The sequence below is a fragment of the Tetrao urogallus genome (assembly GCF_951394365.1).
Source record: "Tetrao urogallus genome assembly, chromosome: 3".
Lineage (NCBI taxonomy): Eukaryota > Metazoa > Chordata > Aves > Galliformes > Phasianidae > Tetrao > Tetrao urogallus.
The window spans coordinates 51,103,477-51,391,834 of record NC_136815.1 but is presented as its reverse complement, the minus strand read 5'-3'; the positions used below and the strand labels follow the sequence as shown (position 1 = coordinate 51,391,834).

At 39.6% G+C, this 288,358-nt stretch overlaps 6 protein-coding genes across 6 annotated transcripts; 3 read left to right on the top strand and 3 right to left on the bottom strand.

Annotated features, from left to right (window-relative positions):
- Positions 1-10,443: 10,443 nt before the first annotated feature.
- On the bottom strand, positions 10,444-66,226 carry CEP192 (centrosomal protein 192; the record flags this gene model as incomplete). The annotated part of the gene is made up of 43 exons (XM_079533881.1): positions 10,444-10,582; positions 13,102-13,160; positions 13,629-13,752; positions 14,616-14,737; positions 18,438-18,557; positions 19,242-19,337; positions 20,212-20,291; positions 21,578-21,776; positions 23,808-23,913; positions 26,858-26,981; positions 27,354-27,526; positions 27,982-28,123; positions 29,871-29,980; positions 31,736-31,854; positions 32,033-32,293; positions 32,650-32,826; positions 35,220-35,310; positions 36,607-36,777; positions 37,458-37,573; positions 39,475-39,567; positions 39,695-39,834; positions 40,244-40,307; positions 40,498-40,641; positions 41,824-41,949; positions 43,400-43,630; positions 44,143-44,291; positions 44,896-45,793; positions 47,324-47,495; positions 48,316-48,442; positions 48,564-49,596; positions 50,931-51,061; positions 53,062-53,185; positions 54,087-54,278; positions 54,354-54,418; positions 56,404-56,541; positions 56,888-57,233; positions 57,499-57,627; positions 60,104-60,258; positions 60,572-60,704; positions 62,047-62,093; positions 63,452-63,597; positions 64,475-64,600; positions 66,060-66,226. The coding sequence occupies 43 exons, from the start codon at positions 66,224-66,226 to the stop codon at positions 10,444-10,446; spliced, it is 7,605 nt and encodes a 2,534-aa protein (XP_079390007.1).
- A 6,166-nt stretch (positions 66,227-72,392) lies between these two features.
- On the bottom strand, positions 72,393-84,129 carry SEH1L (SEH1 like nucleoporin; the record flags this gene model as incomplete). The annotated part of the gene is made up of 9 exons (XM_079533206.1): positions 72,393-72,582; positions 76,077-76,227; positions 76,934-77,091; positions 77,388-77,528; positions 78,922-79,020; positions 79,954-80,165; positions 81,504-81,650; positions 82,398-82,448; positions 84,019-84,129. The coding sequence occupies 9 exons, from the start codon at positions 84,127-84,129 to the stop codon at positions 72,393-72,395; spliced, it is 1,260 nt and encodes a 419-aa protein (XP_079389332.1).
- Positions 84,130-100,272: 16,143 nt separating this feature from the next.
- PTPN2 (protein tyrosine phosphatase non-receptor type 2) lies at positions 100,273-133,143 on the top strand (the record flags this gene model as incomplete). The annotated part of the gene is made up of 10 exons (XM_079533576.1): positions 100,273-100,341; positions 102,949-103,039; positions 109,997-110,097; positions 110,584-110,682; positions 111,845-111,982; positions 118,873-119,082; positions 120,213-120,371; positions 127,388-127,578; positions 128,573-128,776; positions 133,122-133,143. The coding sequence occupies 10 exons, from the start codon at positions 100,273-100,275 to the stop codon at positions 133,141-133,143; spliced, it is 1,284 nt and encodes a 427-aa protein (XP_079389702.1).
- Positions 133,144-137,267: 4,124 nt separating this feature from the next.
- PSMG2 (proteasome assembly chaperone 2) lies at positions 137,268-143,605 on the bottom strand (the record flags this gene model as incomplete). Its single annotated transcript, XM_079533828.1, has 7 exons — positions 137,268-137,387; positions 137,742-137,862; positions 139,317-139,490; positions 140,569-140,687; positions 141,454-141,512; positions 142,314-142,485; positions 143,549-143,605. The coding sequence occupies 7 exons, from the start codon at positions 143,603-143,605 to the stop codon at positions 137,268-137,270; spliced, it is 822 nt and encodes a 273-aa protein (XP_079389954.1).
- A 131-nt stretch (positions 143,606-143,736) lies between these two features.
- On the top strand, positions 143,737-155,689 carry CEP76 (centrosomal protein 76; the record flags this gene model as incomplete). The annotated part of the gene is made up of 12 exons (XM_079533803.1): positions 143,737-143,799; positions 144,195-144,350; positions 145,000-145,081; positions 145,469-145,693; positions 146,352-146,537; positions 148,261-148,358; positions 149,371-149,499; positions 150,333-150,524; positions 152,643-152,809; positions 153,360-153,693; positions 154,862-155,079; positions 155,551-155,689. The coding sequence occupies 12 exons, from the start codon at positions 143,737-143,739 to the stop codon at positions 155,687-155,689; spliced, it is 1,989 nt and encodes a 662-aa protein (XP_079389929.1).
- Positions 155,690-158,185: 2,496 nt separating this feature from the next.
- On the top strand, positions 158,186-279,493 carry SPIRE1 (spire type actin nucleation factor 1; the record flags this gene model as incomplete). The annotated part of the gene is made up of 16 exons (XM_079533802.1): positions 158,186-158,504; positions 168,888-168,922; positions 210,661-210,897; positions 233,699-233,824; positions 244,152-244,235; positions 244,918-245,082; positions 251,692-251,778; positions 252,153-252,282; positions 263,830-263,993; positions 268,885-268,972; positions 269,783-269,925; positions 275,984-276,121; positions 277,807-277,877; positions 278,556-278,583; positions 278,686-278,822; positions 279,235-279,493. 16 exons carry the CDS (start codon positions 158,186-158,188, stop codon positions 279,491-279,493), a joined length of 2,211 nt encoding a protein of 736 aa, XP_079389928.1.
- Positions 279,494-288,358: the final 8,865 nt, after the last annotated feature.

Here is a 288,358-nt window from a genome sequence, read left to right as displayed (position 1 = left end):
TAGAAAGACGGTGACAAGCTGATGAGGGACAGTTACCTCTTCTGCAAGCATAGCAAGATCTAGTCTAACTGCCCATTACTTCACTAAACTACCTTTGTCTTCTAAAAGGCAGCTTATTCCCTGCATGTGGTAGGGGAGTTGGAGATTCAGGATCCTTGAGGTACCTTCCAACCCTGCTCATTCTGTGAATCTGTGATTATTTTCTAGACATTGTCAAGAAAAATTGTATTAGTATGCTTGCTCATCTGTGTTGCTAAAGCTAACATTAAAATCTCCCACAAACATTCCTTTCTGCACGGCCAAATGTCAAAATATCCAATGTCTCTTCCCAAAACCTTTTTTAAAAGACTAAGCAGCTCCCTTGCTTTCAGTATTCTTAACATTGCAGTATATGAATTTCTACGTCTTTCTATACTCATAAATATGCCTCTGCAACCACACAAAATAAAATACATATTTGAAAAAAGACTGGATGAGGAGAAATCTCCATGACATAAAATAAGATGGATGATAACCTACTTCCTGAAACCATACAAAACTGTCTTACCTTCATCTTTCATAATAGGATAACTGCTATACTGTGACAGCTGGTTTCATTTCTGGTGATGCTAGTGATTATTCTTCTTTCAAATGACTTTGTGTTCTATTAGCAGTTGCTTTGTAGGTTTTGTCTAGTTGGCTGGCTGTTCTGGTTTTTAAGACTCAAAACACTTTTTTTCATTCAAAGCCATATGGAAAATCCCAAGTGTAGCTCCTCTGAGGACTCTGGGAGTGGCCACAAAGGATACGGGCACACAGAAACCATAAAAACTATTGAAAAGATGCATGGCATACAGAACAAGCTTTCAAATGACTTACTAACATACACCAGCTGACTAGTAATATTGTTTAAACTCAGACACAGCTATGCAGGTGTGAAGGTGCAGCAAAAGAGGTCCAGGGATATGCATAATTCACCAACATTAAATGGTTTATCCAACTAAGTGGCAAGATTAAGCAATTGCTGTTCCAGGTAGGTAAGTGCTTTGAAAATTGAACCCCCAATTTAATTCGCTTGATTTCTAAAAATATCAAACCTCCTAAGTTACTATTCATCTGCATTGCAGGCTTCTAGCTTTTAAGCCAACTCTCTTTTCATCCAGAGACAGCGTTGAAGCACATGGTCATGTTTTCAGTTACAAGCAGGTAAGACTCATTATCTCATTATCTTACTTTATGTTCATATCCTGTTCACAGGATATTAAACTTCCTGTTTGGTCACAAGGGCAATACAGCTTAGACACATCATAACATCAATTCTAGCCTTTCACTAAATTCTTTTAGTTCCTTAATTCTTTCTTCAAAAAATACTATAATGTCACTTGTCAGGCCATCTCTACATTCTATTAAATGTATCTTCTGTCCATCACTCAACAAAGCAATTTAGGATGGAAACCGTACTTGTTCAAGATAGGCTCAAAATGGAATACAAGGCCCAAATATTACCAAATTTTGGAAAATCTACTGAGATTTAAAAAAAAAAAAAAAAAAAAAAAAAAAAAAAAAAAAAAAAAAAAAAGAATCTGTACCAGTGCTGATGAATTGATAAGAGCATCTTAATATTTTGCATTTGCACATTTTGTTTCCATAGAGAAATCAAGAAACCATTCCGATACCAGATACTACAACAAAGACAAAATAGATAAAAACGGACAAGAATGCTACAATTGCTAAGCCCCACTGGACCTATTCTCAGAGAATCAATAGGGGTGGAACACCTTGATTTACCTGAAAGGAAGAAACATTTTTCATCTCTTTGGATCTTTCACACACCAGTAGGTTAAATTGTGAGCCTTCATTGCTCTGTCATTGCCTTCCCACTCCTTGGAGGCCCTGGGCTCGAGACACTGAGAGCATTCACAGGAACAAACAAACAGGTTCCAAGCTGATTTTCACACAATCACTGAAAACCTGTAAGATAAAGGTGAAGAAGATCTGAAGAGGTTATTGAAAAAGGAAAAAAAATCTGCAATATGAGGACACAAGATATTTCTTTCTGAATATAGAAACCTCACTTTCTAGCTATCATTCTTTACCATGAGGAAACTTTCAAAGAGTGTTTCTAGTACTCATGAGTCATTTTCTAACACCGCGTCTTTGGCGGGTTGAAGCATTTTGAAAGTGGAAAGCAAACAAAATTGCTTTTAATGCACTCAGAAGAGGGTACTTCAGGTTTTTAAAAGCCATTTTTTTTCTCTATCTTTTAGCTGCTAGGAGGCTTTAAATGGGACCCCTGTAGGTTTTTGTCTGTAAACCATACGAGAGCATAAAAGCCTGGAAAACTTGCAGAGATTCTGAAGCAGGTTCACACAGATTCATTGAAACTGTGTGTGGTTTTGAAGCTCACCAGGGCTCTAGTCACCAGGATCCATTTAGAACTGCCAACTTAAAAAATAGATTTAAAACTCATAAAGGATTATGAGGAAAAATGTAAGACTTATTTTGCTTAGGCTTTCAGCTTGAAAGAAAAAATACTATTCTGTAAATAGAAAGGAATTAGTTTTCATTCCCTAAAGGGTTTTGTGTCTTGTTTCTTCTGAAAACACATACTGTACCCTCAAAAACAGATCTCAGTAACCCCTGTAAACACAGTCTGAATTAACCTACATCAAAGTGCTTTACCTCTATCAAAGAATCAGACTGGTGGATTCATTATATCAACAAAAGGTGAGTCAACTACCACAAAAGAACATGCATGATGGTTATAATGGAAATGTGTCAAATCTTTCTTTGGAGATGACACTTTCCAGCACTTCAGTATTAAGTCAGAACAGACAGAAAGAAGAACCACCACTGCTATCCATAAATACCTGGAAAAGCCTGAAAATACTTGCATTTTTATGAAGAATCATTCAAATATGATTTGACTAATACCATTATCTTGCCATTATCTATGAAAAATATAGTCTTGAATATTGAGACATGAATAAATGATCACTGTAGAGTCTAATATGGGTTTTTTTGTACGTGCACAGATGCCATTGAAGCTTGTGAGAATTTTGTGAGGAGAGATTGTGAGACTGGACATTGTCTTCAGTGTTAACATTCGAGGAAGATATCAAGAAGTTGGTGGACAGAAATGAAACTTTGTCTTTCATGTTTTCTGTTGGCAAACAGTACAATAGTGCTCTCAGAGGTTCAAAGCAAAACGTTCAAACCACAAAGAAAATAACACGTTTATACCTGCCTACGTGGACTTGACCCCAAATGTAGTGACAGAAAACAAGATGCACAGAAAACATGCGTACAAAGGACTTGATTCTCAAACTACATACTAGCATATTCTGTCAGCCCTGTGCGTACAATTGCAGAAATATTCAGTTTTTCATAAGTGGAGGAGAAAAATGAGAAACAAAACAAAAATAAAAAATGAAACCAAATATTTCAGAAGCCAATGAAGGGAAAGGGGAATTCCTTCCCAGACCCTACAGGTAACTGTCAAGTCTGGAGCACAGAATTAATACACCACAAGTGTCACGTAAGCAGATACTCAAGTCATCTCTGTTTAAAAAAAGAAAAAGAAGGAAGGAAAGCGGAAGGGAGAGGTGCTCTTAAAGTACTACTCAAAGCCTGGAAGAGTGTGGCCCATGGCTGGCATCTCAGTATTTCTTTTCCATCAGTCAAACTAATTTGAAGAAAATCCCTGCAAAGAAGCTTTCATAAGATGGCATTTTTGTGATTCAGCATAGCACCAATATTCCTTTTGAGTTTTATAACTGTTCCTAGAACATTCTTGGCAATGAATTTAAACTTTTTGAAAGAGGTTGCATTTCACTGTAAATGGTTATCTGGTATTCACAACACAAAATAAGCATTTGAATATTTATTGTGAGCACACTGCATTTTAGAGAGAACACACAAAGATTCTTACCACAATTATCTTGTTCCAGCTTTAATATATTAGCTGTCACCTCTTTAATGGATCTTGTGAGAAAGGAAAGTTTCTTTCTTTAACTCTCTTTTCCCCTGAACGCAATTACCACCTCATTCAAAGCTCTTTGTGTCCACCTAATCTCTCTGATTATGTCTCTGACACCGCCACAATACTACATGACTGACATACCTGACAGCTGTGACTAGTGACAGAGCACTCACAAAGAGAACCAGCTCTATGCAGGATGAGTATTACCTACCGCCAGCCCCACAGAGCAGACATGGAGGGAAGGTAAAACAGGGGTGGGGGCATTTCACGGCTAGCCTAACCCCTACCGATTTTCCCTCCTTTTATAGCCAAACAGCACTGACAAGCAGAGCCTCTTTGTACATACCTACCTAATGAACCAATTGTTGGCTGAATACAAAAGAACACCCATTAGTATTTTAATTTTGAATTTATAGAATAGAAAATGCATGTTTGGAGACCTGACTTGCAAGTAGGACTTGATGGATCACTTTGTCTCTCCCCAGTTCTTTTCTGTTTCTCCGGGTCATAACTCCCAGCTGGTGCTCAACTGTCAGATTTGTGCAGGTGGCAACTGATGGGAGCTCGAGGAAAGCCATACCTGAAAACATCAGTCCCAGACAGCAAGCAGCCACTGGAATCAGACAGAAACTAGTTCAACATTCAACATTTTGAGCCATAAAGACATGAAAGAGTATAGCAAAGAATCGGCTAAGAAAACATTAGCAATGAGTATACTAATGAGGAAAAATACTCAGGTAGAGTGCTTTAGTGTCTTCAAGTTCCACTTTTTTATGTGCCATTTCATCCTGTCAGCACCAACTTTGTTCTGAGAATAGCACAAAGCTAATTTTCATAAGTATGTTGCATATTTGGAATGGCCAATTTAGTTGCATCTTTTTGAGTTCCAGAGCAGCTTCACAAGTTATGCATTGCCAGAGTCAGGGACAGCAATCAAACTACTGCGCTGAAATGAGAATATCTATAAGTCAGCAAAACATAGCACTCAGTTTTCAGAGACAATCAGGTAACATTTACACTGAATTAAGTGCTATATATCCACGTGCTTTCATAACTAAGAGTTGCTCATGTAAAATTTAGCAGAAAAAAAAGTGACCTTGAAGGATATGCTTAGGAAAGCTTTGTGATCAAAGAGTATGTTACTGTTTCTACATTAACTTGCATATGTTGTGAGGTGTTCGTGCTGTTACTCTAAGTTCAGCACAACTTTACAGTTACTTTTACAAAGTTTAAGGAACACTTTATTTAAATGTATGACATTTATGTAAAGAAAACCTTCTTTTTAGCTCTGCATAGTTTAGCTTGCAATACCTGTTTCTGTACTTTGTTACCTGTCTAGTAACCGGTGACGCACGTTCCATGTGAGATGATGCATCAATGAACAAATACAAAACTGTAAAGAAAAAACTCATTTATGTTAACAAGTACATTGAAAAAAACTTCTCTTTTGCTGCTAATGTCAGCTCAAATTTCCAAATGAGGAAATAGAATCAATCTTTTAACTGGTAGATTTGAAGAGAAATTTGGCACAACGCAAACATTGCTGCTTCACAGTTATTAACAGACAACTTTCTTGCTGATTATGAGGCATCACTGCAGACAGATGCATTCTTCTCACATTTTACGTCCTTTTTACTGATTGATTGTAGGACATGCACATTCTTCACCTATGCTATAAAATGAAAGTAGTAAGGCATGAACTTTTATTACCTAGCTTTGTATAATAAATAAATAAGATAAATTAATAAAAGTTAAAACAAGATGGCTGTGAATAGAAGAACATTCAATTACAGATCCAGGGACAACTGTTTTTATGTCAAATGCCCATTCTTTCATTAGCTTCTAAGGACTTTTGATCCCATAGTGCTTTTTTTCATTTCCAAAGATGCCATAATGTGAAAATCTAGTATACTTCACATACGTAAGATACGTTACCTGTCAATTTTGTAGTAATCTCTGATAGCCCTACAGCCCCTCAATTCTCCCACAAACCCTATGGGCAAGAATATACCAGCATTACCCTTAACAGGCATTCTTATCACAGAAATGCCCTAAGGCACTACTCAAAAAGCCACCACTGTCCTCAAAAGCCTATTTTATACATAAAAAAAATCCCTTAAAAATTTACCATTTTAACCTTTTATATAATCAAAATAACTTTCCAGACAGTCAGGCTTTGATATGCACCTTTACTAGGTTTTCTGAACACTAATTAGTTTCAGATGCCAGGGCAACAATCTCCAAAACACACTGAAGCACGTGTGCAGAATGTATTATAACTCCATTTATAGTCAATGATGTGAAAACTTCACAAAGCTGTTGAATAATTATGATTACTAATATCCCAATTAGGCTGAGCAGGTACAAAGATATCCTGAGTGTTAGGCACTTAATGAATTTCAAATAACAATTTCTGAATTCTCTGATTGATATTAAAATCAACATGTTAAGATTACTATAATTAAAAGGAGTTCCTTCTAAAAAATTTGCTTGCTTGGTGCGTTTGAGCCAATCTTCCCAGAGACCAAGGACTGCATCCAACATGAAAAACAACTGAAAGAAATTTCAAAGCAAACAGTGACAAAAACAAGAGACAAGAATTATGTACAAAGCTAATTCTCATTCTTTAACTATAACTGTTGTAGCTTAGACTCAGAATTGATTTGCAGTCTTTCAGTCATTGGTCACAATTTTTCTACATCAGTAAATGAGGTTTAGATGCTGTAAGCATCCTAAGGTCTTCACTGGGAATATTCTCATGGCATAGAGCAACCCCTTGCACTAAGGAGCACGATGTCGGTTCTGCCTTTCTTCTTAAAGTATACATCTGAAAGTTGGTCAATTGCCTCCTCCAGGCCAAATGACTAATAGCTTTCACTTGTTTGACTACTTCAGTGCAGCCAGTTCGTGTTGCTGTACAGGTATTTATAGAGGCTAAGCTTACAGAGGTTGGACAATAGTCACTTGACAATAGGACATGTGTCAAAACAAGTCAAATGCAGCTCAGTACTAGGTAAGTCCTGAGTTCTTGTGCAGCCAGACTAATACTGTCTTGTATGAATAATGACAAAACCTTATTTTTGCCTACAGGAATTGCTCACTAAGCTAAATGGTTACAGATAAGAGTGACTTCAAAGGCTATCTTTGGGTCAGTAGACCTTGTTAGAACTCTAGAAGCATCTGAAATCGGCACTAGCATTGATATCAATTTTTTTGTGAGAAACAACACAAAGTCATTTATGGACTTTACTAAATTGAGCGCACCTTCAGCAAGTTTGCAGACATTATCAAGCAGGGAGGGAGTGTTGATGTGCCAGTGGGAAGAAAGGCACTACAGAGGGACCCAGATAGACTAGATCGATGGCCAAGGTAAACTGTGTGAGTTTCAATAGGGCCAAGTGTCAGTCCTTCATTTTGGTCACAACCACCTCAGGCAAACCTAAAGGCTTGGGGAGAAGTGGTTGGAAAGCAGCCTGATGGAAAGGGACCTTGGTGTACTGATGGACAGCCCGCTGAATACGAGCCAGCGGTGTGCCCAGGTGGCCTAAAAGGCTGATGGCAGCCTGGCTTGTATCAGGAATGGTGTGGTGAGCAGGACTAGGGAAGTAATCCTGTCCCTGTACTCAGCACTGGTGAGGCCTCACCTCGAGTACTGCGTTCAATTTTGGGCACCTCAATACAGAAGGGACATTGAGGTGCTGGAGCAGATCCAAAGAAGGGCAACAAGGCTGGTGAAGGGCTTGGAGAATGTACCCTATGAGGAGAGACTGAAGGATCTGGGGCTGTTTAGTCTGGGGAAAAGGAGGCTGAGGGAAGACCTTATTGCTCTCTTCAAATATCTGAAAGGTGCTTAAAGCAAGAGCGGGGTTAGTCTCTTCTCACTGGTGACAGGACAAGGGGAAATGGCCTCAAGTTGCACCAGGATAAGTTTAGGTTGGATATCAGGAACAACTTGTTTACAGAAAGGGCTGTTAAGCGCTGGAATAGGCTCCCCCAGGAGGTGGTTAAGTCACCATCCCTGGATATGTTTAAAATCCTTTTGCTTGTGGTACTCAGGGACATGATTTAGCAGAGGGTTGTTAGTTAGGGCAGTATGGTTAGGCCATGATTGGACTCGATGACCTTTAAGGTCTTTTCCAACATGAGCAATTCTATGGTTCTATGGTTCTAAATTAATCTGAGAAGGCAGCCAGTTGAGTAAATTCTGTCTCTTTATCAAAACTAGTTGTTCAGTAGAACATGAAAAAAAAATTAGTTACGTGCTTTAAAGTACCAATTCTACACTGTAAGCCTGGTTAAAAATAATGAAAAACTCTCATCAGTGACAAAGTGCTAAATTAAGTGATTTGAAAATTCAAATGTCTTACCCAAGGAAAGATTTTAACCACTCCTCAGAATACAGCCTCAGATGATTCTGAAGGTTGCCCATTTCCACAGGTTGGAGCCATAAAGTAAGGATAATGCTAAAACAGAGGGCAGCTGGAAGATATTCAGCTGTGAAATGCAAAGGTTATGAAGATATACATACACTGAGATCAGTGTATGTCTTCTTTTCATCTCTGAAAAGAGGAGATTTCTGATTATGACCCTAAAACCAAACCAATCTATGTTTTTGAACACCAAAGTCTCTCACAAATAAAGAAGCCAGGAAAGAGGAAAGACAACAGACAGCAGTAGATCCATCCCCATTCCAATTCAGTATTCTGAGTACACAACAGGTAGGGAAATGTGTTAGCAGGGAGAAGTTGGTCACAGTACCTAGTATCTAGATAGGTGCTTATACGCATTTATAGGACAAGGGAGAATGGCTTTTAACTTAAAAAGGGTAGACGTAGGTTAGATGTTAGGAAGATTTTTTTTTTACTCAGAGGGCAATGAGGCGCTGGAACAGTTTGCCCAGAGAGGCTGTGGATACCCCATCCCTGGAGCCATTCAAGGCCAGGTTGGATGGGGCCCAGGGCAGTTTGATCTAGGAGCTGACAACACTGCCCATAGCAGGGGGAGTGAAACTAGATGATGTTCAAGGTCCCCTTCCAACCTAAGCCATTCTATGATCCCGTTGATGGAAGAATACACAGGGAGCAAGACTTCTGATGTCTAGCTTAAATTTCTTCTAGCAAATCTTCCCCTTCTGGTGTTCAGTCTGCTGAGAAACTAGGTTTTAACAAAGAAAAAGCACCTACAGTATACTTCAGTATACTTTATAATGACTGTGGTGAAACATCAGACAATTCAAGGTTCTTCCACCCAGTTATCTTCAAATTTGACTTATTTGAAAGTTAAATTACTTTCAATATGAAACTGTATTTTCACTCCTACTTTTGCCAACTTGAAGAAAGGAATAATGTATGTAACCAATGAGAACAAGGCTATCAAAGTTACATTTCTAGCTTATGGCAACTTCAGATATAACACATGATACAGAAGTGAAAGAGCCAACAGCCAAAGGGTGCAGAGAGCATGGAAGCAACGGGTAACTTGACTGCAGAACTGCTGTTCACTGAATCCTACAATGTAAGAACTGGAGAGCACTCAACAAAATTTTAAAAGAAATCCACTTAGCACATAGGGGAAAAACTTCTCTTGAAAGAGCAGACAGTGAACATCTGGTGCTTGCTGCCACACAAAGTTGTGAACACAGGGTATCAAAAGGCTCAAAGAGGCATACAGATAAATTCATAAACAGGTCCATAAATGGAAAAAAGGGATAGGTGGGAATCTCTGCATCCTGTCCCCATTGTAATAACTCCGGAGATCTGGGAAAGTGCAAGGAAAAGAAACCAAAGGCAGCAGATCAGGCTTTTGCGATCTCCAAGAACAACCATCTTTTTGCCATTGTTAAAGACAGAATATCAGCCTAGAAGAATCATTTTTGAGTGCTGAAAGCAATATTGCTCATGTTGAATTGACAGTGTTTTCACATTGCTAGGAAAAAAAAGTAATGCTTAAGCCTACCACTGAACTGACTGTACAAGCTTTACCAGATGAAGACACAATATGTAGCAAGTCAGCTTCTGTACTGCAATCCCATCCCCCCAAAACCCCTAAACCCAAAATAACTAAGCATTGCTTAGGAGTAGGAAGCTTAATCCTTCATGTACAGCAAGTAACCATCTAACCACCAAAGACAGAAATGAGAATCAACAGTTAATGCATACTTTATTTCTGTATTTACAATGTTGAAAATAAAATACATTATATCTTCCTAATAAATGCAAAAATAGAAACCTCCCTTTTCAACAAAAGTGCAGAAACATAAGTTAGAACATGATAACTTTAAAAACACAGAATATTATTTCTCAGTGTTTTTACTATGAAAAAGCACTTGAAAAACAAGCGCCATAATTCATCTTAAAGATGACTTTCCATCAGAGCAGCATCACAGGGCAAAACAAGTAAAAGGTTAGTATGGAAATGTAGTAGCAAATCCTTGAATAGTTTAAATGGCTTAAACCATCCTAAACAATTGTAAGTTGTTCAGACTATTCTTTTGCAATAGCTTTACCACAGAGTCGAATGTTAATACAGCCATATTTGGTCGTGTGCACGGCCAAGAGACCTTCAAATATGCCTTCTGCTTGTGGCTTGAACTGGACTGGCACATTGATGTAATGATGGGATCTGCAAGGAGACAATTGTGCATATTCATGAACAACCAAGCAAACTGTACCAGATATTGAAGTTCTAATCCTTATTATCACCACAACTATACATTTGATGCGTACTAGACCATCAAGTTTATTTTTACAGTTTTTATTATTACTCTTCTGAAGGAAGATTTTAAAGGCAATTCTTTTCTACAGGTACTGAAATATTTTATTGCTGCTAGTTTATCTGGATAGGTTTGTTCTGCCTCTTCACAATAATACTGACTGCGCACCTATTATGTTTACAGCAAAGTTACTACATGTTTTCACAGGTCCATTGATGAGCATACCAAAATGTACAATTCTCAATCAATTTAAAGCTGGTAAAATATTTTCAATTATTTTTAGTTGCCTCTACGTGAATAAATATTTCACTGAGTCACCACAAGCCAATACATCAATCCTCAACCAGTATCTTCAAACTGTTGCATCACATCTTTTTTGGTTACTTACTTACTTCTATTCAGATTGCATAAAAACGTGCCAAATAGTAAAATTCAGCTGTAGGTAGGCTATAAAGGGTGGCTGTCTTAATTGTCAAAAGCCTAGAGTGAACATGTTAAAGTTAAAAAATATAAGCTATACAACCAAAAAGGCTGGAAATGCTGAGCAGAAGTCTATTAGCCATGGCATCTGATGGAAATATTCAGTACTAACAAAGAAGTAGAAGTAACGGGCACACATTAGAATAAGGAAAAACAAATAGCAAAACTCACTAAGAAAAAAGGATTTGTTTGTTTCTTAAATTTAATGATAACTCTAGTTCTCTGCCTTTGGCAGCATTTAGTGCTATCCAGCATCTTTTAGAATGTGCTCATTTCCTCTACTTTTTATTATTTTGTTGTTACTATATATTAGATACTAGATAGAGAAGAACGTCAGTATGACCCTTTCATTTGTAACAGATGCATTGTATTAGAAAACAAAAAAGGTAGTAAGAATTGAAACTGAAGCTCAAGACTTAGTCTGCTGAAGACTTCACAAAAGTAAGAATAAATTTAAGAAAAAGTCAGAAGGTGTGCACAAATCTGTATCTTCAGAGCGATATACAGATGCTTCCTTATATATCCTATCACATAGTCAAAAAGAATACAGCCAAACTCAAGCTCACATTATCAAAGCAACGGTAAGTCACATATCACTCTTCAAGAGAAGTCCACATCCAACTTTCAAAGACTGATTTCCAAAACAGTTACTATATGACCTCAGTAATGGCATATGGCAACTATATTTAGTTTAATCTGACCACAGAATTGAAGTGTCCATTTAGTTGGTGCTATACACTGTCTTTTAGAAAAGCAGAATTAATCAGGCACTGCTCAGTTTGCTTTGCAGCAGTCAGTATATTTCCGATGACCAGGATAAGGTTCAACACACTAAAGAGTATTTTTGAAACATGTATCTTCCAATTAAGTTACTCACCTTTTTTCAAGGACTGTCAATACATGACTGTCCTTTGCCTAAGGCTGTACAGCCTCAGATAGATCTAGCAAGTTGTTTTTATTTGAGTAGATTTGTATCTTGTTCACTACTTTGGCAATAAACTCTTTAGTGGCAACTCCAATTAAAAAAAAATGCAAGTGAAGTAGAGGCACTAAAAAATGTCTCAGTGGAGTTACAACACTTCTTACTAGAAACTGGCTTCAAAATACCTTGAATACTGTGGTTAGTAACATAACATCTATTACAAAGATGGGGCTGTGACATATCACTGGAAGAGAAGAAACAGAGTATCCAGTCCTATTTCTGACCTTACATACAACTTCTACTCTGCATATACTTAGTTTCCTCATCTTTAAAATGGAGAAATATCTAAATACTGAGAAAATGTATGTTGTATGACTTCTAATGAAATGGTTGCAATTTTATCTTCATGACACTCCTGCTGTTATAGATGAGCATGTTTGATGCTATATCTCTTTATGAGATGACTAACAGGACTGTCAAATACCTGCACTAGTCAACTCTCAGGATGGCTGGGTTTATTTTGAAGGGCTTTTATCACCAACTTGAAAATTCCTTTTATGCAAGTAATATGCTGAACTTCTTGGTAAGACCGAGCAATTCCACTGGCTGCTCAAACCTACATTTGCAGAGAATCTTTCATGCAGCTCTGCAGGTTTGTCAAATTAGAAGCATGATGAAGGCAATTTGGTCTGTTGTGTACAAAGTATAAATGGAAGGAATGACTTGATTGTGCACAGCAGGCCAAATGGCTAAATGAAGCATTAGGTTTAGCACGAAAAGCAGCAGCACTGTTTGCAGTGAAGAAATTGGCAGATGCAGAAGTAACTGCGTGGGATCATTCTGTTCCTAACCAAGATTACAGAGCTCAGTATTAGCAAAAAAAACCTCACATATTTAACTAGACAGCTAGAATGCTAGGTCTTTATACCTACATTTTAGCACTGTACATTGAGAAGATATTTATCTTACTGAATTAAATTTTTTTCATTGTTGTTAGGCAAGAATGTTAGCACAAGAGTTACTTACCTTAGAGAGTATTTTGAGTGTTTGATGTAGAAAGGCTCATTGGGACTCAAAAATTTCAGCTGCAATTTAATACAAAATGTTTAAAGACCCACTGTATCTAAAGCCTCTTATATTCACTCTATAACATGGTTAAGCTAAACAAGGTAATTTACAAATACAGCATTAGATAGATCCAGTGGTTAAAAATGAAACATGCCCAGATTGGTGCATTTGAGAAGAACCGAAATCTCAGGATATTTTAATGAAGTTAAAAAAATAAAGATAACAAGAAATCTATCATCTTTTTAAAACTACTGCATAGCTTACAAATACCCTCACTGACTCAGTCAAGAAGAGAAAAATTACAGAGGAGAGCAAATTTTTTCAAGTATAATACTGTCTTTTGAAACTAGCAACACAAGACTTGAACTATTGCCATCTTATGCCCAGAGTAAAAAATAAAGAATAAAAATAAGCCATCATAGAACGCAGAACTGCTAGGAGGATTTATGAAAATATGCATTTAGAAGAAACCCCACCAGACTTACCAAATGCGTTCTAAATGAATTATTTCGCAAGTTGACTTTTAACGTGCGTGATTCCCCAATTCTAGTTGGAAGAAAAGTGTACAGGTCTTCTGGTGCATACACCCCACGAGTTACCTCATTCAGTCTGATACGGAAAAGGGAGTTAAGATGGTAAGATTTTACTTATATGGTCTGGATGTATTGATTACATACTTCAAGACGTTCATATTTTCTTAAGAGAATAAACAAGGAAACACTGAAAGATCTTGAAGGCATCGACACTCTCACTTATGTGTCATAGGTTATACATTTTAGCCACCAAGAGTCTAAGGAAAGCATCACTGCAACATAAATACATGAGCTTACTTACACATGCTTTTACAATCTGAATTTTCCATCCATATGCTTTACTACACAGCTAGTCTCTTTTCAGGGATTCCACATTTAACCAAAACGTTTTACTCTCCTGCCATACTCATATCATCCCATAGTATAAGAATTGTGGATCAATTTTAAAGAAAAATAGCAATGTTAAGACATGCAGTACACCACATTCTTACAATGAACTTGAACATTTTGTAAAACCACCAAAATGGGTCAGTAAACAATTCTGCTGCTGATACTAGTTTTCACAACAGCAAATTATGATTAGGCAACCTAGAAAATTAAATGAAAAGAATGTGAAACTGAACAATGCAGTGCAACACAAGGTTTGGTCAAGTATGTTTCTGCAGCTATTTGCTCATATAGGATAACCAAGATTGGAAGAGAGTCAGGATGTCTCACGTTCAACACCCCTTGTACCGAGAATATCGGTTATGGGCTCAGATAAGGTATTTCACAGGGCTTTGTCCTGTTAGGTCCCAGAAATCTCCAAGGGCAGACAGCAGAGCCTCTCTGGGCAGCCTGTTCTACCACACAGCTATTGTAACAGCAAAAAGGTTTGGTTGCGTTTTTGGAACTTCCAACCATTAGCAGCATCTCATTTCAGTTCTTGCCCATACATACCCTGCTTTAGTTGTACAAGCCTCAGAGCAAACCTTCCTTTTAGGTGTAACTGGGCTTCCAGCTTCTATGAGGGTTTCCGCGGAAGCCCTTCCAACTGCAGCTGTATTTTCTGCTTTGGTACCCTATTGACAAAGATAAGGAAGTCTTTAAATTTTGTATTGAAAAGGTCCCAAGTACTGAAGTCATTTTCCTTAGACAAGGGAAGGGAGTAAGACTTTTTTTTTTTTTTTTTTTTTTTTTTTTTAAAGTATAGTATTTCAGAACAGTAACAGATGAGCAGCAGCTTGGGAGGACCAAGCTTTTGTGTTTTATGTACCATGTTTTGTCTTTACTTGTTAAAAGGCAGTTCACAGAACACTGGTAGTGCAGTAGAGGCGGAATCTCATAAAGGCTGCAAGAAATTTCTCTGCAGACATTCTTGAGGCCCACGTGCCTCAAGAGCAGCAAAGTCAGCAAAACAACTAGTCACAGAGGAAGACATCAGTTATCACTGTAGTTTAAATTCCCACCAAAGCACAAAGCCTCATAATACTACTTCTGCATTATGAAGGATACATCAGTCCTCAAGGGGCATCACTCCAGAGAAAAAGAATCTGATGCACTAAATAGTAACTGTCACACTTAGAAATTAGGACAAAAATATTTACCTCTGTCACAACCTCTATTCAATGTACTATCTAACACAACAAAACCAGACCACCCAAAGGGAATATTTTGCCAAACAGCCAATTCAAAATTCTCCACTGTCTGATGAATCTAGCCAGCTACTGTCTGGGATCCCCTTGTGTTACAACATCTTGACAAAAAGACAAAGAACTAAAGAACCTCCCCACATGTACGGTCATACAACATAGTCTTTTTTTTCCCAAATAGCACTGGTGTTTTAGACAAGCAGTTGATTTCCTTATGCAGGGAAGATTTAAAAAATAATTTTCTCTTCAATAGAGCTGCTATGACAAACTTGTCTTTCAGACATTGATTTCTCTACTTGAAAGAGCCGCGAGTCAATCTGCCAGAAATAGCAACAGCCAACAAAAAACCTTAATTTTAAGAATATTCTTCAGCTGCAAATAATCCATGAACCACAGTAGAACCCTGTACCTAAAGATAAAAAAAGCCTGCATATATGTTGTTTCAAGAGCTTTTAGTTTTCCATGTAGGAAAAAATGATGGGTGTCGTGCTTCAGTGTTATCATTCAAATTCTTCTGGATCAATAGGGCAGGTTCACTGCATAAGAATAATACCCATAATGGAAAATAATCACAAGTTCTGTCTTCCCTGATCTTTACAAAAGTATCTTCAAGTATTGCTTTATTTGACACCTTACTAATTTCTCCTGTTTCAAATGAAATTAGTATGTTAAACATTCACCATATGGTTCTCTTGATCCTGAAGTAACTTCAAAAGCATATGCTTTTTTTAATGCGCGTTTAGTGTGAAATTAGATTTTGCTCACTGAGATTAAAAAAAAAAAAAAAAAAAAAAAAAAGGGGGGGGGTCCCCTATTACTCCTGGAATATCCAAATAAGATGAAGGTTCCATATTGCTAATAACAATAAAAATCAAATCAGAACTTTTAGTAAAATGTTCTGTATTAACCATTCAAAAATAGAGCTCAATTTGTTCACTTTACCTCTTGCAAAATAACACACTAAAAAGTTACTTAACACAACAGCTAAAGTACACAGATCACATTTAAAAAAAAATCACGCCTATCATTTGTAGTATTGTCAACCAACACTGGAATTCTTTATGCAGTCCTCAACTTTCTACACACTGAAGAAGCCATCATAACCTAGGTCCTGCCTCAGCCCTCTGACAGGTTCTTGCTGATTGACTGCTTCAACAAGAAGAAATCAATACCTAAACCTAAATGCTATTCCAAAGTATTTGTGCACAATGGTGGCATTCCTTTTTGCCCATTGATCTTTGGCCAGTTCCTCATAGCAAATGTTCATCAGAAAGAGGAAAAACTAAGTTTGCATTGTCAGTATTGACAGGAAGAGACTGCAAGGGGCATTTGAGTCCTTCCTCTCTCTGTCCCTAGGATCAGATGTGGAAACCAGTTCTTCTGCGTTGGAGTCTATGGTTTCTAACGGTGGGAACTGCAAATGCAAACAGAGCATCACAGTTACAGCTAACTGACTTCCTAGGAAAAAAAAAGAAGAAAATGGTAAGTACCATTGATTTTCCTAACTTCACCTTGTTCTAGTTCTTTCCTGACGTCGTTCACACCTCTTTCCAATTCTATTGAAGCGGTGCTATAAATATATACCACTCCATCATTGTGAATGACAGTCAGTCTTCCTATTTCATTTTATCAAAAAATCACAGCAGTACCCCACCTAGGGCAAGCCTACAGGATATAAGTCCTTCCCAAAGCTGTAGTAATGTAGTATACACTCTTGGTTCCTAGGACATAATAGGCAATAACTGACTTGTCTTCTCTAAAAGCAGGCCGTATTAAAAAGCTGCAAGAGTCTAAGTAAATGTTCTGTGTTGACTCCTCTTGCAAAATGATAACTAGTTTCCTTATCTAGTTGATACAAAAAGATTTTCTACTCTTTATCAAAAATGACCTCAAGATATTTCAAGTATTTTCTGTAATGCTTTATTCCTAGAAGTATAAGGAAATGCTGGAAAGATCTAATAGTTAACAGCTTTAAGTAGAGTCAAGAGGAAAGAGAAACAAATCTGACATGCTAGTTCAAAAACATTGATGTCAAGTCATGCAGCTCAAAGATTTACACAATTCTGACAACTACTCATGTTCTCGGAAGAGAATTATTCAGAACCCTAGACTTCTAATAAAGAATTCATCTTTTCTCAAGCTTGAAACAGTCAACTGACAGATGTTTTCCTCGCTTTATGGGAAATGATGTTCAAAGTATTTGATGAAAGCTTAAAAAAAAAAAATCTCCAAACAAACATTGTACAAGTCTCATTCTTCCAGACAAAATTAGAAATCATTTAACATTTATATTATTAACAAGCCCTATTCTCAATGTAATTAACTACTGGGAAGAAAAAAGATCCTACAAAGTAAAAGGTATCTTGCCAAGAAGGGTAAAGTAAGGCTTCTATATGTAGCAATCACAGAATATCAAAGTTCTTCACATTCAGCTCATCTACATAAGGATTAGAATTTACTTATCTTAAATATTTAAAAATAGATTTTGTGTCCTATGCAGACTCACTTTAGATGGATGGATGGTGAGGTAGTGACTAGAAGTGAGCTAAGAAGTGATTTTCTGTGCTCTCTTAACTCCCAAACCCATTTCTCTAGGCCTCGCCATAAAATCAGAGCTCAGGAGCATGAAAAGAGCAAAGAAGAGCTCTGATTTAATTGTTTCTATGTATAAATCTAAATAATCACCCATATCTATGCTGAACTGTGATAAAATGCTCAAATCGATTTCATCAGAAACATACCCACATCTCCAAAGCAGGTGGTAAGCAAAACTAAAAACTGAGCTACATACTGGATCAAAGGTCAATAGCTTTACTGCTTATTTACAGAAATAAACGCAATGCATTTAGCATGTGATATAAACAAATCTGCCCCTGCAGAAATTATTCCCACAGGAGTTTCTCTACAGTCTCTGAGCAGAAAGCAAAATTTTACACGTTAAATGACAAAAGATAATGCATTATCACATAAGCAAGACTAAAAACTCATTTTTGTAATATAAGAAAAACAGTACAGTTCAGGCTGTATCTTCTTTCATAATATCATTGAGGCGTATCAGCAATAATACAGTATAGTGACATTAAGATGTTATGAAATAACAGGATAGAGTTTATAGCATTTATATACTCACTGTTCCAGAAAGCTGAAACCTTAATTTGTGTTTCCAACTAGGTTTTTCAACAGGGTGACACTCAAGGTCCCAGAACTGAGAATAATCTCCACTTTCTCTAGGTAAAAACATTAGAGAAACCTACAAAAAACAAGAAGAAAAAATTGCGAAAGTTCAAAATAATTTATAAAACTCCATAACTTTACTTGTACAAAGTTTCATTAAAGCCAGCACAATTATTTATACACTACAGAAATTGATGCATGCATTCCACACACACAATCTTGCAGAAAACATTATCGTTCATCCTCCTTTGCCTGCAAATGAAAAGGTTCTGGTAAAAAGGGTTGTGCCTCACAGAATCCTATGCAGTACATCTTTGGATGTTGATAATTGTGGTTATGAAACCCTCTACCGGCCAGAAAGTAAAATTGTAAGTTAAATGAAATCCACTTTAGGACCAAACAATTGTTCCTCAAGAATTCTGACATAAACAGGAGCTAGTTCTCACACCAGTTTTGCAAAAACACAGTACAATTTCTAATAATCTTGTGGATTTTTATAAAGCATTTTAAATCAATCTTCTGTTCTAGAACAGAGTATCTTCTAAAACAACAAAACAAAGTAAACCTATAGATTGCATGATATCTTAACATCAACTCAGCTGACATTATAACACCTGTGGCAAGTAGATACGGACCACTTAATACAAATAGATATAATGAAAACCAGCTTCAATAATTCAACTGTTATTTCAGAAAATTTATCATGCAGGGTACTGTTTTACAATTAAGATAAATTAATATGCTTGAAACGTCAGCTTACCTTCTCTTTTCCATGAGCTTCAAGTGTACCAGAAACATGGTAACATCTGAAAGCAGAGTAAGTAGCTCTATAAACAGAACCAGTTCCATCCATGGCCTGCAAACGAAGTTAGGCACCAGATTCAGGAGGGATTAGAATACATGCTGCCCTCTCTGCCCCCTGCCTCACCATGCTTACATAAGACTGAAAAATGCACCCAATAAAGCTATTTTCAAATAAGCAAATAACATTCAATCCCTAAAAGCAAACAACAAAGACTTGAAGCTACTACAGTATGAATGCAGTCATCACAACTACTGACTTCCAGTTTAGACGTGGATACTAACTGGAACACTACATACTCTGTCTTCACAGTCATGGCCACATTTACAGGATTTCTGGGATACAAAATTTTCTTCCATCATTTCATAATCCATACTAATTCTAGCACAGAATCCAATGATCATCGCAGCATTCAGCTATCAAGAAATAGGAGACTATTTACAAATACTAGTTACAGCTACTACAGTAACTGCAAAATCAGCAGTAGTGTAGTTCAGATATCCTTTCCCTAACTTTAAATTACCTACAGAGGTATAATGCAGAGCAGAATTCTAGAAGCATGTGTCTCGTAACAGGGCAAGTTAGATTGGCATTCTGGATCAGAAACAAACACATCTTTCATGTATGTTTGACAACTAGTGCAATCCAGAATACAACACTGACTGAGCAAAAGCAAGCACCATAAGCTACTAAGTGAACCAGAAATAGGCTCACAGAGCACTGATTCCCAGCCAGAGGTATACTAGAGGAAAAAAAAGGGAAAGTTTTCCTTTATATGGACAGAGTCAGAGTGATGGTAAAGAAACTAACTAAGTTCAGGCTCAAAAAGGCATACTTTCTCAAGAGGCTAGAGGGAGAAAGAGAGAACAAGCAAAAAAACACAACAGGGAATTTGCATAAAACACTCTCAATGCAAGCATTCACTCACTTTAACATAGGGTGGAGTAAATGATGATAAGTTCCACCTGACATTTTCATCCCCCTTATTCTCCATTTCCAGGTAACTCTCTGCAAGAGAAATATCACATGTAAATAAATTTGTTCAAATACCTTTAATTGAATGAATTCAAAACAGGCAGTTTGTTTAGAAAGAAAGCCCCTTTATTTCTAGATATAGTGAAGATTACTAGCAGTGGTTCTTACAATGTCAAGTAGATTTGAAACTTCAGGAACAGACTCAAATAAAGCACACTATCAGAAATTCCTTGCAAGTTTTTACAAATGAATTTGGAAGTCAAGCCTTCCAGTGAAGAACCATATTGAAGATGCTTACAAGAAGTGAGACCCGAACTCGATATGCCTAAAAGAACAGAAGAGAACCCTCCAAAAGGCCCGGAAGCATAAAGACAATTACGTGGTCGTATTGTCTGTAGGAGGAAGTTATCTCTTTGAAAATTCAGTGTATGACAATTAGCAAAGAGAAATCTAAGTCAACTCCAACATTCCAATTTATTGCCTTGAGATTTTTGGAGGCTATCTTCACTTTCTAGTGTACAAAAACAGACATCCCCCCTCCAAAAAAAAAAAAAAAAAAATCCCTGAAGATACCCAACTCTTCTCCAAGATGTTATTTGGCTGCTCAGGGAAGAACACTGACAGTATTGTTAAAAAAATATATATATATAATCAATAAAGTAAGCCTTGGCAGTTCTAGAGGTAGTTAAATGAAAGCATAGGGTCAGTGAATCACTACAAAAATACCAGATACCTAGAAAAAGAGTACAACACACTAACAAATCTGGTATCTAGATAACAGAATGACAGTTTCATACAGCAATCTGAAGAATTTGAAGTATTTACTGTAATTAAAAGTACAGACAGAGAATTTTCAACAACATGCTCCTGGATCATTAAGTACAAGACAGGAACAGCCAGTCTCAGAGCTGGCATTCCTAGAGACTTAAGGCAGAATATTTCCCTTCTACCTGTAGATAGATTTACATAAACATCTTTGGAACACGATGAGAATGGGTATACTGCACAATAACACTGCTGCAAAAGAAGTTCAACAAAACACAATTAGCAGTGTCCTTTTGACAGAGGCACGGTTCAGTGGATACATCAATAATTTAAGAAATTGGCAACTTACCTGCCCGCATACAAACCATCCGCAGGAAAATGTGTTACTATGAAGGAGGAAAAAAAGATTTCCATCACGAGGACTAACAGTTCAATGAATCAAAACATGGTAACTGGAATCAACAATTTCAAGGCATTCAAGTTCCCAAACATTCAATACAGAAAACAAAAACACTGAAGATCTCTCAGATGTTATAGTTACTAAGTATTATTACCTGTGCATTCACCAGCTCTTGTTTTAGGAAAAATAATCGATCTGCTCTTTATTTCCATTTTTGTTAAAGGATGTGCTGAGAGAGGTTTTGCCACGTGAACAGTAGGACTTGCAGATTGTACAGTAAATAAATCACGTCTTCTAGATGGAGAGCTTGTTCCAGACACATCCTGCGCCTCACGAATCTGCACTTTAATAACCTTTTACACAATTTGGAGAGAAAGACTTAAAATAGTGAATGTTCTTACATTAACAAGTCATATTACTCAGGTCTATTCCCTCGAGCTCTAAGAACACACATTGTTCAGCCTCACGTCCCAACAGAGAAAAAAGTCTTAAGCCAGTTGGCCATCTCTAGCTTTTGTTCCTGATGTTTTAAGATTTTAGGATAAATTTAATTCAGGACAAAAGGAAATTTTACTGAGCACTTATCTAGAAGTTTTAATTCAATACTCAAGATGTTCTTTTTAATCTAAACCCCACACCCTGCTGCCAACTTCTGCAAATATTTCTCATTTATTCGTTATTACAAATAGTATTTTCTTACAATTATGTTTTGTAAGAAATGTTTTGGAATATATTTTTATTAATAGATCAGCAGAGGATTGTTCCTCAATAAGAGAAACAATTTAGATCGACTGAATTTAATTGCCTATTGCTAGAATATTCTCTATTTGCAGAGAAAGGGACCAGGACTGTCTGAAACAAAATGAAGATTATGTTCATTTTTGGCTGTGTAAGTAATGCTTCTGAAAATTAAATATGAAATCTTACCATTCTTCCTGCCTTACTAGACAGATTGCAAAGAAATGGCAAAAGCATTACCAAGTACCAGATATCTTACAATTAGAGTGGTTTGGATATACCCTCTACTTCTGCCATACCAGGTTTCTTCTCTTCAACTTTTTATTATTAAGTAATTAAATCAATATTATTTAATATTTTATTAACGTAACACAGTAAAAGATGTACACAATGCCAATTTCCTTCTCTACAAACTCCTTTTATCAGCTTCTCATGTTTTTTCTTGGTGGTTTTGGTTGTGCTTTTTTTCATTTGTTCTCCTCATTGTAGGACAGCTCAGGTTGGAAGAGACATTTAAGCCTACCCAGATTCAACTCCCTGTTGTGAGCAAGGACATCTTCCACTATGATCAGGCTGCACAGGACCCCATTCAACCTGGTCTGAACATTTCCAAGGGCATCCACAGCTTCTGTGGGAAACCTGTTCCAGTGACCCACCACCCTTATAGCGAAGAACTCTGCCATAATATCTAATCTAAATCTACCTCTCCCACTTTAAAGCTACTACCCTTTGTCCTGTCACTGCAATCCCTGATAAAGGATCTCTTGCCAAGGCAGTTTGCAATTCTGTATTATTCATATCATCTTTCTCCATCTAGAAGGTAAGTAGATAGACTGTTTTAACCTTTCAGTGTCTATCATTTCTCTCTATGTGTACCATTATAATTAATCCAAAATAAATAACAGCTGTAAAAAAAAAGACAATATGTATTTCTCTGGGGGAAATCACCAAGGAGATTTCATACTTTCACACTGAAAAAAGCAGAAAAATTGTTGGCTCTGTGAATTTTATTATTGCCTTAATTGAATCAAGGCAAAATTTTGGATTAAAATGCATAAGAAGCAAGAACCTATTCTACACATTCATTATTACAGACTTGTCTGCCAGAAGGTTAAGTTCACCTTAAGGGAGTCCAAAGTGAACTTGTCCAGAGTCTTGTCCAGCAACCTGCTTTAACTCCTTTTGTCTTAAAGGTTTACATACATAGAGATACATACACTGTCTACATGTGTAGTCTGTATAAACAAATATATACACATATATTAAAAAGCAGAGATATATAGATAATTATATATGTAAGAAACATAACTTCAGCATTTCTAGAAAATGATATACAAATAGTGAGTATATTGAAAAAATTTTGATTGGCAATGCAGTCCTACTGTTCACATCACGGTGTTTCATTAATCTCTAAAGAAATAAAGATTCTCAATTTTCAAAACATGTTTTGTTGCTTTGGGTTTGCTGTGCATTTCTTTGTTGTTTTTGTTTGTTTGTTTGTTTGGGGTGCTTTTTTTTTTTTTTTTTTTTGGAAATACCATCTTTACAAATCTGTGGCGTGGAGGGAGAGATTTTAAATGAGAATTAAGTTTACAGAACTTGTGCTCCACATATAAAAGATTTTGGCAACATTACTAGCCACTTACTTTTTGTCCATTATCACAGTGGATGTAGATTAGCCCACTCCAAGGAATTACAGAAGGCTTTGTGGCAAGTGAAGGATTAGGACTCACCAGAATTAGTGCACGGCTCCTAAAAGGAAAAAACATTTTGTCTAATAGGAGGATCAAGCTAACAAAGATTACAGATCTCCCTAGCTCAAGAAAGAATGCACTTTTAAGACAGTAGCTAAGCAAAAATGATCTAGAAACAAATATCAGTAGTAAGTATCTGAAAATATTACGCGTTGTTAGAAACTTAAAAATAACTTACTGCATAAACTTGTTATTGATGTTTCTTTAAGGGTACAGAGGGAAAGCATGACATACACATTAAGAAACAACCTCTCAGGTCATAAAATGCAAACACAGAACGACATGAATCAGAAAAATATACTCTAGAAGGAAACTTCTATTCAAACAAAGTATGTGCAAATTGCACCTTTAAAACTAATTCTAGCTTTAAAGAATTTGCATGCTTTCCTTTCTCCCACTCAGAACCACTGATTTTGGAGAAAAACTTTTCAATGGTTTCTATAGTTATGTAGGTAGGGGACACCAAAGAGTCTACTAAATTCATTTCAAGTAATTACAACATAAGACAGTACTTTGACCAGTGAAAATGTAAGTTTGATTTACAATGTTCTGTATTCAATATCATAAAATTTCAACATAAAAGAGGGCAGAAAGTAAGCAATGAAGCATTCAAAAAAACCACAAAAAAAAAAATCACATTGATTTTACATTAGGACAGTTAATGAGTGAAAGCACTCAAATCATCCCAGAAAAACTAGCTTGAAGTGTCACTAGCAGAGCACTGCATTTGAAAAGTTCAGTGTAAGAACAAAAATCAGTCCTCAGAGGAAAGTCAGCTCCATAATAATCCTCAAAATAAAACCTTCTCATACACACTTCAACTAACAGGCATCAGTAGCCTCATACTAATTCAGGGTTTTACTATTTCCTTAAAGAACCGTTGAAATCTCAGTTTCCTCTAGGAGAAAGTCCTGCATAGGCACAGCCAACCTACACAGACACAAAGCCAACATACACAAAGCCATTTCAACCTTACCGTTTTGGATAAAAATCTTATTACTTTAAAATTTCAGTACTCAGAATCTTTACTCTTACGGCTCTGCCACTCTCTCACACATACACAAATCTGTGTACGTGAGAACATGACTTACTAGTACATATAAAATTCTCAGTTACTACCTGCTTTCACTGTCTTTGCTCCTATCAGCCTGACTCTGACGTTTACTGCCAACTTCACATACAAATCCAACCTGCATGGAATCATGACCCAGATGTCTCAAAAGGGTGACATCCAACCTACAGATACCAACATCTCTCGGTACTTTTCCTGCTGTGGAATGGAGCAGTCTAGGGAAGACAAATCCTGCCTAACTGCCCTTCAAACCTTATTCAGAAGGGAAGTCTCCAAGACGCTTCCTAAACAAGGCACTTGCAAATCTTTCCAGATGCCAACAGTCCCGGCTCCAAAAGTGCAATTCCTTTGACAGCACCAATCAATACTTCCAACACTGAGACATCTCCATGATAAAAGTCTCTTAGAAAGCTATCAAATTCAGCAGGGACTTACGATTTAACGATTCCGCATTCAGACAGGTTGAAGGTTGCACCTATCACATTCCAGGAAATGTAAGGATTTTAGTTAAGGTGAAACAGGAGATGGCTTGCATGATCTAACTGGCTCTGATGTGGCAAAGGCAGTCTTTGATTTTAGGACTTCCACTATCACTGAGGAATTGGAGCTTCTCCTTTCACGGCTTAAATCAGCTCAAGAATTCCACACAGCTCCAGCCATCACAGTGCATACTATAAAAGACTGCCTGGCTTCCATCCTGACACCATGACTGTTCTTGTCATGGTATGGAGATTGCCATAGAAAGTAGAAAACTATGTAAGCAGAACCTGTCATGCTTAAGCCAGCTGTTCCCACAGGTCTGTTTCCTGCTTGCAGGCCTCTGTTCTTGATCCAGGCTACTTTTTGGACCTAACCTGTTTGGCCACAGCTCATTCTTTTCTAATGAAAAGAAGACAATATAATTATGCAACACAAGAAAGTTGCTTCAAGCCTGTCACTGATCCCATCAATTAAAAAAAAAAAAAAATTGAAAGAGTCCTGAGTCTAGGGTACAAGATACTCAACATATCCTTGCTATTAGCTATTGCAGATTGTACGCTGGTCTCCCACTGTTTTAATTGGCCACTCCTTGCAGATATTCTAACCCCTGCACAGAATCATCTTGATTTTTTTTTTTCTGACTCAAGAATTTAAATCTAATTGAGTATCAAATTAAATGTTGAAGACCATACCTCAAACAGTGACGCAGGACTAAAAAGAAAGCCTCTGCTTTGTGTAAACATCTAAAGATAAGATAGTTGCTTAACTCTTTAAGAGTATTTCTGAATTTACCTTAATTTTAATTCAGAAATGAGAAGTGGTAAAGTGCTTTTTGGTTGATATCTGTTAAGAGTCCACACAAGCAATGACGGTACAAAGACTGCTCCAAAATACTGCTAGATAAGGTAGAGATGATCTGATGCTGACTTGCCATTTCATACTAACAAATACTGAGAAGCCACAGGTTAAGCAACAAAAAATGATTCTGTCAATACATAATGAATCAAGTGCTGATAAATATCAGCATATAACCAAATCAAAGAAATATCCTGTTTTAAATACATAGGTCATTCAAATTAAAAAAAAAAAATACTGTGAAAGGACTTTTTTTTTTTTTCTTTTTTAAATTTCAGTTTTATTGACCTGGAAAATTATACAAGAGTAACAACATCTCGAAGAACAGAAAACTCCTGGTCTGCAGGTAACTTTGCGTACAACAGAAAAACATTCCCTGTAAAAAAAATTATGAAGGATAAAGTCAAATAAGTAAGGTTAGCTTTACATGCCAGTAGAGTAGATGACTGTACCCTAGAACAGACTATAATAAGTTGCTCTAAAATCTCACCACGATTGTATATATAAAAAAAGGAATCTATGTAAAGAAACTTACTCTGGTTCAATAACTCCATGTTGTGGGGTTATAGTAAGGCAGTGAGCTGGCCACGAAAGCTCAAACGTCAGCATCCTACTAGAATTGTTGACAATTTGTACATGTCCAGTATCAGCTGTTCCACCTAAAGCACAAAAAAAGCTATAAAAAGCTAACAAGTACAAAAATGCACAAAAGTGATCAAGAGTCAGAGACGCACTAAGTAAGATAAAGCATTTTCTGCTCTATTTTTTTTTTTTTTTTTTTTAATCAAAATTCCCAGGACTTTAAAATATACATAATTATGTAGTGCATATTATAAATATACAAACACATACAGCCCCTTAACACTCACAATTTAACCAAAACTCTGTTCAAGTCAGGTTTATTGCTTAGGTGCAATACTATTGCAGCAAGATTATTGGTCAAGTCACACGAAAGTGAGAGAATTTTGAACATAAGTAGAAGTTATTTTAATACTAAAATGATTAAGTTATTAAATGAAGAAAATACTTACTAATAGAAGGAGGTAACAAAATCAAGTGTTCAGGCTTAACAGTCCAAGTCTGTTGAGCATCTACTTTATTCTGGAGTTCATCATTGGTTTTCACAGGTAATGGAGGACCCTGAGGCCCTTTAACAGGAAGAACATCCAATGTTGCATTGATAAGTCTTGCAGCATTCTCAGATCTGGAAGTAAGACTGCATTAAGCAAAAGTAGTAATGAAGATAGCATAGAAGTATTTATAACAGCTTACTCTTAGTATCTCTTAAAATTTAACACTGAAATACAATGTTGTTCATGAGGACTTTCAATTTAATTCATCATTACAAAAAAAAAAAAAAAAAGTCAGCAGCTACATCACAGAATGGCTTAGGCTGGAGAGCATGTTAAAAGTCACTGAGTTCCAAGCTCCCCGCCATGGGCAGGGTTGCCATCCACTAGATCAGCCTGCCGCCCAGGATCCCATCCAGCCTGACCCTGAACGCCTCCAGAGATGGGAGCACCCACAGCCTCTCTGGGCAGCTGTGCCAGTATCTCATCACCCTTTGAATAACAAATTTCTTCCTAAACCTGGCTTTAGACGATTTTAGATAAGTGGAGTCGCACTTAAGCATTATCCAACATTACTCTTATACGTTACCCGTTTGATTCCAGATGACGTCGAGGAGATTGCTGAAAAACATCCCGATTCACAACAAAGTATCCAACCACGGTGAGGATAATTTTTCGCATATTTGCATAGAAAAGACGGATATCATTCGTCCCTCGTGGGATATCGCACACTGAAAGAGTAACAGAGCAGCTCCACTAAGAACAAAAGAATCATACTCAGAAATCGCACAGAGATTTTGGATATACTCCTATTTAACCTTTTGGTTAAGAATAATGGATAATTCCAAAAACAGCTTATGAAAATAATCAGGCATAAACCAACATTAACAAAACTTTTCCTTTGAATTATTTAAGTTATTTTCCATCTTTATGTAAAACACACACATTAGTTTGATTTTATGTCCAATTAAAGTCAAGTTTAATTTATTTACCCTGACAAGACTTAAAAATAATTGTTTCCTCAAAACATTTAATAATTTAGTCCAAGTTTACTACTGTACTTTAAGCAACTTCATGTAGAATTGACAGAACAAGAAAGTGAGCGCTTCTCACACAGGATGCATTGGATCCATTCTTGCTTCTGCTGCATAGAAAATTTTGGGGTAAATTATTAATGCTTGCACACAGCATGTACACTTCAGCTCGGGATAAGACAGATGAATGCCCTCACAATAATGAAACTCAGGAATGCTGTGAAATTCATACTCTTATAGACATGCATGCTGATTGTCAAGTCTAATTGCACATTCCATTGTGCAGCACGCTGATGCAACAAGCAAGTAGACTGGTGAAAAACTGACAACACACCATTTCAAACACTAATGTCAGTGTATAATTTTGGAGTGACAAGGAGGTAATGAAGGGCTTTAAGTCTGTATCAGTGTTTGCTTCTTCAAAGCAACTTTCTGAACTCCCCCATAAAGGCTTATTAGCAGCGTTATGTAAGTCCATCATTATTTGTTGTTTGTTTTTAATAATATCAATCTTCTCCTCAATGTATATATTTATTCAGTACAGAAAATACTGAATAGAATGCTAAGGATCTTTTACTTGCAGGACAAATAAGTCCTGCTAAGTAAAAGGACTGTGCTCAAAAAGGAAAGAAAAAAAGCCTGTATTTGACAGCCATTAAGATGCCTTGTTTTCTACAGAAAGAAAAAGAAAATTAAACTACTACTAGCAAGACTATATCTGACAATCTTATTAATAGAAGTCATCTCAGCTCTCTTATACCCTCTTATACCAAGTAAACAACTTTAGAGCACGCTCAGATTTCTTATATTCCCTAGGATCTTACCTCAGCCAAGATGATCAATCACTTTTCCAAGTAAAAACAGTATAAAAATCTATCGGGGCAGAATCAGGCTACAACTTTCACTCAAGTGTAGTGGCATTATAATACTGAATTCTTTCCATGTGTAAAGCAAACTAGTAAAACTCTATTTCTTATGCTGTCATAAGGAGGTTTCTGTTAAAGGACAATTTTTTTATTTGGAGGATACCTTTACAATATATTCTGCTATTTTTTACTTCTGCCTGTGATGTTATTTAACTTGGGGAGGGAAATACAACTTTTAATATCAGCAAAGTTAATTGCTAAATCTTCAAATATAGAATATATATCTCTAGTAAAACCTGACACTTTCAATGAAGCGAAACACTGAGTCTCTTTCTCAAGTTTTAATATATCTTTCACTAAACCTGACAATTTTAATGTCATAATATTCATTACTTTAGGTCACATTTTGATAGGAAAAAAGAGAAGTAAACAGTTTTTATGTGTTTTGAGTAAAAGGGATGAATTTTCATTCTGTTTTTTATCAAAAATAAAGAAAAAAGAACCAGGATTTAAGTCTAAAATGCATTTTTCCCCACCCTAATACAAGTATTACATCTTTTAAAAGTTAATAGGCCTACCTTCTGTCACAAGCTGCTCCCCTTGAAACTCTTCATCAAATACAATGTTTCTCAATAAACTGTTTTCCGGGACTATGGGTTTTACTACCTCAAGTTCACACATCATAGCTCTGTTAGAGATGAAAAAACAGTCACTGAATTACTCAAAGCATTAAAAACATGGATCAGAAGAAATGAGCGAGATAATTATCTACCATCACTAACTTTTACCATTTCTGAAATATCTGACAGGCTGAATTGTTGATAAGATTATCAGACACGCAGCTATATAATATGAGCTTTTTATTCCAAGTCCAATGGTTAAATTCTACTAGTTTTAATACTTTATTTGGATAACAATAGGTACAATGACTTCAGTAAGGCTTTAGGTAACAGTGAAAGATTCCTCATTCACAGAAAGAAGCTTTACACTGCATGGTGCTGCCCAGGGAGGTGGTGGAGTCACCGACCCTGAAGGTGTTCAAAGAACAAAATCACAAAATCACCAAAGTGGAAATGACCTTCAAGATCATCCAGCCCAACCATCCACCGACCACCAATAGCTCTCACTAAACCATGTCCCTCAACACAACGTCCAAACATTTAGTGAGAACTACTGGTGATCGGTGGATGGTTGGGCTGGATGATCATGTAGGTCTTTTCCAACCTTGGTGATTCTGTGATCATTGACTCCTCAGTATTCTGTCTCTTGTCAGCGTTTTGTATGATGATAGCATGCTGTGCACAGACACTTATGTCATTGAAAGCAGAACACACCATTATATTTTTATGCATTTATTACACAAATTAAAATATAAATACAGCATCTATTGAAGCTTGGTTAGATATATTCTACAGATTTCACAGAATGGCTTGGATTAGAAGGGACGTCAAAGACCATTAAGTTCCAGTCCCTCTCCCATGGGCAGAGCTGCCAATCAATAAATCAAGCATTAGATCAAACTACCCAGGGCCATATCCAGCTTGGCTTTCAAAACTTCCTGGAACAAATCACCCACAGCTTCTCTGGGCAGCCAGTTGCAGCACCTCACCATCCTCACGGAGATAACCTTCTAATCTCCTCTCCTTTACTTCAAAATAATTCCCCCTTGTCCTACCACTATCTACCCATGTAAAAATCTGGATTTCCCTCCTGTTCCCTTTAAGTATTGGAAGGCTGTAATGACATCCTCTAAAGCCTTCTCTTCTCCAGATTGAACAGCCCAGTTCCTTCAGCCTGTCTTCATAGGAAAGGTGTTCCAGCCCCTGGATCATTTTTGTGGCCCTCCTCTGGAACCTCTCCAAAAAGTTCCACATCATCTCTGCGTGGATGTTATTTTTCTCACATACACATTCACTCGCATGCTGCCTTTCTTCATATAATTCACCAAATCAAGATGCTTATCTCAATCAAAACTGAATTTACTGAATTTTAGTACTACTCCTTTCAAGAGTGTTTTACTAAAAAAGAATTAAAGTTACACATGCATTGGGAAAAGACAGAAGAAGATAGTAAAACAGAAGACTGCTCTTCTGATATACACACACATATACACACAAAAAACAAAATCCATCCACAAAAACCAACACGTTCACACTCAAGAATATAAAAAGAACAAAATCCTTAACTAGAATTGCAGCTACAGTATGTAAACTAAACATTAAAGAAAAAAGAAAAAAAAAAAAACAAACAAGCCATCATAAGCAGCCACCTTTAAATAAACAAATATCAGACGTAAGACTTACCACATCTGTCCTTATCATCTAGGTTTCTCGTATTGTGCTTGCCATTCCTGGAAGCACGCTAAAACCACGGCAGCATACACTTTCAGTTTTAACATTTTGTGGAATATATGGCTATATAACAATAACAAAGGACATCTCACCTACGGTATCGCTGCCTGGAAATTTCATCACCACAAAAGAAACATATTGTTGATAACAATGTCTTTGGTTTAAGAAAGTTCCTCTCCTTTTCCATGGGATTCCATGTTACTGTAATCATCTGATAAAATAAACAGACAACATTTGGGAAAAAAAAATCTTCGTTTTAGTACTAATGTTTGGAAAATTGAGTGAAATTTTAAAAAGTTAGATGAGATTTCAATGAGGAACGAGTGGGATGCTTTCATTAAGCACATTTTAATCAATACAACTCGTTCATAATCAGGCAATATACTTACTTCATGTGCTCCTTCTGTCAGTATGAACTTTTCTGGAGATACTGTCATTACTTGAGGGTCTACAACTGTTTTTGTCTGTAGGTTGGCAAAGCACAGTGCTTTCACAAACGCAGCACGAGAACCTGTATTTCTCACGCAGAAAGAAACCCTCTTTAATCTTGAAGGCAATAATCCATCCAGTGTTAACGTGTAGCTGTCTGACAGTTTTTTAACGCTCTCTAAAATTATATTGCTGGTTCCTCCATATCCAGATAAAGGTATCTGGGAAAAACAAACAAAAAACAACAGTATTTCAAATGAATGCCTTCTCACTAAACTTCAGTAAAATCACAACATTCAACAACAATATACATATTAACAGAACTACAGTTAAAAACAGGCTACTTTTTAAAAGGTACATAAACCATTTCTTCATTCTTCACAATAGGAATGAAGTACATACCAAAGTTAAGGCTACTTAAACTAAAATTCAATACCCATGTTACTTTCTAAGCAGTATGCAAATACACACAGTGGATATCTCCAGAAATTTCAACTTTTTGACAGAAACAACAGACTTCTAACAATTAAGAAAAATTTATGTTTAATATTATCAGAAATTACATTAGGACTCTTACAGTAAACTTAATTCCTGGCTGTGATCTAATTCCCAGCTGTTTGATTTCCAGCTTTGCAAAGAAGAAAGTTACTCGAGTAGGTGTAAACATCAAGTATATGTTAGTGTCTTCTTTGGGACGGATTTTGAGTTCCCAGTTACTAGTTAAACGTTCTTCTGATCCAAATATACTTTGCAGCTACAGAAAAAAAGATACAATAAATGAATGACTACAGTGAGAAAAATAATTAATAAGACTTATTTCACTACCAAACCAAAACAAACTTCAAAATCTGGAGTAAGTAATCGACGGTGGTAGATATTAAAGGCTGTGATGCTTAACATAGAAGAGAAAAACTAAGTTCACTGACAGTGAGCTCTCACTTCAGATAACAGAACTTTCTGGGTTCAAACCTTAATACAGTGCATGAAGCTGAAGTTCATAATGCTACATTAATTCTTTCTCATTTGAAGATTTTACAGAGCAGATCTGAATAGCTGAGGAAGAAGGGCTATAAATCTGTATTTGTATAACGAATTTGTATAACAAAACTGTCATCATGGAAACTCCAAAAGCTGATTCCAGTTCTTCCTTCTTCCTTCCTACATACACAGTCCCTTGAAGTAAGGTCTTGAATCACTCATGGAAAAAGCACCAGCAATAGGACCATTCTACCCAGTATTGAGTCTGTTGTACTGCAGCAGTTTGAAGAGCTGCAAACTGAGCTCCAATCTGTTGCAATGCTGTTATGATTCCAGCTGGAAGGTTATCAGTACAGCTTCACTACCATGTTCATCTAGGCAGCCACAGAGGAAATACAGCCCATGGAAGCACTAAACACAAGCTTTAGATTGAGCTGGGAGACCACAACTTTTGAAAGTGAGAACAGTTTAAGCAGCTCCTTCACAAACTTCAGGGTAGTCAGAAACAGGTATCCTAATACTCCTTTCTGGGTAACAGCCATTTGCTCCTCTCCAACTTTAATGATTTTGTGATTCCAAGTAGTCTCATCGTAATAGATGCTCAAGAAGAATGAAGAGGTACACCAGACAGAAGTATGAACTCATTAATTAAGAAACCACATCTCAGCCATATTAAGTGTTAAACTACTTAGCAAGTTCAAGCATTCTTGAGAAAAAATACAGGTAGGGAGGAATAATATGCAATTGTTGACACTAGGTAGGAGTAAAACTGGAAAATAGCTTTCTATTTGGAATGTTAATTCTTTTACTGTCTTTACCAGTCAACAGACTCCCAGGCTACCTGCAACAACTGCCAGACATTCCCTTAACCATGGCCAACTATGTTAGTAAAGAATAAGGCACACAAATTGTAGTACCATCAGCTGGCTTTCTGGTTTCAAAGGAAACAGAGATCAACAACCTACCAAACAATTCTGTACAGATCACCTTCACTGAGGAATGAGGGAACTTTAGCCATATTGGTTAAAAGCCTCTCAGATTGTTAGAAACAATCACAAGCTTGTCAACGACCCAGAGAAAACCAGCCACCTTTCAAAGGCTACAGATCAACCAGTAAATAAATGCAAGTTGAATTTCCTGATAAGCACAAGAGAAACACCAAGAATTGAAAAAACAAAAATCAGATTCTAATGTCTAAAATTCCATACAACAACCATGGCATCTAATGCACCATTACATACAGTTACTAATGTTCTCTTTTGTGAGAAGTCTAGATCTCAAAACCTATTTGGCACTTTGACAATATTGCATCTATCCAAGCTGCAGCACAAGTCCATCAACACTTCAGCATATGCCTGACTCATCTCTACTTATGGATAATCAAACCAAGACAAAGATGGGCAAGGTCCTCCACCTCAGTGCCAAGATCTAACAGAGCCTGGGCAGAAAGAGCAACACCACTGTTTTTGACCTCCACCACCTTCAATCAAACAGGCAAAGATACAAAGAGTTATGTGTCAAAGATACAAAGAGTTATGTTAACTGCCTGATCAAGAGCACCGACAGAATTTACTGGGTGCTTCAGAACCATCCTTGACCTGAAAAACATAATCTGAAGAGGACTATCACTGCCTAATTCATGGCCGGTATGACTTCACATGACAAGTGAAATTGTACACAGCTTCAGTCCTTCGATACACAGACATGGTACAAAGGTTAGCACATGGGACATGACAACCAGAGAAAACCAGAAGAGTTAACAAAATCCTCATCAGTACAATACAAGACCATACGATGACCCAAAATATTTTGTTGAGAAAATAGGCAGAAAATTACACACTTACTGCATGAAGGTACACATGAAATTCTATGCAAAGTGGAAAAATTATTTTAAATTTTGCCATTCCACTGACCATAGCTAAACATTTAATTTCTAACCTCATTTAATTCACCTGGACTAAAAAAAAAAATAAAAAAATACAGTGAGCTGCTAATCCAAAATATCAAATTCAGAATTCATTCTGTGATTAATTTAATTTACACAGGTCTTCTACAGCTTGGTTTCTAATCTGGCTCATTCACCACTAAGGATGTGCTACAAGCGAGACAAATTCTGACATTTTTATATTATCCTGATGTCATAAATGATAAAGAGAAATTTACAGTCACCTGAAAACAGTCCTGATCCTGACCTCTTATCACCAGTCTTAAATGCTGAGTCACAGATGGAGAGTTATTTCTTAAAGTTAACTTCTGTTGGCTGAAAAAATATGAAGTTCAGTTATATTTTGCAGCAAACATTAATCAGCTGTATATATTTATTCGTGTGAGCAATGGAAATAGGAAAATTTAAGTCACTTCATGAAAAAAATGCCTCTAGTACAACTTTCAAGTAGAAAGTTATTACTGTATTCTCAAACTTACAGATCTTACAGTATTATATAACATTAACATCAGTTTTCATACAGCAGAAGAGCTATAAATACATTACTTTCTCTTAACACAGCAGTTTTGTCAATACCAAAATTCTGTCAATAAAAACAAACAACTAAGACAGATACAATTAAGATTATCCAGAACCACTCAGTTATGAAGAAGCAATCTTGTAAATAGCATGACCCAGATCCATTGGTACAGTGGCAGAGAACTAAATTAAGGCTAATATTTTCATATACTTTTCAACATAATTATACCACAAAGAGCCTTTGGCAGCATCAGGTTGATGTTGCCAAATGTTGATGATGAAAAGTATTCTTCCCCCCACCTCTTTGATATGTCCTGACATAAACCAGATATCTGCTACTCAGATTGGCCTTCAACAGAGGTAAGAAAGTTCTCCAGTAAGAACAGCTACTACCCTTTCCATTTTAGAGAGGCAGAAGCCAACAACAAAACAATCTGACAAGCCCTAAAACTCATAAAAAGCAATGAAGGAAGATCATACAGCTGCTGCAAACAAACACAGAGAGAGAACAATTCTTCCCAGCTTTCAGCAGCAGACACTGCTATACTGCATTGAAACAAAAAAAAAACATAAAAAGAATTAAATTTCCTAGTAGGCTTTGGTGAGTCAAAGCTACTTTTCAGAATAAACAGAAAATAAAGGGTCGAGAAAGTCATCCCCAAACATCCAAGACTGCTATTTTCAAAATAAGTTATATTGACAAAACAGAAAAATGGCAACGTAGCTATCAGAAGTGATTCTTGGTTATGAATGTGGATCAATCTAAAGTGATAACCCAAAGCATCACTACATTCCTCCAGAAGTTCAGTATCAGAACAATAGCGGATTTGTCCCCAAAGCAATACGACAAGTCCAAAGAACTTCAAAACTTGCAATCTTGACATACTAAAGCAGCAGTGAAGTATATCTCAACAGTAATTAACAGCAAAGCTGGAATTTTGAAACTAAAAAATTCAGACAAGAACTAGTCTGAATGATAAGCTATTGTAGAGATGCAACGGATTCTCTATCACTAGTAGTTTTAACATCAGAACGTAATCAAATTCAAATAGATTAATTCAGGAATAATATTCTATACGAACTGCTACTTACACTGATTCTCCAAGCTTTACTCCTCCCCAGGCAATGAACTGCTTGTTGGAGAGAATAGGTGGAATATCTGCAGCAGCTGTAAACACAGGTCTATTTCCCCCTGATTCCATCTCACCTTTTATCACCACTTCGTACTGAGGCCCAGATGGCAACACAAGGATTTTCAAAACACTTAAAAAAATAAATATGTAGATTTTAATCCCAGCACAGAACAAGAACAGCTAATGAAAACAAAACATAACTGGAAAAAAGTTACAGGCGGGCCTTTTAAAAGTACCTTCTTAAAGGGAATACACTCTATTTTATAGCAAAGACCAGCTTTAAGCGTGACAAAATTTAAATCCTTCAAGCCATTTGGCTACTTCATATAGATCAGCTAATTAACGTGCAAAATATATGAGTGCATATCTCTATGAATGAAACATACACATTATTTTTAGAGAAGATTCACATACTAACCTCAGTTATGGTAGCCAAAATGAATGAATTAATTTGATCCTGGTCTGAGCTTCAGGTTTTCATTTGTAAAAAGAAAGGGAAAGAATATTTCCCTTGTCTCAGTGGGGTGAAGAAGCAACTACAATGGCTGCTAAAGGTAAATACTTGAAAACTTTGTTGTAGCTTAGAAGTAAGCTATAAGATCTCTGCTGATTTGTGACAAGAAAAGAAACAGCAGCTCATTAAGTTAATGTAGAGAAAATGAGGCAGGAAATCTATGGAACAGTTGAATCAGCAGAAGTCTAGGACTCAAGAAAGCATCAGAAGTTGAAACAACTCTCTCATGGATAAAAACTTTCACATTTGTTGATGACCTTAATGTTGAAAAGTACTGTTCAAAATAGTTACATCACCTTTGAGTAGACGCTACATTTTTTGGAGAAAATTTCACAGTCACTTCTCGTTCTTCTCCAGGAAGAAGGAAGAGATCATCAGGTTCAACAGAGAAGCAACTGTCCTGTCCTGATATCTGACGGTGCATGTGTGCAGGCAGGGGAAAAAGTGTTGGTTATTTGAGGAAGGCATTATTTCTACAACATATAATAAAAGCTGGCTATCTATCTGTTGTACTTACAGCTTCAGACAACATAAACACACCCATCAAGTTCAAAACTTTTTCACATAATTGTGCTCTAGCCAAATTCTTCCACAGTTAGAGATACTTATACTATACCCAACAGAAGACATCTTAAGACATCAACTGTATATACAACACTGAATGAGATTCAAAGAAATGAGACAGAGCAATGATACACCACTATCAAAGCAGCATCACTGATCTCCTCACGTGTTACCAACCATTACTCATATCATTGCACTAATATAACATTAGGATGCATGACTAACATCACAATCTCCATGGCTTCCACTCTGAGAAATGATGTAGTCACAACCCTGACTTTTTTGCATATTTGTAAACAGACCTCACCATCACAGAATCACAGAATGGCTTGAGTTGGAAGGGACAAGGATCAAGTTCTAAGCCCTGCCCTCTCCCATCCTACCTCCCACCCCTCCTCTCCCTGCCACAGACAAGGTTGCAAGCTGCTAGATAATTATCAGATCAGGCTGCCCAAGGCATCATCCAGCCTGGCTTTGAAAATCTCCAGGGCCAGCGCATCCGCAACCTTTCAGGGCAGCCTGCTCCAGCACCTCACCACTCTCTCATTAAAAAACCTTCCTCGATATCTAATCCAAATCTCCCTTCTTTTAGTTTAAAACCATTCCACGTTGTCCTATCACTATCTACCCACATAAAAAGTTTATTTCTCTCCTGTTTATAAGCTACCTTTAAATACTGAAAGGCTGCCATTAGGTATCCCTGCAGCCTTCTCTTTACCAAGCTAAACAAGCCCAGTTCCTTCAGCCCATCTTCATACAGTCCCTGGATTATCTTCATGGCCACCCCTCTCTTAAAGCCCCACATCTTTCCTGTGTTGGGTTACCCCAGATGTGGGACACAGTGTTTCAGCTGGAGCCTCCCACGGGCAGAATAGAGAACAATCATCTCTCTCACCCTGCTGGCCTCCTCTCTTCTGATGGAACCCAGGATACCATCAGCCTTCCATGCAGCAAGCGCACTCTGCTGGCTCAAGTTCAGTTTTTCATCAACCAGGATCCTTAAGCCCTTCTCAGCAGGGCTACTCACAAGTTCTTCTCCCAGTTTTTATACATAACTGGGAATACCTTATATTCAGTCTCATGTATAGTCTCAGACTCGCTCTGCCCTTATATTGCATAGGAATTTGCTCCCCCAGTTCTCACCCAGAGGTTTAGGGATGTGAGGTTCAGCGATGTGAAAAATCTAGATGTAAGACAATGTGAGATATCTAGCTGTAAAATGAGACCAATCACCCCTTCCTTTAACCGCAAAGTGCTAGTTACAGTGAGTCTAGTTACCTTTCAGTCTGGGTCTATACGTTCCCCAGATTCTCTGAAAATAACTTAGTTTTGTACTTGACTTGGCAAGTTGTCCATAGAAAACAAATACAGCATTTTTAGAAATTGTAAATGTTTACCAGTGCTTAAATTCCTCTTTAATCTAAATGTACTTCACATCATCAGCTAAATAACATCCGCTATGTAGCTCAGGATTCTACTTTTAAAAAGTCTGTTAAAATCTATGTAAATAAAAATATATTTGTTATAACAAATAAACTGAAGCTGAGCAAATTCAACAAAAAAAACTCTCATCTTTTTTTCCCCACTTATACGAGCTAAATTCTGGCTATCTTTCATTCTCTACGTAAACTTGAAAACTTTTCTGTCAAACCACATTTAAGCAAGGATCCCAAGGCTTAGCCCTAGTTGTTTTTTTCCAAATAGGTTAACAGCACAAAACATGATTTTAAGATGGAAAAGCCAGCCTACCTTAAGTTTCAGATTTACACCAATGTTTCCAGCATTCTTCAATGGCAGTTGTTGTTTGGCTGTTGAACCCACACTAGCAGACAGATGTATTGTCTGGAAAAAGGAAATAAGTGTCTATCTATGCATGCACACATCTGTATTCTAAATACAAACATGTTACCACAAGCAGACTAGGAGAGGCAAACTGTTCTTAAAACATACTCTGTAAATACATGCAAACCTGTAAGTCCTTTGGAGCATGAATCCTGGCTGTTCCAGCTCTTGCTCGGAGAGGAATACTTTCAATCACACTACTAGGTCCTGGGCTATCCACTTCCACATCAACTCTTGCCAAGAATTCCTCTGCTGGACCCAAGGCATCTAGGGACAAGTCCACGAATGAAGAAACTAAGCAAGTCTGCTAGAAGTCACATACACACACGTACAACCCAAGTCTCACAGAACCTCAGTAAAAGGAGTAGAGCACATTCCACTTATTTTGCAATAAATAACCATTTTGTACAGTCTGCTACCGTAAATAACCCATTAATGCCTAAAACATTAAGACACAGAAGCATGCCATCTCCTTCAGGAACTAAAACTGAATGAGAAGTTGAGCAATGGAAACATCAGGACATATAAGACAAAGACAGAATGTTTCAGTTCAAATTTGCAGCCTGTTCCTAAAATTCTAACACACATCTATATTCTAAATATACATTAAAAGTTTTTTTTGTTTGTTTGTTTGTTTGTTTGTTTTTTAACTGAAATGAAATTCAAATTGCTATACCTGAACAAGAAATTTGTTTCTTAGGTGCATGGAACAGAACCCAAACTGTTAAAACCTCAGGATCCTGAAAAAGAAATTGGTTGATTCATCTTACAGAATGAACGGAATTACTAGAGAAAAAATAAAGCAAAAAAAAAAAAAAAACCCCAAACTCCACTAGGTAGATTACAAAAAACATTACTGTGAATTCAGATAATCAGAACGCATTTCAGACAGTAAGTAACAGAAAGAATCAGTAAACTCCAACTACTCACTTGTCCATCATAGCTTGCATGGATCACATGATTTACAACAGATGGAGCTGCTACCTGAGAAACTGTATCCATTTGGAGTGATTGCTCATTAGAAGAATTAACTGGTTCCTTGGAAAACGTGAAGCAACGCCAAGCTACTGCATTCTGTCCACAAAATAGAGATTTTTAAAGTATTAAAATACTTACTGAAACAAAACTGACAAAGCTGACAAATGCAAGGCTATCTCTAAGCAATTTAGTCTGGAAAAAAGAAATAAAAAATTAGCCTGTAGTCTCAGCTGGTATGTCATAGTGCAGAAAACCCTCTAAAAATTGTTAGAAATCCTCTGTAATAGAAGGAATTGAGCTGGAAGTGGTAAGCAGAAGGCTTAAACCAGTTAGGCTGTGCAAGACTAAATCTTACTAGTAACTGAGATGATAACCCACAGCGTTAACACAAAGCCAGACCTTTCTCTCTTGTCCCCGTACAACAGGAGGAAAAGAAAAAACTCTTCCCACAGCAAACAGCAGCAAGCCTAGACACTAACCCAAAACCTGCACTGCCAAAGAGATGCAAATAGGAGCATAATGTAGCAAGTTACAGAGGGTATTACTGCCTAGTGGGAGACAAAGCAGAAACAGATCTGCTCTTCCTCCAGCAAATGAAGACAGAACTCATTAAACTTTCTATGAAGCAAGTTCTCTGCTATGAGAGTGGTGAGGTGCTGGAACAGGCTGCCCAGAGAGGTTGTGGATGCCCTCTCCCTAAAGGTGTTCAAGGCCAGGTTGGATGGGGCCCTGGGCAGCCTGGTCTAGTATTAAACGGGGAGGTTGGTGGCCCTGCCTGTGGCAGGGGGGTTGGAAATTCATGATCTTTGCGGTCCCTTCCAACCCTGGCCATTCTGTGATGCAGTGAAGCAGGGCTGCTTATTTCAATAGTCAACTGTTAGAAAAGCACACATTCCACTAGAATAGTGCAATCCATCTTCAACTTTCCAGAGGGAAGATTTAGGCATCATAAACCTTTCTGCTGTCTGCTGCCTTACTGTCTCAAATCAGGCAACACAGGGCAGCAGACTGCAGCTGGGCTGGCTGAAATGAAAGACAGGACAAGGTGCAATTGTCCCAGAAGCACTTTCATTGGTACCATTACAGATGAATCAGATCACCAGTCAGCAAAAATGTGTACTTCCTGACTAACATGAGACACTTCTTGGGAATTTTACATCCAGAGTCAAGGGTACATTTTAGTAAAATAGCAGTGTTTTGTATTAAAATTCATTTGTATTAAAATTTTAAGTATCACAAGAAGTTAGCTTTTACATACAGGAATTCTACTGTACTTACTGCATTAATAATAAGTCTAATTGGCACAAAAGCATGGGTTTTGTTGATAATTTTTAACGGAAGAGCCTTCCAACTGCCAGAAGTCAAGTCACCAAAATCCAGATAATCTTGTTTTCCTGTTTCCACCTGGTTTTAAGACAAAGCAGAACTTTTAAGGAAAGAAAACCTCAAAAATGAACTAGAATACAAAAGCAGCAGGAAGCATTATTTCTGTAATGCCATACCAGCACATAGAATACACACCTTCTACCAGGGGTAGTTGTATCTACATGACATTTGTTCGGACTTCAAAAGTGCATATACCCAGTTGGCTTTGGCTCACATGTATTGTCTCATCATTTAAGTCAACATTAGTGCAATATTTACCCACCAAAATCCATTACATAGTCAGGTTATTTTGGTTAGTATGACATAAGCATGAAACAAATTTAAACTATCATTACTGCTAGCAAGAAGAATGTGCCACCTGTAACATTATAGCTACATAAACTGTAGAAAAACATCTGAAGTGCTAATTTTGTTAGTATAACAAAATACTTTTCTTTCAGTGATCTGAAAGAAAATATCACTTCTATTTGGCACATTATCCAGTCTCTGTAGTGTAACAAGATGTGTAGGGAAACTGGAGAATTTACTTTTAATTTAAAGATGAAGCAAGTTTCAAGAAGCCACATCATGAAGAACACCGACAGTGATGGATTTTGTCCAACTACTGATGAAAAATCATTTAAATTCAAACTTATGGAAAAAGTACAGAAGTATTACACCTACTCACATATACTGGAATAAAAGAGCACTAAAATTATTTTAAAATATACAGTTTAGCCAACAAGGTTAACAGAGCAGCTTACGGCCAAAATAAAGGTTTATAAGCTGTGGTCAACACTGGAAAAATTTGACTTTCGTCAGCAAGGCCACGGACAAGAATGTAATTTGCTGCAACATCTCCAGAAGTAACATTATGCACATTTCTGCTCAACCAGACTCATAAATTCACAACCACATAAATCCAAATTTAATTCTTGGAACAACTACCACACTGTCTCCCATCCACTTGCTCTTCATAAGACAGAAGACAAAGTATTCCATCCATCCACTTTTAATTACGAATTAGTCTGAACGGAAATACTCTCTGCAACAATAAATGAGCTCAAAGGAATAAATAAACAGGACAAAACCTATGCCATGTGATTTTTAAAAAAATCCTTACAATAGGAAATAAATGCTTTTTACTATATTTTAATGCTGTGATATCCAGAATTCTGAGAAAGCATTATATGTTAAAAAACTCATCCATTCTTTTAATAATGAGACATTTATTATTTTCAGAGTTGCTCAATAATTTTTCATATCCAGCTACGTGCTCTTCCACAATTAAAACTTCCTTTGTTTAAGCTTTTAATATACATATATACACCCTTACATTCCCTATTCATTCCAAACATAAGAAATTCCAGGTTCCCATGAGGAGCAGTCTTTATTCGCACTTTTTCACTATCATTAAATTATTCACAGAATTCCAATTAAAAACAAACAAAAAAAAACAACAAAAACCACAGAAGTAGTAGTTACTTACTTCTAAAATAGGATTTTCAGCAACTGCTGTCAGAACTACCCTACTTGCCAAAGCTTCTGCTTGAACAACTGTCTCAGCATCTGCAGAAAGTGGCCAAGATGAAACACTGAGAATACACTGGAAGATCCCTGAATGACAAGGTAAGAAAAGTATTTTCAGGTCATCAGTAGAATGGGGTCCTACAATCGTTTTGTTCTTGAACACGAGACACTGATATTTTACAGGATCCACCTGAAAAGCAAAATCGACATCAACTTCAACAAACTTTTTGTTAGAGGACAGCTTCATTCAAAATACCACATTTATTGCATCAACATTTTTATGCCCCACTTTCATCTGACTCAACTGTAGGCATTTGCTTTAAATCTAAAGAGTTAAAGGGTTGATAGGTCAGCCTGAAAGTTACTGGGGCTTCTGTCCAGAATCTAGTAACAGATTAACATGGGAACTGCAATATTTACTATATTTGAAAGGTAGAAATTAATAAGCAGTGATCTCAAACCTACCAGAATTTATGCACACAAGATAAATTTTCAAGTCAATCTTATCCTGAGATACTTACACTTACTATTCCTACTCACTGGAATAAACCAAGAGGCCTGCCTAAGAGAGGTACCACTGCTTTTGTTTATATTAACTATAAACTGGAAAGAACTTACAACTCTCTAAAGGCTACTATTTCACAGTATGACATCTGATAAGATTACAGCTTTATGCATATAAGTGTACTGAAAAATACTTACCTTTTCCCCATTGACTGATATACTGAGTATTCCAATGCTGACCTGCAGCCACCGCTCAGTTGGATTAAAAATGCTAAGAGCTGTCTGCGATGCAATTCCCACACAGCAGGCATTAGGGAACTTCAGCTCTTCTGGTACTTTTACATGGCCTGAGGAAGGAAGCATGCTACTGTTAGTTCCAAGTATCCTGAATAAAGTATCATTTAGGCTATCCTTACTTCAAGTTTGTCAACTCGTCTGAGAAATGCTTTCTTGCATCAAGAAAATATTTTAATTGAAAAAAGCAGAAAGCAGCTTCAGCCCCCCAGTTCTGGGATTTTTTGGCTTAACTGGCTGTTAATATCTGCCCATGACAGTGACAGAAATGCCTTCTGCTTTTCAGCTAAAGTACAGCTGAACTTCCAGGACACGAGTTGTCTTGCCTAGCACAAACTGCAGCTAGGATTTCTCTCCCTCACAACAAAGAGTGCAACAGATCCTTTCCACAACCACAAAACCACTGAATGCTGAGATCTACTTTCCTTGATTACAAAAAACACATTTTAAGGGTATTAGGAAGACTAGAAGAATAGACACTAAATTCAGAAGATACCATTAACCAAAGAAAATCAGTAATATCATTTTTCTCAAATATCAGCTTGCATAAAGAACAGCTGTGGTCACTCACACTCCTACATTTACTTACTCCTTTATAGTACTTTTAGCTATTCCTGACCACAGCTATTTTAAAAGTGCGCTTTAAATAAGCCTTACCAACACCAGGTGATGTCGAAAAGTCCCACTCATTTCTACTAGTCCCAAGGGGTTGTACAGTACACGATCTTATATTTAAGGTATTCTTGCTCCAGGAAGTAGAGTGTGGATGACAAAGTGCAGCTGTACCCAAAGAACCGGGACCAATATTCGAACCCAAAGGGATTCCTGCTGGAACTGGATTTTCCACACGTCCTGCTGAGATGCTGGAGTAAGGAAGCCCTGATGGTGGTACACTAAAACCTGCAGAGCTGCAGCCATGAAACTGAGGTAAAACTTTGTTTCCAGTAGATGGTATGTTTCCTAGGTGCTGCTGTGCAAATTGAGTTGTTGCCAAGGAATGGCCTGGAAGTAACGTCGCAACAGAAGAAACTGTTTGACTTTCAGAGGTAGTGATGTGGGATTTAAAGCTTGAAATAGGAATATACTGTTCACCAGGAGCGTTTTGATTTATCGGAATACAAGTTCTTAATCCAGGATATACAGGCAGCGCATTTAAGGATGGCAATCCCTGGCTCTGTGCTTTATTGGTGCGATCCTGCCATACTTCTTGTGCACCAACATTTACAGGAAGTGGCTGAAAGACGCAGAATTTACTTGCAAGAGCTGATATAACAGGGTCTAACTCTTTAAGAGTTGCTGCTACTTTGGAGGCAGCAGAAGTAAGCTGCCTTTCATTCTTTGGAAGATCTTCCTTGGTCAGTTCTTGACCTCGTCCTTCAAGCTTTCTTTCAGGATGCGCAAGTTCATTTTCTTCTGATTTTTGATCACCACTGAACTGTATTCCTTTGCGGTTTCTTTGGCACAAGTAGTCTTCTAAATTCTTGTTTGTTTGCTCCTGTGAAGGAGTTGGGCTGGCTCGAATTATTGTTGTACTTAGTTCACTTGCATTTTCACTCTAGTAAGCAAATGTGATACACAGTATTATGACAAATATTACACATTCTAGAAAAGCAAACAGGATTCAGGAAACAGACCCTAATATTGGTACCGGCAGCCATTACCATTAAGTGATCAAATCTGTCAAGTCTTGTTACAAAAACAAGACTTCAGACATCTGTGACTATCTACTCTGAGAAAGAAAGCCTGTTGCTTCAGCCTGTTTGCTATCTGAAGTCACATGTAACTAGGTGTATGGCATCTGCTCGATATGAAGCCAGTTTTCTTCACAGCAGCCCTGTGGTGCTATGTTTTGGATTTGTGATGAAAACAGTGTTGATAACATATTGATGTTTCAAATACTGCTGAGCAATGTTGGCAGAGTCAAGGTCACCTTTGTTTCTCACTTCACCACAGCAGTAAGTAAAGCTGTGGGTGGGCAAGAAGCTGGGAGGGGAGATGGTCAGGACAGCTGACAAAAAAGAAATACTCCATACATTCAGAAATAAAACTGTGGCATATTTTTTCCAGAGTAACTGTTCCTTGGACATTGCCTGGGCATTGGTCTGCTGGTGGTGATTTCTTTTGCAACAATTATATCATCCTTCTGCCCCCCCCACCCGCCCCGCCTCGATTTACTTATCAAAGTCCTCCCACAGACCTTAAATTTAGTGTTTTTCTCATACCTACAAATGAAAAATACATCTAGCAGTGAACATTTCTACTAACCATTAGAGAAATTCCAAAGTAATTAAGATGTTGTACCTATCTCAGTGGAAGTTCAAATGGCATCACTTATTTTTGTAATCTAAGAGATTTTGAACTTGTTTGTTTTAAAGTTTCATCCACATGGTTGCACATTTTGGAGGGGGGAAGCATAACAAAGATCTCAGATTCCAAAGTAACCATGGACTGAGGTAAGAGAATATTAACTATCTTAATCAGCATAAGACTGCAAGTCTGAACTGAAGTTTCACTCTGATATACACTCTTTACTAAATCAGTAAGAACAGTGAGAATGATTATCAGAGGTAGACCAATGGTATTTTCAGTCCTGAAATCAATTGGTGGAAGCTAAAATACGCATTGATAAACATTTCTTAGGTTGTAGGCAAAGGAAAGCACTCTTACCAGAAAATGAAACAAAACAGAAAGGGAGCCTCAGGGGTGAAAAAAGCAGATAAAGAGCCTGCTAACTGCTGCTAGAATGCTGCACTGCATTCCAAGAAAAGAATTACTCAAGAAGCAACTCAGAAAAACATGGAAAAAAATACACCAACTCTAGCACTTTCCAGAAGTCCATTGAATGGTTTACTCTTACATTCATTAGGGTTTGTAATTTAACAAAACCTACTTCAGAATTTAAATTTCTGAAACGTGGGAGTCGGGAAGAAAAGAGGGAAAAGCACAATACCTTTTTGCTAAGCACAGTGTACACTAAACTATTCTGAAACCTTTCAGGCTGTTCTAACCATTAAAAATGATTTTGACCATGTAACAGTTCATAGGGCAGAGCACAGGACATAATTACAGTCATAGATTTTCTTACCCAGTGTGTCTCTGGATCACACATTACAGACGTATTCTTAAGCGTACTGTCAGATTCAGAGACATACGTTAATCTGCTCATGCTTGGGCTTGAGTAAATTGACTGAGATACAGTACTCTCCTTGCAAGATGATTTTGGATGATGTGATGTGCTAATAAAATCAGCCTCAGACCTGAAAAACAGATAGGAAGTATGTCAGACGACACAGAATGCATGCCCACAAGAAAATGAATTGCCACTGGCCATAGCATATGTTTACAACCACAAGACTTGGTGGCAATCCTATAATTCACACAGCTCCTCTTATTACTGGAACTCATTTTAAAAAAAAAAAAAAAAAAAAAAAAAAAAAAAAAAAAACATTACCCATTCAGTTGCTAAGAAATGCTGAAATCTTGGGGACAAAGTTACAGTTTCAAATATGAAAGTGTTCATAAGTAATACAAGTATTTCTAATTATTCTCTCACCACAAGCAGTGATATCAATTAGAGAACAAAACTGACCTAAGCACAACTTTAAAAAACACAACAAAAACAACAACAACCCAGGCCATCATTGGTTGTATACAATATCAGGCTTTGTTATTAAATAACTAGAACCATAACAAAAAATGAATAAGAACTAAATACTGCAGTCAACAGTTCCATCATCACGAAGGTTTAAGTATCCACAGTATCTGACTAGCTACAGGCTGAGTATTCTGTATTCTTGCATTACTGGACAATCCTGAGCAGAAACAGATACATTCCTGTCCCGCAACCTTATCATCATACCAGCAAGGGAAATAAATCAACAATTGCTTAAGACTGCTCCTCCACACATACATTAAAACCTAAGAGTAAGCTTACACACAGAACAAAGTCCTAGTCTTAAAAAAAAAAAAAAGTCTTCTATAAACTGAAGTCAAAAACAATATTTACTTTAAAACCTGATGACTCCAAGATCCCCATGAAACTGTAGCAATTCTTATAACCCACGCTAAAAAATTTACCCTGAAAATGCTGTTCCAGAAGTGTCACTAGGAGAAGAGTGAATCAGCGGTGAAGTTGAAGGCCTGAAGCTATACTGCTCATCCTCTAAAGGCTGCAAGTCACATTCAGGGAGCATGGATTGATGCTCTGATAAATAAACAGAATTTTATAAGTGTATAAGCACAGGAAACAAGTCTATTTTCAAGAAAAGCCTTTTCTACAACTGGTTGCTTTTATCTTTTTTAGATTACTGGTTGCAATTACTTACCACCACTATTTTGGCAAGTTGGAGAGAGCTTCTCAAAAGTTACATGTTTCATGTTCCCACTGCCAGCAGCACTGCTCTCTTTGGCTCTCTCCTCCACCTTTGTGCTTTTCGTCTCTTCATCAGGGTTTTGCACAGGCTTTGCTTTTGTAGGACTTACTGAGACATATTTACCAGGTTGTTTGGTAGATTTTACATTGCTGAGTGGCACGATGTTTCTTGTACTTCTCTCCAAATCATTACATGGTTCGGGAACAGCATTTTTCACTTGATCTACTGTTCCTCCATCTTCCCTGCTATAACATCTGCTAGTAAGACTGTCAGCCTCCTGAGCAAACAGAAGTCTCTGTGCCATTTCCCTTTTAGATGCTAAAGGAGTTTCACATGTCTGTGCTTTGTTTCTACTAGGTGAAGTTTGGATATCCAGCACATCAGATTTAAGAGTAGCACTCATCAACTGCATATGTTTACTATTTAATATATCAGATAACTTCTCTGAATACTTAACACTATTTGCAGCTCTGTCTTCATGCCTGGAAGCTCCAGATGAGCTAGAGATATTCTGAGTACCATTTTCTGCATTAAAATAATCCAGAAACTGCTTCTCTGTTAGTCGCTGCTCATTATGATCATTTAAAAAGTCTTCTACAAGAGTTTCTTTGTTTCTCACTTCACCCATTGAAGTGCTTTCAGACATACTGTTCTGGACAGATGTCTCAAGTTTCACAGTACTCTCACGCTCACTTTCATGTCCCATCTCATCTGTTTTTTTGAGATATTTTTCCATATCAAATGTACTGTTTTCCACATGGCTGGATAATGCCTGATCAGCTGTGAGTTCCATCTCTTTAACAATTCCAGGAAGGAAACACTTTTTTCTATTTTTATTGGAGAGTGTCATCATCATAGCAGCCAATTGGGAAGGATCAGCACTGCAAGAAGCATTAGCAATAGCAGAGGCAATTGTGCTAATACTGAGGACAGAGTCAGAATGATTAGATAAGCCACCTTCCAACTTGTCTTCATTAACTCCATCCTACAACAAAGAAAAACAGATTAAGCACCAAATGAAGAATGATTTTGTATTTGAATTTATGCCAGATGTGGCACGCCTGATATTATATTAATATTTCTTGTTGCCCCAGGCTTAATCTGTTGCCAAGGAGAAACGCCACAACAGGAAAACCACTGATTTTCCAAGACTGCTTGCCATAAGGATTGCCTGCTAGGAAGCTTCTGTTCCTTTAAAACTTGGCAACTTGATACACATAAAATTCTCCTATCTGCCTTAGCTTGGTTTTAGGGACTACAAGTAAATACAACCAAAGACAGAGTAGGGAGGAAACTGACCAAACACGCACTGTCTTCCCAAATAACTCCCAATCATCTGCCTCTCAACAAAGTGAAACAAAATCAATTCCACGCTTCTCTGCATCTCTGAAGTCTCATGACTTATTGAATTTGCACACTGCCTATTCTTAGCAAAACACTGGCATAACTAGGCAATGTCACCTCTAGATCATAATCTCTTCCCATCTCTCTTGTAGATAAGATTTCTTTTTGTGAACTTGCATTTATGTCCTCTCATAGATATCCACACAAACCCTCACAGTATCCTCATAAAAAGACTGTTGAGTTATGGAGTGGACAAGGAGATTATGACTAAGAACTGGCTGTAACATGTTGCTATCAGGGCACACAGTCTGTCAGGAGGCTATGAGTAGCCTGAGGTCCATAATGAGGTATCCCAGGGAAGGATGTTGTGCCAGTATCATTATCAGTGACGCTGATAATGGAACAGAGCACAGCCTCATAGCAAGTCTGCAAAGGTGTGGTTCATACATAAGATGGGCTGGCTGAGTTCAGAAAGACCTCAGCAGGTTGGAGAAACAGGATGAGAAATATTGTGAATTTCAAAGAACAATGCCTTTCAGCCTGGGGAAGAATAAGTCCTTGCACCAGTACTGGTTAGGGACTGACCAGCTGGAAAACAGCTTGGTAGAAAAAAAATCAGAGGTCCAGGTAGTCATCAAGTTGACCATGAGCCAACAACATCCCCTTGTAGGAAAAAAAAAAAAAAAGCCAACAGCAATCTATGCTGCAGCAAGAAGAGATTGATCAGCAGGTTAAAGGTGCTGTTTCTTCTATTCAGTGCTGGTACGACCAGACCTACTTCATAGATCGTAACAATCTAAAGAAACTAGTCTAAGAAGTAAAAGACTTCTGCTAGGATTCAAGTTATCAGCATAAAAGGCTGAAGTAGGTTGAGATTGAAGTCTAAACTTAACCTTACTCAAAGAAACAATAACAACAGAAGTGACTTTTGTTCAAGTTCACACTTGTAATTAATAGAAAATACGAAAAAAATACCTTTGCTTCACTTTTGGAAGCAGTTTCTGTATTAATGCCTTTTTGTATTCCAGCTGCAGCCTCCACACTACACCACGCATCTTCGCAGCTGGTAGAACTCGCATGTTCTTTTGCTTGAGCTTCCAAGTCTTCTAAGAAAGAAAGAAAAAGACCTACAATTAATTTCCAAGTATATTGTTTGAACAACCTCATTCACGGGATGTGAACAGTCCTGTTTGTTCATTACAACAGTCTTTTCCAGTTGAACACAATACAAGAACCATCAACAATCGCCTGTATAGTTATAATATTGAAAGAACATCTTCATTCAGTTAACAAAATTAGTGATGTTAATAATACCAAGCTCACACTTCATTTTCAGGTAGCCTACCATATTAGCACAAGCTAAACATGTATTTTCATAAAATGTTGTTCACAAGGTAGCATAAACGTAGACCCAGCTCTAACATAAAACCATAGGAGTAAAAACTGAATAAAATGTTTTTTCATATAACAGGGAGTCTGAGAGAGGTAGATAGCAGTGAACCGGTGATCTTGAAGGATTATACTGAGAAGGACACCTCTCTGAAACCATCAAGTCTATTAAGAATCTTCTGGATTATCAGACAGAACACAAAGTAGGAAATACTGTACTGATGAGATGTAGAAGCTATTATATCACCAAGGAGCTTCTGCTCGAAGGAAAACATCCAGACTCCGTAGAACACTATATACTATTTATTAAAAAGCTCTGCTTAACATACTAAGTTGATACACTTAGTATGAAGTGTGTTTACTTCAGTTAATTTAGCTTCTCTTCTACTTGTGGTAGATATTTGGAGTTTGGATATCCTCAGTACTTCAAGTAATATCCTTCTCAGGTCACTAAGCTCTCAGTTTCTTCTGCATCTACTGTTCCTTAAAAAAGGATTGTATACTAATATTGTTAATAAAGATAATTGCCAGTACTCCTGAAAAAAATTCACATGACAATTGCTATTAATATATTGGGTATTTAAGTCAATTTGTGGCCACTTTCTCTAGCATTTACGAAGTATTTGCAGAGCACACTATGGTATTTACCTATTACTTAAAGCAGCAATTACAGCTAGCTTCTACCTGAACAAAGGTCACAAGATTCAAGAAACATCTTGTTTGGATTTTTTTAAACAAACTGTAAACAAAAATCCAGACTAGTGTAGAGTGAATTTAAGCACAGTAGCACTATGTTTAAAGAAAACAAAACAAACAAAATGACATAATTAGGGATGCTTTAAAAATATTTGGAAGGGCTCAGACCTGGGAAAATAATGGCTGTAAGGTTGCTTTTAAGGAAATGTCCCACATAAAAATCTAACCGATGTTTTCATCACTGTAGAAGTTTATGTAAGCCACTGCATTGATGCTACAAATGGATTCAGAAGGCTGATATTGCCTTAAGTGTATAAGAACAGCAAAGATGCTTTAAAAGGAACTCATCTTTTGATTAAGTACTCTCAATTTCCTACATATATCTTGTTCAGTTGATACACAAGTAATGCAAAAATGCACCTTCTGGTCTTTACACATAAGATTTTGGAGGAATTTCCTATTCTTTCTTTAATCAGATATCCCAGGAGTATAATTACTTATTTATTCTAAAAGATGGAAGGAAAAGTTAGACTTGTATATACACAGACAGTTATAACCCGACCTACTACTTTCCCTACATCCTCTATATCTAAAAGGAAAATAAATCAACTTCCTGTTTTTGTGGTTCATTGTTTTTGTTGGGCTTTTTGTTGTTGTTCTTTTGTCAAAAGAACTATATAGCTTTTTCAATAGGTAAACCCTGAACATGCTTTAATTATTACAAGACATTCTGGTATTTATCCAGCATCTGAAAATGTGGAAGTGGCATGGGCAATCCAGTTTACTAGTTGGTATTGGAATGCTCTCACACAACACTTCAGGGTTTGTGTTTCTTTGGTGTGAATACCTTCCATCTTCACCCTCACACACCTGAAAGTGATTAAGATGATTACAATGAGTTTATCACATACTTCTCTCCAGTCTCTATCACATACTTGTACAGTCTTTAACAGTTATACACAAATAACTCCTCGTTAATGTTACAACTACTGGTCTGATGTTGATCCTGCTCTATAATTACCTGGAAACACTTCAGAAAATTGTGAAGTTTCTTGGGTAGAGTCACCTACTGATGCATCAAATTGCCTTAGCAAAGCAACAGGTTGCCTTGTCTTCGGAGATGTAATATGGTAGCCAAAAGAAGGCTATAAAAAAAAAAAAAAAAAAGAAAAAAAAGAAAAAAAAAAAAAGAGACAACCCAGAATACAACATTAGTAAATTCAATCATGAAATACCCACAGTTCCATTGGGTATGCAAAGTAGTTTCAGCCAGTGTCTCCGCAGTTGGTATTTGGCTGAGAAATAACATATGCCTCCTAGCTTTGTAAATGCCTCCCTGACATACATACAATGCTATTTAAATAACAAAAAAATAAAAGCATACAACACACAAAAACGAAAAAAAAAAAAAAAAACAGCAGAAAATGTATTTATACCAGTTAGACAAAAGAAAGTACATGTGCTCTCATCAGTTCTGCAGCAGTAAACAACATGCTCACTCTACCAGTACACTAGGACAAAACTGAATTACACAAGCATATCCCCTTATACACAACTCTCAGGTTCTGTTTGTCTGCAGCACAGGTGAGATGCTGTCTACCCAACAGCGGGTAAGAAACACATAAAAGTCTATTGGTAAGCTGAGGTCTAGATGATTATGCTTTTACTGGAAGTGAGCTTTTGCTTAGATAGCACAATTATCAACAGCCATTTAGAGACACCTCACTCAAATTTCCCTCTTAATAGTGTTCCATTCAACTCTGTGGACTGCTTGCTCTTATCTCCAGCAAGCAGCCTGTAACAAGGCCTACCTTCCCTCTCTCTAACCCTATGTTTTGACCAAGAATTAATTATAAAGATTCCTTGGTAATACTAGTCATCCCTTCACATCATAAATGTCAAATGAGAATCAAAAACCAACTCATCCTTGTTGTATATGCATACAGAATTAGAAGCAGTTCTCAGAAATAGTTATGACAACAACAAAAAAAGCAGTTCTGCTTTTTCTTATCCTTCCCTTGCCTCTCGTAACACTGAGATACATACCCGTTTCACATCACTGCCTCCACCAAGACAACCAAGAGCTTCAGACCTCTGACCAAAGAACTCCCCCAGAGACAAACGTAAGTAGCTGGCATCTTTACTAACATCAGACATTTTTGGCAGAAGGCAGCTGCCGGCAGATTTCCATGAAGAATTTGCTAATTCAGATGCATTTAGAACATCTACTTTTTCTGCCTGCAAAGAAGTGACAAAAATTGTCATTTGTAAATAAATGGCAGTTATTCTGCCTGCATTCATATCATTACTTACCTGCAAAAGTCTGTGTGCTTTCTCAAACTCTTCCTGGTCTTGTGCAATCACTGCTGCTGCTTCAGCTTAAAATCAAAGAAAACATTTATTAAATAAGAGTTGCCATTACTATTCTGCATCATTAAACTAAACTTTGAGGCAAAGATGCTTAATTCTACATCCAAGACAACTTGGGACAAACCAGGAGTTATTCCTCACATAATAGCAAGAAAGGTTCATGTGAAGTTGGTTCAAAACAGCATTCCCTAACCTTTAGGCAACCCAGTAAAAGAAGCATTTGGCTAGCTACCTTAGAGCTCAGTACAGAAGGCTTCTTATAACCTTGTCCTGAACGCAAATTATATTAATTATTGGTTCTGCTATCTATACTAGGTAGAACGGAGCTTCCAAACCAACTTAGACAACATTCAGGTTAGAAAATTAAGTGCTGAACTTAAGCAAAAGAAAGAGATTGGTTCAGTTTGTATCAGTTCACGAAATACCTGTGCAAGTTAACATGGCCAAAGTTTGCTGTCTATAAAAATTACTTAAGGGAAGTTGGAATTTCGTTGCTTTTGAGGAAAGCAACAAAAAAACAAAAAAAACCAAAAGTTTTTTTGTTTAAACAAAAACTTTTAAACAAAACTTTTAAACAAAAACTTTAAAAACAAAGTAACACCTCTTTATTAAGCAATCCAACTATAATGCCTAAAGGCAACCTAGCACTGTCAATGACATGCAGTCACAACCAACTGAATTTTAAGTCAATAACAATTCTTCTTTAATCCTCTATATAAGACAAGACAACTTACGAGGACTTCCTGAAGCATAAACTGTCAAGTGAGCAACACTGCACTACTCCGTACAAACAAGCAAACTAGCTGAGAGAAAAATGCCATCCGTGCTGAATCCAATCAGGTGGAAAGCATCATTTCTTTAAAAACCATCAGGTAAGGGAAAAGCTAATGAGCCCTGGAAAAAATTACAGCAGACAACTATTCCAAATAATTTGATAACTCGAGTCTGAAATGCAGCCAGGTATCCGAAATATCCTGCTACCTGAGAAGCAATGAAGGAGCTCTGCTTTACTGACACAATAAGTAGGGAACTTTCCAGCAGATAATCTTATTTGTTTGTTCCAACAGAAAACCACACAGCGCCAACAAACAATTACAACCCAACAGCCCTGCTTGACCTTGTGTTCATAATAAACAATACATCATCATACACTGCATCCTTTCTGAAAGAAAGAGCAGCCTTGAGCAGACATCTTCAGAATACCATCCACACGTCAGCTTTAGAAACAAGAGAGTAGGAGAAACTCCGTTGCATACAATGCTCAAATCTGTATGGTAAGACAGTTGCTCACAACACATTTTGGTGCTGAGGAATTTATTTGCCCACAGCACTACATGCATACTACCCGATCTTGTACGACAAACACAGACTCTCATGAAGATCAGCCTGAGACAGGTAAAGGAAAATTAAAACTGAAGTAGAGAAAGGTTCAAAAAGCCTAGAATTTCTTAGAAGAGTCCTGTAAATGGCCCTTAGTGACATTTTGCAGTACCAGTGCTAAGCGTAAGCACTCAGCACCAAGACATTCCCAAGAAGTTCACAAAAATCACCAGCCAGAGAATTCAGCAGCTCTTTTCACATTTACTTGCTTGTTTACATAATAATTTCTTGTTTACAGTTTCCTGTCTTATAACCATCATGCAGTACAGAACAATGGCTTCCTCTTCTTGATGAAAAGAATAACAATAATTAAAATTCTAACCAACATTTCTGGAAATGACAGACAGGGTAGCTATTTTCCTCATACAGTTGGTATCAGTGACACTCTTAGTGGGAAGAGTAAGAAACATGGAAATAAGCTGTCAGCTGAAACTATCATTATATGCTGATGACAACAGCTTTCAAATAAGATTTAGTATCTAAAGCCTACAGACTTTGAATACTAAACACCATTTATTTTTAAAGTGGAAAAAATAAAAAAGGAAGAGAAAAAGTTTCCTTAACTATACTAACAGATAGGAACAGCCAACTAAAAAGGAAAAAGATTACATACATCCAGTTATGAACTCATTTATTTTATCATCCTCAGACAGGTTTAAATCTTGTTCTCCATCAAATGAAGTATAGTAAGCAAGATCAGTCACCCATTTGCCTTCTTCATTTTGATAAACAATGCTATGTGGTGCATCACCTGAAATATACAACAAATGATGCCTAGATGATTAAAATAAAAGGAACGAGGCAAAATGTCTTGAATTTAAATGAATCCACTCACTAAAGGCCAGCAACAAGTTATTGTAGATCAAGTAGCTGCAATTTCAAGTTGCAGCAGTACTGCCAAAGAAGCAACAGTTTGCAATAGCCATCAATCAGTAATTTATAAAAACAAAAACAATTTATTCAAGTTACATTTTTTCGTATTTATAAAGAAATCGTGGATTTTTTTTTTTTTTACTAAAGAAAAATGCACAGCTTACAATTTTATTTCTTTTTCCACGCAACAGTGGCATAGTTATGTTATATATAAAACAACATACCTGAGTCCGTTGTAGCTAAACTTTTATTCTGACAGCTGTCTGCAGTTGGAGACAAGTAAGTATCAGAGAGGCCAACCTCACACCCAGTTGCACCTGGGTCAGCTGCAGGTTCATCTGCACTAAGAGGAATTCTAGGATTGGTGTAGTGCTCCAGAAACCCTTCTGCTGGATGTAGTACTTCACCATCAGAAGCAGCAGACTGATGCTCAGAGGACCATACTTCCTGCTTGGAAAAAGCACCCTCGCCATCAGCTCTATGGCTGCTGATGCACTGAAGATACAGTGAATCTAAACACAACTCAGCGGCACTGCAGGATTCCAGCACATCTCTGCTGGTCATGGAATTCTTAGGAAAAAAAAAAAAATTAAGTTATTACAGTTATTCTTAACTGTCAGAATTGCATTTGTTAATTGCTTGTGTTAATAGCTCTAGGTAGAAAATAGTCAAGTTAACCATGGCTGAAAAACATATTTAAAAAACAAAGCCTTACTATTCATCTTTTGTAAAGAAAGTTTGGGTTGTTAGTTCAACCTCTTATAAGTTTAAAAGCACAACCATATTTATTTTATGCTAGCCTTATTCTACATATATTTAAGAGATAACTCCATACCAGCTGTCTTCTTGGTCGGGGCAGTTTTTCTATTTGCACAGGACACCCAGTCATCCCTTGCTTTTGCAAACCTTCATCACTAGCATTTCCCGAGTCTCCTCCTGTCACAGCCTGGTACATATTGGGATCCTGAAAGTCCTCAAAAAAAGGAAATAAAAATTTTAAGTTACATCACATCCACAATGCTGAAGGGAAAAATAAAACACACTGCTGGCTATGTTAGTCCAACAATCTGCCTTCAGTATGTACAGAGCAAGAAGATGGGGCATCTCTTTCCTTTTTAATCCCACTATGTTATTTCATTTTCTTTAACAAGGGCACTGTACTATTTCTTCTCCGAATCTATCACTGAATGAGAATTCCAACCTGGAACCTTTTGGCACCTACCCCACTGCCCATCTACAGCCAGAGTGTAGCAGCAGCATCTTGCTCTATTTACATCAAGCCTGAGGTCAGAGAACACAGCTCTGCTGTTCTCACTCTTCGCCATGGCCACACAGTCTTAAAACAGTCACCTATTCTATTCCTCACATACAGCTGTCCATCAACAACTGGCAACCTGTGCAGAGTGCCATCGAAAGGGTTAACAGATCACTTCCCACAGCCTGGAATTTTTGAAGTCAAGTGGGAAATTTATGAAGCTGTCAGACAACACATCCTTAGAATAATCATAATCTTTGCAACCATGATTCAATCAATCACACTTCACTGCTCTGGTCAAGCATGTAAGTATCAAGTTTTCATTCAGGGTTACAGACACCGAGCAGTCTGTAAGAGAGAAATGGTGTTCTAAGACAAACCACCAGGTAGCTGTTGCTGTCTGCTTACCCTCCTCACACAGACTTCAGGAGACCATTTACTCCCTTGCAAAAACAGCCTCATGATGCTACATGTTTAATAAAACCTTGAAGACTATGACCTCGGTAATCAAGCTGGTGATTGAAAAGCTCTTTATAAAAACTAGTCGTACAAAATGAAATAAGCATTAATGCCAGCAAACACTAAAGTATTTGTAAAAAGAAAAAATAAAACAATCCTTCATCAGAAAAGAAATCAAATTGTTTTCAACAAGATGATCAACGTCTTAAAAGAAAGCTCCACACTGTCCTTTGAACAGTGTTGCATTTAAACTATAACAAAGACTAGCAGAAAGTTACAACTATTAAAATAATTTCTTGTCATAGAACCATCAAAATAAAATTTAGCAATGCCTAAAAAGAAAATACATTCATCTCCTGGAATTTACAAGATATAAAGATGGCCTTCCTTGCAGTTCACCCAATCAGCTTGTTGGGAGTGGAAGGAAGAGGTAAAGCTAGTGTTTTATGGATATTAGACAGCATTAAGAATTCCTTGCACTCAGATGCTGGTAAAAATCATGGTTTCATAAGACTGCAATATTAGTAAAGGCTTTTGCTTGATTACCAGTAATATTGTTTCCCCTACTGGACCTGAGGGGGTTCCAAACGCGTACCTACAAGCCTGATACTAACACCAGCAGTGGGAAAAGTAGAGAAGGTGCACCATAATTCATTCAAGCGAACACCTCAAAGTTGCAGTAAGTTCAAACTCACATACACAAGAAGCAGAACTCCAAAAAGCAGCCCCTGAAACATTAGACTGAACTGCAGCACAGACTGAACTTGTCAAGCAGAGGCTAGCTCTTACAGCAGCAAGTGCTGACTTGCATCCTACCCCACTGTTACTTTACTCTAAAGGTCAAGCTAGAATATCAACAGGTGATGCTGAATTGCTAGCAGCTATTTAAATAAAGAGCTGCTCAGGTCTTTATTCCTTTTTGTCATCCTACAGCTTAGAGATAGAAGAGATGTTATTGAAAAGCATACTTACAATAATAGGACTTAAGAAATGAAGTCTTAAGCAGTCCAGCAAGAAAAGACCCATCTTCAGGAAATACCATTGATGTTATGTTAGTTATTAACCCTAGGACAGGTCTCCATCATATCAGAGGACAGTAACATAGCCTTAGCACTTGTGTTATTTACCCCTTTGCAAGATCAAGTAACAAAACTGACTGCACAAGGTCTGGAACTGCTTATCAGGAGAAAGAAGGCCCCGACAAAGATGAGTGTAGAAAATCTGAACGAAGGCCTAAATAAAGACAACAGCATAACAGGAAACCCATGAGCATTTCTGCAAGCCTTCCAGATTAATGTCTCTTGGGACAGCCAACTACTTACCTAATTTCCCCATGCCTTATCACATAAGCAGAAAGATCCTCTGTAACAAGCATATTTGTCAGCTGCTAGCTCAGCACTATAAGATAATTAATACAAACACTGCTATGCTATTTAGCTTCTTTTGTTTCTTTTTATTTTTCTCCTAGGGAAAACCTTGCATAGGGAAAAGAAAGCCAGAATCTCGTTTAAAGTGCTTTGTTTCCTGCTTAGAGCTGTATTTGCTATCAACTACAAAAAAAAAAAAAATTAAGAAACAAGAGTCCTTTGCTTAATGCTATCTGTTGGGTAGTGTTTGGGTTTGTCATGAAAGAATATCTTGTCCACCCCCGGCAGCCAATTCTCAACAATACTACTGTTTCACAGCCATTAGGAATACTAGGTTTGGAACTCCATCTTAAACTTACTTGAAGCAAGCCATTTTCAGGAAGCTTCAGAGCTTTACAGCCATCTGAAAGCTTCCCTATGTCAATGTCTCCTCTGGTCACTTCAGGTGGTATCAGCTGCTCAAAATAAGCTTCCAGTTGGTTATCAAAGAACTCTTCATCATCAATATCATCATCTATTGAAACAAAAGAAAACATCCCATTCACCCTTCAGAGGTATTTTATAAATCACCTGGCAGGCTATCAGAGCAACTCCATAATCTTTAATGCATCAAGACACATACATACAGTCAGAGAAGAATGATCCTGTTCTTCCACCTCAAAATAAAAGTTGGGTTTTCTGTAATTTTCTTCACACAAGTTTTTGATGAAGTATTTTATACAGAATTATGCTTAAGTAATACATTTCTCCTCAAGTAGGTAGCAATGTTGTGTCAGAATTCTAAATATAACTATCCAGAGAAAGCTGTAAAGTTACAAATCCCTTACCTGTGGAATCTCCTCCTAAGCTTGAAAGAGATGAGAGTTTCTCATTTTCTAAAAAACTTGAAAGACTAATGCTAAGATGATCACTTGAGGTTTCAGTTTCTACCAGTTTTTCTGAAGGTTCAGATGGAGTAACCTGTGAGAAACATCCATATGTAAATCTGCCTGTGAATGATCAGCTATTGCATAAATCCCCTAAATAAGAAGCAATTAAAGAGGTTTAAGTAACATTTTAAAACTCTCCCCGTTCCTTCTTACACATCCCAGGAAGTATTCAGCTCCAGTCAATTTTGCCTTCTAGCTTCCACAAAGGAAACATGCAAGAAACACAAACATCATAAAAGGGGAAAAACACCTGAATAACACCAAACTTGAAAGATCTCAGAACCAAAATACTGAACTACTGCATTAAGGAAAAAAAATCTGCATTAGGGGAAAAAAAAATCCTTCATCTTAAAGTGCACAGTAGGAAATACACAATAGGTTTCTATAATGCTAAATGAATGCTTCTTCAGAAATCATACACTGAAATCAAACTCCTGTTGTTATTTTTTAAGAAAGCAGTAACACAACGCCTACTTTGGATTTAGTCTCACACAGTTTCATCTCTGACAGCTAGGAAATATGAAAGTTCAGAAAGGACAGACGTTTTGAAAGAGAGGTACTACTTTTCAGTGACAGACTGAGAGCATTCCACTGCAAGTCACAGGCCCCTGTGGCCCATAAAACACACACATGCACACAAACACAGACCAAATGAAAGTAAACTAAAGTAATTTAGAAAACACCAGCTGACACATCAAGAAGCGTACAACTGGACAGCATCAGGCTGCAGCTTGAGGTGTGTTTTCTACAAGAGCTGTGAGCTCTCATTCCCATCTGCACCCATAAGCATCAGCTTCTCTACAACGGCAGAAAGCAGTTGAAGCACAGCCCTGCCAGTACCTGATGCAGCTGTTTTCAACTATGGGAAGAGAAAAAATCCAGGTGCAACAAGACTGAGGTCTTACAAATGGTGCGGTTTATGTTGGGAACACCGAAGAAGTCACGTGAACTAATATTCCTCTAAGCAATTAACAAGTATAAAGGCATCACAGATCAGACTGGGAGCCTACTTCAACTTCCAAAAGCATTCAGAAAGGTTCCTCCAAGTCTCTTCATTAGGGCAAACTACAATTGTGCTTAAAAGATTCACACGTGGATAAAGAATGAGAAGACAGCACAAGGTAGGAATAAACAACAGCTTTCACAACAGAGAGATCAGGTGGAGTCACACTCCCGTGGTGCTAATTACGTGAAGTGACGTGGAAAACAGAGGCAAAATGAGACACGACATGCTGTTCCAGCCTGCAGGTATACACAGCTAAACAATGAACACTGTTGCATCACTTTCCTTTCTTTTCCTTCCTGAGAGAGAAGTCTCATACAAGATTATTATTAGGGTATCTATAATTTCACAGTATTTAAGAAGTTTTTACCTTGTTATCCTTACTGTCTGGAAGAAAACATATTCCAGTTGGTAAATCTGGAACAAAAAATATAGTAAAAATCAGTATGTTAGTAGCATAACATGAGAACACTAAGTAGTAACCATTCTATAAGACAGCCTCTTGAAATGTACACGTTATAACAAGACCAAAGTTCCTGCGTTCATACAAGAACAGTCAAAAGCATCTTGGAAACAATTGAAAAGGCAAGGTTTCAACAGGGCTAGAACTGTAAACAGCATGTAGACTATTACTGCCTGAAGGCTTTCTTACAAGCACTGTGAAAAAGGAGAGAGTGGCACATTACAGAAGCAGAAATGAGCATTATGTTCCACTGTTTCATTCCACTGTTGAGACAGTATCTTCTCTTAAAATCATTTGTAAGCAGCTTCCACTTTCCTACTGTATTCTCCCATAACCAAATCATGTCCCACAAGACAGAGCTAACATCTAAAATACAGATGTTAGCTGAAAAGGTTCATAATTCTTCAGAAACAAATGGGAACAAAAAGCAGTTTCCAGGCTACAATCTTAAGCTTCAAATACAGCACAACTTAAAACTGAATAGCCAAGTAGCAATGCTCAGAACCAAGCCCAAACAAGGCACTCCCAATTTTCCAAAGCATCTTGTTCCTATATTACTGTCACTTCCTTAAGCCTAAAAGGAGAAATGGCTGAAGACAATGCTTCAATGAACAGTGGTTTATCAGGGTGCATTTATATTACAAACCATGCACTTCTTAATAGAACGTGTTGTCTATTGAATTATGAATGCTTACCTCACAAAACTGCAGATAGCTTGGAAGAAGGTAATGACTAGAAGTATTTATGAAATCTACTCTCTTGAAGGAGCCAAAGGAATTTGATCACATTAGAATCCCTCTCCCTTACGTATAGTTAACATCAGTAACTGTACTTTCAAAGCAAGTTACAGAACATTGTTTTGCTTCTGCTGTTCCATTCACACTTCAAGAAGGAACAGTTTTCACATCCAAGCATTCCAAACTACTTTTCCATATGTTACACTAAAAAAAATAAATATGAGCTTCTACTTTGTACAGCCACAGCCAAACTACAAAAATAAAAAAAAAAATCACTCATTATTGGCTGGAATAGGGCAAGAAAAGAAACATCAGTTAAAATACAATCTCATAAACCTGCATCTATTGAAAGAGAAGGGGTAGAAAACAACTCTGTACATTGTCATCACATTGTTGGACTTCTGCTCAATCCCAAGCTTTTTGCGTTTTCAGTTCGTACAAAATAAAAAGATTCTTTTCCAAATCCCATTTGCACTATGCCACAAAACACGGAAATGGTTAAAAACTCCACAACCACAGTGTAATAAGGTAACTACACTGAGACCAAGTATGTAGTTTTTCTTGAAGTTTAATACCTTCCAATCGTTCAAGCGGTAATAAGGTATCTTGACTGTGATTCGAATGCTCAACGACGTTCTGGTCTTGATCTCCAGCCACGGAATAGGATTCTCTCAGACTAACAATTGCAGGCTGAGGTTCTTTAACCAACTTAGCAACTTCCCTAAAAAGAGAATTATTTCAATTTAAAATACCATAATTATACGTAATCAACATCAGCATATGATATCTCTCTACATAAAGATTTGAGAAGTTCTCCAGTTTTCACACCTTCATCCCTGGGAATTTTGCTGTTCCCATTAACAAATTCTACACACGTCACCTATCATTTTATAATAGAGGAATATTATCAAGATCAAGGGCTGCTGTTCCACAACCTAAAATGTCCCAGAGAAGCACCTAGAGCTATTTAATGTTAATATATGTGCGTGTCCGCCCCCATTTTGTTGTTGTTGTTTTGTCCCCTATTTCTTCTTCTCCTCTGCATTTTTGCAACAAGTGAGGAAAGCCCAAAGGGAAGAGGCTCCTGCTGGGAAAATTCCATGATCAAATTGACAGCAAGTCAAACAAAAACTAAACAAGATTTTCCTAAGACCATAAATACCAGCAGGTTGCTCATAACATTAAACTAGAGCAGAAATATAAAGAACAGGATTTACAAAAGCTGCTACTGAATAGAACTACAAAGAATTTCACTAATTCTGCTCAAAACTTACTTTTCACTTCTGATAGCCACATACACAATTAGCTTACTGGGCTAATCATAAGACTTTAAAGTTTCCACATTGAGTGAAATGAAACATTTTTGCATTATGCATTAGCTCTATTTAAATTTGAAAAGTCTTTTTAGAGCAGAGAATGGGATGTTTGGCAGGAGGATACATTACTATTAGAGACCCAATTTGGCTTGGTTTTTATGGCTGATAATTTCATTTTCAAAACCCAAACATATTCCATGAGTAGCCCATTGCATATACAAATCTAAATACTATGTTGCTATATGCTTTTTAGGAACAAATTAGTTTAACAGCCTCACTCACATGTCATCGTGAAAACTGATGGCAAACTTCCCCATTGGCTCAGGATCCAACTGGCTACCATGAGAAGATAGGGATGCAGGTAAGTGCTTCCCTTCTTCTAAATAAGATGCCCGGATATCAGAAACCCTGTAAGAGTGGGGAGGGAAAACACAATTGTTGTGATAAGCATCTCTATTTTGTAATCAAATACAATTATTTCCAGTTCTTTGGTAATCACTAATCTCCCACGTGTTGAATTAATTGAGTAGTTCTGCATTTTCTTGCCAATCTGTATAGAAGGTATGTTTTGGTACCCAGAACATTCTCTAATCTTCTGAAAATAGGATCACAGACTCATTAAGGATGATCATTAAGACCATCCAGTCCAATCACAAATCAACATCACCATGCCCACTAACCACGAACCTCAGTGCCACATCCACACGCTTCTTGAACACCTCAAGGGATGGTGACTGCACCACCTCCCAGGGCAGCCTGTGCCACTGCCTCACCGCTCTTTCCGAGAAGAAATTTTTCTTCATATCCAACCTGAACCTCCCCTGGTGCAACTTCAGGCCATTCCATCTCATCCTATTGCTGTTACCTGGGAGAAGAGGCCAGCCCTCACCACAACTTCCATTCAGGGAGTTGCAAGTTGTAGTGAGCAATAATGTCTTTCTTGAGGCTCCTTCTCTTCAAGTTCTTAAGAGAATGACCACGTTCTTATTCTCTTTGGCTACTGCCACTTTTGGAATGCGCACTTCTGAAGACAGGCCTTAATGGTCTGACCTTACTGCATATAAAGTCACATGGGACAGCAGTGATATAAACAAAGGTTTCAGTTGTTATTGTTGGTTTTAACCCTTGTTGAACAAATCATTATACATTGTATTAAAATTTAGCTGGTGTCTCTACTTACATTACCTTTCTAAAATGTGAGAGATTTAGGTAGGTTAACACAGTACCCACGTTTTTTAAATATATTCTCCGAATGGCTAGAGTATACTCAAGGTAAAAAATGAAATTATGCTCAATTGTTCATAGAATCATAGAATGGCCTGGGTTGAAAAGGACCACAATGATCATCTAGTTTCAACTCCCCTGCTATGTGCAGGGTCGCCAACCACCAGACCAGGCTGCCCAGAGCCACAGCCAGCCTGGCCTTGAATGCCTCCAGGGATGGAGCATCCACAACCTCCTTGGGCAACCTGTTCCAGTGTGTCACCACCCTCTGCGTGAAAAACTTCCTCCTAATATCTAACCTAAACCTCATCTTAGTTAAAACCGTTCCCCCTTGTCCTATCACTATCCACCCTAATAAACAGCCATTCCCCCTCCTGTTTACATGCTCCCTTCAAGTACTGTTATTTTCATTCTAAAAACCAAATTATTCCTTTGAAGAATAACTTTAATGGAAAGCTAACTACATTATGAGTTACGAACCTCACCCAGATTTTTCATTGCTAATACAAACACCCACTATTGATTAGTGAGCAGTGTAATAATATGTGATGATAGTTTTTCCTTCCAAATTAAATGGGTCAAACCAGACAGCTGGTAAGATTATTAAGTGGAATTACTAAGTAGAATTAAACGAGGGCCTCACCTGCTGTCATGGCCTGCTTTGTTCTTGGCAACAGTTGAAGCTGCAACAGGTAAGCCAGGGTTGGAGGAGATGGTGACATTTTCCACAAGGATGCTGGCACTGCTATTCAGCGAACTGCCCAGGAAGCTGGGAAAGGTCTCATCGGCAATGTTTCTGAAGCTTTCCATCGTGCTGCGCAATCTGCCTAAAGCAACACCCTGCTGGCAATAGTCAGCCCTGGTCCAGCAGCATCTGGAAGTAAAAGAGCACACGGTTACCTACGTCACGGTAACAATCTCACAAACGCTGCCCAAACACAGCGGCCGGTGCCGCTTAGCCATTGCCCCGCTCGGCTCACATGCACGTTTAAGAATCGATCACAATTCCCCCCTGCAAACCTTTCGGGCGCTTCTGTTACCGCCCCCTCCGACTTCCTAAAAAGAGCCGTTCCCCGCCAGCCGCAGCGCCGACGCCGCTCGGGGTGCCAGCCTATATTTAGCCCGCAAAGCCGCTCGGAGCGAGACCGCCCTCCGGCACTGCCCCAACAGCAGCAGAAGCCACCTGGGGAGCCGCGAGTTCCGTGACGCGATCGGCTGCCGTCACAGCTCGAACCGGGAGGCCCCGGCTCGGCTTCTTCAGCGCTCCACACGAACCCCCACCGCCCGGACCCGGCCCAAGCCGCACCCGGCGGCCCCCCACGCTCACCAGCTCGCAGGCCGGGACCCCTTTCCCCGCGTCCCGCCGCCTCTTTCCTGCGAGCGGGCAGCGGAAGGAGCCGAGCGCCAGCGCCGGACACCGCCCAACCGCCAAAACTTCAAACCGCCGCTCGCGCCGGCCCGGCCCGGCCCGGCCCCCCGCACCACGGCGCCCCCCCTGCGGGCCGAGAAGCTGCCCCCGGCTCACCCGGAGCGCAGCGGGAACGCCACCCCTAATGGCCCTGGCGGGAAGCCCGCGCGCGCGCTTCGCCCCGCCCCGCCGTCAGCCAATAGATGGGGGAGGGCGGAGCGAGCAGCAGTGAAAGACGGCGATTGGCGGTCGGGGCACTCGGAAAGTGGAAGGTTGGAGAACGGAGCGCTGATTGGGCGAGGGGATTGCGGCGCGGCGGTGTCCGCGGCGGCCGTTAGGCGGGAGGGGCGAGTGTTGCTCTCGCAGCGAGGGCGGAGGAGGGCTGTTGCGGTGCTTGTGATAGCGATGTACTCCTGCCGTACTGTTGCTATGTGAGACGCTTTGTCTTATTGAGGTTGGGTAGTAAGAAGATTCCATACATCCCGTGGAAGGTCTGATTTCAGTTCTGAAGCATAAAAGCCACGTTGTTTTGTAAGCAGAGGGTGAGAAGGTCCTGTTCTCCACACATATCACTTTGATCACTGTCAGGAGAGTGCTGCTGTCGTTCAAGTCTTACAATCCATTTATCCTGCAGTTATATTCCTTGTCTGGGGATTGCAGAAACAATGAAACGAGACCGTGAAATCATAGAATTATTAAGGTTACCAAAGAACTGGAAAAATTTGTATGTGACAACAGCTTGTCTCCCATGTGTTAAATTACTGGAATAGTTCAACATTTTCTAGCCGATCGGTACATAAAGGTACATATATGTACCCAAAATGTTCTCCAATCTTCTGAAGATAGAACCAAATAGTCATGTAATAGACTTATAGAATCATCAAGGTTGGAAAAGACCAGTAAGACCATCTGGTACAGCCATCAGCCCATCGCACCATGCCCACTAACCATGTCCATCAGTGCCACATCCACACAGTTTTTGAGCACCTCCAGGGACAGTGACTCCACCACCTCCCTGGGCAGCCTGTGCCACTGCCTCACCACTCTTTCTGGGCAAATTTTTTTCCTAATGCCCAACCTAAATCGTCCCTCATCCTACCACTGCTACCTGGGAGAAGAGCCCAACCCTCACCTCACCACTCCCTCCCTTCAGGTCTCTGTAGAGAGCGATAAGGTCTCCGCTGAGCCTCCTCTTTCTCCAGACTGAACAGTCTCAATTCCCTCAGCCACTCCCCATAAGACTTGTGCTCTGGATAAGCACACACAGCAGAATCAGAATTTCATACTGTGTCCAGATAAGTTCAGAACAATCAAAACAATGACAGACAATAGAAGAAACACCTCCAGGCTACTATGTTAAAGCAACAAAGCCCTAAAATCCCTTTCTTGCCCCTCACTGCAAGAAAGACATTGAGGCCCTGAAGTGGGATCAAAGAAGGGCGACAAAGCTGGTGAGGGGTCTGGAGCACAGGCCTTATGAGGAACGGCTGAAGGAGCTGGGATTGTTCAGACTGGAGAAGAGGAGGCTCAGGGGAGACCTCATTGCTCTCTTTGAAGGGAGGTTGTTGTGAGCTGGAGGCTTCTTCTCTTGTGTAACTGGTGATAGGACTAAAGGGTTGGCTTCAAGCTGCGCCAGGGGAGATTTAGGCTGGACATTAGGAAATACTACTTCTCTGAAAGAGTGGCCAAGCACTGGAATGGGCTGCCCAGGGAGGTGGTGGAGTCACCAACTCTGGAGGTGTTCAAGGAACGTTTGGATGTTGTGTTGAGGGACACGGTTTAGTGAGTACTATTGGCGATAGGTGATGGTTGGACTGGATGATCTTGAAGGTCTTTTCCAACCCTGGTGATTCTGTGATAAAACTTACAGTCTTGAAGTTCAGGATGAACTGTGCTGAAAGCATGCTGAAAGCATGCAGAAAACATGCAGGGTAAGGGTCTCCATCTTGGGGGTTCTACTATTCCTGGTCTCAGGTCCTGCACATAAGCACAGTTCGTTATCTCGAGTTATGGAAGAATGAGATGAATAAAGACAAATTAGAGAAAGAGGATCTGGAAGTCATAGAGGAAAAAAAATCATTGTTTGGAGAGATATCTATGCAAAATGGTAGGCAACTGAAAGGCATCAGCCACAAAACAGATAGAGTTCAACTGCTGAAATGAAAGTACTTGGCCAGGCCAGTGGAAACATGATTCATTTGCACTGAAAATGTGAATAGCATTTTCCCATCTCTGAGCTCCCTGCAATCAGTCAGGATATCTAACAGTAAAACATGTTCAGCACAGGAAAATAACGTAACCACATGTCATGAACTAAAAGGTTACCCAGCCTGTGGGTGTATGGGCGTCTTCTCAGTAGGGTTGTGAAATTCCATAATGCACAAGGACATGGAGGGTTTAATTCCTTTTTTTTTTTTTTTTTTTTTTTTTTTGCTTTATACACATAAACAAATCACCTCTACCAAGTATACCTGTAATTAATAATTTATCAAGCAATTAGAAATGACCAGAAAATTAAGCACGTATATATTAATTGTATAGCAACCATCAGAAATATCAGCAAGCCTTACATATGTCATATTGTATGGGAACTGCTGAATCATGACCTGAGCCTCTGATTGATCACCTGAGACAAGCACTGAGTCAGCCAGAGGAGCACAGGTGAAGGCAATTCACCTGTGCTGCCAGAAGGGGTGGAGCCTGGCTGACTAGAGAGAGCTGGCTACCAGTGGGGAAGGATATCTTCTGCAGATCTGCTCTGCTGGAGTTTTGTAAGTGAGCCCGGGATAGGGGTAAGCTTTCTATCTGTTCTCTTTTTGTTATCGTTATCTGCTTTGCCAAACTCTCTTGTTTATTTTGTAATTTTAACATCTTAATATTCATTGATTATACACATGTATATTATTAAATCTTACGGGTTACTACAAATATACACATTCATTAATATATGAAATATCCCAGCAGTATTCCCCAAGCCAATCTCAAGTGTGGGACCTATACGCACTAGTCTCATTTCAAAGACCATTCGCATCACAGACCACGGAGCCAGCTTATAGTCAGCCAGGCATCCCCAGTGGAAATCCAGTCTGTTTGGGAAGTCCCCAGAGAGAAGAGAAGCCTTAGGATAGAAAACAAGTCATTAGCACAAAGATATGAGAGGGTGTAGGACACTGTTACTTGGCACAGCCAACAGATGCTGCTAATTTCTGTTTTTCACCTGAGACAGCTAGGGGTCTGCCACATCTACTGTGCAGACAAAAATTTTACTTTTCCCAGGCTATTCTTCTGTTCTTTCAGCTACAAGTGCCACTTCCTACTTTCTCAGGATGTTGCTGTTACGTTTCCTTGATTTTGGAGGGTCCTTATGGAGGGTATCTCCAGGATGTCTGCAGTTCTTGAGATCTTCTAAGAACTCAGATGCGTTTCTTTAGGATGCTTCCAGTTCTTAGGCCTGGTTCCCAGGCCAGCAGGCATTTTCTTCTGTCAGTGTTTTCTGTCAGCATTTTCACATTGCAGCCAGCTTGCCTTTAAAACTGCTCCCATTACCGTCCTGAATTAGCTATAAAAAAAGACACAGACTGCAACCTTATTTTTATTGATGGTTGCACAGGGAGAACCATCGGTTTTCTTTCATACAATAAGAAAAGCAGTAAAGAACAAACTAATTGCTGTATTGAAGGATGTGACTTTTTTAAAGGAGCAAGAGAAATTCTGCAAGTGGCTTAAACCTTCAAAAGTATATTTTGCTGTTTGCAAATCCAGAATGATCTTATGTTTTAGGAATTAATTCTAGCCCAGCGTAAGAGTTTGTTTTTAACTCATAAAGCTCATTCCTGTACAGAGGGATGTTACTATTTAGTATCTCAATTTTCATCTTATTTTCAATCACATAACATTTCTGTTGTTAACCATGCAAAGTACAGCATGGTTTCAAGGAAAAAAAATAACTTGTTGATAAAAAGGATTTTACTAAACCTCCTCTTTTTTCCACAGTTCTATTCCTGCTGGCTGAAACTTCGTGGCACCCTACCTCTGTGCTCTGTCAGCAAGTACTCGTTCACGGTATAGTTACCTCTTACAGCTTTTAGCAAATTAAAACTACACTCATCAGAGACAACCAAGAAGCAAACACGATGGATCTGAGCAAAATATTTGAAGGTTTTATGAGTAAATGAGCTTTTAGAATACTTCTGAAGAATGCAGGTTACCCTCTTGTCACCTGATGCTCACCAGTGATTTAACCTGGAGAGTCTCAAAAGCCCGTTCTGAGGCATGTGGCAATATCAAGAGCAAGAGCTGTCAGGAAATACACTGATACTTTAGGTTTGTGTGGCACAGCGCCCGTTTATCCTTCCTCCCCAATCTGCTGAACCAGCTCCATGTCACCCTGTACAGTAATGCTACTCCATAGAAATTCCATGCAGTAATGGTCCTGCTTTATCCTCCTGCTGCCTCACACCACAGCCAGCCCTGAGTCAATGCCAGCATGCTGAGCCACAGCCATGCTATTCCTGTGCTGACCCAGCAAAAAGGAAGCTTTTAAGTCATAACTGTTTCTTCAGTGTCTTAAGTGAACTACTCAATCCTTGCAAATCCAAGGCTGTTGGAATTGAAATCTGACAACTGCAACAGTCTCTAGATCACCAACACATCCATGAGAAATGTCAATGAGTACAGTGTGCAGTAGAAAAACATCATATCCAACTGCATATCCAGAAAGGCATGGCTTCTTTCACACAAATACAGGAGAACAGACATCTGAATCCAAAATCTCACACTGGTTATGAATCACAGAATCACAAGGTTGGAAACGACCTGCAAGATCATCTAGTCCAACCACCCTCCCGTTCCTATTAGTATCACAAGCACTAAACCATCTCTCGTAGCTCCTCATCCAGGCGCCTCTTGAATACTGCCAGGGACGGCGACTCCACCACCTCCACCTTATGAAATAGCTCCACACCATTACAAGAAAAGGCATACTAACACACCTTTTAAAATAAGTTTATTAGTCAACCACAATTATAAAATTTAAATATTTATACAGCAAGATGGAAATTTTTTTTAAAGTAACCCAACATTCCAAATTGCATTTTGCTGCAGTATACACAGGAATGGTTTTGTTTCTTTTACGAGTTGATCAAACATCATCCTTTAGTTATTCAACCACTTCTTGAAGGTATGTTTAATTTTGAGAATACATTTCACATTTCTCAGTGCAATATATAAAAGAAAAAATTCAAGATCACAATAAACTGATTCCAAAAACAAAAGAAAAGAAAAAAAAAAAACAAACCAGGGCAGGCACTTTGAAGTTGGCTACTCCATTAGCAGCTCATGGCTCACGTTTGCATGTGTTGCCCCAGTTGAAAGCCTACCGATTAACATGTTCCTTTGATGCACACAAATGACTGTTCCAAATATTGCAGTTTGTTTTGCAAAACATGCATGAAGACCCCAAATTTTTTAAAATCTTCTGTAGGAGAGAAGGAACACACAAGCAGCCAGAAATGGAAGCATTCACAACCATCAGCATAAGGCCCTTCAACGTTTATTCAAAGTAACATGTTAAACCCCTTCATTCTCAGGTAATAGATTAAGAGGCCGAGATACACATCGTCTGCGAGGGTGAGGATACTGGAGGTTGGCAGTGTCAGCATCGCAAGAGTGCTCTATCAGAGGAGGAGGAGGAAGGAGCTGGGCATGACTGGACCATCTCGATCCAGCCCGTGGGGAATCCAGAGGGGGAAAGAAATACCTGAAACAATTAAGACAGGAACAAAACACCAAAACAAAAACAAAAAAACAAAACAAAAACAAGAAAAAAGAGAAAGGCAGTAAATACAAGGAGAACCAAAGGGGAGAAAAGACATGCTGGAAAACAAAAAAAAAAAAAGCTTTAGTATATCCATGCCAAAACCAATAGAACATAATAGCAGAAATCAAGGCTTGTAATTCAAAACAAGACAAATCTGAAAACTGTCCTTTAAGGAAAAAAAGTTTTCCCCTGAAAATCATAGAAAGAATACTGTAATAATAATTGTAGTACCCATCTTGCAGAATGAACAAACTGCTTTGGAAATCAAAAGAATTTCATAACACAGCTATGAACACGCTTTCACTCTCCCAGAATTCCTGTGATGTTAACAGCTTTCAGCAACGCTCCATTTGCGACACAAGTTATACATTAAAAAACCATGTACGTACATTTTCTGCATATGCATCTAACTCAGATGAACTTCGCGGGACTTCCAGAATAGACATAAAAACATTGTATAGCTTTTACAATAGTTTAAATTTAATAGTATACATTTACAGAGGATAACTGCTTTCAGCGAAGTACAATCTTTGTGTCTATTTACGTATTTCTGCAAAATACTCAGGATCAATTTCAGCTTTCTGGTGAATCCAGAACTCAGAATTACAGCACTCCATGTCATTTTTCTCCCATTTTTATTAGAACTTACCCGTAATATTTGTGTGTTTTAGTATAACTACATTAGATACCTACAGGTGTTATCTATATTGTTTACAGTTCTGTGGACTTGCCTAAAAGAACAGCTGTACACTTGTGAAATTATGGACAATCCACAACATGCTGCATTTTGGTTTCAACTTTCATATGGCTCAAACGTTTGCATTATTTAGGACAGTACGCTCAGAATTTTAGTTACGCATGGAATCATTGCCATAGGAACATACAAACACATCAGAAAACATATGCGTCCCAGTCAGGATGAAGCAAGCTTGACAGTACTTACAAAAAACATATTTTAAGTCATACTAAGTTATAAACGAATGATACCAAACTATCAAAAGCTACCATCTGTACAATTGTCAAAGCACAATTTTTCCTTTAAAACTAACAGTTGCATATATTACAAAGCAGTTACAAACTTGTGATGTTAAGGAATCTCAGTCAAGTGTTAAACACTATGAAATGTAAAACACAGCAGTTATCAAAACAATTTTAATGAAAGCTACTTTAATGGTCACTTCCCTCCTCCCATCCCAACCAAGGACAAGATTTTCAGTTTTGCTCAAGAACTGGCTCACTCAACAAGTTATTTTAAGAAACTGTTCTGATGGAAGTTTTTTTTCTTTTGATTTTTTTTTTTTTTTTTTTAAACAAAAAGCCTCTCCTAGTATTTTTTCTATCAGGAGTTTCAACAGTATCAAACTGTGTGGCCTAGTACAAAAAAAGTACACAACGTAGTTTAAAAAGGTTTTTTGAATAGCGTTTAGTAGTTAGCAGGCTGCTGGTGTCTTGGGAGAGGTCAAACGGCGTTGGGGAGGGGAAAAAGGAGTTCATTTTCCATTCCTGTGTGCATGCAACAAGCAGCAAAACATCAAAGTTACTCCAGTTAGCTTGGTATCAGCTCTGCTTTCTGTTAAAAAGGACATAATACAGATGGAGAAGGGAAATTGTATCACAAATCCAGACATATACAATTATATCAGCATAACAATATCACCCTGCCAACTCCTTTCCAACAATTCTGTATCATCCATTTTAAAACTATTTTGGCTGAGAACCCACTTTGGTGACCGTGTTTTAACAGTTTTCCAGAGATCCAGATGTACCTATGCCTTAGCTACCTTACATGTTTAAACGTATGAACACCAAAACGTCATGTTTGTGGTTACAGTCAAAGTAGATCGTGTAGCATACCAATTTAGTCAAATGTCAGTAAATAAATCTTTTTTAAAAATGTTAATGGCTAAAAAAAAAAGTTAGCAATTACATTTTTGCAGTTCATGCCAACATGATTAAAACAGAAAACGCGTTAAGTGCACCTTACTATGAATATGTCCCATCCTAGGACATATTCTTAAAATTCCACAGCCATAGACTTCATTCTGTAACCAAAAGTGAGTCCCAATATCTAAATTTCAAAACACAGACAATGGAGGAAGTCTAAAACAACAGTACAAGTTTCAGTTTCATGGTGGCTTCCTATCAACATAAAGGAGAGAACCACCACCATTGCGGTGGGGTACGGGTGTCTTTCTGGCAGTATGGCTTAGATAAGGAGATTATGGATCCACCCCCCGTACTGAAGAGGTATAAAATGGCCTGTATCTCCTTCCTGCAGGAGTCCAAATCACTTACAGCTACATAGCGTTTGATATCCCATGTCCAAGATGGGAATAATTCCAGCACTTTTTGCTACACAACAGGTAGCAATTGGAACCAGACGACCAACATAATTTTGGCTTCCTTTCTTTTTGAAGGCTTGTCCCATAATCACCTTTTGCTTTCCATTTATCTTGTGAGGAAATGTGAATGCCCTTCTCTCTTCAATGGAGCTATGGATTTGGAAGCCAGAACTGCCATCCTGAACTGCCAGAACGGCCCAGGGGTGGTAGAAAGGGGAATAGCAACACTCCAAAACCTATTCTAGTACTTCACAGATGAGCATTTTAAATTAAAAGAAAAATATTCGTATTGGTAGCTGTACATGGATGGAAATGAAGGCATCTGGGGAAAAACAAATAAAGCTGGCCAAATAACCTGGAAGTTTCTGCTGTGGAATTTGGTCACACCAAGCCCTTATACAGCACACATCCTGTAAAGCACTGTACTCACTTCACCTTACAAGTGCAGGACCCAGTAATTTCTAGAGTTTAGTGTACACAAATTAAAAACTGGTTTTGGTTAAGGCAGTTTAATTTACCTATTTAGTAGCAATTATTAAAGAATAAAAACAATTTAGAAAGCAGTAAGAATTCCATTTGAATAAGGAAGATTAAGAAAACCCAAAATTTTTACTCAAATGATGTTACACCTGCAAAAATGCAAGTAAAATGAACAAACACCAGCCTATGATTGTTGAAGTCCTATGCTATAAAGTATCTTTTCCTCCTTCCGTCCTGCTGCATTGTCCCAGTCAAAACCAGAATTTGTTGCTGGTATTTTTGCTAAACTTTTATACATGCATCTAAATGGCAGTTACAAAGCAGTATGATCAATTTTCTCCTGGTTCAAAACTACTTCAGGAAAGATTTTTTAAGAAAGCGAAAAGACTAAAAGTAAAAACCACTGCTACCATTGCTTATTTATAAGGTAATTCCTCTTACTACCAGCATAACAGACACAAACACAGAGCAAGGCCAGAACAGCTTGCAGGAGTATTCGTGCAATAAATGACACCACACTTTAAAAGAATACAAGACATGAAAACAAAGTGAAAAGAAGATTCAGAGAAGAAAGTATTTGCTGAGATCCAGTCTCTTTACCAGTTAGCCTACCTGCTGGCAGATGATCCATTTAGTGAATTCTGTAGGCTTGTATTGGCTGAACCTAGAGAGGCGTTAAAAATTCCCTGCTGGGAACTACCATTGACTGGACTCCCGTTACCTTTCAGTATACCAGTGCACTTCCAGTTGTCCATGTAATTAGCTGCAAATGTACGCAGATAGAAACTGTTAGTTTGGACTCTGAAACTCAGCTTTTGGTACAGTCATGATACTTCAACTGCTAGGCATCTGGTGTGAATTAGAATTGTACTTCAGCATCAACATATGTATTCTGAGTAGTTGAATATGTGGTCCTTTAGCTGCTTGGCGTTCTCTGCCTATCCATTATTTAAACCTCGGTTTTGTTCTGTAGTAAGAGTGGGTTTGCTTTGTCCTTAATAAAGTTTTAATAAAAAGCTGAGAAACTACTGAGAATGGATGAGGAAACTGCCACTGAGTTTTGTTGCTGCTTCTTGAAATTTAAACAGAAATATAAAAAAGCTCAAGGGGAAAAAAAAAGCCAGATTGCCTGAGTGCTGCTTTAACAGAATACAGTTTTTCTGGGTTTGGCAGCAGGCAAAGACAACAACTCCATACAAGTTAGTTCTAAATAGCGACAATTTTACACAGATGTGATCTGGTAAAACAAGAGATTTGAGATTACCAAATATAGTACAGTAACAACTATTTGCAGAAACTTCAATCAGTCCCATGTTCCAGCACCTTATTTCCTTTTTTTCTGAAATGTCAGTGCAAAAACCTGTCATTCACCGATCTAAAAACCTTTCACTCCAAAAATACTTCCTCCCATACATGCAGCGTAGCACAAAGCCGATGCGCTTCAAGCAGGAGACCCGCAGAGTTCTTACCCTTCCAAAGCCTAACACAGCCGTCATCGCCGGAGGAGGCCAGCACTGTGCCCGTGATGTTCCAGCTGACTCGCCACACCTGGGAATTGTGATTGTCAAACTGAGCCACGATATGAATTTCAAATTTTGTTAATCCTCCAGATGAAGTCAATTCTTTCCTGTTAAAGAGAGACGTGACAGTTTTGCACACAACTGCTCCAAGTTCTGGCTTGAACGCAACGACAAAAAGAGGTCTATATCCTTCTAGAAATGTACTTAGCTGTATAATAGATTAGAAGTATAAAGAGATATTCAGACAGAACTGATGTTTTGCTCACAATCTTATCATCTTAAAAAAACAGGCTGCTAAAATAAATTTAATTACATCCTTTGCATCTCAGATACTACTAAGAAAGACTCTACAGTATGTACCATATCATACTGAACAGTGTTGCAGTCTTGCTTTTAAGCTCACCTTAGAGGTTTTAGTGTGAAAATTCGTACGTCTTTGGTTGCCACAGCTAAGATGTGAAAGGATCTTCCCAGATTTGGAGCAAATGCAATATCATGCACAGGATCTGTGACTGTCATCAGAGCTTCTGCTTTTGCATATTTCCTGTAGGGTGTGAAAAATTAACCATTAGCGCCATAAACTGCCAGGGTCACTAATTATGTAAAGCAAACAGAACAGGGAAAAGAGGGATACTCAGGATACATGATGATGCAAAGCTGTAACTATTTTAACATAAATTACATTCCAACTAATAATTACAAGCTGATTTCTTCAGAAAGTGAATACAACAGATACATCAACTACTAGTATCATAACACTAAATGCAAGGGAACTGTTAAGTCATGGCCTGAACCACTAAATGATCACCTGGGGAAAGGACTGGGTTAGCTCTGGGAGCACAGGTGAAGGCAATTCAGCTGTGTGACTGGAAGGGGTGGAGCCTGGCTGCATCTCTCTTAGACCTCATTTAAGGGCTGACTGCCTCTAGGGAAGAATCTCTGATTGGATGTCTCTCCCTTGTGGAGTCTTCCCTACAAGCCTAGATCTTCAGAGGCAGGTGAGCACCTTTACTTTTCCTTTGAAGTACCATCCTATCCACGCTGGTTCCTTTGCTGTTACGCTCCTGTATCCCACTTCCACGCATTAATCTTTCTGATTGTAATACTAAATCACAGAACAAAGCACAGATTCCTGTACAAAGAACATTTCTGTCAATAGATAGAAGAAAACGTAAAAAATTCCTTCATTCACAAATCTGAAGAGGAATTTCTACTCCAGAAACTTAGTAAATAGCTTGTGCTTATAAGCAGGCTACTACCTGCCTCCTTTGCTGTACAGCAATATATTTCATTTTCTTATTTACCACAAGGTGAGTTGCAACAAATTTTCTGTGTTGTTAATGCACAAAGAACGTAGTGTGAAGTCAGGAATAAGCTCACAAAACACCTTGGAACCATTCACACAGCAGTCAAGCTGAATGAAACACAATCTGTCATCCACTAATTGAAAGTGGTTCTGCATGCATTTTCTGATTCTGAACTCCTAACTTAACTCCCAACTGCTACTGACTGGTAGTAACTCACAGGACTTTCTGTCACTGTAAATATGATCTTAGAACCATTTTTATTGTTACCTTGAACAAAACAGTTTCTAGTTCAGCCATAATTCAAACTTCCAACTTTAGTCCTACTGATTCCTTGTGCAAAACTAAGCACAGAACCTTTCAGAAGCATAAAAGCAACTCTCCCTTTAAAATGCCAGTAGGAATACTGGAATTTCGGTACTGAGATAGAACAAAATTATAAAAATCTGCCGTTTTCTTTGACGTTTGTTTGCATTTTGAGGTGTCTCTCCTGCCCAAAGTCTTGCAGACAAAAGTGAGGAGTATTATTTCCCACTCCTCTTCATGACTTCATGAGCAACAACAGGAATGAAATAGAAGGCCAGACATTCACAAGCTATTCTAAGATCCCACATATATTGTTATTTAGCATACCTGGTATTTTCATTGTATTCATAAATTTGAACTTTAGCCAATATATTTGGACTGTTGTCATCACTTCCTACAGCTATCATCGGAGAATGTGCTCTGGAGCTGGAAGTAAAAAGATGTGAATTCTGTTAATAATTATTTCACAAGCCATCTCCAAAATTTAAGACATATCTGTAAATAAAACAAAAAGGTTGCCTAGAAAGAAATACAAAGTGTTATTCATAGTTATCAGTACTACCTCAATTCTGTTGTCTTGAATGTCTACTTCATACAACAAATAAAGATAAAACACTAAGGAACGCAATTTGGCAATTTAGTTCAGGATGACACATGTTCCCAGACATCAGGATTAAATTCATTTAAGCATTTGCAGTGAAATATTTGCTTTAAGGAATATGGCACAATCTGCATCCAATGATTCTCAGTGACTGATTTAGGAGGGTTTCATTCGGGTTTTGGAAAGCCAATTACAAAAGGTAAGCATATATATGAGTACTAGTTTTTAAATCGACTTTTAACACAACTTCCTAGGGTGATGTAGAGATAAAGCCTGTACTCTGAACCTCTGGGACAGATCACTTATATATTCTTTAGGGTGGGGATAAACCAACCATCGCATTCCTCTGATCTCTTTCTGTCCAAGTAGATTAAATACATCACTGAGCCCCTGAAGATACAACTAAAGGAACAATACAACCCTTAGACTTTGTGTTAGCAAAGCCTGTGGTTCCTAGAATTGCCAAGGGTGTGTGTCCTTGTTAGAGTTGTCCAAATTATTACCTATTGTGACAACTTCCTGAAGCAAAAACATGGGAACGGTCTCTTTATAAACACTTTTCCTTAGGAAACTCAGGTAAGTTTTGTGGGACAAAAAAAGCACATTGCAGTTCTTGAGCTTGTTAATTACTGCTTGTAATTAAGTTTGGGAATACAACCTCATGGGACAAAAGACATTCTGTAACGCTTCCAGTACTAACTCTTCAGATCTTCTGCTTACACAGTTATAAGGCAACACCTATGGTTTTATTAACGTACCTAGAAGGATTCCACGAAATGCAACTGCAGCTTAGCTTACATGAGATTTCATGCTGCAGTGACCACTGACTGAGATTCATCACATCTGGGGCTTCATAAATCCTTACAACGCCATCTGCTGAGCAAGTTGCTAACATAAGACCCATATGCTTGGGAGCAAACTTCACATCTGTAACAGATGTCCTACTGTCTACCAGAGTGGTCCTCTTTACCTGCAAAAGAAAGGCAGAAATTCTTGGATGTCTCCATCAAAAATGCATTTTGTAATTTGTTGACTTTTTTCCCCTTGCCCAGAAGGCAGTGGAAGTCTGACAACACCACTTCATAGCATCATGTGTTTCTTTCATCCAGAACGAGAATAACTTTATATATAGACTCAATAGAAAAATGGACACTGCACTGCACACATTTGGAGCAGGGACACGCACACTGTGATATCAAAGTTTTGAGAACAGAAGTTGTTTTGATTACACTTCAGAAAGAAAGAAAAAAAAAAAGAACAGAAGCATAAAATACAAATGCATTGGCCACAGGCAGTTTGAATGTGTCCTCTTCATACACAGTGCTGACAGTATCAACTGCGATCCCTAACAACGCTGCTTTCTAATCTCAGTGCTACTGAAACTGACCATGAGGATTTCCCAACAGAAGTGTCTGAACAAGTACTTCTGAGAAGGGAATGGGAGAATACAGCAGACGTTTGATAGGAAAGTTATCTAGAGTGAAAAAGGACACGTTCCACGCTTTCTCTTTCTTGTCAAGAAAGCATGAGTTTGACCTGAAAACTACAGATCAGTACAGCCTCCTGCACATGAAGTCAGCTTCCATACCCCTCTGGATGCCACAGGTTCCAACAACCTGACTCTGCCCAGTCACACACTTAGAAAGCTTTAGTGGAAAGTAGAAAATTGCGGATAACTGAAGGCAGAATATAGTACCGGAGGAACAGTATACTGAGATCTATAAGATTGAGTGTCTGTAAAAAAAAATCTGTTTACATATAGAAATTCCCTCTGTGAAACACTATCCAGAAAATCTACTTCTGAGCAAAATGTTTTGTTCTCCGAACCTGAGCTACTGTCTCAAAGAGGAAAAAGAACGGCACAGGATAGTTTCAGATGAATAAAGCACAAAATACCTACAACTTCAGTTCTATCGTGTATGGGATTCAGGTTTGCAGAGGAACACCTAATTAAACCAATATTAAGTGACGCTTAACTGGCCTGAATGTTGCCATTTAGCTGTCTGTCCCAATGTCTTGAAAGTACTCCTATATTGGAACATTGCCACAAATTAACAAAACATAACAAAGTCAAGGACACTTCATATTAGAGAAGAAAATTCTGTTTCAGGAATAGCAAATATGTTGCAAACTCAGATGTCCAGTACATGGAATTTACAAGGACTTAATGTTCAGTCTTCTGTGTAATTCTGGAGTTCAAACAATTTAAAGCTTCAGCCCAATACAATAAGCAAACAAATCAATGAGGCACAGCAAATCTGTTTTTCTGGGCACATGTAAAAGCTAAATTTATATGTTAAAATCTTACCCAGTGACTCTGGCCTCGGAGTTTATCATTGGATTCTCCCACTATTTCTTCCCACACAGCTGCTGTTCTATCAAAAGAGCAGGAGGCCAGGACCTGCCCAAACTCAGGATGGGCCCACGTCACACGCCACACAGAGCCGCTGTGCGTCTGCAAGATAACACAAAGTGCAACAGTTCAGAAAAACACATGACTCCAAGGGAGCATGAAGGGTTTTCCATACACTTTTGTGACTTCCTGCTGTAAAGCAGAAGTAAGAGGTCTAAAGTATCACGCCTAGCATTTCTAGGTATTATTCATTACTGCTTTAAAATCCTAAGTTCCAAAAAAATAATTGCTAACTAAGATTCTGTCTTGACAGGAGATACAGCCCTGTTTTACATTTTCAACCATCACTATGCCCATTTCTAGCTCGCCTGTACTTTTCTAGAGCCTGTGTAGAGCATTACTTAGCTTGTCCTTCTTCAGAACAAACTCCTCTTTCATACCTGGTCACTGAACACCGCTTTTGCTAGAGAAAGGGAATATAAAAGCTTCACTTGCTCTCCCTTTTATAGGGATTACTGTACCGTGGTCCTGTTATATACAAGCTCCAGGATAAGTCAGAAGCTGAATGCACTAGTTAATTACTCTGATGAACTACAGACTCCATATATAGTTCTCAGAAAGGTTATGGGCGAAAAACACAGAGGTCAGTTACAATGTTGAAAAACCATTCCTATTCCTTTTTCTCCCCACAGCCAAGAAAATACAAACAAGAAAATATTCCATTAAAAGCAAAAGTACTGTTTTCCAACTCCTCAAGCACACACTACCGCTGTGTGAAAATATATCTCTACCAAAAAATAAAAGAGAGAGAAATAACAGTATCACTGTGTAATGACTATTAATACAAACCTTCCAGCTTGCAGTGCAATGCCAATCCCCATTTTCACTTTTGTCCCAGACCTATTGAAAAATCAGAAGACAATCATATAATTTGTATGTAAGTGCAACAGGTAGTAACAAAAAACACAGCCACTAAAAAAAGTCACTACTGAGTGTTTTCATCTGGAGAAATCTCCCTGGTGCAGTACTACACTATGATTAACTTTGAAAATATCCTTCTTACAGATATGGAGGACAGGCACATGCCTGCAAAATCCACCATCATGCGAAGTCTGTCATTTGTAAGCAACATATTACTTGCAAGGAAACAGATTATGGCCATGTTCAATACATTATATCCCAGGAGCAAATCACTTCGTTTTACTGCAGCAGACCGCAGTCTTCACCGTGGTACAAGCTCAGATGTGGTCCCCAAACCCTGATGTGGCTCCTGGCTATCACCTCGGACAGAATAGAAGAGTTCTGTTGGAGAGGACCTACAGAGATTGTGGAGTGTGACTGCAAGGCAGAGCAAGACAGCAGACAAAACAAATCTAGCATTACAAAGTGGGGTAAAAGATCTTTGCCGCTTCTAATATTTCTAACTTGATCTATGAACCACACACAAGTAACGTAGCCTCCCATTCTCAATTTATCAGCCTGATGTGAGGGAATCTTGTCAGCATGAAACGCTGCAACTGCTGTTCTGCAGGGCCCATTTGCTGAGAGTGGGATGTACATCAAATACAACATGGCTGTAAAGCTTCTTAAGAATCTCATGAAGAACTGTTGTAACTGGAAAGCTGCATTACATTGTCAAAGGTGTGGTTTCTAAGTTCTACCTAAATCTTGCTGTCTTTCTTATCAGGCTTCAAGTTTTATATTCTCGGTCTGATCAAAGGCTGTTGGCTTACTCCTTGGGGCTGGGTTGATTTTTCTTTTTTCCTGTTGCTGTTGGTTTTGTTTGTTTCTTTTGTTTGTGATCAGAAAGAAGCTGTATGCTTGTGTACTGGGTTCCCATGGCAGGGTTCTGGTACTGGGGTGCTGCAGGGCAGATTCTGTGAGCAGAGCCCAGCTGTGCCCCATGTCAGCTCAGAGCTCCAGCTGCTCCAACAGGGACCCACCGCTGCCAGAGCTGAGCCGTAAGTGATGCTGGGCGTGCTCTTGGAGAGCAGATTTTAGAAAGGGAAATAACACCATGGAGCAGCAGTGGGGAGAGGGGGGTGAGAGATGCGAGAGAACAGCACTGCAGGCACCAAGGTCAGTGCAGAAGGAGGGCAGGAAAAGCTCCAGGCAAGCAGCAGCAGCTCCCTGCAGCCCAGGAGAAGCCCACAAAGGAGCAGGCTGTCCCATTGCAGCCCGTGGGCACCGTGTGGAGCAGATCTGCCCGTGCAGCCACGGAGGAGCCCGCGGGGCAGCGGCGGATGAGGCCTGAAGGAGGCACAGCCCGTGGGTATTCACGCGGGAGCGGCCCGGGCCGGAGCTGCAGCCCATGAGGCCGCATAAGGGGAGCGCAGCCCCGCAGCACGGCGGTGCCGCAGCCGGGACTCGCGCAGGCTACTCGTGCGCCGCGGTTTCAGGCCCCGCCCGCCATGGCCGCGCCGTCCGCAGGCCGCGTGCGGCCGCCCGGCCCGCCTGGCGCCGCGCCCACCTTGACGCTCTGGTCGCTGGAGCAGGTGGCCATGCGCCGCCCGTGGAAATCGAAGGAGACATCGTGGATGAGGTCGCGGTGATCCGCCGCGATGCTACGCGCCACGAACATCGCGGCGCCGCCCGGCCGCCACGCTCCCTGCGCTGCGCGTGCTCGGCCACGCCCGCCCGCCGTCCGGAGGCGGGGCCTCGCGCGGGCTGCTGCGGCTCTCCGTCCTTTTCGGAAGGCTGAGGCGAGGCGGGCAGTTGCGCGGAAGTGCTCGGTTTGAGCCGGAGGTAGGCAGTGGCTAGAAAGGGTTCCCCCCTTCGTCTCTTTGTAAAGGCAGGTTTAAAGCGACCGTTTGCCGTCGCACCGTGAAGAACCGTCCGGCTGTGAGTGCCTGCCGCCGGCAGGGGGCGCCGTGTAGCCGCGGCGCGCTCCCTGCAGCGGGTCACGGGAACGCGTCCAGGCGGGTCCTGGGTGCTCTGGCACCCTCACTCTAAAGAAGTTCTTCCTCATGTCCTTGTGGGACTGTTTCCAAACTCTGTGCCAGTTTTTACCCTTCGCCCCTTGTCCTGTTGCTACGTACTGCCATGAGTGGCCCCACCCATTTGAGTTCCACACGAGGCACCCTATAAGCACTGATCAGACCCCCCCTCAGCCTTCACTTCTCCAGGCCGAACAGTCCCAGCTCTCTCAGCCTTTCCTCTTAAGGAGATGCTCCAGGCCTCCACCATTTTTGTCACCACCCACTGGGCTCCTTCCAGGAGATCCCTGCCCTTTTTTAACCAGGGAGCTCAGAACTGGACACAGGGCTCCAGATGTGTCCTCAGCAGGGCAGAACAGAGGAGGAGGACCACCTCCCTCAACCTGCTGGCCAGTCTCTTCTTAATGCCCAGGATCCCACTGGTCTTGGCCACCAGGGCGCACTGCTGGCTCATGGCCAACCTGCTGTCTGCCAGGACCCCCAGGTCCTCTGCAGAGCTCCTCCCCAGCAGGTCATCCCCTAACCTGTGGTGGCGCATGTAGTTGTTCCTCCCCAGATGTACGACTCTACTCTTGGCCTTGCTGAACCTCATCAGGTTCCTCCCTGCCTGTCTTTTCATCCTGTCCAGGTCTTGCTGAATGGTAGCACAGCCTTCTGGTGTGTCAGCCGCTCTTCCCAGCTTTCTGTATTTGCTGAAGGTAGTCTCAAGCACTTCATCCGGGTCACTGATGAAGAATTTGAACAAGGTGGGAATTAGATCACAATGGTGGTAATAACTAAAAGCAAATATGCTGGGTTTTTTTCCATTTCATCAGTCATTAATATTAGCATAGCGGGAGCAGGACAAAACTGTCAGATTCATAAATACAGCAGATGCGTTCCAGTCTGAAAAAGAGGCATTTGGATATTCTGGGAAATAAAACAATGCTTATTTATTATTTTTTTACTGGCAAGATCATCTCCTGGATTAAGAGTAAGTAAAATAAATTTTGTGGAATTAGATTAAATCTCCTCAGGAAGACTTCATACTCTATAAAATACATTAGTTATAAAAGGTAACAGGCCACATCAGAAAAGGGGTTTTCCAGTGATGTAACATTCATCAACAATGATGAAGGGACAGAGTCCACTTTCATCATGTGTGCTGATAGTACAAAGCTGGGAGGAGTGGCTGACACAATAGAAGGCTGTGCTGCCATTCAGTAAGATCTGGACACACTGGGAAGCTGGGCAAGGAGAAACCTGGTGAAGTTCAACAAGAGCAAGTGTAGAGTCTTGCACCTGGGAAGAAACAACTGCATGCATCAGTACAGGTTAGGGGATGATCTGCTGGAGAGGAGCTCTGCAGAGAAGGCGTCCTGGTGGACAGCAAGTTGGCCATGCGCCAGTAGAGCGCCCTGGTGGCCAAGAAGGCCAACAGTATTGAAGTGCATTAAAAAAATGTGGTCAGCAGGCCGAGGGAGGTGATCCTCCCTCTCTACTCTGCCCTGGTGAGGCCACATTTAGACTATTCTGTCGAGTTCTGGGCTACACAGTTCAAAAACAACAGGGGTCTCCTTGAAGGAGTCCAGCAGAGGGCCACAAAGATGATGAAAGGCCTGGAGCATCTCCTGTGTGAGGAAAGGCTGAGTAACCTGGCATTGTTCAGCCTGGGGAAAAGAAGACTAAGAGTGGATCTGATCAATGTTTATAAATATCTAAAGGAGGTGGGAGGCATATGGATGAGGCCAGGCTCTTCTCGTTGGTTCATAGTGATAGAACAAGGAGTAACAGCCTAAAACTTCAAATAGGAAGTTCCATACAAACACGTGGAAGAAGTTTTTTACAGTAAGGGTGACAGAGCACTGGAACAGGCTGTCCAGAGATGTTGTGGAATCTCCTTCTATGGAGATTCAAGACCTGTCTGGACACCTTCCTGTGTGACCTACTGTAGGGAACCTGCTTTAGCAGGGGGGTTGAACTTGGTGATCTCTTGAGATCCCTTCCAACCCCTGCAATTCTGTGATTCCGTAACATGAGCATAAGATATACAGCAGCACAGAAGTCTTGACGTCCAGCATAATGTATTAAATCAGATGTAAATAAAGTGAATTTAAACTATATATAGTTTAAATGTTTTACTTCCTCATCTACATTGAATGTAAATCTTTGTTATTGTGTTGCTTACTTTTAATCTTGTGAATAAAAAGTTCGATTTCTTTTTATCTTAACTACATGAAATTAAGAGTGAATCCAAGATTACTTCCTGACAACACATTGTCCTTTGAAAGGTGTATCAGATATACAAAGCAGAGTACTGAGTGCTAGCTGGTAAGTGCTGTAGCTCCCTGCCCTGTTTCTAGAGCATCCAGAGGGTGGAAGTGGCAGCACACAAATGCACAACACATTGCACAGCAGTGGTACAACAGCAATGGTCAGGAGGACAGAAGAACCCTTGGTTACTGAGGGCAACCAGAACACTTTGTGCCATGTAGCAAGATAATACTTCAAGCATGCTTGAACTTGGAGAAACCTCAGAAAATCTGCAGTTTCCAGTTAGTGAACCATAAATTTGGGCTGAACTATTTACTAACCTTAGTGTACTTACTATTGCAGCTTGAGCTGAGCAGTAAAGAAAAACATTCAATTCATGGTGATGTCTGAGGCAGAAAAGTCAGTGGTATTTCCACTTTATTATTTGCTAGATCACATACAGAGGAACGGCATGCTGAATCAGGACAATCTCGATACTTATTTTTGAATGCTCGCATTCATTATTATCTGTATTTTTTTTTTTATTATTTTTTATTTTTTTTTTAATTAAATTAAATTGAACCACAGCATAGGAGAAGAAAGAAAAAGTATCTCTAATAAGGTTAGTTTTTCACTTTTGACACTGTAGGCTGACATTGTTCTCAAGTTGACTGAATAAACCTGCATAAGTTCATTAACTTCAGCTGGAAGTTCAGTATCTCTACCAATGTTAGTAGAGTTATACCTGAAGCCACCGCTAATTGACACCACCTTGCATTTAAAGAAAATGCAGATAGTGCTCTCCTTTTTTCACTTCTGGTTACTTTCCTCATGTGAAAAGAACTTTTGCCTACAGAGGGAAATTTTAAAAGATACCAAGGTCTGCCATGAAGAAAGTAAATCATGCACTATATGCATTAAGAATGCTTATGTAGAAATGTATACATACTTACATAGGAGAAGAAGACTGTCTTTCATGGCTACCTTTGTCACATGCTTTGGTCCTATCTGCACTAGAAGCTGATCTGTTACAGAATCATTTGATAATAGAAACATTAAGGTTGTAAAAGACCATTAAGATCATCTAGTCCAACTAATAATCCATCACACCATACCCACTGAGTCCCTCAGTGCCACATCCACACAGCTCTTGAACACCTCCAGGGTCAGTAACATCATCATCTCCCTAGGCAGCCTATGCCAGCACCCAACTACTCTTTCAGAGAATAAATTTTTCCTAACAACCAAACTGTATCTCCGTGGCACAGTTTGATGCCATTACTTCTTGTCCTATCACTAGTTACCTGGGAGAAGAGGCTGACCCCTACGTCACCACTGTATCTATTAAGACTTTTAAGATTTGCAGCTAAAGGCACTCTGGAATGTTTATTTGATATAATAATACAAGTATTATAGCAGTTAGATTCAGGGGAAAACCATCCAGCAAATCCAGTCATTGAGTAGGTTGATTACCTTTGAGACTCTGAAAGTTAGTGATAAGAAAGAGCTTGCGAATGTTTGGCACACTGCTAGAAAGCGGTCTTGCATGTGTAAAATGTTATGTCCTACAAGTTAGAAATCTAAAGGTGGAGGTTTCAGGAGAAAGCACCCATAACTCAGCAGTATGTGAAAAACAGGAGATAGATTCCTCTCAAGGAAGAAAATATCAGAGTTAATGACTGTAGAGTGTAAGTCAAATGAAGTGACTAACAGATCAAAGAAAGAAATTAGTAGCAAACTTGGATTACATGGGCAGATATGGGAATAGGTAAAGTCCACAGTTCTTCACATGAATAAAGTGAGAGTAAAACTCCTATGTGTGTTTAGAGAACGTGGAAGAGCTAACAGAGTGCCCTTTGTAGGACATCCTGCTTTGTTGCTGCTACAATCACAGATTGATTTACAATCTGATTTTATTTGTTTTGACAGGAAATCAATTGGGTATCCCAGTCTGAAATTAAAACTTTATGTTTACCTAAAAAAAGAATTCTTACATAGATACCAGAAAAAGATAAACGACAATTCCAAAAATCACATTTTACCACATAATGAAGAAAAACTTACTGGAAGACACAGTAACCAAAATAGTTCTTGATTAGCCTAAGAAATGCCATTTGAGCAATATAGTCACCCAGTTATAATCGAATATAGCTTCAGCAGCACAAAAACAAGTGAGCTAAGGGGAACCTGATGCAAGGTTATATAAGCAAGGGGCTTAAACTATCTTTAGTCAAATGAATGTGCAAAGAAATGCAAAGGAAAATTGAAAGAACGTCCAGACATGCAACGTAACTGACAGCTAGGAAGGCAGTAATGGATTCATAACAGATGGATATGAGGGTTGATCTCAGACCGTATAAATACATCCGAGCTATCTTTAAACTAGTGATTTCAGGATGGGAAATAGAAATAGAGCTCGTAGGAGTAAAAATGTAAAATAGCTAGCCCTGAGAGTTCTCACAGAGAAGACAGGAAAGTCTGAACTTAGCAGCTGTGACTTTCCCATCTGTTTTGGTGTGAATGGAAAGAAAAAGCAGAAGTAAGACAATGTACAAATCACTCACAAAGTTGACAGTCAAACCATTTTTTTGGACTACATCTAATGCAATACTAAACATAATATTAGATGTTGCTTACAGAAGGGGCATTTGTGCTTCTTTTTGAGTTAAGGAAGCCTTCGGTGCCTTGTGCAGATAATGTGAATCTTTCACTATGCTAAAAAAAGATTTCACAGCACCACAGTAATATTTAATTACTTGGACAGGGATGTCAAACAGGATTTGGTGAAGTCTGAAAGAGAAGGGCCTTATCCCACTAATTCTCCATCTCCTCAAATAATTTGTCTTTCCTAAGGCCTGTACCCCACCATTTGGCATGGCAAAAGCTGCCTCACAGCACTGAACTGTCCTGCCTTTCCCCTTCCTGATGATGGACACCCAGCATGTACATGACCCCCTCTCTCTGAGTACCCTTCTGCCTCAGGAGCTCGGAGTCTCTGCTGTCCCATGCATGAACCTGGCCTCATTTCCATCTGCAGTCTACTTACCTTTTATAGAGGGAGTATTTAGGGTCTGTATAAAAAGAGCATAACGGTTGTGGAAGGTGGAGAGAGTGGGAAAGAAAGAAAAGGGAAGTGGAGGACAATTCATTGAGGCTGAGAGGACTCTGGAATTTTGGTTGACTGGGAGGATTAAATGGCCCCCTCTATCCTTTACAGGATCCCAACCCTCCAGTCTTCACATTCAGGTTCTCTGTGCCCATACTTCATACCTTTCCAGCAGCAGCCTAGACATTGTTAACATCACCTCTTCCAAAGCTCAGCTGCTCCCATAAAAGGAAGGGGGTAGAGATAAGAATGAGTCAGATAGGTCACATTTGCTACTTCAGCTGGCATATACTCTGACACATAAAACATTATAAACATTATAACAGCATAAAACATTTAAATATAGTACAGCTTATAGAAATAAAAATATAAATCACTCAGGATAAGAGAGTTTGCTGACAGGAGCTAGAAATCAGTTGTTCATATTGCATGAGCAGCTCAAAAAGTCTTTCTCTCCTTAGAAGAAAAGGCATTGGCAGTGGAAAGAAAGAGATAAGCCTGGCAAAAGCCCTTTAATGGGGCTTCTTTGCTGCCCCGTGCTTCTGCATCCATAGGCAACCAGCACCCGTACTGCCTGCACCTTCAACTGGCTGTTCTCTATTCAAGTAGAAGACAGATTCTAAAGTTCAAACGCAAACGTCAGTATTGGCTGTCAGTATAAATAAATGTTTTTAATAATCTTTTTTATTTCCCTTTGGAAAGAGGGTAATAAAGGCTTATAATTGGCTATGCTATCTGAACTTTGTCTGGTAAAAATCTGAACATTTAGTATAGCAGAAGTGGTACAAAACAGTCTGAAAGATTTCTGTCAACAAGACTGACACCATCCTTGCAGTACGAGCTACAGAGATAACTCATAGCTCATTATTCTCGTTACATGGTTGGTGCTTTTGCTGTTGCTAAGCATAATAACCATGCTTCATTAAAATTCTATTTAGGTATAATAAGCCAAAGAGCTTTTGAAATTAACATTTAAAGAAAAGACACTTATTCCTCAATCCCTACAAGATCACCCACCTAAATATAAAGATATAAACAGACATTAATAGATTTCTGCAGCAATGAGTTTAACAGACACAGTTCATCTTGAAAAGCGCCTCATACTTTTAACTTTCAACAAAAGAGTAATCCTTGGGGCCACTTCCACGTGTCTGAAAGTAGGTGCTTACAGAATCACGATCAGAAGACCAAATTCTATTGCACGTTCCCGCACCAACAGGAATCCCAGCCACGGCAAGTGCCTGTGCTTACAGACAGCCTCAGACTTGGAGGAATATTATTGAAAGTGCAGTGAAAGACAAAGGGTTTCAAACTGCTAGAAAATGCTTTCATTTCTTCTTAGGTAGAAGAGACTGCCTCTCACCAAGATTTCAAATTTCCACATGGTGTAAAGGTAGTACATAGGTAGCAGTTTTAGAATCACCTATTTATAAATGTCATATATTTTATATAGCTTTCAGGTCTTTCTGAGATGGCTCCATTCGCAATTAGATGGTGTTAATTTAACTAAGGGAAAATGTGCGGACAGAATCCTGATGATACATAGCAGCAGATGTTACATGGACAGCACTGGAGTTGTGTGCTGGTGAGATCACCATTAGCAGAAGCTGAACAGATCTGTCCAGAAACATTTTGCAACCCCGTAGAGAGAACACAAAGGGCTCTCTAGAGGTCTGCTAAACATTCCTCCCCTCTCTGACACATCAGAAAGCAAAGAAGCAGCACAGAAGATAAAAAATGAAAGTTTTAATTCAATGTCAGGAATTAGTTATACAGACCTATCTAAGCCTGTAGGTGAGACATTTGTGCACAATTTATTCCATTATTTAAAATGTAGTCATCTGGCCTTCACTGAAAAGCAGAAAGAATTTATTCTGACAATAATAGTTCATTGTTTCCAAAGTATTTGAAACATCTGGACAAAAAACATGTACTGAAAACACAAACAGGATTCCAGAGGAACCATACTTCAACTTCTTCTTATATGACTGCAAGAGCTAAGTTTCCATGCACTGGAAATGTTGAGTGTTTTGTTTCCTGCATTTGATGCTTCAAATCCCATCACCTCCCCAGTCAAATTCTCACCAACAAATACGATGCTTTGCAGTCAGCTGTAAGAGTGTGTTTCCTTCAAAAAAGAACTGTACAGTGATGCTATATTCATCCATGACCATTTTATTCACCATGTCTCAATGTACAGTAGCCGTACATTAGACCAGAACCACAACAAGGAGAAATTTCCAACAGGAATGACTATAAGGAAGATTACCCAAGGGACCAATCATTAGACGCTGCAAAGAATTTACATAATTTTAAATTAATGTTACATAAACTGTGTGTGATCATAGTTCATATTTACATATTTTCAACTGAATTGTTTCTAAACTTCACTACTGCAAAACAAGAATGAGGCCTGCACATTTTAAAGTCTATTTTTCTCTAGGCCTGTACTAATTAACATGGTTAGTTGGCCTTACAGGGATGTTTGCGCTGCGACAGACATTTAAATTGAAAGCTCCAGACACATGTCAAAACACAGTCCAAACCTAAGACAGCATCCACCATGTGAACACATTGAAAAGAGCACTCCAGTATTCTGAGACACATTTGTTCACATCGTGCCTTAGGAATAATGGCACTTTTTACATTCCTGCACAGCTCCATTGTGGAGGCTCAACAACAACTGCTGAACAGTGAATACTTATTTCAGTGAAGGACACATAAGTGATGCTAATTACCAGTAATTGCTTCCTGCCCAAGGTAACCCACATGCCACATTGTGGAGAAAACAATGTATGCCTAGCATACATAACTGACAAAACGATTCAACTATTTCACACACACAAAAATCTGCTTCTCAGGAAGCTGAAATATAATTCTTCAAGATTTGTGCATCCTTGGTGAGTGGCTGATAAACTGTCCTGAAGTTCTAAGCATAACTTTCAGGCCTAATGAATGCCCTTGAGACATCTCAAATTAGAATTCACAGCACGTTGCAGTGCTCTGTGGGAGGATGGCAGGCAGAGATATTTATATAAACAAATATTGTGCACAGAGTATAAACACATACAAATCACTGAACAGAAGTGTTTTGGGCACACAGTTTATCTACCTACTGCCTCTTGAATAACAAATATTAATAAACACGATGTATTATTTCCATTTTCCCCCAACAGTGCTATATTCTAATGTCAAAAGATGTAAACTTCAAAGAGTTAACCATGCAGAGGCATGTTGCCTTATTTCAGTGGAACCTCCCTTCCTATGACACTGTATTTATCCCACTTTCTGTGACAGAAATGTGTAAAATCTACATTAATGTTGCACACTAGCGATGCACATTTGACAGCAGATTTAGCTGCAATGGCTAATGCAGGCACCTCCCTCACCTATCTCCATCATCCTACTTTCTAAGGTTGACAAAACTCTAGAAATTAAATGAGAATTACCCTTAACGCTTCGTACAAGACCAAGAAATGAGAGCATCACATAATCTTATCATTTGCTTGTTGTCCACTTTTCCTGTTCAGTGCTTACGCAGGGGCTGGAAAAGAAATGAACATCCACCTTGGGCAAAGAAAATGTCAAGTGAATAGAGTTTCCAAAATGAGCTAAGTTTAAACATAGATATAAATATAAATACCTATACAATCTTCATAATACTCTTTGTTTCTTTACTTTTTTATAGCATTGTTCTAGAACTACAAACCTGTGATTTTTAGTAAACGCATTATTTCATTCTTAAATCTTGAGAGGAATCTGATTCTGGGTGATCCAACACTGTTAAGACATTTCTCCTATAAAAGGGTGACCAAAAATGTTGCATTAGGGCACATCAACAAGCATTTTTCTTTTTGACCAATTACTTTCTCTATGTTGAGACTATCTCAGTAAAGAATGTTGACTGGTCTGTTCGAGAAATGGTAGCACAAGTCTATGAAAAAGAATGCCTTTTGATGACTGGAGCTATATCTTCACATGCAACAAGAGAGCGGGAAGAAAATCTAAAATTTAAAGGGATGAAGAATTTCATACCTGTTCTGACACTGAGAAGATGTGGCACAGGTGTGACAGTGGGTAATTGATTCCAGTAAGTGAAAGAGTCACAATGTGAACTGCTGGAACTGTGCCACCAGATAAAGTAAGAAATTAAAAACTTTGACAACATTCCAATTGAAAAACAAATCGATTTGTCAGTTACAGCAGTTTACATGCCATAAAGAGATGAGTTACAGGTTTTAAGTGCCTGGACTAAAGAGAACACAGCATACATTCATAGACTGCAACATATTTGTTATTCAAAACAGATTCCTTTTAAGACTGCCTACTTAGTCACATCATTTCATAAGCCATTGTTACAAGACACAAACACTGTATTAAAATAAAGAGGAAAGATATATTTTACGTGCACTACTAATTTGCTTTTGTTAGGAAGTTGAACTGCCTGACAAATCAACAACTCCATCACAGGTCTTTGCCACCCTGCAGACAAATCTATTTTCCCTCTTACTTTCTGATTTAATTTTAAGGTAAAAAGAGAGATGTGATGATTATTACAATCCTGCCTTGCAAGGTAAAACTAGCTCTGCTGATTCATATCTAGTATCCCACAGCCAATACAAGATTCAGTGTCTTTACACACTGACCAATATGAACATCTTACTCTGTATCACATACCAAGTGACACTTCAGCAGGCAGAACTATCTGCACATACAGGGAACTGTGCCATTGAAACAGTGATTCAGGGAACCTGGCTCCTCCAGGGCTGCTGATTATCTCAATAGGACAAGCTTATACGGGAAGCTGTATGAAATCAAATCTATTAAAGCCTACTTAAGAACGAAGACATCACAAATTTTGCACAGACCTATCTCTGCTAGCACAGGAAGGGCAGAATTAATTATTGTAATCTATGTTGAAGGCTCATTATCACATGGTGGATTTAAGCTTCTATGAAATCAGTAACGATAAGACTAAAACAATTATTACAGGTAGCAGTAAGAGAAAACCTTTTCCTGTTATTGGCACTTCAGATTGTCTAATGCAGTAACATTAAAAAAATCAAAATGGATTATATCAATTTTAAATCACGTTGCCAGAAAGACTTTTATGACTGCATTTCAAACTACAGAAAAAAAAAAAAAAAAAAAAAAAAAAAAAAAAAAAAAAAGAGGGAAACACAATTTGGAAACTTTTACACCCACAAAATTAGGCATAATTGGTATGTTCAGATGCTGGGAAACCCAAAGGCAAACTGGAACACAAAATTGAGAACACAAATTCATAACAGAAACATTTACCAGTATTCCTCAGTACAAACTTCTGCCAAAACATCATTTCTTAGAAGAACTTATTCTATCAAATAGCAGTGGTATGAGTTGTGCACCTCAATCTTTTCAGCTGTAATTCAGAGAATGTCCTTAATTTTGTAATGTGGAACATAAGCTTGAATGCAGATGAAAATACATGTATTTTATAATCCTGCAATATGCCACTATGGTTCAGAATATGTGCTATAGACAAGTTAGAAGATCATGACAATGTCATTACAAATTTAGGAAAGAATATGAATTCAAGACTTGCTGGGCAACATAATGCTGTTCCCAAAACTGCAGTTTAAGCACCTCTTTAATTTTTATAAAGTAATGAAAAGTGATGTTTTTGGAATAATAACTGTAAAGTTAGAAGTGGTAAAAACATGTAGCAGCCCTATGCAATCTGTGGAGGAAATAATTTTAAAGCCAGATAAACTGGTGGCCTTCCAGCAATTTCAAGTCTCTGTAAACTTGCAGCATGAAACCTTTATGTCAGCTGTAGGCTGTTTCTATAGATAGACTATGCACTTTCCTTTCAAAAATCCCATGCTTTAAATTTAAATTAAAGTTTCAGGAGGCTCAACTAACACAAACAGAGATCAGGTAAAATTTTTCGGATGGTAATTTCATGATCTTTTAAGGTAGAATGACATCAAGCTACTCTGGACACTCACTGCATTAGAAGTTTTTACCTGCCAACTATGATTTTAATAATTATCACAGTAGTTAGGGCTGAAAAGGGGGACAGAAGATCAGCTAACAAATAAAAACTAGCCCCAGCAAGTAAGATCCCTTCTTCAAGCAAGATAAACAATAACTTGGAGTCATCATTCTCTTGGCAGCTGACCATTCTCCTCTTCCTGTAGCCATACCCTGCACCCCATGCACTGACTCATAGACATTAGGTTTTGTGGCTGACTGCACATCCCAGCTTAGGTTGCTGGAAGGGTTGCTTCACAAAGCCACAGCAGTCTGAAGTCTCTGCCCATCAGACATCCTGGCTGGCTCCCTTTTCCGCTAACCAGTGTCCATTCACTCGTGACAGCACTTCTGCCAGCTCCGATTTCCTTTTCACATTCCACAATCATTTGAGCTTCACTATAGGAATCCAGTGCCATGCAGACTGGCACAAATCTCTGCTAGGAATCTGCACTAGGAAACATGCCTCTTAAATAGACCTTAATCTTTCCTTTCTTCCTTGGCCATGAATTTCTTCTACACAGAACTCCAAACCATAGTGTTAGGGCAATAATTTATTCTACACATAAATGTGTCATCCTTGTCTTCACAGCATAATTACGGCTTCCATTAATTCCATCCCTGTTACTGCACAACCATCTTTTAGTAGACATTGGTAACCAAAACCCCACTGCTGAGGATCTGTGGCTGATCCCTTAAGACACCCTTAGCTGATGCAAACCTGCTAGGGTCCATGTGATTCTGCTGCTACTGCTGCTGCAAGGATTTGTATTTTGCTATGCAAGTTTAAAGTATTGTTTTCTTTTGCTGTATGCCAAAACACTACTTAGAATAGGTGGAGGAAATCAATAGCACAGCTGAAAAACTGGCAACCATTTTCAGTAAAAGGAGTTTTAATGCTCATTTGAACAAGGAATACAGTACTCCAAAGTCTGAAATAGTAAATTTCAACTGTACATGCAAAGAATCAATGAAACTCATTTCATTCCGATCACAGGACCATTTTATTCATCTTTTTATTCTCCCTAGCAGATGCCAAAAGAGTGCCCAGCCCTTCCAGATTCTATCCTCTTCTTGAGGGAAGAAAGCATTCTTTTCTTTTCCAGGCCATGGGCTGTAACACTTAAATCAGGAATTATATGTACTCCTGCTCTCACATCGTGGTGAGCTTAAGTACATTATAGCTTTATTTCTTAGCAGCTAACATTGGTATGGAGTGCATCTGTGAATAAAGTCACCTCAGGGAAGAATTTGTTCTTCATCTACTAATATCCAAAATGGTTCTCAGAAAAGCAGCACAGAACAGATCATTTCCGATAAGTGATACTTGGGTAATTTCCAGTGAATGACCCAAAAAAACTAATGTGAAGGAACAAGCACTTAGTCCATTCTGGAGTGGTACTAAACTTAATTGTTGGTCCAAGGTCACTAGATAAACAACATTCAGAGTTAACTTCAGTGGTCCTTTTCATGCAGATGATGGAGAGCAAGAAAACAAATTTTGACATTAGAACTGCTGTGGATATGAACTACCTTAGGTGTCTGTCCGCCAGCACAGTAAGGGGCTTCTCCAATTATCAGACATTTTAATGAGGAAACATTACAATAACGACTTGCTCAGACAGAAAACACTAATATACCACATTCCAGCAACTCTATTATCCAGCTTTGCCTATGTCTCACGCTATTTCAAGTGTTTAAGAGCTTATATTGCAGTTCATCTCCTAGTAGGGAGCTGGAGTATATTATTGGCAACCGAGTAAATCAAGTTTACTAATGAGTGTGCATGGTTCCTTTTGTATATATTGTTTTCCTCCACAGACCAATATAACTGTAGTCCTGGGCCTACACTGGGCTCACTTCCCAAAAAACAATGAACTGGCACAACACTTTCAGAGTAACTGCAGTAAAAAATAACAAGCAAAGAGCAAACAAAAGCAATTTCTCCAGAAAACCATGTTTTGCCAATTACTGTTGTTCTAAGCCAGATTTAAACAGCAATTAATAAATATTTATTTTTACATAAGCTGCCTCCAGGCACCAATTTGTCTACAGATTCTAAACATAACTGCTGCCACAATCCCCCCCCTCCTAGTAATACAATTCCGTTGCTTTCCCAATGGAAATGTGGGGATGTAGTTCCTCCAGACAAATACAAGCTTCTAATGTGCACTACAGCTGCTAGTTAAAAAGCAAAATACATATTATGTACATTTACTTAACAAAACTACATTTCTCCTGCATTCTTCTCAAGATATACCAATGTCTCAGTGGCCTACTCTGCTGATACACACATAGTGCTCCTGATGGTAGGCCTGTCTTCGGAAACAGGCAGGACATCTCACACTCCGCAGGGAGTGGCCTCCAAGCCTTCCTGGCCTTTGCACCAGAACAAGGAGGAAGCACCACCTCACTGGGCAATGTCTCCCTTTGTTCTCTGCATTGACAGGGCGGCACCTGAGCTTCCTTCAGCTGTGGCCACGCAGGGTGGCTTCATGGCAGCATGGATGCATCGAGTACTGCCTCGAGTTCTGTGTGCACGTTTGTGTGCAGCAGTAGTCACAGGACATGAAATATTAGAGAGTGTCCAAAGGAGGGCTTCAAAGATGGAGAAGGGTCTAGAGGGGGAAAGTGTATGAGGAGCAGCTGAGTTCCCTGGGTGTGCTCAGCACAGAGCAGAAGAGCTGAGGGGAGGCCTGATGGCGGCTGCAGCTCCTCACAGGGAGCGGAGGGCAGCGCTGAGCTCTGCTGTGTGTGACAGCGACAGGGCCTGAGGGAACGGCATGGAGCTGTGTGAGGGGAGGGCGGCTGGGGGTGAGGGACAGGGGCTGCAGCACAGGGCGGTGGGCATGGAATGGGCTGCACAGGGCATGGCCCCAAGTGCCAGAATTCAAGAAGCATCTAGACCATGTTCTCAGATACGTGGTTTGATTTTTGGGTGGTGCTGTGTGGAGCTGGGAGTTGGACTTGATGGTCCTCATCCCTTCCACTTTGAGATATTCTGTGATGTCTGGGCGGAGTCAGCTCCAGTGAGTGGAGAAAAGAGATATTTTGCTTTAAGAACAAGTACTGCAAAACACAGAGCAGTTTCATATCAAAAGTTCATATCCAGAGAGCAAGCGTACTGAAGACGTAGATCAGTGAGGGCACTGTGTGTTTTTGCTTCTTTATTAAACATGCTACTTGGCAGATGCTTTCTACCTACTGACAACCTACCTACAACGCTGAGGTGAGATGCGCAGTCCAGTTGAGCAGCAGGGAGACGGGAGCAGCGCCCACGACGAAGGGCAGGCGAGAAAGAGCAATCAGGCAACCTTGCCAGGAGTTAAACCTCCTCTCCCTGACCGCAAGGTCCCCTGGGGAATGTAGTTCTTCTTCTCCTCTGGGCAGGTACCCAGGACTTGAGCATTGACAGTTAAAGTCCCAGTGCCCCACATGATGTTATGATGTGGAATACCGAAAGCCAAAAATCACAAAACCATGACACTTACCAACTTATTTCTCTACACCCAGCCCCTGGAAGATCACACTTTTATGTGGTGACAAACACCTTTTGTTTCCTGCAACATGAATTCAAAGAAACTTCTTTCTTTAAAATAATCATTACATTCAGGATGGGCAGATTCATCTTTGTATTCCTTAATCAGAAACATAACGAGTTGCTTACTGCACAAACGATCCCACGGACTGACCAGAGAGCCTCCCAGCGCCGCCCTCAAGACGCAGGAGAGGTTTCCTAAATATGTTTCAAAGTCAAAATCATAGTCACAGAATTATCTGAGTCAGAAGGGACCTTTAAAGGTCACCCGGTCCAACAACCAATAGGGACACCTACAACTCCACACTGGGATGGCGAAGCCAGGAGACTGACCTGCCGTTCCGTGCCCAGTAGCCCGCGTGCCCGCCTCCCCGCACGCCGCTGAAGGCAGCACAGCCTCAACCCGCCCACGCCCCGGCCGCACTGATTCCGGGAGTCTCCTCAGGCCGCGCTGTAAGCCGGCGGCGGAGCGGGGCGGGGCTAACATAGAAGGGGAGCGCGGCTAACACGTAAGGGGCGTGGCTATCAACGACGCCGGGGTAACCGCCAGGGGGCGGCGGAGTTGAGGGGCCGCTGAGGCCCCGCTTCGATCTTCGCTCACAGCCGACTTCCACGGTGACGTCATAAAAAATCGCCGCCGCCGCCAGCCCGCCTCTTCACCTCGCGGCGCTGCCAGGCCTCGCGGCCACCTGCGGGCGGCGCCCCATCTCCCAGGTGCTCACTCCTCCTTCCGCTCCCCGTGGGCGTGGCCTAGGCCGCCCTCGCCGGGGGGCGGGGCTACGCATGCGCCCGGCTGTCGCGGGAGCCGCCGCGAGCGTATGTGCGCGCGCGGCGGCGGCAGGGCGGGCAGCGCGCGGGAGCTGGGCTGGCGGCGGTTCTGCTGCTTTGGCCGCCGCCATGTCCGCCGCCATCGAGCGGGAGTTCCAAGAGATCGACGCCACGAACGAGTGGCAGGCGCGCTATCTGGTGAGCGGAGAAGGGGTTCGATCGCCCGACGGGGAGAGGGCCGCGGTCCGCCGGCGCCCGTCGCCGTTATGCGGAGGCTCGGCGGAGCGGAAGTTGTAGGGGCGCGAGTCGCTCTCCGGCACACGCAGCGAAACTGCGGGCGGGCGGCGCGCATGCTCCCGGGCCTCGCTTGGCTTTTCCTTTTCCCTTCTCTTGCGGGGAGGGGTGCGAATGGGGCAGCACGCAAGCGTCGCCGTGGGGCCGTAGCCGCTGCGCCTGCGCGCCGGCCGGCAGCGTGCGTGCGAGCAGCGCCTGCGCATGTGCGGCGGCTGAGGAGCGGGACTTGGGCTGAGGCGGGCGGGCTGCCCCGGCCCAGCTGTGTGTTACAGCCGACCTCCCCCGGGCTGAAGCCGTCCGGGCCTCTCGCTGCGGGCAGCGCCTGTAAGGGGCTTATAGATAGTACTCGAGCTAGGGTGCGTGCTACGTTGCTCTCCCAAATGAGGAGAAGTAGTGCGAAGCAAAGTTCAGTTTCCTGAACTCAAGCAGGAGTTTTCTCCTCAGTTAAATTATCACAGAATCACGGAGTGGTTTGAATTGAAAGGAAGCTCGAAGCCCACCCACCCCACCCTGTGCTGTGGGCAGGGCTGCCGCCCAGCAGCTCAGCTGCCCAGGGCCCATCCACCCTGGCCTTGAGTGCCTCCAGGGATGGGGCACCACAGCTTCTCTGGACAGCTGTGCCAGCGCCTCACTGCCCTCTGAGCCGAGAGCTTCCTCATAACATGTAACCTAACTCTCATCTTTTATTTTAAAGCCATTCCTCTGTGTCCTGTTACTATCAGGCCATGTAGTAAGTTGGTCCCCTGCTGTTTATGATATCCCTTTAAATAGTGGAAGGCCTCAGTGAGGTCTCCCTGGAGCCTTCTCCAGGCTGAACAAGCACAACTCCCTCAGCCTTTCTCCATAGGAGAGGTATTCCAGCCCTCTGAGCGTCTTCATGGCCGTCCTCTGGACCCATTCCAATATACTGACTTCTTATTTAGGAAGGTATTTAGCTATGACTGCGTTGTATAGGACACACGCTTGCTGTGAAAGGCATATGTTTCCTGAAGAAAAAACCCAGCTGAATATTAGGGTTTTCTTAATTCTTCTTGCCGAAACCTTTGTCCTTCAGTTCCGAGAATCTTCCTAGGCTTGTGGTAGAAGCTTGGAATATTTATGAAATTGTAAGTCTATTTCTGAGCACAGAAAATGCCTGTGCTTTTTAAAACAAAATGCTTCCCGTTACAGGATGATGATGATAATAAAAAAGAACTTACATTTGAGGGAATTTGGCTGTGAATGCTTGCCGTTTAATTGTTGAGCGTGGAGGTACTCCAAAAGCCTGTAAGGCATTTAAGCTAGAAGAGAATACAAGTTCCATTGTTCTGTACCAAAATCAAAATCTGATTGTGTAACAGATTGAGTGATTTATGTGGAGGTACGTAAAGCACTGATGGTTGGACACTTGCTGTTCCATATTGTAGCTGTTTTTCACAGATTATCATTGCACGTAAGTCACAGCATAAGGCAGACATTAAAAAAAATGAAGCTTCTTTACATCTGTTAGATTTCCAAAGTCCTGTTTCATTGTGTTCCTGGTATGAGAGTATCTCAACTGATTAATAAGCTTGCAAAGATGATTGTTTTAGCTGGAGCACAGAGAACTCCTATAGGAATTTAATCTGAAAAAAAAAAACAACACTGAAATATTTTTAGTTTCATATCACTGCGTGTCAGCTGAGTACAGGGATATAAAGACACCAGTCAGTCCGTAAGAGGCTGTTTGTCAGTAGCACACTGTCTGTGTTTCTGTGTTTTCACACTTACAAATCTGCTTCTTAGTTTGAAGGTGAAGTTGTGGAAAAAGACATTCTCATTAGAATCAAGAAGCTTTAGAAACAAACAGAAACACCTTCCCCGTTTACAATATGTAAGCAGTATTACTTCTTTAAAATGATGTGTAAATGAGTGTGTTTAAATATCTTCCAAATGCAGATTATCAAAGAGTTTGTGTTAATGCCTGAGTAGAAGCTGGCTGTGATTTCTGTATTGATACAAGCTCACATTTGAGAGTAGAGATGTTCTCTCTTACAGGCTCATGTTTAATGATGGCTGTTCAAGATGAACTGTTGAAAGACCTGTAATAATTTTGTGGCTATTAATGATGTTATGGCTGCAGCTAACTAGTTCAATTTTCTTTGTGGTGCTTATGTTGCCAGCTGTACTCTTAGTTCAGACTTGTACTTTTTCTGGGAAATAGCTTGCAAATCTCAGTTCAACAGTAAGCATGAGAATTACCTTCCCTTCCCCCCCCCCCCCTTTTGTTTCTGCTGTGTCAGTTAGTTACCAAATTGTGCATACGTTGACCAAGTGTAAAAAGATCTAAATGACAGCAGTATGGCTAAGAATGGCATGTGTTTTCTGGGTGAAAGTAGCATTAGCTGTAGTAAAAGTTGGTTTATAAGTCAATAATGGTATTAATCACTGCAGTTAAATAACTGAGCTTGAAAGCCTTGTGATAGGTTGTATAGAATATCAGCCTTAATGTGCTTGGTGGCTAGAAATAAACTGTATTTTTGTCTTTTAAAGGAAATTCGGCATAAATCCAGTGACTACCCTCATAGAGTTGCAAAATACCCAGAAAACAGAAATCGAAACAGATACAGAGATGTTAGTCCATGTAAGTATCTTTTCAGTATTTACAGCAGTACATTTTCCAGTTTATTTGCTACCGAAGCATGTGAAATATCTTTTTCAACAGCGTTTTCTTCAGAAACTTTAATCCAGTATCCTTATGAAAATACACATGAGCAAAAAATGAGTGATAGATAATTATAGCTAGAGAAAGCTACTGTATATCACTTTCAGAAGGACTAGGGGAAAAAATGAAAACAGATTTAACCTCTTTCAACTTCAGTATTTTATAGAAAACTTCAATGTTTGCGTGTCTTTTTGTACTATGTTTCCCAGAGCAGCAAAATCTCTCATAATCCCTTTGTTCTTGGATCTAGAATTTTTGAAGAGTAGTTGATTCATTAGGGCTTTTTGTTTGAGTGCTTGATATGAGTATCTATTGTATATTTTGGAGAAGTGCTGAAGTCCTTGTTTCCAGTTGAAAGCTGTGGTAACAGCATGTGTATAGCACTTCTCAAAACTATGCACAGAGTCTCGAAGTGAGTCATGCTGTTCAGATAGCAGTGCTCATGCTGATTGTTAGGCAGTTGCCAGAAGGCTTGCTTATGTGGTGTATTCCTGTCAAATGGGTCCACTCTGGCTTAATGCTGAGTCTAAATACTGTGCCATCATGAAATGAGAGTTCAGCACAGACCCTCCTTGCTGTGTCTGTATGGCATTTCCCATCACCATCCTATCTGAGAAATGTGCAGCTCTGAAGATGATACCTCAGGTTAGTTGAGGCTTACTGGCTCCTGTGTGTCCAGCAGAATGTGCTCAGGACCTGAGTGCCCTGATAGACCTTAGTTAACCTATGTTGGTCAGTGTGAGACCTCATGTCTCAGGCTAACTGTCCTGTTAGAGCACGGTGTTGGCTTCTTACCTGTGATAAAGCAGGTCGCATTTCATTCACTTTCTGTTTCATACCTAAATTGAGACAGATTTTGAGAAGGCAGGAAATTGGTTTTGAACCCCTGAGACCCAAAGTCTATTCCCGTGTCTGTCATCTGCAGCTTTTGTAACAGAAGTTGTGCTCACTTTTTTTTGTCCTTTCTCACATCTCGCATTCAGTTAATTTGTAACAACTGCAGAGAGAAGGGCAGCATAGTTTTAAAGTATGTTTTTTTTTCTGCATTTCTAAAATAAGGAAAACTTCTGTTATTTCAGTAGCATCTGGAATACCTGCAATAATATCTTAAATGATTGGCTTGTAGTCATCTCCTGTAAGGATGTGAATTGGTGGTTGGGTGTTTTTGTTTGTTTTGTTTTGTTTTCCAAAATTTTCCTTAGTCATGATATATCTTTCACAATAGTGGACACTTCTGCCCTGAAATGCTCCATTATCCAGAAGGAAGTGATGCAACTGTAGTAAACAATGGGTCCAATATAACAGCAGATAGACAGTTGAATAAGTCTAGTTCTGAAGTAGTACCTGGGTTCAGGAGGACTATAGTGACATGCTAGTTGACATGAAGTTTAACAGTGAGCCTTAGGAAGCATGTCTCAGTTTTTAGCGTGCCTGAAAGAAAGAAGGTTTGAACTGAACTGCCATGATATGCCCACAGAACTGGGTGCCAGTAGCAAGGCTCTATGAGAACAGAGCAAAACAGTCTTTTATCTGATTACTGTTGCATTTTATGTGTATGTTTTCAAATACGAGTCATAACTGTTCCTTTGACAGTGGTGGGAAGTAGGAGGAGACCTGTAAGAGAGTAGATGATAAATGACATTCTAATGTTTTGGTACCAAAAACTTCAAAGCAGCTGGGGCAGAACCTGGACTTCTGATACCTGATGGTCTTCGGAAATAGCAGTTATTCCTATGCTAATTAAATATATTACAAAACATGTGATGTAATTTAATAAAAATATTGTATTTCTTCGTAGCCAAGAGAAAATGATTTGTCTATCTATACAGCAAACAAGCCAGTCTAAAATGTGAGATGGCGTGTCTGTAAGAGGAAATGCAGGGATTGTTCTGCATTGCGGAAAAGGTGCTTTGGGTTGGTTTGCCCCACTTCAACTATAATACACAGAGCATGCACATTAAAACTGGTTGTATATCATGTACCTTTCTAGGTACAAGATGGTTGCAGTTGGCTGTATGAGGCTAATTGTCTGCCCATTACAATTGAGTGAATCTTACATTGTCTCCTGTTTCAGAAGTATTTTCATTAGTGTCATTTTCCTTGCTAAGGAGCTACAGTGTGTATTAAAAAAAAAAAAAAAAAAAAAAAAAAAAAAAAAAAAAATTAGTTGGAGAAATGCCCTCAAGAGTAATTGCCTAGCCAAAAAAACAGTAGTCATGCAGTCTGGTATGGGTCTAGAATGGGGAGAGGAATATCTCGGCAGTGTTGCAGTATTGAAACAGGAAGTTAATCTGAAATGGGTTTGGTTTGACAGTCAGTCATTTCCTGACAGATGAAACTGTTTCTCAGAAAACATTATTCAGAGGAAAATAAATTACGGGGCTATTATTCTTTATTGATACCTTTATTGAAACTCTAAGACTTAATACTTTCCTTCTAAATCTTATCTTTAGCTCATATCAAAGTAGTCCAGTGTCTTAGGTTGACTGTAAAGACCTTCAGAGATCTTCCTACTGCATTCCCAGGTTCAGAGGCAGAAAGGGAATCCCCCCTCAGGTAAAATTGTCAGGATTTCTTCAGGATTTCTTTTTCTCCCTCTTGTGAGAGATGGCACAAGTTAGTTTTCTCTTTAGCCCTTATTTATGACATGGCATGTAGCGTATTTTCTTAGGTCATCTGAACATTTTCACCAAATAGATCATGTTGCTGTTGGAGAATCTTAAAAGGTAGTGATTTCTCTTTGTTTTCTTCAGTAGGCAGCTAGTAGACTTTGTGTTGGATCTTTCAACTGTAGGCTTATAGTCATTGTAGAACATATGCCAGAGAGAGAGGAATGTGAAGAGTACTGTTCTTTATGAGGAACCGAGTTGGAGCTGATGTGGATGGTTTTGCACTTAGCACTGATTATTTATTATGGCAAAATGTTCCCTTTTTGTCCTTTGTTTCAAGTTCATGCCTGGAGGTTCTGTCCAAAATAAGTCTACTGCACTTCTTGCTGTCCATCTTAGAAGCTGAAATTAATGTGGTGGGTTTTTTTTTTTTGTATGATTATCTAATGATTCTATAGGACATGTTGTTACCAGAAGCATGTTATAAATAAACAGTGTGTGTTGCTTTTGGAGATATTTCTTTCTTAAGGTTTGGGGAAGAGGGGAGTCGTCCTGGCACATACTGACCTAGACTTTAGAACAAGAGAGTTCACTAGGAAGGGACTGTCAAAGATCATAGTCTGAGCGCTTCAGAGCTAGCCAACATTTAAACCACGTTGTTGATGGTGCAGATTTGTGTGAGCGCAGCAAGCAAGCTCTTGTTTGTGGCTGGTGAAAATACACAGCTAATGGTGGTGACTGTTGATAAACAGTGTTTTATAGCTCCATCAAATAGTGTTACAGAGCTCTTTGTATTTGCTGTAGTTTCCATGGAATTACATACAGCATTATTTTCAGAGCGACCTACGTGTTTCAGTATGAATACATTCCAGTTACAAGCTAAGCCTTTGCTGATGTATCATGGTGGCATGTGCTGCGTGCAACCATTGGCAAGGTGAGGAAAGCTGCTTTGCCTTTCCTTTGCCTTAAGCTCCCTCTGAAACCATTTGTCTGAAAGTTGTGAGCGTACATCCGGTAACGGAGGGCTGTGATTTGGGTAATGCAGCAGCTCAGGTAGACCAGATTTAGATTAGTGAAATGAAGGGGATTTACTGGCAGGGGGTGAAGCGTCACACAGGGTCACTGGGATGGCTTATCGCTGCATGTTTTATTTGTGACTTTCTTTAATCCACTAAGTAGCATGTCACCCTTCCCTGTTATAGCACCATATTTGGCAAGCAAACTTCTCTTGGACAGAAGATGTTTTTTAGGTTATGCAGCGGTTTCGTGTTGAGAAGTGCAATTGATTTTTCTGAATAAAACCTTTCATTAGTCAACTGTAAGGTCTGTGTCATGTGAACTGCCAAACGTTCCTATCTCTTTTTAACTGGGTACCTCACTTTCCTTTTTGCAGGGGTGGGCAATGTGCAGTGTAAAATCTTGGCCTTGTGTGAGATGCAGGGAGCGTTATAGGTAATAGTGGAGGGAAAGGGTTTTGCCAGAAGTGGGTAATAAGAGCTTATCTCAGACAAGGTGGCTGTGGGAGCAGTATTCTTAGTGCGGGAGCCAGAATGAGAAGTGTTCTTAAGGTTGCCACTTCCTTTTCAGCTGTGTAATTTGTCAAAATAGGGAAATTAACACTTCAGAAAATTTGTGCTGTATTTTAGCTGTTGTGAGCTTGGCAGTGTTTAAGATAGATCTTTTAGATTAGATTTAAGATATGTTTATCGTTCGTATAAATCTGAAGTCCTGTGTAACTGGAAATGATTTACATATGAGAAAAATGTTACAGCTAACTTGCTGTTGAAGGTTGGCTCGCTTCATTTAATTCAGCCAAGCAAGCCAGAACTTGAATGAGGTTTCTAGGTCATTGTGTCCTTTAGGAACCCATTCCCCTGAAAGGGAAATCAATATTTGCTCGTGGCTTTCTTTGTCCCCTGGGTATGCCACCGTATTTGGAGGTTTGCCTCTGTTTTGGTCGGGCAGGAGGAGGGAGAATTAACTGTTAGGAGTTATTTCCAAACTTTCTTTGTAATGTTAACAGGGCAGAACATAGAAGAGGCTTAAAAATAAAGCTGAAAATGTGTGTAAGTGCTACAGTACCAAGTCTGGTTAGGGCCCAGGCAGTTATCTCCTGCTGGCAGCAGAGCAGCAGCTGCTGCTGGGTGATTAAACTGTTAACAGTGCCTGCTTACGTCACCTTTCCGAGAACACTAGTACCGGTATGTGTGATTTACTATAACAAGATCTTAAGTTTTTCCTGTTGGCAGATGACATGTAATATTTACAAAGGTCTTGGTTTCTCTCCAGTAGAAACATTTCAGATAAAGTGATATATGAAAGGAAAAAGTAACACTTGAATTTCCAGATAAAATAATGCAAGGACACATTTTTACCTTAAAACACATCTTCAGTCTTCTGTCTTGACTGTTGTTTTTTTTTTTTCCTTCATACGGGCATACAAATTGTTATAAGACTCCTGAGAGTCAAGATGGTGCTGTCTCACATCTGGAATGCTAATGAAAACAGACAACCTGGTAGCTTTCTCATTCTTTTATATTAAAAATAGCTTTACAGCATACTTCTGTGCTGTACACAAAAAAGCTAGAAGCTAGATAACCTCAAACCTTTGTCCTCCGGGGGAGAAAATAAAGAATTTCACTGTTCACTTTCTTCTGTGAATCTGGTAAGGTGACCATATATTTAAGAGGTTGAGGAATGTAAGAACAGTCATTATAGTCATTACAGTCTCGTAAAGGATCCCTGTACATCCTGGTAGCTTCTGGCAGCTGCCAGTAGCAGGGAGCTGAGGAAGAGTGTAAAAGCAGATCAAGGCAAAGTAAATACATTTTTCCCAGGTTTCCAAAACTGTGGAAAGTATTTGTAAAATAATACAAGCAGCCCACAGAACAAGGGGCCAGTTCATTAACTTTGTTCTGATTCTCATATAAGCTGTTTGCCCAGTCAGGGTCACGTTCGTGGATTTCTTCTTAGATAAGCCTTGTGCTGTATAGGCTGGCAGTGACATAGGGACAGCATAGCTCTCCCGAGGGTGATAATTAGTGGTTGCTTGCACGAAGGTCATGGGTTTTGTTAATTTTGTAAGATAGATGTCAAAAGGAACTTAAGCTTTTGGTGACGGTGGGAAAGGGAACAGAGGACTGACGTGCTTTGGCAGCAGCTGTGACAGCTCCAAGTAAGTTTTGTGGTCAGTGTCAGTGAGAAACTGGCATCGCACCCTGACTCACTGCTGGCTCTGTCTGTTGCTTTACAGAATGGCTTCCTGAAATGCACTCAAGTAGCTTTGTTATTGTTCCTTAGTTCTTACAAACAATCTATCGGTGGTTGAGCTTCAGGGGGTTCTCAGTCAGTCAGAGCTCAGTTTGTGATATGCAATTGTGTATGGATTTCAGACAAAAGTTGCTGTTTATTTAACGGAGTCTGATAAATGGCTGACGAAGGATTATTTGCTGTGGATGAGTCTGATTACTTAAGTGCCTGGTAGAAGGCAGTTAGGAAGTACTGGAAAGTCCTACACACATACAGTCACAGTGACTTTTCATTATGCAGCATTGTCATATGACAGTCTGATAATCTTTCTCAAGTTAATGTTAGTATTTTAAAAGCAATCCTTTGACTGCTTCCATCTGCAATGAGTAGCAAATCTTCTGCCCTGCTTGCAAAATCGTGGGAAAGGTAGAAAGCACGTAATAAAATTAGGCTTGTTTAATTGGAAGATTTGTTTAATAGGGACATCATTTATGTGCTACTTCCTTAGTGCTTCTAATTTGCATTGTGTTAAATGACGAGGAAAATTAAGTTCAGCAAAGCTTGATTAGAATGATTCTAAGTAGGTAATTTTTTAGCCATGTCAGTTTATGATTCTGCCTTGGCCTGTGGAGTTGTAGTTTACTGAAGACCTTGGAATTCCAAACTTAAGGCAAACCATGCAGTGGAACGTAGCCTGTTGTGGCTTGTCAATGCTGTTATATTAAGGAAATAAAATTGTTGAAGGATGGGCATGAGCTGCTTTTGTTGGTGTGGGGAATTAGTTGTTTTTTAGAGGAGAAGTGGTATTCCAGTTACTAACCTGTGATGGAATGCTGAGGGCAGAATGAGTCAGCCATTGTTATCAATGTTGCATGAGGAGCTGCTTTCATGTAGCTGGCCATTTGCTTAGATAGAAAATAAATTCTTTAATGATTGCTTTGTAGGCCTAACCTCTTCTGCTGCAGAGTATTGGTGAAAGTAAAGGCATTGTTCATTCTTAAGTTTCCTTTAATTTTAGATGATCACAGTCGAGTAAAACTGCAGAACACAGAGAATGATTATATCAATGCCAGCCTAGTGGTCATAGAAGAAGCTCAGAGATGCTATATCTTAACACAGGTAAGTCATCAATCAGTCACCAATCAGCAGGTACTACAGGGAATGCAGGTATGGGGGAAGTGGATTTGTACAATGGTAATTTACGTTCGGATGATTCCTCATCACTCTGTATTACGTATCTCATGCTAACAGCCTGTTTGATCCAGTTGTGAACACACATTTTAATAAAAAGATAAAGGGGAATGTTTAAGTGTATATAATAGACTGTCTCTAAAGCTTTGTAGATATTTCCTGCTTTTCAGGTAATAATGGTTTTATACTATTAAATATAAACTTTCAGAAGGGTGTATTATACTTCATAGCTCTGACAGTATCTCTTGAGTGATTTGTGCAGTGTGGTTGCTTTCTTTCCTGTCTTCTCTATCATTTTGTTAATAGCTTGATTAAACTTTTTGGACAAAGATTTTGGTTTCACACAGTAACACATTAGTCATGTTCAGACATTGCTTATGCATTTTCCTATTCATTTTTCTTTTTGCCACACAGGGTCCACTACCTAATACGTGTTGTCATTTTTGGCTAATGGTATGGCAACAAAAAACCAAAGCAGTTGTTATGCTGAACAGAATTGTTGAAAAAGACTCGGTGAGTAACATCAGACATTTTGCTTAAGCTGTAAAGTGAACCATGTAGTTTTAATATTGCTGAACATACAGATTGATTGTTATGTTTAAAGAATCAACACTTTTTCATTGCTGCACAGCGTAATATGTATATACTATACCATTAAACAAAGTGATGGAGCTAAGGTAAAACTGATTTCACTAAAACCAACATCTAGTATACATCCAGAAAGGTGAAAGTAGCATGATGAAAAAGGAGTGCATAGAGACAGAACTAAGATGAATTAGAAGCAATATAGGTAAAAAATAAAAAATAAAAAAAAAAATTTAGGAATTTAAAAAAAGAAAAGAAAAACACCCAAGTGGGAAGATGCATTTGAATTAAAGCTTTAGATTGTTTCAGAGCAGTGTGTTTTTGTGCAGTGTTAGGAACTGTTCATAACAGGCCAGGCTGCCTCCACCAGCTGTCGAAGTGGTCTGATTATTTTGGATTACTTACAATTGGTGGTACACATAAAAAGTATATCAATCTTCTGTTATTGTGTAGGTTTTCTCTACTAATGTGCCTAAAATCATTGTGGATTTGAATGATAAATGCATGTCATTTTGTGGAGATTTTTTTTTTCTTTCCCTAGGGTGTATTTGTTAGTGAAATTTTTTTGCCTAGTCCATGACAAAGTCATTTCTTTACCTACAGTGAGTTTGAGTGCAAAGCAAGAGGAGTAAAGGATGAGGAAGTTCTGTATTGCTAATTTGTTCTTGTTTCACTAAATCTTCCAATTTTCAGCGAGGCTTAGGGAAATAGGCACAACGTGTTGCATCACTTCTGTAAATGTGCAGATGTCCGTGTCAGAAATGCAGGGGATGTGTTGAAATAGATGAGTAAAGATCTCTGTAGAGAACTAGGTGGAAAGCTGGGGAAAGGGTGAAGGGTTAAGGTCTCAAGACGCACTGGAACTGTCATGAAGGAGAGAGTGAACAGCTGCAGCTGGAATGCCTAGCACCAGTTGAAACTGTTGCAGTCACTTGAGTGTAAACTTTACAGGATCTGAGAATTCCTCAAACTAGGAGCAGGTAATGTGTACTTTACTATACTGTATTTAAAGGTCTCAGAATTTGGTAGCACAAAGCCCAGGGTGCTAGGGTATTTAACTAGATTTTTCTTTTTTTCTTTTTCCACATAGGTGAAATGTGCACAGTACTGGCCAACGAGAGGAGAAGAATTTATGATGTTTAGTGAAACAGGTTTTCGTGTGAGGCTAGTATCGGAAGAAGTCAAATCCTATTACACTGTTCACCTACTGCAATTAGAAAATATCAACGTAAGCTTTTGGAGTCTGTATATCTCATATTCCTGACCTTAAGTATATAATGCAAAGCACTTAGCACACTGTCACTGCAGGTTTAATAGAGCTTTTACACTGAAAATTATAACGTGTTTGCTTTTAATAATGTTGAAGATGAAGTGTGGCATATAGCAAGTGAGCAAATCTCAATCTAAATGTTAAGAGGGAAGTCCTGCAGCACTTATTTTTAATATTTTTGTTTTCCATTTGGCAGTATCTTAGCGTGCTGAATTCTTATTGGTGGTAGAGGTGATCCTAAGAGGAGCTGTAAGAAATACCATAAAAGGAAGAACCTAGGATGTTTCTGATTTCTTTTGAATATCAGAAATGATACCCGGTTATTACTATATATTTCTTTAACTATAGTTTTCCACATATTTCAGTGCAGCTAAGTAAGTTTGGGGTGGGAGGGAGGGACAATTGCCACCTGTGGATAGGTAACATTATCTCCTCTTGCTTACCTCCCCTTTTGCTCCACAGGACCAACCATCCTTTTCTCTTAAAAATTAAGCACTTTGACAATTTAATCAAGTTAAGCTCAAAAAAAATTGTTCCTGGCCTGAGCTTGGGTTGGAATTTGCTGCTTCTGTTTCAGAACTGAAGACAGGATTGAAGAGCTTGTCTGTTTGTTCCAGCTATGTCTTGTAAGATATTCTCTCTCCCTATAAACCTTGCCTTATATTAATTGAAAGTGATCGTATGGCAAGTTTTATTCGAAGTTGTCTTGTCAGTGGATTTGAGAAAGGAAAGCTTGAAGAGGATTTTTCTTTTGCATGTTGTTTTATACAACTAAGTCTCGATATGTTTGATCAAAATTATTTGAATTTATAGTAACTTTTAGTGATACTTTGAAACAAGTACCATTTGTCTGTTAATTTGAAACCTCCCTCACGAGATCAGCATGATAAAACTTGGCATGTTGTTCCTTGATTTATTCAGTGAAAGGAGAGCTTTATGAAATTTTGACCTACTGACTTGGAGAATTTCTGTTAGTCTTTGGTTTGTTAACAGCAAAGGCTAAGATAAAGAGCAGTACTTCTTGCAAGATAGTATTTGGGAAAGAACCACTCTTCTTTTTGGAAAGCTGAGGCAAGTTTTCCTAACTATCAAAAAGGCCTTTTTTTTTTTTTTTTTTTTTTTTTTCTTCTAATAATGATTTGACTGCCATTGGCCTGTAATCTTGGATTTCCTGGTTTTTTTTTTCTTTTTTTTCTTTTTTTTTTTTTTTTTTTTTTTTTTTTTTTTTAAGAATACAGTTTTCATGATACATCTGTGTTTGGACATAATGTTAGCTGGAAAATGCCGAGATCGCATGAGGAACAGCACAGTAGCGTAAGCACTGTAGTAGGCTTCATGGCTTTGAAGCTACTGAGAGCTGAAATGCCTGGGTTTACTGGGCTGTTAATGCATGCCCCATCAGTGTTATATAGACATTCTTGTAAGTAACTTTACTCACACAAATATTTAGCAAACGTACTGTACTGAATTTTTATTTTATGCCCTAATACTTCTACAAGGTTTGAAGAATGCTAACTCCAAATAATATTTTGTATGTGAAACAGCCAGAAGAAACAGAACATAATCAGTTACTTAAAGGGGGGGGGGGGGGGGGACACAAAAACCAAAAACAGCAACATAGTTCCCAGAATAATAACACTGTGAATTGCAAGTGCAGCCTTCTATAAGAATTTTGAAGTGTGCCATTAAGATTAGTGGGAATTGAGTATTCACGTTGAATTGAAATGTGAGCTTTAGTGTGCTCATGCTCTTTAACTCTGGAGGGGGCTTTTGTGGGGACAGAATAGGAAACCATTTAGCCACTTGATGCCTGGAATATAGGATGAGTCAGAGATACAATTTTATTCTGAGTTCCAAGAATACTTAAGAAATTTTAGCATTTCCATGAAAACACAGAGAACTTAAATCGGCGTTACAGTACAGCTATTCTGAACTCAAGTAAATTATCTGTGTTACTTTAACAAATCTCACTAATACACAAGCAAAATGAATATGTGTGAAAAGAAGCATTTAATGTTCTAACCAGTAGGACAAAACCTGAGTATTTGTTTCTAATTTATTTGTCATTTAAGAGCAGTTAGAAATACAGCTGATAGGGATTTGAGGGGTAGTGTGTGTTTTTAGGGTTAGATGGTGATATTTGACAGTTTGATTGGTTTAGATCTGTTTCCGGCAAGTGTTTGTTTTTGCTGTTGTGGCTGAAGTTGCCCAAAAACTTTGTAGAGGAGATGATGTTCATTGGTGTCTTTTTCAGCTCCCCTTAAGGTAAGACTGAATGTGAAGGCTTCTATAAACCCTAGCATACAATGGAAAATAAGAGTAGAGGAAACTACTGTGCTTACATTATAAATTTGTAATAATTTACTTGAAAAGCTATTGCATGTCTATGACTTGAAGTAACACCAAGTGTAATGGAGAAGTTGGTAAGTGTTTTAGAGCCTTTTGTTAAATCCATGCTTCATTGGATGGAGTGACTGTTTGGTGGCTATCATCATATTCTGGGTGAGTTGTTAGGTATTCACAGGTAATTTCTGTAAGATTCCACTGTGTACAGAATGTGTAATTGATTAATCCTTTTGGCTTTCCTCGTGATGAGTACTTAAAAGAAAACTGTATTTTCAGTAACTTCTGGTGAGGTGGCCAGGTAGCATGAAGATTCATTGTGCATCACCCACAGGGTATAGTGCAGTGAGTGCTGATGAACTTAAGGGGAATAGGTCGGTTCTGGGGAGTTCAGGGAAGCTTCAGGGAACAAAGGAATATCAGAATCTGAGGGAAACCAGAGATTGGCTCAATGCTGAAATGGAGCAGTGGAAAGGAATGAAACTTCTGTTTGTTTGTTTTTTCGCCTCCCTCTCTTTGAGTAACTTCTGTTCTGAATTGTTCTGTTTCTTCTAGCTGTTCCACATACAAAATATTATTTGGAGTTAGCGTTCTTCAAGCCTTATAGAAGCACTAGGACATAAAATAATAATTCAGTACGGTACATTTGCTAAGTATTTGTGTGAGTAAAGGTGTCTCAGGCTGGGTTCCTAGAAATACAAGTAAAGCACCTCGAGGAGAGGTAGTAATCTAGATTCCTTGCAACGTTAGTGGTAGGAGACTTTAGAGTAAGGTTCCTTAATACATTTCAGGTGGAAGCACAGGATCAGTGTAGTAAATGAAGATAAGATTAGAGTTGTTGATTTCCAGTGTTCAACATTTTAAATGTCTGAAGAAGGTATTTTGGTTATGAAGGCAGCAATCTAATGGCAGGCCATGTTCTGTTATCTCATATATAATGTGATTTTTGTCATTGTGACTGTGTATGTATTTATGTAACTGCTGCAGTGGTTGGAAGGAATTTCTGAAACATGGCATACGCTTGTTTTAAACTCTAGGACATTCTCAGCACTTTGAAAAGTTTAAATAAGTATTTTGCTTCTCAGTAATAAAGCTGAGATGTTAGGAGGAATATCATTTCCTTACAAGAGTCTGGGTTTTCCTTTCCTATACATGCTTTACAGATTTAGAAGGCATAACTCCTAGGAGAGGATACGTACCAGTTTTGGAAAGCAGAATGTTTGTGAGAATTATTTAGCTGCATTATCTTCATTACAATTTTTCATATAATTTGAAAGCTGTTCTGCCAGGCATTAGAATGAGGAAAGAGAGAAGGCTGTGGTAAAAGTCAGTAATTTTGAATGTCAGTACTTCTGTTAGTACTCCAGAGCACACCTCATTTCTATACAAATTAAATGTTAATGCATTTGAGGCCTGATGGTGAAATACAAGACCAGCAGTGGGATTTGTGTGTATTTTTATTCCTTGATGTTAGACCATTTAAGTTGCCTATCAGCTATCACAGCTTTTTTTTTTTTTTTAAGGTGTGTTTGTGTGAACTTTGGCAGGTGAGCATTTTCTGTCTTAACTTGGTTTGCTTGACACTGAAAACATCAGTTTCTTTGAGCAATTTGATAGTATTTTATTACTGTTCAGGCTCTCAGGTGACTGAATCTAAGGTGACGAGAGTTGTTCTGAGATTTTTGTACCCTGCCTAATTGGATTATTGGATATTCACTGTAAAATGATTGTGGTAAGGTTTATTTTGTGGATAGGTTGCCTTGTTGCCTTATATTATTCTTCTGCTCTGATCCTTGCTTGGTTGTAACTTGGAGCATGGCTTGTGATGGTGCTGCAGGTCTTGCCAGCTATCAGTGGAGAGCTGTGCAGTAGGGTATTAGCTTCCAAGCTGACCAGTTTTAGCTGTAATTATTTGCTGTAAGCTTATCGCAGTATTTAATGAAACATTCACTAGAATGGTCTGACAGCATTTTCAAAAAGTTTTAAAATATTATATGTTGACCTCTGTAGGATATTTTCTGTAGGATAGGTAGCTAGGCTTAAAGAAATAGTGTTAGAAGAATATGGCATAGTAACTATAGAATAAACTGGTTCTCAGTTTTCAAGCAGAAAAGCATTACCTGCTTAAACCATTTACCTATGTAAACCTACTTATACCATTTATGTATCTGCAAAATGTCTGAATCCCGAGGCTTGGCTTTTTTTCTTCAAAAGAACACTTAAAGCTTAACAGCTTTAAATAATTGGCTGTTCCTTAACTGAATTTCTGTCACTCAACAGTTGTGAATCCTTACCAAGCCAAGCCTTTTCTCTCCAGTCTTGCAAGAGTTCATGTAGGAGGTACCTGTGGTGCATGGCTAGCCACATCCCCCCAAAACAAAGAAGTTCTTCAAGAAAGAATGGTACAGTTACTCCCATAAAGACAGTATTTCGGTTGTCCAGCTTGACTGCCAAGCACCACTTGAAAGAGAGTCTGTGTGAGAGAGAAAATGTGGGAGGTTTCAAAGAGTCAAATGGGACTTGGCTGTATGTTTAAAAACTGCAAGTTCAAAGACCAGCCAGTTGCAGAGCTTTGAAATGAGACTCATAAAGAGAGATGAGGAGACTAGATATTTTTAAATGAGCTGAAGTGATGGAAAATTCTGGAATAGATAAAGCTCTCATACAGTATGGGGAGGAAGAAAAAAGTAATTCAGTAGACTAGAGATGGATGAGATGTACAGTAGCATTGATCTATTTTTCCATTAGGTATAGCTTTTTCCAGATTAGTGTGTGCACAGGGGACACTTGGCCGTGTGGTGGAAGCACCGCTGTGTGTTTTCTTTGTTTAAAGGTGAGGATGCTAGTGCTTATTACAGTAAGGGATTTAAACAAAACAAAAGAAAAACTCGACTCCATCCCACAGGTCAGCTTTATTTTCCATAGATAAGTACTGCTTTTTGTTGTTTTGAGGTATAAGGGAGGCTTTCATCTGGAATACTGTTAAGAATCTTGAGGAGGAGGACAGAGTACAGATTACCACTTCAAAAGATCACCTACATTCAGAAGAAACACCTTTAAGCTTCTCTTTACCTATTATGTTCTTCTACCTCCCCTCTCCAGTTTTTCCTCTTTATTTTGTCAATTGATGAATTATTTTTCTGGAGATTTTTTTGAGGAGATTGCTTAGTATGTTGCATTCCTTAAATTTTTATAACTACCACACTTCTTTTCAAGAACATCTCCTTCATGATGTTTGAAAAAAGTTGGCTAGTTAAATTAACCTGGTATCATTAAAGCTACATCTCAGCTGAGAACACAAACTTTTTTTAATGCTTTGCTTCAGACAAATAAGAAAGGAAAATCCCTGTATTTATGTAATCGAGGAGGGTTTGGTAGATTTTTCCTTTCGGAAATGTTACTGTATACTCATGTACCAAGTGTGATGGGTCAGACCGTTTTCCATGTTGAGCTTTTATCCCTGAAACATCCCTGCAAAATGTTGTGCATTTAAGATTGAATTGAGTCACAGTAATAGATCCTGTTGTCTGTGGAAATGTGCAGTCTTGCAGTATCAGGGCAAAAGACAGTGTGAGAATATTCTTGTAATTGTGATAACTATGAACTAGGCAATCATAGTTTCACAAGGGAGTTTCATATGTTATCCCTCATATAGCTTGTTGTTACTGAAAAAGAAAAATGGATTTTCTGTAATGCACATACCTTAAATTTATTGATGTTTCAAGTGTATGCAAGTTTACGTAGATGTTAAAACCGTGGAAAAATAGGTGAAATGGAGGGAGATTAAAAATTCCTGAACTAAAATAGCTGACCAAATTGTCTCAGAATCAGCGTGTAACAAAGAGAGGAGAAGCAAGGATTAGCATTTAACAGCAAATCTGAAGGGAGTTCTGTGAAGGTATGGCTCAAATTCATGACTGAAGCTTTTCAGTATATGTGCAGATTTGCTTACTGTTGTTTTATTATTTGCCGAGGAAAAATTTGTGTGGTGTTTGAATTCTTACTTACTTACAATGAATGAGTACTTCAAGCTGAGTCTTGTTGCACATTCTTGCTACTCTCAGTGGTGCAGTTAGTAGAAAGGAGATGCTGGTACCTCTTGGTATTGTACCCTGCTCTGAGCAGAAGAGAGTGCTTGCAATGCTGATGGGTATTTTTTCAGTCCTGTCCACCATAACATGATTGCCGTCAGCCATTAAGTTGCATTAATGGTTTAGAAGGAATATTTAAGGGCAAGTAGTAAAGCAAAAAAATGAAACAGTGAAAGTTTGAGAAGAGGAAAAACAATATTTAGTAATAATTTCAAAGGGGAAAAACTACTAATGCAGGTGATGAAATGCTTCATATTGCATTGTTACTAGTCATCCAGCTTGCAAAAAGATATTAGATTGTTTATCTGAATGGGAGGTTTGAAATAGAGTTGTATTGATTTGGACTGGGGAAATGTGTGCTAACTAAACACAAATTGAGTACTTTCTAGTTGCATTGTTTGTTTTTTCTTCTAGAGTGGAGAATCCAGGATGATATCTCACTTTCATTATACTACGTGGCCAGATTTTGGAGTTCCCGAATCCCCAGCTTCATTCCTGAACTTCCTTTTTAAAGTCAGAGAATCTGGTTGTCTAAGTCCTGAACATGGACCTGCAGTGGTTCACTGTAGTGCAGGGATAGGACGATCCGGCACGTTTTCATTAGTAGACTCTTGTCTTGTTCTGGTAAGTACTTAGCTGTTTTCTGTCACCGCTTTCCTTCCCACACTCTGCCTTCGTTCCCATTGTGGGTGTTTTGGTCAGAAGGCTTTAAAAGCATTTAAGGTAATGACATATCAGTAAAACTTTTAGTTAGGGTATCAGGCTTCTTCACGTTTTAATGGTTATAAACAAAAGTCTTAAAATACATTGATAAATCTATCTGGAGTGTGTGAAATCTATCCATTTCACAGCGTTCTGGAAAGTACATAGGCAGCACTCTTTCTCTTTTAGATGAGATACACAAAGTAGATTGAGATTAGCCTAGGTGGATTGTATCGTTATTCATAATTTGACTGCACTTTAAATGTTAAATAAAATTTAAAGTACCTTTTAAGTTTTTGATTTTCAAATTTCAGAATCCACTTTTGCCTCTGTTGGTTAATAGTGAGAAGTATGGCATAGGGTTAAGGAAAATGATTTCATTTGAAGTCTAAACTAGTCATCTTATGTTTTGAGTATGCCCTCTCAATTTGTTCTTTTTCTTCAGTTTTTTTGTGTAGTTTAAAAAACCAAACAACAACAGCAACAGCAAAACCCCAGCGTGTGTATTTTGATGCAAGCATACTTTAATGTTAAAAGAATTAAAGCAAACATTGCAAGGAGTGCAGATATGTGATTTAAACAGCTCCCATGAGTCTAGCATGGAGCTCAAAATGTGTGTGTTACACATAAATTAGAGGATCTGCTTTAAATATGGAAGTGTCTGCTCTACTCCAAACTGCTGTTCTACGCGGGAGTTGTAGGAAGTGCTATTTTATGATTCTGATTGTGATAGGCCTACTTTGAAGTACATCTTGGAATCAAACCAAGTGCGTCTAAATTCCTCATAGTTGAGACTTGATAATAGAGTACTGATTTATTTGGTTAATACATGGTTGTAGATTTGCTTAGGGCAAGCTTTCGTTAATGATTTCCTTTTTCTTTCTTTTTTTCCTGTGAAAACCAATTTAGAAATCTTGAGGTGTTAATTTCTTACGTAACTACCAGGAACATAATGTGACGGAATTTTTAGTTTGCATTTTGTGGTTCACCTTTTTTATCTGTAATTTTTTTTAACCATATCTATGACACTTTCAATATAACCTTCTTTACAGATGGAAAAAAAGGATCCGTTTTCTGTAGATATTAAGAAGGTGTTACTGGATATGAGAAAATACCGAATGGGACTTATTCAGACACCTGATCAACTAAGATTTTCATATATGGCTGTAATAGAAGGAGCAAAATTTATAATGGGGGATTCAACTATACAGGTAATTACTTTAGCTCTGTGTGTTTAAGCATAAACAGTAGACTGCTAACAGTAGTTAAAAATGAGCTCTGAGCTACTTTAAAATGATCAATTTTGTGGGTTTAAAATACGTTACCTTTTCCAGTATGTTTCTTGAGGGTATTAAAGGTACAGCCCTTTCTAGCTGCTTAACTCCTAATCCTATGTAATTGTCTTCTCTGAGATGTACAGACAAGTTATTTTTGCATTTCTAATTTTAAAAAGATTAAATCAGTATTTTCAGTACTGAAAAGCAGAAGTAACACTCGGTGTCACTTCGAAAAGACAACAAGAATCTCTGCTGGATTCCTTCTTGCCCTACATTTTCTTAGCAGTAATAATTGCCTGATGCTAAAAATGAGCTTTATTAGTAAAGCTTCATTTTTTTTCATATCCTTTAAATTTTATATTACAGTTAGAATCTAGCTAAATATAGTGAATTTCAGAGATCACCAAATCTCACTGCTCTGTCAGTGTAGCTTGCAGGAATTATGGTAGCTACAGCTATTTCAAATGTCTTGGTGGGGGAGGGAGGGCCAGGAGGAGAGGCTGTGTAACGGACTTAATTCTGCTTTCATATGCTAGGGCTTTTCTATTGATTCGTTAAAATTAATGAAGCAGATCAGCTTAAACATCTCCTGTGGTTCTGGAAGTTGTCAGATTCTTCTTCTAGAATTTTTTCCTTGACTTGCTATGTATATAAATAAATCACTTTACACAGCTACTTACCAACATGTAGAGAGTTTGCTGCTCATCTGAACAGCTGCACTGAGAGCCTAGAATACTGCATGATTCATCCAAACATGTGCAGCCTCCTACCTTTCTGGAGCTTGCTTTCTGGGAATATGAGTGTGTTCTCTTTCCATAATTTTTCTGCTTTGCTTATTAAAAAGCTGTGCTTCAAGTTGTGCAGCTCTGATTCCCACGTACTTGCAGAAACAAGAAATCTTTCAATATAAATAGACAGAAGGAAGTATTGTCAACTCGGAATACTCTCGTCAACTTTGTTATTTCTGTATTTGGCATGTTTTCTGTGCTGATTGTTCAGAGGAGCTGTCTTAAGTCAGTATTTTCTGCAGTGCAGTTAGTTGTCCAGATGCTTTTCTCTTTCCGCATCATGGTCACGTGCACAAAATCAGTATGTGTTTGACCCAAGCCTGCAGTACATAGCAGGAGCATTTCCACTTTCAAGGTTGGCTAGATTTTTTTTCCCCACTTGCAGAGAATTGTTGTAATGTCCAGAGTGTGAGAGGTGTTGGAGTGAGCATGTAGTAATGACAGGTTTCTCTAAAGTAACACTAACCAAATGTTGGTCTCTGACTTCTCCATGGATTTCAGTGAACTTTGCAGGCAAGCAGTTTACTGGCCTATGATGGAGTGATGACATTGGTAGACAGGGGAAGGGTGATGGGTGTTGCTTACCTGGACTTCTGCAAAAGCCTTTAACATGGTCCCTCACCATGTTACTCTCTAAATTGAAGAGGTGTGGATTTGAAGGATGGATGTTCGATGGATTAGGAATTGATTGGCTGGACACGGCCAAAGGATCGTGATCAATGGTTCTGTGTCAGGGTGGAGAGCGCTCACAAGCGGCATTCCTCAGGGGTTGGTCTTGGGGCCGGTGCTCTTCAACATCTTCATCAATGACAGACAGTGGCATCGAGTGCACCCTCAGCAAGTTTGTGTACTGACACCAAGCTGAGCTGGGTGGTCAGTACACAGGAAGGAAAGGAAACCATACAGAGGGACCTGGACAGGCTGGAGAAGTAGGCCCATGAAAACCTAATGAGGTTCAGTAAGGCCAAGTGCAGGGTGCTGCAGTTGGGCCAGGGCAATCCCAGGTGTTTATACAAACTGGGGGAAGATCTCCTTGAGAGCAGCCCTGTGGAGAAGGACTTAGGGGTTCTGGTAGATGAGAAGCTGGACATGAACCAGCAGTGTGTGCTTGCAGCCCGGAAGGCCAACTGTGTTCTGGGCTGCATTAAAAAAAGTGGTGGCCAGCAGGGAGAGGGAGGTCATCCTCCCTCTCCACTCGGCGCTTGTGAGGCTCCATCTGGAGTACTGTGTCCAAGCTGGGGTCCCCAGTAAAAGAAAGACACAACTCTTGGAACGAGTCCAGAGGAGGGCCACTAAGATCAGAGGGCTGGAGCACCTGTGGAGAAAGGTTGAGGGCACTGGGCTTGTTTAGCTTGGAGAAGAGAAGACTTTGGGGAGATCTCATTGTGACTTTCCAATACTTGAAGGGAGCATATAAACAGGGGGGATGGCTGTTTATCAGGGTGGATAGTGACAGTGACCAGTGATAGGACAAGGAGGAGTGGTTTTAAATTGTGATAGGGGAGATATAGGTTAGATATTAGGCGGAAGTTTTTCCACACAAAAGGTGGTGACGCACTGGAACAGGTTGCCCAAGGAGGTTGTGGATGCCCCGTCCCTGGAGGCATTCAAGGCCAGGCTGGGTGTGGCTCTGGGCAGCCTGGTCTGGTGGTTGGCGACCCTGCACATAGCAGGGGAGTTGAAACTAGATGATCATTGTGTTCCTTTTCAACCCAGGCCATTCTGTAGTTTTATTTATATCAGGATAGGGGAATACTTTTCCTCTCACTTAGCACATGTGGGGCTTCCACCCAAGACCCTCAGGAAGGGATCAGTGCTCACCTTGCTTGCCTTGGAGCCCCACAGAATTGTGTGGTTGGTGTGCTGATAGCATGGTTTTGTAACTAAAGCACTGACTTGCATCCTGATAGTACTGCAGTACTATGTGCTATAAATGAAATGGAACAAGACTGAAGTTTTCCATAAAATTCCTTATTAACAAAGTTAAATTGTTCCAATGACGCAGCAGAATAACTTGCCACTCTTCAGAAAACAGCTGTTGAAATGAGTGGTCTCAGGTAAATGAATTTGTGGTTTTGAAAGGACAAAGACGGTTGGTTTATTTAGATCCACAGAGGTGTTTTGCTGACATGGAACATCACAGCTTTGTACTGACATTTGTGAATCCCCAAAACTGGAGCTGTTGTTCAGCTGACAGGATCAGGTAAAAATCTTAATGTATTTCTATTGCCCATACACCTTATTTGTTGCCTCCAAGAGGCAGTACAGGCCCTAAAGCTTAGCTACCTTACTCAAACATTTTGGTTGTTATTTTGAAGATGATTGTATGACAGTGATGGAAACTTCATCACTTGTTTGTTCCAGACATCATTTCCCAACCTCAGTTCCAGAGATGCATTTTTGTTGTTTTGTTTTGTTGTTTTTTTTTTTTTCTAAGTTGCAGATGCTATCATCTAATTGGAAACTTCAACACCACAGCCCTTGCTGCTTGTTTGCCTAAAGGTGTACTTTTTTGCAGTCCTGACATTCAAATAGTCTTGTCATGGAGATTTAAACTTAACACTTCATTCTGAACTAGCCATTTGAGCCAACTTATTGCATTTGCAGTAGAATGAGTGGTGGGAAATTCCTTTTGTGTGATAAAATTAGTAAGCTTATCTCTGATTTCAGTTCTTCCTATGTGCTCGTTACCCCAGATTTAGTATTTGTCTTAGCCAGCAAATATCTTCTTGACACAGTCTTGTGAGAAGACTTTCTCTGGAAGTAAGGTGAATCTACACTGTGGATTTTCTTAAATTATTAGTGGTGGTTTCTTTATAAAGTGAAACAAAACCTGTGCAGTGGAGGAGTTAGTTTATTACTAAAGCTGATTCAATGGTTGGAAAATCAGCATTGTGGGGTAGTCTGAGTAGCTTCATTTATGAATAGCTATGGTTTTGACATGAGTTTCTGAAGAGTATTTTTTTAGGTCTGTCTTGAATTTGTTCCACAGACGACAATCTGGCCCTCGTTTTGCAAAGAGTCAATTTACAGTTCATCTTTCTAATCATAGACATTTAAAAGTGATTAGTGGACCCTAAGGTATTCAGTGTCCTTTTTTTTGGCAGCAATTCTTTGCCTTCCTTTTACCTTCTGTCACTTGCAGGATTTCTTATGCATAAACTTTTTTTCATGTGAGAAAGACTTCAGAGAAGTCATCATTAGGACAAATGTCTAGCATACCAATTTAGTGTTTAGTTTCATTTATTTTTTTCTTCCACTTGTTTCAGATTACTTCTCCAAGCCAAGTGAATATCTGTCTTGTGATGTAGTAGATCTGTAGGCTAATGGGACTTAAATGAATTAACAGGTTGCAACTTTGGCATCAGTAACACTGGTTGTTTTTAGGCAGCTCTTGCATGTAAGAACCTACTGTGTTTTGGAGCCAAGAAAGGTAACAGCACAGTGTAGGCATATGGAGAAAGAGAGTGAGGTGACAAGAAATCACTGAATAGTGCAGGACCGTACAAGACAAGCTTACTTCCTCATTTTGAAGCTATTGTGAATAGTATAAACCAGCATCTTCACTGTATCCTCAGAGAAATATGAAAAGGGATCACTGAAGTATGTGGAGGAGGTAGTTACCCAGAGGTCCAGTGCATGCAATAGAGGCCTTGGCAAAAGGCTGAAGAAATGGTGGATGGTAGAGTTAGAACATATCAAATGCAATATAGAGGCCTTGCTTTGGGTTTCCTCCCTAACTCCTTATCCACAGCTTTCTGGACAGGCTGAGAAGAAGCCCTAATTATTCTTACAACAGTGGCCCCCACGTAGAGAGTGTTCAGTTGTAGAGCAGGAAGGCATGTGACACTAGGAGAACAGCAGTTACAGTGAGGGCTGTGGTGTGGAGCTGCCCATGAGCATTGTGTCAGGTATAGACTTTTGTTTACTGCAAATAGCTTCTCAGATTCATGTCTCTGGTTTGAGTGAACCTCAAGAGGTTTTTAAGATGAGTAAAACTTCGGTCTCTTTATTGATGACCTCGATGAGGACATTGAGTGCACCCTCAGTAAGTTTGTGGATGACGCCAAGTTGGCTGGAAGTGTGGATCTGCCTGGGGGTAACAAGGCCTTACAGAGGGATCTGGGCAGGCTGGAGAGCTGGCTGAAGCCAATGGGATGAGGTTCAACAAGGCCAAATGCTGGTTCCTGCGCTTGGGCCACAACCCCAGGCAACGCTACAGGCTTGAGGCAAAGTGGCTGGAGGACTGTGTAGAGGAAATGGACCTGGAGGTATTGATTGATGCTCAGCTGAACTTGAGCCAGCAGTGTGTCCAGGTGGCCAAGAAGGCCAATGGCATCCTGACTTGCATTAGAAATAGTGCAGCCAGCAGAAGCAGGGAAGTTATTGTCCCTCTGTACTCAACACTGGTGAGGCCACATCTCAAGTGCTGTGTTCAGTTTTGGGCCCCTCACTACAACAGACATTGAGGCCCCGGAGCGTGTCCTGAGAAGGGCGACAAAGCTGGTGAGGGGTCTGGAGCACAGGGCTTATGAGGAACTGGGATTGTTTAGTCTGGAGAAGAGGAGGCTCAGGGGAGACCTTCTCACTTTCTATAACTACGTGAAGGGAGGTTGTAGTGAGCTGGGGGTCTGCCTCTTCTTTCATGTAGCTAGTGGTAGGATGAGAGGGAATGACCTCAAGTTGTGCCAGGGGAGATTCAGGCTGGATGTTAGGAAATACTAATTCTCCAGAAGAGTCAGGCACTGGAATGGGCTGCTCAGGGAGGCGGTGGAGTCACTGACCCTGGAGGTGGTTCAAGGAACAGTTGGATGTTATGATGAGGGACATGGTTTAGTGAGAGCTACTGGTGATTGGTGGATGGTTGGACTGGGTGATCTTGTGGGTCTTTCCCAACCTTGGTGATTCTGTGATTTTATGATTCTATGGATTCTGGCAGAAGGGAGATGATCAGATTAGAAAGTGGTGCTGTACTTGTGCCTTTTTGCTATTGATGTCACATCAGTTGCAAAATATGTATTAAAAAAAAATTACAATCTCTAAAGCCATTCCACTAAAAATACAAACAATGTAGAAGGAAGATATTTCAGCTCCTTCTGGATGTTGATGTTTCTGATGCTAGCATTACATCTAAGAAGGGCAGTCTCGTATATCTAGATTTTGGCAAGTCTTACGAAACTTCAAAATCTCTTCATTGTTTTCTTTGTAGGAGTCTCTGACAGACTCTGTTCATTGTATTTTTTTTTTCCTGTCAGTAGTATAAGGACATGTCAGTACTATCCTAATTTTCAATGCAGATTTACTGTGCTAAGCCTGCCCTTCCTGTTCCCTTCCTTAGATTCCCCATCTCATTCCAAAAAACAAGTTTCCTTAAGCCTTTTGAAGGCTGTAGGAATTAATTTGGGTGGCCGTTTATCTAATGAGAACTGTCTCATCTCTGAGATGTAGCGTCAACTCCTCTAAAAACAAAGGAAAGTACACATCAGCAATCCCTACAAAATACTGCTGAAGTAAAGACAGCTTGTGCTGTTCATGCAGCAAAACCTGATCTTCTGATCTTTAATATGAATATTCTTAAGAGTTTTGTGCTTATCTGTCGTGTAAAAGTAAGAAAATGTAATCACTGGAGTCTTTGATTGAAATTTGTGTAATTAGTTACAGCCATCATGCCTACCGGTCTGTGTAGGTAGGAATGGCTGTAATATCTGGTCTGTCTGGGAATTGTTTATGCTGGCTCATTAGATTTTTCTCTTCAGAACGCAAACCTTCACTGCAGCGTTCTCGCATTTGGTTTTTGCTCTGTTCCTGAAGCGAAGTTAGTATTTGTCATGGCTGTGCTATTGCACTGTGCCTTACAGTAAATTTAGGGAGAATGTGTACTTGGTGGTAGAAGTTGTTCTTCTCAGTTACTGCAATTCACAAATCATGTTAGCAAGATCCTAGTATTCCAGCAGCATTAAGTATTTCTATTGATATAACCCGGCCTGTCAGTTGGCCTGGAGAACATCTTTGTCTGACCTTGTTTATTTGTCTAGTAATTTTTATTTTTGATCTCTCAGATCCTTTAATCCACATCTGCAGCTATTCTGTAGGAAGTTATCTTAGACAAGGAGTACCTTCAGCGTTAGGAGAATGTTTGAAACATATTCTTCTTGTTTGCAGAAACGGTGGAAGGAGCTCTCTAAGGAGGACCAGGCACCAAGTAGTGAGCAGTCTCCTCCACACCCAGCCAAAATAACCACCGAGAAGTACAATGGGAACAGCGTTGGCCTGGAGAGTAAAGATCAAATGGATAAAATAAGTACTGGCTTGTCCACTAAAGTTCAAGATGGCACAGATGGAAATGTTGAAATGTAGGTAAAATGAAGAAACTGTTTAGAAGACAGAGGTGCTTTTTGAGAGGCTGAGTTACTGTGTGCTTTTCTGATAATAAACCTTGAAGATCTTTCTTTAGCAGAGGGAAAGGACAGGTGGCATTTGAGTCTTTTTTTTTTTTTTTTTTTTTTTTTTTAAATTCAGATATTTGTTTTGTTAAATCTTCATTGTGTAAAGGTATGGTTTTTTTTCTCTTGACCTACTTCAGCTTTAGATGTCTCTAAACCTGAAGCTTGCAATCATTTTCCTGTAATCTAGCTGTGAATTAGGTCTTAAAAATGTAGTACAATGTGAATTAGGTCCTAAAAATACCCAACATAATTCAATACACATTTTGAATTCTTTAACAACTTTGGTAAAACACACAGTACTTTAGAAGCACAAAGATTTTTATCACCTGCCATTTCCAATTTGGTGGTTGAAGTTGCATGATGAAAGCCACATGTTGCCTTCCATTTGTGTTACATGTTCACAGATTTCTGTGGTTTAGCTATGGTATATAAATTTGTCTTTCTGTATCAAGTTAATATTTGTTGTGAGTACAAATGCCTGAGCTTCTAGATCTACTTGAGTTGAGGTTGCTGTGTGCTGCTGTATTGGGAATTGAGTTGCTTTGGACACTGTGTCCCTGGGGTCTGCCCATATTTCTATGGGGCAAGAGACCAAGGCTGGATTGTGCAGAGCTGCGTGAGCCCTGTAGCAAGGGCAGACATTACATACTGCTCTCATCTCCTACCTTCTGCTGCACATACCTGCAGCCTCCATGTGGAACATCTCAGCATGAGAGCAATAGGCAAATAATTCAGCTAATTCTATTCCCTGTTGAATGCTTACACCAAGGGCTATTTACATCTTTGCGTACGTCATTTGCTAACTTATGGGGCTTCACTTACCTGAAACTACTTATGTGAAGATTGTTGGAACAGAATATACAATTGAAGAGTTACCTTTTTCTTATTTTCCTTTTTTAAGTGCTGCCCGGAAACGACTGCGAGACGATAGGAAAGCTAACACAGCACAGAAGCTCCAGCAGATGAAGCAGAAGCTAAATGAGACTGAAAGAAAAAGAAAAAGGTGGTTATATTGGAAACCTATTCTTGCTAAGATTGGGTTTGGTACACTGATTTTAGTTGGCGCTTATTCTTGCTGGAAAATATATTCTCAAGAACATTCCTTGTAAGTAACAGTAAGCTTGTCTGCTCCAGCAGCTGATCTTGCTGTGAGTTAATGACCAGGGGTGTGACTCTAAGCAGTAAACTCCTTTCACCTGGAATGGGTACAGGCCATTACATACAATAGAGGAGTGATGTAAACTTGATAATCTGTCAACATCTCAGGACTTTCCACTGCAGGTATTTAAATGAACTGCTACCCCCCCAACAGAGTTGTTATTTTTTGTTTATATAAGCAGGTACAAAGCTGCAACTTTCCAAAATGGTCTACTGGATCTAGAGCAAACCCTGAACCACAGAGTTGTAGCTACTGAAGGCTGTTTGGATTTAAATTTACATGCCTGACATAAGCAATAAACAGTGTTGTACCATTACGTTATTAATACCAAGAAGTTATCCTTAAATGTGTGTAATGTGTAATGTACCGGTGACATGAGCATAAACATTTTATATTCTTATGACCTAGGATAAATATATTTTATAATTGCATATTTAATCTTTTTGTAGTTCACTGTACTTTTAAAAGCTCAGTTTGTACAAATTTCTGACCAAAAAAGAATTTGATTTAGAAATTACGTGTAATTTGTGCATGAAAATAATAGTGCAACCATGCCCCCATATTATGACTCTCAGATTTATAATGTGAGCAGCTAGGGGTCTGATGAAGCACTTACGATTTCTACTCTGTTACTTTGCATTCCTTATTTATTTTTTGTAGTTTTTGTTATTTAAGTAAGGCTTGGGAATTTGAATTTTTTAAGGCTTTGGAGAACATAGCCCCCACTGAAAAGTATACTGTTCAACTGATTGATGTATTCAGACTTCAGCTACTGTTTGAAGGCCAACTTTGTTAAAGTTCTGACATTCCATTAAATGTGAAACATAATGTTCTGTGTGTCTATAGATTAATTGCTATAAAGAATAAAATCCATTTATCAGTAATATACGTAGAAAGCACCTCAAAGAAAACTACGTTGTCTTCCAAGTGTGGTTTTGATAGAAAACAAATGCTGGTAGTATTCCCTGTAGCCAGTATTCTCGGTTATTAGCCACTTTCAGAAGTTCACAAAGTGTAGAATTACTCTTCAAGTTACCTGTTGCTGTATTTCAGAGGCGTGAAAGTAAAACCCTCAGCGATGGGATATTTTGGGAATACCTATCCTGTGGGCACTTCAATATTGAGTAGTCTCTTTCCATTACTTGGGCGCTAACAACACTTGCTAAACAGTAATCGAACACAGATCATTTGCTGTCCTTTCAGTTCTCTTGAAGCACAGAGCTTATATGTGGTGTATTAAGTTGAAACTTATTATTTTGTAGCATTGGACTGCACTTTGAAAGCTGGATTTATTTATTCAAGTATTGACTTGTTGGATGGCTTCAGAGAAGTTGTGTTGACTTTCTCCACTGTCCTAGCTGGATTGTTTTCTGCTTGGGTGCGTCCTCTGGGGATTCCTTACTGAGGTTTTGTTGTTGTTCAATCATAAAGCACTCTTTGGATTGATTGCTGAAAAATACTGAGAGGGTGAGACGATTTGCTCTCCTTCCAGAGGAACTGACAGGTTTCCAGCACGTTAGATCTCAGCAGTAACTTGCCAGGCGTGAGGCCCAAACAGGCTGACATAAATACACAAGGCTGACTTGTGCGTTCTCTTTGAAACTCATTTCACAATAGTTAATGTTATTATTTTGAACTGCACTGTTTATATAGTAAACAAATGCTAAAGTGTCCAGATAAGGAAGAGAAAATAAGTGTAGTTCCTTGGAACACGCAGTTCTGTACTTGGGAAATGGTGTGTCAGTAGAACAAAGATAATTTGTCCTGTGGCATTGCTGACCTGCTGTACAGCTCTAATAGCAGAGCAGCATGGCAGTGGCCGTGACACAGTATGGGCAGGCAGCTTATGCATTTTAAGGCCTTCATAATTTTGACAACTGCAGTAAGTTAGCCAACAAGTTGGATGGAAGATTCTTTTCTTTTTCCTTTAATTGGGAAGATTGAGGATTTTTGAAGTATCAGCTGTAACTGATACACCGTGTAAATTTTTGTGCCTTATAAAATATATCTTGGCTTTAGAAAACCATGTCGAATGTAATTAAATGCTTTTATAATGAAGAAATATTCCAGACTTAATTCAAAATACCTAAAAGCAGCTAGGGAAAAAGTGCAGGCAAAAGATTCAGTGATAACACTGTCATTTACCACCTTTTGTGTTTGTTTTAGATGAGGTTTTTTCTGGTCTGCCGGCATCCTCCAGATGCTGAACTCTACTTGGGTCTTGGCAGGTTCTCACTTCAAATTTTCCCCAATTCCAGCTTCTCTGTTTTGGCTTTTTGTTGTGTAGCTGCTGAGGAGGCCCTCTTTGTTGGGAGGGGGCTGTGGGGCAGGGCAGCAGGGAGCCATTTTCTGTCATCTCACATTACCTTCTCATGCAGTAGAGTAAAAGGAGCATCTTCTAGTGGCGATGGGTGAAATCTTGTTTGGTTACATTCTTGTATCTTCAAGATCTGAGCTTCCTTAAATTGAGTTTTGAACCAGTACAAGTCTTGGACAAAACAATTTGAACAGTGAGTTTTTCTGTGGGAATGTGGGAATGGGAGGGACGTGAGTATTAGATCTCTTAGAACGTCCCAGGTGTCAGATTGGATAAAACTTCTTTCTGGTCCCTCAGCGTCAGATTTGGGACTGAGGCAAAACGCTTCAACAGAACTTGTGGAGGCTTGCAGTGTTTGACTGCAAACTGAGCCTTGTGGTATTTTGTTCTTCTGTAGGATGAAAATTTAGAGCAGTTGTGTACAAGTTGGATGTTACATAAGAATAAATGTGGGTTGGAATGAAGGCTTGTCAATCCCAGGGACGTTTGTTTTAGGAAACGCTTAAAGAAAGAATGAAAATGAAGGAAATGCCTTCTGCCACCCCACTCCCCCAATTGCTGGCATTTCTGTTGGCTGTTTCCATGGCACTTCCAAAGTGCTTTTGTGCTTTGAAGTGTTACTGTGTTGGGCTTTTGCCTGGTTTGGAAATATGTTGGTCAAAATGCTTGAGGTGTAGTGGATGTCAGAATTTGATCAAACAGTGTTTGACTCTCAGATGAAAGCTTTATACAAATTGTGTGTTTTTATGGAAATACCACTAAGAAATGTTTGGACCTCAGTTGCAAGTGGTTTGGAATTAGTCCTCTGTTTGATTATATTCTTCATGCAGGGGCAGTCCACTTAGTGTCACAGTACAGCTGTATTTCTCTTGAAATGTATTAAGAAAACTGAATTCATTGTGAAACAGAATTCTGGAAAAATCAGAGATTTATTTTATGTAAATAAGATACTGGAAGTGAAACCCAGATAATTTGTTAGGTCTTGACTGAACTGGTTTACTTGCATCAATTGATATTCCACTGAGTAGCGAAGAAGTATAAATGTATACACATGTGCATGTGTTGGATTGTGTTGGCCATGAGCAGCCTGGTGAGCTTTAAGTTCAATGAATGTTAACTCATTATTTAGCTTGCTGCTGGCGTTATGCTTTAACCTGACACACTTGATGACTGCACAAGAGACTTAATTAAGTGACAAAAGAGAAAGCCTTCTGAATGGCCAAGTGGCTTAAGTCACAGAATGGAGTTTGCAAAGTTGCCATAACACACAGTAGTCTTCCTGGGTTCTTTAACCCTGACACCCCAAAGGTTTAGGTCAATCTTTCATTTTTATGTATGAAAAATAAAAAGTGTTCAAAATTGCACTTCTGTCTGAGTCGTTATTTAAATTGGATAAGCACTCGGGATAACTTTTGGTATTCTGATTGAACAGAACCCTGCTGTGTGCATCAGCATAGTGCTTGCAGAACGTAGAAGCATTTTGCTTGTAGCACACTGGCTATTTAGTACTGCGGGCTGTGTGTGTTCCTTGGGGCGTAGCCTTGTTCCTAAGAGCAACACAACTCATGTACTGAGGAAGATGTTCCAACAAGCAGACTTTGCCTAAGAGCTTCCGTGCCTCTCTCTGTGCAGGGATTGGCCGTTAGAGCCACAGAGGTGGCGTGTCTGCTGAGCTGCAGCCTTCTGTAGACCCACTCAGGTCAAAGAAGACTTCTGCAGCACTTGTGGCTTAGTGCGTGTGTCAGTGGCTCACTGAGCAGGCCTGTACTTGGAGCTCTGCAGTGCCTTACGTGGTGATGTGGGAATAGCTTCCCAAAAGTGCTTGCTGCAAACAGTGATCAGTAGTCACTTCAGTGCATGCGTGAGCAGCTGTTTGTGTTCTGTAGTGAGTTGCCAACCCGTTGTCTGTTCTGATTTCTCTGTCCTTGCACTGTGTACTGAATCGGTGACTTTCTTTTGCGTTGTATGTCGTAGGCCGAGACTGACTGACATCTAAGCCTCCAAGACTTGTGAATATTCTGCAGCTATAAACTGCAAATTATTGACATGCAAAGCGAGACATGAACCCCTCTTCGGGAACAAAAGTGAGGTCTGTTAAGTACCCGGAGGACCTCAGTTATCTGTTTACAGCGTAAACTGCATCCAGGGGACGAAGAACACCACCAGCATGCTACTTTGCAAAACAGAATGACTTGCTGTCTTGTGTTTTTATAATGCCTGTATTAATGTAGAAAGATGTAAAAGAAATAAATTAGGAAATATTTTGTTTTGTACTGCCACTCTTATTGTATTTTTATACGATTTTGGCAGCATTAAATATTTTTTTAAATTGACAACGTGCTGTTCTGTGCAAATTATGCTAGGAAGCAACTGTTAAAAGCTTACTTGGAACTAGAAGAAATGTTTCACCTCGTGGTGTTTCCTGATACCCTGTCTTAACTGGAACATTGCTACATATTCTTGCTAGAATGGGCTTTATGCAAATACTTCAATGAATGCTCAGTATTGTAGTCTCAGCTGGGAGTAACTCTTGCACATTTCTTTTGTAATACACCACTAAGAACGTTATTTCATTAACCTGCCCGGTTGATTTGGTAATCCTTATGTTTGCTACCAAATATACACAGAATGTTCGGAGTAACTTTGGGAATGTGTTCTGTTGTTCTGCCTTCAGGGAAGGGGGAGTCTCACTGCCTACCTCTTCCTGCAATGAACGGGCTGAGGGCCAGGTGCCCAGGTGGAACCTTTCATTAAAAGGTTTTGTATTGTGCCATCACTGTGTGTTACGTGTAGTATTTCACTTCACATCTCTGATTTATCAGTGCTCTGAGCAGCTGGAGTGAGAAGTGCTGAACTGGAACAGCCCGAAGCTGGTTTAATGGACTCAGCCCTGTGCCTTCTGCTATGGGAGCTAAGCTCAATTCTGTGCTTGTGGGAGTTCTGGCAGTTTCAGATAAACCTTCATTCACTGAAAAGCTGTATTTTATGTACATCTAAACTACTGTGTGGTGGGAGGTTTTATATGTGATTTGCACTTCACGTACTTCTGCAACAGGATTTCTGTATAAACCCTTAAGTCCCTGAAAGCAGGGAGAAGAAAACTACTTGGAAGGCACAGGAATATGGGATAGTATTTCTGCTAGAATACGCAGCCTGAAATCCTAACTTGGGTTTGAGGCTGACTGATGGATGGTCTGATGATGGTGAGTGGAGACAGGACAAGGGGAAACGGCTGGAAACTGCAGCATAGGAAGTTCTGCACAAACATGCGCAAGAACTTCTTTACAGTGAGGGTGACGAAGCACTGGAACAGGCTGCCCAGGGAGGTGGTGGAGTCTCCTTCTCTGGAGATGTTCAAGACCTGCCTGGATGCCTACCTGTGCGACCTGGTGTAGGGAACCTGCTTTGGCAGGGGGGTTGGACTCGATCTCTGGAGGTCCCTTCCAACCCCTACAATTCTGTGATTCTGTGATGGAAGAGTTGTGCTTAAGTAGTACAATGTGTAACTGAACAGGGGAGTACTTGAAGCAGTTATTTAAGTGAAGTGCTCAGCACTACCTTGAAATTGTCTCAGTCACAAGCACTGGGTTTGTCACAGTTAAGTTCAGCTTCATTTTGAAGTTGATGTGGCTGTGCCTACTTCTGGTGAAGGACAGAGGTCTGGCTGCTGCAGACCTCATTGCTGCAGAATGCAGGAGTGGAGCCTGCTTGTAGCACTGTCTGCATCTTGGATACAGCTCTCAGCAGTTTGTGCCTTCTAACTTGAGATTTACATTTTCATTGTTTTCCTCCTCTCTGAAATGTGAGTTGTGTGATACGTTTGGTGATGGGCAGCACGTGCTGTATAATGCAGCACATTGCTGTATTTCACCTGCTGCTAAATTGTGTCCAATATGCAATAACTTGTGCTTTGTGATGTGCCCTGAGCGTACTTTGGCCCTCGTCCCACAGTGACTCAATTCTCAAACTGCTCTTCAGGGCTTTAACAGCCGCTCTCTCAGCTGAGTGGGTCACAGGGCTGCCTCACCAAGCACAGGGAACTGAGAGCAGTTCCCAAACAGATGAGCTGTACTGTGACAGCGGCAGTGTGAAGACACAGGCTCAGGAAGTCCCAGCACATGCCTCACTTCTCCGTGCAGGGCTCTCAAGTTCTGCTGTGAAACATGAAGGCAAAAAGAGGATGGGCTGCTTCTTGAGACAAAGGTGAAATGGGTTTGCAGTTGGAGGCTTAAGTCGGCTGCTGGACCCACGCTCAGCAGGCACACTGAGGCTTTTTAATTACCATTTCCCCTTGCTTAAAAGCAAAATAAAAAATGGCTTGGAATATGAGCTATCACAGCTGTTAACTGATGGACAGAGCTCTGCAGTACACCGCCTGCTGAAATGCTGCATCCCAGGTACCACTCAGCATACATCATGCTGCATCTTGAGTACTGCAACTACTTGATACCATCATTCCCTGTTTGCTGAGCTTTCTGTAGATACCCAAGCACCACTTGCTTGTCACCTTAATTAGGCTTATCCTTTTAAAAACACAGAAGCTGACCTGAGTATTTCAAGGGTTGTTTTTAGCACTTTGTATGGTTTCCATCTACATCATAGATTCAGGGCCTCAAACAAAGCTGATGCCAGCCTCCAGCAGCTGCAGGGAGCCTCATGAGGGGCTGCTGTCTGCACGGAGCAAGTTCCTCAAACACCAGAGCTTTCCACAGATGAACTCCCAGTGTGCAACACATGGACTGCCCCCTGGCTGGAGTGCTACGTGTCAGACAGAAGCCCAGGCTGTGGGGAGCAGAGACATTTCCAAAGTTTGCTGTAGTGTGGCTGAAGCTCACAGATGCTGGAATGATGGCACTTCAGAATTGGGCCAAAATGAAGTTGTTAATTTGATCCTACAGGAAAGAAGCAATTAAACAGCTCCAACTAAATAAAGCTTATACAGTCCTCCTATCTAAAAAATAACAACTAAGGAAACCAGAAAATTCTGAAAGCTTGTGCTTCTTGTTCTTTTCCCATACCAGTATTTAATGATGGTTGGAAAAGTCTCATTAAGCATGTCCAGTGCATCTATACTCTGTACTCCCACAAGCTGTACTCATCACATGAGCATATGAGCAATAGCCAAAGAGCTCTCTGAGAGGTGCTGCTGCATATCCTGCAAGATCAGCAGTAGAGTATTTAGGACATCAATCCTTTTCTAACTATGCAAGAGTTGAACAGTGTTTGCAGGTATGAAATACTTCTGTGATGAGTTCTATGTAAAGGCTGCAAAATGGTTTGTACTTCCATTCAAGTTTCTTGTAAAACAATGACAAGACCACGAGCCAAAAGATATAAAAGGATCAAAACCAAATATGTAGCTTAGTAATGCAAGAAGTCCCACTGCAAACATGGAACAGTGAACAAAACTGGTATTTCAGACTACACCTATAACATACAGGCTCCAGACTGCTTGCTTTCAGGACAGCATTTTACTTTCTTCATATTTCAGGGCACTGTATATATTCTCAAAGCAGTCTAAGAAAGCTTGTCGACTTCACAACCTTTTGTTCTGCTGCTTCTGCAGTCCCTGGAAGAAGACTGGAAACTGTTATCAGGAACATCAGAAAACACAGCACATGCTACTCTGCCCCTCGCAGCCTCCCCAGCTGAAGCTACTGAGGTAACATTGGGAAAAGAAGGCAGAGGATCACAGAGGATCTGAGCTATACTGACACCAGCAGGAAGGTTTTGGAAGAGAGATGTACAATTGACTTAGAAGAGTGGGTCTTTATCTTTCTAGAAAATTTAAAAAACTGCATGTCAATCAAGTGCTAAGAGAGACACTGTGAGCTTTCCCACTGCAGTAATACTTTAACCAGACAAAAAGGGCTTTGAAAATATTTTATTTAAAAAGAAAAAAAAAAATCTTCAATAAACAACTATGTCAAACCTATTTCTTTGTTCAACTTCTGAAAGTTACTGTTATTTCAATAGTTAGCAGGGGTAAAAGAAGTTTTCCCTAAGAATGTATTTACATCACAAATCAGGCTGCTGTCGCTTGGCAATTAGTATACAATCATCTTTTCATGGGATGATGGACACCATACCGGTGTGACTTACAGAAGAAATCCAAACAGCTCAGAAGAGTGCAGGTGGAAGACCACTGCCAAAAAGCAGGCGCCAAGAACTTGGTATTTTCCACTGTGAAGAAGGATCTGGTATTTCCCTCTCTGGAGAAGCATCCGTGGAAGAATTTCTCTGCAACAAGGACAGAGTAACTCTTTGAAGTTTTAAAGAATAATGCGATTTAATGCAATTTTCTCTCTGGCATATGTGTTAAAATCATGGGCAGCCTTTCAAGGGTCAGTGTCATGGTGGACAGCTCTAGAGAAGAATATTGCAAGTTCTAAGCGGATGAAATCTTTACAGTTTCCACCACCTCTGTCCAAGGTTTGTTTTTTTGGGTGGGAAACTTCCCAGCACAATTTTAATCAAAACATATCTTACATTTGGCCTGCTCTTGGTGACCGCAGGCCAAAGTGAAGCCAGCCAATACAGAAAATGAAAATAGCTGATATAAAATATGAAAGCTCTAAAACAAACAGCACTTACTCTGATTTCAATTAGCTGAAGCCATTCATTCAGATAGTTAACAAGCCCAAAGGCGTCAGGGATATTGTCCCCTTCTGAGCAGAATTTGAGAAGAACTGCCATGTGGATTCCTCTGGAACAACTGCAACAAAAACAGGCAGGCTTTTCTGTTTCTTTTACAAATCAAGAACAAATGTATTTGTGTGTTTAGCACAACAGGCTAGATGGTAGATAGTCTGCTTTAAAAGAAGTATTACACTAAAAAGGAAAATGCAAATTCCCATGTATTACACACACACACGATCCTTATATATAATATATATATATATATATACACACACATACACACACACGATACATTTTTTTTTCTTTTTATTTTTCCTCCAGACTTGCTTGGTTACATTTCCACACCTAATGTTTGCTTTCTAAACCTTGAAATTATTCTTTCCTTTGCAAGGCAAGAATCCTATGTCATAGAGGGTAACTCGGGGCCTCCTCTACGTGCAGTCTGCAACCAGAGTGTTGGCACTTTTGCCCTAGCGGGGCACTTATACAGAGCCTTCAATACAACCACTTCTTATCCTTCCATGTATTTCAAACAGTGGTTTTGCAGGCTGTTACAATTTCCACTTCTGCCTCCTACCAATGAAGCAAACTTTCCAAGCCCTGTTTGCTATTGCAACGTTTGGGAAAAAGTCATTAAAACCCACAATCAGAGTTGACTTAAGCATATATTCTGCAAAAACATATGCTGATGTTTACCCCTTCCTTTGTTAGACCAGGAACGCTACTTCTGGTAAATGGCTTTTACCATACTGTTGTGTTTGAAGGGTTTTTGGTGGGTTGTTTTTTGTGGGGGAAGTGATACCAACGAGGTGGTCACAAAACAGCGTCAATGTGTTTAAAATTCAGTCCCATGATGTATGTGCTACAACAACTTCAATATTTTTTATCTTTAAAAGTTCAGTTTCCCTTAGCATTGCCATGTTTTATTCATTCAGGCATGAAGTTATTGCGTGTTTTTGGTTTAGTTTACTTTGATTTCTGCAGTCCTGGGAGGTTTCAGCTTTTGCATTTATGCACTGTTTCCATAGCTGGAGTCAGCACAAAGGTAAGCTCTATATCAGGAACTCCTGCTGCTGGAGACAGCAGTTTGGATGAGTGACAAAAGCAATAGTTAAGGAAAAAAAAAACCAAAAACCCAAAAGCTGATTTTCCACCTGGCACTTACAAAACAAATCCCTTTTGCAGAACTAATGTGTTTAGTGCAGAGACTGAGCTCTGCTAGCTGAAGTTTGCCACCTGACATGCTTTTGCCACAGTTCCTAATGTGCACACCTTTTAACAACAATAAAGATCTATAAGAACTAATCCATAATAATTTTACTCATGCATTAGAGTTGCAGAATGGCTTGGGCTGGAAGGGACTCAAGGATCATCAAGTTCCAACCTCCCTGCTGCACACAGGGCCACCAACCTCCATAGCTGGTACGAGATCAGGTTGCTCAGGGCTCCATCCAACCTGGCCTTGGACACCTCCAGCTGCCCTGATAGGAAACCTGATATCCTTTATGCCTTTATCTCCATGCAACTCACCTCTCAGTAAACAGCAATTTTGTGATGCCACCTCCAGGAATATGTAGCACTTTTTCTGTATCACTTATTCCAGGGTAAGCTGCTACTTTTTCCATTTCTTTCCATTTCAGTTCCTGCATATGGCCTTCAATTGCTTTCTCAAGAGCTGGTGTAAGTAAGTAGCGCAGCGGTGTCCTAGGAACAAATCAAGAATGTATTCAGTCTGACAATAAAAGCACTGAAGTTATTACTTGTGACAGAAGGAAGCTGCAAGCATTGAGGACCTCTAGCCTGCAACAAAGAACTGCAATATTCCCTTCCTCTCCAAGCTGAAGTTCACGAGTGTGCAGTGATTTCAGGACAATATACACAATTTTCTGCCACAAATACAACTAAGGTATCCTTTTTAGATGCTTTTGTGACTGGCAAATACCAGCTACATAACCACATAAATAGGAGAACTTTTGCTGCTAAAATAATTTATATATAAAAGGTGACTTTTCTTCCTTCAATGGGAACAGATTCAGTTAAAGTTAAGGTAAGTATGGACTTCACTGTTACACAGTATTTATAACAGGCTCACGCTACAGCAACCCCCAGACTTCAACAAGCTGTTTTCTGCATGTGTTATTCTCTGTCTTTAGTGACTCTGGTGTCAGAGCTGTGGCGCTCATGTTCCCCTTCACAAAAACAGGAGAAATGGGTACAACTTTTGACTCAGAATGTGCAAAATGAATATCACTCCTTCCCACTCCTCTCCATCTTAGCTGGCCGTTCTTTAGATAGAATGCAAACAGCACTGGGAACTCCATCTGGGAAGCACATAGACCTAAGCCTCCTTTAAGGCTCCACACCTGGATACAGCCTGGAAATCTTGTCACACACTGAAAATCCTCACCATTCAGAATAATCAGTGAAAGGTTAGGAGACTAACTAATATTCTACTAAATCTTAGATGTCTAATCAGTGACCTCAAGCAGCTGGTGGTCCTTGACATTGATTGCAACAGGAAGAAATAAAGAAGTTAAAACTGAGACTGACAGTGCAGGCCAAGCACGATGTCCTTACAGCATATTCTTTGCTCTGGACTTTCAACAGGAGTAAGTTCAGAGACTAGCGCTGTGTAACATGAAACATTTCATACGTTATTAAAACAAGATGTCCTATCTACACAGCAAAGCAAAATAATGAAAAGTACTACAGAAGGAGGGAAAAAAGTCAGACTGCCAAAGAGATCATAAACATTAAATAGATCTTTTAAGGACAAACATACCCGAGGAGCTGTTCGTCATCGCGCTGGTATGCGTGGCTGCTGGACAGAAGAATGACTCTGGCACATTTGCTGCTTTCCACCCAAGAAAGCAGTGTTTGACAGAATGGCCTGTACTTGTTCTTTATGCAAAGACAGAGGAAAATGAAATAAAAATGTTTTGTGTTGATAAAAAAACCACCAAAAGAGATGTCGTATTTAATGCTCGCCTTTGTATAGATTTTTCTTCACATCCCTTAAGCTCACGGGTTCACATTTACTTTCAAAAAGCAGAAGACTGGCAATTTATCTGATTAAAGCTACACACATAATGATTACATTTATTAAGAGCACACGAATAACAACATAAGTGCCATAAGTACCATAGGAAAAAGCTTTAGAACAAGAGGGGACAATGTTTAGATCACATCATATTCTTCCATATTTTGCCAAAAAGCAATGGCAAAAATTAAGCCATTACAATACAAGATACATACAGAAAGGCAAGAACTGTATGAAGAAAAACGGACAAAACTCAGAACATTCTGTATTTTGTTTGAGACTATTAATAACTAAGGACAAGTTAACAATAAGATCTAACAATACAGCTGAGTTGTTATGGGGTTTGGAAAAACAAAACTAAACCTCAGCTCTCAGAGAGTACAGAAATCAGCTTTGAGACAAAACTGTATCCATCACAGAAAGTGTTACAGCACTAAGTAGAAAAATGTTTTGCTAGATTTTGGTCTGTTTTAAGAAAACGTTTTCTAGCCTGGCAGATTACTTCTAGTTGTGCTTCTTTGGTTTGCTTGAGTCATTTTGTAAAATTGACCCAGGATGCCTGAAGCATCTGCCCACAGAACTGCACTACTGACGAATGAGCTCAGAAGAATCAATGGATGCACATACCTTTATAAAAGGTGATCTGATCTGCAGAACTACAAGTTTCTTTGAAGGCAATGAATACACTACAAGGAGAAATAATGAAGCTTTTTAACAAAAAAATAAATCTGGGCTTAGAAGTATACAGACTTATCTGCTTTACAAACCTGAGGATAACCTTTCAGTTATCAAATCCAATTACTGGAAAACCCAATTGCTGTTAAAAATAAACACCTATTTTTGTGCAATGTCTTCACTGGACTTAATTTCACTTGTCACAGATTCAAAAGATTGAATGAAACAGAACATAAGAAGATCTGTCTCTTATGATGATTCAGGAAATTCTTTTGTGCAGCTTTACAAAGATTCTGGCAGATTATTTTGAAATTTCTATGATTTAATAGCAAAAAAAAAGGAAGAAAAAAGAAAGGAAAGAAATGCCATGACTGAGATGGGGCAAAACCCAGTGAATTTAAGGGGGAGAAATAGCACAAAGGGAAAAAGACAAACATAGGCGAGAAGGGAGAAATCCCTTTCCACACCAGAATGCAGCTTGCATTCCTGCACCTGAACTACGTGCACACTTCATGTTGCTTAGGATTAAAATTGTTGTGAGTTTTGGCTGCCCTGTAACCTGGTTGTGAGTCAGCATTTTTTACTGGTTCCATATGTCAAACTGGTTATCAAAAATAAAGTAAGGTCTAAGAGTTTCCTCTGCAAGTCTAAACACATTCTTATTCCTGAGACAGAAACTTATCATTGAAGCTGTTATTACGGACTTTAGTTTAAACAAGTTCCCATAAGCAGAATGTAACAACAAAAAAAGTGAATGCGACCTTGTTTGCACTGCATGCATCCTGCAAACACCATAAGCATTCAGTACACACCTTCAGCATTTATGCTCAGCTCCATAGAGTTCTCTTTTGTTGTTGCATAAGGATTATTCCCCGCCATCGGCACCAGGCAGTCGGTGTAGAAGTAGCCTACTTTAGGCATGCAAAGTGTGGAGATCACTAGATCTACTGCCAGCTGGCCAACGTTTCCCACTGACACTGCTGGCTGAAGTGACAGACATCAATGAATTACAATGCGTTTTACAGACAATATGCTCTCCAAACAGTGAAGGTTCAAGATATTTCATTTCCGACTAAACGTGATTTCTTTAAGTGACAGCTCATTTTCAGGCAAAGATGGCTATCCTTTAGGTTGGTCACCCAAAATCACACTGGCCACTTCTGTAAATAACCCTGTACCTCACTGTAAACTTGAACAAGGGTTTTGAAACTTGTCTTCTTCCACCCCCCTTTTTTGGGGGGGTGGGGACGCGGGGAGACGGGAATGCAGAATTGGTAAAAGTCACTCTAAAACAAATGCAGAGATCGACAGACCTCAAGTGACACCTAATGGTAACGTTGATATTACACATTCAACTACAAGTCTCAGCTTGAGCTGTAAGCATGAATGAGGTGTTCTTCACTGCCCTGGTTTCAGCTGAGACTGAGTTAAGTCCCTAATAGCCGGTGTAGCACTGCGTTTTGTCTTTCAGATGAGAACAGCGCTGATACCACACTGCTGTTGTGGCTGCTACAGAGCAGCACTCACAAAGCCAAGGCCATTTCGGCTCCTTGCGTTGCCCTACCAGCATGGGGTTGGGGGTCCAAGGAGCTGTGAGGGCAGAACCAGGGCAGCAGAGCCACAGCGGCCCAGGGGACGTCTCATGCCATGTGCTGAGGTGCTCGGCAACACAACTGGGGTGGGGGGGGTTGGCTGGGGGCTGGGTCAGATTGTGGTGAGCAATCGCAGCGTGTTTCACTTCCGTATGTTCCTCTCTCGTCATTATTTTCCCTTTTCTGCCCTGTTATCAAACTATCAGCCTACACGTTTTTTACCTTTCTTCTCCCTCACCCCCTGGAGGTGTACGTGAGCCCGGGGCTGTGCGGTGCTGCGTTGCCCGCAGGGACAGGACAAGGAAGATGGCTTTAAACTGAAAGAGGGAAGATCGCCCAGGGAGCTGCGGGTGCCCCATCCCTGGAAGCGTTCAGAAAGACCGGAGGCGCTCAGACCGCAGCCCCCCGACCTCCGCCCCCCCAGCACCACGGGGCAGACCCCGGCAACCACTCACCATGAGCAGCGTGAAGCCCTCGAAATCGGGGCCGCCGCCATCGCAAGACACGAACATACCGGCAAGGCCGCACTCGTAGATGGACGCCGCAAGGCGCGGCTCCGCCCGCTTCCCGCCCCGCCCCGCCCTCCTCGCGTCGCGGCCGTTGGGGCGGAGCTCCGCGGGCGGCCCCGCTGCCGCCCGCCGCCATGGCGCTGCCGCCCGGGAAGGGTTCGGAGCTGAAGCGGCTCATTCAGCAGCAGCTGCAAAAGGTGAGCTGTCCCGGCCGGCATTTTGCCTCTTTGTTACTGTGGAGCTGAGAGGGGGAGGGAGCGGGCATTGCCTGCTACTGTGCCTTAGAGAACTAAGGAGCTGTCATTAGAAGTTTTTATTTCTTTGTCTCGCTCAGAAGTCAAACGGAAGCGCGTGCATTTGCAGGTGTTTGTGAGGAAGGGGTTTAATGCGTTCAGGTTCATCGTGCTCTTAACACTTTTAATTGGTAGAGCTGCGTTGGGGAGGCGGTGTGACTTCCTCGGCTGGTTCTTAGTTAATCCAAGGATTCGTGGGCACTATGTGCAGAAAGTACTGGCAGACTTACAGAATGCTTCCTTAGTCGCAACTGCTGTCAGGAGCTTCTATGTGTAGCATGTAAGGAGTTCTCTTTCAGATGGATGTCCATGGCAGGATCCGAGAAGTTCTGGCGGAGACGGTACGTGAGGAGCTGGCACCTGAGCATCAGCAGCTATCCATGGAAGATATGATAAAAGCCTTGAGACAACGAGGAATCATCGATGACGTTATGAAAGAACTTAAATTTGTCAATGTGAGAACTTTTCCAAGGGTGAAAATACTTTGCTTATTCCTCTTCCTGATGTGGTGTCTTGTCCCAGCTCTAACACGCTAAAAGCATAGAATTACAGAATGGCTTACATTGAAGGGGACCAACCCTGTGCCATGGGCAGGGCTGCCCCCAGCAGCTCAGCTGCTCAGGGCCCCATCCAATCTGGCCTTGAGCACCTGCAGGGATGGGGCACCACAGCTTCTCTGGTTAGCTGTGCCAGCGCCTCACCGCTCTCTGAAAAAAATTCTTCCTTCTGTCTCATCTAAATCCATCATATTTTAGTTCAAAGCCGTTGCCCCTTGTCCTAGCTCTATGCTCCCTGACAAAGTGTACTTCTCCCATTCTCTTGTAGACCTCCTTTATGTAAAGGAAGGTACTATTTCTAGTGGTTCAAAAAGGCTTTAGCAACTTGTGTTGTTTTAGGACCAAACTGTGTATGCTATATTTGGTGTAGTGGTAACACTACGCTGTCAGTGTTTACTCAGTTTTTGTTAAGTCTCACGTATTAGCAGCGGGTATACAAGAGGAATAACATTTGATTGGAAAGAAGAATGCTTTAAATTTTATAAGACTATGAGAGGAGTGCTGTTGCCTCACTTAACACCTTAAAAATTCTTTATTGTGATTCCAGGATGTGAATGGAAAGGAGAGGACTTCTTCTCCAAAACCGTCGACACATTTTGTTGATAGAGAACCACCGGTTTTGAAAAAAAGTATGTTGCTTGTTTGTTTTTATATTTCTGGATTGTAGTTTCAATAGAAATGTCAAATGTAGGATTATTGAGTTTGGGATTAATAATCCAATATGAACTGGATTCATTTAAAGCCTCCAAAGGGGAGAAAAAGATGTCTACCCTGCTTATCTAAAGGATGTAAGTTTGTGTGACTGATCCAAATTCAAGCTTTATGTGATATTAATGTTTCATTTGTTTTACATTAAGACAGCTTCTGTATATTTTAAAATCACTTTCTCCTAGGGATATATTTTCAAAACCTTTATTATATCTTTTTATTTCTGTTCTCCTGTTAGTCAGCTGATGTTTAACATGCTTCCTGGGATCTGTTTGTAGTCTCTTCATTTTTGTTGCTACGCTTTACAGCTAACATTGACCCAACACGAAGGTATCTTTACCTTCAGGTTCTGGGTGGAAAAGCTTTTCTGGAACATCTTCAGGAACCAGATCCTCTGCCTGGCCAAATCTGTTCTACTTTTACTCTGTGTCTACATTTCCGAAATCAGCGTTTCCGTTCTAAACCTGTTCCCTGTGCTTGTGAGCCAGATTTCCATGATGGTTTTTTGCTTGAAGTTCACAAGGAGAGCCTAGGTAAGGAACATCATGAATTTAAAGCTGATGCTATGTTGTTTCTTTTGTTTTGTTTCATGGGATTTATTTTTGACTTTATTGTTATTCCAAAATAGGCCTGACATTATTTAGCATGTTTCTTTCCTATTTATTACTATATTTTTGTAGGGAAATTGATGACTGTATTAGGTTTCACTTCTAGATCCTTCTCTGCTCTTACCTAGTCTTTTCCACTCTGAAGTAACTGGCATAGTTCTGGGCACCCTGCTCTGGGTGTCCCTTCTCGAGCAGGGGGTTGGGCCAGCTGACCTCCAGAGGTTCCTTCCAACCTTGAAGGTTTTTGTGAAGGTAGATAGGAATTTGCTACCATGCAAAGAAGGAAAAACTTTACTTTGAGCTCAGTTTGCTATGAGCTGGCAGATACCTGTGGAATAGTCAGTCACTGAACACCTGTATTACCTTTCTGCTGTTGGTGACTGGGAAATGTGGTTGCAGATGAATGTTACAGGAAGAATTCTGGAATCAATACTGGTGTACAGTAAATAGACCTGAAGCATTCCATGTTTTCAAGAGGATATATGCAGTTATTTTTATGTTGTCATACTTTAAAAATAGTGTTATTTTCAGGAGGACTTGGGATGCTAAACTTGGCTGTTTAATGTTGGTTTAATTATGGCAGGTGATGGGAGTAAAATGGTGGATGCAACCACTATGTTATCTGTATGTGATCCCGTGCATATGGTTCTGATCAGAACTGACACGTATGGTGAGACAACGCTGGTAGCATCCTATTTCTTGGAGTGGCGATCTGTCTTAGCTGCAGAGAACGGCATCACAAATGTTGCTGTTGAACTCCTGGGTGTAGGTAAGAATAAATAATAAGCGTTTAATGATGAATTAAAATATTGTGTATTAAGTTTGCTTATAAGCTTAGAGTAATATTTATGATTTGGTTTGATTTCAGTTCAACTCATGAATTACTTTAAGGTATCCTTAAGAGGAGTTTATGTAAGAGAGTGAGAGTGATGGTCTGATTTTTGTCTTATCAAATTGTTAAGAATATGTGTCCAGATCACGTGCAATAATGCTCCCTGTATCTGGGAGTCTCTGTTAATTCCAGCATGTGGGTAGACTGTCAAAACAAACATAAATCAACACATGCATCTCCAGGAAAAATAGCATGTCAATGCTCTCAAGTGTAAAATCTAGCTTGTGCTCCGTAGCAGTTGTTGGAGAAAGTGATCTCTGCTGTGCTGCCATGCATTCCAGTAGCTGGAAGCATGTTTTCTTATAGAAGGGTTGAGTGACTTTGTTTAGGTGCTGAACTGTTGATACACCTCTGTATTTTGCTGTGTCATTTGTCACCGCCACCCTTTTCAACTGTTCCATCCTAAGTATTTGGGATAATACGACTTTAAGTCTAGATCTAGCACTATCATGGTGTATCTTGAGTTCTTACCCCAGTGTTCTGTCAAATCATAGTTGAATCATTTGAGCGTGCATTGTCACAGTCTCTACCTGCTAGATATGCTAGCAGGCCCTTGCTGATTCCAACTCTATCTTCAAAATATTTTTAAGATCAAATGTACTATTTAAATTGTTATTAATTTCCATCATTATTGCATGCTTTTCTTTTTCAGTGAACGTGAGTGTAGTATGCTTATTTACTACTATGTTGGCATCATTTTATTCTAACAGTGCTGATTGTTGGCAAAACTTTACAAAGCAATATGACTTTGTATAGACTCAGGTACAGAGGTGTTTATTTGTAATAACTTGTTTAATGCTTACATGGGTGATGGGAGGAGTTCTAATCTAACATTCTAATTTATTTATTGTTAACTTTTTTTTTTTCTAGAGTAATAAAGTATAAATTTAGATATTCAGGTGCTTTTTCTCCTTTTCTAAATTCTAGCCACTGTACAAAATTCATCAAGAACATGAAAAAGCATGCTGCTATCTCAAATAAGCAACCTACTATGTGATGTTTCTGCTCAGATTGTTTATCACTCCATATCACTGTTGTAATTTATTCTTGCTGTTTGTGGAGTTCAAAATGGCTGAGCATTATGCAACAACATTAGATTACTTTAAAAAAATATATATATATATATATATATTATATATATATACGATATTATATATTATATACGACATTAATTTTATTTATATATATTATTATATACGACATTATATACGACATTATTATATACGACATTAATTTGAGCAGTGAGTTGTACAGTCAGTAAGAATGGACACTTTCACACTGGCTCTTCCAATCTATTTGTATGTGCCTATTCTAGCATGTATAGAACAGCATTAATCTTGTGTGTTCTGATATTGCCTGAAAAGAGACTTTAGAGCTCAGATCCAGTTACCAGCTTCTTTAGCCAGGTTATCTTTTCACTCATTCTTGAGTTGTAAATTTAAGTGAAGATCTTTACGTTGTACATACTTAGAGAAGTTTAGGTTTTTTTTTTTTTTTTTTTTTGTGATTGTATGATTAAAACTACTATTTGTTCTTCCCTGCTGGAGTTCTGAGAAAAATGAATTTGAAAGGACTGATAGGAATGTGTTTTTGTTCAAAGGTACAGAATCTAAGGTTTCTGTTGGTGTTTTGAACATCAGACTTGAAATGTATCCACCGCTTAGTAAGACACTGTCTCCAGAAATAACAAACACTCAGGTAAGTCATATTCTGGGGGCGAGGGGGTGACCCCTTTTATCAGCAGGGGGAATGCTCACTATGCAATTACTTATGTAGATGTAAGGAGCTGTGGGTTTTTGAATGCGTTTTTTTCCCCACTCGGTTTAAATGCAGTTATCTTGCTTTTAACTACTTTGTTTACGTTGATTATTACTTCACTTGGAATTTTACTATGTTTATTTTTATTGATTACCTATATCAAAATTTTAAGAGGTGCAATAAGTAAGGTACTATCTGAAGGATGCTAAGTGTATTGTATATATTTCCTTGCTCTCTTTTCCCACTTGAAAAAATAATTTCGGTGGTCAGCTATTCTGCTTGAAAAGCCAGTAAGTGGTGGCCCAAAGGTGCTTACAGATATTATTCCATGCTTTGCAAGCTGAGTAATCCTTCTGTACAGACATACATCACTGAAGATGAACAATACTTCAGTCAAGCTTGATATATGAGCCTACAAACAAGAAATGTAAATTGAGCTTTACATTCATTAGCTTTTCATTTAAAAATACTTTTCTTTAGCATTGGTTGCATGCTGTCATATTAAAATTCATTTTACATATGCAACAATCATGTGCTACTGTGTATGTATGGGAACTGCTGAGTCATGGCCTGAACCTCTGATTGATCACCTGAGCTGAGCAGTGAGTCAGCCATGGGAGCACAGGTGAAGGCAATTCAGCTGTGCTGCCAGAAGGGGTGGAGCCCAGCTCTACCTCTCTTAGACCTATTTAAGAGCTGACTGCTACTGAGGAAGGATCTCTTTTGGAGATCTGCTCTGCTGGAATTTTGTAAGTGAGTCCAGGATAGGGGTAAGCTTTCTATCTATTCTCTCTTTGTTATCCTAATCTGCTTTGCCAAATTCTCTTGTTTATTTTGTAATTATAACATCTTAATATTCATTGATTATACACATGTATATTGATTACTTTTTTTTGTTCTTGTTTGGAATTAGTATATATGTGAATGGGTATGTTTATTTTTTTACCTGTAGTTCACTTTGGAACGTCAGAAGATAGCAGAAAAAGAACGTTTATTTCTTGTGTATGCTAAACAGTGGTGGAGAGAATACCTGCAGATTAGGCCTACACACAACTCAAGGCTGGTAAAGATTTTTGCACAGGTTTGTACATTTTACAGATACACTAATCTGTTCTTCAAGATATTTTTTTAATGTTAAATAAATTTTTGAAGTTTGCATATGTAGATTCTGTATAGGTTTATGATGTGGTTACATTCCAGTCAGGGCTGCATGTGACATAGCATGCTGAAAATGAAGTTTTCAAGAGTTGAACTATGTATACTGAAGCTGAAGAGCATGATTCATAAAGAAGGGCTGCTCTAAGCATCCCTGGTGTAGGAGGTAGCAAAGCCATTTTAGTCTTTTCCTTGAATAAATCTGAAAGGCAAATGCTTAAGTGATTTATATAAACTATTGCAAACAAGTTTTATACAATAACAAATAGTTGAGATGTATTGGAGCAGGTCCACACAATATTTGAGCACTCTCTGGTCAAGAAAGTAATCTGGCTGGTGAATGTTGCATGGTAGCTACAGACATGAACAAATCATTGGCTAGTAAGTTACTGTGCATCAGTTGTTCCTTGGTGACTGCCCCTCAGTAGTAGGAATGGTAAGATATTTTGTGTTTATCATGATAATATGCGAATTTAACTTGTAGAGTAGCAATTTTCCTGGCACAGATGATGAAATAACTTCCAGAAGCAATCCACACCTACTGTTTGTCTTCAGGGAAGTAAGGTCTTCTGGCTGCACTGGCTGTGTTCAGGAGTAGCGTTAACTTCCACGTAAGGGTGTGGAGGGTTCATCTTGCTGCTGAACACACCTGGCACAGCCAGAATGAAGGCTTCACCGAGATTTAACAGTAGCTATGGATTGCTCCAGGAAGTTTTAACAATACTATTTTTTTTTTTTTTTTTTTTCCCCAATGTTCAGGATGAAAATGGAGTAAACCGCCCAGTATGTTCATATATCAGACCACTTCGAGCGGGTCGGTTGCTGGACACACCTAGACAGGCAGCACGATTTGTCAGTGTCCTGGGTTATGAAAGAGCTCCTGTCATTGGAGGAGGTGGTGGCAAACAAGAACAGTGGTGCACACTTCTTGCGTTCGTATGTAGAAACAAGGTATGTAAAAACAGTGTTTGCATGACACCTTTGTAATTGGCATGAAGTTAGTAATTTAAAACAGGTTGCAAAAGGTGGACTAAATGCATTTCAGAGAACGCTTAGATGTACATAGCTTTTTTAAGATCTTTCAAAATAGAGATGGATGTTAAGTATTAGACAAGAGGGCTTTTGGACATTGTGTTGAGGGGCATGGTTTAGTGAGAGCTATTGGTGATAGGTGGAGGGTTGGATTGGATGATCTTGTAGGTCTTCTCCAGCCTTGGTGATTCTGTGGAGCCAGCTTACTTTTTTTAGTGCTGTTATTGGAATCCACTTTTCAATGCATCCACTGGACAATGAAGTTGCTTCACTTCTCTAAGATTGTATGTGGCTGTTCAGTGAATCGGTGCTTAATTCTGTACTGGTTGAGGAAGAGCTTTTTTGGAAAAAACAACTTTGTAGATGGTGCTAAAATATATTGCATTCAGTTTATGCAAGATAGGGTTTTTCACAAAAAGTTTCCACTTAGTCCAAGGTTTGTATCATATGACTATGATAAGTGAAACAAATCACGCTCATTCTGGATTAGTATTTTTACGTTGAGTTCATTAAAATAATACTGATCCCTTTAAATGCTTCTTTGGAGTAATTGGTGCTTTTTATCATCACTGAGATACTCAAAATCCCAGTAATGTGTTTATAATTGAAAGTGGAGGTGCACATGCAAGCAGAGCAGGGCAAGGAGTTTGTTTACTACTTTCCCTCAGCACACACATGTTCAGCAACCTCAGGAAAGCTGGCATCATCATGTGTAATGGTTTCTTAAGGAAAAAAAAAGCCATCACCACAAACATTCTCTTTTCCTCCTTCTTCACCCCAGCTTTTATTGCTGAACACTGTGTCATGTGGCATGGGACGTCCCTTTGGAGGCAGTCTGGGTCAGCTGTCCTGTTTCTGTCCTCTCAGCTCCTTGTGCCCCAGAGCTTCTTGCTGGAAAGGCAGCATGAAAAGCTGATATATCCTGGACTCTGTGTAAACGCTGCTCTGCAACACCTAAACTTGTTGAAATGTACTTACCTTGATACTTCCTTTGTAGATTATATTAGAAGATTATGCTATTTATCTAATGAATGTTGTGATTTGTATTAGGGAGGCTTTGTTGCACGTGGAATTTTTTCTTTTACAGCTAACATTTTGTAAGGAATGTAAGAGGAAAAATTAGACATCATCAATTTATTGCTACTAATCTCCTAATGTGAGGAAAACTTCATTCTTGTTGACAGGAAATGCAGTGAGACATGACTTTCAGTTGTTTAATAGCTTAGTAGCAAAATTCTTGAGAGATCCTGTTTTATATTTGTAGTGGAAATGCTAAGTCATGGCCTGGACCAGTGATTGAACACCAGGTGCGAAGGCAGGGCCAACCCAGGGGAGCTCAGGTGCATGCAGTGCTCCTGAGTGACTGGAAGGGATGGAGCCAGGATCCTTCCCAGACCTCATTTAAGGGTTGGCAATGGAGGTGAGGGTATCTCTTGCCAGAGATCCCTTCCTTTCTGACGCCTTCCAAAGGTAAGCAGCTGCTCTTTCTGCATCTGTGGCTGCTGCATTTGGGCTTGTTCTCATTTGCTGTAGACAGAGGCTTTGCTACTCTGCTATTATCATGCCATTATAGCATTACAGTATTTTTCTGAACATTGACTGTACATTTAAGGTAGTAAAATTACAGAAGTTCTGTATTTCATTTAGTGGCCAAGTTTCCTAACTTAGAATATCTGACACTACCTCAGGTATTTGACTGCCATACCCTTGTAATTAGGGCATTAGTTTGGCCTTCCTAGATTGATAGGTCCTGGTTTGGGCTTGCTTTTTGTAGTATGTGCGTAGATCTTATTTTTCTGCTGTACTCTTTTTACAGTGTTGAAAGTTGTAGAGGCCTGATATTCTTTGATATAGTGCATATAAAAAATGGACTCCAAGATTCTTAAGTTCGTAAATCCTGACTTCTGATGTATGCTTTAGGTAAACAGGAGGGAAACATGACTTGCTAGACAATAACTGGAGAAATACTATTTTTTTTCCCTAATGTTTTTAGCTATGCCTGATAGTTAAATTAACTTACAGACGTTTACTATCTAGGGTGACTGTGAAGATCATGCTAACCTTCTGTGCAGTCTTCTTCTTGGCTATGGATTGGAAGCCTTTGTGTGTGTAGGAACAAAAGCAAAAGGAGTCCCCCACACGTGGGTAATGACTTGTGGAACCGATGGAACGATTACTTTTTGGGAAAGCTTAACAGGACATAGGTGAGTAAAAAGAAAATAAAAAAACTAAACAATGTGGTTTGAGATTTGTGTAGTTCTTCTGGTGTGGTTTTTATTTCTGTGTGTTTGTGTGTTCCTGTTGGTTTTGTGTTGTTACTTTGTGATACTTATCTCCCTGTCCTCTCATCTATTAAGTATCTAGGAGGCTTTTGTCTGCGAATCTTTGCTCTGTGTACTTCTGCTGCTTGGAGAATAACTGGTTGAGTGTGAGTGAACTAGTTCATAATATACTTTTCCGTGGTTTTAAGCCATATAGGAACTTCTTTGCTGTTGAGCATCTGCTCAATTAATTAGTTTACTTTTCTAGATTTAAAGAAGAAAAGTGATTGGTTGTGTGCTGTGCCTCCAAAATGTGTATAATTACTTTCCTGTAAATCAAGAATGCTATCTCGGTGGGGGTGGGGGGGAGGATGATAACAACAAATCTGGGTTATGTTTTTAAAAGGAGAAATGACTTCTGTCCTACTGAAATATTTTTAGCCTGACTTAAAATACAGAGATTATTAATAAAAATTTGGATGTTTTTAATCAGGTACATTCACAGACCTATCAACCCTGATGACCCTCCAATAGTCGAACAGCCCAAGCCATTGTATCCTTATCGCACGATAGGTTGTGTCTTCAATCATCAGAAGTTCTACGGAAACTGTCAGCCCTCTGATGCGGTGGAGGTCTGCGTGTTTGACTTACACGATGAGTCTAAATGGAAGCCCATGAGCGCAGAAGCAATAAAATCAGTTTGTTCTCCCGGAACCGCATCTTCAGTTCCCCCTTTTCCTCCTTTGTGTGCTTCTGCGATAGATGCAGCAGTGACGAGCAATGATTTAGAATTGCAACTGAGAATGCTCGTCTCAGAACACAGGAAGGTAATCTTTAAAAACTGTCATTGTGCCTTTATTACCTGAACAGATCACGTTTTTACCATGTGCTTGTTTTGAACAGCTGCTTGTAATGAAAACATTTAGATCTTTGCAGTGTGTTCTCTATCGGCTTTTGCAGAAATGTGGTGTGTTTAAAATTGAAGCAACTGAAAAGAAAACGCTTGATGACTGTACAGAGCTAGTTTAGCTGTCACACTTAGTATTTGCAGTGGCAGTTCTGCAGTTTCGTGGTCTTATTCCTCCCACCCTGCCATTGGCTCTGTTTTGAGAAGCATGATTTTTAGCTTACAGGCATCTACAGGCTATTTATATGTGCTCTATGAAAGAACTAAGAAGGTAAAGTCTGTTTGTCAGTGAGCTGAGTGTATCCATCACAATCTTACTTGTTTCTCATTAGAAGCAGGATTTCAGCTGTCACAGTTATACTCTGAATGCTTTAGAAAATCAGCAGGTATTTCTGGAAGTTAGTTTTTTCCTTAGTCAGGATTTCTCTCCTCTCTCCCTCTCTCTCACTCTTACTCCCTTACAACCACCTCCCTCCCCACCCACCCCTCCCTTACTATCTTTTTTTAATTGTTCTCTTACTACCTAAAGCTCAAACTTAGTGTGGCAGACAATTCTCAGAGTATGAATCTCATCAACTATAGAAGTGGTAGATTTTTCTACTTGTTTGCACTTGTGGAATGGGAGAAGGAAAGCGCATGTGTGCGCGTGCATTCATTCTTTTGGGAACTCTTCCATTGTTTTTTGAAGTGAACTTCCAAGAGACATTAGAAAAACATGAAGTGAATCTTAGTTGATCCTTTCTGTATTTCTGCTGTTTCTTTATGAGCTAGCACTGTGATCTTACACTTCTTTCAAATATATTGTAGCCAAAACATCCAGTTTCAGCTCTGCTAGTCTTGTTTTAATCTAGTCTGACTTAATTTCTTGGTAAATGTTTGGTATTTTGTTTTTAGTGTTTGATTCTTGATCCTTCTGGTTTGGTGTGTGTATCAGTATGTGTATCTTACTGCTTCACAGGTTCACTTCCATGAATTACAAGTCAAAGATTGTTCATAGATTTATCTGAATCTATACAGTATCCAAACTTAATAATATCCTGATATTTTTTCTCTGCGTGGTTGTCATCATGCTGTAATTTGCTTCACAGGATCTTGGCCTTTCTACTGTTTGGGATGACCATCTATCCTATCTACTGTCACCGGCATTAGCAGCCTATGAGCTTGAACGTGCAACAGGTATTTCTGCAGGAAACGAGGAGTTTCAGGATGCTGTAAGAAGAGCAGTACCTGATGGTCACACATTTAAAGGGTTTCCAATCCATTTTGTATACAGAAATGCCAGGAGAGCATTTGCCACATGTCTTCGGTAAGATAAGACTTCGTACAAATACCAAGTAGTAATGCTTAAATATGAATTGTGGCTTTTTTTGGTAGTGAAGTATTAAAGAAAACCAATTTCCTGAAGTTAGAACTGATAGGAGTGTGTGGCATATATAATGAGTAGGTCACAGCGTACAGCTTTTGTGTTGAGTTGGGCAAGTTCAGTGGTGATAGACTTCTAATGGATTAAATTAAAATACGAGGGAAAATTCGGGGAAAAAAAATATTTTTTCCCTGAAATACAGTTATCTTAATTTTTTTGCCGTTGTTAAAAGTAGCCAATGTAATCTTGTTCTTCTCAACACAACAGCCATTCCACTACAAAACAGTATTTCTTATTTGGTTTAGCCTTATTTGGATGCTCCTAGATAGTTGTCAAGCAAGTTTCAAATAATTGTGTAACTGAAAACTTAAAGAACAGCTTGGTGATATTTGTTGTTCTTGTTTTCTGTCACAGGTCTCCTTTTTGTGAAGAAATAATCTGTTGTAGGGGTGACCAGGTGCGACTTGCTGTTCGTGTACGTGTGTTTGCTTACCCTGAATCTGCATGTGCTGTTTGGATCATGTTTGCTTGTAAATATCGCTCTGTCCTCTGAAAAGCAAAATAATTCATACCTCTCCAGATGTGCAAAATAAGGTACTTGCATATGAAATTATGCAGCTGAACAAATATTGGTACTTTATATAATGCCACTGATTTTGAATATGGCAGCGTGTTTGTAGCAAAGTGAATTGTGTACACAGTAATGATTATATTTATACAAAGAACTTCTATTTTAATAAAAGCTACTTTTAATACTTACAGGAATGTTGGTCAAGTTATTAAAGTGCATATGAACAATATTGGTTTCTTTTTCACAGTTCTGAATTAATGTGAGAACTAATTTAGAAAACAGTCTGTTTTATCTCTGTGTCAGTGGTGTCCAGGGTATTCTTTATGAATGAGTGAGAGCCAGACTTACTGAAGTTCATTTATGCTTCCTTTCCATAATGGAAATTTATTTCTCTCTCTTTTGGGGTTAGTGATAGTTTCTAAGGTCAGTCAGATATAGGTAGTGCTGTTACTCTGTGAATGCAACAAATTATGATGGCTTTTTGTTTAAAAACCAGACTTGGATGCCTGGACGCCTTAATAGCTGTGCTGGGTTTGATTAATGTCTGTCTAACCTCATGCCTTTTTCCTGACAAGGTAGTAGATGACTGGAAGGACAAAAACCCAAACCTGTAGAGGTTGTTCTCTAAACAACTCTATGGTTTTTGACAGTCAAACTTAGTAGGCTTTTGAGTTAGAAGTTGTTTTGGTTAATAACTAGTCCTGATTTTGTCAGATTTTCATACTCCCATCCATACTTAATTATCTGTCTGTGGTATTGATGGTCTTAAATACATGGGTGATTTTTATGGGTATCTTCTAGTCTTTTATGCTTTGAGAAATGGCAACTGTGCCCTCCCTTTCATTCTTTTTACCGTGGGAACTCTAGCTATTGCTTTTTGAGGCTAAATTGAAACAAGTCAGCTGCTTCTGTAGAAGCTACTTCTTGCCTTTGATTTCCTGTGTCCACCTTTTTTCCTGCTTGGCAGAGAACTCGGTGCTGAACTAAAAAGTCATGATTAATGCTTGAGAAGCTTGCAACACACACTGCACCTGTGGACCACTAAATAACAATGTCAAGATGTGTAACAGGCAAATAAATACAATTTCTTCCTCGATTTCATTGTATCTAGTACATGTTAAAAGGCTGGGTTGCGTTGCATGTGGGATAGGACTAATGCAATATCTTGCTTAGATACTGGTTGCATTTCAGTTACAGTGGTATCCCTTACATGCGTGTGTAAAAATAAAAGAGGGCAAAAAGTATGTTCAGTACAGTTAAAAGCAAAATAGGGACTAGTGTGTGGCTCCTTGGGACCAGGCTGTATCTTGCCTGCCCGCTGTGCACTACTCTGTACAGATGGGGGCACTGCAAAATACTGTTGTGTAAGTTACCAGCCTCGTATCTCTTAGGAAGGGGATACGGAGGGGGAATGTTTAACTGCCTTTGCTAAAACTGCAGCTGGGTAAAATTACAGATGTACAGATGAGCCTTGACTATCTCTATAGTAGGAGGCTCCACAGCCTCTCTGGGTAACCTGTTCCAGTGCTCTGCCACCCTTAAAGAAGTTCTTCTGCATGTTAATACAGAATTTCCTATGTTCAAGTTGTAGGCCACTATTCCTTGTCTTATCACTACACACCACAGATAAGAGCCCAGCCTCATCCATTTGCCACCCATCTCTCTTTAGATATTCATAAACATTGAACAAATCCCCTCAGTGTTCCCCAGGCTGAATGGGCCCAGGTTACTCGGCCCTTTCTCACACAGGAGCTGCTCCAGGCCCTTTGTCATCTTTGATGGCCTTCCACTCAGGCCCAGCCCTGTCAGCTCCCTCACGCGTGGCAGACCGCTCCGGCTGTGTGCAGCGCACATAAAGGTGCTCTCAGGCCTTTGTGTGCTCGCGGACCGCCCCGCCGGCTCCGGTGCTGTTGGCCGACCCGGCTCCCCCCGAGCAAGGAGCTGCGTGACTCCGGCTGCGGGTACTGCGAGGGAGCCGCGGCTCTCCCTCAGCTCGAACGCAGCGCTCAGTTCGCCGACGTTCCCTGTAAACCCGACTAATGGCGCCGTAGGATCGCACGGTTGCTAAATGTTGGAAGGGGCTTTATCGCCGGAGCTGCGCGGATCCCGCGGCCCCACGGCTCAGGTTCTTCTGTGCCTGACGCGGCGAGCAGGGCCCGGCCGGCAGGGGGCGCTGCGGCGCCGAGCGGCGGCTGCTGGCGGCGGGGGCGGGCGAGGACGCCATTGCGTTGCTATGAGCTGTGCCCCCTGCGGCGGCGGCAGCGGCGGGCGCCGCTCCTCCCGCCGGCCGGCCGCTGCCCGCCCGCCCGCCCGCCTGGGCCGGGCTGTCCGGCGGCCTGCCGCCACTGGTGGAGCGGGGAGGATGAGCACGGCGGGACCGCGCGGCGGCACCACAAGCAGCGGCAGCGACACCGCGAGCGGCAGCGGCCGGGCCTGAGCCGAGGAGCAGCGCGGGCAGCCCGGGCTGCGGAGCGGGGCATGGCGCTGCCGGGGGAGCGCGGCGCGGAGCCCCAGCCCGGCGCCTCCCGCTCCTCCGCCGCCGCCGACGAGGAGGAGGACGGCGGGGCCGGCGGGCAGCCGGAGGCGCTGTCGCTGGAGGAGATCCTCCGGCTCTACAACCAGCCCATCAACGAAGAGCAGGCGTGGGCCGTCTGCTACCAGTGCTGCGCCTGGCTGCGGGCCCGCCGCCGGGAGAGCCCCGCGGGCAGGCTGGGGGCGGCCGCCCACCTCCGCGTGTGGCGGGACGGGGCCGTCACCCTGCAGCAGGCCGAGCCCCTCCGCGCGCCGCCCGCCGCAGGTAAGGCCGCGGGGACGGGGGTCCTGCCGGGGCGCTGCGTGCGGCGCTGGTGACCGGGCTGCTCCGCGGGCCGGGCTGCCTGTAGACGTGGCTGAGCATAAAGCATGCTTTCCGAAAAGAAGGTCGAGCTGGCCGGCGCGGGGACGCAGCCTGCCGTCGCTCGAGAGGCGATCCGCCGACGTTCACCGGCGCCGGGTTTCCCGAGATACATGGAGATGTCGGAGCTGCGGAGCGCAAAATGGGAGCGTGTGAATTATGCTGGGTGTTGCTCGTAATGGGGCCTTTTGATGGGGTGTCTGGCTGAAGTCTCTGCAGAGATTCACGGTAATCCGGTCTGGAGCTGGCTGTATGTGCGAACGTCAGAACGCACAGAATGGACCAGGGGCCCTGATCTCCTACCATGACTTAAACGAGCCTGATAGTTGATTTCCATTCAAATGTGACCTGATGTGCTTTTTAATTTAAAAGCCAGCTTAATGTAATGTTAATAGAATGCCGGCCCAGCACCCAGAGGTGCCAGGGAATACCCAGCATGTCACAAGAACGCAAAGTACTGCATGCTGCGTGCTGCTTTACTTATAGTGTTCTGAGATGCTATCAGACTCCTCCTCTCTATTCAGCTGTAGGAAATGCGTTGATTTAATATGGTTGTTTTTTTTTTCTTTCCTTTTTTTAATTACCCTTTATATTTCTTTCCCTTTTTCCTTACTATTTGGCGACTCGTATAGTACATGTTAATGGCCTGTAGGAAGCTGTTGGGTGCATCAGGGTGTGAAGTTCAGGCTTCTCCCAGGGAGGAGGCAGGAGGGAGCCTGCTGCCAGCTGTCCACTGCTGGGTGATCCCACTCCTGCCTTAATCTGCAGGGCAGCAGCATTCCTCCTGGCGTACTTCCCCCATCTCCCCCGCATCTGTAGCTTTGAGCACATTGGGGCAATGCATTGCTCAGCCTTTGTGCTTGTACAAAGGATTCTGTGTGTTTGCAGGAGTAACTGTCAACAGCACAAAACCAGTGTGGTTCCGGTCAAGCGGCTTTTATTTGTTGGTTTGTGGAGCCTGTACAGGTTTCTATTGGAAACCATCACTTGGATGATACGGTGAATGTTGATGATGTGTTATATTGACGAACTGATAGCTAGCCTGCTTCTTTTTGGTATTTTTTGAGCTGCTCCATTTCTTTTCTTCACTGCTCCCTGCAGTGTCCTTTGGTGATTATTAGTGAGTGTTGTGACCCAATTTCAGCTCAAGCCTCTCAAATGGATACTGTCTTTAACACTCATGCCTTCTGATTAGTTGCAGCGAGAACATAAGGAGCACTACCCTGGTGATATGGCTGACAAGCCCTATGCAGCAGCATGGGCCCTACAGCTGTCTGTCGGGGCACATTAATTTTACTCTTGAGATACAAATTAAAGTTATCTTAAAGAGAAATACTGATTATGTAGAATTCAGGGGTACGTTTCCTAACCCATTTCTTGTGAATCAGTTTTCTGGCTAATGTGCAGTGCTTGAAATTCCAACTAAAGATACCCAGAAAATGAATTAAATGTCCTTGAGGTAGGAAACAAAGATGAGTTTCACTGATACGGAGGGCAGGAGAACAGCCTTGATACTGAACTCCTGTCATAAACCAGAACCAGAGAACAGTTTTCAAATCTTGATTTTTCCAATGGAGTCTGTTAATACTTGGTTATCTTATTATTTTTTAACCAATTAGTTTTTGGCTAACCAGAAGAAAAAAAGAATTCAGAATGGAAGCATCACCCAATCGTTCATTTTCATCTGAGCATTCACATTACCTGACTGAATCCTCAGTGAGTGAGGATAAGGAAGGGTTCCTCATCATTGTTTTCCTGCCTTTGTATCTTGGGCAAGTAGGGCTTGAGTAGCTGTGTCAGGAGATTAGTGGGAGCAGTAGGGGTTCTGTGGGTTAACCCTCCGAGCTGTGAAACTGTTTTGTTACTGCATAAAAAATGTATGACTGTAGGTCGGTGCATAGGTTTGGATGATTCACAGAATCCAATGTTGGCTGTTGGTTTCTGTGTCTGTGCACAAGAGAATCCTGTGTGGGCAAATAAAGGAGTCCCCAAAGAATGGCGCCTTTGGGTAGCGAACATTCGGGCTTTGTTCAGGGCTGCAGGGAACGATGTGATCAGTCACGCCTGTCAGCAGAGCTCAGGCTAATTTGAGAGCAAATACGGCCGTGTCATAGAGTTTGCTTTAGGGACACTGATGAAGTGATGTTTTCACAGTGTGTTGCAAACCATACCGTCTGTCAGATCTGGAGTGAGGAAAGGAACAAACCTGAATGTGCAAAAAATGAGCAGTTCTCTGTGGTCATCTTCGTATGAATCATTGTAACTGTCTGACATCTTAATACCACAGAAATGTAGATTGCTTACGAAAGCCCCAGATGAAATTGGAGATAAAGCACAGACAGTATTTTACCTAGTGCACTTTTTTTTCTTCTGTGTTTTACTTGCAATTGACACGAAGTGAACAAACGGTGGCATCTAGCAAAGTGTCAGCTGCAATCAAAACCAACTTCAGAACAAGTTTGAATGTTTGATGTAAGCATGTGGTTTGACTCCCTCGAGTCCTCTCCTTGAGGAGCAGTGCTTACAAATGGCGCTGGTTGTTTTCCCTCTACTCTAGGAGACAACTCTGGGGATGAAGAAGCTTGGAGAGACCAAGTTTCAGCTGCTGAGGCCTGTGCACAGGCAGTGCTCCTCAGCCTTCTTTGCTGCATGTGATGGCGGCGGGTCTTGTCTGCGCTGTGCTTCGGCCCTGTAGGAGGAGGCACAGAGGGAGGCTGCTGCTGGCTTTGTTAGTGTTAAGTACCATGCAGGTTTTCTCTGGGACAGCTGCCAGGTGTTCAGAGCGAGGGTGCAGGGGGTATTCCTGCTTTGAACCAGAAAGATCACAGAGAAGCTGACTACGTGGTGGCTTTCATGGGACTTGGAGAGCTCAGGGTGAGACATGCTAGAGAGGAATAGCTTACACAGTGTTGGCAGTTTTAGTGATTTTCACGTTCTTCTTTGTGTGCCCAGCTACTGGAAGGCAGGGTGGAAATTATAAGGCTAATAAATGCAAATTGAGGTTGTGTGCATCAAGACGTTCTCATCTACCAGTCTCTTGAAGAATGATGAGGAAAAATATGCAGGCTTTTCGGAACAAAATGAATGTCCTGATGTTTTCCTTCTAATTTGGTCAATCCTTTTGAAAGATAATAGATAGGAGTAGCTATGGTTGCTATTTGAATTTCAAAATAGGTGCTGCTATGAATACTGCTGAAATAAATCCCACTTCTAGAATTAATAATTATGGTCTGCATCCAGAAGAGTATTCAGAAACATTTGTACTTAAAGATAGTAAGGGTCAATGGGTTAAACCTCACTGTTTCTTGCTAGATTTTAAAGGTCTGTATCTAGTTATGGCAGAAATCAAACTAGGAAGAAAATGGCTCTAGACAGCAGAGAAGAGCCTTGGTGGGTTAATGCTTCATCTCTGTTGCTTGCTGTGCTCATCAGTAAAAGCGAAAAAGTTTAGGCTCAGTCATGCCAAGCTTTCTATCATTTCTAGTGCATAAGAGTAACTGGAAGGCTTCCAGTTGTGGCTTATGCTGAAGCACTGGAAGTTTGGGTGGCTTTCTGTGAATGTAAGTGGGCTACCAGGAACCTTGTTGGAGAGAGAATAACAGAAAGACCCCAGTGTAACAAAATAATGTCTATGGTTTCAAATAACTAAATGCATAAATTCACATTTGAGATGCTTGCACAAAACAAGTGGAAGAAAGCTAACAACAGCGATAGGTGACCTCTATTACTAATTATCACATTTACATTTTTGCAAATCAGGCTGTGAAAGCATAGTAATTTGGTGTTGACAGAAATTTGCATTTGTGACTCCAAAGGAAAACTTAAGAGCAAGGAGCTTTGAAGAGTTGTGGACTTCAGATATTCATAATGATAATAAAAAGTAATGGGTAATGGAATGCAGCTTCAGGGGCTGGCTGAAGGTGACAGTTTACCAGGTACTAACTTGGTGAGGGATGATAGGTAGGAGTGGGTTAGCATGGTAAGGACTCTAAAAATGAGGGCAGCAGTTGTGATGGTGTGACAGATTAGCCTTTAATGGGGTGATTCAGGGCTGAGAGTGGCATCAGGCAGCGGGGCTGACCCACAGCAGCATGATTAAGGAGGCTGACTGGAGTGTGACTGTCCTTGCTGAGGTTGGGGCAGGTGGGCTGTGGTAGGGCAGGCAGTGAGAGGATTAAAGATACGTAGAATCCTGGATCCCTCTTGACAATGAATGTATCATAGAAATGGGAGAGAGCTTTTTCATCATCTCTAACAAAAGAAAGCTGCAAAGAACTTTTTGTTTCTGAATTTATTAGATTGCAGAGTTGCATGTGGTAAAGAGACAGAACAATTATTGTTCCATTCCTGATAAAACCTTAAGCTAGTTTGTGTGACGCATGTAGAGCTGTGAGCGTGCTATTGAGTTTTATTGCTGTGCACTTTAAGAGCAACAAAAAGGTGAGTCAGTTTGTACAGTGTAAACACAAGGCTGCAGGTATAGCCAAGGTAGAGAAAAAGTGAGGACTACTTTTCTGTCTCTTGATAGAAAGAGAGTTGACTGGATAGAAAGAGAGTTGAGCTGGTGGAAGCTCATAACTGGTACTACAGTGCTGTGGTATCCGTTTAGGAAAGCTGTGGCCTGCTGAAGACTCCCAGTGGCCTCAGTCAACATTCTGTTGCAAGCTCACATGCTTGTTGGACCAGCAAGTAAGTGGATAGCTCCAGGAGGAAAAATAGAGTAACAGAACTTAAGGTAAAGAGAGCTTTTTGAGACATGTGAACACTGAGTGCATATTCAAGCATTTTTGGGGAAAGATTTATGTATGGACATGCCAGAGAAGAGTGAGTGTGTTATCTTTACTTAAATAAGTATCTGCAGAAGAGAATGATGGCTATGTATAGAGCAGCACTTGGAGATGCACATTGACCACGATATTTATCTTAGAATAACAAAATTGACTTGATCCTTAGGTAGACTTAGAGGTTTGCCTCAGAAAGTGAGCAGATGACTGTAGAAAGAATTGCCCAGTGACCAGAGCCAGTTTTCTTGTGCAGAGTACTAGTGGGACAAAACAATGAATAATCATTGTATCACATCTTAGAGGGTAGCTTTAGCATAGTAGGTTTGTTAATTTGGCATTAAAGAATATTATTTGGAAATAATTTCCATTGCAAAATATAACCATGTAAAAGAACTGTCAATCTTTACTGACAGCGGGGTTGGGACTCAATGATCCTTGGAGTCCTTTCCAACCCAAGCCACTCGACGATTCTATGATTACTTTTGACTGTGCAAAATGAGGACTAACTTCAGTGAATCCAAGTTGAATGGAGAAAGATAAAGGCGTGATAAAAGATTGACACAGTGGAGGAGATTTCTGGGCTCCTTCTGTATCCTCTCTAAGAATTTTCTTTCTTTTGTCCTGTCCCCTTTTGAAAAGCGAGGCAGACCATTTCCAAATCAACTGGAGGCAGATATAGAAATCACCATGCAGATTCAAAAAGCCAGCTGCAAGGGTTTACCTCATTTCTTGTCATCTTTAATTACACAGTTTAGAGGAGGGATGTGTTGATCCTGAAGACCTAAGCATTTTCCTTAAAAATAGCCTTTCTGAGGGGTGTCCTGTTAACTATGCTAATTCCAGTCTTCTTCCTGTTCTCAGTCTTCTTCTCCTTCCACCTTGCAGCCTGGTGGTTCTTATAGCCTGTGCTTGACTTATATTTTTCATTGCCACTTAGACATTTTGTTGATGTGCTTTTGTTTTTATTCAAGATGTCTCTCTGTCTTTCCATTGTTTTTCATTTGTTTCTCCTGTAATATCCGTCCTCTACAAGAAATGTCTCACTCCTGCTGCACCATTATTTTCCTCTCCACGTAATTATGCATCCATTTATTTATGTGTTCCTTTTTCTTATATTGCTTGGTTGCCTTTGTTTTTTTCATTTTTCTTCCTTTCCTTTTTATTGGTACTAATCTTGACTTTCGGGTTGAAAGTCTTGCTAGATTTGGTAGTGAATGCTGCAGTTCCTGCAATCAGATGCTTAAATGAATCACAGAATATCCCAGGTTGAAAGGGATCCACAAGGATTGTCAATTCCAACCCCTGGCTCCACACAGCACCATCTAAATACTTACCTTATGTCTGAAAGCATTGCCTAAATGAGTCTGATATTTTTCTTTTAAGGAGTTTCTTCTCTTCAGGACAGAGAAAGACCTACTATTACTGTAGGTACAGTACCTCTTGAAGACTTGAAAGTCAGAAAGCAAATACAAATTCAACTTACTGAATGGGCAGTGCCCCTCTTTCCTGAGGGCACCCTGAGGTCTTCTGTTGTGGAAGAAGTAGGTTTGGTTTGCCCAGAAGCACAGAAGTAGGCTGTGGAATCTAAGTAGAATATTACTGTTCAACACAAAATCGCTTTCAGGCTTGTTACTATAGCATATATAGCATATACACATTTGTTGGAACATCAGTGCTGACAATCTTGATTCTGAAAGCAAGCAGTGCTTTCAGATCCATCAAGAGGATCTGGGGATGTTGAAGGCAGGCCAGGAAGGTGCTCTGAGGCTCTTATGCTGCTTGTAGTGGAAACAACAGCCCAGTGGCTGTGGTGTCAAATCACAAACATCAACTCTAGTTTAGGATTTCTTTGGACAGTGGAGTGCAAATTGTTTTGTACACCCTGCATGTGTAGCCTCTATCAGTCCATTTCAACATGCCAAATCATCTATTTCAGCTTTAAAATGATGTCTTGAATGCAGGCTCCTTAGTATTGGCAGCAGTACATGATATGCTTGCTGTTTTGTTTTTAAATCTGTGGAGATCCTTAACTGTGATTTGCTCATCCTTGAAAGGCATGGCGATTACGCTTGAGTGAAGCACGGGCTATTGATAAATTGGGTACAGTCTTTTTTTAAACAGCATTCTGAGACATTATGTGAAAGTAATTATTTTTCCCTGTATAAATGGCAGCCTGAAGCTTCTGCCTTGAGGGATGAGTCAGAGTACCTTAGTGCTTGATGGAAGCTTGGCCTAACTCCACTTGCTGGGGCTTGGAAATATGAATAATTTTCAAACAGAAATTCTGAGAAATGATAAATGTTGCTCAGGGGTTTGTTGTTGTGTTGTTATTATTATTTCATGACACATATGGGGCTCTTTGAAAACTGTTTTCAGACATATAAGAAACCTTCTATTTGAGCCTCTTTGCTTATTGCAAAAAATGAGCAGTTTTGCTTTTCGCTGGTTTGTGAGTGAAAGATCATGTGATTTCCCAAACCGTAGCCTGTTTGTAAACTAAAGCTAACTTGATGGGTTAAGTTATGCTGTTTGCTAGTAATGAATGCACTACTGGAAAGCTGTCATGGGAAAATGCTATTGAGATGCATATATTTTGGTGTTGAGAATGGTGAAATTGCTGCACATCTTAGCAGCTAGCTGAATGGCTGTACAGGGTGGAGAAGGAAGGATGTAGGTAAAGAAGCAACAGCTGAAATGACTTTGTAAACCTTCCCTTAGTTACCAGATAAACATGTAAGGCTGCTTGCAGACAGAGACTGCAAACAGAGACAGTTTTATGACTTATAGGGATGTATTTTTATTCCTTCCAGTGCAAATTAGGAAAGTGTGACCCTTAGGCTATGTTTAGAAGTTCCTGTTTTTTTTCAGTAATCTCAGCTGAAGAGAAGAAATTTCTGATCCTGGCTATTAGGAGTAAATTGGCTTGCGTGGACCACGCAAAAGCAAATTCATGTAAATCTTGATAGATTCAAGGCAGTGTGTGTTTATTGGGCAAGCACTGTTAGTATCTGGGTCTTCAGTAACTTTGGAAATTTCCAGAGGAATGTGCCCTTCAGTCACCGCAAACAGGGTGGAGAAATCTGCTCAGCTTATAGCTGGAATCAGGGCTCAGAGGGGTAGGGAAGGGAGTAGTGAGGTAAGTCCATGATATTAAAATGATGTATGTCAATCAGTAGTTTGCACCTCAAATACTGTCTGTAGTACATTTGAGCTGTTGTGAGACTTAAACTACTTGTTTCTCCCCTTTCCCTACCTGGAATATGGAATTCCATGGTAAAAAAACAATTCTGCCGTTTTTAAGTGCTGTTAGAAACAACTCTCTGGTGGTGTTACCCAGTTTGCACGTAATGAGAGTGAAAAATTCAGCTTAATATGTTACTTAGTTACAGTAATAATAAATGTTGGCTCTGAAAGCAGTAATTAATTTAGATAGAAATTTATAGGAAATAAGGCAAGTTTCTGAAGCTCAGGTGCGTTCATGAAAGTTTATCAAAGATTTATCAAAGATGCTGTAAGATGAATTTCTTGCTATTCCTTTCTGAATACGATTTTTACACTGTTTCTTTTGGTCTGGGCTGATGGATTTGCTTTGTACTTCAGGATTTGGTTAAGACTTCAGTTCAAAGGCTCTTTGTAGGACCTCAGCATGGCTTTGAAGTGTAGCAGTGGGTGCTTTGTGTCTGTGTTACTGAGAGGATCTGGTGGTGTTGGACTCCTCTTCCACTAGGCTACAGGAGATGCAACTTGACATGGTTTATCAGTGGTTACATGTTCTAGAGAACTGCTATGCCATTGCATGGTTAGTGGTTTAAAATTGCTATCTTTTCCCCCTGTTTGGACTATGTTTCTGAGAATTGCTCTCTGTATTGCCTTGTATCGTGGATTCATGTTATTTTGCTCAGCGGTCTTTCAGATTTCAATGAATTAGCCCCCAGTATTCATAACTCTGCTAGTAGTCATAGGATACTAAAAAGTTTAGTGAATTTCCCCCAATTATAATTTAAAATAATAACACAAGTCTGACCATTTTGAAAGCCGAAAATGGCTCTTCTATGGATCTTGACATGAACGAACCAGAATCCCCAGTCCTTTTGACAAGAGGATGCAAAATGTATTTAAAAGCTGCCCTTTTAAGTCACTCTCTTGTGCTTCATTATGAAATCAGACACCAGTGTTCAGCTTACACTGGCGAGCCTTCAAAATGAAGGCAAACAGCTTTCCCTCTACAGGTTAGGTGTTTCCTATTCATTCAAGACGTGTTTAACCTTTAGTTTCAAAGGCAAGGTGACTAGTGCAATATGAAAAATTAATCTGTTTCTATGCGGGTGACTTCCCTAGCGCTGTCAGTTTTGCATGCCATTCAGATTTTGTGTATTAAGCCAGCATGATCGTTCCTCAGTGCTAATATTATGCTAACCACTTGGCTGAGCTTCCTGAGCTCACCAGGCAAGCTGATGAAAGCAATCTTCCTAGTCAGGGCTACAGATTGCAGGCTCTCTCTGGCCACTCCATTCAGGCCTTTGGTTCCCTGGGCGTGCTCAGCAGCCATCACCCAGAGCAGACACTTCTGGCCAACACGTGCAGGCCTGAGTTCTGAATGGGTGGGGATGCAGAATCACGTCCCACGCTCCCAGGCTGAGTGCCGTCAGGCCCAGTGCTGCAGACTACAGATGTAGCAGTGCAAATGCAACACTACCCAAAAAAGGACTAAAGAAGTAAAATTAAATGCCTGCGTGTTTTGAAATTAAAGTTTGGGGTAGCTCCCCTTTGAAATGGAGATCCTTCTGTGAAATATTTTCTTGATTATTGTTTTCCAACAGAAGATCATCCTGCCGGAATTATTTTGCATTGCTCTGGGAATGAATTATTAATATGAAATGGTAATCTTGCTGCTGAAATGGTACTTGGTGCAAAGTTTCTGTCCTATTTTTTATACTCCATCAAGCCACTCACAATTTTATACCAAACATTTGGACTTTGAGAAAATTGAGATTTTCAATCTGAAACAGTTGAGAAACTTAATTTTTCTATATTATACATATTCAAAAGTGATGTTTTGGAGATGCAAAAATTGAGAAGGGGGACTTACAAAAATATTACAATAATATTGCTTCTTTAGTTTTCTTGAAGTTGGTGTTGTTGTTCAACTCTCTGATATACTGGTAGTATCAAATGAAACAGTGGCTTTTTCCTTGTTGCAAATTAATGATATTTTTCTCTCTTGAAATAATTATTTGTGTCTACTTAATTGAAGCCAACACGTTTGCATGTTCCCTTCATGGCTGAGCATCATTCATACAATTTAAATAATGAAGCCAAACATTAAAGACAGATCATAAAAGGGAGAATTATGATCAAATAAAGAGTGCAGAATCTTTTTGTTGTTAAGTCTGTGATGCATGTATAACGCCAGTATTACTGAAATGTGTGATAGAAGCAAGGCAAAGAACCATGTTTTTTGCCCACTGACTTAATCTGAAAGCTATTTTTTTTTTCCTTACAGATAAATCGGAGCATTTACACTGCACAGAAATGGAGGTAAGAAAAGTATTTGTGTTCTCCGATGGTGCTGATTTAGCTCAGAGCTTTTTCATTATCATATACTGTAAATGTGGAATGCTTTGAATGGGAAGTCTTACTGTGAAATGTGTATGGTATTTATTACTTATTAACACGTGCATAAATCTATCTTAATGTAAGATATTGGGTCTCATGCTCAGATACAGAGGAAAGAAAGTCCATGTAGTTTTCAATAAACAGGGCTGGAGATATGATATAAACTTGTTCGTTGTCATTTCTTCTAAATATGAATCTTCAGCACAATATTTTGTTTTAGATAATTTCTCTTGGATAAATTCTCTTGATGTAGTTACATTAGAAACAACTGGTAGATTGTGGAATAAATAGTAAGTATTTATGGAATAGGCTGATGTTATTTGACAACCCAAGAACGTGGATAGAAGCAGAGAAGACAAGTGATCTCCGGATTGTTTGTCCACCTAAAGTTGTCCTGATTTCCTGTGCTTTTAATACTTCTTTTCATTTAGAATTGGCAATATGGGGCCTAAGAAATACTGTGTGATGTCTTGGTGGGCTAGCAATAGAAAGACAAAACCAGTTAAAACTGTTTGCTTTGTATCTTGACCATTATTTGACACTGTATCTTTGATACTAAGCTGTGATGAGGGTTAAAAGAATGTTCAAGCTATCATTATGTCAGATTCATAGATTTAATCCAAAGCTTGAATGAAAACTAAGCAGACCTTCTAGTTGAACAGGATGTCAACTCATAGTTGCTTCTTGTGATACAGAGTAAGTCATATAGTCTACTCCTTAAATGAAGTTTTCCAGCAGTTAGCACAGCTATCTGTATCCTTTGCAGGGCAGTCTGTTCTCATTGCCTTTGAACTTTCTTTCAAGTGTAAAACTGAGTTTTTACTTCAGCTGTTCAATCAGTACCTCAGGCTTAGCCTGGAGATAGCGTCAGTGCAGGCATCCTAATTGGTGGGCTCTCTGCTTTCTCATCAATAGTATATGTGAAGGTGACAAATGGCTGTTGCTATAAGGTTTATATATAGATAAAACTGTGTGTGGAAATGGCTGGTTTATGAAAAGCCAGCTAATTCAACACACATGGGAAATTGCCAAAGCCATCCAGATTCTTGCAAGCATTTATAACAAAATGGGAAGGTTCTTTCTGCAGGATACAGGGTAATTCCTGACAGAAACAAGTACAGACATTGAAAGTCAACATGTTTCTGTTTATATAGTCCAAATTAAGCAAATTAAGCATTCTGTTCTTATTCCAGAATTTGCAGAAACTTGGTTCATGAGTCTAGTACCTCTCTTAGAAATGATGATCCATTGTGTCACTTGCTTTGCATACTAAATACTGTTTACAAATTTGCTTTGTGTTTTTTAACAGAAGATAATGAAAGACCCTAATGGTAAAAATGGAGATGATGATAATAAACCTCTGTTGAAATATTTGTAAGAGAAGATAAAAAGTCTATTTTGGAAAAACAAAAATGCTTTTGTTTCAAAAGAGATTGTTGAGACTCAGTTGGATATATTCTGCTTTGTTATCTTCCATGGAGAAAGAGCTTTTGAATTTTAGTAGTTTTAAAAAATTACTTTTGTCAGTGGTTAGAAAGGAAAAATTTCAGCGAGTCAGAATTTGCCTTGGGACAAAGCATCACTTTAAATTGTCTCTAATGATCACTTTGACCATGATCATATTGACTCTTCTGTTTGTCATCTTGAAGGAGACAGCAAAGGAGTCAGTGGCTCCTTCCTCCTCCAAAGTCCCTGAGGGGCTGCAGCTTTAGACTTGGTGAGGATGATGTTGGTGTTTTTCAGAACCAGGAATTCAGCAGAGAGAGCATATTGCACTTTTTAGATTCCTGTGGCCTAATTGAATATATTAGAGTTTGTGGAAAACCTCTTAAAAATGTAGCTAATAATAATCATAACTTTTTTTTTTGCAGAACATGTAAACTATCCTGATTCGATACTCCTTTTATTTCAAGCTATGTGTTAAATTCAGGGTCCAGTTGCCATAGCCATAGTGGGAAGTAAGGAATCAGGTGACCTCATTTAATGTGTGTCTGCCTGTGACTCTGTATGTGATGATAGCTCTACTTTGTTGTCTCAAACAAGGTGGTGAAGATTATATAAAATATGCCAGCCTCATTTGTAAACATGCAGTGCTCATATAGAAAACATTCTGTGAATGTGAGTGAGTCATATGTAGGAGAGGTTAATTGCCAGGTATTGGAGAAGACCCACCTAATATCATAGGCTTGTTGTGTGAATTAAGTGGTGTGTATGCTGGCATGAAAATATGTGCAAACTCTCTCATTTGTTTAAAAGTCAGGAATTAATTAAATAACCTGTCCCAAACAATGGTGAATAAACTACTTGTTCAACATCATCCAGCTCATGTCAAATCACAAAGTGAATCAATTGTCACAATGTTTTGAGGAGCCTTTTGTGTGCTGTCTGCAAGCTGTTGGTTACATGTGTTTCATATAATTATTACAGTCCTAACGTGCATTGAAAATTATGTTTACTTCAGTACAAATAAATACTTGTTATTTATTGTGTTGAGTCAAACAGATCAGCCACCTCTCTCATGCTAATGGAGATGAGACCTTGCACTTAATAGCACAGACTGGTAGGATTTGAAAAGCTGTGCAATAATTTTGCATTAAAAGCAATGTCATGCCTACATTCAAGTGTGTTATATGCTCAAAATTCAACCAGTATTAAATGGGTTTATTTAATGTACACAGATAGCTAGGATATATTTTTTTAATCTCTGGATGTACAGTAGAGTTGCATCCTGATGGAGGGGCAGTTGCAGCAGTGAAGAATCACTGGTACATGCAGTGGTGGTAATTAGTTCTACTTCCTGAGCTCGTCCTTATGGTGACAAAGGAAATGTCATTGTGAGGACAGGCAGAAATGTTTTTATGAGAGTAATTTCCCTCAGTAAAAATGTGACTGACTGTTGTTGGCAAAACTCCCTGTGAATGATTGGGTACAAGTCTGGTAATTCCATGAAAGCTCGTGGATTATTGTGCTGTTAAGAGGAGAATTAACAGGGATTCAGGGTGGCCTCTTGGAAATCAAAGCAGAGTCATGCATCTTTTCTGGAGAGCATTAAGCTGTGCTGGAACATTAGGTGCTGGTGGTCATGAGTGAAGTGCTCATACACCTGTTAATGGCATTACCTCAGGAGATGCTGTGTGTCCAGCCTGTGAGGGACCTGGTGCTTTAGATACCTGAGAGCCCATTATGATGCTCCTTGATGTGGCTGCTCTGTGGCAGGCACTCATCTGTCCCCGTGATTTGCCTGAATCACTACAATGGTCACAACAAAACAAGACACTTGATTATATAGGAAACACAAGCACAGAGGTAGAATTTAGATTTTGGTCTTCTGTGTTTTGTAATGAGCTGCTTTTTCAAGAGGAGCTCAGTCTTTTGTGACTCATGTAAATATCAGGAGAGGGTTGATCTTGAAGGAAAGTGGATTTCTGTTGTTTACTTGCTTTAAGCTTGGCACATCGCCTTTTTCATTCAACGATTTCATTAAGAATACACAGTGAATTATTGGGCTGGAGAACTAATAATGTATTTGACTAAGCTGATTTAGTGATAGTCCAATCATGCCATCTGTCCAGGGTCCCTGGAAGAGAAATCAACTGCTCCTTGTAAAGGCTTTTTGATTTTGCAGCATGATATGATGTGCCTTTAATAATCTGTGCACCCCAAAGTCTGATGGGATTTGTGAGGAAACCTTTGTATCAGCTGGGTGAGAGCGGAGAGACAAAAATTCAGCCCTGGTTTGCTGGAATGGCTGGAGGAAAAATAGGTCTCGCAGTAAATTTGATCACTCCGAGAGAAGTTTTGCCTGTGAAAAGCAGAAATAGCTGAACATGGAGCAGTAAGTTAGGTGTTACGGTGCTTCTGTTAAATCTCAAATCACAAAAATGTTCCTTCTGTAGTTAATATGTGAGGCCATTCACATTACCCAGTTGTATCACAATTGAAATATGGGAATCAAAGCTCACCAATTTAGTTTATGTTACTCTGAAAGGGATCTCGGTGTGAGGAGAATAAGGTTATTTGTATTGGTCCTCAGTTTCTGCAGACCCCTTTTTCTTTCAGCTCTATTGTTCTACCATTTGATATCTATCATATTAATGATATGCTGTCCTATCCGTAGTTGCTGCCATGTATATTGATTGATGTGACAGCTATCATGTTAATCAGCTTTCAAGGTGCCATTCTTTTGTGCCAGTGGACATGTTTGCCTCCTTGTACAGACCAAAAGAATAATGTGATTACTTGGTCAAGCTGCAGGGAAAGCTTAAGCTTTAGGTGTTGGTTGTGTGCCTGCAATTGAGTAGTCTCTTGCATTGTCCTTTCGTTTCATTATAATAAAACTTTAGTTTATAATTTTGAAATTAAAAATGCAAATTTTCAGAAATTTCATTTTTGATTGTTAGTACAAAAAAAAAAAAAATTAAGCAACAAAAATTGTGAGTGCATTCCTTGTCTACTAAATCCTTCAAAGGTTTCTGAAATAATACGGTGCTGGTTTCTAAGAGTGTGCTAGTTATGAGTTTTCTGATAGAGAGGCTGTGTTTTCAGAATGTGTCAATTCTGATATATATTAGGTTGATGAAGCAAGCGAGTTGTGCTGGCCGCAGATATGGCAGTACCACAGTTTTAAAGATGGCTAATATACTAAATGTTCTGCCTGTTCTGTTAATATACTAAACGTTCTGGTTACTATAGAAAATAAAAAAAATGATTGATCTTAACAGATGGATTTCAGAGCACTGGGGCAAGGTCCAAATAAAGTATTTAATAATAAAAAAGTAATCCTAACAAAGGGTGAAATTTCTGAGCTTGAATAGAAGCCAAATAATAATTCTAAGTGTAATTTAATGGAGGCTGCTCTTATCCTTTCTTTTCTGTGTGGATTTGGCCTAAGGCAATTCTGAAACTAAATAAAATACATCCCTGCAGTTCAGTAGGTTCAGCAATAAGCTTGACCTAGTGGGATGGTGTGGACAACAAAAACAACAAAATAAAACCCTTCTGTTCTGAAGAACTTCAATAACACATTCACTACTCTGCATCTGCAACATGCAGAAGATTTACAGACTGAGAAGAAAAGTACATAAAATGTAGATGAAATGACACAGACAAAAAGCACCCAAAGAACATGATTTGGAGAGTATAGTGCTCGAATAATTGTGCCTTTATCACTTGTTTCTAACTTAGCTATTTTCTATTTAGTTAATACCGGAAAAAAGCTTTTGTACCCCTCAGGAGTCCAGTGGAAGACAGCATACTTGGTTTGTGGTTTATAATGCTTCTCTCTTGCACCTAGAAGCCCACTGAGTATTACTGTTACTTTGCAAATCCATGTGAATCCATGGCCTCATAACCAGTTGTAAAATACTTTTATCATCTCTCATCTTTTATATTAGTTTTCAGGTTGCTAAAATGTAAAGAAGAAATGAGACAATTTGAAAGGAAAAATAAAAGGAAAAATTCTCATGTTTTTTCTCACCAATGGAGAAAAATATTGAGGACCTAATGTTGAATCATAGCTTGCTTTTAGTAAGTGCTGTGTTTTTTTTGCCTCTGTGGCAGTTTTGAGATATTTATTTAGCAGGCAGACTGTGGGTTTTCATTCAAATCTTCATCTCTATTTTAATTCTTAGAAGGCAAAAAAAAAAAAAAAAAAAGAGAAATGATGTCAGAAATCTTATTAGTTTGATTCCTTTTCTGAAGTCTTGTATCTTTGTGTTACCTTTCTCTCCTTTTGCTTTGATGGTGTAAGTGATAAGAAGTAGACGTACAGTGTAATGTAAGTAGAACAGTTCAATTGGAAGGGTCCATCAAAGATCAAGTCCAACTGCCTGAGTACTTCAAGGCTAACCAAACATTAAAGCATGTTATTGAGGACATTGTCCAAATGCCTCTTGAATACTGATGGGAATGGGGCATCAACCACTTCACTAGAAAACCTTTTCAAGAGTTTAAGCATCTCCATGGTAAATAAATTTTTCCTAAAGTAATGTTTCTCACTGAAAATTTCCATTTATTTACAGCCATTCTTTGCTACGTTTATGAGTGGAACCTGTACGCTTCTATTCACTTAGCACTTGCACTTACACTGATGAAGGGATAGGTTCAGTGGGAATTTTTACTTTTGGGAAACCGAGGGAAATTGGACTTAATGCCATTATTTTTTTGTTGTGGAGAGCAGAGTACTTTGATGAGCAGCCTAAGTATCTGAATATAATATTGCACTTTTCTTTCCAGATATATTACTTTCAATAGGATAGCTATATCACTGCAGGGTATAAGTAACTTCCCTGTATGAGTGGGTATTGATGGTGTTCTGTGAAGAATAAACATCAAACCGTGGTAAAATCTAATAGTTCTAGTGAATTATCAACTCACTTAAAGAAACAAAATTACTCATGACCTTTTAAAATTTTTTTATAACCCTAATTGATCTCTAATTCTTCCCTTTTGTGGGTGGCTGCATTTAGTATCTAATATAAAAGCCCTTGGATGTCCAAGGAGCAGTGTTTTGTTGGTTGATCTACCAAGACGCATGACACATGGCTACTGGATTAGCCTTATTTTAACATAATTAAGATAACATCATTCTTTTTTGTCAATTTTGAATTTGGTTGGTGGTCAAAGAAAGCAGGATTTCAAGGGAGCTAAAGATTTAATTTCATTTCAGATTTGTTACCGCTTATCAGCTTCCCAACCTAAAACAACGCTTGGATTTTAAGTGTAAATTTAACCACTAAGAAAATGACACAAGGATTGCAAGATGAAACTAATATCAGTAAGTTTATTTTTGAATACTGGAGAGATTTGAAGCGAGAGAAATACTTATAGAGGATCGAGAGCGCTCCCATCTTCTTCACTGGCACCTAGGCTTTTCAGTACCAGCTGATATTGAGTCACTCTAACATTACTCCTTTGAAGCTACTTAGAAATACTAATCCAGTTTATCTAAACTATATCTAGTTGGATGATTTAACATAGAAATTCTTGTTCTTTTAATATGTAGATCTGCCATCAATTTACAGTTGGGAAAAAGACATTAAGAAAGACCTTTTTTAAATGCAGCTTTAGCTAATAATGAAAATGAACACATGAAATTTCTATGAACAAGTACTGTTTAGCCTTTAATTTCTCTTGCTTTCTGATGCTGCCTGGACAATATGCTGGCAGAAAGAAGAGCTGATGTCCTCTTGTTATGAACACGCAGAATCTTCAGTTCCTGCAAGAGAAGGGGGAGAAGTATGGTGTCGTCTGATGGGATTTCCAGGGGTTATTTGAGGAAAGTACTGTGAATGAAACCTAATTTGGTCTTCAGTCAGGTGTGTTTTCAGTAGGTTAATAATGGAACAGATCAGAAATTCCCTGTGACACCATCCTTGGGCATTCACAAGACACGCACAGTGAGGTCATCAGAAATTGGTTGTACATAAACAAATGCTTTCTCTTTCAATTCTGTGACTAAATGCTCTTCTTCACATGAACACTAACGTGTAAAGTTTTATCTAAATAACTTGACCTGAGAAGCAGAGACATTTAACAACACAAGATTTGCAGCACTATTGTATACTTTCTTTGGCAAAAAAGTGTACTGAATCTGGGGGCTCACTGAGGCAAAAAAGAGTTTTTCTTAGTTTGCTCTTTCCTTCATTGGACATCACACAGTGCAACTTGTGAGCTTTTGTTCTGCAGTGAACTTTGTAGTAACTGGTAGGTTTCTGTGCTCCCCGTGAACTATGAGTGTGAACATTTCCATCTTAAACTGTTTTTTTTTCCTGCTGTTTACCTGTTAATGTCAATCATTAAGTAGAAAGCAAGTTCCAAGATCTCTCCTTAGTGACATGAATGAAAGGCTCAAAAAATGTTCAGTGCTGAACTCTTAGATTGTCATTTGGTGTTGCTGTGTGCTGAGGCATGTGCAGTGAAATACTTTGATTTATTAAAAGGAAGTAAAAATAGTAAATTAAACATACAAATTAAAAAAAGCGGTGACTAAATTGTAAATGGCTGTTTCATCGTGTCCCTTTCTTCTATTAACCAGTAGTTAATGAAACTACGTAGTAAATTACAAGGCACCTTGTACCACTTTCAGACCTTCACCTTCAGCAAAAAGTTGAGGTTAAATAATTAACAAGGATAGGGCACGCTGCTCACAGTTCATAGATTAGCTCTTGCTTCAGTTAAGGAGGTAGGAACACTCTGTTAACCTGACCATTTTCGTCCCCCTCAAATTCTTCCCTAAGCCTGAAACACCTGTGTCCAGTTCTCCGCTTCTCACTCGTTCTGCACCTTTACTTCCAAGCCTTCCTCCCCTTTTTCTCTCAAAATCTTCTATAGTTCATGCATTAACTTCCTTTGTTTCTGTTTTTCTCTGTCCAGAAAGTTAGTCATCTGCTTCTGTGGGTGTGCGTTACTGCCTCTGCCTCATATTTGATGACTGTCAGCATTGCATCTCCACTTCCACATGTGTTTTTTTCGCAGCTCCCTGCACCTTTGTTTCCTTGCTCTGTAGGGCCTAGTGGATGTTGTACTGCTATAAATTCATTAATTCTCTGTTATGCGTTTCTCATTGTATTCCTGTCTTTCTCTGTTATCTGGACTTGCGATATTAGCCTTATCTTTGGCTCACACTCTTTCCTCTTCTACAGATGCTTGCCAAATCCTTAATTGCCGTCTGTTAAAAGCACCCCTCTCTTCTCTGGTGCCAGCACTTATTTCAGCCTTTACTTTTTCTTTTTTTGTTGTTTTTTGTCTCAGCCGTTGTGAACTGCCAGCCATCTACTCTTTTCTTGGCAGTGTGGATAAATACTTCTGCAAAGCTGTTTTTACAAGACTCCTCGTCTGGCAGCATCGTGGCTTTTGGGTTAGTGAATGCTGCTCTCCTGTTCAGCTCTGGCCTGCACACCCAGGTTATCTCCTTCACACTAATGTAGCTCTGGAGCAGGCACTCACAGCACAGTAAACAAGTTGCTTTGAGAACCTCTGTCTGGCCTGCTCCTTTTGGAAGCTGTGCCTTTCCTGGTGCTGTGGGCTCCTGACCTTGCAGCCAACGTGCTGCCAACTTTAGACAGAATATGGATGAGACAGATGTGTGTGTATTCTCAACTAGGTATTTCTAACCCCAAATCACCATTTGGTGTGTGAAGCAGTGCTTCTTTTTGAATGTGCTTTGTAGCATGTCCGATTACATTTTTTTTGTCTGAGTGCTCCTTGTGCTTGAATACTGCATTGGGTGTTTCAGCTGTATTACAGCAGTGCAAGCTTCATGCAATCCCTACATCTTCCAAGGGTGGTTCCTGTAGTTGGGCACAGAGAAAACAAATATGGTTGAAACTGCATGAAAACAGTGAAGTAATTTGTGGTCTCTGCCTGCTAGCTGCTTTCTTACCTTGTAATTTTCCAAAAGGGCTGCTCCTGTTTATACGTCTCTGTATGGCTTGCTACTGTAGTTTGCTTTCAAGCTACAATGAGTAAAGCGTGCAGAAAATTATTCTTTTCCATTTTCTGCTTCTTTTTTTTTTTTTTTTTTTTTTTAACCTGATTTATACTACTAACAACAGTAATGTTCTTAAGTGCATCCTGGCCAGCAACATTTATTATAACATTTAACATCCTACATTACTTTTCCATACTGCTTTTAGTTTTTGATCTTAAGCTTAACTACTTGAGGGCTGATATGGCTTTATTTATTAGGCAGAGTTCTTATTTTAATACATTTTTCTTCAAAATTTAGCCTTAGTTTTGTCCATTTTCAGAAATCTTTTAATGCAGATCTAGTAGACAGAGCTAATGCTGAACCTAACATACTTTAAGCTGCTTGGTATTTCTGTTATGAATTCTAGAGGACATTTGACTAGAAGCACTGTGTGAGGAGTCCATGTGCTTGCCTGCAACATTTAAAGTATTGGCACTAAGAAAATGTATTGAAATACTACTAGTTTTTAATGCTTTGGAGCCATTACTAATTGTTATATAAAAAGCTAATCTGAAAAATGTAGGTCAGAACTGTTAAATGAGAGAAAGGGAGAAAAGTATGCAGTCATCATCGAGAGTTTTGCCACTTATTTGGAAGAGCTAGAGCAAAATTATTTTCAATTGAAGGTACTTCATTCTATTACTTAAGGACAATATTTATTTGAAAGTTAAATCCCAGTTTTTAATCCCTGGACTCCCACTTTCTGAGTGCTGTCTGTTTGCAAATCTCAGGTCCTCCAGCTGATGTCTGTGTGTTGTGCTAGCTCTACATGCAAATGTGGTAGCATACTTAATAGTTTAAAAGCCAGCAGTAAATGAGGTGTGTGCTGAACTTGAGGTTCTGTGAGTAGCCCTGGTAATTTAATTATGTGGTAGCCATGATGAATGACTGATGGAAGAAAACAAATGCTGTTCCATTTTAGAGAAAGGAAAATCAAGCTGAAGACATCAGGGAAGTTACCCCAGGTGACATTCAGGCTTTATGGCAGAGCCAGTGTTGATTCCAGGTTCTTTAAGCCCCAATCTTAAAAGCAAAAATCTTTTTGCAGACTTTAAATAGTACCCAAAATGACAAACCTATTTTACTTCACTGCCAAGGAAATACTAATTGCCTTGAAAGACATTTCATCAAAATACTAGGAATTTGTTTGCAGACTAACTTATCCTTTTTTTTTTTTTTTTTTTTTTTTTTTTTTTTTTTAATCTGTGTAGGTTTCTTAAATGCTTGTCTATGAAAGCAGTAATCCATTCTCCTTCAAATAAATCTCTTTCAGAGTTATGTATGCATATGTTGCTTTGCTGGTACAAAAGCACACTTTACCTTCTTTTGTTTGCTTGCTGACCATAGATGGACAAAGCACTGCTCCTACACAGAAGACAGATTTGCTCCTAAATTTCCTGTAAATACTTCAGATATCTACAGTTTCAAAACTGAAGCTGTTAGAATGCTTAGGAAAAATAGAAATGAACAACCTTATAAAAGAAAGTAGTAAACCTTGGGGGACTTGGAGAAGGAGTCAGGCATGGCAGTAATAAGGCGAAGAAAAATAAATAAAAAATACTGAATAGGAAAACTCAGGCAACTCTTTCTTTATTGCAGCATATGGAAAGACACTGAGATAAATGAAGTGCATTGTCATTAAAATATGAATGAAATAATGTTTAGCTTCACAGTACCTGGGTAATTCTTAAGTAGCAGGACAGAAAACTTGGAGGGAAAAATAGTCTGATGGAGTGGAGCAAGTCGGTGATCCTAAAAATAGTCCTTCGTTCTATAAAATATGCTTCAGAGGACAGGTAACATTTTTCAGCAGATAACTCACGAGCAAAGATATAATCATTAAAAACAGCCTGAATCCTTCTGTGGATTTACATTTCAACAGCATTTTTGTATTCTTCTGGCATTTCAAATGTCATGTTGAAACACAAACTGTCAAATTAATGAGATACCAAGTGCATTGCTGTCAGCAGTTTGTCTTTTTTTCCTTTCCTTTAGAATTGCTTATATATATCTGAAGATCTTAGTCCTTCTATCTTACATCTGTATGAGTATCTGGATAGATTTTACCCAACAGTAGGCACTGCAGCAGCAGATACGCAGTCTTTCATTTCCTGTCTTGACATAGCAACTTCAATGATATGGATTAACAGGCAATTGTATTTGTATTCTTGTAACTTAAAGATACTGTTTGCTGAAGACAATTGAATTTTTATGACACAGCTTGTGGGTTGGTTGGTTTTTTTTGTTTTGTTTTGTTTTCTTTATGTGGCTTTATTACTGGGTTTAGGAAGTGACTGTGATGGCACGTTTTTTTAAAAGCTTTCTAAACAGAAAACAGGAAAGTGTTGACTGCTGTGCTTTTTCTTTGTTTGATGGCTGTAGGAACAAAGCACAGTAGCTACTTCAGGTATTGTCATGGAATGAATCACAGAATGGTTTGGATTGGAAGGGACCTCAAAGTCCACCCAGCCCCACCCCCTGCCATAAGCAGGGCTGCCCCCCAGCAGCTCAGCTGCCCAGGGTCCCTTCCAGCCTGGTCTTGAGCGCCTCCAGGGATGGGGCACCACAGCTTACATGGGCAGCTGTGCCAGCGCCTCACTGCCCTTAACACTTTGCTCTATCACTGTCAGGCTGTTGGCCTCCATCTTTTTTATGAACTGCCTTTAAAGCCCTTTTGGCTTCAATGCATTGAAATTGAGAATCATTATACTTGGAAATAAATATATTTTCTACCAAGAATTGTACAGAAACTACTAAAGAACATGTTGTTTTGCTAACAGTGCTTGTTTTTGTAGTCCTGATTTCCTGTCCAAAGCAACTGTATGTGTAATTATGTTTACACTGATGCATGAACTTGCTTGGGATATGGCACTTTGTTTCACAGAGATAGTTCACATGTTTATTCACAGTTTGCATTCAAACATACCTCCAAGACTCAAGACCAGAGATTCTTGCACTGCTCACTGAAGCTGCTCTGTTGCAGCTCCCCCATGACATGCAGAAGATGCAGTTGAGAATGTGTCAGTCCTCTGAATCACTCAGCACAACAGGAACTGTGTTCTTTTCTGAATTTACTTTTTTATTTATGACTCATTGGAATCGTAATGGAATGATCTTCTTGACTCATTTTTTTGTACTACTCTTTTTTTATTTTATTTTATTTCATTTTCTGCTTACTTTGCCCATCATCCCTTCAGCTCCTTGGTAAATGAGAATCTCAGTCTGCTTTTTTCTGCTTTCCTTCAGTTGATGACAGGTAGCAATCTATGTCCTGAGAACAGTCTCCTCTAAGCACATAACTTGGTATCCACACCACACAAACTATTTTTGCTGCTCTGCAGAGATACAGTAGTGCAACATAGATTGGTCTCAGATCCCAACAGGCAGTGCACATATGCAGAATTCCTCCTTGTAAAGGTGATGGGTTGGCTTTTACAGTATGTCAACCTCACTGGTGTTCCAGACAAATTCCAGTGTTGTCCCTGGCTTGACCCACTTCTATTGTGGGCACTGCAAATCTCAGAGATCCTCAGCATCCCAGTGCAGGATTTCATTTGCAAGATTTCTTCTTTCGGAAGAAAAAGTATGCTGAACAAAAACAAAAACAAAACAAACAAACAAGCAGAGGCAAAAAACTTGATCAAAACAAATGACTCTGAATAGATACAGCATTGTCCTCAACCACAAATTTTGCTCAAGTACAACTGCCCTGAGTCTAGCAGCTGTGCCTTCTGATAACACTGATAGCTAGGATCCACAGTGTACAGTTAACTTGTTTGATGCCTTATACCTCATACTGTATTCTCTCTGTTGTATGCTTTTGGGGATCTGACTATGATCTGCAGACTCCTGCTGCATGACATTGTGTTCTCTTGCCCCTCATTTGGAGGAATAAGACTGCTGCAGTCCATCTTAGAGATGTAATTACTGTGTATAGTCTGATTTCCTCAGCTTCGCCCATTAAAGCATCTGACTTATGGATGAGACATAGGATTTCTCAGGTCAAGGAAAACAAGTGTTGTCTTTTTTCAGCCTGCACTGTTAGGTCATAAGATGTTATATAAGCTGATTCCCGTGTCATAGGACACTAAACAACACAATACCCTATTGAGTTTGTACCTTTGGCAACGTGTTTGCTGGTGTGTCTTTCTATGAATTTGGTCTTCCTGGTACTCACAGTGTTGTTTATGAGAAGACATTACTAGTGTTTTCCTTCTGGGTGCACAAAGTTTGAGCTGTATTACTTTCTCTCAATGTGAAGAGCTGTCCTAACATTCACAGATCCAAACCCTTCATATTATCTCTCAGATTTTTGTCTTCACTGTGCAGTAGCTGTGGGTTTTGGCCATCCCTACTCAAATCCTTTTGACATGGCTAATGTGTTGCACCAAGACTGATTTTTTTGCTGAGATTTTGCTGTATTTGATACCTTCTGTTTGTTTCCCCAGTGCCTTAGCTGTGTTAGAGTTGGTGTTGAGAAGATCTCCAGCACTGACATGTTCAGGACTTTCAAGTTGTATGGCACTGTTTTAAACTCTGTTGTTTTTTCCAAGAACTGTGCTGGATTCTGGCTTCTTACCTATATGGTAAAGCTTTCCTGAAAAGCCTCTGTGATCTGCTTTTTGATGATTGCAAATCTGTGGCACTGGGCATGAAACTGGCCAAAGTTATAGCATCATTTAATTGTAGAATAATGTAGGTTAGAAGGGAGCTTTGGAGGTCATCTGTTCCACCCCGATGACTAAAGATGCTCCAGACAATGTTAACCTCAAATTGAATGAGGTTGATTAGGACCTTGCCCAGTCAGATTTTGATTGCGTCCGAGGAGATCCCACAGGCTCACTTGGCAATCTTTCATAACCTTCATTGTGAAGAATACTTAGGCAGGCAGTCACCCAAAAGCAGAAAAAGAAATTCTTAGTAATAGCTGTAGTTATTTGAAAAAGTAATGTACAGGTACAAATGTGTTCTTTTTGTCTTCTCTTTAATCTTAGCAATTGTTTGAATTGCAGGTTGAGAAATACTGAGGGCATGGAAGTTAGTGCTTGAAGTAGAGCACTGGTGTAGGAGCACAGCATGAAAGACAATTGCATGAGCTCCTTTCTCAGACGGCTGTTAAAGCCAGAAACACTTCCCAAACCTTGGTGTACTTATAGTATGCTGAAACATTGAATTACAGGTACTGAGGAACTTGGATTGCTTGTAATAAATCTTTTGTTCCGAGTTTCTAATTTTGTTATTTTTTGTTCCTAGTTTCTACTTTCTAGCATATAAATTTATAGTTGTATTTTTAGAAAATGACTTTTGTCTTTGTCCTGGTGATTTCATACCAGGCCTCAATGAGTGGTTTTACTTGAACTTTGCCATGAACTTTCTTGGATGCAGAACTCATGTTTTATTATGCATAACAAGCAAGAATGTACCGTGTGTGCAGATGTGTCTGCATCTGGTTTTGTCACAGTGAAATAGGAGGAAAAAAAAAAGGTGTAGTGATGTGCTGGTGTTCCCTTTTGGCAGCATAAGTGCTTTGCACACATGTGAAACACCACCAGGAGTTAATGTGTGTTCGAATGTGTTAGGAAGAAGTTGGATGAGACTTGGTAGTTTTTTGTTAAGCTGTGGTAGGTAAATGTGTGCTCATACTGAATATGTAAATATCCGGAGGGGAAAAAGTAGTTTCCCTTTAAGTGAAGCAATGATGTCAAGAGGCATGGAGCCTTGTGACTGATCATAAGTTTTAGAAGAGGCTTCAAATCACTGAACCTAATGTGTAAAGTTAGCTGTTACTTAACATGTCTTATGGCCTGTTTAAAATACCCAGTTTGTTATACGGTGATGTATCCAGTTCCAAATGAAATCGAATGATCTTGGAAAGACTGTTAGGTAACCACTCTCATTAGACAGTTGGATATTTCCTTTTCTGCTTTAGATTGTATCACTGTTTATTTACAGTAAAGCTGCTGATGAAATGTTTTCCAGACTGGATAGTTTCTACATTATCTAAGAACTCTTTGTATAAACTGGATCTTTCTCACTGTGTTGCTTTCACACTTTCTTCCCCTCACATCTGATCTGGATGTCTCAAAATTAGATATATGTTTGCTAGTGATTATTTGTATAGGCTTTTCTTACCTGAGATTATTTTGTATTCCTTACTGGAGGATATCTGCTCAATAACAAGAAACTTGTGTTATTATACCTGCTTATATATATGCCTATTCAGGAAATTTGCTTTCAAAATGAGAAGGTTTAGCAAAGACTTTTGTGTATTGCTCAAATACTAGTAATGTTTTGTTAAGCTGTTTGGAGCATTTTGGTGATCTGTTAGTTCATGTTGCAGTAATGGAATAATTTATGGAAAAAAGACCAAATTCCTCTGTGTAAGTCAGTTCTTTCTATTGCTTCTTGAACGCAGTGAGTCAGGGCTATTTTAGGTGCAAAAACGCCCACAGTATCCTCTCCAACCATTTGATGGAAAGTTTAGCTGTTTTCCCGGTGCAGAGAGGAGAGTAAGCTCAATTCATGGGAGTCCTGCAATATTTTAATAACTTGGGACGCCCTCGTTGACCTGGAACATGAAGATGAGGAGTCGGAGATGATGCGGGAGGTTTCAGGGAGGAGGCGGAAGCATTGCACAGGCTGTGGGCTGACTCACGGAGCGGCCTGGGAGTGTAGGGGGTCACATGGCTAGGGGTGAGACATCATGTTGGCCACAGCAGGCCTTAGTCTCATTAAGGCAAAACAGAGGCCTGGGGAAAGAGCAAAATAAGGATGGGACAGAGGAGACAGCACCCATCTGTGCATGGGGGAGGCTCGTGCTAACCAAAATGAGTCTTGTGGTGCAGGAGTGCCAGTAACGCATATGCAGGACTGAGTTGCAGGTGTGGAAGATGTGTGCATGGCTGTTTTCAGTAATTCTTTCAATAGCTGCTGGTAGCCTTTCTCTTAAGATAATGCCTTGTATATGTGGTACTGTTGATGGATCTAACTGATACTGTTTTCTAAGCAATATTGGCTTCAAAAAGCTGTTGTTCTCTTAAAACCATCAGAGAATTTATTACAAGTTTTTTGTTTTTGTTTTTCCTGGAAGATTCCAAAATATAATAGCATTTATTTAATTTAAAAATGGACAACGTGGCTTTGTTGCTAGATCTTACTATCAGTTATGAAACAAGTATAGCAAACAAATCCTCATTCAGAAGAGTGAAGTTACTGTTTTTCTTCCTGAGAAATAAAAATTAAATTTTTTCATTAATTTTTTTTCCTCATGGTTTCTGTGTATAGAACCCTTTTTTACCTATAGAAGACAGAGTTATGGTGTTTCCTGGCACCAAGGCAACATGCCTCATGTCAGAGCTCTGCACATCCACTCTGAGGAGGACCTGCACTGTCCATGTTCAAGGCCAGCTCTGCCAAGTGGAGCTGCAGCCTTGGATTGGGATGCTGTCAAAACAGCCAAGTAAGGGCTGTGGTAGAGCTGTGACAGGTCTCATAGCCACTGTTGCTTCTTCCTGCTCAGTCGCGGTATTTAAGCTGAGCCTTTGCATTTTTGAGCTATGCTGCAGATCTGGCTCGGCCTGGCTGTGTCCCTCACCAGTCCTGACCTGCTGACTTACCTTCCTGGCCAATCTGCAGACCTGCTTTGTCACTGTGGGTCTTTTATGGTGAAGGCAAACTGTGTCTGATCCTGGTTTCTATCACTGGACCTGCTCTTCTTTTCCTGTTTGGGTAGCTGGGACTGAGTCCTTAGTCAGTGAGGGCACTGCCCCTGCCTGTATTGTGGTCACTCTCAACTCCCAGCTCACCTTCCCTTGCGGAGGTGGCTGCCCTTGCTGCTTCCTCATGTTGTTTTCTTTGCTTATTCAGAAACAGGCAAGCTTGTTTCCTTTCTCTGATCGCAACAAAGAAAGCAAGAAATTGTGAGCACCAATACACTGTTGCTGATGATATCTGCACTTCTTCTCTGTCCCTGCTGGTGTTACAGGTGTGCAGACCACCGTGCACAAGGAATTTTATGGCAGAGTTATGAACAATCTGGAGAAGTCAGAGCTTTAATGCCTCATCCAGCTTGAGTGTAACATAGTGAGATTTCGAAGGAAGCTCTGAGAAGCTGCCCCGTGTTTTTCCCACTGCACTTCCATGCCCTAGCTGCTGACAGGAGTCAGTGTGCCCCAGTGTTTGAGAAACTGACCTTAGCTTTGTTGCATATTTTATGTGCATATCCTCTCACCAGCCAGTGAAGGTGGCATGATGATAACGGCAACAGCCCATCTGTAGAAGAGCTACCAGGCTGGAGGTGATAACAGCCTACCCATTTTTCCAGTGTCCCATGCCTTATGTCTGATTTATGGCCATTGTGAACAAGTCATAATTTAATTTTAGTTTATTACTGGGATCATTGTGCCTGTTTGCTTGAAGGTCAAGGACTTATTTGTAAGAGAAATTCCTACGTGGAAAAACAAACAGCTCAATCATTTCATAATGAATTGTATTCAGGAAGAAATGGGCTCACTGAACTTCTGAAAAGAGAAGTTATGATGCCTACTTACTTTATGAGTCAAAAAAGAGCAGGCCAACAAAAATAATGCAACAAAGTACTAAATGTCATGTAATACTGTGTAAGTGTCCCCCATGTACTTTCCTTGGAGGTATTAACATCAGTATTGCAAAACAGTTCCAACTTTAAAGCAAATGGGTATGTTTTGTGCCCCACTTCTCTTTGAAAAGGAGGTAATCAGGTTCCCTCTCTGAATGTATTTACTTGTAAACAGGAACTGTAAAAGCCTGACCTCTCAAAAGATATATAACAAAGTCTTGTCCTTGCTGCTCCTAAACTGGGAGGTATTTTCAAGGAACATCTGTTTATTAACTTCCATAATGTTAAATTTAAAATTTGTCAAATCTAGCCCTACTTTCATGCCAAAATTAATTTTGGTCTCTATAGAACACAGAAAACTATTCCTTGCCATTTTCATTGCACTCCAAAGGTAAGTGTTTACATACTTTAGGCATCCGTGGTGAAGATCCGAGTTAGAAATATTTATGAGGCAGCTTTGATTTTTTGCTATTGTTACAAACTGGCAAAGGGAAGGAAATACAAATATTTCCTTTCTAAATAGCTAACAAGCTATTTCAAAAGTGTAGATAATCCAAGAAAATAGCCTAGCAGAGAAGATATAATAGTTTGTTATCTGAGACATGGATGTTCTATGAATTAAAAAAAAAAAAAAGCATTAAATACAGAATCCGTTAAGTCAATTGGTTCTTTAACAAACTCTATAAGCTTAGCCTCCCATCATTATCTGATGTCGCCTTTACACATATTTATGCCAGATTCCTTAAATCAAGATGCTTCTTAAAAAGGACAAGGATTTTGTTAAGAACAAGAACAGAAAATAAGCATATACTGTGTTTTGGACTAAAGATATCTCTAATCCAGTACAGAATGTCTGGGGATGTGAGTCAGGGAGAGCTACTGCAATATGAATTGGCCTGTAGATTATTTTTGTGCATCTTGCAGGAGTTCAGTGTGACTGTGTCATTTCCTGGTTGATGTGGGCTTGGCAAATATTTCCCAACTCATGAGTTGCACTTGAGATTCTTCTATCTTGAGCTAGTTGATGTATTTGGGCTGCCTTCAAAGCTTAATGGAGTGAAGACTACAGTGCCTTGGATTTGAACACACAGTTCTTCCAAAAATGTCATATCTTACGTTGGATCAAAAATTAAGTAACACTATGGATGATTGGTTGAAATATCTTTTTCTTCTCTCAGAAATATGTGAAAATGGGGAATCTCATAAAATTACAGGTCTTAGAAGTTTATCTGTCTTACAGAATTCCATGTAATAGAGTAATGCGATGCCATAAATACATTGCATCTGCCTTTTAGAAAGAATGATGCAAATGTTTTTTTTAGGTTGTTACTGTCCTCGTAGAATAATTAGCTCTCGTGACATCTTGCATACTCAGTGTGGAATCTTTGGTGATTGTAGCTGCCTTGAGATGTGTTAATCACAGATTCATAAAAATGTAGATAGAAGGGACTTCTAGAGATCTTGTCAAGTTCTCCCTTCCATGTGGAAGCAGAAGTCCATCTAAATTATGCCAAACGTCTTTCAGTTGGTGGTTTCTTAGAAATCTAGTTGATTTTCTTGTTTATTCCTTAGCTGCTCCGCTTTGTTCTTGCCTTCCCTACCAAGAATGTGAATCCTTATCTTTTGCTTTCCAGGTGGTTCTTTGCATGCCGTTGGTTAACAGAACACAGCAGATCTGTTATTTGTGCTGTAAATGTTTTATCCTCTTGTTAGTATTTCCTGATTCTTTAAATCTTTTAGATACTATAAAGGGCTGCCTGTTCTACATCTGAGGAAATTACAGAGTATGTAACCAGCTAAGGTTAAGTTCAGAAGGGTTTCATGTAAAACTGTTTTGTAGAAGCTTAATTATATTCAAGGGATGATGCGTTTCATTATTTTTTTTTTCTCTTTGTTTTTTGTTTTTATTTTGTCTCACATCCAGTAATTGCTTCAAAAACTGTAAATTTTCTGCATGTGATTGAATTGAGTGGAGTATGCTTCCATTTGTAATGGAATGTGCTTTTGCCATGGGTAAAAAGATACAAGGAAAGCATTGTGATAATAATAGCTTATAATACTGTCCTTTTTGGGTAGGATTTGACTGGTTTAAAAATAACTTAATGTTTGTAGGAGGATAGCATGAGGTATTTTTTCCTTTTTCATAGTATCTTTTTCTTTGTGCAAAGTATTGCAGTAAACTGTATACACAGCCAGGACGATCAAAACATCACTAGGAAATCTGCAGCTCTTAAAAAGTAGAAGTTATATAATTATTATAATGGGAATGGTAAATCTGAAGTGATACAAAGCAGTGTTATAAAATCCAAGCCTTTGAAATTGGGTCAAGCTTTAGAAAACCTTTTTTTTTTTTTTTCCCCTTGGAAATTTGCAAGTTTCAGCTATTTCATTTCCCCCTTAAGGCCCTAAACCATGTGCACTTCATTTTCCTTTTCTTTCTTTCTTTTTTTTTTTTTTTTTTTTTTTTTTTTTTTTAACTTACTGCTTTCACTTTAAAGGCTATAACCACCACTTCTAAATGAACGAGAAAAAAGCCCTAACCTCTGTTGCACAACTCAGGAATTTGAACTGTAAGGAACAGGCTAAATTTGCATTACTTCTTTGATGAAATCATGAGCACTGGTCATTTCAAAAGCAATTGGAAAAATATATTGTGACAGAACAAGTTTTGGTACAAATATGACCAGAAAGTTTTTTGTAGCTGCTGTGCTGCAGACCTCTTCAGCTCTCTAAAACTGAAGCCTGTGTGGCTTAAGGGTTTGTCCTTGCATCACATTTTCATTTTCAAGATGAGTTTTATTGGAGTCCCAAGGAATACCTATAAAATCAATTGTATTACTGATACAACTCCTACTGTCTTACGCTGCATGCGGAAGAACAGGATGTCTCTTATATTCTATGCCAAATAAATATGCTCTGGTGTATTACTAGAATTAAAAAATAATACTTAAAAAAATTTTAGAGAAATGCTGGGAAAAAATGTGGCCTTGTAGTAATGCTACCAAAAATTAGCACCAAGAGCAACATAGAAATAAGTGCCCTCAAAAAGAGAGTTGTCTGAAGAGAGGCATCAGGGCAAGGGAGTTGAAACTAGATGACCTTTAAGGTCCCTTCCAACCCAAGCTATTTCATGATTCTTTCACTGTAATGAAGCCCAAGGGAATAAAACAGGTATATTTTGTGAACTGCTTCTAGTTATGACCTATAAACTAAAACTTCACCTGGTTATGTCAGAACACATTGGCATAATTTCTTCTTTTAACAAGTAACATTTTTGTGATGCTGATACAGACTGACTGTTCTGGGGGAAAGATCTCATGCCTCTTGTAATTATTGAGACAAGAGAGTGACCTACTAGATTTCATAGCATGACACAGCATAGTATAGTATTTTGGAGTAAGATCTGACCAATAGAAGCACTTCTGTGCATCAGATAAAGTATTTAATTGTTCAGAGGAAGAATGCCTTATGAAACCAGGCAGTATTGTTTTCCACTCTTCATGCATCTCATAATAAACTAGCATGTAGAATCATAAAATCACCAAGGTTGGAAATTACCTCCAGGATCATGCAGCCCAACCATCCAGCTACCACCAGTATTACCCACAAATCCATATTCCTTAGCACAATATCTAAAGGTTTCTTGAACACCTCCAGAATAGAATCATAGAATCATCAAGGTTGGAAAAGAACTCCAAGATCATCTCATCTAACATAACCCAGGGGTTCTCCTCTATACCAGAATCTGTTCTAAATCTGCTCCATTATCTTCATTTGATTCCTGCTTGCTGTCTTTAAGTACGCAGTGCCTCTTATCTTCTGTTGAAGTTGTCTGTTTTCAAGTCAGACATCTCCCTGCCAAAATGCAGAGTTGGAAACGGGATTGACGCATTTGTGTTTGGTGATGCGCAATAGGCAGCTAAGTCAGATGGCACAAAATGGGTGCAGTACCTCAGGAGCAAGTTCAGTCTCTTACAGATTTTTACTGTTTAGTTCTTTGGTGTGTTTGATTGCTCTCCATTCTTATAATCTAGCACAGTAATTTTTTTGCTGGCTTGTTTAAAAGTCTTTCAGAATATTGCTATCATCTGGACCCCCCAAAATAATAATAGAAAAGAATACAGGGATTCAAGTAATGTAACTGCTTACATTTTTTATTCTGAAAACAAAGAGAAGGGAGATATTTTGTAAATTCTGATTTGCATTCCATTTAATGTAAACTGTTCTTCAAGGCTCTATAAATTATCAAATTCGAAATGCACGTTATTTAAATAAATTATAAATTGTGCAATTTTTCATTAGTTTGCAGGAAATTCTTTTTTCTATCAGTCAGACAATGCAGCAATTCTATATGCTCCTTATTCCAAAATACATGTAAATATGAAAGGACTTTTTATATTTTCCTCTAAAATTCATTCCATCTTAAGGAAAACTAAAAGCCTTATAAGTCCTGGGCAACTTCAGAAACTTGTTTCTTAGAGGACAGCTTTTAAAAAACAAAGCAAAAGACAAAACAAAAATATGCACATATGATGATTCATCGCAATATTTCTGTGAAAGAAAATTCCTCACTTCTGCATTTTCTGCTGCTCACAAGTTAGCTCATGTGCCCATCACTGTCAATATGAATACATTAGGTAAGCTGCTCTTTTCACTGCAATTGCAATGTTAAAATGTAAAGATAAATGTTTGGTTAAAAAGTTCCAAACAAAACCATCACATTGGAAGGGGCCTCTGGTCGGCCCTGAATTTGGTCTGGATTGCCTCAGGGCATTTTGTCTTTTCAGTTTTGAAAGCCTTCAAGGATGGCAGTTCTGTAGCATGTCTGGGTAGCTTGTTCCTGGGTGTAGTTACCCTCCAGGTGTACATGCAGTCTGAAAATCTCCTCTTGCAATTTATGGTCATTGTTTCTCGTTCTCACACCATGAAAATCAGTGGAGGGCCTGGCTCCATCTTACTGTTGCCTTGCAGGTGTTGGCAAGCTGTGCATTGGTCCTTCAAAATTTTCTCCAGCCTTACAGATTTGAGGTCCATTAGCCTATCTTCTAATGGCAAGTGCTCCAACACTCAGCCACCTTTAATAAAGCAAACAATCCCTGCATGTGACCGTCTTTTCCTTGTCTATTTTGTTCCTTACTGAATTTAAATTTTTTTTAACAAATAATATTTTAAGAGACCATAGAATAAACTAATAAAATAACATAAAATAAACAATAAACAATGGAAAGGAGCTGCTCCAGAGGTTGTGAAGCCAAGCAGGAAGGAAACTGCCTATTCACACCCAGAACCTGATCTGGGGAGCTTGGTCCTTTGAAATGAGTCATTACAAAGATGTGAGAACTTTATTATGATAAGTATCACAGAGTATTTTAATGATTAAAAATGAACTCTTAATGATGAGGGTTTTTAGGCTTTTGAACCACGCAGTACAATGCTCTCTCCAACATTATCTGCTTGCCTCTTGAATCTGTTGTATGTACTCATAATATTTTGCTGTAGACTTCCTCGGTTTACTTCAGCCTAGTTTTGTTTAAATGAGCTCTAAGAACAAGCAGAGATTTAGGAGATACATCAATACTTTAGTATTAGTACTCATGGAAACAAGATGCCATGGTCATGATGGGAAGCAGTCTGTCAGTTAAATAAACATATTCTACAGGAAGGTCCACGTGATTCTAAAAGCAAACAATTTTTATTATTCACTTTACTGGCATTTATTCTGACATTCTTTTCATGCTTTATTGTGAATTCCTTAAACTGACAACATTCAGGATGCTGCTGGGATTTACTGTTTTTTAGAACAGAAGCAAAACGCTAGGGGTTGTGTGCTGTTAGAAACTTACTTTTTTATTCAAACAAAAAAAAATCTTGGCAATGATTTAAAGTTCATCAAATTTTTCTTCAATCTTTTGGATATTTTGAAAGACAGGAGGAGAAACAAATTTTATGTGATGGCCTTCTTTAACCTTTCTCCCTGCTCATAAAAAGGTACCTTCGTGCTCTTGGCCCTTTTGCTCTTGCAAGCATAGAGCAAAATTCTTTGTTATTCTGCTGGTCTGTGTTTTTACTAAGAAACTCTCTAATTAAAAGCCATCAGCAAATCATTTTTGGTGGTGAACCCAACCTGTTCTGAGTTTTTGCTGGCTGAAATGGTTATGGCTCTCTTAATGCCTCTTTGAAGAGGTGTTGAAGTTCACACGCTCATCCATGAACTTGATGAGCTGATTTTAAAATCTTTAAGTCTGTTAAATGTCTAGAAATAATTGCTCTTTTGTTTCTTGTATAGCATCATTAATTTGAAAGAGTAGGAGTGTAAAGGTTTGACTTTTTACATGTGTTACAGCCGCTCCTTGTAAAAACAAAACCAAATCAAATAGCAGTGTATTAGATATGAACGGGCTAATTCCGATAGCCGTGAACTGGCAAAGGGTTTCATTTCTAAAATGCAATTACTATTTTCTAGGTGACTATTGTTTTCCCAATTAGTTTCTTAAAAAACCTGTGTAAATTACATTTTATAAATGGAGCCTTAGTATGGTTGAACTTATAGGTGAATTTACAATTTGCATAATCACACTGTGAAACACTTGTAAAGACTAGCCAAAATTAAGCATTAAAAAAAGTAAGCTGATCTTTACAAGCTCTGTGGGCCTGGCCTAGCCTGTGAAGTTTGTAGGTGGTGTGAGCAGTTGGTAGTTAAAAGGCAATGAAGTCAGTGGCTATACATCTGGTGCGTGCGTTTGCTGGTGGAGCTCCAAAACCCCTTCCTCTGGAGTCTCGTGAAGGACTGAATTAGGGTCTCTGCAGCTCCCTACTGCTTGACAGGGCGGCCACATGAAAGGAGTGGTTGCTGGTTTGCTCCATGGGCAGCATGTGAGAGCACTCAGCGCTGCATCTCTGCTCTCCACTGGCTCGCTGCTGCCGGGCATATCCACAGTGTAGCTCTAAATCAGGCTATTTCTGTTCAAAGCCTTAAATGGGCTCAGATGGCCTTATCTCAAAGGCTGCCTCTCATCTCTGTGGTAGCTTCGTCCATTGAAATAAAAGTACTAAAGCACAAGTTTGGTCTGTGCTTTGTGAAATACTTGGGTCCAAGAAAGAATTGAATGTTTTGTATCTTCAGAAGAAAGCTGAACTACTGCTTTGTTTTGTTTTCAAGCAAGTATCCATCCAACAATTACAGTGTAAAACTGCTCCTAATAAGTTCAACTCTTTTCAAATAAGCAGCTTAGCTTCAAAGCTGTGGCAGGAGATAGATGGGAAAACCATTTATTGCTGCAAGTAATGGTGCTTCTGCATATGTGTGTGCCTGTGTCCTCATGCATGCATTCAGTGTGCACACATTTTGAAAGATTATTAAAGTGGGCTGTGCACATATGGTACATGGTACTATTTACACATATGCGTGACTCAAAAAAACCCACAAAACTCACAACAAAATCCACCACCACAGATTTACTGAAGCTGTGAATTCAGGCATTCGCAAGCTAAGAACGCCAGTACTTGATGGTGCTCTTGGAAAAGCAGTTTGCTTTTGCTTGAAAGAGAGACCTGATATCTGAAACTAAAATTAGACATCTAACAATGCCTGTTGGTTTGGGGACAGGAGAGGGAAGAAAGACAGAGACAAGCCTTTATTAGTAACACAAACTTTCTGTTTTGCTTTGCTGTCTGCTGCAATGAGATACTCAGGAGACACTAATGTTTTCTCTCTTCAACTGCACTGCTCTGAAACCTGCTTGTGTTCAAGTTACAAACAGCTTGAGATACCTGACCTTGACGGCCCAAAGTCCTGCAGAACAGGTGTAGGCCACCTGAGATTGCATCTCACAGGCTGAGCATTGTGGAATAGCCACAATTGGCTGCTTGTACAGTGGATTTATACATCAATGCTGCTTTGTGAGTCAAGTCCTCATTAGAGTCCTTTGTTGCCTCTTGTAGTGTAACTCCAGCCTAGCAAACTCTTTGGGGTGATGTTGGACAAATGCTGACCTGCTCAGAAGTTATCTCTGATTTGAAATGTTTGAGAGGGATCTCTCTGGCAAGGATCTGTGTGATAAAGTGGCTTAGAAAACTGCATCCACTTGTGTTCCTAGTGCCATTTGTTTCAGAAACCATGAATCAAAACTAATTACTGTATTTTCAGGTGTACAACACACAGGTGGTGGGGCTTTTTTCTTCCTTTTTTTTCTTTCCACCACAGAGATTCAGCAGCACAGTTTCATGTATATCTGAGTGACTGTATAAAATGTTTCTCTGAATTCCCGTTTCCCTTCTTTTCCCCCCAGTTCTGATCCCTCAAAAGCTCCTTTATTCTCATTTGTCTCTATGCCTCTACATGTGCAGGTTTTCTGAGATGATGCATTAACTGAGGATTTCTTTTCCATGCATGTATCTGTTGTTAGTAAGTGTTCGTTACAACTTTCAGAGACTCAAACTCTAGAGCAGAGACAGAAGGACTTCTGTTATACCTGAGGAACATTTTGGTGGGGAGTATTCTTGCTCCACTATTTGCTTTAACTAAGCATTTAATTTCTACTTAGTACCTCTTTTTGAGTCCCTCCTTTTCTCCCTTTTTAAGGTTATGAATGTTATGATTTCACTTTGCAGGGGCAGAACAATACTTTTTGGAGAATTTAACTTGACTCTCTGATTGGCTTTCCTTGAGAAGTTCTTAGTGTACCAGTAGTTGCTTGGGAAGTGTCAAGTAATTTAACCTTGGAGAGGGAAAAGGCCTAGGTTTCATGCATGCAGAGAATCCAGAATCCATCTGGCCTTCCTGAATCCTTTGTTTCAAATATTAGAAGGTGCAGACACCTTCTAGTTACAGAGACGGCCAAGCCATGATGAATTCTTTCTCCTGCCTCTCTTCCATTTCACAGTCTTGTATTCAGTGGGAGTCAGCAGAGAGGAGATGGCTGTGTTGTATGCAAGATACCACATGGGTGAAAAGAATCCTGTACAGGGAGGGTGTGGCTTGGGAGATGGTAATTACAGTGATTTAATTATTCCCAGGGTGTTATAAGCATTTAGCCTGTAACTAACCTTAATTCTTCCATGTTTCACTGTGTGTAATCTGATTGAAATTGAACCTGTAGAAGGAAACTGATGTCCTAAAAGGAGACAAATTGCTGAAGAATACTTCTGTTTAAGTCTAATTAAGTTAAGTTTAAAACAAACAAAAAGCATGCCTGTCATTAATGTTAAATTTCCCTTTTTTATTTTTTGCTGGTTTTTTACTTAAGTATCCACTGCTAAGTTCGCATATGCTTTCCTTTGCATGGTGCAATGTAAGTATACCTGTATGATTTCAGCTTTTAATATGCCAAACTCTAACTTATGTTTCAGTTGTATTACATTACAAATGGTTGTTACATTCCTCTGATAATTCTACGTGGTAGAATTGGTGGTAATTGCTTTCAGTTTCACAACATTGCAGAGGCAAGAAAGTGCACTGACGTCAGAGGAGGAAGAACAGGCTATTTTGTTTGGAAAGTCTAAATTACTGACATCTCTTTTTTTAAAAGGAATTGTAGCTCCTTTGCTTGTTCTAGTGCACTGAAGGTATTTTTTAATGATGTTAAGAGGAATATGGTTGGTCAAAAGTCTGTTCCAGTAGGGTTAACAAACCTAATTTATTTGAAAACTGAAATGTAGCAATACCTTTAGTGAACGTGAGTGCTTTACTCAAGTATGTGTTGCCTTGGTTTAGCAAGCCATGGTAAGTCTGAGACATCAGCCATATTGTAGCATAACGCATTCTAGTCGTAGCATGGGAAATACATACAGAAACGAGACTGAATTTATTTTTCACATTTATTTTCTATAGTTAGTGAGCACTTAGTTCTTAATAAGTTCTAGAAGAGAAAATGCCTGGTACTGCTCTAGTTTTTATAGCACAAAAATGGGGTCTGAACTAGAAACAGTATTATTGTGGGCCCTCACTAATGAATGCTGCAAAAACTGTAAATGTTCATAGCAGACTTAGTAGGTCTGGTAGTTGTCTCAGGTTTCCTTTCCTAGGCTTAATGGCTACTGTTCCTTATGAAACGATGACAGATGGTCTGTTGAGGACATCTTAATATTAACATTAGATTTTTTTTTAAGTTTGAAAAAGAGCAAAATGGAAATATTGCAATAAGATGAAGTGCACTTTGGAGGAAGGAGCTGTAAATCAGCCCCCAAAAATAAACTGACTGTAGTCAGTGACAGTGAGGGAGATTTGGGCAGATAACATATATTCTCTAAAAGTATTAAGTCTTGCCTTCAGCTGAAAATTTTTCAGAAATTGTTATAGTCTGAGTTTGTTGCTGCTGTTAGCCGTCCTACCTAGATTTTATGTAGAGTTCCCATTGGAGCACCAACTTCTGAAGCATCTGTACAGTGGAGGAGGTTTCTCCCTGAAGGCATGCCTTCTGCTGAACAGTAATCCGCAGTTCTAGGTGTACCTTCGGCAGAGAGGAAAAAAATATTTTTCTCTTGAAATTGTTTTGTACAAGTTTCTAGGTTACCATGTGCTATTAAGACATTTGTACATAGTTCCATAGATTGGCCAATTCCTGGAAAATATGTTTTAGCTTGGGGCTGTGCTGAAAATGATCGTAAACAATATTCATTACCTCAGCCTGACCATCTAAAAATAGAGCGCTTTCTGGGACAGAGAGAAGCTCAATTTCTTCTGGTAGAATACTCTTCATTAGCTTAATTAGGTAAGGGGAATGAGCAGGAAAGGTTGCATTTCCAGTCAGCCTGTTCCTTTGTACCCGGGCTTTGTAGAATGTCAGGTATTACTTGTGAAGAACACCTTTAAGCATAATGGAAAAGTCCTTACAAATTTGATGTTAAGGGTTTTAAGAATTAAGTGGGGTTTTTGTTGTTGTTGTTGTTGTTTTTGTTTTTTAAATCACATGGGAAAATGGGAAACAATGCGTTTGGAGTACTTTGCTCCACTTTGAGAACTCTTTCATGTTATTAGAATTACATTACTAATAAATATTAGTTAATTTAAATTTAGTTAATTTAAAATAATCTTATTATTCAAATTAAGATTTTTTTATTTGTCATGCTTTTGATTGGCTTGATTAATTTTTATATAATTTTAAAATAACCCAGTTTTGCTTTATAATCTTCACTATAGAAGGTAAGGTTTCCTAGCTTTTCTCTCTTGCAACTTGGTCTCTACTAACAAATATTAAGTAAAATGTAGTGTTCTTAGATAAAATTGGAGGTTAGAGAAGACAGTTTGTTGTGAAAATGTAGAAATACAGTCAGAGGAAATATTTATGTTTACGCCAAGCATTTTATCTAAATTTATGAAATAGCTACAGCAGTCATGCTACCACTCCTTGTGACAGATAATCTCAGCTCTTCCAGCTGGAATAGAGGTTTCTATTGTAAATGTAACTCTGAGGTTTCTGCAGTGCTGTGCTTTTTGGCCTGAAGCCACGGCTGATGGATGATGCTGCAGAGCAGAGTGGCCCTTCCTGCTTCAGCTTGCCACAGCCCCTGCCTGGGCTCCCCTCTGGCCCCAGGAGCACAGCAGGACTCTGGTCTGCCTGTCTGGAGAGGTCATCTGGCTGTTCTTCCATCCATCTTTTTTTTTTTCTTCTTTTCTTAAGCTGTTCAGGAAATCACAGAATCACAGAGCTTCTAAAGGACCTCAAGAGGTCATCAAGTCTAACCTCCCTGCTATAGCAGGTTCCCCACAGTAGGTTGCACAGGTAGGTGTCAAGACAGGTCTTGAGCATCTCAGAGAAGGAGACTCCACAGCCTCCCTGAGCAGCCTGTTCCAGTGCTCTGTCATGCTTACTGTAACAAAGTTCTTCCGCATGATAATACGGAACTTATCGTGTTCAAGTTTTAGGCCATTACTCCTTGTCCTATCACTACATGCCGCCAATAAGAGCCTGGCCTCATCCATTTGCCTCCTCCCTCCCTTTAGATATTTATACGCATTTATCAGATCCCCTCTCAGTCTTCTTTCCCCCAGGCTGAACAGACCCAGGTTTCCCAGCCTTTCCTCATATGGGAGAGGCCCTTAATCATCTTTGTGACCCTCTGCTGGACTCCTTCCAGGAGATCCCACGACTGGACACAGTATTCTAAATGTGGCCTCACCAGGGCAGAGTAAAAGGGGAAGGTCAGCAGTTTTCTGATATGGGGGACTGGACTGCCACACAAACACCGTAGTGTCAGGGTATGTGGAGAAATGAGGATGACACACGTGCACACAGGGCTGGACAAGTAATAGTTATGCCATAAAACTGGTGTTCTCTGCAGTGGTGTCTGTTCCCACATCCTCCCCAGTTAAGATAGTAAGACTCACCAACATTACTGGCTAATGGAGAAAAGTGGTCCATGCGAAAGGGTTGATGAGGTGAAAATAAAACCAAATTCTGCTATTACTCTGGGCTCTAGGCTTCACTGATATAAATTGTTCACTGACATTTGAAATACTGAGTGTTTCGTTCCATTGAGATGGCTGAGCAGATGATCTTTTAAAGTGATTTGATTGATCTTTAACTCCTTCAAAGGTGTTGATTATTATGCAAATTTAATTTTAAAAAATCTAGGCTTATGTTTGTAACACAGCAATAATGTTCTTTCATTCTTAAATGTAATTAAATAACATTTGGGGCGCTACAACATAGAAAGAGGGAAGAAAAGTTCTCTGATTCAATAAAATGGCTGTCTCTCTGAGTTAAGGAGATTACTTTTGATTGACCTCTGCTAGGCTGGAATGTTTTTACCTTTTCAGATCTGTGATTCCTATGAAACTAGCAAAATTCAGTGTTCCTTCTGTAGTGGACCTTCTGACAGGTACTCTGCATTCCTTCTCCACCCAGGAAAATAATTTAACTTAGAAAACCAGCTAAAGAAACAACCTTTTAAAATTTTCTTTTTGTTGGAAGCAATTGTTAGGCATTTTCTATTTGAATGTGAACTATCATGCTGTGTCTATTACAAAAGCTATTTTTGAAAGGAACGATCAAAATTATAGAAAGTTAAAATCTTTAAAAATAATAAAAATAATTAGAGTTTTGTACTTAAGAATTAAAATTTAGGGTATCATCTGTAATCTTTAAAGATATGTATGTTGCCATTTTTCCTCTTTAACTTCAAGACATTCATTTGCTAGGAAGAGTAGATTGGTAGATACAATTACAATTAATATGGTGAGATGAAGGTTAAGAATTTATTTCCTGTAAAATTTAGAATAATCTGATAGTCTATTCTTTGTAGCTGTTTTCTCTGACTACCTGTGCTATTTACATTTAAATCAATTACTCTTACATCTTGCTTTGTATTCATAAAGAAAAGCAGTTTTCTGTGCTGCATTGCACCCAGCTGATATGCCTAACCATTAGCCTCAGGCTTGTACTTTTCTTTATTTTTCCTTTGCCTATTTTATAGGGAACAAAAGTCGTAGAGAAAACAGGATGATTAGAGGGGCTTCCAGCTGAGTTTAAGTCTTTGTGTGGTGTGCAGAAATATAATTTAGACTTGCACAGCACTTCACATCCAAAGCTTTCAAAATGGGTCAATATCCTCATATAACAGGGCTGAAACTGCTGTAGGAAAGGGGAAATGCTTAGTGTGAGGTCTCACAAGAAACAAGTAATTAGGAAAATTCCATGTGACCTTCATTTCTTACATTTGAAATTGGCTCCAGTAATGTCTTCATTGTGTTAGAAAAACTATGTGGATAGCTGCATTCTGACTTAGAGGTGCTATGACAAAATTATAAACTCAGAATTGTAGTTGATTTTCTTACAAAAGAACATGTAATGTTTTCAGAATCAGGAAACTCGCCACAGTACAAACAACACCTTAATGTTCTTTTTCCAGGTAGGGTTCCCATTCTGTCATGTGGATAGAATAGCAGCATCATTTTCATTTCCAAGGCATGAGAAATCTATGGAAGTTCACATTCCCAGGAAGCTTTGAGGAATTTGTTGTGAATCTTTGATCCAGGGTTGAATTGTACGGGGCCATACTACAGCTGTCCTATAACAGTCTTACAGATGTTATAAATCACTCTGCCTTGCTCTTCCCCCTTCGTTTTGATACCACGTTACCTCTTACGCACATCTTAGTGTATCTGTCTTTTCTTTTGTCTAAGAATGGGAGAGTAGCTTTAATAAGACCTCATCCTGGGAGAAACTCAGGGGTGGCTCTTCTAGAACTAATTTGATGGGACTCTCAACATCCCTGAGCAATGCAAAATGCACTCAGTAGGTTGAATTTGTCTTATTGGTTTGGGTGAAGCAAGGCTAGTTAATTGGAATGCATGTAGCCTTTCTTTAAAAAAACAAACTTAATCCATTTTTTTTCTTCTTATTGTTCCAGAGTACCTAGACAGTGTACACAGATCTGTTTTTGTATTAACCCTTCCCACCAGTGCCACCAGTGGTTAGGTATTTAGTAACTTGGCTGCTATTTAAGCAGCTAAATGAATTGTGTAGATAATATCTCTGTTGCATTAGAAAGCCGAAGGCTGAGCATTGTAGAAAATCTGGCGGTATGGTGTAGGTTTCTGCAAGGAGCCAGAGTTTGGAATGTGTTGGGTTCAAAGTGGTTTTTTTTGTTTGTTTGTTTGTTTTGGTAATCTGAATGTAAAATGCAGATGGATTTCTTTTTTTAGTTTGTAAACTGAGTGATTAATTTATCAATAACTTTTAATGGTGATAGAAGCATGCTTCAATATGGTTTCCTTTTGTGAAGGACTTCACTGTTCAGAAGGAACAGTTAAGGAAGCAGCAAACTCTGAATGTCACTTCATATATGATTTTTCTGGGGTTTTACAGCCCAAGGAGCAGGTGGTAAAGTTTTTGCGGAAGCTTGGCTATACGTTCTGTTTGCTTTATGGTTCAGGGTAAGGCAGCTTCTCGTGCTATCATTGTATATGAATTTCAAGACTAAAAAATAATGTCAAGCTTGTAACTTCTTATGAGGAGATAATTTGGTCAGCAGTACCTACTGGTGTTTTCCTTCATTATTCTAGCAAATCCTTGTCATCTCAGTGAGGCCGCTGTGAGAGCTTGAAGGTAATTGTGTACTAACTCCCTTTGCTCATTACTAAAATACTTTATGTTCACTTAGGCATTCAGTCTTGGAGGAGGATTTGTTTGAATGCCAGTGACCCAAACGCTTGGATGTGATGTTGCTGCTTACTGGGAGGAGGGCATGGAAGAATATTCATACCAGTGGGAGCTTTGCATAGACTTTTTCATCCTGCGGTCAGGGTTAGAGGTCATACGTGACCTAAATGATTAGCATATATGTTATTCTTTGGGCTATCATGATAGTCCATGTGAAAATGGATCAAGTCATGTCCTTCATGTCACTCTCATGCTTCCTTGCACATCTGTCTGGAAAAAATCATCTCACTACGAGTCTGTTTAGCTTTTTGTTCCCAGACCATGTCTGCAGATTTCCATTAATTTCTCTAGGAAGTAAGTCCTAGATAGATACGGCAGAGTGCTTATCAATGAGGTGGTGCAAGGTATTTCTGTGGTCTATGATTGCTATGCAGTAAAAACAAGTATCCCGTGGACTTCTTGAAAATTCTTCCATTTGTCTGCATGAAAAGGACAGTATTCTTAGCAGTGCTTATTTGATTTCCTGTCAGCGTTCAGCACCAGCAGAATATATTAAATGTATTTTGTGTATATTTAACACATATGCTGCTCCCTGCAAAGCAGGAAGGCATGTCATCCCTCTTCTGCGGCACATAACATTAAAAAGGACCTGTTGACATTGTAACGTGTGGGCTTCACGTTCAGAACATGGTTGAATTCCAGCTAAGGCAATCTCAAAATTGCATCAATTTGGCTGGTGAGCAATCAGTTAGGAATCAAAATGACATACATTTTCTGAAATGGAAAAAGGTGGATTTTAGGAAAACTGCAGTTAAATCAGAAGAGGTGTCAGATGCTTCGTCTGTCTCTGTTAAGTTCATTGTATATAAAATGCTTGAAATGCACATTTAGGTCTGACAACTATAGTGAAAGCAGCCCAGCTTTTGTGAAGTCTGCTGAGAGCCTCTGGTGGGCCTCTGATGGGAAGCTTGTAAGACATACATGCCAATGTAAGGTTTTAATTAATCTAGAATTTGTATTTGAAAGAATAGCTTTCATTCTACTGTCATTTTATTTGCTTTGCTTTTCTAATTGTTAATTTTGGGGGAAATAGGTGTGAGAAAGTTCATGAGTCACAAGAGAAGAAAAGGTTTACATTATAGCTGGTATTTACTCAGTTTTTTGATTAATTAAACTGAGGCAAAGTCTGTAGCAGACAACTCCAGTGACTGCAAAGAAATCTGTGTGGGAAGGCTAAGAAGTTAATATAAATCAAATTGTTGAGTAGATTAGTTGCACTCCGTAGACATTTTGAATAAAGGTGGCATTGATTTTGCATTGCTTTGTGACTAAAGTGAATTGAACTGAATCAAAGCTACTCTAAGTGTTGTCATGAGAGGTTATTTTATCATCTTGCTCCCATAGCTTGTAGTTCAGACTATTGGCAGATATGCAATATCAACCAGATTTAAGCTAGTTATGTGAGTTCTGAGGATCAGAGCTACTGAACTTGCTTTCCTTTTCTTTATACCAGTTTTGCTTGAGGTAGTCACTTCTCTCTCACTGCAAAATCCTCTGCTATATTCAATCTGATATTCTATTGTAATATAGATAAAGCTTTATTAAAAGACTGATAAGAAAAATGGTAATTTCTAGCTCTTACACAGTTGGCTCCTTGGAGTTTCAGTGGCTTGGTTTGGTTTTGGTGGTCAACTTAATTATTTTCTGTTGGCCTACTGAGTTTATCTGATAGACTTCTATTTCTGTGTCAACCTGTATAGTTGTTGTTTTTAATGACTAGCTATAATTCAGCAACAACAACAGAAACAAGAATGTGCTTCCTTGGACCTACTTTTATTTAGAAAATTCAGTTATACTGAAAGATTGTATGTCCTAAAGAGAACAGTAATTTGTTCAGTTGGATAAATACAGTATTAAATGATTCTGATATACTACCGTGTTGAGTTTTATCAGCTTAATACTAAATTAAACTTTTCTTTTTTAAAAAAAATCTCATGTATAAGAAGCATTGCTCTGAAGAGTAATGGAATCTCTGTAGCTTTTACAGCATGGCTGAGGTGGGAATGGCCCTCTAGATGCCATCTTGTCCAAGCCCCCTGGGTCCATTAGGGCCATCCAGAGCAGGCTTCCCAAGCCCATGCCCAGGTGCCTTCTGAAGGGTTTCCGAGGAGGAAGATGTTGTATGGTAATAAGGGAACTAAAACAGGAGTTTGTGACAAGGTCTGATTTTGTGTCTTTTATGTATTACGGCCACCTTGTGCCCAGGTGGCCAAGAAGACCAATGGCATCCTTGTTTATATGAGAAATAGTGCTGCCAGCAGAAGCAGGGAAGTGATCCTCCTTCTGTAATCAGCACAGATAAGGCTGCACCTCAAGTGCTGTGTCCAGTTTTAGGCCCTTCCCTGCAAGAGTGACACTGAGTGACTGGAGTGTGTTGTTAAGAAAATTTTCTTCTCCAAAAGAGTGGTCGGGTGATGAAATGGGCTCCCTGTGGAAGTGTTCAAGAAATGTCTAGATGTCGTACTGAGGGACATTGTGTAGTGCGGAAATATTGGTGGTAGGTTGATGGTTGGATTAGATGGCCTTTGAGATCTTTTCCAGACTTGACGATTCCATGATTCTATATTTACAATTATCAGAACCTCTGAATAACTTGGAGATCTATGTTACATTGAACCTTAATAAACTTGCAGTTAATTTACTGCCATTTTATTAGAGGCATCTTGGTCCGAGAACATTTAACTGCTTAATTTTTTTACATATTCACTGTGTAGGAACAAAGGAAAAAAAGAGGCTGATGTTCTCTTTGTACGTTTTAAGCTTGTTCTGTGTCTTTGATCAGGAATTCTACCACTGAATCTCTTTATTCTATCACTGAGTAGTAAAAACGATTCAGCAAGTAGATCTCCATACCCACACTGTGGTTGATAGACTTACAGACATAAAGCCATTTTAGAAAAGATCTGCCCTTGAAGACAATAGGTAAGTTCTCCTAAATCTGAATGCACCTAAAACAGATTAGGTCTAGTTAAAAGTTTGCATTTCAGTTCATGTGCGTTGTATGGAACCTGCTTTAGTAGGGGGGTTGTACTCAGTGATCTCTTGAGGTCTCTCCCAACCCCTGCAATTCTGTGACTTCATGATTTCCTTTCTTATTTTTTGTTTTGAAAAATATTCAGATTTTTTTAATATATTAAATAGCAAATTATAGTATTTTATTACTGCTATGTGTTAAGTAGCAAGCCTCATTATATTGCAGAAAACAGTATCTAATTGCATTCACTGTGAACTAACACCACCCAGAAGTTAAATATTCCTATATCTTATGTCTATATCCTTCGGATATGAGTAATTCACCTGATTCACTGCAAACACTGAGAATCCTTGCTGCTCAACTGGAAGCAGTTGAAAGTTTCTGCTTTTCTTGTTAGATCATCTGTTGCAAGTTGCTCCAGTTTTGTGAAGGTCGTATTTAAATTAAGCGATGTCCCCAGCTATTAAAACCTGGGTAGTGCTGGCCTGTTAATGCCAAGGAATGCTGTGGTAAAATTGACATTGGTGTACCTGCAGTCTGTGGTAACAGTAGCGAGTCTGTGACAACAGCCTGCTGAGTTGTACCCTTGAGAGTTATGTAGGACATCTGATGATGAGGCAAATAACCAAAATGTGTACCAGGGTTTATCCTAACCAGGCTGTTTGCTCACCCTTCCTGGAAGTGAGGTCCCTCAGTGATAGAATTAGATGCTGAAGAAACAAGCAAATTCCTTTGCTACAAAGGGCAGTGGCAGTCAGGGCAGCAGCTTGCTCTGCTCTATCTAGCTGGAGACAAACATTTGTAAGATTTGAACACATCTATCTTTTGGATTGTATCACAGAATTTTACAACAAAAACTTGTGCATATCCTAATGTGCAGCAGAATATTACCCTTGATTTCAGAGGTGTCTATAAGTAAGTCTGTGCAGCAATACCTGAAGTGCGGCGTGGAGCTCCTGGCATGCTGATAGGGTGGGTGGGTATCTACAGGTTGTCCTCAGGCTCTCAGTTCTCTTACCATAAGGCAGGGTATTCTCTGTCATAAATATGTTGGAGATCTGCTAGTTAGCTTTTAATAATTGTAATTTTTTTTTAATTAAGAAAAAATAGAATTCATGAAAGACACTGCAGTAGTAAAGCAAATAGTATCATTACTAGTTACTGTGTTCGAGGTCCCCACAGGAAAGCTCTAAGTCACTCATCTTAGGAGCTGGAGGTCTATGGCCTTTTAAATCCCAATTTAGGGCTGTAAAACCGATGTGGTTTTTGGAGGAAGGGAGAAGTTGAACTTCAGGCATGGACAGGAATTTGAGCTGAAAAAAGCCCTTTGCTGCTCTAAGTATCAGCTTGTCCTTAGGCTTTGTTGCTTTGTTTAAGAACTGAAGCAAACCCTAGGAAGGGGATGAAAGCTTAGACAGTGCCCTATTGTGTGTGCAGTGAGTGGAGGGGGGAATGGCATGCAGATCCTGTCTCTTGCCCAAGTTTCAGAAAGGGTCAGAAACATCTATGGTAAGGGGGAAAAGGATTCTTCTCAATTTCATTATTTTTTTAAAGAAGTGAAATGAAGTGATTTCACTGTCTAGGATGTTTTACTCCTATACAGAGTCTGAATATTTGAAGATTTTTAGGAATGTGAAATTGGCAGCATTCACAGCAAGAACTAGACTTATGCCCTATAAAAGACCTGGGAAGTAATGACCCCCTTTGTGAGAGGCGTGCCTTAATGTATTGGAGGAATGTATGCAGAATGGAAAGTTCCATTGGGTGTTTGTTTATGAAAAAGACATGAATGGTTTGGGATTTGTTTTTAGTGTGTATAAAAGGAACACAAGGACACCATGTGTAAAGTCAGTACATTCTGCAAAGTCTCTCGCAAGCTTATTGCAACCTGTTATAAAATAATAGTATAATACAAGTCCAGGCTGGAGTAGGAACTGAAAGAATACTCACAGTGAGACAAAATTCCCCTTTCGCTAATGATTTAAGCATCAGAGTACAAGTTCAGTCTGTGGGAAATGCTTGGTGTTTGTTGTTGGCTTTTTTTGGTCTGAAGCCATGACTTTCAAAAGATCTTGGGGAGAAGGTGTAAAGCAAAACAATGCAAGCTTCCTTGTTTATTTTCTTAAAATTATTTAGCTACTGACTGATTTGAAAGGTCAGGTCCTTTGCCAAAATTTAAATCAGCCAGGAGCAAATGATTTAAAAACTCGAGGTGCAGAACTTGATTTATATTTTTTTTAATCTGAATCAAGCAGCCTTGTTTGTCATTACTCGTTTCAATGGCATGTACATGTTTTGATGTGTTAATGTACAACTCTGATTTAAAACAGCGCTTTGCTAAGTTCCTTATACTCTTTTTCCCCCTCCTATAACTCTGCATTCATGGATATAAATCAAAACTGTGTCAGCACTTGTCACTTGTTAGGTGCCAGAAGTATTTATTTCATGTTCAATTAACAATCAGTGCAATGCAGAATTGATTTCTTTTAAAATAGGTGATGCTATTTTAACCATACTGTATTAGTCCCTGTTTATCCAGCTCAGTAAACCACATATTTATTGGTTTATCCATTCAACCATGAAAATATTTTCCTTTTTTGCTTGTATTTGATTTATGTTATAGGTGAAGGATGATCTGTTTAACTTTATATATTGTGGTTCTAGTTACATAAATGTGAAAGTTTTTTTTGTGTGTAAAGTGGCATTAGTAATTTTGCTCAGGTAGGAGGCTTGGGTGGTTCTAGGACTTCTGTTTGATATTTGTATGGCACTTGTGGTTTTACAGAAGCCTTGATTAAACCAGTATCACTCAGAGTGCGGAATGTTCTCAGTTTTAATGCAAGTCAGAGAAAGTTTCTCAGTTAAGAAGCTCAGTGCTTTTTGTCTTGGCACGGTGAACCCGTGGTACTGACAGACATAGATAAACACAGTTTTGATCATGACTTCTAAATAAGAAGCTGAAAGACTGAAATCTGGGTCTGAATTCGTGCTGCTTCAGGCTTTCATGTTTTGTCAGCTTTGCATGCATTAGGAAATCTGTTCATGGTAAAAATTCACGTAAAAATGCGCAAGCCTTATTACTGAACAGCAAAAACCCCACTGCTGGCACATCAAAGAATGCAGCAGCTGTCATCCAGCTTTAGCTGTGGTGCTCCTGAATGCCTTAATCCTGTTCCCAATGTTCCCAAACAGAAAGAGGCAAGGAGTGTGCACTTTCTTTATACTCCCCCTTTTATTTTTTTTCCCCAACTGTTGGCATAGCAAAATCCAGAATATGTGTTCTGCAGTTATCACTACATTACATTACATTATTTGCATCTAATTTAGGCATTTCAGTCCTTTTCATGAATGTTAAGCTCTTTCAAATTTACTGTTATTAAAATTAGCAATCATTTACACTGGGCTTAATCCCAGGTGTTTTAATTATCAAAACAAGTATTCAGTTGTACTTCGTTTTCATTTAGGTTCACTTCAGGTTGGAAGTGACTGGTAATTCTTCTGTTCCCATTCAGTTGCTGAAGGAATTTATGTTGAGATTGCACTGAGAACCAGAGTTAGAGGAAACATATCTGAGTACCAATAAAATGTATTTTACTTTATGTAATCTTCATTTGTTCAGATTTTTTATTACAGTGCAAGTCTTGCAAGGCAGCTACTGCAAAATACCGTATTGAAGAGGCAAACCAGATATGTTACAAATATAAATTTTAGTCTGTTACAGCGCTTTTACTGACTTTAACAGTGCAGTGTCCAGTTTCCAAAGTGAATCACAGCAGATGTCTGAGAACTGTGAGAATGGAGCAGGCATACAGTGATGCTTCCTCGTTGTGCTTGACTGTCACACTAGCATTTTCTGACCCAGAATCTGTTCTTTGAAATAACTAAATCAAATTTGTGTTCATTCATTTGCCTGATCGCTTTCCTGAATTGTATTTCAGGAATATTTTTCAAATAAGCGCAAACACATTTCAAGAAAACAGTACAGGAAAATTATTCATTTTGAATTCAGTTATTAGAAATAGATTCTAAAAGGGTTTTTTTATTTATTGGAATTTATATTTGTTTATTAACCACTGACTTGCAAAATGAATTAGCGCGGCAGAGATCTCAGCAGAGAAAAGAAGTATTATGCATGTGTACAGTTGCTCCGCAAAGTTGTCTGGTAGGCCCTCCTTTCTATGTCTTTGCTAGCCTCCAACTGCTCAGACAAAAAATGACTTGCAGTGTAACAACAAGTGAATTGCTAGAGAGTCAATTTTAACATTTTAAGAATCCAAATGTGTAGCCCAATTTACTCAAAATGACTTTGAAAAATCTGCTTTAAAAATGTTGACCAGGATAGTACTGAAAGCCTGATGACATTTGATGACAGGATGAAAATGACATTTGATGACAGGGTTTGGTATGCTTAGAAATACTTCTGTTATTAAAGTTGCCCTAGTGCCAACCACTCCTACCCTGCTCATTTGTGTGACACACTGGCCATCACAACACACAGGAAAGATTAGAGATTACATGCAATAGCTCCAGTCCTTTCCTTGTCAGACAAGGATCTCTCAGCATCTACTATTACCTTATTGTGGTTTATTCTTGCAAGCCCATTTCCCCTTCCCTCTCCATTAAAACCCTTTTCCAAACTCCTCGCTTTGAAATGTCATCTTGTTACATCTCTGCAATGTTAGACAACATTCAGCATTATTCTTAAGGAAAATAGTTGATGCCAAGAAAGGAAATGGGCAGTTAACATTTTGGGATGTTCATGGCAATTTATTGCTATCTTTCACTGGATGAGGGATTATTTGTTTGCTTTGCTCTTGACAGAGCACGAAAAGAACATCTTTAATTCAATGAAAACTCATGATGATACCTCATTACTATGAAATTCAGGTGTTGATAGCCTCAGTAGAGCATGTGCAACAGACAAAGGAGTTCCTGGGGACTGATGTCACAGTGCTACATGAGTTAATATTGGGATGTCCACAGCTGCATCCAGACATTTCTCACATCAATGAAGTGATGTAGAAACTGAAGGCCAGTTTCCAAGTATTTGGAGGAGACACCATTTGAGGGAGGAAAAAGGCATCTTTACTCTTTCTTTTCACTTCTTCTCATTTCTTCTTTCCAGAGAAGAAGATAATATGTATGTGATGTAATCTTAAAAAATCTATACTACTGTCTTCTGACATTTGTCATTTTAGAAGTGAAAAGGAAAAATAATCTTAGAGGTTCCTGCTTTGTTTTTAAATTGTGACTTTGAAATAAGAAAGCAGAAGGTATGTGGTATGATCTGCTCTTGCATGTTATGTGCTGCATTATTGAAGTGCTACTGTGAGGTAGTAGATGATCTTTTTTCTCTTAGGCTTTGATGTCGATCATCCTTTCAGTTGCTGTAGTTGTTAGGCAAACACCGGGAAATAGTGTTGAACGGCATTCACAAACATTTCTTGTTTATTTTTACAGGTAATTGAATCCCTAGGGATTATTATATACAAAGCCTTGGACTATGGCTTGAAGGACAATGAAGAGCGGGAATTAAGTCCTCCATTGGAGCAGCTGATAGATCACATGACCAACACCACAGAAACCGATGGGAGTCGAGATGAGGGGTACGATGCGCTGGATGAGGGGGTGGAGGATGATGACGATGATGACAAAGAGGAAGTTGAGGCTATTCATTCCTATAAGGACGTCATGAAGGTACACTAATAGGCAGATTATATGGGTATCCCACTGTCCTTATCAGTGAGAAAATCATCTGTTTTCTTTGTTCTTGTCCAATTTCATACTATCTGTTTTCTTTTTTGATTTCTGATTTTCCTGGTTCTTTAAAGAATCTTTGCTTGCAAAAATGACATGCATTTCATGTATTTCATTTTGACAGTAAGACACAGCAAGACCACGATAACTTTAGGGTCTGCCATTCATATCACGTTCTGATTTCATCTCTGCGTTGGATACTGAGCCTTCTGGTGTAACATCTATTACTTTGTGTACGTTTGGTTACTTCACAGGTTGTTTCAATTTTCTCGCCTTTTTATTAGTGCAGTGCTGCTTTAATGATTCTTCATCAGTTTCTTCCTTTGCCTCCCTTCTGTACTGAAGCAGAAGACTGCTTTTATAAGGGTAGCTTATTTGTAAGGAGTGAGTCAATATACACTACTTCATTGATGATAATTATGATTGTGATTCTTGACCTGAGTTGCAAGATTTAGAAATACAGTTTAGGAATTTTAATTGCAACAGGTTCTTCAGTGTTATCTGGTCTGCCATGAACAATGATTTAGAAGCTTTTTATCCTCTGTTTCCTATAGAATAGTCTTCAGTACAAATTTTAGAGTCTCTAGTGGAGACAAAGATATTAATAAGCATGTTAAAAGTGGATTGAAAGTTGTATGTTGCTTGTTCTTAAGTGCAACTCATATCTCATCATAAGGATGAGAAGCTCAACATTTCACAGAAGAGCCTGGAACAGAACATCCAGGATAGCATATAAGGATGTATTAGCATGCAGAAAAGAGACTCCTCCGAAACTTGGTGCTTTTCATGGGCTGATAGTAAAGAGGAAATTTCTCAGGAAGTTAGAATGGGAATAGCTTTTGTTTGAGATGCTTTTGAACATGTAGTTAAATTGGAAATTTAAATTGGAAATTTTAAATTTGGAAAAGTAGCATTGACAACAACTCCTTGTAAACTTCACAGCGTGTTCCCATTTGGCCATTTTCTGGAGGATTTACATCCCCTTGTTCCTGCTTTTCACCATGACAGGGCTCTACACGCTTCGCTGCAATCCACTTACCAGCCCAGCACAGTGACTTCTAGACATGTACTGCCCTGACCAAGGCACCTCCCTTTCCTCCCTTAAGCATAAATAATGCTAAATTCGTAAAGCCTCCTTTTTTCTATCCTCAGAGAAGCAATAAAGGTCAGAGGGACCAATGAAGGGAGCAGTTGAAGGGGTGGCCAGGCTGGATTGCACACTCTCAACTTCAAGCCCCTTGTCTCTGAGGCTTTCTGAGCTAATGCCCTGGCAGCAGGAGGAAGTGAGGGCTGCTTTTCTCTCCTTGCTGCCAGGTGACTTCCTTGTGCATGGCCAGCAGCAGCAAAGGCATGGAGGAGCAATCTGCTAAGCCCCTGTAGGAGCTACTCCAAACAGTATGGTTTTATGTCCGTGCTGTACGGGATAGATGCAATCAATATATCCCCTTTCCCCCTGTTTGGTACAAATGCCGTGAAGTGGTGGAACAATCAAAGCTGGATGATACTAGAGGGAGAGAGCCTGTAATGCAGAGCTGAGAGCAGAGAGGTTTGTAGGCACAATTATTTTGCACATTCTTTACTTAATGTCTGCAAGTAAGAAAATATAAGTTTGAAAAGCTTCTCTGAAATCTTTCAGTTACACTGGTACACTTGCCTGGAACTCAGAGGGCATAAAAAAATGTTTGGTCAATCTTCAGCCAAGAACTGCTGGGTGTTGGACTTTCTGTTTTGGCTTTGTTAATGCATATCTCTGCTAGCCTGAGGTATCTGCATATTTATGTGTTTTAAAATCAGCATCTTAACTTGTATTATTTTTTGCTTATCTATTTCTTTTTATTTTGGAAATGTACTGCTTTTGTGATATCACTTCAATGAGCTGAATGATTTTCAGCTGTCAATTCTACATCATCCTAACTTCAGCTCCCTCTTTTGTTGCTGTTGTTGCTTTCACCTAAGTTATTTGCTGCAGGCTTAACTCCGTGACTTGCCTTTATTACTCTGCGTCATTAATTCATTGACAGTACTAGAACAGCATTATCATTCTTGTCATTTTTTACATTTGTACAAGTTTGCAATATTCTTTTTTCTTGACTTCAAACCTTTTCAAGGATAAGGCCATGTTTTGGATGTGACTTTTTTTCCCCTCCAGCGCTAAGCCATATTGCAGGCTACACCCTAATTTACCCACTGACTGTTGCACAACAGTAGTGAGTGGTCTTGTGACCATAAGGCATCATTATTGTAATTCTCTCCTATCACGACTCACTGCGAAGCTTTCTCCTCTGCAGTTTGTAGTGAATGCTGAAGCAGGTTTGCTTGTTCATCATTTTTCAATCATTTTTGCCTACCCTGCATTCTTCAAATTGCAAGCCTGAAAAATAGTGGAGGTGGGCTGCATGATACTTGTACTGATTTTTAAAATTTTTAAGTATATAGTCTCCGGTGTGGACATGATTTTGTCCTTGAAATGGGATTATGCGTTTCATCTTTCTCCAAAAAGTGTCATTGAATTGCAGAATCATTAAGGTGGAAAAGACCTCTGAGGTTATCAAGTCCAACCATCAACCAACCCATCACCACCATGCCCATTAACCCGTGTCCCTCAGTGCAACATCAGCTTGTTTCTTGAAGTCCTGCAGGGGCAGTGACTCCACCACTTCCCTGGGCAGCCTATGCCAGTGCCTCACCACCTTTCTGTCACCAGTTACCTGGGAGAAGAGACTGACTCCCAGCTCACTACTACAACCTCCTTTCAGGTAGTCATAGAGGTCTCTCAGCCTCTTCTCCACACTGAACAATCCCAGTCCCTTTAGCTGCTCTTTATAAGACTTGTGTCTCAGATCCTTGTTGTGACTTTCAGTGTCTCTCTTACCACTAAATCTGAATTTTCCTGTAGATTGTTAATGTGGGTGAGCCAGTATTGAGATTAAAACACAGAGATAGGTAATATATGTGTCAAGTTCTGCTGTAATCTAAACTAGGTAAAGTCAATCCTGAACCCGCCCCTGATGCGGAAAATTCTGAGTAATGTGGCAGATATCTATTCCCAAGAATTGAGAAAAAAGTTCTTAATGGCTCTGCCAAGGTCAGCGCTGGCAAAACTGCTTTTTTTGGAGAAGACATAGATGGGCTTTTCTGCTGCATGTCTGTATGTTTGGTTGATCTGGCTTTTGATTTCCTTGGCAGGACCAATCTGCTATGTAGATTTGATTGACTGTTTTAAAGACTGTATCTATGAAGAGAGGAGATACTATTTGCCACATTTAACTTTTTTGACTTTGTTATATTTCAGACCTGGTAGATCTGGTGCAAATGAAGGAAGAAATAGAAACAATAAGGACTGGATATTTTCAGGCAGCTGCTTTCTGTTTTTGGGGTACTCTTGCCTGTCCTCATCCACAACATATGCACACAAGAAAGGCAGTGCCTGTTCACATGTAGTATGGGAAATCCATATATTCTGGTTTATTACACACTATACAAGAACATACAAAGTAGGCTAAAGGGGTCTGGAGTGCATCAAGTTTACATCACGCGCATAGCTTTGTGTCAACAGAGGATATATGCAGAGTGGGCCTGGCAGGTGTGTTAGGCTTGCTAAGGGTGTGGAGAGTCCTGTTGTGGCATCTTATCATGGCATGTGGCCCTCCCTGATATTGAAACAAGATGATGCATCAGCCTCTTCCAGATCATGCTCAAACTCTAATTCTCCTCTTAATCTTAGCATTATCTCGCTCCTGATCTCACAGATCTCTGCAGTCAGATGGTCTAATCCAGCAACACTTCTCATGTTAACCTGGAGGTGCTTTCTAAGCTTCAGCTTAGCAACATCTGCTGGCCTGAGCCCCATCCCTAAACTCATTTCTAGTGCTGCCTTTTATTCTAGGTCAGCAACCTCTTCACGTTCCATATGAATAAAGCTCCATAAGCTTCCTTAATCCATTTGATACCAAGTTTTATTCTGTTCGGGTATTTGCTGGGTTGAGCTGCAGTCCTAGTTCTAGCCTAGTTCTGTCATTTCTTCCAGCTTTGATGAGTTATTGTACTGTATTATTTACTACAGATGAATTTGCTGGTGACCATACTAGCTCCTAGCTTAATTCTTCTTCATAGAAGAGGTACATCTTCAAGATGTACACAGACCTCTTTTCTACTATCTTTCTCTTTACATCTCTTACAAGACATGCAAGGAGGCACTGGTCTTCATGAACCAATATCCTACTCCTACTTACGTTTTCAACCTGAAAGTAACTTAGCTTTTGCAGGAAACTGACATGTGGCTGAGCCACACCTTCTGCCAGAGACAAATATAGGTGGGTGGCCCCAGGGTGCTCAGTGGCCTCTGGACCTGGGCCTCACTAAGAAGTTGTTCTGAGGTAGTTCAATGACAGTGTTAGTTAATTCTGACCAAAAATTAACTGTCATGCAACTGCTGCTTCACAGAGATAAATTAGTGACATAGGCCCCTTTCTAAACAAAACTCATACTTAAGAAATCTCCATGCTAACCTTTTAATTTGCATGAGAGTTATTTATAGAGCAGCATGTTGCAGTATTGTGTTATCATGTTATAACCAGTGTAAACAACAGTGCAGTTTGCAGTATTTTATTGGCAGAAATTAGCATGTGTGCTTTGCTCATAAAAAAAGAGGAAAAGTAAGTTATGCTTGTGTGGAAAAAAAACATCCCATAATGTAGCTATTTGACTTGTCCTGTAATCATTGGCATTGGTCTCTAAAATAAATTTGCCAATTTAGTTGATTCATATTTTGGTAGTTCAAGTGTGGACTGTCTCCTCTCAGCTGGAAAGAATTGAAATTTACTGTGATGATACTGATCTGCTTGTGTTTTGTTTTCAGTACTGGTAGTACAGTTCAACTATCTATGGCATGTGTTGAGTATTCGAGTAAAAGAAGAATATGTTCTGTTTTCATGCAATTACAGGTGGGATGAAAAGATCTACGTGTTTTGGAGGCACCATACTGAGTTTGAAGACATATGTTATTGTCACGTGTGTGGTACATATGAGTGCAATGTCTGAGAGGAACCAGAAAATACAGTTAAAAGCAAATCTGGGTATTTTCTTATGACAGTTAAAGAATTTGTGTTATGAAGGCCCATAACCTAGATCATGAGGTTAGAATAGGTAAGGTGCAGCTTTCTGCAAGTGTAATTCTTTTCAGAATTGGATTGGCTTTAGCAATTCTATATGAGCCTGCTGAACTGTATGTATGTGTCATTTCGAAACAGGCAACTTGCAGCACAGCCTGTAACTCTCTGAAACTGAGTATTTTAGAACCTTACTGAGATGATAAGCAGTGTCCCAATTGTCTGCTTATAACAAGTGATCAGGTCTCTTCCTTTGAATCCTGTTTTTAACATACTCAAATATTACATGCCAGTGTTTGTTTTGGTGGGTCTTGTTTTAGAAAAAAAGATAATGTACATCTCTTGTATGTTGATGAGGCGAGATGTTGAAATCAGTGGATTGGAAGTCCTTTTGCGCTGACTGAAAATTAATCATCATCTCTCTTTGAATTTTCAGTTGTACACACAGCCCTAATGCCTGAGATACTTTATCTAATGTTGGGGAACCTCCTGAGCCAATTGCTGTGTTCTTGGAAGTGCCAATATCCAGTTTTTGTATCTATTAAGTTTTGAGGGAGGTGGACTCTCCTTTGGGTATTTATGTTTGCACTTGAACTACTTATAATCTAAAAATAAACCCAAACCTCCCAAAATAATTTTATAAACACTAGCCCTGTGTCATTCTGGTGTGATATGGAACCCCCTGAGGAGTTCGAGCCACCAAGAATGGACCTCTATGGTTGATGATGATTGGAACAGGAAGGTGGCTTGTTTTGGCACGCTCCTCGGCCAGAATCTTCACTGAAATCTTCATAGCAGAGTTTCTGGTCCTTGAACATTTCGGCCACTTCTCTCTGTGCCACTTTACAGAAATTAGACCTCTGTGTTCAGCAGTGTAAAGTCCCAAGGATTCAACCACCCATGTTCAGGCAGCCTAAAAGCATTCCCTTTTGGGCTCCCACCCTCCCAAAGCATGCTGACCTAGGGTACACCTTGTTGTGTCAGCTACTACAGGTCTTCAGACAGATGCTGTGAAGGTTTAGAAGAGCAATCGCTCGGATTTAGTTAACAAAGGAATATATGTGTCTTAACAAAACAACATAAGTTCACAGACTTTTTCTTATTTCTTCACCATTCTTTGAACTGACTCTGAGTTGTCCTCAAAATGAAGTAAATCTGCTGTTTTTCTCTTGCCCAAATCTTGTATGTCACAGCTGTTCATTCAAACTGTAGCATGTTTCTTCTGTCTGCTCTGTCACATTGGCTGAAATCCACATCACCTATATTAGTCAAGCATCCCAAAAAGGTTTTTGTTTTGTTCTTTAACTCTGTCAGTTTCTTCCTCTGCTTTGCTGTAAAGCCCTTTGAACATTTGTACTGGCACAACTAAAGGACCATCCAGTAAACTATCCTGTGGGCTGAGTCATGGCAGAAGTCAGCATGTAGCTCCTGTGCTCTGTGGGCCCCAGGAGCAGAACTGAGGACAGAATGTGCAGAAAAAGCAGAAGCATCTCTGCACGTTTCCATCTTTGTCATGTACACTACAGCAATGTGTCGATTTTAAAATAAAATCATATAACAGTAATACCATGGTTTTGATACAGAGGACTTTATAAACATCTGCAGAGGAAACAGATGTTTCCACTGTCTCAGATGACACCTGGGAACTCTGCAAGTAAAAGGTAAATATTATAAGTAATAATTTTGTACTGATCACAGTTTCTAGTTTTTTTTTTTCTGATTTTGCATAGAAGTAATTAATTATTATTACATAGAACACTTAAAACATCCCTTGCATCAGCACAGGCTTAGGTGGATTGAGGTGTCCAGGCTAGAACATAAAACCAAGTCACCTTTTCTGTGGTAATTTTTTCTTTCCCATTATGGCTCACAGTAATGCATCTACACTGGTTAAAAAACTCCTGTACCCATAATTCACATAATTATACTGGTATAACCTGTCTAAGGTCTAAAATAGTCTGAGGAATCCAAGGAGTTGTCCAACAAAAACAGGAAACAGATTGGGTGTTCAGATAATCTTTATATGTTGGTAGGTTAGAATAAGTCTGAAATTTGTGTGTGGCCTTTTAGTATCTAAAAGAAGCAGAGCTGGGCATGGACTTCTCTGTTTTATGTTGCAATTACTGTAAATAATTTATATATGGGTGCAAATAAAGTTCTAATTTTTAGTGGAGGTGGAAGGATTTTTTATTGTTAATGGTGTTTAGTGGTAATGGTGTCCCTACTGTGTAAAAGGCACAGTTTGCTGTGAAAGACCTCTGGATTTCTCTTTAAAAATACAAGTATCTAAAATGTGCAAAGCAATCTGTCAGAGATAACGCATCAGAATATAAGCTTTAATCTGAATTCTCAAAGAACCTGTGTTACCCAAAGCTGCCTAAAATAGACTCTGGAGGCTAAAATAGATCAATGAGTGTTTACTTTACATGAGGTATGTTTTGTTTGATTGAATTATTTTGAAATTCTAACTAATGGCTTGGAATCAGGGTAATGGTTAGTCAGTTAGCACAGAGCCACTATAGTGATCCATACAAAATAGAAAAAAAACAGAGTAGAGCTGCCATTAATTACCAAAGTGGCCTGAATCTCCTCTGCTCTGTGGAGGAGCTCTGGCAATTGGCCAGGCAGTGCAGGCTGGCGATGCAAGCTGTCCAGAGCAGCTCTGATCTGCCTTTCATCAGCTTGCATATGCCCCCCTTCTCCAGGTATTGAAACCGATAGGAGCACAGAAGGCCACAGTGGATTTCTCAGATTCGCTGTCAGTATAGTAAAGGCAGTAGATCTGCTCAGAAAGATTGGCTAGGACAGCAGCTTGTCTCATTTCAGGGTTTGGCAGAGTTCATCGTTCTTAAAATCTTGTTTCTACCCATGTAGATTTTGCAATCTTGGATTTTCAGTGTTATAAATAACTTTTAGCTTTTAACTTTACTGACTCCTGCTGCTGCTTTTAAAAATGTACAGAAATGCTAGATGTTTTTATGCAGATTCATGTGGCATCTTCTTTTTGTGTCTGTAGGACACAGGTTGTCTTTGAATTCCACATAATGTCCTAGGGAGTATTCGCTGTACCTTACCAGTACTGCTTGTACCATTTACGTTATGTATGTGATATATGTCTTAGTAGGCTAACATGTTAATGATGGCATACAGAATTGCTGCACACAACTCTCTCATACCATGTTACATGTTGAAAATTCCCAATGGATGCACTTGCAGACCATATTCAAACCAGCAGATAAACTTATGTCTGCTGTTTTAAGTTGTCCGTATAGAGCTTGTGATTGAAGGGGGCAGGATGAATGTTCTTGTAGCCATAATGCTCTAAGGTCATTAGAGAAGCGGGATTTATGGGGGGAGGAACTAATTAGGCCTACTGATTTTTCTGGATGAGAACATCTTGCCCCTTCCAGACTGAAGCAAAGATGCCAGTGGCAGAGTCTCCAAGCATGGTCTGTTACAAATTTTCAAGGCTGTCTTCTGTGAGGTATTTCAGCCTCACCCCATGCTGGAGACATGTCAAGAAGAAAGGTGCCAACTGAATCTTTACCTTTTCCCGTTCTTGTCAGGACACAAATGACTGGATTTGAGGATGCTCATGTGGGTATCTCAGTTGTCTATTTTGCTAATGTGGGGTCACATGGAGGATAATTTAATTGCATTGTCAAAAAAAATGGAAGCAGCATAGTTGCTACATAATTACTTAATTTCTTATAGAGGCATATTGTATATGAGACCAATATGGGAAAAATGAAGAAACTGAGCAGGGGCCCTTTAATTAAGCCACTGTGATTGCCTTGCTTTTGAATTATTCAATAGGGAGCCTTGAGCTTGAGGCAAAGTTCCTTTTGGTGAATTTATTTCAGTACTGGTAACAGTATTAAAAGAAATGAAACATTTGGAGGAAAGTTGTTTGAATTGACTTAAAAGTACCACTAATTTTCCAAAACAGTAATCTCTGTTTGAGCTAGATGATTGTTTTAATATGCTCTTGATTACTGTGTTACCATGATTCTATTTTCTGTTCCCCTTTTGCTTAGTGTACTGTTGCATGTAGTATTTTAGAAAAAAATATTTAGATGAGAGAAGGCCATTTGATACAAAGAAATAAATTGTATATTAGATAATAGGCCCTTGGAGATCTGAATCTAGAAGTTAGAATATCATATTTATCTCAAAGATTGGTCTCGGAGATGGGGAATGTTTGCATTTCTTAATTAGAGGAACTTTACAGTAGGTTTTTGTTTAAAAAATGTAGTTGCAACATCCTTAAATAGTATTGTAAGTGGAATAGTCTCACAGGGTGGCTTTCAAAAGACTATTATCTACAAGATGTATGGCCCAAAGTGTATTTTAAATGATTGATTAATAAATATCTTTAATGAATTACCACAATAAGAAAAGCAGGGTTGCTTGGTTTTTTTTGGTGATTATCTTAGTGAATTTCTTAAATAAATTTTCACTTTGCCTTGCTATACTGCTTGGGCTGTGCAATCTCAAAGGTTATGCATCTCTGCAGATGAATTTTGAATGCTTTGTTGTGCAAAACTATTTGAATTTTTTCATCTGGTAGCCTTGCTAATAACTTATTAACTTATGCAGCTAAAGAAAATGGTACTTGACTATACCAAGTTTGGCAGAGCATTTACTGAAGAGAAGATATAGATTAGCCTGGAAGCCTTGTGAAGGCAGCAGGCATGGAAATTCAGGGGTTTTGCATGGAGAGGTACAGTGAACTGGCAGGGATGAGGAGCATCCATCACTACTTTTTGTCTGGTACACTCAAAACAATCGCTAATTGTAAACTAAGGATTTAGGTGATTGGCATGGGCAGAGAGCACAGTGCTCATGCTGAGAGAAGCCAGGTGCATGTGGAAGCAATGCTTTGTGCTCAGCTCTGAGTTTGCCTTGTTTATAGCTTATAAAAGGGGACACTTACAAGCTCGGTTGGATGGGAAACAGAGAGTTGCTTTTTACGTCTTTTTCCTGAGAACAAAACCCTTTGTTTTATTCATATATTTGCTTCTGGGATAAAGAGGATGGAAACTTGATATTAAATGCTAAATATACAAGGAGTTTGTTTTATTGTTTTTGAATTCCTGATGGCAAGGAAGAGCAAAATACTTGGGGTGATTTAAACCAAAACAGAGAACTACGCTTTTTACCTGCCTTTTCCTTAGGGCAAAACAAGCTTGAAGCCCAGACAAGAAGGTCATAATGAGTAATTGTATTTACTTTTCCTTTTTGGCATGCCTAAGTTTCTGGAGATGAACAGTAAGACTGACACTTGCTTTAATGAGGCGAGAACTCCTTGCTAAAGAGATAAAAACCAACTCTCTTTATGAACTGTTTCCTTCTAATGAATTTACAATTGATCAGTGTACTGTACTGTACCGTGTGTTATAAGTCCCTGCATTTGTATTTATTTGCACGCAGGTAGATGTCAATATCACTGACCTGAATCCACTAAAATCAAAAGATAATTGAAAACATGGCAGCACTGGGGCAGAGAGAAGCTATAGTGTTTGGTTGTTTGTTTTATTTAAAAAAAAAGAAAAAAAAAAAAAGCTTTCACTTCTGTGGTAGCATGTAATATTAAAAAGCATATGAAAAACCTCTGAAGTTCAGGAGAGTATTAGTCAGCATGATTTATTAAGTCTTTTCATGTCTGGACAGAGGAATCGTGTCACAGTAGAAATATTTTTAATGGCTCAAAGGTATGAAGTAGAAAACATGTTTTCCAGGCAGCATATAAAAATAGTAGCTTAATTTTTCTCTTCTGTTTGCATTTAATTTTTTATACACCTGTGTAGAAAGTAAAGGGATTTCTGTACTTCAGCCCATTCAAGAAACTAAAGCTGGTTTGTGTAAATCCCTTTAATGTAATTTTAAAGCTGCTCTACAGATGACAAGTGTTCAAATGAATTAGGTAGATGGACAGGTTTCATTAATTAAAGTGATCTCATTTGGTGTCTTAAAGAGTTGCCTTGTTTTTTTATTCTGGGCAATGTAATGGAGGTCAACATGTAGTCTTCTTCACTTTGAAATTAACCACTGTACTCATTTTAAACGTGTGATGTTAGTTTTCTTCACATTTGAATGTGTTGGTGAGAAAAGGAGGGAGTGTTTATTGCAATTTATTGTCCTGGTAACGGTGTTTCATGCATTGAGAGCCAAGATACTTGGATTTTCCAATGAAGAATGTCTGCCATTTGCCCAAAAGCATTGCCCACCCAGGTGCAGGGTGTCAGCTTCAGGAGGAACACTGAAATTTTCATGCCAGAGCTTCTGGCTCTTGAATGTTGGCTTCCACTTTGGCCGTTTTAGACTAGGGAGGCTCTGCCTACTGCTTACACACTCTGCCAGTTATGGGGAACTTTCAGAAAAGTTCCTAATAATCATGAAACAGTTACAAATAATGTACCTCAGAACACCATGGGAATACATATGCATTTTTCCCCTCCCTGGGCCTGCTTTTGTCACAGGCAGCTGGAGGAGAAGGGGGGACTATGAAGGCTGCCCTCCTCCTTCCTGGTGGCAGACATGGCACTGCTCTGCCCGCTTAGTCTAGTAGAGCAATCAGTTAAAGCAGGACAGTGTCTGTCACCTCTGGGACACTTCCCTCTGTAAAAAAATGAAGACAAAGAGTCCTGTAATCTCCCAGATATTAATCCTGCCTGGGTGCAAGTGAGCAAACTGCTGAGGTGGGTTAACAGGAAAGGTAAGTAGGCCATCCATCCCCCACTAATCTCTATTGTCTTATGTGCCTACCACAGTAACGTGATTAGTAATTTTCTTTACCACCTGGGCAGGTAAAGATAACCTCTCTCTGAGGTTAATTTAGCAACAGTTGGGGCCTTTTAATAAAGATTCTTTGAACAAGATGGTTTCTTGGCAGCTCCCTGCTGGCGTCTTGTGGAGTTTGAGGGAACTGGGATAGCCCCTTGTCTTCCTCCCCTCCCTATTTGCACTTGAAGTCTTTCTTCTTTTGGGACCCCAAAGTATATTTAATGATACTGGCGAAAAGTCCTGTGGAACTACTTCATCTGGGGCTTTTTGACATGACAGTTACATTTTCAACTGTCTTTGCTGGAGCTCTCATCAGTTTTACACTAGGCTCTTGTAGATGTGATGATCTTCTAAATCCAGCTTACAGCTGTCAACAGACTCCAATTTGGACAGTTTGCCTGCATCTTAGATTTGTACCTCCATCCATCACAGTCAAGCCCTTCAATACAAAGCTGATGCTAAACTGCCTTTTGTCTTGCCTAAGGTAGGAATGTTTGAAATAGATTCCTGCATTTGTGTCTTTGGTTATCCGTACTTTGCTCTTATTTATTCTTAAAATAGCTCCCTCAAGTTTTGTCCTTAAAAATGTCTCTGTCATGAACAATGTCACTACAGAAAGGAGTTACCAGTGAGAAACAATTGGTCTTTGACTGCATGCAGGAGAGTGCTCTTCTGTGATCACCACATTGATAACCTTACTCTCTGTAGATTGAGATCATTACAGTATTAATTAGCTTCCAGAGATTCAATGCCTTTTTATATTTCTGCTTTGAAAGGGGTTGGCAAAAGTATCATTAAAAGGCATCTATCTCAATTGACGTGGAGTAGATGCCGCTGCAAGTGCCAGTGGTTTTAAGGCTAACTTTGAAGTTGAAAAACTGATCTCTGCAAGTGAGGCAGGAACTCCCAAGCTATGTCTTTCATGATATGTAACTGAGAACAGGTAAATAATTATCTGTGGCACAGGTCCTTAGAATACTTGGCACAAAAAAGTTTAATTATTTTGAGAGGTATGTTTGAAAAAAAGCATTCCTGTGCTGTTTAATTGCAGAACTAGGAAAGTAATTAGCCTCCCTCCATTTTCTCTTTTTCTCCTCAGATAGTATGATGTTGATGAAGAGGAAGCTCATAGCTAGGTTGTAGTGTGTATTTTTTCCCCCTCTTAACTGTATTCTGCTAAGAACATACCCATTTAACCATGGAACATGTTTGTTTCTATGAGACTCTTTCATGGATAAGGATGATAAGACTTACCTGATGTGGTTGAAATAATGTGAAGTGAAAATTGTTATATCTGATTTAAAAACAAGGTAACAAGAGTTGGAAATACTCATCAAACACATTAAGTAGTGCCCTTTTTTTGAGTATGCAAAGGACTTTCATTTCACAAAAAATGCTCAGTATTTTCAAGTGCAAATGCATTTTCAAAAATGTAACAAGCTTTGTTCGATTTTTGCAGTCAGACATTGGCCAGTGCTTTGCTGTCTTCTTCAGGTGGCATATTTTGAAATATGCATTTTCACTGTTAGAAAAGAAATAGACAAAATTAGGGAAGAAGAAGAGTTCTGAATTTAGTTAGCAGGAGCGAATATCTCTTTCTTTGGATCTTTAGGTTTTCAGCTTGTGTTATGTATTGTTCATCCTTATTAGAAAGAAGGACTAATTCCTATTCCACCCTCACAATGATTTATGACATTAGAATAAAATTTATGTATTTTAAGACTGTAGCAAGAGGTCAGCCTTTAGATTGCCCTAGAATCTCCATGATCTCTTTATTAGAAATAATGAAAATTATGTTCCATATGTGTTCTTTTGAGTTCAGGACATAAGAAAAACACCAATCACTACAAGATGTGTAATTATTCACTACAGTTTTCCATTCTAAATTTTTGTATGAAAACTGAAATCTTTTGTTGTAAATGGAAGTACAAACAGACTAACACAGCAGGGATATCATGGCAAAATGCTGTAGTATTCTACATGATTTGAACAACTGTGACTTTGAGCCAAAGTTTTTTATTTTCTTAAACAGAAAGAGGATCCTGACCAATTCAGTGGGCTTTGTATTGGCCTCAGTTCTTCACCAGCAAAAGAGAAATAGTAATTCAGAGTCACAATGATAGGAGAATACATGCAACGTAGACTTGGTACTGGTTTGGGTACCTAATGTTGTCTTGCATGTGTGACAGAATGGTGGTTCTACTTCTGTTGCTGCCATTGGCAAGAAAATTGTGGAAGCTATAAAGAAAAGCTGTGAAGCTGCCCTTCCCTCAAGTGTCTGAGCAGTCAGGGCAATACAAACACCATCTGCAGCCCCTACAGGTGGTTAATCCCACCTATGTATAGAGCGTATGTCAAGCCCGTTGATGCTAGATAATTCAATTTCTAGTAATTACCATACTCGAGGTAATTTCCAGGAATAGAGTGTGCATAGAGAAAGTGGACAGTAAAGCTCTCCATCTCTTGAAACAGACTGAGTTAAGGAGAAAATAACACCTTTCACTTTCTGTCTCAGATATCTTCTTATGCTTGAATAAGCAAGGATATATATTTGGTTTGGAAATACAATGCTTTCTTTGTAATGAAGGCACAATAAATTGTGGATTAAGCAATTTCCTTCAAACTTACCTTAAAGTGGCGTATGTTTTAAATATTAACATTTATGTAACTGATATGCTTTATAAGATCATTGCAGTTTAAATTTGGTAGCTAAAAATCTAAGCATACTTTCTTAGAAGAGGAAGAAGAAATTTTCTTTGTTTTCTGGAACCATCAGAGTTTCAAGACTTGATTTCCCTGACAAAAGCATTACAAATAAGGAGAGGGCACACTTAAAGGAATGGATTTCCATATGCTGAGATGTAATGAAAGCAAAATGAGACTGGTTAGAAGTTGCTGGCTTTATGCATTGGAGGTGAAGTTTAAAAGCTGTCATGTTTAGTGATGCAGTTTGTTTGGCTAAGCAGCTGGAAATCTGTTTTTTGGATAGGAATGAAAAGCCATGCTTCAGGACAAAACATGAAAGCAAATTATTATTATGCCTGCTGAGGGAAGTTTCAGCACTTTACATAAAAATAAACAAGCTTCCCACACACATACATTTTAAAGCTCTATACATGAACTGCAAATTGCTGCCAAGGAAAGTGCATGTTTTTATTTTAGTTGATATATTTTAATTGGATTTTAAGTGGTTTGTGAATAAAACTGCTTTACATTAATGCATTGTCTCTCATTTAGTAAGTATCCAAACATCTGAACTGCTTAATAAGGAGATTAATGGGTAATGTGGGAGAATTGGTATGGAAACAACTTTCCTTCCATGTTGCTCTCCTTCCTTTTTATATGTGTATCAGATTTTGTTTCTGTGCTGAGAGTTATTCCCAGTTGTTTTGTTGCCTTTTGATGATTTTTTTCTTACTCTTTTGTTCTTTATTTTCTACTGTTTTTCCAGAGATGCCCTATTTTGTTCACACAGTTTCTGAAAGCTCAGGCCGCTTCATATGCTTGTACGGAGGCTTGAGAAGAAGAGAATAGAAGGGTGTATGCCCTGCTGCACATACCAAGCAGCTGGGTACAAAACCAAGTTAATTCTCTGCTGAGCAGCAGCAGTTCCAGTGAGAAGCACCCACCAGCTCTAAGGAGGGCCTGGGAAGCACATTTGACAGCCAAACAAGTTACAGGGCAGGGGCGCAACCTTGTGCTATCTGTTGTTTGGGTCTAAGTTATTTAATAATGTAAAGGGTGGTTCCACAACTTAATGGGCTTCTAGCTAAACAGCTGCACAGGTAACACTGTTAATATGTACAGACACTCCCCTTCCCCTTTAATTATCCAATGTTATCATGTTTCCCCATCTATCTTCTACTCCACTTCTGAAGGTAGCTTTCTACCCAGATGCCTCAGTCCCATCCCTGGGGATGGTGCAGGGCTGGTGCTCTGCATGACAGGCAGAATGTGAGTGGTACAGATGAGAGCTGCTGAATGTGCACAGAGCTCCTGCCTTGTTGTGAAGCAGACAGCTTTAGAAAATGGTTGTTGCTGACAGGCTAACCAGTGGCTTTGCTGTACGTTGCAGGGGTTGACATTTCATGTAGAAGAATGGGAAAAATATCATTTGTAGGATTTTGCCCTTGCTCATCAATAATCCCATTTATGAGCCACAGAATAGTCAAAGAACAAGAGCCAGCAAATTCAGATTACAGCATATTTCTATTAATTCCTTCATTATTCTGCTAAAAAACAACAGTGTGGTTTCTCTGAAACTAACAGAGAATACAGCATTGGTTTTCACTTAATTGGCTCCTTTGAAACCATCTCCTTTGGGAAACAGGATGTTGTTAGTGCAGAGGGCACTGCAGAAAAACAGGCTAACAATACGTGTAACATGCATTCTAGCACAGCTGTATGCTGGGGGTATATTTGAGCTGTAATAATAGCTAAATAGCTTTCAGGAAGAAATGAAAACTTGAATGTAGCTTTGTCAGGAAGCCTGCACTAGCACATAAAATTAGTTTGACTGTAAAACATAACATTTTCAAATTGTCCAGTGGAAATATCACTTCACAGAAACAGAGATTGACCTTCATTGGAAGTCCTTATTCTGATAGTCAAAAGATCAGATCGCTTAGAAAGGTAATACAGAAGATCACTGATCGTGAAAAATATGGGATTATGCTGACAATTTAAATGTAGTCTCTAATCTATACTTTAGTGTGATTTCCTTTTCTTAGCACATGTGAGAGTTCTAATTCCTGTCTCAAGTGTTAGCAATTGTGTTAAGTATTTGTAAGACTTTTGTTTTCCCCCCTGAAGATAGTATCATTTAAATGTAACAGGATGAACACCACCTTCATCTTTGTTTCTGTTGCTGGAAAAGATTCCAGTTTATAAATAAGGCAGTTCAGTGAGTTGTTGTCTTACTGAAATTTTATCAAGATTATCATCACTGCTTAAATTTGGCTTAATATCATGGAAAAGTAGTTAGGACTATTTTCAAATAGTTGCTACATTTAAGAAAGTGAATTGTTGCACTCGGCACCTCAAGCGAATGGGCACCTGGAAAAAATGGTGTCAGGGTGGATATTCTGTGTAGAGGAAAATATTTGGGAAGAGTGCTTTTACTGTGCGTGAGTTTCATACCAAGCGTTGTTGAATTGCTCAAGTTTTGCTTTTAAAATACAATTAAAAAAAAAAGTTTAAAAATAAATGCAGTGGATAAAAAGTGCAGCCCTTCTCAAGCACTGTGTGTACTGTACCCTCATAACTTTTCATGTGTATATTAAGCCATTTTGTGGGGAGAATCATTTAGAACTTAGGTGCCCAACCTTTTGGCTGGCCCAGGCCATATTAAGGAAAGAGGAATTGTCTTGGGTACACATAAAATGTAAAATATAGTTAATGTATGTAAGTAACAAAACTTGTTTTTTAATTTGTTTGTTTGTTTGTCTGTTTAAACATAATAGAGAGCAACAAAAGCATAAGACTTTGTGGGAATCATCAAACTTGTTTCTGTGAAACTAATGCATCAGTCTGGTTTGATGGAAGTGGGTGCAATTCTTTGTGAGTTCTCAAGGTGCTCAGCAGAGATTTCTGGTCTAATTTGACTCTTCCTATGTGCTTCATCCTTGAAAACACAAATACATGTACTGCCAAAAAGTGATGACATGAATAACATGAGTGAAGCAAGGGATATTTTTCTCTCTTAAGATAGGTCTCATAAAAGTCTGTTAAAGAGACACGATCAGTTTTTGATATGTGTTGAGTGTCTGATTAGATGATTAGAACTGTATACATCCTGTTTGAAATGATCATTTTAAATATCTATTTAAAATTTATAAAAGCTTCTGAAGGTAGCTTTCCAGGAATAGTATCTTTCTGTGAATACTTTCTGTACTTTCTGTGAATTTGTTCATTGAGTTTATGGGTTAACAGCTACTCTGCTCCCATCCCTGTTGTGTTAGCATGGTCTTACCTTGTTAGTCTTCCCCTGAAGTCCTTTCTCACAGTACTTCAGGGAACAGCTCATCCTTGGCCTGCTGAGGAGCTGGAGCAAACCTCTGTCCAGAAAGGTCAGGAGAGCAACAGCTGGGTGAGCAACTCCAGCTGCTGTGACAGCTGCCTTTGAACTTGCACTGAGCAAAGCTCCCTTATAGGATGTACAAAGGTGGTCATAGCAGACAGAAACATCTTCTAGACTCCTGTCAAAACGTGTCTTACTCCTTAACTTTGTTCTGAATAATAATAAAGTTGAACAAAGTGCTAGGTTGAATTTTGTAAATAGACAGGTGGGGTTTTTTTTCAGTAAGACTGCTTTTCCTGGTGAGGCAGATGGCTCCTTGAAGTTCACATTAATAGCAATAAAATGTGGTGATTGGACAAGTAGAAATGGTTTCAAACTTAAAGAGAGTAGATTTAGGGAAATAGATATAAGGAAAAAATATTTTACAATGAGGGTGGTGAGGCACTGGAACAGGTTGCACAGAGAGGTGGTGGATGCCCCATTCCTGGAGGTGTTCAAGGCCAGGCTGGACAGGGCTCTGAGCAACCTGATCTGCTGTAGGTGTCCCTGTTCATTGCAGGGGAGTTGGACTAGGTGACCTTTAGAGGTCCCTTCCCACTGTAAGGATTCTGTGATTCTATGAAAATGATACATGTATTAAAATAAAAATAAACAACCCACCCCCAAAGAGTCACAACATCTGGTTCATTTGCATGGAGATAAAATCTTCCTGAAAATAACTTCAATTTGGGAAAACAGCTCAAGCTCAGTTATATTATCTGAGCCTGCTGCAGTTCTGTCCTGCAGGGGATGAAGCTAATGCCCTGTCCAGTTGCATGTTCAGTGATCTATTAGTTAAAAGTAGTTTTTCTCCTTTTGGCTAAGGAAAAGGCACATCTTTTAAGTCTTATGTTAATTCTCCAGTGCTTTAGATCACTTAACAGGCCTGGCATTTGCAGGATGGAAGTGCTATTTGCATAATATCAATAGCTTTGCCATGGGAGAAAGAGATCCTTTTATTTTCTGGGGTGCATTCATACAGACACTCTGCCAGATGTTTTGGTGAAGTTTGCATTATTGCTTTTGCCAAAAAGATGGTTTTGCGAAACTTACCTTGATATTAGGAGGTGACTCAACTGTGAGTACTCACTGTAATTGTATGTAGTCCCTAATATTCAAACAGAGCCAAGAAATGCTGCTTAATCTCTTCTGATGGTTAAATTGTAATTTCTCTTAACGCTGATTTGGCTGACACGCTCTGTTTCCTAGTCAATTGAGGGTGATTTGGACCAAGGAGCTGGCAAGGCTACGGTATTTACGTAATGCCTTTTTTTCTGTGAACCTCAAATGTGGATGGAAACAGCCTCTAATCTTCTTAGTGATCTAAGCAAAGATTGAACGCTTTGGGTCAAGCTGGTTTTCGAATAGGCTCAGAAAACAAAACAAAATCAGAAAAAAGAAATCCCTTCACAGTGATTACAAATTGAAATATTACCGACCAAGCTAGTTAATATTTCAGTAGTCGATAATATTTTTGATACTCCCCTCATTTGCAAAGACCATATAATTTGTTTTCAACCATACTCTTTGAGACTTCTTGGAAGAAGAACAAACAGCCCTTGTATTAGGCTCTGGGCACTGTTCGCATTCATTCCCGTTGGGCTAGTTTTAAGTTGTATCATGAGGGATGAAAATGCAAGTGTCAGAATAAGCAGCGTTACAGAGGCTTCCCTTCCTTGATGAGCTTTGAATGGCTGGAAAAGATTGCAGACTTGACCTAAATCCTTCTTGCACATGGTAAGAGATGGAGCTCATGAGGTGGCTGTGTCTATAACTCAGTTATTAAAACATTCTGACTGATTTTTGTGGTGTGTTTCAGAAATGTGGCTTTTCAGAAACTATTACTGTCAAATTAAAAATGTGTTTTAGAAAACAAAATAATTTAAGTGGATAAATATGGTGCACTTAGGCTAGAAGTGACACTTCAAACTTCATTAGAAAAGACATTTCATAATTCATGTGTCTTGACTCCCTGTTTTATTTTTCTGAACAGTGTGCAAGTGCAGTAGATACAAACGAAGGGGAAAAAAATTAGTTTATCTTACTAGCAGTTTAGTTTTTCTTCAGGCTTAGTTCCCCTATCCAGAAAAAGTATGTTAAGACATGTAATGTGAGTTCACACTATCTAAAATTATTCAGATCGATTTTTCAGAGCATGAAAGCTCGTAAGAGCAGCTGGTCCTCTGAAAATCTGCATTCTCATGCTTACAAACCAAATGGTTCACTTCTTATGTGGTTACTTTTCTGCTGGCTGTAACAGCAGACATATATTTTTTTTCTTCACTTCACGTTCAATAATAGAATCAAGATTATATCCATCCCCTGCTTGAACTTGCCACTGCTGCATTCATTAACGTTCTGAATATTAGATGCAAATTGTTTCTAATTAACATGCTTCTAAATAAAGAAAAAAAGGTATTCTTAAATACATGTGTGCCATCTGATTAAATAGCATTTTATTCTCTGTTATGAAGACCTTTACAATTTTAGGACCTTTTTGAAATTGTTGTTGTTATTATCCTTTTACAGCCATTATTATTCCTGTAAGTGGTGCATCGTAGAATGAAACCCTTTTTATCTGTGTTGTAGTTAATAACTAGAAATAGCCTTCTGAAAACATAGTAAGGCAGGTAAGAACATGTTTAGTTATTGAGAGAAAAGAATGCCAATTAACCATACTCTGCTTTAAAGTAGTATAATTTTGACTTTTCCACTAAGCAAAGGGAAATACTTAACAGCTGCTGTCTTTGCAGTATGAGTTGTCAAGGTAGCATACATTAGAAAGAGAGAAATGCTTCTGTGTCATTTTTTCTCCCTTCACCTGCAAAGTAGAAAATATGATTTGCTAAAAAATAATAATAATATGTTTTTTTTAAATGTCTCAACTTTGACACTATGATTACCCAGAAGTAGGTATAAAGAGCATAAGAAAAGTTTGGTTCTCATCATAAAGCATCATATAGCATCATAAAATTTGAAAACATTTAGGAAGGAAGGAAAAAATCTATATACGCTTTTCAATATATGTGTATATATTCTTTTTTAAGGGCTCAAAATGTTTATACACACATGGTTGCAGTAATCAGGGTAGATTATCACAGGAGTCCAGATGGTGCTTGTGAGATTTTATCGAGGAAGTCGATCAAATCTGACCATTGGATTCAGTGTTGTTATACCAATTGAAAGAAATACGAAATAAAATGGAGGTTGTGGCCTTAGAAAGCAGTCAGTCAGTGAGATTAAGCCAATTTAACATTGCTCAGCCCTTCCTCCCTTCTCCCCCCTCTCCCCATTCCAGCAGCATGATCCCATTACTCCTTTTTGGCTGCTCTGCTACACGTGTCCAAGCCACAGAGAACACCATCTCCTTCACTGTGTTAGTTTTTGCCTGGGTGAGAAATTCTCTCGGCACTGGGGAACAAACGGGGGTGCCAGCATCAGTGGGAACCCACAGCCAGAGGCCACAGAACAGCATCTGGGAATGGCAGCGTGGACTTAAGTCAGACTGAAAACAATGTGAAGTGCAGCCAGAGCGCTACATGTATTGTGCCCTCTGTAACCTCCGCTGTAACACAGGAGAACACAGAGAAATATGCCACTAGGCTAATTAAGGGCTCTTCTTCTAAAGAGGCTTTTGTTTCAAGCTTTTCTTCTGCAGATCTTCTGAATGTAGCCATCTATTTCCTCAGGTTTAGGCTTGTCCATAGTCTTAGCTGTAGAGAAAATAGCCTTTATGAAACCACAGTAACAAGGCAAATTTTAAAGCCTTGGTTAAGATTTTGTCTTATTTTAATATATACACCAATATGGTACAGGATATGCAAATTTTATGTTTTGCACTGGGTATGCAAGCATTTAACACTAGCATACTGTTGTAGACATTATTTTATTGTTTTGTTTCTGACAAAGATTTCTTGCATCACTAATAACAAATGGTTGCGACTCAAGGAAAGTGTAAGAAAAAGACTTTAATCATGAGCACGAGTGCTCAGCTATTCTATAATAGCCCTGTTCATGAAGCTGGATGTTGCTTACATGTATGTTATTTGAAATAGAAAGACTTATTTAAGTGAGGCTTCTCTTGTCAGAGAGGGGATCTGCATGTTTTCCTCTAAAAGCAGTGTCAATCTGACTTCTGCTTTAGTGGAAGTTGTGAATGGTTATTAGTGATTTCAGTAGAATTTTGGAGTTTTTTCATGCTTAGTGTGTATGAAAAAATCTATTAATATTTCTTTAAATCAGCTGCATCTGTGTCTGAAAACATCCATGAATGTCTTATTTGAAAGCCAGTGCTTTTGCAGCTCTTGCTGATTTTTAAAATATTTGTACCACTTCAGTAAATGAGATCAGATTCAGCTTGACCACTGCTTTCTGTCCTTTCACAAACTGATAGGGATACAGTTCTCTTCCACATTCATAAAAAAGTAAAGAAATATACAATGTTAAAACTGGTTTGAGTTAGGTACACTTTCCCAAATTTAATACTGCAAGATTGCTTTTTTTTCCCATTCACTACTGTCTTCTTTCTTTTTTCTTTTTCCTTCTTTCTTCCTTCTTCTTTTTTCTTTTTTTGAATAAAAAGGCAATGTCTTTGTTTATCCACTTTTACAGGATGAGATCAACCAGTCTTAGAAAACATACCACAATTTCCACCTTAGCTTAAATGTCCTTACTGGATTTTTGTGCCTGAAATATCCCATTGTATTTCCTTTCATTTTATCTCATGCTCTGTACTGATAATTAAAGCAATGGGGCACTGTTTGTAATTGCTATTTATTTTTCTCTCTAGCTGTGTGCCGCCCACCTGCCAACCCGATCAGAGGCACCGAACCACTATCAAGCAGTGTGCCGGGCTCTGTTTGCTGAAACAATGGAGCTGTACACTTTCTTGGCCAAAATTAAAAGTGCAAAAGAGGTAAGCTTTTGAACTTGTTTTTATGTGAATTAGGATTACAAAATCACTTCTGTACCCAGCCAGCTGTAGATGTCAAATGCTTCTGAAAACTGACGGTAGTGTTAAGGCAGAGTAGTTCTACAGCCAAGTTATGGTGGGGTTTGCATTATGTTATGTTTTTTTTTTAGTTTTCCTTTGGTCTATCAGCATCTGCATCAGCATCACAGGAATTGTCAGTAGTTGTGGCCAGTCTATTTGGGAGGAAACCAGAGCATTTACTTGGAATGTTCTTTCATTCCAGCATACAAATATGCGATGTGTTTGAGTCTGAAAACTTCTCTGGTGTTTCAGGGATGTTGTTGAGAGTCTGAGCTTTAACTGTTGTTCCTCAGCTCCTTCTTATGCCTTGTCTTTGGCTGGGAATTTTCTAGGTTCTTCTTGCTCGTGTTTTGTCTCCAGTCAGCAACTTTCCTTACCTTTCCTGTATGGTTGGCTTGTCTGTCACGTACTTCACAGCAGAGTCAACTGAAATAAATAAATACATAAATCCACTTGTAGGTAATGCTTCCTGTGTTTACTGCTGGCTTGGTTGTTACTGTTGTCTGAAAGGCTATCCTATGAACCACTTCAGTTAAATTATTTGGCTGGAGAATAACTTTGAGGGTGGGTGGATTTTTCTTGATGATGGTTGATAGTTTTGGTGATCTGATCTGCAGAATAGCTCCATAAATTGTCTCATATTAACACATCGTGTTTATTTCATTGGAAAGCCAGCAAGTGGGGGGAAAGGCAGAAAGGTAAAGATGCTTTTAAAGACTGGCTTCTTCACAAAAGCGAATCCGACAATTACTCTTTTTTAATAAAAATCTGAGGGGTTTTCTTCTGTGTAAGGTCCAAATAACCTTTTGAAAAGCAGTGGAAAATCTTACAGGTTGATACAACTATTATGCTTCTCAAAGAGGCTCAGTTGTTTCACCCGTGCGTGCATACTCCCACTACTTTGCTTCTGCTGATCTTAGAAAAAGTATGCAGCAAGTAAATAAAAAGTAAAAAATGATAATAAAAAAAGGATCTGTCCTTGTCAAGATAATGAGCTGAATCAGTTCATTGTTGGGTCAGATGGGCCCTGGAGCAGCACAAGAGAGTTCTGTTGTCACACTGGTGGAAGATGCAACTAGTCAGAGGCATAAGAGGCTGGTGCTGTTCTTCCTGTTCAGAGACATGGCTGAGATGAATCCATCCAATGGGGACACTCCTCCAGTGATATTTTTCTATTGCACAGGGTCAAGTTTCACCTCCATTTGTCCTCCAGTCCTTCTCAAGCTGAAAGCAATTTTTAAACTGAAGCAGTATCATATGTGGATAATTTCGACAGTGTCAGCATGGCTAAAGAGCCACTTGTTTTCTGAAGTGCCTGTGGTACAGTTCATCTGCACTCAATGCAGATAACACCAAGAGCATCTCAGTTCTAAAGCCATCTCCTGAACCTTGACATCATTAATTTCACATCTGAGCATTTGACTGCTCCTTATTGTCCCAACCATTGGATATACTAATTGAATGATGTGTGCTAGAAATGTCTTAACTAACAGCTAGTGCAAAGTCTGTGCTGAGGCTCGAAGATAAGACCCTTTGGGCTTCTTTTTCCCAGTTAGAGAAGTGCATTTCCAGCAGTTATTAAAGATTTCAATGACATTAAGTGGTAATGAGGTGTCTGTATTGCTAATGTTGCAGTGAAATGCTGTGTTTTATAATTATTTCAATTATCTTAAAAACATTTTTTTGTTTGTTTATTAAAATAAGCACAGGGATGTTTTGAACGTGTAGATTATTTAATCATCTTGTAATTGGACATAAAAACCCAACATCTGATAACACCACAGAACATACTATGGGTTAATCGCAAAGGAAGGGAACCATTTGCCTCTCAAAGGCTCTTAGGGATTGTTTCAAAGCACATTTAGGTCAGAGGAGGTAATCCTTGTAGATGGAATTCTGGCCCTACCGAAACCAATGAGACTTTTATCACTGCACTTCCTGAAGCCAGAATTTTGATCCTTTGATTTAATGTTAGCCTGGATCAGTCTCCCTGTGGGCATAAAAGACATGAGCAAGAAAATAGTCCAGAAGCAGCTTGTAAGACCATGAATTCCTTTTCTGATGTGCTAGACCCTTGCTTGTAGTTTTTATCCAACTATAGGTTCAGATACAGCATGATTCTTGAAAATAACTTAGCATAAAAAGGAAAAATAGATGAAGCAAATACAAGATGGAATGCTGTAAATGTTGTTATTACCATTTTTAAATAATCTCTATGGTTTATACTTTAGACAGGTAGAAGTCGTGATCACGGTAGGTTTGTACCACTGAAAACTGCAGTATTATTGATGTGTTCTTATTCAAATACATGGAAGAATCTTTATTTGTGAGGAATATGGTTAAGCACAATTCAAGTCAATAAATTCCCTTTCATTTTTTAATGGTCATATGAGTAGGGGTATAAAGGAGAGAAATGTATCATACTTAAGTGAGAATATTTTATCATCATCAATTTGTGGTGATTGCAATGATAAGGAATTGGGGAAAAACAAGTCATATGTATCAGCTTCAATTAAAAAAAAGAACAGATTTATACTGTGTAATATTGTGTCTCTGATACTCAAGATACCAGGAGTTTTAAACTATTAGTTTATTTTGAAAACTGGGAACTTAATTTGGAGAGCTTCCTTTAGAATCCTTCAAACCTAGACACAGTTGTGGCAATGAGATGAAAATAAAATTAAAAATTCTAAATAGGGGGGGAATCCTCTAAAATGACTTGAAGTAACTTTCCTCTGAATAAAGGCCACTTGGGCTCATACTAGGACAATTGTGTTGTATCTGGAGATCCATTTCCCATATACATGAAGCTCACTCTTTTTGCTCAGTAGGCACTTAAACAGCCAACAGAATTTCAGTGGAAGAGGGAGAACTGGTCTGCAGAAATTCACTCTCCAAGAATGGACTAAATCTGATCTTGTAGTATAGCACAGAATGGGGTCAGCAACAAAGTATGCTTTGAAAGAGGTAGAAAAAAATATTACTGTGATGCTGTTTTCAATTTGCCTCCATACCAACTTGTCAGGATTTTGAAAGTTATTGGCATTTAAGTGGGCTGGATTGGGGACAGGATGTATGGACCTGTAGGATCATGTTTAGTTACCAACACATCTAACAGGCATTCACGTGTTTCCAGTCTGTCACGTGAACATCGCTATCATCATAGCAAATGGAGCGTAGCTTCAGATAGGGCTTTACTGGCACGCATTTGGGTGAGTGCATTACTCAGAAATGATGAAACAGTGAGTGAGCCATTAATGTCATCTCCATGGATGTCACATAAAATGTTTCAGGCATTTTGTCACATACTTGATATTATTGGATTTGGATTAAAATCCATTTGAATTTTATTTCCGGTCTGATTCTTTGTGTTTAAGGGGTCAGCAGCAGAGATGACTTGCAGACAGGCAGATGACGTTTCCACTTTTAAATAAGAGAATGAAATGTTAGGTCTAATAGTTGTAAAGGGAGAACTCAAGCCAGAGATGAGACAGGTATGATACTACCATTGCAATAATTAAAAAAACCCAACAGAATAACAGCAGTAAAAATGCATATTTCTTCAGAACAAGAGCAGCGAGTCCCAGCGTGGGGTTGAAATTTAGTTCATTAATCTGACCTAACTTTGCATCTTTTTGCAGGGTAAAGGTATTGTATCATGTTTACTGGGTTGGCTTATTTTTCAGCTTCCTGGCAGCATCTGTATGCTGCTCAGGCTCTGCAAAAGTTGCCCTTGCTGCAGATGCACCCTGTGTACCATCTGCTGCCATCCAGAAGTGGTCTTTGGATGGGCTAAGATCTACTAACTCCATATCCCGCTGTGCAGACACTTACAGCTGATGTCAAAAATAAGACACAGCTTATTTCTCGCCTTAGGCGGGAAGCTTTTAAAATTGCAGTAAGGAACTTCCTCAAAAAGGGGATTTCCTCATTCTTAGTTTAACAGTGGACAACGCTGTTAAATGGACGACAAGGTGGAGGAAATTTATGTGTGTGTGAAGGTAGCTTGAATGACTATGAAAATGAATGTAGTCTGAAAGAAAAGATCTGCAAGAAAGACATTGAGGCCCTGGAACGTGTTCTATGATTTTTTTTTTTTCAGAATCATCAAAAAGTCATTGAGATCACCTTTGCTGGCACCTAGTAATAGACAGAACTGAAGGCACAAATGATTGATAGCCATGAGATAAATGTTGTGGAGTATCTGTAAAAGGTCACATATATTGCTCAAAGATGGCAACAAGTGTGACTCTGAGAGACACAGTGAGGCTATTTAAGCAAGGAATACAGAAATTGCTGTTATAGACTGGAGTGCAGATCCAGTCTGCTGTCTGTTGTGAGGCTGATTTATGGAGAGCTTATCTTCCCTAGTCCTCCTTCAACTCCATGTTACAGCCCAGGCTTACTTCCTTTGAAGGAAATGCTCCACATGTGCTTACTGCCTGAGTGACCAGTAATGCATCCTTGCTGCAAAAAAAGTTTATGGTGTCTAGGGCTGCATTAGGTAAAGTATTGCCAGCAGGCCGAGGGAGGTGATCGTTCTTGTTGGTGAGGCCATGCTGACAGTGCAGAGTCCAGTTCTGGGCTCCCAGTATAAGAGAGACATGGACATACTGAAGAGAGTCCAATGAAGGGCCAGGAAGATGATGAAGGGACTTGAATATATCTCCTGTGAGGACAGGATGAGTGAGCTGGGACTGTGCAGCCTGGAGAAGAAGAGGCTCAGGAGGGAATGATATCAATGTCTATAAATAGTGGAAGGGGGGATGCAAAGGGAACAGGGCCAGGCTCTTTCCAGTGGTGCCCAGTGCCAGCACACGAGGCCATGGGCACAAACTGGAGCACAGAAGGTTCCCTCTGAACAGCAGGCAGCATTTCTGTGCTGTGCAGGTGACGGAGCACTGGCACAGGCTGCCCAGAGGCTGTGGGGTCTCCTCCTTGGAGGTCTGCAGAAGCCGCCTGGCCGTGGGCCTGGGCACCCTGCTCTGGTGGCCCTGCTGCAGCGGGGCTGGGACTGGGGGACATGAAAAGTAAAGTACTGCCCACTTCAGCTGTTCTGGGATCTTGTGAGTGGTACCCACCAATACTGATCTCAGCCTGTAGCAGAACTAATTGTTTGTGACTGAGCTGTGAGTGGTAAACACACAACTGGCACAGCTGGTGCTTAAAGGCAGCATGTGATGTGGACAGCAGTTTACTACAGCAAGCATTTTGTAGGTACATGTCTTAATGTGCTACTTGTCTCAAAATGGACACATATCTCCAAATTTCTTGAAATGGAGGCACATCCTGAAGTACAAAGATTAATGTTCCTACCAAATAATTAAAATTTTATATAGTTTTTTAATTGCTCACATCTTCAATTGCAGTGGGAGTTCATTGAAAACTTGTCCATAATTTCATTATGCACGGTATGCCTTTTAATTAACTAAGTTGTTAGTAGAATACAGATGAGTCTCCAATCTGTTATTTCTGTACTGCTAAACTCTGCTACCTATGATTTCTGTCCTTTCTAATATAAAATCACAATTCTTTCAGTCTGTCTGGATATATTTTAACATTACATATAGGAGAATGTTAATCTGCAAAGCATAATAAAACATGTAAGTAAAAATTAAATTGTTCCTTTTTTTTTCCCTCTAGCTTCATGCTATGTAAAGGCTCAACTGGAAAACAGTTAATTAAGAAAGTAGATTGTTACTTTTCATTTAACATGGCTATACTGGTGTATTATTGTACAAAATATTGTTACAAAGGTAGTTAGTTAATAGGTACCTAAATAATGTTAATGGATAACTTATTTTGGAAATACAGTCATTAACCAAGTTACTCCTAATAGTCTCATGACTATGAAAGCTGTTAAATGCACTTGCTTGGATTATCAGAAAGCTCAGCTGGAGAAACTGATCCACAAACCTTTCTGCTTTTACCTTGATCTGCCTGCACTCCCAGGCTTGCAGTGATTACACTTCTGCAACTGTGTTGTCATCAAGCTTGCGACCACATCACAATTTGTTTGACCCCTCAGTTTTGGAGCCACTGCAATCTTTTTAATGAGGGAGAAGTCTACTTGTTTTATAGTGTGTGTGTCTGTTGTGGGCATTGTAATTCAGTGTTTCAAATATTTGGTTGGTTTCTTTTGTTTGTGTTTCCCTCTTTCTTAATAGTATGTTAAGCAGTACTGCTGCTTAAGGTCACTACTGCTCTTTCTGGAACCCACACCACTGTTTATGAGAAAATTTTTTCTGATATTCAGTGATAATCTTAAAATGACATGAAGAATGAGGGAATTTTTTAGAGACTGATGAAACTTCCTTCAACAATTGTCACCTGAGTTAAAGGAGTTTGGGCATCTTCATAAAGAGCACATTTCTTATGAAGGAAGGCTGAGGGGGCTGCGCTTGTTCAACCTGAAGAAGAGAAGGCAGCAGGGAGCCTCGTTGTAGCCTTTCTGTACTTAAAGGGAGCTTATAAGCAGGAGGGAGACTGACATTTTACATGAGCAGATAGTGATACAACAAGGGGGGAAGATTTATTTTGGATGTTAGGAAGAAGTTTCTTACTTTGAGTGTTGTGGAGTGGTGGAAGAGGTTTGCCAGAGAAGCTGTGGTGCCCCATCCCTGGAGGCACTCAAGGCCAGGTTGGATGGGCCCTGGGCAGCTGAGCTAGCAGCCCTGCTGATGCCAAGGCGTTGGGGATGGCTGGGCTTTGAGGTCGCTTCCAACCCAAGCCATTCTGTGATTCTGTGAAGTGTAGTAATGCTGCTGGCTGAGCCTTTGGAATTTAAATCAGGATGGATAGTTGAATACATAAAAGCAGTTTTTCCCCGAAGACGTGTTACATATTTTTAATTGACACAAAAGGTGGAAGAACACGTTATTAGTTCCCCTAATAGCAGTGTAAGAAGAATCACTTGCATCAGTGACCAAACGAACAAGAATTCATATTCTGGGAACTGCAGGTGGTTGTGTTGTGAGACTGGTGAAAGACAAAATGAAGGTCTGCATTCCTGAGAATATCATTTTCAATAAAACGTTGTGTTTTAGAGCACTTTGTGGAAGCAAGTCCTTGATGCTTTGCTGACAAGTGCCTTACATAAGCTCCCATCTGTCACTAGGCATAGGAGCGCGTGTCCCAAATGGGGGACAAATGTGGGACACAGAGCAGCAGCAAATCAGCTGCCAACTTTTAATAGCAAAGGAAGACATTTAAAGAAATTTGGTAATTTTGTTACTAGCGTTTATCACACAGTGCAGTTGGAGGAAAAAAAAGGCCAAATGCTGTAATGGTTTAAAAAAGCCAGAGCTGTTGAAACCCTTGCTGCCTACACATCTACCCCTTATTTCCTGAATGTGTGCCCAGCCTGTAATAGATGAATCAGATCTGTGGTATGGGTCTGAGGTTCTGGGATCATTTAGAAAAACCCTTTTAAGATATTTTTACTTTCCAAAAAGGAAACCCATTTAGGCTTATTGTATTTATTATTCTGTAATGGATTTCCTTAATCCACCCTCTCATGGGTAAGAACAAATGGACACAGCAGCTGAGGTTAGTCAAAGGTTTTGGACCAAATGAAGTTTTACGAATGGTCTGTTGTGTTGTAAATGTTTGGTTTCCATAATTTACGACTGCAACCTATTCTGAAACCTACTGATAATGGCAGAGGGTGCTGGAAGGAAAGGGTAATATTTCATTTTGTCTAGAAATTTAAATGTAATCGTTTGTCATTGTGAATTTATTCCTTCCTAAGCAGCACCTGACAGATGAAGAAGAATTAGAGAAATTTTCATAAATCCTGACTGCAAGGACAGAGTATTGTTTCTTTTTCTCCTGGTTTTCCAAAGCTATCTATATTTTACAGCGATGGAAATTACTTCACAGTTCTCTAATTACTGAATGATGAGCCGCTTTTAGGGGGTCTGAGCTGGGTAAGACAGATGTATGCCAGTGACAAAGTGAGTTGTTCTCCCTGCAGGTTTTCCTCCCCAAACAGCTCAGTGTTGGGTGGAGTGGGTGTCTGTGCCCACACTGAGAAGTGCCAGGAGCTCTCAGCTGGATGAGGAGGAGAAGGATTCTAGCCTCAGCAGTAGCCTGTGCTTATGCCAGCTCATTTGTGTTGTACCACTTCTCTTTGGGAGACTTGCTGCATGGATGCTGGGTTTGGCTCTCGTAGCTCCCCAGTGTTTGATAGCCAGCATCACTTACACCTGAGCTTTCTGAAGCAGAAACTCCCCCTTTAGCTATGTTACAGATAAACTAATTAGGTGGTTGCCTTATTTGGAAGATCTTTCAGATGTTTAGGTGTTGAGTTTTGGGTTGTTGTTTTTTTTTTTCCATTTCTTATTCTTTACTGTGAAGAAAAATATGTTGTAGTCTTTTTAGCTTCATGGAATATTTATGTCAGCCAAAGGCATCAGCCTTTTGGCATAAATCTGCCTAGTTAAGTGTATTGTAGGGATCATCACTGCTGAAGTGGGTAATTGCTGCAGGTCTTGGTAAACAAAGTGAAGGTTAAGCATCTGGAACATGTTAATTTTAAAAAATTAATATGTACCTTCCAGCAGGTACATGGAAAGGAGGAGCAAATCTGACAGCTGTGAGTTCATTTGCTGAAGATAATTATCTATTATGATGAAGGAAAAGGAGAAAGCCTTCAAATGATTTTATGGTTTGCAATTTATTAGTAAATGTTAGCCATTCACAAGAAAGCAAATAAATTACAGTTCAAGATACCACCATCCTCAAAATTATTACTTCAGCTTTGGAAATAACACAGAAAAGAAGAAATGCTGGATGGGAAAATATGAATAAATGAGGCTTTTATGTTACTAGTTCTTACCATTTTTGTTGCTTTTTTTCCCTATGAAAAAGGGTTATGGCCTGTAAGTGTTAGACTGAATGCTGTGCACTGCAGCAGAGCCAACACAAGTTTTCATGTGAACAGTCTTTCCCAGCTGGGCATTCTGTGGCAATGCTGCAAGTCATGCCAAAAGATTCCTGGAGTATGCGGTGGTAACTTACTTCTGTAGCATAGGTGATTTATGGGTTTTCTGAGAGTCTTCCTATAAATTATGTATTGTTTTTTATAGCACAGGGGTGGTATTTCTTCTTTGATGTGAAAGCAAGTGTGCTATTCGCTTAAATAAGACAATAAATAATCCATCTGCTGTCTTTCCAAAACCTCCGTGGTAGCTGACTCACTCACATCTCTGTCATCAGCTGTGGCAGATACTTGTTACGTGTACAAGTTAAGCCCTCCTCCAGTGCTTGCATTTCTTCACTAGAAATGAATACAGCCGAGGAACTACTTGCAGGAAAAAATGTTTTACAAATTATGCTTATTTTTAAGCTTTCTGGAAGCTGAGAGGCTGAATTGAGTCTTGTTTAGGTCCATTAAAAGAAGAACTTGAGTGCTCAACAGCATGAGGAATGTTTTTAACATACAGATAATATGTCTCTATCAGACCTCTGGACTATAGGTTTAGTCTTATATAATAATGAATTTGTTTAATAAAGCAGAAGATTTAACTATCAATTTTAATACATAAGTAACAAGAAAACAGATCAAATTAAACATTGGTGAGGATTTCCTGGAAAATGTTCTGTTAAAATGGAATGCAATGGAGTATTAGAAATTTGTTTGTAGTGCCGATTCCAGAAAATTTCAATACAGAAGCAAAATAGAAAATAGCGTTTTGAGTATGCAGTTATTTGTGAATAGGATCATTTCTCTAAAGTCACTCAAACCACAGATTTAAATCTTTTACTTGCATTTGCCTGTATGCGAGCTTGCCTGTTTGTTCACTGTAACTTTCGTTAGTATAAAAGCTTTGTTATTCCCCTTTGCAAACATTTTCCATATTTGCATCATCTTATCTTGTTCATAAATAGTAATTTTTACTTATAAAAGTTCCATTCCCCTGCCTTACTCAAGATTTTAGATTCTGAGTAATAAAACCACGTAATTGTGCTATATGGGCTATTTAATTTCTATATAAATACAAGTCACTATTCTATTTAAAGGATTTCACATAGTTTATTTCTCCTTGTAACTGGTTTCCTGGGAATTCTCATTCTGCACAAATAAGCTGTCTTGCATTTTGCAAGTAACAGTACTTTTGTTATGAAGTGTTCCCTTTTCTATTTTGGAGTTTAACAAACTTGCTAGTTTTTTGGGGTTTTTTTCTGTGCATTGCTTTAAAGTATTGCCACAATTTAGTTTATTGGCTAATTTTCTTTTCATTGGCAGAATCTGAAGAAGATTCAAGAAATGGATAAAGAGACAAGTGATGAATCCAGCACAGATCTTGATGAATTAAAGAATGCTGACTGGGTAAGACGATAATTGAATACTGATTCATCATCATCAGTAATTTATAAATCTTCAAAATGCTTAACTAAAATTGTTTATTAAAGTCAATGTTAATTGAAATCCTCAATTTCAATCTCCTATCCCCTACCTATTCTTCCTCCTCTCCACCCGTTGCCACTGCTCAAAAATAGGAGGGAAATGCACACGGTAAGCAGAGCAAAAGAAAATTGGGTACAGAGTGTGTTACTTACTAGATCTCAGGATTTGGAGTCTGTTCCACAATTTCTGTGTGAATTGCTGCTAGAAATTTTTTCAGAAATAATGAAGGCCTAAGGGAAACAAAATTTAGGATTCTATCACTGTTACAGTTCACATCACACTATTTGTACATCTAGAAACTTTTCTGATGTGCATATGTACTTGAAATGGCAGTTTGGACGCATGTTAGGAGAACTTTGAAATCCTTTTACTGTATTCAGTGATGAATATCACTTGAGGTGAGACTGAGGCGCAAAAAAAGTTTTCATAATGGTCATGAGGGTTAAAAATAGGGTTATATGAGATAACAACAAAGAAAATGGGGTTTGGTTGATGGGTTAGAGTGATACAGTTGAATATGTTTGGTGGTGTCCTGAAAGGGGAATGAGCAACAATCTGGGTTGGTATGCAAGCATTAAATATAATTTTGCTCTCTTCTCTTCAGGCTCGTTTTTGGGTACAGGTGATGCGGGATTTACGAAATGGTGTCAAACTCAAGAAAGTCCAAGAGCGTCAATACAACCCACTCCCCATAGAATATCAGCTCACACCATATGAAATGCTGATGGATGATATTAGATCCAAACGATATACCTTAAGAAAGGTCATGGTGAGTCATGAACATTACCAGAATTTGTCAAATCTGAAATGTTACTTGATTTTTTACTTTCTTTTTTCATTTCTTCATTTAGATAGTATTGATCATGGGTTTTATATGGCATCTTAAATCTGCGTAGTATATTGATGAGAAAAATGTGAAAGTAACAAATGGGTGTTTTATTTTCCATATGGCAGGCAGTTAAAATTTTGAAAGACATTCTTATCACATGCTTGAACAAAATATTCCTGTTGGTTTTATGATAACTGTAGTAATCATACCAAGAGTCCTGTCACACTACGATATTGTTTTAGGCTTCTGCTGGGGAGAACATTTATGTTGAGATGCAACCTAATTTACGCAATATAAATATGGCATTCCAGAATGTAAAGTGCTCTCTTGTTGTTACATGAGTGATAGATACTGTGATGGAAAAGGAAAACATACAGTGTTTAAAAACTTAAATTGCTATGATCTGCTAATAATTTTCAAGGAGTGCATTCTGTAAAACATTTTAACTCTTCAATTTGTAGAAGTACAGCTCAATTATTTTCAGCATATCCTACCTGAAAAAAAACAATGCTTGAGCAAATTGGAGAGGATTGATGAGCCTCCTCCTAGATCCTCAAAAAGGTACATGTAAGATTGACCTGAGGAACTCTTCTCATCAGGACTCATTTGATATCTACTGGCATCTCCCAGTTCTTTTGGTTTCTATTGTGTTCAACATTAAGATGTTCTTCCTGATAATGCAGCAAATGACTTAAAGCGACTTAAAGCTACTTAAAGTGACTTAGTGACTTATCCTTACTAGGACATTTTAAATCCTTTTGTCAAAGGCATGTATTTGGTCAATATCAATATTCATGCCCTGAACTTACTATCTATGCCTGTTATTAGTTAGAGAGGAAGCATATTGTTAGAATATCCAGTATTCATCTATATTTGCATTCCTGAAAAAAAGGTGACAAAACTTTTGCTAGTGAGAAAGCCATGTTTCCAGAAGAAAAATTCAGAGATGAAAGAAGCAGCAAGCATGTAGTTCTATTAAAGATCACTAGAGAAAATAACAAAGAAGGAAAAAGTTGGAACTATGACATGGAGAATAAATAAATGAATCCCGTTACAATGTAAGTGCCTTTTGTTGCATGAGGTGAAAGTATTTTCCTAATCAAGGTCTGAATTTAGGCAATCAGGTTTTTGTCTGCAGCAATTTTTCTGGAGCAATTTTCTTTTAAGTCATTAGGTTAAAATACACACCCAGGAATGATGTCTATCTATCTTTACGCTAACAATTTAGAAAATAGTGCTATCTGCTCGCACTGCCCACTGCAAAAGAACAGTTCCCTCAGCTCCTTAATTACTGTATGCAATCAGGATAGTAGCTGTGTTTGAATGGGAACCCCTGGGTCATCTATTCTTGCTTTTGGCATGCTGGGCTTTAATTCATCTGTTCAGCAGGATCCTGCCTCTTCTGAGGAGATTTTCTTCATTATCTAGTAGGTCTTGGAGGCACAGCTGCTCCCCTGTTCATCCAGGCTCTCACTGTAGATGAAATCCTTGCAAGCATCTATTTTTGTCCTTCTGTCTCGCCTTCTAGGTAGATCCAAATTGACCTCTGGGCACAAACATGAATTGAGATTCCAATCAGCTGCAGGTACAGGACCTGTAGTGTTGTCTCTGAAGCAATTGCTGCCTTGGTCTAACAACTGCTAGTGACTTGCCATTAGAAAAACAGTTTCGTTCTTATTATAAGCTGTCCAACCTATAATCTGGATTCTGCTGCAGGGTGTGCAGCAGAATGTGCAAAGCACGCACAATAATAATGCAGTTTGATATGATATGTGTGGAGCCTGAAGGATTTGTACAGAATTACAATTTTGGTTAGATGTCATAAATACAGCATCTTTTAGCTGACTGCTGTGGGTTAGAACTAATTATATATATTCCCATTGGAGGAGACTGTCACGCTTCTTGAAAAAAAGGAAAAAATGACAAGAACCCCAAATCTAAATTTTAAAGCAGCCTGGGAAGGATGGATTACATTTCTTTCTGTCAGTCAAAACAGAGGTTTGGCATAATTTTTATTAGGAACATTTTTTAATTTTCACTTACGGGTACTATTTTTAGAATTGATAGCTTGTGAAAATGCATGCTGCTAATGATAACAAGAGGTAGATCATTTTAAAGTAAATAAAATGTAACATGAATTCTTTTCTCTTTATGAACATAAGGCTGTGTTAAAGAGTAGCATGATCTATCCCTGGCTGCTCAGTAGTCAGGAAAGGAAATGTTATTCCTGCAAGGTGCATTGCTTAGGAACTATTTCGATATTTCAGATTGTCAGCAGTTGTTATCAGATGCCAATAATTGGAGCTGTTGTTTCTCATAAGTGATCTGTGATAGAGCAGTTATTCAAAATGTCTTGAAGATGTAAAACATCAAATTCTGGACTTTTTGCAAATAATTGGTTTAAGTAATTTCAGTGACCTCTACATTTCTGTTTCAGTACATATGAAAATAATTCCAGATTCGTCATCTCTGTCATTCTGGTGCAAGAGTCATTGTTTCTGTGGTTGTCAAAGGAACAGGATTACTTTCATCCCAGCATTTTTTGTAATCTTTGCACATTTACCTGAGCAGCTTTAATAGATTTTTTTTTCTCCTACGGAGCTCTCACTGACAGCAAGTTAGAATTGCAAAACAATTGGCAGTCTTGGCTATTGGGAAATTTGAATTACTCTGACAAATTTATTTTTTCTTTTCCAATGCCTATGTGTAAATCTGCAGCTTTTAGTTTCTTCTCCATTCATAGTGAGTTCTCCTTCCTGCCCACCTCCCCTCTCCAAGATGTGAGTTGCCCATTCTATTTGTTGAGCAGTAGGCAGTTCTTACGTTAGTTTTTCAGTACATGGTTCTGAGGTACCTTCTATATAGTATCCAAACATATTATTATTGCTTAATAATTAAATTCTTAAATTATGGTGCTCATATCTCAGTATTAGAGCTTTCCACAAATGTCTTTGATACAGTAGTATTAGCTTGACTATTTTACAGAAGGTGAACTTAGGCTTGTACACTTAAGTTATTGCTGTCAAAAATATCCAGCCATTTAGATGTCTAATCTGGGAATCCTCTGGCATGGTTGTTCGGGTAGTTTCAACAAAAAATATTTATTTCATTATAGTATTCAAAATCTTACAGTGTTTAAATTAACTGCAGTAACAGTTATAAATGAAATTTCAGACATTTCAGGTAGATGTGATGGATGTGAGGAGGCCATCATCAGGGACAACTCCAGCCAACTTGTCCAGTTGGGCATTACAGGGGCTGTTGTTTTGTAGTCAGAACTGTCTTTAGTGAGTGGTGTTCAGGTGCTCTAAGCAGGGAACCATCCCTTTGTCATTCTTTGCCTTTGTCACACACTTCTGCAGAAGTTTAGGAGGTGTCCTAGGTACAGCAGTGAGCATTTTGAGGTATTTATTTAAATATTAGTTTGCAGTTGGGGCTGTTGGAATCTGACAAAAAGAATCTTGCATCTATTCTGCATCTGTGCAATGTAGTCTGATTAGACTTTAATTGGGCCATGAATTTTAATTAATTAATTAAAAGTAAAAGATGCATGTTAAATTGCTCATTACAGGAAGAGTTAGTTTGAGTGAAGAGATAGATCTAATGTGGACAGAGAAGATAAAAGCTCCCCTTCAGTATCTTTCCCATCAGCATCTTTTCAGGAGCAGAGGAGGAGAAGGGAGATTGTGCCCTTGGTGCTCTTGGATTGTTGGCTCATGCAACCAGTAAACATCCACTTGCTTTGCCACCAGCTTCCTCCACGTCCTGCGAAAATCACTTAAGCAGAAGTTATTTTTCTCCTTTTCCAATCGAATGGGAATACTGCTACTAATTGCACTCTGATGGCATTAAGTCAGTGCACACAGCGCCCTGAGGTGAAAGGCTCAGAGCCATGTATTATTTATTTCCTAGTATGATGTGCAGAGAGTTGTTCCCCAAGGCTGAAGTGAGATTATCAGCGTACAAAATGACTGTTCTGATGGTAATAACTCTCAACTTAAGCTATCAACTTTGACATCTGATGAACAGTAACCTGGGGATGAGAGACTTAGCATTTCATTAAGAATCTGCTGTCCTTGAAGAGTTGCTCAGTCTTTAAACAGAGGAAATCAATCACATCACTTAAATTAAGTTCTCCTTATCATAAAATATCTAATCGCCACTTAATATAAATCTTTTTCATTTTAATTTTACTGTTTCTGGGAAGATGACATGTTGCATGGTTTAGCAGCTTGGTTTTCTATGGCAGACGGTAGTTCTCACTAAGGAAGCTTGTAGCATGAGTGGGGGAACATTCGACCGTGTCTGGGGTAGGATAGCTCCAGAAAGGGTGTCCAAGAAAGCAATGAAGCAATGCAGGCGGACTCTGCACTCAATTCCTTGTGAGGGAAAGGATGAATCTTCAAAGGGAGGCTGTCACTTCCTCAGCCTATACACTGGGCATGTCTTGGGTCAGCAGATCTGGTGTGGAAGCTGCGTGGCATTGGTGAGGTTTACTTAGGGTTCACTCAGATGACCATATGGGAATTTAAACTCATTTTTCTGACTGCAGCAGTTAAGAGAGTTTTATCTCTCCTAAAGAAAGTCAAACCATCTGGCTCATCTAAAAAAAAATGATAAAGTGATGAAATTTGGGACACTTAGTCTAAGGAAGATAGTATTATAGGAATTTCTGTCAAACTGAAGAGCGAGACTGTTAGTCAGGTACTGTATAGTAATGGAAGGTGCCAGAAATATGTGTAGCATGGGATGTTCTCTCATCCCTGATAGGGTGCTTGGACACTATGCTATATAAAAACTGAACCTGACAAATGTTTTTTTTTAAGTAAACCCATACCATTATTTCTAGCTTATAGTTTATACCTTCAGAAGATACAAAAATCTGTTGCCTTGTTTTATATCCTGTTGTATATGTAGTGAATTGCTGTCTCCTGTGATGAGCTGTATGTGGTCTTATTCCTAAATGAGGTATGTGAGGAAGAAATGTCTGTCTCTTCAGAAAAATATGAGTGAATGAGAACACTTTCCACGCATCCTCTCTTCTGGTCTCTTATCTGTACTTCAGTTCCATAGCATTCCAGTTAATTTACTTTGTAGACATATTGGCAAACTCCACTTTACTCTTGACTAATATTTTAATGTGCACATGGAGAGGCAGACATGAAACATGTCCAGAGACATGAAACATCTGTCTCCTACTGGGATATCCACACCAGGTCAGTTTCTCATGTCCAGAACAGCAGAGAAATTTGGCAAGCACAAAAAACAAAGGAGCTTATTTTTCATACATTGCTAAAAGCAAATAATACAATCACATAATGGCTTTGATCAGAAGGGACCTTAAAGCCATCCCCAACCCCCTGCCATCAGCAGGGCTGCCCCCCAGCAGCTCAGCTGCCCAGGGCCACATCCCACCTGGCCTTGAGCACCTGCAGGGATGGGGCACCACAGCTTACATGGGCAGCTGTGCCAGCGCCTCACCACCCCTTCAGTAAAGAATTTCTTCCTAGCATCTAACCTAAATCTCCTCTTTTTTAGTTTAAAGCCATTCCCCAATGTCCTGTCACTATAAGAATGTGCAAAAAGTCAGCCTCCCTCATCTTTATAAACTCCCTTTAAATACCTGAAGGCCACAGTGCAGTCTCCCCAGAGCCTTCTCTTCTCTAGGTTAAACAAGCTTAGCTCCCTCAATCTTTTTTTATAACAGAGATGCTCCAGCCCCCTGATCATCCTCGTGGCACTCCAGACACTCACAACAACTCCACATCTTTCTTTTGTTGGAGGCTGGGACTGGAAACAGTACTCCAGGTACTCACAAGGGCAGAGCAGTGGGACAATCCCCTCCCTCTTCCTTCTGCCACCTCTCTTTTGATTCAGCCCAGGATACTGCTGGCCTTTCAGGCTGCAAGCACACACTGCTGACTCATGTCCAGCTTTTTGTCCACCAGGTCTGCAGGGCTGTTCTCTATGAGTTCTTCTCTCATTCTGCATACATATCTGGGACTGTTGTGATTGCACTCGGGTGCAATCTTTGTTTTCCTAGTAGAGCTTGGGAGATGATAAGGAGATCAAGAAAACCTCTTGAAGAGCGTTAGAATCTAAGAACTGAGGGTTAGAGACTGTGCAGTGGTTGTCAGAGAGTCATGGCTCAAATACATGTTCCTAAAAAATGTTGGTGCCTTTTCCTCCAAACAAGACACAAGCTTTGTCTTCATTCTCCTGCAGCTGTGATTGCAGTCCTGATATTTAATTCCATCATTTCAAAATCCTAAGTACTACTTACTGATGCTGCTGCAACTCTTGTTATTCCATAGCTACAACTACAGCTATCTACAAAGCTGAAAAGCTGTGATCTAGTAAGACTTTTCTCACCTCTGTTCTGCGTATGGATTATTGTGCTGTTAAAACTGGTGGACTTTTATGTCTGGTGCAGGTGTCAGAACTCTGCAGGCTCTGTCATGGATGTCCTGAGTTTTCAGTCTCATCATCTGTGCAAGTATGAATGCAAGACATGAAAATCTACCTTTTTTTTCACTTTCTCCTTTCCAGGTCAACGGTGACATTCCACCTCGATTAAAAAAGAGTGCCCATGAAATAATCCTGGATTTCATCCGATCACGACCTCCATTAAATCCTGTATGTAATCCAGCGTTCTTTTCTAACGAAAATGTGGCTTTGTAAAGGATGTCTGTCCAGAGAATATGTTAAAAATAATTTCCAACATGGGCTTTCAGGAATACTGAATTGTGTACGTAGAATGTGGTCTCTTGAAGAGCAGTGTGTTATAACCTTGCACCAACCAGCAGCTGCTCCTGTCGGCAGCCCTTTATCTCTAAGTCGGGAAAAAATACAATTCTCTTTCCAGTTTCTGTGAGTTTTTCAAAAGAGTTCACATAAAATCATAAAATAAAATGCCACTTTTTTTTTTTTTAATTAGAAAAAAAAAATCATGACATATACTTTTGAGGAAGCGCTGTTTTATGTAAATATAATTGTCTTTGTCTTCCAAGGCCTCTGCAAGAAAACTGAAACCAACCCCACCACGGCCACGCAGCCTTCACGAGAGGATACTGGAGGAAATCAAGGCTGAGAGGAAGCTGCGTCCAGTCTCACCAGATGAGATAAGGCGTAGCAGGCTGGGTAAGCACACAGCTAGATTTTACCAGCAGCTTTCACAGAAAACTTTCCACATAAGAAGCACCAATATCTGTGTAGCAATATCTGTGTAGATGTCACTGAAGATAAAAATAACTCTTGTCCTTTCAGAATAAAGAACCAAAAGACTTTTCTAGAGCTGTATAGTCTTCGTACTAGATTATTTTTAAAAATAGGGTACTGTATGTTCAGCTTGATCCCATTGTGTTTGTGATATGTTAGATAAATGGAATACCATTATATTGCTTGTTGGATATGAGAGTTCATGTTAGATTTGATCGGAATGGAATGGATGCTGGTTGTCCCTGGTGCAGTATTCCTTACATATCTTTAAGTATTCTTTACATGTCTGTTTTTAATTAATTTTTTTCTCTTTGTTTCCTGTTATTAGCATCATCAATTTTCCTCACTCCAGTTGAAAATCTGCTTTTATTTGTTTGCTGAAAGCATTGCTTCTATTTTAAATCTAAATCTTTGTTTCGTTTTATAAGTTACTGAGCATGTTGTTGCGTATTTTCAGTGGACAAACAATTAAGACTTGTTCTGCAAAGCCGTTCATTTCTGCCATGTGCATTCAGCACCCTATTACAAAATACAAATACTACACTTTCCAACAACCATCCATTTGCACTAGTTCAGTGGTTCTGACATTGACAAAAGCATGACAAATGTAGCCTTACGTTGTGACATACTTTACTTTATAAGCTCGATATTTAACTGCATTAGTAAAACTGATCTAGCTGGATTTTTGAAGAGCGAAAGTGGCATCTAATGGTTGAAAAAGCATGAAATAATCCACGTACACAGAATATTTGTGCCTGCCACATGTGCTTAAAGGCACTGATCCATATTCAAGTGGATTGCAGCAACCCATTGTCTCTGAAGAAAAACAGTTCCATTAGTGATTTTGTGCATTGTTCTTTTGAAGTGCTTGGTAGAGTTCAGTGAATGCTTGGGTGCAATCTTAAATGCATGATGTTTTGAATTTCATTTGGGCCTTCTAGCTTCTGCTTTGTACTCAATTAAAGCTTCTGTATCAACCAATGTTTCTAATAGCTATAGACATTTTTCCAAATGTAGGGAGCTTGTAAAACCACGGAACGATTCTTTGCTTTTCTTTTCAACATTTAACTTCAGTATTTTACATGTTCTACATGCCTTGTCAGGGGCAACAAATCTGATTTATATATTTATACTTTGCAATTTTTTAACAGATATTAATTACTTCAAACCCATTTAGTAAACAGTTCCTAAAGCAGTCTTGGATTTTGGAATATTATTGGTTGGGACTTTTGAGTTGATTTCAGAATATGTCCTCCAGTGAGGAGTTCCTGTCTTCCACTGGTTCTTCTCCTTTTACAAAAGAAGGAATTCTTTAAGTTTTGGGACTGTGGTAACATCCCTTCAGTCCAATGAATATTACTGGAGGTGTAAAAAGAGATGCATGTGAATTTTACTTTCCAAACATAGTTATGAAGATTTTATTATTTTAATGTGAAATCATATAAATGATTAATTTGCTCTTGGCATAGGAAAGAAAAAAAGTACAAAGAACTTGAAAATAATTGTTATTTTGTTGAACTGTAAGGTTTGGGATTTTGTCACACTGAAATTATTGTTTTGCCCAAAGTTCTTAGAATAAAATATGTTCCTGCAGAGTTGAGGATGAAATAGTGCTAGTGACCTTCTATATGGTTCAAATAGACCTGCTGTATAGTTTAGGTGGCGATTAAATGTAATTTAGTGTAGCAAAATGTTAGGCAAAAAGATTTAAGGATTACAAATCTAAGTAGAAACACAATTTGGGGCACTTAAACCATCTGGACAGAAATATTTGTTGATATTAAAAAGACAGAAACAGAGCATTAGAGTGAAATACTAGAGTGAGAGTATATGGTACTTTCCACATTTCCTGAAGTTATTTGTTGTTCACTTTATAGCAGTCAAGCACATTCCCTCATTTGAGTACTAGGGGAAGAGGGCTGTACTCTGCAGTTCCTCCTCTGCAATATCAGTGGACCCGTGGCATATGCTTCCCAGCAGCCACAGGCTTTGCTGCCTTGCTCTGCACAGCACAGGTAAGAATCTTCTCCATCATGAATTGTCACTGAGCAAAGAGAGCATCTGGAACGAAGTGCCAGCCTCCAAGCCATGCTCATGGGCTGCAGTTGGTCCAGGGCTAGCCAAGGTTGAGCTAAAACTTCTTTGGGAATGATAATTTAATCCTGATAGCTGCAGTTACAAATGGCGACACTAGGGAGAGGAATCTGAGTGATTTTTTGAATGGCATTATCACATCATCAGAGTAAACTATCAAGACAAACACAGTTTTGAGGTGCCCTTCAAATTGAAATTTAGATTTATGACTTCAGCAAGTTGAGCTCATGGAGCTTGGAGAAAACTATTTTATACACATTTTATCAGCCTTCTTTTAGGACTCTGCATTAGGTGATAAAACCCTTATGCTTTAAAATGTATTTGCCTTTAAGTTACCTTTGGACAGCAAATTAGATGCTTCTTCTGTGACTGCTGTCTGTGGCTGATGTTGTCTTGGTGATGAACTACGGGAAAAATGCCCTGACTCCTTAGTTTGGATCAGCGTCAGCCACCTACTGCGTTCCCTGCCTAAATTTACACTTGTGAGCAAAGGTTGTCCCAGCGCAACCTTTTTTCAACATGTTTTAACGCAGCAGTGCCTGACAGACCCTTCGTGCTGCTGTGTGTGTTTGTCATCCACAAGTATCAAAGATAAGCTGACGGCAGTTTTGATGTGTTCTGGTACATTCTTGTAGCTGGGCCTGGCCTGCTTATCTACATCAGTGTAGTGAAATTTTGGTTTCAGTTGAGAATAGATCGAGTGCCTACTCCCTGGATGACGCTGTGTAACTTGAAATGGAGGTAGGCTGAGCACAGCAGTGGTTTGTGTGTGTTTGGGGCTGGGACTGCAGTCAGACCAAAGGGCCAGGAAGGCTCAACAGCTGTGCCATGTGATTTTCTTGTATCCAGAGATTGTAATTTCATATGCGATTTTTTGTTATTAAGCTGACAAGGAACAAAGCTATTGGTTACGTAAACGTTCCAGAAATAAAGAACATCTGACCGTTTCTTATCAAGGAATAAAATGGCTGAAGGCACCCAGGAAGAGGAAAATATGGATGCATTTTAAAGGCTAAATCCACCTAATGTTTTTTAAAAGGACAAAAATCAGCACAAATCACACTGCTAGGCCTTTTTTTTTCCTTTCCTATTCAAGGAAACAACTGCTCAAGCTGAACTTGAGTGTCCCTCTTTATTAGTTTAATTATAATCATTGGAGATTACTCTCAAAAAAATTAGAAATATTTATTTCAGGTCACTGAAACCTGTGTGAAATGTGGCTTTTTTCAGCTCTTTCTTTCTCTCCTGTCTCTCTTTTTCTCTCTCATTTCTTTCTTTCATAGCATTTTGGTTGAAAATACTGTGGTACTAAGATACTTGCTTCTTGTTTTGGTATTTGATATTAATTTTGATACTAATTCCAAAAATCTGGTTCTACAGTTACACAAGCATTCTTATTCTTGCTCTGTTTGCAAGTCCAACTTAATGTTGCTGTAGTTTTCAGACTTGAAGCTTTACTACAGTAAAGCAATACTGTCTGATACATTTTGGATTTAGGCAACAGAATCCAAAATGCCAGAAGTGGAATTAAATCTTTGGTTTTCATTACCCCTCTGCTTTTCTAACAGCTGAATCATTTTCTTTTTGTTGTTTTTATTTCTTCTTTACAGCAATGCGGCCACTTAGCATGTCTTACAGTTTTGACTTGTCAGGTAAAAAGGTGCAGCAACACCTGACGTGGTCATTGTGCTTATTGTGAAATTTGTTCCATCTGTTTGTTGAATTCCCATGTAAGAAAGAAACTTGAAGGGATTCTTCCAAGGTATGGTCAGTAAAAATAAAAATTAAGATTAATTACTTGTGTTAATACCTACATTTCCTCTGCTATGAAAGTATACCTAGGAACAGGAAACAGCTGTATTTCATCTGAAGTAAAGTGTTGGCATTCTATTTAAATGAATAACCTTCCTAAGGTAGCCTGGAGCTATTCCAGATTCTAAAAAGAATTCACTCTCACCTTCAAGTTTGGATTGCTTATTATTTATTAATCTGACCTTGGTGTCTTTACCAGCACTTTCTGACTAGATTGTTTTCTGCAAGATTTCATTTCTCATGAGCTCCCAAAAACTATTTTGAACTCTTCTGCCTTTCTAAATTTAATGAACTACACCACTAATCTGAAAAGGATCTGTCAATTGTACCGAGTATTTTTAAGTAAATATTTTGAGAGTTATGAAATCAAAGATGTTTGCTCAAAAGAGACTAAACCCTGCTGCTTTGCTAGTTAATGAAGTAACTTGCAAAGATATGCTGGTACCAGCTGACATAGAGAAATTCAATAGCTGATCCTTCATTAACCATCTAATACCAAATGTAAAGGCTTTTCTTAGTGGACCATTAGTTAGAGCATGCAGTGGCTGTACAAACATGTTCTACTTCAGAATAGCAACTTCAGAGAGAGTTTGTGCTAGCTGTAAATAAATTTGGTCCTCCCTCTTGTACACTAACTTTCCAGGGTGCTCCCAAATGCTATCATTGAGGCTATCGGTATTTTACATTAGCCTCAAAGATTTGTTCACTGAGGAAGTCTACTATGCTAATTTCCCCTGGGTATCTCCTGAAAAAAAAAATATATCCACGCTCTCATTTTGTGAAAAAGCAACACCAGCTATATCATTCCCTTGTCTCCTTCCAGTTGCACATGGAAACATCTCATCCAGGGATTATGCAGTGCGTTCTTCCTCTGTTTCTCAACCCATCCTCTAACCTCTCTTTCCCTTAGAAAGGCATAATCTGATTGAAATGATTTAAAAAAAAAAAAAAAGTTATTTGATTACCATGATACAATCAAATACAATAGCTTTGTAATACAGAAGTGAAGTCCACCAGTTAATCTCTGAATGTGGTTCCACGTCATGGCTGAGCCAAGCAAACAGCTTGCCATTGCCAAGACAGAGGAGGGGGCTTTTTCTTCTTTCTCTCCCCCTCAAGCATGCCATTTCCCCTTCCTCCTCTGTGCTCATTTATTCAGAAGATAATCTGATTCAATTCATATAAACTAGACACAAATACTCATATTTTTGCACGGCTGGCTTTGTGCTATTTCAGTGTTTTAAACCTGCTTGCTATCTGATCTTGGAGCTGGCTGATGGCAGATAATGAGCATGGGTGGATGGGAGGAAGGAACAGGCTTTCCCTGTCACAGGCGGTGGCAAACTGTTAATCCAACTCAGGCCTTTTGTGAAAGCCTGTGCTGACGGTGTATTGTATAACTACTACAGCTGTCTGGTGGGCTCCAAATTATGCATGCACTTGGTATCACGCTTTACTCTGCTGAAAGCTGAAGTGTCCCCAAGGGGCAGATAAGAGCGTGAACATACTCCAGATTTCAGAAAGTACTCTTACAAATTTCAGATATGCCTGAAGTTGTAAGTTGCTTTAGATTTAAAACTATAAAACTGAATGTGCTTGTCATCAATGGAAGAGAAATTTCATATCTGTCCTTCTTCATGTCTGCTTCTTCTTTTGCCTTTTGTTTCTAAGAATCCCAAGGCATCCTCATTTGTTTAAATCCAAAAAATACCTCATTAATACTCCATTCGTAATCAATTCATTACCATTATATTTTTACTTTGAAGAAGTAACTGCATAGCAATCTACACTGTACTTGGAATTGCACTTTTTGACTGACCTCTGAAGAACTCTTCTTGTTTTCTTTGCCCATCTTCTAAATGTGATTGGGTTAGTTTTTTTGGTTGTTTTTTTTTTCTTTTTCTTTTCCCAAGTTATGTGGTTCTCAGCAAGTAGTGTCATATTGTGTGACTGAGTGGTAAGGTAAAGGTGATAAATCACCTTGTTAGTTAGTTGTGGATTATTAAAACCTCCCAGTTAGCTGGATGTGAGGCACCAGATGAGCAGTACAAATGAATTGGATGGGATGGGATGTAAGCCGTAAGCAGATAACTGGGAACTTTGAGTGCTGTTACTTTGTATGCTTTTTTTTTTTTTTTTTTTGGCTGTGCTTTCATTTTCTGGTCACTGTTTCCACATACTTGCTCTTTCACTGCTTTCATTGCTCTCTGCTTGACGGAATTGCTGTCACAAAACCACAAACCTGATGAAAATCAGAGTTGTTTTCTTCTAAGTGCTAACAGACAGGCTCAGGGCTTTGTTACACTTACTGTACGCAACTTTCTCTGGCACCAAGCTGGAGAAGCTGATGCGTCACACTGCCCACTGTCAGCCTAGGGATGAGGGGAATGCACGTTCCTGCTAGTGAGCAGAGGGAGCAAGCACATATGATGACAGTAATCTCAGATGTACTTTATATTGGCTAGGGACCAGGGCAGACAGTGGCTGCTTCATCTTATAGAAAAATAACTTAAAAGAGTCTTTATTTCTATGGACTGAATTGACTGAATTGGTCAAAAGACCAGCCACTAATTCCCTTACCACTCAAATTCTTACCTCAAAGTTGTGTGCACACCTGCTTTGAAGATAATACTTAAGCCACAGTTTGCTCATCTGGGAGCAGAGAAGGAGAGAGAGAAGAAAAAGGAAACTGAAACTTTTAAACCAAAACTTCACATGGTTTCCACCTCTGTGAGTTAATTTGCATTACTGTTGATTTTACACAATGTATGCCTCAGACCCTTTATGGAGGAGGGAACTCCACCAAGTCCCAGTAATCTCTTAATTTAGATAATACAATAATGAGTGTGATGCAAACACCAGCAAAAGGCTGACTGGTTTAGATTTATTAGTTCTCATGTCCTGGACTTCACCAGCCCAGTCCATTAAAAGAAGCAGCACACATCTGTTACTTCTGTTCATTATATATTTCCCAGTATATTTATTATACAGAACAACAGAATTGCAGGATTTGGAAGAGACCTTTGGAGATTGTCAAGTCCAGCCCCCTTGCTAAAGTAGGTACCTTACAGTAGGTAGCACAGGAAGGCGTCCAACAGGTCTTGATGTCTCCATAGAAGGAGACTCCACAGCCTCTCTGGGCAGCCTGTTCCAGTGCACTGTCACCCTTACCATAAAGAAGTTCTTCCATATATTTGTGTGGAACTTCGTATGTTACAGTTTTTGGCCATTGCTCCTTATCCTGCCACTACACACCACTGAAAAGAGTCTGGCCTCATCCAGTTGCCTCCTGCACTTTAGATATTTATAAACACTGATCAGACCCCTTCTCAGTCTTCCGTTCTCTAGTCACAGCAGTCGCAGGTCTCTCAGCCTGTCCTCATACAGGAGATGCTCCAGGACGTTCATCATCTTTGTCGCCCTCCACTGTATTTCTTCTAGGAGATCCCCGTTGTTGTTTTTTTTTTTTTAACAGAGAAGCCCAGAATTGAACACAGGACTTCAGAGGTGGCCTCAGTGAGGCAGAGCAGAGGGGGAGGATCACCGCCCTCGACCTGCTGGCTGTGCTCTTTTTAATACACCCCACGATCCCACAGCCCTTGTTGGCCACCAGGGCACACTGCTGGCTCATGGCCAACCTGTTGTCCACCAGGACACCCAAGTCCTTCTCTGCAGAACTCCTCTCCAGCAGGTCATTCCCTAACCTGTACTGATATATGTGCTTATTTCTCCCAGATGAAGGACTCTACACTTGCTTTTGTTGAACCTTATTGGGTTCCCCCCTACCCAGCTCTCCAGTCTTTCCAGGTCTTGTTGAATGTCACACAGCCTTCAGCTGTCAAACATTTCCTCCTAGCTTTGTATTGTCTTGCTGAGGATGGACTCTATTCCGTTATCCATGCCACTGATGTTGAACAAGACTAGACCCAGCACCAGCCCCTGGGGAACACCACTAGTTACAGGCCTCCAACCAGACTCTCTGCCACTGATCACAGCAATCTGAGCTCTGCCAGTCAGGCAATTCTCAACCCACTTCACCATCCGCCATCGTAACGAGCAGAATGTAAACAAGCGTTAATTCTCCATCCATTTTAGTCTTCTTTCAAACCTAGTGTAAAAATGATAATGGAGAGCATATTTGCTTTATAGAATCAAATTCAAGTTTCTGTTGCCATTGTTTTCCAAGGAGAGCTGGTTGGGAGCAGACAGCATGGTTACGTGGCTACTGTAGTTAGTGTTTAATCTGTGGTCTGCTTATTCTTTGTTTCGTTAGAGACACATAATGTAAATCAAGGCAAATTTCATATTGTCCTAGGGTGTTTTTTCTCTCCCTTCTTAGAAGGCTAGTTAGGGAAGGCTGACACAAAGATAAGTAATCAAGTCTAAGACATGGTATTGCAACATTTCCTGTTGTAATGATCACTCAGAAGAATCTCTGAAGAAACCAAACATTAATGCAATTTGCAGGTACTGTTCATTGTACTCACTGCCTGAAAATATGGAGCTATGACGCACTCCCAGTGGGTCTGATTCTCCAATGAAATCTGAATTTCAGGCTATTACTCACACGAGTTTTTGTTGTTCATTTTTTAAATGTTCAAAACATTTAGATATTCTGTGAAACTAGAGATTGTCTAACTGATATTTGTTTTAAACAGACAAATTTATTTTTGCTTCAGTGAATTTTCCATGAGTTTCTTCTGCCGTACGCCTTTTTATAAGCACCTGTCCATTCATTGCTTCTGACTTATTTATCCTAAGTAGTTTTATCCTGTTTGTGGTGATATATGCTTATTTGCCACACTATAATGTTTCTGCTGCCTGAATGCATCACTAGAAGAGTTTATATAAAGTTACGATATTTTCTTTCTAAATTAGCTAAAAAATTCTGTTTTTAATTTTGGAATAATTATTTTTGTTGAAATCTGATGGATGAAGCTAAATTTATGTGATCTTTCCTTTAAATTATGATAATCTATCTTTTCATGTATATCCAGTACTGTAAGTGCAGGAGTGCTAAACTGAACTGAAGCACTGTTGTCCAAAAAAATTTTATAAGTGGATGGATTTGGGTTTTTTTTAGTTTCACCTTCTGGGGTTTTTTTTCTTTAGTGCTTGAAAATTGTAAGAACGCTCCCCTTTTTATGCTGATAAATGACATTTTCTACTGAAGAACCCTTCAAAACAAATGCTGTGGCTGTCTTCTAGGTTCACTTAAAGCTTCTCTGGTAGTTCAAGCAGACAAAAACAGTATGTTTCTAAACAACTCATACGTATGAGAATAGAAATAAAAACATTTTTAGGCTGTGCAAATAGTAGTTGACTACAAAAATTACCTCTGCAATGGATCAGAAATTTCCATTTCTGGAGCCTAAAGTCTTAGAAAACAAACTAAGCAAACAAACATAAAATAACAACAAATAATAATTGATGTCATGGATCTCAGATATCCAGATCTTTAATATCACATCCTGTAGTGCTAGGGGATGTCTGGTGAATGTTGTTTCCTAGTCCCTTTCCCCAACTCTATTACATGTTTTCTTTTTTGGAGAGGGCAATAGTATTGTCACTTTTGGCTGCCGTGTCCCTGGTGCTGGGGCTAACACTTTGGCTGGTCTGTTCAGGAACTGCTCTGTGCAATCGAGAGACAAATCAAAGGTTTTTCTCTTGTTTATATGGGAAAATCCCTAAGCTTCTTCAGTCAACTGCTTGCCAGCTAGTTATGGATCTCATGAAGTGGTGCTGGCAACAGGGAGGAGAGGCGGTTTAGTTTTTGTTTTCATGCTGTCACTTTCTGGAATTGCACAAAGCAGTCGTTACAGTAGGAATGCATTTGATGTGGAGGACACCCATGCTGTACTCGCAAAAATCTAGGAGGGGAGAAAAACATGACCTAGAAGCCATAATGCTAGTCAGGATAGCCATTAGCAAAGCCTTTGAAGATAGGAACTAAGGGATAGGGAGTCTAAGTCTTTGATTGCAACTCTTTGTAGGGAGGACCAGAAGGCAGTAATAATGCTGTAGTACACAGATTCACAGGCTTGGAATGTCATGACTTTAACAACCCAAATAATCCCCTTTTCTTGCATTCCCAATTGAAGATATGATTTATTGAGGAACTGTAATATGTCTGCTGCCCTTTCCCTCTGTTTTCAGCATATAACAGTGAGCTAATCAATTCTATTAAATGCATACTAATTTAACTCACTCTTCTTATTATTCATTTAAATAGCTGCTCTGGTGAGAATGTTGGAAATCTGACCTAATATGGCAACTAAGGGTTTGTCTATACTATGTAGTTTTAAATTAACTTTTCAAGAACAGCTTTTATCAGAGCCAGTTGTGTTGTAGCAGCAGTGACCATCTCTGTTTAAATCAGAGCAAGGCTGCAGGTGACTCCAAGTGAGGTGTGAGTACTTGCATTGTTGGCACTGGGAATATCTGGACTACATCATTTCTCTGCCGTAGTCCTTCTGGTAACCTAAGGTTCGAGTCGTTTGACCTTCCGTGCCTCTTGTCACCATAAGTAAAAATGGGAATAATAACACTTCATTACCCTAACCCTAAAATACCTGGAGGTATTTTGTTATTACAAGACTGGGAAAGGAGTCATGTAATTACATGGGTAGAAGAATGCATTTGTAGAAAGACCAGATACTTAGGCATACATGCAAATAGGAGATTAAAAGCTTCTCTTCATTCTCCCTCCAATGTAATTTTCTTCAGATCGGAATACTGCACTTTGTACTTTTATAGGGATAAAGCTGAATTATCAGAACAAACTCTAAGCTCCCCTAAAATATCAAAGCCTAGGTCATTATCTTAATGTCCAAGCTAAGCTCGGCTAAGCATGGCAGACCCTGGGCTTAAATTGCCAGAGATTCATCCTCATTGCACATGGCCAGAAACCCAGAGTAATTTATTTGGTGGTAATTTATTTTGGTGGTGTTTCTGCTGTTACATGAACATTTAGCTTCACAGACGTGTTTTTAATACAAATGACCACTCAAGCCCATGAACTGTGCATATTTTTGATGAGTGCTAGTTATTTAGCTCATTCTCATTCCTCTTCTGTGTTCTGCAGAATAAAGTATAATTCTGTCCTCACAGGAATAACAAGATTTACTCCACACTAAACCTCATAATTTCTGTGTGGCGTTGCCTTCAGATTCACTGGAAACCCACTTGTCCAGATACAACTGTACCTTCTTCTGATACTTAGTTAATTAGAGACTCTAAGTTGAAGGAAGAATATTTTTGTTTTCAACACAGGGATTTGTTTTTAAAGTTGACCAGGGTTAGTCTGGGATGTTTTTTAAGTGTTTTGCACCGCTGCTTTTCCCACTGCTTTCATTCCTTCATATTGCTTCTGTACCATAAGCCGTTGCCTGTAGTTCTCAGCAAAGTATTGCTGAAGTAGAACAATTGCACATGTAAAATATCACAATATGTTTTTTTTCCTTATGTGTGTATAGACTTTACAGTAAGGTTTGAGGAGGCAAAGCAGATTGATCTACTTAGGGCACAAGGTCCAAGCACTGACTGTTCTGTTTCTTTCGCTAGATGTCTCTGCGCCAGAGGCTGGAAGGAAGTCAGAGGATGGTTCTGTAGCAAATGGCAGCCTGGCATCACGGGGGAAGCAGAACGGGGCCACGCAAGTGACAGTGCAGCGGAAGAGACTCCTGAAGGCTCCCACATTGGCTGAACTTGACAGCTCAGATTCGGAGGTAAAATATCGGGGTTAACCTTGATTCTTGCTTGTCAGAACTTAGTCCTATTCCTTCATTGGCTGAACCAATCAGCTAAGTGTCTATGTAGACTGCAATGCGAATTTTATGTGGCTGCTTCAGAAATAACAAGATCAGGTCTCAGAAATCAGAACATTCTTTAAAAAGTTAAATGATGGTTTTGTCCTTAGTCCCAGTATTCACTCTTTTTTTATTTAATGCTCAGTATCTGTCCATAGTGTATGTGTAGCAGTTATGCTTTTGGGAATGCAGACAATTGTTTTTCACCCTTCTGGCACCCTTGCAGGAGCTGTCATTAAAGGCCTCAGATGTGAGCCCAGCCCTACCATACCAGCTGTTAAATAAGGAGAATCAGCTCTGCCAGAAAGTTTGCAATTCAGTGCAAATTCAGTGGGTTAGGCTGTTACGTAGGCTTAGGAAGTAACACCCGGCAAATGTTTGCAGATAGAGATGAGCAGACACTGCTTAGGTGGAGAAGCAACTTTGAATCCATTCTCTCTCAAATGGAGAATTAATGATTTTTAGAAAGCATTGAAAGAAGAAAGGAATAAAAAATCTCTCCAGTTTAAAAGCCACATTGAGTATAGCCTTTGAAGAGCACCAGTATTACATTGTCAGGAATGAATTTTGTCTTTTGGCCCAGTAATATTACTGAGATTGAACTTTTCTGAAAGTCAAGCTGTCAGGAAAGTCAGGGTTTATTTAGAGAGGCTAATTTTAACCAGGGGAAGGCAGTCTTCCCTGGCTCTTTCTCTGTATTAAATAGGGAGGGTGGGGTTTCCTGACAAGCACTTACAAAGGTATCTAAGCTGAGAGATAGGAGGCTGGGGAGAAATAAAATTGGAGATAAATGTATCTTTTTGTGTACTTTCCTTATCCCTGTAAAGTTGACCCTCTTTGTGTTGTGGGTTATCCTATGGGAGACTTGTATGTGTGCATAATTTGGTGCATCCATACTGAAAGCAGAAGAAATTAGCATTCTGAAATCTCTCAGCAGTGTTTAAAATTACAATAGAGGCTATGTGAGGTTTTGTTAATATTAACAAAGCTGGGCAGGACACAGGAATATTGAGACTTGTTAATGAAAGAATTGGATTTTGAACTCTTTTCAGCTTTTAGGTCAGTGCATCCTGAAGCTAATGCAGGATGATATCTCACACAGAAAAATGAGCAGAAATTAGAGAAAGAAAATTCTGTACAGGGAAACATTAAGCAATTATTGTGGGAAGGAAAAATTCAATGTATGAGTATTGATTAGGAATACCATGCAGGCAAGCAAAGTCATACAGAAAAAAAGCGTTGGGGCGTAGAGGAGAAGATAAAATGAAGAATAAATCAGTCACATCAAATTGTCACAGAGAACAGATGTTGTATTGGTTTGAGTCAAAAAAAGTAGCTGGTGAAGTAATTAAGAATATTAAAATGCCAAGCAGAGTACTGGTAGGGTTTCAGGAACAGTGCTAAAGTGGTGTAAACAAACATAATGGAAGGAGTTTGGATGAAATTTAACAAGCTGGCAAAGGCATGTGGGACATAGAAGATTTGAAGAAAGTGAAGTGTGCTCTGCCAGTATATCTTAATTGCTGAATTTTATTTCTGTGTAATAGCTGAAGTGTATATGTTGTCCTGTTTGGCTATAAGCATCTCAGGCACCTCTTTGCCTTCAGTTTGAATTGAGCTTAACCTATTTAGAGTTACTCACTGGGAGTTAAATTATGACTGTGTTATGTCCTAAATTACAGGCTGCAAATATCTGCACTGCTGAGCTACGGAGCTCCAAATAGGCTGTGATGCAAATGCATTTTTGTCCCCTGAATCCCCTTTGTTCTTTTCTCAGCTGTGCTGTGATGCTGTCTACAGCCCAGCACTCAGTATTGCCAGCCAGAGGTGAAAGAAATGGTCTGATATTGCCCTATACCCATTTGCTGGCAAGGATGAATATCGTACAAATCCTACTATCTGTCCTTGTTTTTCTCTGTGTTGCTAATAGAATCATGGATTCAGATGGGGAGGAGGAAGAGCCATTTTGCTTTTGGTTTAGAGAAGTAGAAATCCAATAGTCATTTTTGATACAGCTATGAAAATGGTGTCTTCATAATTTTGTCCGGCAACCTGGACAAAAATCATGTCAGTAGTGTAGTCAGATGGTTTACAGTGATGCCTTTAAAGCTGCAGCTTTCTCAGGACATTTAATATTACACATAAATTATATATATAATGTTTAAGTAATATTATTATATTATAAATTTAATGTTATAGTTATTCAGCTCTTAGTGAAAAAGTGCACAATTCCAGATGTTTGGTTTATCCAATCTCAGACATGAAAAGTCATATTGTCAGCCATAATAGTTAATAGTTGCTGTACTGATACAAAAAAATTTGAGCAATCATAGGTCAGTAACAGCATGTTCAGTGCCTGAGTTTGTGAACAGAAGTAATTTGAAATTATAAACTTGGAATACCTATTGTCTAAGTAGGATAACATGTCAACATGTACTCCTGGCTTCCATTCTCCCTGGATTGATGGTTTATACTTAGCCGTTGGCTCCAGACAGTTCATTCCCTATCATTCTTTAATATAAGAAGTTTAGCTTCTGGGATCTTTCTTGTAAGTCTTTACCATAGAGAAGCTGTTTATTGCCCTGTTTTTGTCTATTTCTTTCCCTCTCATTTTGAGGCTCCTAGGCCATCAAATAGCCCCCAGAAAAACTCAGATAGATACAGCACAAATTAGTGAGGTCAGACATTACTAATGATGTCGCTAGAGTTTTTTCACAAAAGTGGGGAAAAGATGGAGACATCCATGTGCTGCATAGCTTTGCAACATCTAAGATATCATATCCAGCTTGATTTCGGAAGTGATGTGAAGAATAGTTGTTTTTTAGCTATTTCTTTAGCAAGAGGTACCATAATCACTATTTTACAGTTTTATATGCAGTATATTTAGGCTTTTGACTTTTTCAGTTGTTCACCTTATTTTGTCTCTCATCTCCACACCGGTGTTTCAGGCACAGGAGAAATGCAAGAAAAATGAGAATCAGAAAAACATGTAAATAAGCTCTGTGCACAAACTTGCTTGAATCATGATTCAGTCTTCTATAAAACTTACTATGTAGGACAATAAAAAAAAGAACACTTGAAATTTTTGGTCAGGACCAGGTAGGATCCCACAGAACAAGAAACTTCAGGAGCAACGCGGGCTTGGATTGTGCTCCACAGAGAGCTGCTCTGCTCCTCTACAAGCTCCCCTCTAACCCTCACTGAAGTTCTGGCTGCTCTTCATTCACAGAAATGAGCAGTAGAACAGCATGGTTGTGTTTTTTAATTGATGGCTTGCTTAGTTCTTCATCCTAGCCTTCTAGCTCCTCTGGCAACGAAAAAGTAATCTTTTACATAGATGAATTTGACTTCTACAGATTGAATAGTTTAATGGTTTACTTTCTACAGGAGTTAACAGAATTTAAACATTGAACTCCAGACTTGTGAGCGCTGTTGTACCACTTCTAGAGAGCAGTGCATTCAGTTATCTTGTGAGTTCTGCAGTGGTCTTTTAGGGCAACCATGTGGTGTGAAGCAGTGAACTGCAGAGATATCTGAGTGAGCTCTGTAGCTGAACTATATTGGTTTGTGGATGCAAAACAGCTGGTGCAGTTAAATATGCTGTTTAGACTTCCCTACAATTTTCCCATCTCAAATGTCTGGAAGAGACATATTGGATATGTTAAAGTGAGTACATTGTTTTGGGGTCTGACCTGGTTGGAGATTTTTGCAGAAGACTGTCTTGAGGCATATACAGTGTTACAGCAAACATCACATCACAGTTTCTTTACATACATTGCATACATGTCCTTGGGCTAAGCAGAAAGTAGGATCACCTGATGGCAATTTGTTAAGGCCTCTGTCCTGTGATGCATGGTGTTCATTGAGGTGACCCTGCCAGCTTTTCTTTTCTGACTTGCTGTTACCAAAGGCAGCATTCTTTCAGTTAGTGGGGATTTTCCTGCTTGCAGTTCAATAATGAGAGAAATCTGCGTGAGAAAGAGAGGCTCAGCCACTTGCTGGATTTTTGAGCTGGCCACCTCTTGTAAGTCTTGACAATTTAAGTGACTGTGAAACTCCTCAGTTAAAAGCATTCACATTGGAGCTAAACAGCATTCACAATCAGTCCTTCAACTCTGTTCCTTGGGGAGGCTCTGTTGATTCATGTATCTTACTGGTATCTGGTGGCTGAAGACAGAGGTTTGGGATGGGATGATTTGGTGATTTGGGTGTCATAATGCCTTGGATACCTGACAGGTGTTAGTCAAAGCCTGCTTCACCTTGGGCTTGACTTTGGCTTCTGTGATGAAACACAAAATGAAGATTCCTTTTAAATACATAAGAAAGGAGAAAAATACACTGGGATTAGTAATTACAGAACAGTGCCATGGAAGTCAGCTTCCTGTACCTGTTATTCCTTTGGAAACTGGAGAAATCCAAGGACTGATTTCTTGCTAGTGTGAGACATAAAATTGACTTACTGCATTTCCTGTAGTTAAAAGTCCTTCAAAGATCTTGAGTACAATTACTGGTGGAAAAGTAAATAGAAAAACAGTAGATTTGTTTTGCTCCTGTTCTTTAATGTGGTGGTTAAATGCACTGAATTCCAACCATGTACCATTTATATTCCAGTTTTTGCAAAAGTTGAGCTTAGAAAATTACATAGCTCTGTGTAGAGTGAACATTTTTTCTCAGGACTTCTTCTAGGGCTTTGTGTGATTTAAAGTGGTAAAATGCCTTTGATAGCTTGTGATTTCTACATGCTAACAAGCAGTAAGAGAAGAAAAAATAATTTCTGATGAATTCTACTTCTTCTCATCTTCCCACACAGGAGGAATCAGTGCACAAATCAACAAGTAGCAGCAGCATCTCCCCCTCACAAGTGGAAGACCCCTCGCAGGAAGGTACCAGCAGAAAGAGTGAGTTTTAGAGTGCCTGCTTTCACTTAGTTCTGTTGCCTTCTGTTATGTGAACTTTGACACTCTTACAGAAAGCTGAAGCTGAGTGTAAATTGAATAAATCTGAACCTTGGAACATGCTGAATAGGACAAACGTAGTAATTAGTGAGTGGAAGGCCTATACTATATGTGGACATCTTTGTGAAACAGAAAAGCCATATTTGAAACTGTCAGGGAATTGTAAAGGAAGTCAGAAGTGCATATTTCAGCTATGTTCATCTCAGAAGGGCTTGTTGCTGCAGAAACACATTCTAAACCAGTGTAAAAGCCAATTTCAGTATTTTCAGCACCTTTGACATCGATGAATGTACTTGTTTGAAAGACACCTAGTAATCACCAATATGTCTCATAAGCAAAGTACTTACTGTCAAGAGGGGTAAATCCAATCTTTTTGTTTCAGGCAGTTATGGTAGGCTTTACTGTACAACAGGATTTCCAGTTTCACTGGAAAGCTTTTGTAATTAAATATGTAATCTGTGCACAGTGGTGAAATAATTTGTATAAGCCAGTATTTTGGCACTCCAAATTTTTATTCAGTGATAAATGGATAGTAGCATGCCTGTATTTGCTGGTCTTACAAGTTACAATTCCTGTTCTTTCAGTCTTGAAAATGTAATCAGTGTGATACTTGTATTGAAGAGTGTGGAAGTGTAATTTGAGCCCCCAGCAATAGGAATTCTAGGAAATCAATGACTGTTTCAAGTACTGAGCAATGTTATCCAACACTCTGTTTTACAAGAACTAATTCTTTTATGCTGGTTGAATCTTTAGCACCTCCAAAGTTCTTGCCCATATCATCTACACCACAGCCAGAGAGACGGCAGCCACCTCAGAGACGACACTCCATTGAAAAGGAAACTCCAACCAATGTCAGACAGTTTCTACCACCTTCAAAACAGAGCTCCAGATCACTTGTAAGTGGAGTGGGTGGTAGGAGAGAGAAAAAGAGGCATGCTAAAAGTATAATGAAAATTAAAACTTGGCTTCAGTGTGATTAGAACTTGACTCAAAGAAAACTCCTGAGTTCAGAAACAGCCCTGGGCTACTAAAGACGTTTTGAAATCAAGATTTGAACTTTCTGATTAACCCAAAATCCCAGGTACAGATGCCTCGGAAAATATGTGCACTTTGATTAGGACTCTGGATAAAGCCATGTGCCTTGCTTTTATTTCAGAATGTTACCAAAACAGGCAAACTTTGCCTTACTGATTTTCCATTTGAATAGAGACAATTCCAAAGCTCTGGATTTTTTTAAATGCTTTTTTTTATTATTTAGTTTTTGGCAGCATTTTAGTTAATGGCTGAATGAATGAAAGGGCTTCTTCTCCTTCTACTGTAAGAATTTGTGTGGTTAATGTTTATACATGCAAAAGCTCTTTCAGTAATCCAAATCAAGGTTTGTTTATGTTGCTTTGTTGAAGTCACTGAGGCAAAAAACTGTATTACTACTTGAAAAGAAAGTACAGTACATTTGATCAATTAGCTTTAATTGAGAGCTGTTTTCCAACAGAGTATAAGAGTAACGGGTATGAAATCTTGGCTCTTTTATGCTGACCTACTGATTAGTGCTTTGTAATTTCATGCAGGATATGTTCCTCGTCTCTTTTTCCCTCCAGCAGGGTTTTGAAGTACACCCCATAAGGTGCTGGTGAATAGAGAAATCAATAAACACATCTTAGTTCTGAAAGGAAGGGAAAATTCACTCGCCCTGTATTGTAAAGCAGTGGTATTAGTGGGCTTTGAAGAGTGTTCTTGTTGTTCACCCAGGCAGTGGTGGCCAGGATCTGAATCCATTAGTTGATGATAAACTAGCAAGAAAATAATCTCTAGATATTCTCACAACATGCTTCCTCCATTTCAGAGGGTCTGCTGGATTTTGTTTATTATATCTTTCCACAAGAACATGGTTTCTCATTCATGGTGAAGGTGATGTAGTAGCATGTTGATAAACACAGCACAGGTAGACTTCTGCTGAAATGAGCCTGGAGCATAACGCATTGCACCAGAATCAGATGGAGGGTTCCTTCGGTACGTGTTTGAAGATGCTCTCATATAAAATGGATCGTTGTGAGTGCCTGCTGGCTGCACTCAAGGTATGGGCAAGTACAGGACTTATTTTCTGATAGGTCCATAGTCGTTCCCATACACACTGTTGAAAGGGAGGAGGGGAGAAGGCATTGCATGTTATACTGAGGCATTTGCTCCATCGCTTTTTTAATCCATAGAATTATGGTGCATCGTTATAATATTGATCTCATCTCATGTATTCGAAGGGATCATGCAACTGTAGAATCTTAGTTATGAGGCTTTTATTTTGAACAGGGGAAACAAGTTCTCAACCTTTTTGGCCACATATGCATTTTCATATAGATGCCTATTTCTAGGCATATGCTCACTGACATATGCCTAGAAAAATAATATATGAAATAAAACTGCTGCCGAAAAATGAATTACATTATTCAATTCCTGCTAAAAGTATTAAAGAAAAAGGGAGAAAAGACAGTAGGTATATCAGGGAAGTGCGGGAACACATGAGAAAGATTTTACTAATTTCTTTTCTTTTGGACTTTTTGATTTCTAGATAGCTGTCACCTAGTTGGTTTTGGCTATGGAGTGAGAGAGAAGGAAAATCAGCAGTGAAATGATGTTCCTTTAATAAGAACCTGTCCTATTTGATGCCTGGAGAGTAAATTCTCTGACTTGGCAATAGTGCCCTCTAGGGTGTGACAGACAACACCCATAGTCCTTCTGGTTTTAGTTCGATAGGTTTGTGACATGATGGCACTGTCCCAGTTACACTTGCTGGCTTCCTGCAAAGCCCTTCCTTCCCTGCAGGATGCCAGCTTGTGTCAGTGGCCATGCCAGGTGCTGTATGTGTAACCGTGCTGTTCCCTCACTGAACACTTCGCAATACCTGAAGAATATGATTTTTTTTTAATTTGACTTCACGCTTCTTCATCCCTTCCTCCAGGATTGATGGAGTTTCATTTCTTATCACCCGCTCCTGTGGCCGCAGTTTCTCTTCAAGGTGGAAGAGGCCTCATCAATAAATAGCTCTCCATGCCAGAGCAAACAGACAGGAGTTTGCTGCAGTCTCTTAGCAGGATTAGCAAGAAACTGGTCTGTCTTGCATACTAACTATGGTTTTGTGAACTGGCATCTCATCAGACAGAGGGAGTTATTGCTGAGCAGGTGGGGAAGGGAAACAAACTTGGTAAAAGACCGACAGTCGTCCTTTTGATGTGTTGTCTTGCCAGTGCTCCCTGGAAGGCAGGTTTCTGTGGGACCAGCCTGGTGGTGTGTGTACTGCAGTGAGCTAACTTGGTGCCTAGAGATGAAGCTGTGTCCTGATATGTACATATGAATGCCTTTGTAGATTGTTTGCTTTTTTTTCTTTTCTTTTTTTTATCAACATCATCATTATTTTTCATGACCTAGAGGACCAAAGCTAATGATTTCATTTATACACAGCATTCGCTTTTCTGCTTCCTATCTATTGTTCAGGTTCCTAGGATAAGGAGTTTATTTCCAAGGATGACTTTCAGACCACTTTTTTCAACTATGCAAACAGCTTCTCTGCTCAGCTCTCATCCCATTGAAGCAGCCATGTGTGGGGTGGCAGGGGCTATGTACTATCTCTGTGAGAGAGCTTTTGCCAGCAGGTGGAAACCCGCAAAGGTTTGCCTCTTTTTGCTGGCTTTGGAAATCACCTTCACCAGCATGTTCCCTCTTTGGGGAGCACTTCCTAAGCTGTGGCAAGAATTAAAGCTTAGGGTGGGACACTGCACCTGATTGACATTGATTTCAGTGTGTGTAGGATATTTGTGTGTCTTCAATCACTTCACGGGGAAAAGAAATCAGTTCTGAAAGGACAGCAAACTAAAAATGCAACATCACAAGACTGTCAGTGGGACGGACTTTAAACTTTACAGCACATGAAGATCCAGCAGAAAAAAAATTAAAAACAAAAAAACAAAAAACAGCAAAACTATTGTAATGCTTGGACTATGTTGAAAAGAGTGAGCCTTTGTGTTTCTAGTGAGAAACATTCAACACCCTGTAGAATGGAATGACATTTGCAATCTGTTTCACTTGAAAACATGCAAATGGTTTTGGTCCTCTGCACAGTTTTGTATCAGAACTTAGAGAATAATTCCTAACTATTCCTAGGGAGGCAAGCCCACTAACAAGAAAAAATGATTAATTTCCCCCTATGTAGAATCAAACAGTAATTGATTTTTTCTTTTGCTTGTCCCAACTAATAAGTGAGAGTGCAGTCTTCTGCAGGAGAGCTGAGACTCCCAGATGAACTTTCAGTCTGCAAAATCAATGAGACCTTAGAGTGCTTGACTAACCATGAAGTGCAGAATTTAGAGTCCAATCTGGCACATGTTCCTATTGCAATTTACTGGTGTAACTCATTTGACTGCCTGGTGACATCTTTTAATGAGAATTTTTACAAGGAATATTGTAAAAAAGATAGTCATAAGACTGATCAGGTGCATTATGCTGAGAATGACCTACAAAGCACTTTATTTCACATTATGAACATATAATCCTTACTACCTGCTTTTCCTGAGTAGAAGAAGTTAAGTTAGACATACACACCTTAAGTTGTTACAGTATATAAAATGACTGCACAGTCAAAGCTTTAAGCCAATTTTCATGAGGATCGTGGAAACTCCAAGTTTAAATTAGTATTTTTAAATGAGATTATTTCCTTTAAAAATAAGAATACTGACTAACCTTGAATGTTAAAATGAGTATTGACTACAATTCCAGAAAATCAAGGCCATTCAAATCACATTTTGCCTTTAGTATGTTCTGTCATATGCAGGTTGCGCAGAGAACTGTAGTTATCTCATTTGCAGCTGCCTGACTTGAGCAGATCATTGCTCAAGTTTGAGTAATAACCCCAAAGCATCACTGTTTAATGAAGTTTAGTCAGTGCTTAGTGTAATTTTAATTAATTTCAGTGCCTTACAGCTAGTGTCGAAATGAAAGATTTTCTTGTGTACTTATTTCTATGCCAAAAAGGGAAAAAAAAATTCAAGCAGTTTTCTGAAATCGGCATAATATTTATCTTTTATTTAATGTTGCATTAACATTTTGTTGTCCTTGTGTAACCTCTGGAATTAAAACATTAGCATTTAAACATGTGAACATTTTTTTCTATGTTTCCCCTGTTGCCTGCAACTATTTCTACATGCTGTAGCAGTAATCATTTTTGATTGGTACAGCAGACCCACACTATTCCCCCGGTAGCTGCTCTGCACCTATAGTAGATCTACAGACTGTCTTCAAAGGAGCAATACTCACTGACATCATCGTCCTATAAATTAATGGAGCGGGCGCACATGAGGGGGAAGGAAGTGCCTCCAAGTAAGAACTGTGTTTCTAAAGGACCTAAAGCTCTGATTGATGAAAAGCATTCAGCTTGCCTCATTCACCCCAGTCAGTTTCTCAGTCTCCCACGATGCAGAACTGAGGTTTTCTGCTGGCATTGTGTGCATCACGCTTTCCCACCCACTTCCTCTCCCATCTCACCCGGCCCACCGCCGTGCTTCCCTGTAGCGAGGCAGTTGCTATGGGAAGGACCAGAATGAAGTGCCAGTGGCAGCCAGTTAGCTGTGAAGTCTCATAATGAACAGAAGGCATTTTGTTTGGCTGTGCTGTGTTATACCTCAGAGCAAATTGCAGTTGTTTTTGACATAGTTTGTTCTTTCCAGAAAACTAGCACCCATACACCCCAAAGGTTTAGCTGGCAAATCTAACAAAGTTAACTCAATTCTAGTCTTTTGTGGGGTGCCTTAAACAGAGCGAAGTTTCTTTGTGTTCCCTTTCTAGATAGGTAAGACAACAATTTTTAAAAATGTGGTGGTTCCTAAATGCTAATGTTTGCCAGGTCTGCAACGTAGAAAGATTTTCTTTTTTATCTAATGGAAAGACAGAACCAAACTCTGGGTCCATGTAAGTTGAATATTTCACAATTAATCTGAACCATCTCTTCAGTGTATAAATTAAACCTCCAAACTGCTGGCCGTGTCTTTGTGTTTGCAGGAAAAATTTCTTTCCATTATTCAAAGAGCATTGGATGTCATTGTCATTACCACACAGCAGCCCCTGTGAGCTCGCTGAAAGGGTTCACTAAGCATAAGGCGATGGGAATTCCCACAGAGGTTTCTGTCTTTCTGTTGGAGCTGTATAATCAACTACAGGGCTGGATTACAAATTGGGTTGGTGCTTTTATTCTTTGGTACCAAATTCAGGAGTTCTCTACTCAATATTCTCCATCACGATGTAATACAGAACGTACAGAAACTGTGTCGGTGGGAAGTTGTTGGGTCATTCTCTATTTCATTCTTTGCCGTTCGTAATCCAACACTGGGTAGCCAGTTCTCTATTTGAAGGTTACCCTGTAAAGCTTAAATTGCCGCTGTTGCTTTCTGGTGGCAGAAAGGAGAGCCTGTCTGTCTGGATTCCCTTAGCTTTTTGTTGTTAGATCACATGAACACCAAGATGTGGTACCACTGAATAAAAAATTCTGCTAGAATGGGCTACTACTGACTTTCCTCGGCCATTCTGGGCACCACAAAGTGTCAAAGAAATCATGTGTTCTTAGGAATACTTAAAAGTAAAACCATGTGCCAAATTACCTTTCTGCTTTCTAATTATAAACCTGAATGTCAATTAAAATCAGTATTTGTAGTGAAAGACAAATGGAGAGAAGATTCAAATGGCTTGAGGAGGGAGAATGAACAAAACGCATTGTGGAGGCTGAACATCACACCACTGAGATTGCACTGTCATGGTTTCAGATGATTTGAAACTCATGTGATGCCCATGAATGAGCCAATGCTATTGAGGGGAGAAACTCCTTTTCTGGAGTTACTAACCAGGTGGTTGGCTGTCTAGGTTGAAATGTAGAAGAAGCAATTTGGCTTTGAAGTAACATGGATTTTTGGCTTCCAGGAGGAGTTTTGTTACCCAGTGGAGTGTCTGGCTCTGACGGTGGAGGAAGTCATGCACATCCGTCAGGTGCTGGTGAAGGCAGAGCTGGAAAAGTACCAGCAGTATAAAGATGTCTACACTGCTCTGAAGAAAGGAAAGGTATGGCTGAGCCCAGGGAGGCCGCAAGCGGGAGGTTGGTTGCACAGACCTCTGTTTACATCTTCAAGCTGGTGGGAAGCTGGAAGCAGGCATCAGAGTTTGCAAAAATTGAGATTGTAAAATCATAGAATCATCAATTGGCCTGGGTTGAAAAGGACCACAATGATCATCTAGTTTCAACCCCCCCCCCCCCATTTGTTTCTTACCCTGTATTGAAGAAGACAGACCACCAAACTTCCCCTTGAATTTATTACACATGGGTCAGCTTGTGTTGAATTAGATACATAAACATAAAAACTTTATACAGAAATACCTTCCTTATACCTTCTATAGAAATGCAGCAGTGTTTGTGGTAATCAGAACATATCTGTATATTTATGTTTTAAATTTCAATAAGGTCTTTTCTGCCCACATCTTCTGCAGTATTACTCAGCATTTCTATTCCAAAAAATAGAATTACAGCTAGCAGTAGGTAATTACAAGAGGTTTGTTATAAGTAGCCTATTTTCCCCTATATCAACTGAATCTTCCTTTCTGCACTTAATTCCCATTTCTAGAGTAGGAACATTTGTAGTCTCTGTGACCCAGTAGCAAGTTTTCTCACCTTACGAAAGCTCCTAGTGTCTGGTTATAGTCTGGGCCATACTCTGCTTGGTTGGAGGTTTGCCTAGCCCGTGCCTGGCTTCTGTCTCCAGCTGTTAAGTGCTGCACCTGGTGTGATTTCTCCTGTTGCTTTGAGGTATTTCTTCAGGCTCCACCCTTCCTGTGCAGTGCATCTTGTGAGCAGTGTCCTGCGCTAACCAGCAGTTTGAGCTTTGCTGTGGCATTTGTAAGTTAGAAATAAAGCACGCTAGAGAACTGCAAGTACTTGAAAACCAGAACAATCCTGAACATGAAATACTGGAGGACCCATTAACTAACATTTTTTTTCCTGTGAATTGCGGATTGGGGATTGATATTTACCAGTGGAAGCAATGTCTTTTCCCTTTCTTTTGACTTGTGCTTCTCAAACACCTCCAGTAGGCATATTTTGACTGCATAATGTATTTTAACTCCAGGCTGTGATTAATATGCTGATGTAAAGATTTGATTGATTTAAGGCAGAAGAACCAAAATCTGAAGACTTCAATTAGCTGTGGATTCAGCTGTTGCATATTGTCATGCAACATAAAGCGTAGTAATGAGCTTTTATCAGATCTCATAGTGAGTTGGTGCTTTAATTTACCCCACTATTAAAATTGTTCCCTTTTATTTTTAATCAGATTTGTCTAGCCTCACATCCCTGTCTTTGGATCCCATTGTGTCATCTGTATGACAAAAAAAGCTTTTCCTTGTTCAGTGCCCCTTCTTCATATAAATGTTTATAACCTATGATGCCTGGCTCCTTTCACTGAACCAAACAGGTTTTCCTCAAGTAAGGCAGCTGTAGTAGCTCATTCCTGGACTTTCTCTGGTGTTCAGAAACATACGATTGGAAGAGAATCATCAAATCTTATCACAGGCAACCACTTAATATTCCAGAACCCAGCACAGATGATTAGGAACAAGAGCATTTAAAAGTTAAAAGAATATTTTAAAAGAATATTTCTTAATATATGAAGATACAGTTCTTTTCAATATCCTCTTGGAAGCATGAACTTGTGTGGAACTTGCCTAACATGGGAACTTCTCCGTTCTTCTTTCAGCTCTGCTTTTGCTGTCGGACAAGAAGGTTTTCTTTCTTTACCTGGTCTTACACCTGTCAGTTCTGTAAAAGGTAAATACTTAGTATCTGTTAATAAATAAGTACTATTACAGAATGAAAAACGTGGAGTTGTACCTTAGATCACCCCAAATGCTGCATAGTGTTGATTGTTTCCATTTAACAGTCCAGGTTTAAAAACAAATATTGTAAGTATGCTAAAATGGATCTTTTGTAAGTGATGTGCTTCCTTGGACTGAAAGACTCTTTATCAGGGTCTGTTGTGATAGGACAAAGGGAAATGGTTTCAAACTTAAAGAAGGGAGATTTAGGTTGGATATAAGGAAAGATTTACAATGAAGGTGATCATAAGACCAACATGTAGACACTCAAGGCTGGGCTGGATGGGGCTCTGAGCAACCTGATGTAGCTGCAGGTGTCGCGGTTCATTGCAGGGCAGTTGGACTAGTTGGCCTTTAAGGGTCCCTTCCAATTCTGAGGATTCTCTGATTTTTGATCAAAAGTAAAAGAAACATTAATTTCCCGTTTTTTCCCCCTTTTTTCTTTTTGTAGCTGTAGTTCTTGTTTAGTATTCCTCTTCACTTTTGGCTTCATGTTCTGATTAAGTTTTTTTATTGATGAAACATTAAAACAAAAGTGTTTGGGTAAGGAGTTGGGGTATTTATCCCTTATTCTTGATGTCAGTAAGGCATAGCCCAGTTAAATAACTCAGGCTTTCATTTTCTTACACAGGCCTGTATGCTCACAGTGCTGCAAAAAGGTAAGTAAACACATTTCTGATTCACTCCTTTCTGAAAAGCTGTCATCTTTGGAAATGATACTGCATCTTTCTTATATCACATGTTCCTTCTGTGCTCAACAGATGCGATTGCCATCAAAGCCATATTCCACTCTCCCCATCTTCTCACTGGGACCTTCCACCTTGCAGCGAGGAGAAAGCTTCATGAGGCCAGAGAAGCCCTCCACCAGCCACCACCGGTCACTGCGGAGCATGCCCAGGTGAGAAGCAACTGCGGTCACCTGTGTGCACTGGAAATGCCTCTTGGAGTTACAAACTCCAGTGCCAGGACTGGAGCAAACTGGAGCACAGGAGGTTCCCTCTGAACACCAGGAGCACTTCTGTGCTGTGCAGGTGATGGAGCACTGGTACAGGCTACCCAGAGGCTGAGGAGTCTTCTCCTTGGAGGTCTCCAGAAGCTGCCTGGCCATGGTCCTGGGCACACTACCCAACTGCACACAAACTTCCAGCTGGTGACTCGGCAGTCTTGCTAAGCCAGGTGTCATTTTTGGGATAGGAGGAAACAGAAAGGTTTTGAATCCAGTTGTTTTTTGCTGTTTTCTGAAGGCGCCCCAGGGTGCTCTCTGCAATGCTGCTGCATATTGAGACTAGTCCTGCTGTTTTGCTTTTCAGGTTGGCCTCAAGGTCCAAATCTGTGGATAAGTCACACGAAGAGCTGCAGTTTCCCAAAGAGTTAATGGAGGACTGGAGCACGATGGAGGTGTGCGTGGACTGCAAGAAGTTTATTTCAGAAATCATCAATTCGAGCCGGCGCAGCCTGTCCCTGGCCAACAAGCGAGCCAGGTTAAAAAGGAAGACACAGTCCTTCTATATGTCATCTCCAGGAACCTCTGACTACCGCCCCTCCGAGAGAACTATCAATGAGATCTGAGCCTTGTGCCTTTTTCTTTGCTTTTGTCTTCATGAGGTCATCGTCTGTAGGAGAGGTCACCAAAACGGGGTTGTTCTTCCGTTGCTTCATTTCACTCGACTGGCTTGGATCTGCATTCAGTCGCAGAGTTTCCTACCGCCATGTTTTCCAGACATGCAGAAGCTGTGTTTTTATCTGGACAGAACGACATGCAGCAGGTCAGCTGCTTGCACTGGGAGAAAATCAACAATTTGCAATCGTTGCCTCTTTTGTATGCGTGCATTGAAACTAGAAAGCTTTTTCTTGCTTTCAGTCTTTTTTTTTTAACCATTCTTTGAATCATTTTCTGGAGTTGAGCTAAAATGTGTGCTTAACGGAGAACCCGATCTAACAAAGTCAGTGCTAGTGCAGTAGCAAGCAGTAAGTCATATTGGCATTACCAAGCTAGCAATGCTCACATCCTGCTTTCAGAGCTCACCAGGCACTGGTGTGAGTGGCTGTGCTCCGAGCAGTCCTTCTTTGAACCATTTCTGTTGCTCTGAGGTCAGAGTCCAACATGGGACTGCGGTGTCTGGGCCCTGGGGCAGAAGGTTTGGCAGAGCTGCTCATCATGGGGCTGCTGCTCTTTGAGGCCTCAGTGCTGCCCTGGGTGTCTCTGGGCAGGCTCCAGGGGTGTACTGCCTACTTGAATGTATGATGCCAGGTACTGGTGGTAGTGAATTCTGGTGGTAGGCAGAGCTGTACAGCAGATGGGAAGGATGGGAAGCAAGAGAGGCTCCTGGTGCTACTGGAGCACCTGTAGCATTGTTCCTTGGGCCGCTCAGGGGACAGGAGGGCAGATGTGTGCATCTTAGCAAGCACAAATTCCACTATGGCTCTGCTGGCAGTGTGCCCACTGAGAGCCCCATTTTTGCTGGGGACGTAAGTTGGTTGCAGGGACCCATGTTTTGCTGAGATTTTGGGCGACGCTGTCCCAGATTGGGAGCAATCTCTCATTTCCCCTCCTTGATTCATTCTTTTTCCTTCTTTGCTTTGCCCATGGAAGAACACCAGGCCACTGGGTGAGATGTTCCAACAAGGCTACGCTGTTAGCTGACACCATCGCATGCTTTTTTGCACTTTTTTTTTTTTTTTTTTAAAGTTGAAATACTTTTTTTTTAATGCAGGCTTGACCAGAGTTTAATCTATAATTTGGGTCTGGATCATTCTGGTGTTTAAAACTAACATAGTCAAGTTGTTAATACTTGAAAATCAACTACTGTAACTTTTTCATACATTTTTTAATACCCTGAGGCATATTTAATATCTCTATAGCAGTGTATTATAGGAGGACATAGCAGAAAAGTTTCAGATCTATTTATTAACATTTCTACACTAAGGATTAATCATGAGTGATACCTCAAAGCTGCACGGAGCAGCGGGGCTGGATCTGCCCTGTGGATTCCAGCAATGTGTCCGTCCCACACGGACCTCATGCTGGCAGAGCCTGGGGAGGGCCTGCACCACCATCTGTACCATATGTACGTTGATTTGAAAAGCACACAAAAAGGCTCCCTACACCTCTGCACAGACTCACCCACCCGTATTTTTCTTTCATTGTCACCCTGGGAAATGAGAGTTTTGCAGATGGAGAGCAGTGGCATGAGGTGAGCCATGGGCAGGCAGGCAGGAGGTCAGGGCTGCCTAAAGCCACTGCTGTTAGGAGGGCCCCTCATCTCAGTCACATCTGCACTTTTTCTCATTCCTGTGCCAAAAGCAGGCCCCGTATTCGCTGCATTGTGCATCAGGAAAACTAGGCTGAGAGTGAACGCATGAACTCTCGCTCTGAATTTCCCCTGCTGCTATTCTGATCATTTTCTCCTGGAAATGCCCTGGCCACACGCTCTGCTTGCTCCAACTCCACTCCCCCTTGGCACCACAGGCTGCTCAGGGCTGGGCGCCCCGCATGCCCTTTTCTCCTTTTACAGGGCATGGGGCAGCAGAGCTGGCAGCCGCCAGGCCTCAGCCCCCCCCCAGCACCGGCCCTGGGCACCGCACAGCTTCTGTGGGCCCAGCACCATGTTGGTATTGGGGTGAAGCTTGTAAATATGTGTAATATATTTATTGATATTTAGGAAGTCTCCATCAGTCATGCAACGGGAATTAACTTTCCACAAAGTTTAAAAACAAAAGCTATTTATACACGTGTTGGCTGTTACCTTCGTTAGAGTTAATGCTTTCAGCCCCTCCGACAGTCTGCGCTCTGTAGGCATTTTAGAGTGAATTACTGCTGAGCGTGGGGCAGCACGGTCAGCTCCTCCCAGCAGTTTTTAAAATCTTATTTTTGTAGCTTTGTTACGATGCCCGAGGTCTGTCTGAACGTACCATGGGGGCCCACGGAGCTGAATGGCACACAGCTGTGCAGCACTGGGGCTGGTGCTGCCGCTGCTGCGATGGCGAGCGGGGCTTGGCTGCGGTGCTCCCATGCACTATGCCTGACCTTGCAAATGCTCTTGTGACCATGTCATTTCTGGGGACGGTTGGTGGGCTTATTTCTCTTTTCCCCGTTATTTCCTTTATAGTGGGAGGGGTGGTACTGGGTGAAAATAAAATGCCTTTCCATTACAGTCTTTGTCTGTGCTAATTCTTCATGAGGGAGCAAACGTCAAAGTTTCTGTCTTCTTTGTTGTACTTTACAGTTTTGTGAAGAACAGGTAGCCTTTTCCTCAGGCAAGGGCTTGTTGATGAAAACAGCTGAACGCCATTGGAACAGCGGCTGGGAACTAGGGGAAAACACTTGATGGCCCATGAGAACAGCACTGACTGCCCATGCAGCCTGGCAACAGGGCAAGTCGCAGCCAGTCACTGCACATGACACCTGCCTGTGTTACTGCTCACTGAGGCAGCCAGCACATGCAATCAAAGTGCAGACAGAGGGCAACCACACACCGCTGAGCAGTGAGACAGTGGCTTCCTCTGAGCTCTAGGAAGCCACAGCCTTGTCCAAGCGTTCCTGAGCACGGAATAACTGATGGTATTTCTGAAGACAGCTCTGAACACTGACAGCCTGTTTTGTATTGCAGGAGTACACCCAGAAGGTATAACCGAGGCTGTCATTTATTTTAGATAGAGAGTACCATGGCATACAGAGACACGTTGCAGACTCCTGGCTGTCATAGCTCACTATCTAAGGAGATATAAAATGGTAACGGTGCCACCGACTGCTCCACTTGGGGATATCAGTCACAGGTGTACAAGGACAAGATATGAAATCCCAAAAGATTTTTGCCCCAAAAGGTAAATTCCATCAGTGATGGAACAGGAGTGTGAAGCAGCATGCTTTAGAACCAGCTCTGTAGAGTTGGGCTGAACCCAGAGCTACCAACCCACTAGAGCCCAGGGACAGGACTTACATGGTCAAGGCAGAGGTGGAAGCTCTGTATGCAAATCTCAATGAGCCAGAAAGCGGAAGAGTAAAACTCTCCACAGAAGCTTACAGAAAATTAAGAATCACTTTATCTGCTACACACAAATCCCACCTGTACACACTGCCAGCACCAGCAGTCACAAGGAGAACAAGCCCAGGGCTGCAGGAGCATCACACACCCCAAAGATGATGTGAGAAACAGCAGTGCCCTCCCGGCTGCGGAAAGGCTGCCAGGAGCTAGAACTGACCTCTGGGAGAAAGCAGTCTCCTTCCTCCCCAAAGGGGCTGCCCTCTTCCTTTCAGCTCAGAGCCCAAGACAAGGTGCTGACCCGTGCCGGGGGGGGGGGCAGCAGAGAAGGAAACACCAAGCACTTCGCTGTCTAGATCCTGTAGCATGACGTGGAGAGAAATCAGCCCCAAACCTACAGCAGGGAAAGGAAACAGAAAGGAGATGCTGCTACACAAGAGAGTAAAGATTTGCTCTGGAAGAAGGAAGCAAAGCGTGAGGAAAGAAATTGATCAAACTGATGCACAGCTGGTACTGATCCAAAAAGCACAGCAGCCAAGTTTGGCTCTGGGGACAACAAAGGTGTTTGCAATGACTCCTCTGAGATGGCAGATAGATAGTGCTGGGAGGTGCCATTCGCAAATCATTTATATTTAAAACAACACTGAGCACGTCTGGTGTAAGAAGCAGCTTTAGATAATTCTTCCTCTGAACTAAATCAATACATGAACCTCAAGAAAACTTTTCTGTTGCCTCACAGTTGAGGCTTCATCATCTCTCATAAGCACTATGGGAATGCTGCAGATCAGGTTTACACACACACACACACACACACACACACACACAGAGTCATTTCCTGTTCTGCTCAGAACTCTGCCACCACTGCTCTGCCCTTGCTACCAGAGGTCAGTGGGTGCTGGGACAGCTCCTGCAGTCCTTGCACAGGAAGCAGCACCACTCCCTTGAGAAGTGCCACAGCAACAATGAGCACCAAAGCCATCCACAGTGCATCACAGGAAGGAGCTGCTACCAGGTCAGGGTCTAACACCCTGTGCCCAGTTGAGAAAAGCCTGAGGTCCACAGAAGAAGAGCAGTGCAAATATTAGCTACTCAAATAATTGCTAATAATGTAAATTAAGTTTCTTTATTAGAACCATGTCATTTACCTAGACTATACCTACATCCGAATTAATGTTCACTTTCAAGCTAAACAGAATACAAACTCTGAGATTTCCCTTAAGTACACAGACGTTTTAAATTACCAGATCCAAACAGTGACCAACATTTTTTTTTTTTTTTTTTTTTTTTTTAAGAAGCTCCTCATGCTCTCACAGCTCCCTGAACACATGCTTGTCACCTGAGCAAGCAAACAACTTTGCAACATTTATCTATCTCAGTCTGTGTGTGCACAAAAAAAAACACAATGTAAAATGCCCCAACAGAGGGCTATCTAAGAAACACCAGCTACTCCCGGACCAAGTACAAAAGTCTTGTGAACTTCAGACAAAAGCTGGAACTGTTACCAGTAAGTATCTCTGCATATTGTCAAAGAGGCAATCTCCACAATTAGAATCAGAATTAGACAATCAGAATCAGACAATCAGAAGCATTTAAAACATTTCTAAAAACATTTGTACCAACGTGGCAAAGTGTTGAAAAAATGCATTACAGAAGAAGTCAGTCGTTTGTAGAGAGCGTTCGAAAAGGAGAGCCCAGTTCTTCTTGTGCTCTGTTCTTCCCCTCTGGAGCACAAAAAACACACACTGATGAAGCACTGCCGCTTGGACTTCAAAGTTCTCATTTGAGCTCTCCATTTCTTGCAGCCAGCTCTCCCTCAGCTCAGAGATTGCAGGAAGAGCAAGAAGCAGAGAACAGCAGAGCCTCTTTGTTCCAGCAGCCTGCAAGCACCCTCTTGCAGATAAATAACCCACGTGTTCCCCAGCTCCTCCCGCTCCTGTTCTGCTACTGAGGGAAGGAACTTGGGAAAGTTAATAAATATGAAAATAAATTACACCCTTCTCCCCACAAAGTAAGAAAAAAGAAAAAGCCTGTTTAGGCAGATAACATCAGTAGAAACTCTCTTTGGATATAAACACCTAAGAAGTAAAGCATCTGTGTGTCACGTTCAGACAGCACATTAAGCAACATAACGAGAGTCAGCGCAACACAAGTTTCAGCTGTTGGGGATGATTCTCTAGATAGGCATCTTTAATTCTAGAGTATCATGCTCTGTTTCACGTAGTTCCCTTTAAATGGTTTTAAGAGTACAAAATGGACAAAATTTAGTGCTCTCAGCTCTTCACAGAACTAATGCTCATTTGGAGAACATGAGTTCTTTCCAAGTTTGAGTATGAAAAAGATGGTATAAAATATAACACACTCTCAATCTTTGTTACAAAAGGCACATTTAGGCAGATTTAAATGTGCTGAACGTTTTGTTATCAATGTTGAAAAGAAATCGTTTAAGTGAAAAGAGCATCTGCAGGAGGTCAGTGTAATCTGCAGTAGGTGAAGGGAGATGAAAGATGAGGTTACCTTCCTGCTGATCCAATATTCTTATAAATACATAAAACATACGCAGATGAGCCTTGGAAGGGCCATCGAGACAGCAGTCTGCAGAATGAAATGTTTCAATCAGTTACTCGCTGTGTTTTTGGCTACTATTTCTCTGTGGATGCTGCTGCCATGGCTGGTTTTATGCCCTCACGCGTTGACTTCAGCTCTTCCAGTTCTGCGTTCAGTTTGCCGATCACCCACTCCAGGGCATCCCGGCCCTGCCAAGGAAATAGCAGAGTTCAGGATCAGAGCAAATAGCGCACCACTGCTCATGTTTATAGTTTTTCCTCTGTCAGACATAAGACTAGTTTTAAAATTCCCCATCCTCCACGGTTTGAAACGGGATTGTATTGATTATTTCTCATCTTACTGAAACTTCGCTACAAAGGCATTTGAGTAATCCATATGCGGGAGGTAAATGCAATACTGGTGTGAGCTCACAGCAGTGCTCCCATGCAAAAAGCCTCACTCAGCAGTTCAGTTCCTGGAAGAAAGAGAACTGCTATTTCTACTGTCTGCTGCTCCCACCACCTTAAGAGGACCAGTACATTTGTGGAAGAGTCTGCATATTGTTCTCATACTCATTAATAGAGCTGCATATGGACAGTTGTTGAGAAGATCCAGGACAAAGAAAGATATAGCCTTCAAGTGCTCATTGAAATAGCAACAAATTGATTTGAACTCAAGCTAGAGTTTGAAGAGATGGCCTTGCACTGAGCTTCACTAAGCAGCATAAAGCAAGCTGATGCAGAGACCACAGCTGCATCTTTTCTATCAAGGGACATTCAGCTCTCAGAATGGGTAGGGCACACCTCAAAGCCTGGCACTGATAGCTCGCTTTCAGTAAAAGCAGTAGAATTCAGCAGAATAAGCACATCAAAAGTCTTTTGCCTTCAGAAGACCCTCTAGCAGCTGCACCTCAAGATGAGCATGCAGCCACACAATTAAGAAAATAGGGAACCATCTCAACCAGCTGAGCACTGAGCTTATGTGGCAGGGTTTTGGTATCAGGGAGCTGCAGGGATGGCCTCTGTGCAGAGCCCAGCAGCTGCCTTCTGTCAAAGTAGTGCCAGCTCCAGCTGTCCCAAAAGGGACCTGCTGTTGGCCACAGCTGAGACATGAGCAACACTGGCTTGGTTTTACTTTCTCACTCTTCTCGTCTATTAGTAATAGGCAATAAATTACATTAATCTCCCTACATTGAATCTGTTTTGCCTTCAACAGTAATTGGTGAGTGATGTCCCTGTCCTTATCTCAGCCCTTGAGTCTTTTTCACCGTATTTTCTCCCTTTCTTCCTTTGAGGAGTGATAGAATAGTATGCTGGAGTTCACCTGCACATCTTGGTGAAACCACCATGCTAAGTCCAAGTGGAAGACCTTGGAGTTCCACAGTCTCCAGATGACAGCTTTCGCCAAAACAAGCAGATGGGATCAGCCCAAGAAAACATGAAGGCTTTTTTTTTTTTCCTAAAGAAAAGCCAAGATACCTTTATCATTCATACCTTACTAAGAGTAGGGAGTAGAAAGTATGGCAAGTAGCTGGCACCCTCTCAAGTCTAGTCTGAAGCAAAGGCTCTGAGCCCAAAGAGTCTTCTAGAGTGCTCTAGGCTCCTGCTGGAACTGAGGAAAAGGGGTGAACCTCCTCTCCCCTCACAGAGTTTTGCTCTCAACTCTGATATACTGTTTTTATTGCATGCAGGATAGGTGATACGGTGAACAAAAGCTTAATAACATGCCCAGAGCCTATTTCTTGTGTCCCTTCCAAACCACTAAGCATGAGTGAGAATCTGCACAAATAACCTTGAAAACCTCCCAAAAAAAGAAAAAGTCAGAACAAAGCCTACACACATTCTTGTGAAAATGCTTTGTGACGCTAGAAATGTTATCCTGGAATAATACTGAAAGCCCAGGTTCAGGGTGCAAGTTCTAATATAATAAATGAAATATAGTTTTACTATGAACAAGAGTATATTTGTCTCAAGAGTCTCATCAAGCTGAGTCAAAGGCTAACTCTGGTTTTCTTCAGGTTCCTTGTAGCACAGAGACTAACAGAATTAACACAAAGTCCTTACACAGAGAAAAGCCTTACCCACCTACCAAGTGTTCAACCCTTGGCCAGCGCTTTAAACTGTCCAGTATGGCTTGCTGGATAAACTCCTTAGAAGAGTATGAGTTATTTTGTGAGCTTTTTTGCCTGTGCACCAAACTGACCATCCCTCAGCAAGTGAATACCTGAACCATTTCTATAGCCTGTGCAAGAGCCGGGAATAGCAGCATAGCATGTGTAGCAACACCCAGACAAAAGCAGGCTACTGTGCAGCAACAAGCTGTAACTAGCCATGAGGGAGCTGAACCCAGAGCTCCTCCAGGAAGAAAGCTGGGGTGGAGGGAAGGGATCTCCTTCCTGCAAGCATATGTTGGGTATTTAGAAGTCAGGTTAAAACGTCCTCTCTTAGATGACACGCTGGCACAGAGAACTCCCTAAGACAGCGATGATTTACACTGATGTAATCAGGCAAAGAAAGCTTGTCAGAAAGTCAAACAGCTTTGATGTAGATAGAAAATGCTCAATACAAAAATTCTGAGGTTCTTCTCAGGCCTTGACAATGAACCAACCCAGTTATGTAAATAAATATATTAACTAAAATGCTAAGACAAAATTAAATGTTCAACTAGAATACCAAGATATTTCCTTCCGCTTTTAAGACTATCTAGGTCTGTATATTCTTCCTATGCTACATGCTATAATTTGTAGCTAAGAAAAAACTTGTGATATCAGCAAGGAAAACTCCAGAAGGATTCTACATGCAAAATGCAATTACAAATCTTAGCAAGACGTAAAGCCTCCAAACATTGTAGAACTACCCAGTTTAAAATGAAAACTAAGAAATCTGACAGAGGATTGTTCTATAAAGTT